The 288,358-nt window shown below is 41.9% G+C and overlaps 3 protein-coding genes across 8 annotated transcripts in view; 2 read left to right on the top strand and 1 right to left on the bottom strand.

Moving 5' to 3' along the window:
- Nucleotides 1-71,339: 71,339 nt before the first annotated feature.
- LOC111150750 (denticleless E3 ubiquitin protein ligase homolog) lies at nt 71,340-114,251 on the bottom strand. Of its 3 annotated transcripts, XM_022508336.1 has the most exons (16): nt 114,087-114,251; nt 108,641-108,766; nt 107,769-107,867; nt 106,467-106,528; nt 106,261-106,381; nt 103,340-103,405; nt 101,797-101,909; nt 100,475-100,548; nt 98,561-98,664; nt 98,191-98,295; nt 95,301-95,413; nt 88,697-88,786; nt 85,884-86,019; nt 75,708-76,540; nt 73,463-73,573; nt 71,340-73,290 (listed from the first exon to the last, which is right to left on the bottom strand). In XM_022508336.1, exons 1-15 carry the CDS (start codon nt 114,136-114,138, stop codon nt 73,475-73,477), a joined length of 2,193 nt encoding a protein of 730 aa, XP_022364044.1. In that variant the 5' UTR covers nt 114,139-114,251; the 3' UTR covers nt 71,340-73,290; nt 73,463-73,474. The 3 variants fall into 3 exon arrangements, with proteins under 3 accessions (XP_022364044.1, XP_022364042.1, XP_022364045.1); XM_022508334.1 differs by lacking the exon at nt 71,340-73,290 and having other exon boundaries at nt 73,373-73,573; XM_022508337.1 differs by lacking the exons at nt 71,340-73,290; nt 108,641-108,766 and having other exon boundaries at nt 73,373-73,573; nt 114,087-114,138.
- Nucleotides 114,252-114,480: 229 nt separating this feature from the next.
- LOC111150708 (integrator complex subunit 7) lies at nt 114,481-206,071 on the top strand. Of its 4 annotated transcripts, none has more exons than XM_022508251.1 (20): nt 114,481-114,686; nt 128,365-128,494; nt 131,022-131,168; nt 137,336-137,473; nt 144,143-144,189; nt 148,097-148,296; nt 148,797-148,919; nt 163,569-163,686; nt 168,675-168,809; nt 171,478-171,575; nt 174,109-174,348; nt 176,135-176,272; nt 177,376-177,582; nt 188,345-188,539; nt 189,066-189,169; nt 190,217-190,285; nt 196,246-196,378; nt 199,559-199,657; nt 201,192-201,377; nt 204,591-206,071. In XM_022508251.1, the coding sequence occupies exons 1-20, from the start codon at nt 114,593-114,595 to the stop codon at nt 204,876-204,878; spliced, it is 2,889 nt and encodes a 962-aa protein (XP_022363959.1). In that variant the 5' UTR covers nt 114,481-114,592; the 3' UTR covers nt 204,879-206,071. The 4 variants fall into 4 exon arrangements, with proteins under 4 accessions (XP_022363959.1, XP_022363961.1, XP_022363960.1 ...); XM_022508253.1 differs by having other exon boundaries at nt 114,485-114,686; nt 196,246-196,336; nt 204,591-206,064; XM_022508252.1 differs by having other exon boundaries at nt 114,485-114,686; nt 199,619-199,657; nt 204,591-206,064.
- A 79,088-nt stretch (nt 206,072-285,159) lies between these two features.
- LOC111150840 (lysophosphatidylglycerol acyltransferase 1) overlaps nt 285,160-288,358 on the top strand; it is a 122,969-nt gene continuing 119,770 nt past the window's right edge. The window contains exon 1 of the mRNA XM_022508468.1: nt 285,160-285,272. The gene's annotated coding sequence lies outside the window, so the exon portion shown is untranslated. The remainder of the gene's footprint in view (nt 285,273-288,358) is intronic.

Here is a 288,358-nt window from a genome sequence, read left to right as displayed (position 1 = left end):
AGGAAATAAAATATCATGAATGAGAGTCAACAGAAGAATCAGGTTACAAAGACTTCAGATACTGGAATTATCAAAGTAGAATATAAATTAAATATATTTAGTGTCAGTGGAATAAGAGAGAAGTCTTGGGGGTAGAAAAAAGGTAAGAGAATGAAGAGGATGTTACGCTTGCATTCTTTTTTTTAAAAAAACATAGTTAACAGACATTAAATACTCTAAAGTTCCAAGGACATATGCATGTTTTTAAGATTCTAACCATGCAAAATGTAAGGAAATTTGAAATGAGAAAAAGAATTTACTAAGTGTTGGGGTGCCTGGGTGGCTCAGTGGGTTAAAGCCTCTGCCTTTGGCTCAGGTCATGATCCCAGGGTCCTGGGATCGAGCCCCTTGTGATCTCTGTCTGTCAAATAAATAAATAAAATCTTAAAAAAAAATTTACTAAGTGTCTCCAATAGAAAGCTGGGCATGGTTTCAGGTATACCTTTTAGGATGATCTGATTTTAGCCTTTCATTGCCTTCGATTTGTTTTACAGCTCTGTGAAGAGTAGAGTGCAGATAGCAAGGCAAAATAATGTTTGTCCATAGACACCCAATTGAATTCTGGCCAGTGGAGAGACAACATCCCCATCTCCATGCTAGAAAAACCAGTTTTGCATCCATTTACAAATTCTTTTCAATATTCCTGACCCATAAATGTGTCGTCCTTTGGATCCCTTTGAACCAGGTGTAACATCTGCCTCGTCCTCTCATGAGTAATGAGTTTAAACAATCTTTAATATGTGCTCATTTGATATCTGCAGGAGAGTCACGATTTTCACCTTTTTAAAAAGTCGTTCTTATAACAAGAAGTATAGCAACATAGAGTAAAACATGGAAAGTCTCCTTCCTTTTCAAGCCTTGGAAACCCACTAATAACCTGGTAATCCTGGAGAGCAAGGTGGAGAAAAGGTGGTGACCAGTCACTTAGAGGGATCCTCTCCTTCTGGGCAGAGTCTACCACTGTCCTAGAGGCTGTTCCCAGAGTTAGTTTTGCTCAGTTTTCTTTGGTGTGGGACTATCTGGGTTCAAGTCATGGCTCCGGCAGTCAACGATCCAATGGCGCACACAGTGTGGCTTTAGAGAATGCCTCTTTTGGGGGTCCTTCACCAGGCTTTCACACTGGAACCAGCAGGAGTTTATTAAAACACAAGGGCACAGGCCTTGCAGGCCTCATACTGAATGGAAAATGCTAGAGACTGGGCAGACTTATTTTCCCAAGAAGGGAGGGGTAACAAGCCACAATTGGCCCCCACCTTGGCCGGCACTGGTTCACCAGAATATTGTTATCTGTGGGGTGCCAAAAATCCCATAGGACCAGGCAGTATGGTGGGAAAGGTGCAGGATTTGAAGCCAGGCAGGGCTGTGATGAAATTCAGGCCCAGTCCCTTGCTGGCTGTGTGACTTTGGGGAAGGTGCTTCATCTCTCTGAGCCTGTTTCCCTGTCTGTGTAGTAGAGATCATTAGAGCTCTCTTTAAGCCTTTGGTGAGGGTTAATTTAGGTCCAGTGGCACCTGGTGGTCGGCCAGTATTAGCATCACTTGTCTTTTTAGGATGGAGCCGCATGGAGCTGACATTGAAGGAAACTGCATTTTCTGCATGAGGAAGAGCTGCCATGATGTTGATCAGAGTTCCCGGTGGGTGGGCCACTGAGAATTGGTACCGGCTCACAGGTGCTTGTAGTAGGGGGGCTGGTGAGGCAGCGACAGGCAGTGTTGGCAATCAGGAGTGGTTCATTGGCTTCTTCCTTATTAAAAAATAAACTCCTGTCCATTTCCAGAAGCAAGGAGCCTTCATATTAGGTATTCCCTCCCTACAGAACATCCTATCTGGGCTGAATCCTCCTGAAGAGAGGGGAGAGCTCTGTGGTTGTTGTTGGTGGTGGTTGGTTGGTGCTCCCTTCAACCCAACCAGGGGAAGAGTCCCTGTGATGTCTCCCTCCATTCACTCCCTGAGTTACAGTCTTGTCACAAGATGATCTCATTCTCAGCTTTGAATGATGTGAATGACAGATTCACACACATGACACAAAACAAAAAGTAACTCACAGCCAGAAGAAAAGAGGTTCTAAAGCTTCTTTGGCCTCATGGAGATCAAAGTCCAAGCAATCCTTCCTTCCCTATTTCCCAGATCCCACCTCAACACCCCCGCAGTGGCTCCCCATCTGTCCGGGCAAGGAGAAAGCCCTCACAGGGGAAATCTCTCCCACAGCTCTTGGGGTCAACCAGCTCAAGATATGGTCAGTCTTTACCAACATCTTTCTAGCCACACGACATTCTAACGGGGGATATTGGGAACGGGGATGGGATGAGGTGGAGCTTGGAAGTTAGTTTCAGTTTCTTTGCTATTCTGTCTGTGTTACTCACATTATGCCTTTTCTTGCTCTGGGGCTCTCGCTGACATTTTGCCTTTATGTCTGATCATTGATGCCTCTTGCCTTGTTTCCAAGAGCACATGCACCCCATCTCTGTGTCAGATGTACAGCAGAAACATCCAGGAACCCCTAGTGGAATGTGAGCTTCTCACCCATCTTATTCCCCTTCATATCCCCAGCACTTCGCATAGTACCCGGCACCAAGATGGTCCTCAGACATGGGTGCTGAACCAGTGGCTCCTTACTGCCCTGGAAGCAGGACTCACTTAGAGATGGGCAGCTCTGTTTCTCTAAAAGGTGGCTCTGTCCCTCTCTGGCTTAACTGGGCAAGTGAAAAACAAGAGGTGGTTTCCAACTTGAAACCATGGTTTCCACGACCTCCTGCTTCTCCCCCCCCAGGCAATGTGAAACACTTGGGATTTGGAACCTGAAACCTAAATTCAAGAGACAGACTTCCCACTTACTAACTGCATAAACCTTGGGCCATTTTCTTAAGCCTTCTGAACTTCAGTTTGTTTATTTACTTGTTTCCAGGAAAATATAATAAGAGTTTTCTTTCCTGCTTCATAAGCAGAGAAGTCATGACAATTACACAGAAAATGCTCTATCAAGAAGCATATGGGGGCACCTGGGTGGCTTAGTTGGTTGAGTGTCTGACTTTTGATCTCAGCTCAGGTCTTGATCTCAGGGTCTTGAGTTTGAGTTCCACAGTGTGTGTGCAACCTATATTTTATATATATATGTACATATATGCATATGCATATATACATATATATGCATACAAAATATATATAAAATAAGTATATGAATGACAACTGTTATTTTTTACGAAGTGATTTTACTAGAGGGTTCCAAGTGTCATGGTTCCAAGGTATTAGACACCTATTATACGTCAGGGGTTTCAGTAAGTGCCTAACAGAGAGGCGAAAAAAGCACTATGAAGGCGCCCAAAGAAATGAGCCATTCACAGACCGCGCCCAGTCTGGGGGTGTCCTGGATGTTTCTGTTGCTAAAGCACCCCATAACCTTTCATCCTGTGGAGGCTGAACCTGTAAATAACACCCAAGTCATTCTCGTTTTGCTTCAGGACGCCCGCAGGCTGAGTCTGTGAATGGCTCCTTTCTTTATACCATTACCGATCACCATCTCCGGGAATACAGACCTTCCTTGACTTATGATGGGGTTACACCCCAATAAACCCAACATAAGTTGAAAATGCATTTAATATATACCTAACCTACTGGACACCATCGCTTAGCCTAGCCTACCTTAAACATGCCCAGAACACTTCCACTAGCCTACAGTTGGCCAACATCATCTAGCATAAAGCCCATTTTATAATAAAGCGATGAACAGCTCATGTAATTGACTGGATACTGTACTGAAAGTGAATAACAGCATGGTCGTCTGCGTACAGAGCGGTTATAAGTGTGCCGGGTGTTTACTCTCGTGATTGTGGCTGATGTTAACATCACAAGAGTACCATATCGAATATTGCTAGCCTGGGGAAAAGATCAAAATTCAAAGTATGATTTCTACTGAATGCTTATTGCCTTCTCATCCAAGCTGAACCATCTTAAATCAAGGACCATCCATATTGAGAAATAACCAAGCATGATCTCAGCAGAAGCCGCGTATGGCTCATGGACACTGCGTGATTTCAAGCACCAGTGTCCGTTCTAACAGTAAATACCACACTGGGGAAAATTAATATACAAGCAAAGTTTTTGATATTTCCCTCCTCTCCAACTTCAAATCAGATGCTATAGATATGCCAAGTCCTCTGCTGGTAGCCAGCCCCCCTGAGTCCTGGCACTCACCACCTCCTTCTTTGCTCTGCGTGTCGTGCCCCACACAGTTTTGCTCCCAGGAGTCTATCAGAAACAGTGGGTGAGGGAAAAGGAAGAGCAAGGAGAAAAAATAAGAAACTACCACTTTTGTTAGGAAGCAGTGTGCTGTTTTGGATTGAAATTTGTCTGAAAATAGACCATTCAGTCACGCAGACAATGATCAATCATATGTAAGCACCAAACACTCAGGCAGATCTTATAAACATGGCAGTCAATGTGCACGTGACCTGTGTGTACTTGGAGATGGTGTGAGGAGACCGTGAGCACAGCCTTCATGGTTAAGACATTGGGATTGAGCACTAGCTCTGCTGATTACTAGTTAGGCGACCTTTTCTATGATTCGTTTCTTCCTCTATAAAATAGGAACAATCCAGTACTTGCCTCATGGACCATTGTGAGGACTGAGGAAAGCAGACTCTTCTTTATAGCGGCCTGAAGGGAAACAGTGACCCTCATCAGACCGTTTTCCTCTGCTTTCCTCTCTCCTTGTCCATGACTTATCTTCTCCTCTCTCACAGCAACACCTGATTCAATGCAGACTCCTCCTCCTTCAAGGCATCTAGCCCAAAGGACTTGCCCTCTCCTCCTTGTACTGGGCGGGCAGGGGGGAGCTATGTTCTTGGCTTTGAGACAGATTCTTAAATTGTCTTCTGCAAGTGACTCAGTCGTTGCTTAGAGATTTAATTAACCAGCAGTAAGAGACTTGAAACAGACAGACCTCTGGGGACTTTTGCTCTTCTTTGGTTGGCTGTGAGCAGGGTGAGAATGGAACAGCAAGGAAACTTCCAGAATTTCACTGACCAATATGGTAGCCACAGAAGCTACTGAACACTTGAAATGTGATTGTCCAAATTAAGATGTGCTGTAACTATAAAATACATGCCAGATTTTCAAGATTTATATGAAAAAAATGCAAATTTCTCAGCAATTTTTTATATTCATTGCTAGTTGAAATAATAATATTGTTGATATATTGGCTTTACTTATTTTAGTGTAGCTACTAGAAATTTTAAATTGACCTATGTGGCTGCTGGATGGTGCTGTTCATAACTTAATAATGACTAATAACACGTCAGCATTTCTAAAAAGTGACTTGAACATAAATCTCCTTTTACCTTTATGAAGTAGATATTATTATAACAAATGATCAGATAAGGGCAGCAAGACCACAGTCCATTCTGTGTTTGGACAATCAGTAGACTTGCCTGGTTGGAGCAGATCTAAGCGGATAATCGGATGGAAGAACACTGACTTGGGAATCAAACCTGGCTTCTCATCCTTCCTACAGCATTAAATAGCTGTGTGACTTCCAGTAAATTACTGCCCCTCTCTGAACCTCAGGTTTTACTTGAAAAATAAAGAGATTGGGTAAATTAGAATTTAAAAGTAGGAAATTAGTAGCTGATGGGCCAGATATAGCCACAGATTTGTTTGAGTGTTTTGGCCGACGCAGTGTTAGAGAATTTACGTGTTTACATACTCCTAGGTAGGGATCAGGTTCTCCCACTGACTGGGGCTCTGAGCATTCCCTTTGGACTCACACTCCACCACTTTACACACTTTCATTACCTGCCTCAAAAACTAGGAGGCATTTGAGTTTGCAACCCTTGGCTGCAAATTTTTTTTTTTCTTAAAGATTTTACTTATTTAGAGAGAGCGCCCGTGTGTGTATGTGTGCGTGTGTGCAAGATGGAGGGGGTGGTAGGCAGAGGGAGAGAGAGAATCCCAAGCAGACTCCAACGAGCACGGAGCCCGAAGCAGGCCTCGATCACGGGACCTCAAAACCATGACCCGAGCTGAAATCAAGAGTCAGACACTTAACCAACTGAGCTACCCAGGCACTCCTTAGTTGTAAATTTTAAACTTCAGGTGGAAGAATTCCATGGAAAGACTGCTGACCCTTCCTTCTGTGCATTCTAATGCCACCGTTGTTAGAGCTGGGTGGCCTTCAGTAGTGGTCACCAGTCTACTCCAGCCCAAATTTTGACCTCTCCTGCTAGTTCTTTTTTTTTTTTTAATGACATTACCATCTTGAATTTCTAACAAAAACAGCATTATATCCTCCTATAGAATCATAAATATTAACCTAGAAGGAAACTTAAAAATAATCTATTCAGGAGCACCTGGGTGGTTCAGTGGGTTAAAGCCTCTGCCTTCAGCTCAGGTCATGATCCCAGGGTCCTGGGATCGAGTCCTGAATTGGGCTCTCTGCTCAGCAGGAAGCCTGCTTTTCATCCTCTCTCTCTCTGCCTGCCTTCTGCCTACTTGTGATCTCTGTATGTCAAATAAATAAATAAAATCTAAAAAAAAAAATAATCTATTCAGGGCAAAACTTTCATTTTATAGAGGAGGAAACCAAAGAAATTGAAGGCGTAGAGTGCTTTTATACTTGTGTGTGTCAGTGACTCTCTCATCTGTCTTGGCAAATAAGACAAAAATAAGATAAATTTTTAAGCTATTTTTAAGCTATTTTTAATTAAAATACTATGCAATGCCTTTACATGAAATCCAGGTCGAATTTTTTCCTTGTTCTCCTTCTCCTTCTGTTTTAAATAAAAATTGAATGGGATGGCTGGCTAGGAAAAGAAATAGTAATCTAGAACTGCTTCCCTCCCCTCATGGTTATGCTATATAAAACTTGCAACCAAAAAATAGGTAAATGTAACTCATGCAATGCAAGTAGATAGCTAAAGGATTTTAAAGCACTGAAAGAAGGCTTCTGCAGGAATAATAGCAATTTGGATGTGAGCTACTGCTTCTGCATATTAAACACAAGTCTTTGTCTCTTTCACCTCAGTAGTGTGAGAAAGCAAAATCTGATTTGATAGAGGATTAGGAAAAGACCATAAATAAAAGGGTGTGTTGTTTCCTGAGGGACAATCTTCCTAATGGCATTCTGCCCAGAAGCCCTTTCTTCTTGGCTGACCCACGTGACCAGGATACGCTGAGTAACCAGACTGAGACCTGGGAGGGTCGGGAGAGACCACAAAGCTGATCGGTGCCTCCAGGCTCCAGACTTGAGCCAGTCCTGGCTCTGAAGCCAGACTGGTCAGTGCTGCTGTTGAATAAACACAGTCACGGAAACGACACGTGATCTCTGTATGGAGAAGCTCAATGTCAGCCATGGGACAGGTCCGTCCCAAGCTTAGCCAGTCACAGGCACCGCAGAAGTGTCTGAAGGAATGACCACCCCCCTGTATGGCTCCCAGGCTTCTCTTGCCAGGAGAGACGTCTCATCTTGGGTACATGGCTGGATTTAGGCAAAGAATAGCTCCTTGTGTTTTTCCCAAACACATCACACATCGTGACCATGACCTCTACTCTCAGAAAGCCAATGTCCAAAAGGCGAAAAGACAGACCTGTTTTTTGTCCACAAAAATATAAACAGGTAAATACTAGAGGTCACCTTAGGGATTCAAGGTTGGGGGGAAGCAAAAAACAGCCTTTGTAAATGGCAAATGCCACTCTAACCAAGCCAAGTTCACAAAAAAAGAAAATTAATGGTAAAATGGCTTGGGGAGATAAAGGTTTTCTTAACACTCCCTGTCCTCTTCTCTTTTGTCACTTTTCTCTAGCAGCAGGCCCTTAGTTTGCCTGTTTCTCCAACAACCTGTCTTTCAAGATGCCTCAGGGAATCCCACTTCTCTTAAGAAGCTTTCTCTAAGCCTCCAACCCATAGAGTTTCTGCCTTTACCATCTGTACTATTCGTTTGTCGCTTGAATATGGCCTTGGGTTGCTTTTTACTATATATTTTTTAAAGATTTTTATTTATTTGACAGACAGAGATCACAAGTAGGCAGAAAGGCAGGCAGAGAGAGAGAGAGAGGAAGTGAAGCAGGCTCCCCGCTGAGCAGAGAGCCCGATGCGGGGCTTGATCCCAGGACCCTGGGATCCTGACCTGAGCTGAAGGCAGAGGATTTAACCCACTGAGCCACCCAGGCGCCCCGCTTTTTACCATATTTATACACCTGCGCCTCAGCTTCCTGACTTGACTGTAGACCCTTCCCTGGCTGGGTGAAGTGTGAGTGATGGGTTTCTCTGAGCTGAGCACAGAGCTCTCGAGAGGAGACCGGGTCAACAGGCCCTCCATCAGCCATGGCCCAGGGCCTCCCTGCTTCCCCTTCCCAGCATGCCCGGGGACACCGCTTCACTGACTACACCAGGTTCCCTTCTTTGTGGCCAGACAGGAACCACATTCACCTGTCCCACAATTTCCCTCACCAGAGGGCCAAAAAAGAGATGTTTATCTTTTTATTCAAGAGATAAGTTATCAGGGAAACATAAAGTTCTATCAGCTGTTTAGGGAGGTTTATAATAGCAATTGCCATTATCCAGATTACTAAGATTTTCTTAGAAAACCAAACCTTTCCCTACTGAACAGAGCTAGACCGTTAAGAAAAACAAAATAAAAAAAATAAATAAAACCGAACCAAACAAAAACAGGAAACAAAGAAAAACCTTCCATAGTTTCCTTCTGGAGGTGTTTAAAAAAAAAAAAAAACACACAACAAATTTGTGTTTATACAATCCACAAGTTAAGTGCAGGTAGATTCATAAAATAAGCATTAACAATAAAAGTAAGTCTGGGCTGCAGTGTCTGGGTGGCTCCGTTGGTTAAGTGTCTGACTCTTGGTTTGGGCTCAGGTCATGATCTCTGGGTCCTGGAACTGAGCCCTGCATCGGGCTCTGTGCTCAGTGCAGAGTCTGCTTGAGGTTCTCTCCCTCTCCCTCCCCTCCGCTCCTCCCTCTGCTTTTCTATGCACTCATGCTCTCTCTCTCTCATAAATAAATATTTAAATAAATGAATAAATAAATAAATAAATAAAATCTTAAAAAAAAAGATACAGTCCAGCCTGAACTGCACACTTAAATGGTTAAGATGGTAAATTTTTGCTATGTGCATTTTTACAATTAAAAACTTAAAAAAGTACAGCCTGTATACAACATCAAGCATTACAAGAAGAGGAGCACGTTGAAAATGGACAACGTGAGGGTACAGACCGAGGGTCGAAGATGGGTGAAGCTCTTTCAGCCTAACTGAAGGGCAAGGGCAGTTGGTAACCAAGCAACACCCCAGGTTAGGTAAGGAGGAAAAATAACCATTAAAATTAAGTATGGTACAAAGTTGGTATAAAGTTAGGCACTTGTTAGGAAATGAAAATTGTCCTTGGAATTCCAATGGGATTGGACACATAACTAAGTGCTAGATTCATGAGATGGCTGTTTTTATTTGTAATTTTCTGCCTTTGAGAAAGAAAATGAGATGGAGTCGAGAATGATAATAATATTAGTCGACTATGTGACTTCATTCTTTTCCCCTAAGTTAAAAGTCAGAACGTGCCAAGAACATAAAATTCCCGCCAGACCAATGAGGTAAGGGACAAAGGAAGGATATGGTCACTCAGACCGGGTGTCTTTGATGGGCACATCTGCAGAGAAAGTCGAACAGCCCTCCCTGCTCAAGACATTCTTTAAAAAGCTTCCCCATTAAACAAGATGGGGTCGGGAGGGAGACAAACAATGAGACTCTTAATCTCACAAAACAAACTGAGGGTTGCGGTGGTGGGGGGTGTAGGGATAGAGTGTCGGGGTGATGGACACTGGGGAGGGTTTGTGCTATGGTGAGTGCTGTGAATTGTGTAAGCCTGATGATTCACAGACCTGTACCCCTGGGGCAAATAATACATTATATGTTAATTTAAAAAAAAAGCTTCCCCATTGTTGCAGCATCTCTCAAATGTATCTGACTTGGGAACACCTTTTATACATAAGATATTGAGAAAAATACCTATAGGAGCTCCTGAATGCCATCATAATAACGATGATAATAGCTAGCATTTGCTGATACTTACATGCCAACACTGTTCTAAACACTTTAATATATACTGACACTGGGGTGCCTGGGTGGTACAGTTGGTTGTGATCTCAGGGTCCTGGATTTGAACCCTGTGACATGCTCCCTGCTCAGCACAGAGTCGGCTTGTCTCCCCCCTCCCTGCCCCTCCCCCTGCTCGTGCACTCTCCCTCTCTCCCTAAAATAAATTAACAAATAAATCTTATTTTATCCTCAAAGCAACCTGCAAGGTAGATATTGTTAATATCTCCCATTTTACAGATGAGGAAACAGAGGCACAGACTGGCATGGAGTGAATTGTTCAAGGTCACAGAGCTAGTGAGGGGTCATGTCAGGATTTGAATCAAGGTAAAGTTTGAGTCTAAAGCCTGTGTGGGCCTTAACCACTGTCGAGGACTAAATGACTGTGTCCACCATCCCCAAAATTTGTATGTCGAAGCTCCAGCCCCAATGCAATGGTATTTGGAGATGGGGGGCTTTGGGAGGCAAAGGTTTAGAGGAAGTCATGAGAGTGGGGTCTCCACGATGGGATTAGCACCCTTATTAAAAGAAGACATAAGAGAACTCTCTGTCTCTGTCTGTCTGTCTGCCTGTCTCTTCTTTGTCTGTACAAAGAAGAGGTCATGTAAGCACACAATAAGATGGAGGCCTCAGAATGAAACCCACCTCGCCAACACCTTGATCTTGGACTTCCAGCTCCAGAACTATGAGAAATGAATTTCTGTTGAGTAAGGCACCAGTTTATGGTATTAGTTACGGTGGCCCAAGAAGACCAAGACAACCACTAGACTACATCCTCCTTCGGCTCAGCACAGGATTGTAAGAAATGGGTGTGTAAATGTTCAGGCCACAAGATACCCTAAATAGTATTACAACGAATGCTGAAATAATACACAAGATGCCTTACTGGCGATGATTATAGATTGGTAAGCTCTGCTACCTTCCCTAAGCTCCCACTGAAGCATGCCGTGCCTTGCTTGCCCCTGGGGCTTGCTGGACACACCATTTCTAAAGGCAAGGGGACACCGTAGGGTAAAAAACCATACAAATAAGTTTAATATCTTTAAAAAAAAAAAACACTTACTTTTAGAGTACTTTTAGAGTGACATAAAAATTGCAAAGATAGTACAGAGAGTTCTTGTGTACCCCTTGCTCAGTTTCCCCTATTGTTCACATGTTATACTAGCATGGTACATTTGTTACAATTAATGAACCAATATTGATACATTATTACTAACTAATGTACATTCTTCATCCAGATTTTCTTCATTTTTACCAAATGCCCTTTCTGTATACCAGGATCTCATCTAGGATGTCACATTACATCTACTCCTCATGCCCCGAGGCTCCTCTTGGTTATGACTCTTTCTTAGACTTTACTTGTTTCTGATGACCCTGATAGTTTTGAGGTATAGGGTCAGGTATTTTGTAGAATTTTCCTCTTTTGAGATTTGGCGGATGTTTTTCTCATGATTAGGAGATTATAGGTTTTTAGGAGAAGGAACACAGAGGTCAAGAACCATTTTCACATATTGTATCAAGGGTACATACTAACAACATGACTTCATCTCTGTGGATGTTGACCTTGATCACATGAGGTCGTATTTGTCCGATTTCTCCACTGTAAAGTTACTCCCTCTGCCCCTTTCCATACTCTACTCACTGGAAGGAAATCACTATGCACAGCCCACACTGGAGGAGTAGGGAGTTACACTTGACCTCCCTGAGAGTGGGATGTCTCCTTGGCCCTGAGGACACCTCATCCAGGGAGAAGAGATGCAAATGGAGGAAGCATGATTCTTGGTACAGGACTGTACTCAGAATAAGAAAACTCTAAAGCATGGACCTGAGGCCGGGGTCCCTCCTGCCTGGGCAGACAGATATCTTTAGGGAAACAGGATGCATTTTATAAGAATCTAATCATTGCCGTGGATAAACTACCAATGGAACTTAGTATGCATTTGGGGTACACAAAAATAATGTAAGCATAATACGAATTTGAAGGTAGCGTCAAGCCTACACCTCGGGAGTTCTTCCGTCGAGTAAGACCAGGTGTCACAACAGGTGGGTGTCACAGCTTTCAGTCCTAGCGGTTTCTGTTTGCTTAACCTTCTTGCCCACTCGAGCCCTTCCTGCCTGTGGCTCCCCGGGTGGCCACAGTTCCCCACATGCCGGGTAGGACTTCCGCTGTGTCTTGAGACCCTTCCTTACAAACCCATTTTCTTATTCTTCTTCATCCTTTATTGTTTCTTCTCACCTGCTTCCCCACACTCTCAGAGGCTTTCTTCTGGCACTTTCTCCAGCAGACCTGCCACTTTTCCGGTCCTATTGCCCTTTGCCGTCAGCCCTCAAGCCCACGTGGCCAAGCCGGTGCCGCTGGTCCGGCAGCGGCTCCCTCCGGCTCACATGCTCTCACCTTTCCTGCTGCTGGAAAGCGCCCTCCCTGAGGCCTGCCTTCCGTACTGTGCAGGCGTCTTCGGCCAGTTCCACACGGCGGGGGAAGCTCTTTATGCCTTTCGGAAATCTCATCATTTGGGCAGGAAGTGACCGACTTCCTGGCAAAGAATTCCCAAGAACATCTTCCCAGAGGGGAAGAAAGAGAAAACATATCTCTGACGTACATAGATGGTTTCCTTACTTGTCACGGGCCCTGCCCCAGCCCAGTGATACGGTTCAAGGCTGAAGCGCTCCTGCCGGTGACAGAAGCCCACCCTGTGTGACCCATTTAGGCTTGGGGCCTTGGATGTGGCAAGCGTGTGGCCTCGCCTGAATCAAGCTGAACTTCCTGGGGCTGGAACCCAGTTTCCTATTTACTCTCTCTGCTCCTGTTGATCTTTTCACAGGATGCTGCCAGACATTGGCTAATGCCTGAAAGTTAATTTTTTGCTACAGCTGAGGATTCAACGTACGTCAGAATGCTGAGTCAAGCAGATCAAGGATGGGGTACGGAGAGGTATGCGAACTTTCTTTTCGAAAGAAGAACAGCCCCTCATGGAACCAGAAACTACCCTCCCACCCTTCTCCATGAGAACCCCCAAAACAAAACAATTTACGGTATTGACTGGAACATACGAGAACTTCGTCTCAGGATTATGTAAGAGATGGCAATAAACTAGGCTCTTTTCAGATGACACGATGATGTAAAAGGACCAAAGGGCCAAGAATGAGTGCTCTGTCTCTGGTTGTTGGAGAAGCTGTGAGGGCTTGTTATACTCTAGCAATGACCAAAAGTAAAGTCACTGCTGACTTTGGTGTCATACTGAGCCTTAATAATAATTTTTTCCCAAATATTTTAGTACAAATTCTAGTAGTCAAAGACATGCCTCCAGCTGGAAAAGACTAAGAACCACCGCACCACTGCCATGAAGACTCAAGAGCACCAGCCCCAGGGGCCAACTGATATAGGAATGCTGCTTTTCGGGGTAAAATTTCCTCTTCTTTCTGGAAACTTCTTGCCCAGAATTCCTGGCTTTCTGGCAACACAGAAAGTTTACTGGTCAAAGAGATCTTTCTCCTTGGCTTGGTAGTTCCAAGGTATAGTCTAATCAATCTAATTAACTAATCTGTGCTAACATGCAAATGACATTGGTCCCTTCCCTCCATTCACCATACACCACACCACACTTGCGGCAGTCTCAGAAGACCCTATCCCTCTAGTGCCTGTGAAGGTGGAAGACTGACATACAACGAGACCTTGTTGAGGCAGATCTTTCTACACAGGTGTGCTTTGGGACCTTCTTGGTCTCTCCTGGCACACTGGCTGTTTTCTGTATACAAACAGTGCTCACTGTAGCTATGGGCCTGATGGGCTGGCTGATTGATAGACTTTTCTGGATGACAGATGAAGGCCCAAGGTTGTTTTTCTCAGCGGTGTCTTTTAGGATGGTGTTCAGGAAGATTGTCTTGGAGGAGTGTCTGGTATAGCCATGACTCATACCATAACTCCCTTTCCCCTTGAAAGCCTAAAGTGTGGCCCTGGATGAACCAAGTGGCTTTCCTTCTCCCAAATCAGGAGGTTGGGAGACATACTATTCACCTGTGTTGGTTGAAAAGTTCCATCTATTGTTTTCTATATGTCCCATTTGTCCTTTCTTTCTTTTCTCTGTCTTCTTTTGGATTGATAATTTTCTTACGATTTCATTTTATTTCCACTATTGGATTATTAGCTATAGCTCTTTAAAAAGTTTTTCTGGTGGTTGCTATCTATGGTTTACAACATACATCTTATCACAGTCTACCTTCAAATAATTTTATAATTTTATATCACTTCACGTATAGAGAAAGCAACTTAACAACAGTTTATTTCCATTTCTTCCCTCCTATCTTTTATGCTGTTGTCATACATTTCACTCCAACATAAACTATAAACCCCAAGATATGCTGTAATTATTTTTACATGAATCAATTATCTCTTAAAGAAATTTAAAAGCAGGATAATTTTATTTTATAGTTGTCCTAATATTTGACATTAGTGACATTGGTGCCCTTATTCCTTTGGGTAGACTAAATTTCCATCACCTTCCACCTGAAGAACTCCCTTCAACGTGTCTTCTGGCAACAGATTCTCTTGGCTTTTCTTTGTCTGAAAGTGCATTTATTTTTGCTTTTGTTTCTGAAAAGATATTTTCATCAGGTATAGAATTCTAGGTTAATAGTTTTTATTTTCAAAATCATAAAGAGGCTCTGCTGTCTCTAACTTGCAAAGTTTCTGACAAGAAGAGTGCTATCATTCTTGTCTTTTGCTCCTCTGTACATTCTTTTTTTCTCTGACTACTTTTTTTTTTAATTTTATTTTTTATAAACATATAATATATTTTTATCCCCAGGGGTACAGGTGACTACTTTTAAGATTTTAATTTTTATCATTACCTTTTAGCAATTTGTATGGTGCATCTTCATATAGTTTTCTTTGTTTATTCTTCTTGGAATTTATTGATCTGCTTGTATCTCTAAGTTTATAGTTTTCAACAATTTAGAGAAATTTTCAGCATTATTTCTTCAAAAATTTTTTCTATTCTCCCTCCTTTCCTGGAACTCAAATTACAGGAATGTTACACTTGATACTGACTCATGGGCAACTGAAATTCTTTTTTTTTTTCTGACTCTTTTTTCCTTTGGACTCTTTCTATTGCCATGTCCTTAATTCATTGATCTTTTATATTATCTGATCTGTTTTTAATTCCAGTTGGTATAGTTTTCCTTTAGGAATTGCATCTTCCATCTCTAGAAACTTTATTTAGATCCTTTTTGCATCTTGCACTTTTCCCTTCTTTGTGTTTATGTTTCCTTCTATCTTCCTCAGCATGTGGAGCATACTTACAATAGCTGCATTAATGTTCTTGTCCGCTAACTCCCTCATTGGCATCATTTCTGGGTCTGCTTCTACCAGCTGGTTTTTCTCCTGGTTATGGATAGTATTTCCCTACTTTGATGCATGTGTGGCAAGTTTTGATTTGTTGTGGGACCTGGTAAATTGTATGTTGTTGGGTACTGGGTTTGTTGCTATCCTTGAAGCGGTGTGCTACTTGTTCTGGCCTGAAGTTAAGTTCCTTAGTGTCAGTTTGAGTCCTGCAAGGCTTGCTTTAAGCTTTGTTAGGGGGGATCCTGAGCAGCAGTGAGTTTAGAGCTAAGTTAGCACCACTGCTATGACAATGTCCTCCTGAGGACTCTCCCTGAAGCTGTGTGTATTATGAGGTCTTTCCACTCTGGCTAAAGGGAACAGAACTCTGTGGGCTCCAGGAATTGCTTATGGGTGGGGGGGGGGCTCTTGCTTTCCATTCTTGTGCTCTCCTCTCTATCCACCCTTCCCACCAGCTTCATGTGGGATTCTTTCACAAATGCACGAATCAGTACTCAGCCAAACCCTTGCTTTGTATTCTTTCAGAGCTCTTGCTCTGGGTACGTCTGTCCTCTTGGATACACTGCCTCTCAAACTCTAGCCATCTTGGCTTCCCTGAACTCCAGCCTCTCAAGTCAGTAAGACCATTAGGCTGTTTGGGTTCTGCCTCCTCACACTATAGCCTGGAAACTGTCTCCAGCTAGTAAACTGAGGAAATATTGGACTGATCTTGTTTTTTGCTTTTTGTTTTTCCCTTCTCTAAGGGACCAGAGTCATATGCTGTCATCCAAGGCTTGAAACCATTGTGTCATAGTCTGTCCAGATTTTTTGCTGTTTAAGAGAGTAAATACTTAGAGTCCCCATTACTCCATTATGGCCAGAAGTTGGGATATAATGATAGAACATACCACATTTTACGTCATGATGTTTTCACTTAACAGTAGATGTTGGTCATTTTTCCATTTTATCGTATAATTTTGGTAAACATTGTTTTAAACTGTATATGTTCGTGTACTTATCAAACAGCTATCGGTTGAGTAGCTCCTATGCTCCAGGCTCTGAATAAAGCAATGAACCAAACAGGCAAGATTGCCACTGTCACAGAGGTTTTGCTCTAGTGGAGGGAAGACATGTAAAAGATAAGAAATAAATGAGCAAACCACAGAGTGGTAAGAGCTATAAAACAGGGCAATGTGTCCGAGAGTGACAAGGACGGCTGTTGAAGACGGGTGTTTAGGGAAGTCCTCTCTAAGATATGGAACCTAAGCTGTGACTGATTGAGGCCCAGCCTTGGGCAGGGTGTGCCAGGTAGAGGGAACGTAGCTATAGGAGCACTGGGGAAGTAGCAGGCCCAGCATGCTGGAGGAACAGAGAGGAGAACAGTTCAGTGAGAGTATAGTGAGCAAGGGGGAAGAGTGGTACCAGATAAAATCAGGGAGAGAGATAGGGGCCAAGTATTTATGGGGAAAAGAATACCATGCAAGTGCGTAATTTCTTTACTTAGTTATAGCATTATATAATGAATGTACTTATCCTGTCCTGTTGAAACTTAGTTTCTTACATTTTGAAATGTTTTATCATAAATGACACTGCAGCAAACAATCTTTGTTTTCTCTTTTTTCTTTCTATAGTTTGTATTCTTTTAATATGGTAACATTTCAGGACTGGAATTAAAGAGTCAGAGGTCTTGTAGTGGAGGCTGTTGGTACCCTGAGATCCCTTTTGCAGTCAGAGGAGTCCTTCCTTCAGCCCCTGCAGGGGCTTGACCCACTGGAGCCACCTCCCTGAATGTCTGGGAATGACACCCCTCCACAGCCTACAGGCCAGTGACTCACTAGTATGGGGATATAAAAACATTCACCTCCTTGCCTCCACACAGGACAAACTCTGATGCCATTTATACTCAGGAGCTCCCAGAAGAACCAGGTTAAGGCCACATTTCTCCTGAAACCACATTCCTGCTTAACTTCTTCCCCTTCCCTATCCTGCTCCCCTCCCTCCTTTCATGACTCTCCTAGAACATTCTCTCCAAAAGTCACCTGCACAAGTATCTGCACATGAGGCCTTCCTCCTAGGGAACTCAACCTGCAACAAGATACGGACCTTCTGAAAATTTCTGACTTACTAAATCCTAATTAAGAATTCTATCTGTAGAGGGGCGCCTGGCTGGCTCAGTCAGAACAGCGTGTGACTCTAGATTTCAGGATCGTGGGTTCGAGCCCCACGTTGGGTGTAGAGAATACTAATACAAATAAATAAACTTAAAAAAAAAAGAATTCTATTTGTAGAAACACTATCGTCACTGAACACAATATGAAATATGAAGGGGATGAAGGAGGTGGAAAGTAAGTATTGAAGGACAATGAAAGGCCCTGAGGTGAAGGACTAATTATTGCTGATGACCACATGTAGAAGGAAGATTAAGATTCCGTCGGCTTTGGACAGGTAAGGAGCACAAGTCTGTGAAGACTTAGGAATAGCCGGACTCAGCCTCAAAGAGAGTAGCCCATTTGATGACACCCAGGTAAACTCGTTGCCCCTGTTCTCAGCAACAATGAGAGCCTGCCCATCACCTCGCTGGTCCCAGAGCACATATCTTATTTTCCTCTGAAAGAATCTGCCATTTGATCCCAGAGGCCTGGTGGCTTTAGGATAAGATGACAAGAGAACAGAAACACTAAAGCCAGGGGTGGGAGCAATGGTCAGAAGAAAGACAGGGATGAGAAGAGAGATGAGAATGAGGGCTCAGACCAGGGAAGGAAAAGTCAGGGCATTCTGACCCTTCAGTCATGATTCTTTTTTCTCCTCCTCTGTGGATAAAGACAACAGTCCACAAAAAACTTAGAATCAGCCATGGCTATCACTCCCCCAACCTCCTCCCCAGGCCCTGCTCCTCTTGCCCACTCCCCCATGTCCCCACCACCTCCCCATCCTTTGAAGAATGGATCTTGGACAAAGGACCCCACGCAGAGTGTTTAGAAGGACCCTCTTATTGAGAGTCTGGGCAGATTCCAACCTGGCTTCCAAAGTAGATGGTAATTCTACTGCCAAGCATTTCAGAAGAGGCCAAGATCTAGAATCATTAACAAATTCATCCAGACATCAGGAAACTGAGAAAAGACTATGTGCAGGAATTGCTGGATTCTTGTGCTATGTTTACCTACGTCAGGGTGAGGACAGCAGTGAGTAAAGACAGTAATCCCCCCTTATCCATGGTTTTGCTCACAACAGTTTCAGTCACCCCTTGCCAACTGTGGTCCTGGAGCAACGATCCTCCTATTGACGTGTCATCAGAAGATTGGTAGTAGCCTAATTGCAATGTCTGTGTCAGTCCCCTCACTTCGTCCCATCACAGAGGCATCTTTTCATTTCACATCATCACAAGAAGGGTGAGCACAATGAGATAGTGTGAGAGGACGATCACATCCGTATAACTTTCATTACAATGTATTGTTACAATTGTCCAGCTTTAGTATTAGTTATTGTTGTTCATCTATTTCCGTGCCGAATTCATAAACTTCATTAGAGACAGGTATGTGCAGAGAAGAAACACAGTACATATAGGATTTGGTACTATCTGTGGTTGCAGGCATCCACTGGGGGTCATGGAACAAATCCCCCCATGAATAAAGGAGGACTGTGAAACACACCCGAATACGCCCCTATGTGCTGAACACACAGTCCTTCAAGCTCTAACGCGGCATGTCCCTTGAGTTGCCCAGATCCATGGATGGGTCTCACTGAGCAAGTCAGAGGTCTAGGAATAACTGAAATTTGCACAGGACTTTACAGCTTCCAAAATACTTTCATAAACATTATTATTTAGCACCATTTCATCTGTAAGCTCTACCTCTGGTTATACTGTTGCTTTCATTTCTCCAGATGAGCACATGGGGAGCCAGAGCCGTTAATAACTTGCCTAAGAACCAGTTGCCAAGAAGAGGCAACGCTTTTATGCTGAGTCTGAATCTTATATAGTTTTCACTCCATCTGCCTGCTTTGTCCCCCTCTCTGCTCACTGGAGTCTTTCTGCGTCCCGGTGTTGAGGGCTACGGGATCTGATAGCCTAGAAAAGGCACTAGGGAGTTGGCCATTCATGAGCTCCAGAGTCCGCTCTCTCTCTCAGGGTATCTCCCCATACTTATTGGATCAGGAGCATTCAAGCCCACCCTTTTGATTTTGGGGTACAACTCCCAGCTTCCTGGACATAAGAAGAACTTCTTTCCCTCCCTGCCTTGCTCCTCTGTGACTCCCAGGATGGCAAGGCCTCTCCACACTGATGGGAACATGGAAAGATGGCAAGACCTGAGAACATACCCTCGGGAGCAACAACAGTGAGCCTACATAACAGCCTGGATAGGAAGTGAGCCGGGGGTTCCGCTGGCCGTGGTGAATGTTAATTATTTTTTTCTTAACCCTGCCCCACTGGTTGCCCTTTCTTCTGCACCCCCAGAGCTGCCTACCTAACTAATCTGGGAGGACGGAATGCCATTTCTTTCTCTCGTTACCCTAAATTAAGTATCATTAGGAAGGTAAATGTTCTGCCTACAACAAATAAATCACCTAACACAGTCCAGAGAGAGATGTAAATTATGAAAATTTCTAGATAATCAGTCTCTTGGGATTATCCACACCACTGTCGATTTCCCTAGCAGGAATAATTGAGAATTAACATACAAAACAGACTCACCTGACGCCCAGAGCCTCGGGGTTTACGCTGACTTGCAGACCGCCTGTGAAGCTGCCATGAAGGAAGTCTGTGGTGATAGCATTTGGAAGGATTTGTTATCCTGAGGAGCATGGTGGTGGTATTTTCAGCATTTGCAAGCTCTGAGTCATAGCAAACATGCTGTGTGGTGGGGATAGACCCAGCTCTGGATTGGATGGCTTCCCAAGGCAGAGTCAACCAACAGGCCCGGGAAGCTCGTTAATCTCTTCGGGGCATCAGTACCAGAGCCAACCCAAGCCATCGGTGAGCACCAATGCACGGCTAAGAGTCCCAGGCTGGGACGTGTGGGGGCAAGACTTGCCCAGAAAAGGATATAGTAGAGCCTCCAGACGGGAGGCCCACTCCCCGGCTCCCAGGAACAGAGGCAGTGTAGTCCGGGGCGGGCGATGATGGTAGCAGAGGAGCGGGGGCCAGAAGAGGACGAGTGACTTGTACCCCCTCAGAGAAGTCATGCCTGCCATTCCTTGGCACCACAAAAGCAAGTCAAGCAGCCATGCCTGTGCCTGCAGTTCTGTTGGCTAACCTGAGAGGTCTCTGGAGGGGGATTACAGCTAGAAGGTCCTGCTTCTCTGGTCAGCAACACTGAGCACTGAATTTGGAGCAAGAGCCCTGCCTCGGGTTTGGAGGCAAAGATACAAGGAAGAAGAGGTGTTTCCCCCTAGGAACTGCTGTGGCAATGTGGGGAGGGTTCTGGGTCAAACGCCAAAGACCCGGGAGGTATCTAGGGGCAGGCTGTGCCGGTGCTTTGCCAACTAGCGTTCCTCCCGTCCCTCCCATTCTGCCGCTCCAGTTTCCTGGAGGAGATGGGATAAACACGCATCAAAATGGTCCAACATGAAGCAACAGGAAAGGTAGTGATGGAGTCGGATCTCCACTTTTCCGTCTTATGCGTGATCTTTGTAGGCCTCAGCCGGGCCCGGACCACCGACAGGAGGGCTGAAGCCTGTACACCGCGCCCAGAGGGCCCATGTGTGGGAGAAAACAGGTGATTCGAGTCAAAACTCCAAAGCGCTAGTTACACAGAAGGCTGGAAGTAGAAAACTCTATGAAAAGAATTCTTTTTCTCTTGCCCGCGGCTGAGAATCTGAGGAGAGACTCTGCTCTTATTTCGGTCAAGATGTGAACTTTCTGAAGGCTGAGAAGATGATTCAGGTGTTCTCCCTGGAGAGGTGACTGGCAGGGAGAGAGGGGTGGGTGCAGGGGGTTGGGGGCTGGTTTGGGACTCACTGCCTTATCTTCAGTGACGCAGGCAGCCGAGGCCCCTGCCCTCTGTGAGCCCAAATCCTGTGACAGGTTTCGCCATGCAAACATGCAGGCCGTTGCCGTGCGGCTGCTCTGACGGGCCTCTGCAACTGCTCCATTAATGTTTCAGGGGAAGATCATCTGGGCGTCACGATAGGGAAGGAGGGAGGTAAGGTGTCCTCCAGCTAAGCAGATTCAGCCAGGGCCAGGAAGGTTTTCTAGAAAAGGGGGATTTCAAATCTGCTTGACTGAAAAAAGGAGCTCTCTTCCATCTCATGCATCATCTACAAATGCTTCTTGTGTACCATGACCTCGTCGGCAGTGGTTGTATATCTTTTAAACATTCAGGTTGGTCAAATGGGACGGTATACAGCACTAGGCCAAAAGTAGCTTCAGGCGTTTCATTTCTGTGTGTGTCCGAAGAGTGGTGGGAGGGCAGGACCTGGATGGAGCTCGGTGACAGGTGTGCCCTGTGTGGGGCCTTCCCTGTGCTTTCCTCTAATGAAGTGCCATCTGGAGGGGCGCCAACCTGAACTGAAGTGCCTATCCGAGATGGTATCTCGTCCAGAGACTCCTCCACATAGAACCAGTGGTGGGTCCAGGATGCATGAGCTGTGCGGCCCACGTCTTAGCACTGCCTCTGGCTCTGCAGCTGTGCCTGGACAACACGCACAACATAGATGTGGGATCAAGGCCCAGAGGTGGTACCTTGGCCCTGCCTGTGGAGTGTCTCCTTGGGATTGATGATAGAGAAATGAAAAATAATATTGAGGGGGACGGATTAGTTAAGATCACATGCACCAACTTTTAGTAAGCACTCTTTCATTTTTCTTCTGACTTTTCAGTATGACTTATGGGTTCTTGTATGAGGATGTGTCCCTCGCAGCTTAGTGTGTCAAGCAGGAAAGAGGAATCCGAAGTCCCAGCTTCCAGCTCCAGCACTTGTAAACCAAGAGAGACCTTGGGCAAATCCTTTCATCTTGCCGAGCTTCAATGATCTCATCTGTAAAACAAGGGGGCTGATGCCTCTCTCACAGGGTTGTTGTTAGGATCCAATAAAATAAGGAATGTAAAGGCCCTTGATGAACTGGGGGCCAAAGGGATATACATGGTAGCTAGCTTGTGTGTGTCAGATGTCATTGACTTTCTGCTTGAAGCGTCTCTAATTATCGGGTTGACTTCCTGCACTATTTAACATCTGAGACTATTTCCTTCTCGGCTCCTCAATCCCTATCCCTGTCTCCCTCTCCATCAGGTCAAAAGAACTGAGACCCTGTTGACCCCATTGAGCCTGTGCAGGTCAGACGCTCCTGAATGGTCATTATGGACTCTTGGGGACAGAAGGAGATGATCCCAACTTGCTGGTGTGAGCAGGAGAGTCTTTTCTCATTGCCCTGCAAACCCTCTCAAGACTTAGGTTGTTCCAGCCTTTTCTTCAAGAGGGGTCAAGAGAAGAAAGAAAAGAAAAGAAAAAGGAAATAAGAGAAGACAGAAGAAAAGGGGACACAGGAGCATAGGGGTATGGGATGGTAACTGTCATGGCGTCCGAGTTGCTGGACCCACCAACTGTCCATGAAAGTTTTGAATATGACAAATGTTTCATGCAAAGTGTCTCAAGTCCCCTCTCTTTGTCTTGCTCATCAAACACTACCAAGGTTGCAGAAGACAAGGCTATAGCCACATGACATGAAAACTAAGAGGGTGTGCAGTTTCTGGCCATTCTGTGTGAATGTGACTTTATGGTCACTTCCTCATCTTGCTTTTAGCATAAACCACCCTGTCCTACCAGTTTTCTTTCACTAAAAAATAAAACCATTTTTCTGACTATAAAATAATACTTACAGGAAACCTATGAAGGAAATGATAAAGAAGAAAAAAAGACTATAATTCCACCATGGCCAACATCTTGGGCATATCTCCTTTCACAACCACAAAATGTGGGCGATGACACGTATACAATTTTTTGTTTTTTCACTTAATGTTATGCCATGAGAAATTTCCTGTCATGCTGAAATTCTGAGAAAATCATGGATTTTAATGGCTGTAGAATGTCCACACGTATAGATGAATCATAAGTTACCGAACGGATTCCCTATTGTTCAACATTTAGACGTTTTTTTTTCCATTAAAAATAACATAGCTATTAATATCCTTCTACATGAGGGTCCATGCCTCTAATTATTTCCTTAACATAAATTACTAGAAATAGAACCAGTGGGTTGAAAGAGGAGAATATTTTTAAAAAGTCTTGATGTATGGTGCCAAATTGCCCTCCAGAAAATATGTACTGATTTGCCCTTCCGGGAATAGTGTGCGATAATACTCATTTCCCCACACTACCGACAAGGCTGCATATTATCTGTTTGATATTTATTTTTTTTATCATCTCTGTTTTAATCTCTGCTCTGTTTTTAAGATTTTGTTTATTTATTTGAGAGGGAGAGAGAGAAAAGTGTGTGACCTAGAGCACAAGAGCAGGGGGAGGGAGAAGCAGGCTCCCCAGTGAGCAGGGCCAAGGAGGGGCTAGATCCCAGGACCCTGGGATCAGGACCTGAGCCAAAGGCAGACGCTTAACTGACTGAGCCACCCAGGCGCCCCTTATCTTTGCTCTTTTAATAAGTGAAATGTAGACATCTATTTTTCATTCATTAATTCACTGAGCTAACAAGAATTACTGGGCATCCATGATATGTCAAGCACTGTACTCGATGCTGAAGAAAGGAGCTCACAGTCTAATACAAGGAGTGGGGTATGGGAGCATACAGGATGTTCTGAGACTATTAAGGAGAGACCTGAAGCCCAGATGGGAGGAATCAAGGAGGGCTTCCTGAAGGAAGTAGTGGCTGACAGGTGTTAGCCATAAATAACATGGTTGAGGGGTTGGGAATTTCAGGGGCAGAGAGCTGCATCTGCAAAGTTATAGTAGGCAAAGAAAGTGTGATGCTTGGAGGAGTTTCCTACTGCCTTAGCATATCTAGAACTTAGAGAGGGACAGAGAAAATGCAGGAGGTGAAGCCAGAGAACAGGGACCATAACACGTAAAGTGAGAATGAAGACTAGATTCAGAGTTCACCAGTGTGTGGAGGGACAACCCCCCCAGCATCAATATCCTGCTCTCCCAAGCTCTGCATCCCATCCCCTTGTCTAAAGGAAGTCAAGATCATGGCGGAAAATCAATGTTATTTTCAGGGTCTTTTCCACCAAGTGCTTAGGGGACTCATTATGGAGAACTTCCATGTTTCATGAACAAGTCTAGGTTATCACCTGCCAGTGGCTAGGCAGGCTGCAATTCTGCAGTCCCAGGCCTTCATGCTTCAACAAGGGTGCCAGCGCGAAGGCGGGAAGATTCGGCTTCTCATTGGCACAGATGCCTGGTAGTTTGTGGAGCTTTACAGCGTTGACACTGGAGCATCCCTGTAAGGACCAGAGATGATTGCCGCGGCTCTAGCAAGTGCTCTGGGGAAATGCTCCTATTGGGTGCAGGTCAAATAAGGTTCCACAGCCAGGCTGCTTGACTGCACTGTAGTCGCTTTCCAGACGTCCACATAAGTCCCTTTCTTTCCAGGATGCACACATGCTGCCTGAGTGTCCAGTGAGACAAGTTCCAGTGTTAGCTTCTGCCACAAACCCAGAATACCATTCCCCCTGGGCACTCTGGCCTCAGTTCTGGATTTGATTCAAGGGGCCAGACGCCTTCTTCTCTATAATAACTTAGTGCTCAACACCCCCCCCCACCTTAGCCCCCCTACCTTTCCCACCCCAGCTGCTTATCATCATGCCTCCTCAGGCACCACCCCCTCCCCAGGCCAGTCCATTGGACGACTGAAATCCAGCCAGGAACAAGCGTCAGACCCTTTCTCATAGGCTGGACTGTTCAACTTCCATGTAACTCAGTGGGTGCAAATACATACATGGAGGGAAGGGAGTTCTCGAAATGTTCGGATCAAAGGCATCCGAATACCATCTCCTGGCCAGGCAGCACACCTGGCTTTGTTAAGCCACTTAGATTTTATTCTGTACACAAAGAGGATCCAATAAAGTTTTCATATAGTCTATTAGTATACAAATTGCAGTATACTAATATTGTATACACTAATATACTAATTAATGATTAATATCCATAATATACAAAGAGCTCTCAGAAACTGATTTGCAAAGACAAACCTGGTAGAAATGGGTAATAATATGAATATGCAATTCATAGAAGAGAAAATCCAAATGTCCAATAAATACATCTAAAAATACTAATGAAGGGTATTTCAACAGCCTGGGTGGCTCAGTTGGTTAAGCATCTGTCTTCGGCTGAGGTCACCATCTCAGGGTCCTGGGACTGAGTCCCACATCGGGCTCCCTGCTCAGCAGGGAGTCTGCTTCTCTCTCCCTTTCCCACTCTCTCTGCCTGTGTTCCCTCTCTAGCTGTCTCTATCTCTGTCAAATAAATAAATAAAATCTTAAAAAAATAAAATGCAAATTAAAATTAAAGTAGTAAAGTAATATCGCTTTATACCCTTTGGACTGGTAAACATTAGGAACAGTGACGACACCTGCTATGGATGAAAATGGAGAGGAAATAGATCCTCATAACATTGTTGGATGAGATGTGAATTGCTACAATCTTTTTGGCAATCAGGGGAAGACTATAAAATTTTAATACGTATGTCCTTCAACCCAGCAGTCCCACTGCTAGGAATCCAGTCTGTAGAAATAAATCATAGTACAAAGGCTACAAGTACAAAGGCGTTTATTGCTGTACAGTTTGTGGTTAGCAGAACACTGAAAACAAAGTGAACACCCACTTTTAGGGCAATGATCGAATAAATTATAGTGTATACTTAACACAGGGAGTAATGTAGCCATTTAAAAAGTACAGGCTAGATGTATAGTAAATGACTTGGAGGGATTTCCATGACGTGTGATTAAGTAGGAAGAGGTCTATGCAAAGGTATATGTGTCCTCTCATCTAATTTGGCTGCTAAGAGCAAAACAAGAATCCTAAAATCTTTGTGTGTTAGTGTGTGTGTGCGCGTGTGTGCGTGCGTGTGTGTGCACATTTTCCCCTGCCCTCTCTTGCAGAGAAGAGTGGCCAATGAGATATAATGGGAGCTTGGGGCTGAGTGTTTGGTGAAGTTCTTATTTGCTCCTGGTCTTCCCCTTTACTCCCTCCCTCCGCCCTCCCTTCCTTCCCTCTCTCTCTCTCTTTCTTTCTCTCTATCTTCTTTCTTTCTTTGTTTCCTTCTTTCTTCTTTCTTTCTTTTTCTCTTTTCTTTCTTCCTTTCTTTCTTCTCTCCTCTGCCTACAGATTTATTCAACACACAACAACCTCCTCCAGCGGGAAGGAGGTGGCTGGCCACACCCACGATTAAACCCACTTCTAAACTGGCCTTCAGTTGGGGACGCAGGCCTGGCCTTAGCGAGCTTGTCGCAGCAGGGAGCCCAACACTGGGGCCTAGACATCTCTGTCACTTTCCCTGCGGTGAGTCTGGCAGGTGGCTCTTCCTCCAGACCTTTGCCTGCCGGTGCCAGGACGCTGCTCTGCAAAGCGGCAGGTGCACTCTCGGCGGGCAGGTGGAGGCGGTCGTGGAGACTGGCTGCCCTGGCTGGTAAGGGACAGGTCGGAATGTCTCCCAGCAGACCATTTCTTTACCGAGCTCCATGATTTGAAGGACTGCATGGCCTTCATGACACGAAGATGGGCACATTCTTTTCTACCTGCTCTCGTCTGCCAGGCGTGTGGACGTCCTTCTTGGCCACCGTCCCTCCCTCCTTGAAAAGAAGTTCATAAATGGCAATAGGGTTCTTCTCAGGCATCAGCGCAGCAGCGGCTGCCATGTTTGCCTCAGGGGTGGGGACTGGAAAGCTGACTTCCCCTTTTCTTATCTGAAATAAGGATATGATGGCTGGCGCTTTTACAGCCATTTTATGGCCTTGCAGTTATGACAGTGTTAAAGATTGCAAGGCAGATAGTTGGAAGGAACCCGGCTCTCTGGCCACTTTATGGGGCCCTGGACTTTGTATGTGTGAGGATAAACCCTCAAGGGTTGAAACCTCTGTAGCTGGGTAACTGGTAGGAGGAGCCAAACACAATATATGATGATGTGAACATGGAGAGAAGGTGTGAAAGTACACACGCAGAGTTCTTAGCATTGATTCACTGCGGTGGGGTGGGGTGCAGGAAGTAAAGAAAGAGCAGGAAGGTATGGAAAAATGGAAAAAAGTTGTTTTTTTTTTAAAGTGACTTCTACTAAAAAAACAAAAAACAAACCTAGCACTATGATATTATTGTACAATTAGATGGTCACTCTTCCTGGGCCTTCTTTGTTCCTACTTGAAATTATTCTCCCCTTAGGACCATCCTGTGGCATCTGAATCCCAGAGAAGGGACAAGATTCAGGCTCTTTTCTCATATGCTTGAGCAACATTCAAAGATTGACGAAGGAATAGAAGTGACTCAGGGTAGCAAGATTTCAGGTGGTCATTTCTTTGTTCCTTATCTTTGAGGACTGTCTTATTTTTATATTAATGTATTATTTATATAATCAGGAAAAAACAGCAAAGCTGTTTTCATTGCAGGACAACAAAAAAGACAAAGAGATAAGAGTGAGGCAAGGTTGCAGGCACGGTCATCTGGGAGGGTATTTAATAATCCAGGTAAGAAATGATGATGGGCTGGGGTGCCTGGGTGGCTCAGTGGGTCAAAGCCCCTGCCTTCGGCTCAGGTCATGATCCCGGGGTCCTGGGATCGAGCCCTGCATCGGGCTCTCTGCTCAGCAGGGAGCCTGTTTCCCTTCCTCTCTCTCTGCCTGCCTCTCTGTCTACTTGTGATCTCTGTCTGTCAAATAAATAAAATCTTAAAAAAAAAAAAGAAATGATGATGGGCTGAGTACAAGTAATGGCAGTGGAGACGGAGAGATCCTGTTCATAGCATGAATACGACACAGTGAATGATTGGAAGAGGAGGAGAAAGCAAGGTTTGTAGCTTCAACAAGGGGATGGAGAGGAATGCCGTTTCCTGGGATGAGGAACACAGGGGGAAAAGCAGCCATTGAGTGAAGGACGTGTAGCTGCTTCAAACATTGATGCCTGGGTTTGTTCCCCCACTGAATCAGAATCTCCAGGCGCATATGACAGGGGATTCTGAGGCACAACCAGGGCTGAGAGATGCTGGTTAAGACCCCAAGGGTCCGAGGAACAGACTAGGTTTGAAACTAAGAAAACATGGTCAGAGAAGGAGGAGGAAAGCAAAGGAGAATCTGTCCTGGAAATCAGTAGAGAAGGAGGTTTCTGACACTTAGCACTGTGCTCGGGGCAGAACTGGTGCTCGGTAACTACTTATTGACTGACTGACAGAAGGAAGGAAGGGATAATGGTGTCAAATATTGCCAGAGAGTCAAGAAAGAGAAGGGGTCTGAAGTGTCCATTGGCTATGACACTGAAGAGGTCATCTTTAGCACTTGTGGGGACAGTTTGCGTTGTTGGGTAGTGAGCACTGGGAGCAAAATTGCGGTGGGTCGATGACAGAATAGAAACTGACCAGCTCTCATATAAACGGTTTTGGTTATGCTTTAGAAACCACATTTCTTAAACATTTTGTGATATTGAAAAATGCTCCCTCTACCTATAATAATATGATTCCGACTGGGGTAAAAAGTAGAGGCATAAGGAGCTAATTTAAGAACTTGGGCTCTGGAGCCAGACTTCCTAGGACTGAGTCAAGAATGTGTCCCTGACTCGATGCACAACTGTGGGTGAGCATCTCACTGGATCCTGGGGAGCCTGACACACGGAAAGCATCAGCTGAATGCCAGCTAGTAAGTGTTAGACGGAGATCGATGCACATGGAAACCCACAAATGAGTGGCAAGATTACAAAGTTTTCCAGTACAGTTTGTGCAATATTCTGTAATGATCGTGTACTACCTTTATAATTACAGAAACATGTAAGATGATATTTAACAACAAGAATAACAAAAGTTTTGCTGTTCAAGAAAGGATAAAGAAAGGCCAATAGCTAAAGTATGTAAGATTGATATTTCATGTGCTCCTGATGGGACAGACATTTGCCTATTCATGACTTTTGAAAAAGCCTGGAAGGGGTTGAGGGTGGTAATCGTGGCAACAATGCCCCTGTAGGGCAAGACGGAAGGGAGCCTGAGTGCAGCTTGAAAAATTAGCCTTGGACAGGATATGTCTTCCTGTGATTATGAAGGGAAGAAGTTGTGAGTAGGGATAAATGCAGTAATTCAGGGGTGCCTAGTTGGCTCAGCCAACAGAGCGTGCAATTCTTTTTTTTTTAAGCTTTTGCTTATTTATTTATTTATTTATTTATTTTAGAGAGAGAGAGTGAGCAGGGGAGGGGTAGAGGGAGAGAGAGAATCTCAAGCAGACTTGGCGCTGGGCACAGACACCCACAGGGGGCTTAATTCTTGGACCCCAAGATCACAGCCCAAGCTGAAACCAAGAATCAGGTGCTTAACCAACTGAGCCACCTAGAACACGCAGCTCTTAATCTCAGGGTCATGAGTTTGAGCCCCATGTTGGGTATAGAGATCACCTTAAATAAATAAATATATAAATAAATTTTTTTTTTTTTAAATGCCACAATTTGTAGGTGCAGAGGCAGGAGATCGAGGAAGTTCATGACTGATAACTTCGATGTCTACTTTTTAAAAAGATTTTATGTACTTATGTGTGTGTGAGAGAGAGAAGAGCACAAGTAGGGGGAGTGTCAGGCAGAGGGAGAAGCAGGCTCCCTGCTGAGCAAGGAGCCCGATGTGGGACTCAGTCCCAGGACCCTGAGATGGTGACCTGAGCTGAAGGCAGACGCTTAACTGACTGACCACCCCTTCACCCCAGGAATCTCAACCTTGATGTCTATTACTGAAGCCAGCCAGGGTGTCTTCTGAGAGGGGAGATTTTGATGAGCCACAGTGAAGAAGGAAACTGGCAACACAGTGGCACCAAACACCCATCTTTGGATGGACACATGACTCTGCCAAGGCCCTGACCTATGTTACCTCTCAGGGAGCAGCTGTATCCACTGTTCCGTTGCACAGTTCTGGTGTGTCTCTGCCTTGCTCTGGATCTGTGGTTTCATTGCTTCCCATGTGAATTCTACTCCATCTCCCTCTTATTTACAGAAATCCTACTCAGTCTGCAAGGCCCAGCTCCTTTACTCATTTATTCAGGTATTAACTGATCCAATTTCCAGTTAGTCTCTCAGAACCGCATCGCTTTGAGGGTCAGGTACTTGCAAAAGCTCCATTTATGCCTTTTCTCTTTGATACCTGTGCTATTTGATCATAAAAGAGTCATTTCAGGACAGAAGCTTGCCTTGAAGTCTGACTTCCTGATGATTTTTGATTGGGGGCCAGTATTATATTCAGTCTTGTATGAGTGTACATGTGCTTCCGCTAGTTCTGCTATTAGGGATTTAATTTACTGGAGGGGAAGCACCTGTAACCCGTTTGGAAAAATGTTTAATGGCAATTCTCCCGGATGTGACCCACTTGACAGTAAAAGTTCCCGTGGAATCACTGTAGCCCAGTTTGTGTGTAGATACAATCAGGCGTTTGGCTGGCTAGTTGGAAATGACTGGGTTCTCCAGAGGACTTAAACTCTGCCATACCTATTCTCTGATTGTTATCAGGATCTCCAGGGTTTCCACCCCTCCATCTCCACCAACGCAGCACACCTCCTAACACGTTTTTCTTTCACACCCTGCGTGAAACCTATGGCATATGCTCCGGCGCTCTTAGCATCCAAGGTCCCTCACTTTCCCATTGTATCTTTGTTCCAGGTCACCAGTCTTGAATCAATCCAGGCATCTCTTTTGCTTCTGTGTCAAGGCTACTGAGCCTTTCATCAGGGCCTAGGTTTGGGCCCCAACATGGCCAGCAGGGATTAGAGGGACCCAAGGACAAGGAGTCAGTCCTGATGTCACTGGTAGGAATCAGTGAGGCTGCAGGACCAAGGACTGGTCTCAGAGTAGCCAGGACTTTGGTTATATATAGGTAGATTGAGCAAAAATGTAATATATCGAAGATAATGAAAGCCAATTCTCTCACTGTTAGTGAAGGGAGTTACAAGTTTGGAAAAGGGAAATCTAAGATCAACCCTGAAATGCTGGATTGGAATTGGAGGTATTAGTGAAATCTCATGGTTTTAATAGATAGATATGGAAATATAGATGTGGGTTGTGTATTTATATTTATAGTTATATTTCCTAGCTCTGTCTACTGAAAGGACAGGGGCCTAGAAACAATGAATGACACTCTAGTAGGACACTCTAGTAGGCACACTGAGTACCTAGATCCTGGTTTATGAATGTCTATCACCTTACACAAAATGAATCGAGGCATCTTGCTGAAATGGCTGATTTCAGGATAAGGGCAGGGAAGTGTAAGATGATCCTGGGCCTGTTACAAAAAGTAACAAAGTACTAACATACCAAAAGGACACAGGAGATAATTTGAAAGGATTCCTACTGACCAAATGGGGAACAATTTGAAGATAATAATAATAATAATAATAATAATAATAGTAATGATTATAAGTCATTGAATAGTAATTCAGTGAGTCCATACAATTGACTTTTAACCAAAAATTAACAATTTGTGTGGCTTGTAACTTAAAAAAATAATTAACATTATAACAATAGCGTGAGAGTCAGAAAGAGAGTACTACTATTGTATGTTTCTTACCTTATACATAAAATAATACAATTTTATAATATTATTTCAAAATATGCCTGTGATAAGTTATGAATGCATATTGTAATTTCTAAAGCAACCACTAAAATAAACAAAACCCTATGAGAAATAGCTAAAATAGAACACAAAAATGTTTTTCTATATACAAAAGAAAGCAGGAAGAGAGGTAAAGAGGAATGGAGAACAGATGGGATAAATTAAAAATAAATAGCAACAGAGTGGACTTAAACCCAGTTGTATCAATAATTACACTAAATATAAGTGGCCTAAACACTACCATTAAAAGATAGTCTGTATAAATAGGATGGTCTAGGAAAGCATCATTACAAAGGTGACATTGAACAAATACTTGAAGGAAATGAGGGAGGAACAGATGCAGATAACTGGGGTCAGAGTGGTTGCAGACAGAGGAAGAACATGTACAAAACAGATACTGTTTTTAAAAAGAGAGCTGATCAGCAAACATTGCTCAGAGCCGAGACTATTTGGACTCTTAATAACTGAAACATCCAGAAATATTCCTAGGATTATATACTGGTAAGTTATTATGGGTTTAATGCTTCACAGAAATAGCCCTTAAAACATGACTAGTTCTACTTCTCAACCGGGCCTTTTTTTTTTTTTTCTTAAAATTTTTTTTTTTTTTTTAATTTGAAAGAGAGTGCATGAGAGAGAGATCATAAGCAGGGGGAAGAGGCAGATGAAGAGGCAGGCTCCCTTCAGGGAGCCCCATGTGGGACTTCATCCCAGGACTCTGGGGACCTGAGCCAAAGGTAGATGTCCAACTGACTGAGCCACCCAGGGGCCCCTCAACCAGGTCTTTTCTGAGCCACTTATTCTCTGTATTCTGGAGCAAGCCCCATATGGAAAAGGTACTCAGTCAAGCCTTCAAGGTATATGGTGATAATGATCACAGAGTCATGGATTTAGGGATTGGAAGATAACTCACAGCCCATCTTGTTCCAACCTCATACCTGTGGCATGGTTGACAGATATGAGTTGGAGTCATACCCAATGGAATGATCTCACATATTCTAGGGAGGACTCTGCATCTGAAGGAAGACTCTTTTAGAAGGTTCTTTCTTTTGTGGAACACAAACCTGCTTCACTGTACTTGAATTTTTTCTGCATGTAAGCAATCCTGATGAATGTCTTACCACATCTAGTGAGACATAAAGTAGGAGGCTTTCAAGTCGACCGTAAGTTTCTTGGCTTTCATCACCTTCACAGGGCCTGTCAAATGGTTTAGATTTCAAAACTTAAACCCTTGGCCTTCACTAAACCTTCCCAGTACCTTCTGTCAAGAGGCTTCCTGGACTTTTTAAGGGAAAGTAAACCAGATGGGAGTTTGTTTCTCATCAGTTAAGTCAAAGTGCTTGCAGAGGCCAGCTGGTCTATTTCTGTCTGTAGGTCATGGATGGTTGCCAACAATGAGCAGAGGGGTTTGCCTGTTGTAAAGACCAGAGACAGGGGTTGGTGAAGATGGTTACTGATGCAGAAGGAAAGCTCATGAACAGGACTCAGAAACTGGGAGCGTTGTTGAGATGGCCCTAGCTCCGTCTTCAGGCTCAGACGTCTCATTTTTCTCCTCAACTACATCCTCTTCTCTGTGGGCTCAGGACTGCTAAGGGACTCATTTCTCTCCTAACAGAAAGTAGATCTCAAGCCTTTGGTCGGGCCAGATCTTGTAGTGCCCTCATCTTAATATATGATGCTCTGATTTTTGGTACTCTGAATCCAAAGTGTCCCCTCCATCCTCACTAATGGAGCTCAGCTTTGGCTGGACACAAAGGCTGGGTGGGAGGACATAGCCATTGGGGGTAGCACTAAATGTCGAAGGGAGCCAAGTCAATCCCAGGGATTGCAGACTGACTCAGATTCACAAACTGAGTATAGCCCCGAAAACACCAACTCCATAGGCCCCCAAATGCTGGGGTTTCAGAAGCCATGGGACCAGGTTGAGCTGGTATTAAAGGAAAGCAGTTTGGGAACAGGCCAACACAATGTCCTGAGTTACTTTAACGTTTGCACTTTCCTTAAGGGTCTGTATGTATTGAATACTTACACATGAAGGAGAGTAATTCAGCGTGGCCTTTTTTTAAAATAGAGATTTTAAAATATAGATTTAAAAAATATAAGTTAAAATAAAGATTTCTAAGCCTTGCTCTTAGAAATGCAGATTTGGTCAGCCTGAGAGGGACCCAGAAACCTGTCTTTTTTTTTTTTTTTTTAAGATTTTATTTATCTATTTGACACAGAGAGATACAGTGAGAGAAGGAGCACCAGCAGGGAGAGTGGAGAGGGAGAAGCAGGCTTTCCGCAGAGCAGGGAGCCCGATGTGGGGCTCTGATCCCAGAACCCTGGGATCACGACCTGAGCTGAAGGCAGACGCTTGACGACTGAGCCACCCAGGCACTCCCAGAAAGCTGTCTTTTGAAAATTTCCCCAGATGACTCTGGTATCTGGGAGTCATCAGCTTAAAGAGTTGGAGGTCTGGCAGATACCTGTGCTGGGTCTTTTGCCTGCGGACATCTGGAATTCCTGCCCTCAGCTTTGGGACTGTGCTCACCTTAACTTTCCTCTCACCTACCTTGCTATTTCCCATGACTTGATCACCTGCCTGCCTAGTCTTAGCAGGTCTCAGGGTTGCTGTGAAGAGGAAGTGAGCAAATGTTCAAGACTGCTTAGCATCGAACCTCATACTCCGTAATCACTTAATAAAAGTCCGTTGTTATTATTATTATCATCTCTGCTTAAAACTGTATGGTGTACCCAACTGTGTGACTCATTGGCCATGCAATTATATCCCTTAAAGATACTAGAATTAGGTCAACCTGCTACCGCCATTAATCCCTGGAATCTCTCCTCCTCTAGGAAGTTTCCTGTTTGGCCCCACTGGGTTCTCACTTGGTGCCAGTTTGACTTTCTCAGGTTTCCTTTCTTTCTATTCTTTTGGCAGGATCTGGAGCAGGTGTAAGGCCCTTTGTATTTGTTTGGAAATGCTCTTGACTGGCTGGGAGGAGTTGGGCCTCCCACTCATAGTGTTTTGGTGGTTTGTTTCCATTCTTTGTGGTTGTGTTTGTGATTGTGGTACAACTACTTGGAACTGAAATGCAGTTTCTTTGGAGACAGGGCTATTCTGTAGACACAGTGTGAAATTCCTTGGGCTGGGAGGGTCCCCAGAATGTAACACAATATCTCTACTGGTTCTAGAACTACCCAAAGTAGATAGGATCCTACTGTTACAGCTAGAACTAGGGTAAATACAGGATTCACTAATTTGTTCGTTTTCGTAGCTCATGTTTATGAGTCCTTTGAATGTGCCAGGCACTGTACTAACACTGACAAGAAAAAGAGGACCCCTACCATTCATTCCAGCCCAGATCCTCTTTGTACCCCCTCCTGTCCATAGTGTATTACAACATCAACAGTTTAAACTTCACTCATTCATACTCACAGTTACTGAACACCTACTGTGTGCTAGTTCAAAGGTTAAGAGGATATCCAGTAGCTTACTTTTGTCCATGGAGGGTTTGTTCCTAGACCCCCCGTGGATGCCTGAGCCTATAGATAATACCAAACCCGGTGCATACTGGTTTTTCCCATACGGGCGCACACACCTATGATAAAGTTTAGTTTGTAAGTTAGGCACAAGAAGAGATGAACAACCTCCTCAATAATAAAATAGAACAGATACAATATAACTAAACATGATGTGAATGTGGTCTCTCTCTTTCTAACTATGTTGTTGCAACGTCCTCACTTTCCTGTGATGACATGAGATGATAAATGCCTGCGTGATGAGATGACATGAGGTGAATGGTGTAGGCATTTGCGAGGTAGCGCCAGGCCACCACTGACCTTCTGATGAGATGTCAGAAGGAGGATCCTCTGCTTCCAGATCACGCTTGCCTGAGGGTAACTGAAAGCGCGGAAAAGCAAAAAGGCAGATAAGGGGGGGATGACCATAGTTCTGGTCGGCCAGGAGTTCCCAGTGTGGTAGGAAAGGAAGCTCAGAAGCGTGTAACTATGCTGTTTCAAGTCCTGTTTTGCAACAGTGAAATGTACTTATTCTACCAAAAGTTTAGTGCTAAAATATAGCTAGAAAAGAAATGTGTGCAAAGCACCAGAGTGTAAGAATTCTATGTGTGGTGCTGTGCTTCTCAATACAGCAAAAACAGCCTCTGCTTTTATGGAACAGAGTCTGAAAGTGTAGGCTTAAGAGAAATCGGAGGTTCTATCTTGGCTCTACTACTTACTTAGCAGCTGTGTGACCTTGGGCAAATTACCCTCCCTCTCTGAGCCTCACCTCTCTCATCTATAAGACAGAGGAAATAACATCTACCACATGGATTACTGGGAAGAGTAAATGAGACCTTTTTGTTTTGTTTCGTTTCTAAAGAACTTTCCGTTTAGTCCCCTTTTATTCTAATCTACCACCTTTCATAGTATAGACTGTTGTCCTAGACTGTAACTTCCCAAGGACCATGACTGTGTCATATTCAGCTTGTTACCTAGGGTGGCCACTGCGTGTGGTGTTGCCCTCAGTTCACACCTGGGTTAGAGTCCCTCACAACGGCCGCTCCTGCTCCCACCCAGGGGCACCGGCCACCGTCCAGGGGCTTGTGGCTCGGTGGGGTGGCGCTGGTCCTCAGCCCAGAAGAACAATGTGTGTGCCTGGGGGCCTGCAGCAGGAAGCGGCGTGGCAGAGTCTCCAGGTGTCTGACGTGCTCCCTCCGCTTTAACCTGCACCCACGCCCGGGGTTCTTCACCTCAGCCCCTGCCCCTTCTCTTGCTGTCCATGTTGCACTGTCTTGTCTCTTGGCTACTGATTTCCTCCCCGACCCGACTGTGCACGCTGGCTCTCTGGGCCTCACTGGTACAGCTCTCTGCCTCAGAAACCCGTGGTCCCACCGGAGCCATCCTAACTGACTTCTGACTCTCTCACCCGCACTCGGTGCCCTCGTGGACACCTTGCCACTAGTTTTTCTGCCCCAGCTGGACTTCTGTCCCGCCCTGACCCATTCAGCAAACACGCATTGCGTTCTTAAAGTATGCCAGGTTCTCTGTGCTAGGGAACCCGCAGACGAAAGACACGGTCCTGCCTTGAATGACATGTGTGATGGCTCCTATCTTTTGGAAGAGGATTGTCCAGCCTCCAGAATGAGGTTTTCTTGCCCAGTTTGATGAGGAGACACCAAGGTGCCTTCTGGTAGGGCCCTAGAGCAAGCTCTTTTTTATTTTAAAGAGTTTTTATTTATTCATTTGAGAGAGAGAAGAGCTAGTGAAAGCATGAGCAGAGGGAGGGTCAATGAGGGAGGGAGAAGCAGGCTTCCCGCTGAGCAGGGAGCCCAGTGTGGGGCTCCAACCCAGGACCCCGGGATCATGACCTGAGCCGAAGGCAGATGCTTAACCCACTGAGCCACCAAGGCATCCCGTGTGTGTGTTTTTAAGAGAGGATATACTTTCATTGTTACATAAATATTTTTTGTATAAGAATGCATAAAGAACAAAGTATTATGGGCATATCTGGGGAGGAGAACAAGAAGGTACTAGGAAGCTATATTTATTTTATTTTTTTATTATCTTATTTTATTTTATTTGGAACCTATATTCATTTTAAACTCTACAATGGGTACTTAAGTTACTTTCATAATAAAAATACAAAGTTGACAGGGTACATATGTTACTCTCATAATAAAAATGCAAATTCATATAAAGTCATGGCAAACCAAATACACTTTAATTAGGAGTTTGCTCCGAGTCTCCCTCTGGTGATAGGGTGGCATGAAGTCTGAATCTGACAAGGAGCACAGGAGACGATGGGCAAACAAAACATACAAAGAGGGGTGCCTGGGTGGCTCAGTGGGTTGGGGCCTCTGCCTTCGGCTCGGGTCGTGGTCCCGGGGTCCTGGGATCGAGCCCCGCATCGGACTCTCTGCTCAGCGGGGAGACTGCTTCCTCCTCTCTCTCTGCCTGCCTCTCTGCCTGCTTCTGATTTCTGTCTGTCAAATAAATAAATAAATAAATAAATAAAATCAAAACATACAAAGACATAAACACACCAACATCATACATGATAAAAAAAAATTTCTCTAGGTTTCCAAATGGGACAATTATAAAAGCAGAGGCTAAATTTTCTAGAGATGGGTCTCTCTTAAAAAGGTGTTATTTATTTATTTATTTATTTATTTATTTTGAGGGGGGTGGAGGGACAGAGGGAGAGGGAGAATCTCCAGCAGGCTCCACACTGAGCGCGGAGCCTGATGCACGGCTTGATATGGGGCTCGATCTCAAGCCCTTGAGATCACTACCCTGAGACCGTGACCTGAGTTGAAACCAAGAGTCGGGTGCTCAACCGACTGAGCCACCCAGGTAGCCTTAGGGAAAGATCCCTTGGAAGCTGCAGACTTTGCACTCATATTGGAGGGAGCGGGTGCCCTCTGTATTCTAAAAACTATTGCGGGACAGTAAATTCTTCCTCCCACGCCTTTTTCCTTCTGCGCTGAAAAAGGAGTGCAGTTTAAAGCTTTTCTTCTTCAGATAAGTGTCTTCCAAGCAGGGAAGGGCTGAATTTTAGGTCACTTGTCCACCCACTTCCTGAGAACAGGTCACTTCCTCAGTCCTTATTGTGGACCCCGCCTGAGAGCATGGGGGAAGGACTATTCTTTCGCTTGGTGGTTTGGTCAAATGGCCTTTGAGGGGTCAAGTTTGTCTGGAGACCTGTTGAATTTCCTTGGATTTTTGTTAACCTGAAACTTCTCCCTCAGGAAAAAGGAGGGAACAAAACAACCAGGTCAAAAGATGTGAGAGGGTGGAGATAGTGTTTTTTTAATAGAGAGAATCCCTGTCAGACTCATTCTGTTCCCGCCCTTCTCCTACCTTTCAGGATCACTTAACCTTTCCGGCCTTGGAGAGCTTTCCTTAACAGTGAGGGGGCAGGAGATGGGGGAAAATGCTAGTAAGTGGCCAGACCCTATAGGGTCCGACCCAGTCTTTCTGCCTCAAAAGGCTGCAGTCTCCTGGCTCACCCCCTCTTCTCCCTGTGGGAACTCAGTGCCCCTTCAGGCTGGGCTTTTCTCAGTTGTAAGCACCACTCCCTCCGCTGTCCAGACTGTTCCACTCCCATCCTTCTCCCCCCACCCCCCTCACCCCTCCCCCCCCCCAACCCCCCCCCCCCCCCCCCTCCACCCCCCCAACCCCCGCTCCCTGTTCAAATACTGCCCCCCTTTTCAGGTTGCCCTTTCGATCCTTTCATGAAGATCTCCCTGAGCGCTGATACTATGCTAAGATACTGGATTTTAAAAACACTTCACAAACAGTGTGCAAAATATTATTACTGATGACCTTAGCCAGGGGGCACACTCAAGCTGTAGGCTTACCCCGTGGCAGCCTGTGGTAGAAACCGGGCATTCTCCAGGTTGGCTTTTCCAAACAGGTGACCTAGAGCAGCCAGGGGGACTGATGGCCTGGTGGGCCAAGAAGCTCTCTAGCTCAGGGTGAGAGAAGCCAGCCCCAATCAGTCTGCTGGCCAGAGGTGCAGGGAGAAAGCAGCCTGCGGTTTGCATGTCAAACCCCAATCTGTTTTGCCTCAAATACGAAGGGCTCATTTTCTAAGAGGAAGTCAGTTCTCGCCACAGCTTACCTGACGCCACCAAAACTCTGGGTTTCTCTCCCTCTCAGAAAACAGCAGGATACGGTGTGGTCGCAGGACAGAATTAGGACATTCATTCAACCAGATCCTCTGACCAGGGCATTCTGGCTGCCACCATCTGACCCAACCTCTGACCCAGAGGTTCCTGTTTCCAGATTTGTTAGTAGAAAGAGAATCGGGGCTTGAGTGAGAGAATCATGAAATGGTAAGTGGTAGAAGGGAATCGAGGAGAAATTCACCACTCTCTGATTAGGTAAATGAGGCCTAGCGAGATTTTAGAAGTGGTTTCCAAATGTCAATCCGTATATCTGTCTTCTGGTGGGGGGGGGCATAAAAAAAGGATAAAGAAGTGAGTTTTAAAGAATTAACTAAATTTATTCGATTTAAAATATGTGTCTTTTGTTCTGATATTGTGGTCTTCTCTGTTTTTTAGGATTTAAGGTAATTTTGAATACTCTTAAGGAGTATTACCTACTTGTTTAAAAAAACATTTGTTCAAAAACAAATGTAATGATTGTACATGAAATTCCAAAGTTCAGAGCCCCCCAGGTTAGGTAACTTACCAAAGGCCCTATACGTCTAGTCAAGGGCAGTGCTGACTTTGAATTTCTACTACTCATTGTTTTCTTCTAAAGCCACAGAGACACTTCACGTATGACCTGGGGTAAATGATTTACATCCTGAGCTCTGGATTTTGCCATCTGTAAAATGAGGGATAAAAAAATCTGCCCTGGGTCACCAAGTATTCATGAGGCAAAAACGAGGTAAGGGAGACAAAGAAGTTTGGGAAGTGAGGTTTTTACGCTGACCAAGGGCTCGGTCATCAGTCCATTGATTCTTGGGGCCCTGGCTGTGTGGACTATTTGCTTTGAAGGCTCTATTGGTTTCCCAGGGCTGCTGGAACAGGGTACCACAAACGGGGGGCTTAGAACAATAAGTTTGAAGCAGTTCTGGAGGCTAGACATCTGCTATCGTGGTAGTGGCAGGGTCATAACCGCTCCAAAGCCTCTGGAAGACTGTTCTTCCTTGCCTTGTCCACTGTTGGTGACCCCGGCTGTTCTTTGGCTCCTTCCAGCAGAACACCTTTCTCTGCTTCTGGTTTTCCATGACTGTCTCCTGTCTCTATGACTCTGTCTCTTCACACAGCAGTGTTCTTTTCACGAGGAAGCCAGTCGTGCCACCTGAGTATGACCCCCTGTTAACGTGACTTCATCTCCAATGAGCCCGTTTCCAAACAAGGTCATGGTCTGAGCTCCAAGGAGGTAGGACTTCAACAGGTCTTCTTTACGGGAGGGAACAACTCAACCCAGAACAAAGACCATCCAGGTACATTTTATGGTGTGGTTTCAGGGGCACCAGCCGCCCTGACTCTAAGGAAAGCAAATTTCAGTCACCCCACTCTTTCAAAAAGGACCGCTATGAGGCAAAAACAGAGGGAAGTAGGAGGTCTGGGGGGAGAGGCTGGAGGCAGTGGTGGAAAATTAAAGCAGCTGGTTAATCAACAAACCGGATCCTTGGCTCCTGAGGGATGGTGCGCTTTAGAGCACCAAAAGCTTGACCAAGCTTGAAAGCAAATTCCAAGCTGTGCTCACTCCTCAGAGAACCCTTAGTCAGAGTGCTGCTCCCCCGGAACAATCTGCATTGCCAGGGAAAGGTGAAGCTTTCTTAAGTCAACACACTTGGGCCTGAAGCAATATTTGTTTCCGAAGGGTCTGAGCTGGGCCCTGCTCTGCCAGGAGCGGACACCCTGGCGGCGGCGGGGACACTGCTGGCCAGTCGGGCCTCGCCAGGCTCTGGGGCCAGTTGAATCAACACCAGCCCTCTTCTTGTCTAGCTGCAGGCCTCCGCTCCCTTCCCAGAGAGGTTTTTTTGTTTTTCATTCTGACTCAAAGGTCAAAAGCAGCTGTGTCCAATTCTCCCAAGGACTGGGCCAAAGAAGGACACGGTCACAAGGAAACTCTGCTCAGATCTTGCAAAGTGTTCTCTCTCCATGAAGTTTGTGGACCCTGAGACATGTTCCTTGAGGAAGACAGGGCAGCATTCTGGGTTTTGTAGGCCATTGGCACTTTTGCCTTTGTGGGTTCCTCCCTCCATACAAAAATATTTAAAAATTATGTTTTAGATAGTTGGTATAAAGATTAGCATAATTCAGTCTGGATTCTTTTTATATACATCCATTGATTTTATATATATATATATATATATATATACATATATATATATACACACATATATATACATACATAGATATGTATATATGTGTATATATTTCTTTTATATATCCATTGATTTTATATATATATATATATATATATATATATTTAAAAACCAGAAGGATTTAAAGGAAATTAAAAATGGAACCATTTTTGTTGGTCCCTAAAATATCATGGGCCCTTGGCACTGTGCCAACTGTGCCTATAGCTAAGTCAGCTCTGGGGAGAGGCTATGCTATTTTTAAGCATGTGGCGGTGGGTACAGTGAGGGGCGTGTGTCTGTATTTGTGTGTGTGTGTGTGTGTGTGTGTGTGTGTGTGAGAGAGAGAGAGAGAGAAAGAGTGAATGTGATTTAGATCTAGGAGATGATTTAAAATCAGTCCAGACTGGACACACAGGAATGACCAAAATCACCTCTTGAGACCCATGTAAGCTGAAGGCATAAGGAAAAGATACCAAGCCCTTTCCCTTTAGAGTCTGGTGCTCCCTTTCCGCCTATGAACGCAGATATATATCCACATCTACCTTTTCAATGGTTCCCTCACATCCAAGTTCAATATCTGGATACCTTGCCTCACTGTCAGTAGAAAATGTAGAGGTAGACATGCAAAATAGGGTGATGAGAAAGGGAGAAAGCCAGAATTGATTACCTGGACTGCTGGTGTAAACAGGGGCCTAGGGCCAGAGATGACTGCATATCAATGCAAAACCCTCCTTGCGGAGGGTCCCCAAAAGCATTTTTCACTGGGGCCAGAACTGTTCATGGTATTGAACACAAAGCATTTCATCTAACCCAGTGCTTACCTACCTTCTCCTCCATCTAAGAAAGTCGTACTGGTTTTAGTGAGTCTAGGAAGCGCTCACTGAGCCATTAGACTTACCTGTGTATTGGCAAACTTCTGTAAAGGGCCAGGTAGTATGTATTTTAGGTGTTGCAGGCCTTAATTAACTACTTAATTCTGCTGTTATAATGCAAAAGCAGTCATGGATAGTATGTAAAAAAAAAAAAAAAAAAAAAAGGGCCACAGATGTGTTCCAATAAGACTTTATTTACAAAAACAGATGGAGGGCCAGATTTGGCCCGTTTGCCAAACCCTATCTTTTTCTTCCTGACCACACCTGTTCCTTCTTTCCAGAATATTTCTTGAGTGTCTATTATGTGCTATACACTATCAGGGACAATATTAGGTCTTGTAATATTTAAGGTTTCCTGTTTATGCTTCCTGTTTCTTCAGTGGCATCAAAGGCCCCGTTTTCGTCTGTATCCTCCACGAGGCTTAACGTCATGCTGAACTGAGCATGGTTCGGCTTCTTGTGATATTCTTTGCTTACATATTTCTCATCTTGAAATCAATGGGGAAAGCATTAGTTAAATTCATTAAAATCCACAAATTTCTATCTGGTCCTCAATTACCTTTCCTTTCAGGTTTCTGCTTTCCTCATGGGGCAACCTCCAGCTCTGGTCTGCAAGGCCCATCCTACGGAGCTTTGCTGGCAGTTCACTACATTCAACACTTGTCAGTCAACAAATATTTATTTAGCACCTACCAATATACTCAAGACTATTATTTTTTTTTTTTTAAAGATGCGATCTCTATTCTAAGGTTTATAAAGTGTGGACATGGGTGGCATACCAAAAAACCACATGTCCCACTAGTGGTAACCTTTTGAAGTCCTTTCCCACATTGACTCTTGGGTTGGCTGGGTGGCTTCCTCAGCCAATAAGATATAAACACACATAAAACAAGTAAATGAGTAGTTGCATTTTGGAGCTCTTCTTCTTGAAATGCTCCCTTTTAGAACTCAGCCGTCATGCTGTAAGGAAGCCCAGGATAACCTGCTAGAGAGGAGACCATGTGGAGAGGCCCCGGAGAATGAGGCACCATATGGAAGAGAAGGAGAAGGGCCAGCTAGCCTCCAGTGGTTCCAAGCTCCTCCGCTGAGGTATCAGACATGTGAATGAAGCCTTCTTGGATCTCCCATCACAACTGAGCCTCCAGGTGACTGCAGCTATATGAAAGACATGGAGTCAACCGGCAAAAGAACCACCCAACTGATCCTAGTCCATATTGTAGAGTTCTGAGTAATCATCATTTAAGTCACTAAGTTTTGGTGTGGTTTGTAATGCAGCAATAGACACATTAATTGATAACTGATAGGCAGTAATTAGGAAGAGTGTACACATGCCCACACACACATACACAAAAACACCTGCACAGAGAATCTTTTTTTTTTTTTTTAATTTATTTGAGAGAGAGAGAGTAGGCAGAGAGGCAGGCAGAGAGAGAGAGGAGGAAGCAGGCTTCCTGCTGAGCAGAGAGCCTGATGTGGGGCTAGATCCCAGGACCCTGGAATCATGACCTGAGCCGAAGGCAGAGGCTTTAACCCACTGAGCCACCCAGGAGCCCATGCACAGAGAATCTAACCAAGAAGACGTACCAGGCCATACCTGCTCGATCAAAGACTTGTATCAGCAACTCAAAGCCCAAAGACGAGGGCGGGTAAGGCTGGAAAAAACCACTGAGGAAGAGTTCTGGGCCTGAATGACAGATAGGATTTGAATACAAGGAAAAGAGCAACCTACACAAAGAAACAGCGAGAGCAAAGGTTCATCAGTCTCCGGACTACATGCCTTTAAAAGAAGACTTTGAGTGATAAAAGCATCCCTGAGGACAGACTCTAATGATGGACTTCCAGGAAAGGTGATGTAAGGAGGCATTTTGGTATGTGGCTGAGGCACCCTCTCGTTTCTCTCAGAACATACACGTGGGTGGCAACCTACTCCACTTACTCATAAAGCCAGCCCTGATAAAAAATAATCTATTATCAATTTAGAAAACTCCTAGGGCAAAATCCCCAGAACCCTAGTAGGAGGTCCTCTCTTAGGAGGGATAGTCAGGAACAGCGAAGTTTTCACTGTCTATTTTATAAAATGCCCAAATGCAAGGTTTCAGGGTCTTGTTATTATCCATCCTGGTCCATCTTGTTTACTAATAATTTGGTTTCTTGTTTATCTACGTACTACCTAATTTTTGAAGGCGAATCGCTTCTCTGCCGGCTGAGTTTTTGGTTCCCTGATGGCAACACCACTGGCTGAGATTCAGAGCTGGGCAATGATCACACTGATTGGAGTTGACTGTTGTCTTCTCTGCAATCCCCACCACAGCAGGAGATCCTCAAAGGCAAAGATTTCTTCTGTTTAGTGTTGTGTCTCCAATGCCTACATATTGATTGACATATAGCAAGTGTTCAATAAACGTATAATGAATTAATGAGAAACCCAGGAATATGAGAACCACAAAACCAGGCACATTAGAATGGAAGATACAACAGGCATAAAAGATTACTAACATTTATTGGCACAACTCTATTCCAGATTCTGTATTAAGCATGGGATGAATCTTTTGTTCGCTCATAGTGTTCAGCAAGTTTTAGTTACACCTGGAGGGGTTCAATTACTTATCTGTATCTAGAATTCAACTGGGCCCCTCTATTCCCAAGTCCATGCTGGGAAGCCCAAGTTCTAGCTCTCCTTTTGGATGTTGAATACTACCCAGCCTCTCCTATTTGAGGGTTCACCGAATAGGGACAGAGACGAGAAGAGATTGACAGGGGGGCTCCCTCAGAGAACTTTTGCTTGGCCCTCAGGAAGGAGCTCACTTACCCCGATGTGTGTGCTGAGGACCATTAGGTGCAGACAGATGTCCTCAGAGTCTCTGAAGACTTTTCACGGGCACAAGGAGGCAGGAGCTGGCACTCAGCCTGTGGTGGGAATCAGGGTAAGTCCCTCCCGGGCTGTTCTTTTCTCCTTCAGGACCGAGTTACTGTTCTCTGGAAGGTCTGACAGGCAGGAGAGGGCAGCCAGACCTGCCTACTCCTAGGGTGGGCCATTACAACTTGACTCTATTTCCCCAAGTTTCGTGATTAAGATTGGGAGCTCGGGGTGGGGCAGGGGCTTGGCGTTGGGGATGAAGTCGGTGAGGGAAATTCGGGCTCACAAAGAGCAGGGTGGAGCTGGGGTGACTCAGGGGGCGGCACCCAATGTGGGTCAGCCTTTGGCAGGGAGGGGCAGATCGGAGGAAAGTGTCTAACTGTATCCCTGTACCTGCGGCTTTGCGGGCACCATTTGTCAGCTGCAGTGCGATAAGTTAACCTGTGGCTTGGTCTCCAATGGTCTGGGCTCAAATCCTAGCATGGCCATTTACTCTCCCGATGGCCCCGGCAAAATCATTTAAATTTTCAGGGCTTGTTTCCTCTTTATAGCATGGGATTAAAATGCTAGGTTGCATAGGAAAGCATGCTGAACATCTGTTCCCCTCTTTCTCCCTGTCCTGCTAGCCCCATCAATCCCCAGAACCTTAAAGGTGAGCTGTGTCAGGCAGGGCCACATTATGTCTCTTATGTGTCCCTTTTGCCTTCCTTGGTTGCTTCTCCCATAAAAAAATACTAAAAATTTTATGGCTACATTGTTATAAAGAGGGATATAATTCAAACTGGGCTTATTATCATATAGTCATTATTATTATACTCATTTCCTTTGATTCTAACAGAAATTAACATTATAATTTTGTGGGCCCCTAAAAGTATCATGGGCCCTCAGCGCTCAGGCCATAAGCTATTTCTGCAGGCATGGGTCTCTTCCTTGTTCCTGAAATCGTGGAGTCTCATTGCAACCAAAATGGTTCAGGACAGTAAATTCACAATGGAAGAGACATTTTCCCCCTGAGATAACCTGGGTCGGTGAGGGTGTATGTTGCACGTGACTGTGGGTATTTCTGCAGTGGGTTGGTGTGTCTGTGCCTCACGGTGTAGCTGTTTTGGAGTGGAGGCATGGAGTGTGGAAGCCTAAATTATAAAGTGCCTGAAACTTCATTCATTCATCCAACAAATTTTTTTTTTGGAGCATTTATCACATGACAAGCCCTGTTATAGGAGCTGGAGATACAGTACAACCATCAAAAAAGACCAAGTCCCTGTCCTCACGAAGCTTACCTTCCAGGGGAGGGAAAGAGACAAGAAACCAAAAGCTACGTCAGGTGACAAATGTTAAGCAAGGTGTGTAGGGAGAGCCAGTGGTGATAAGGTGAGAGTGGAGTGTCTGTTACACAGATGATCTGGAAACACGTCTTTGGTAAGGTAATATTGGAGCAGAGCCTCTAAGGAAGTGAGGAATGGAGCTATGTGGCTATTTGGGGGAACAGCATTCCAGAAAGAATGAAAGGCATGTACAGGGCATCCGGGTGGTGCAGTTGGTTAAGTGACGACTCTTGGTTTTGTTCAATTTGTGGTCTCAAGGTCGTGAGATCGAGCCACGCATTGACTTTGCACCCAGCATGGAATCTGCTTGGGATTCTCTCTCCTTCTCCTCCTCATGCTTGTGGTCTCTTTCTCAAATAAATAAATAAATCTTAAAAAAAAAGATAAAAAAGCAAAAAAAGAAAGGCAAGTACAGAGACGCTGTAGCAGGAGTTTTCTCAGTGAGCTTGAGAAACAGAATGGAGGCCAGAGTCTGGAGCGGTGTGTCAAGAGATAAAGTCAGGCAGCGCAGGGCCAGATCATGCAGGGCTTTGCAGGCTGTTGTAATGACTCTAGCTTGTCGTCCAAGTGTGATGAGAAGCCTCTAGAAGAATTTGTTGGAGTGTCATGATCTGGCTTAGCTCTTAATAGTATCACTTAGCTGCTTGCATGGAATAGATAGGAGGCGGCAAGCCCAGAAGCAGGGAGGCCAGGCCAAGTAGGAGACAATTTATACAGCTGTGGACCAGAAGGTTAGCAGTGGGTGATGCTGAGAAGTGGTCAAAGTGGGGATACGAAGGTAAAGCCAATAAGATTGGCTGGTTATTAAGATGTCCGGCGAACCCGAAAAAGAGAGGAGTCAAGGAAAACTCCCAAACAGGAAGCATGGCATTGGCATTTACTAAAATGGAGCAAGGGAACAGGTGAAGAAAGGATTCTAAGAGTTTTGTTTTGAATGAGTTTTTTTTTTGTTTTTTTGTTTTTTTGTTTTTTTAAAGATTTTATTTATTTATTTGACAGAGAGATCACAAGCAGGCAGAGAGGCAGGCAGAGAGAGAGGAGGAAGCAGGCTCCCCTAGAGAGCAGAGAGCCCGATGCGGGGCTCGATCCCAGGACTCTGAGATCATGACCCGAGCCGAAGGCAGCGGCTTAACCCACTGAGCCACCCAGGCGCCCCTGAATGAGTTAATTTTGAGATTATTTTCTTTCTTTCATTTTTTTGTTGCTGTTAGTCACCATACAGTACATCATTAGTTTTTGATGTCGTGTTCCATGATTCATTGTGTAACATGCAAGGCTCCATGCAATCCGTGCCTTCCTCATCCCCATCTCAGACTGAAGCTCTGGCCAGGGCTTTGTAGCCCCCCAGGGACCAGTCTTTGCATGTGGGCTGCCACCAGCAAGGGGATGCAGAAACGAACTGAGGAAGCTCCCTTTAGCTGACAATATTGTCCAGAGAGGGACAGAGCTGTGGGTCATCAACAGGCAACACTCATGGGTGCTGAGGGAATGCATGTCTTAGTCCCGAAGGGGGGATCTGGATGCCGCCTCACAGAATCCCCTACAGGCCACCTCGTGTGCTGTTCAAATCCACTCCATCTGGGAACAGTTTCTCTAGAACTGTAATTGATCTGTTTCCTTGGGAAACTTATGGAAGGTTTGTGGGATTAACCAGCCACATCTCTCTTTGTCTCCACTACTGTAGCTAGTCTTGAGGCCACAATTAGTACCAATCATCCCTCTCCTGTACCACCCATTCAAGAGTCCCCTCATCCCTGGCTGGCACCTTTGCTGCTCCAAGTGGCTTACCTCATGTTGTGACGCAGACCCTCATCCCTAAGGGATCTGAGCAGTGGGTCACCATACCCTTCCCAGATTAAGGCTGCTGCACTTTTCCATTTACCTTTATAATCAGGAGAGGGAGTAACAAGTGACACCCCAGTAGATCACATGAGTGCCAAAGATATTCTTCATTGCTCCCAGAGTGTAACACGACACCCTGAAGATTAGGGTTGATCACCTTGGCCAATGTGGTGATCCTTTTTCTGTCTTTTAGTCTCCTGGCATGAGGAGCCTGAAGTGACTAGGCAGCAGCCGTGGCTTAAAGCTTACTGGAACTCCTACTGTACCTCCTCCTGGTGGAAGCATTCTCCCTTTGGGAACCAGGGCTTCTAGATCCACAAAGCCACAAGTTGTCACGGCTGGAAGCACCAATTCCCCAAGGAGGTCACTGGAGTGATGGTGAATGTGTCTTCCTCTTGGCTCCTGGACCTATGTATTCTGCCCATTAGAGACACAGTACTGTATAATGGTTGTTGTTCAGGATGAGATCGCATCCTGGGGGACAACACAACTTCACAGTGTATCAATTCCAAATTGGTGCTTCAGCTGCATCTTTAAGCAGCCACTTCGGCCCTCTATTAGGCCAGCAGCATCTGGGTATGAGATAGGACGAGGGATCCCATGGTCATGTACCCACTCCCATATCTCCTTCACTGAAAAGTGAGGCCCATGGTCTGAGGCAAGGTCACGTTTGATCCCATGTCAATGAATCTAGTGTTCTACAAAACTTTGGATGGTGGTGTTGGCTCAGGCTCCACAGGCAAGAAAGCAAATTCAGACATGAAATACCAACCAGATTTACGTTTTTTTTAAATAAAATCTTTATTTGGTAATTGGAAATACACATGTGGTTGTGATAGTTAAGAGATCCTATGGACACTTTTACCCAGTTTCCTCAATGGTACATTTTGCCAAACTATAGAGTAATGTCACATTTGGGTTGTCAACACTGATACAACTCAGGCTGCTCCCATTTTACTTGTACTCATTTGTGTGTGTGTGGTTGGACACATGCACTTAGTTCTATACAATTTTATCACCCACGTGGGTTTGTATACCTACTGCCACAGTCAAGATACAGAACAGTTCCATCCCCATAAGGATCCCCGTATTGGGGGCGCCTGGGTGGCTCAGTGTGTTAAGCCTCTGCCTTCAGCTCAGGTCATGATTCCAGGATCCTGGGATTGAGCCCCACATCAGGCTCTCTGCTCGGTGGGGAGCATGCTTCCCCCTTTCTCTCTGCCTGCCTCTCTGCCTACTTGTGATTTCTCTGTCAAATAAAAAAATAAAATCTTAAAAAAAAAAAAAAAAAGGATCCCTGCATTGGTCTTCTATAACCACAGCTGCCTCCCCTTTCCTTCCGCATCCCTAATGCTGGACAACCACAGATCTGTTCTCCATTTCTATAAATTATGTCATTTCAAAAATGTTTTATAAACAGAATTATACGGTATCTAAGTTTTAGGAATTGGCTTTTTTATCTCTCAGTGTAATTCCCTGAAGATTCATCCAAGACCCATTCATCAATAGTTCATTCTTTTTGTTGCTGAGTATTCCATGGTACGAATATACCACAATTTGTTTAACTATTTATTCACTGGAGGACATCTGGGCTGTTTTCATTTTTTTTAGTTGTAACGAATAAATCTTCTTTGAATATTTGTGTACAGGTGTGTACATAAGAACATAAGTCTTAATTTCTCTGGGATAAATGGCCAAGAGTATAATTGCTGGGTCATCCGGTAATTATATATTTGGTTTTATTAAAAAACTACCAAACTGTTTTCCAGTGCAGCTGGACCATTTTATAGTCCCCCCAGCAATGTGTGAGGGATCCAGTTTTTCTACATCCTCACCAGCATTTGATGTCACAATTTTTTATTTTAGTAAGTATGTAGTGATATCTCATTGTGTCTTTAATTTGTATTTCTCTGATGGCCAGTGATATTGAACATCTTTCTATGTGCTTGTGTCTGTATATCTTTTTCAGTGAAATGTCCATTCCCGTTTTTGCCCATTTTATAACTGGATTTTTTTTTAAAGATTATTTGTTTATTTATTACACACACAGAGAGAGAAATCACAAGTAGGCAGAGAGGAGGCAGAGAGAGAGGGGGAAGCAGGCTCCCCGCTGAGCACAGAGCCAGATATGGGGCTCGATCCCAGGACCCTGAGATCATGACCTGAGTCGAAGGCAGAGGCTTAACCCACTGAGCCACCCAGGTGCCCCTATAACGGGATTTTTTAACTGTAGAGTTTTAAGATTTTTATATATGTATATTTTTAGATACCAGTTCTCTGTCAGACATATGTTTAGCAAATATTTTCTCCCAATTATTGTTTGTTTTTAAGTTGTCTTTATAGGGGCTTTCACTGAAGAAAAGTCTTACATCTTGATGAGGTCAAATTTATCAATTTTTCCTTGTGGGTCATGCTTTTGGCGTCAAGTCAAAAAACTCTTTGCCTAGTTCTAGATCCCAAAGATTTTCTCCCGTTTTTTTTTTTTTAATTGTTGTTAGTTTTATAGCTTTACATTTTACATGTAAGCTCGTGATCCATTTTGAGGTAATGCATGAGGATATACATATGCATTTGAGTTAATGAAATACGTCTTAATGCCGGTCGAACTGGTGTTTCCTCTTCCAAAGTGAGTAAATTCCAGTGTAGTCAACTTGCCACAAGTGGCTGGCTTGTGTCCTTGAAGGGTGGTTTCGTGGCAGTTGTTCTCTGGTGGCCCTTAATATGTGGCAAGATACCTCATACTTCACTCTTACTTCCACAGATCTATCCACCTGCCTCTCTAGTTGTTCACTACCTAGATATTCTTTACCTCAGGCTATTTATCTTTTCTTACAAGAGAATGACAGGTGCAAGGAAGCTCTATCCATTATGAAGGTTTCCCCTCACCACTATTTTTCAGGGCTGCCCCCGGATGGGCTGTAATGCAGCACCAGTCCACTTGTGGCGTGACCCATCTGTGACCCAAGCTTGGCTTCTTTCTCTTCTATCAGCTGATCATAAGAGACCCACCTCATGTCTCCAAGTAGGAGCTGAGGGAAATGTGGTAGTTGACGCTGGTATCTGGAAACTACATAGCTTTTCCAATCTGGCCTCAAAGTCAATACAGTATCACCACCTTGTTCAATTGGTAGAAACAGTAGCAAACCTTCCCAGATTAAAGGATAAAAAAAGAAAAAAAATCAGACTCTCCTTCTTGATGTGGGTGTAGCAACTCACATTGCAGAAGAGCATGTGGTATGGGAGATCTTGGGTCATCTTTGGAAAATACAATCTGCCACAAGGTCTCTCTATTCTGGCTAGTAAAAACTTGAATGATTCCCAGCCCTGCCTGAGTCCTGGGAATTTTTCAGCTTATAGCTCCCAGGAATTAGTCTTTCTCTAGTGGTTTTTCTCTGTCTGGTCTTGTGAAGTATTATCCTGTGCGTGTACAGGCGGGTGTTCATCCAAAGGGTCAACTCCTCATCCAGAGCTCCTTCTCCATGTATCTCCTTCCTTTTTGGCATTTATCTAGCAAATTTAACTCCCTCCGCTTCCCCCAAACTCTAATTTGCCTCCTCAGTTCAGCAAGACCACTGGTCTCTGTTATGGTTTTCCCAAACAATCTATAAAAAAACAACGGTTCCATAAAGGAGGCTGAGTAATCTGAAAATTTCTTCCACAATTGAGGGTTATCTGTTTCCCTTCCCTCAGGGACCACAGTCCTATTCTGCCTCTTGTCCAATGTCTAAAAATAGTTGTTTCATACCTTTGATCCAGTTTTTCGGTTGGCTATGGTGAGAGAGTACTTTCCATTTTTTCATGGGTGGAAGCAGAGCCTGAATATATTTTGAAGATAAGGTCAATGGGATTTGATGATGAGTTGGACACAGGTTGTGAGAAAAAGAGGGAGATACATCAAGGATGACTTTAAGATTTTTGGCCTGAAGTTGGAAGGGTGGCATTGCTATAACCTGAGGTTAGATCAGAATTGGGGTTGGGGGAGTAAGTTAGGAATTTAGCTTTAAAAATGTTAAACCTAAATACCTATTAAACATCCAAGTGGGGCTGTCAACTTCTCAGTTGGATATAAGAGTCAGATGTTCAGGCTGGAGATTGGGCTAGAAATATATAATTGGGAATTGTCTCTGCATAGATGGTATTAGAAGCCAGGAATCTGAATGAGATTACCAAGGAAGAAAGTGTAGATAGAAAAGTGAAGTCCAAGGACTGAGACCTGGGACACTCCAATAGTAAATATTTGGGGAGATGGAGAGGATCCCTGCAGTTGTTTGTGCTAACTCTCCCTCTCCTCTGTCCCCATGCTCTCTCACTCCCATGACTGTGCCCCATTCTGTCTTACTGATTTGCTAGCTCTGACTTCTGCTGACCTGTGTTGTCCTGTGGCCATCCTAGTCTGGGCCTGATAGATCAGTTCCAGGATTGACACTGGGCCTCAGAAACTGCTCTAGCCAACCCACGTCCTCAGAGTCCTCTGGCGTTGTTTGAGATCCACCTGGCTCCAACAGGACTGACTCCTGCCAAAGTATAGAGTAGGAGTAAGGTGAATGGCTCAGGACTTCCACAGTGAGCAGTTCCTTGGCCATAACCCCTTATCATCTGTGATAGTACCTTCCATGTTGAAAGCTCAGAAGCACAGGGAAAGAGCAGATAGATCATTTTAGACCAAGCCAGTTTCTTCTGCCAAAGATTCTGTCCTGCACAATATTGCTGTGTGGGCAAATTTGGTAGTGGTATTCTATGCTATTGGCCTCAAAACACTAAGTGTATATGTTTCAAATATCTCTAATTTCCCCATAACAAATTATTATTGACTGGATGGTAGTAATCAATATTAACATCATTCATCTAGCCACATGTGAAAAGGATTAGATAATTTTATCACAGTATTATTTCTAAAAATAATAAAAATTAATAAAATATTAGAAATAACCTACAATAACTAACAATAGGAGACAAAATAAGTATGTTGTGGTACACCCATAATAAACACACATTAAAATAATTTTGCAGATATGGGAAGATGCTTATAATATATTATTGGTTTAAACTTATTTTTTTTCCCAGAGAGGGAGAGGAGGGGAGGGGCAGAGGAAGTAAGAGAATCCTAAGCAGGCTCCAGCCCCAAGCCTGACACAGGGCTCCATCCCACAACCGTGGGATCACAACCAGAGCTGAAATCAAGAGTTGGATGCTTAACCGACTGAGTCATCCAGGCAGCCTGATTTAAACATTTTAACAAGGCAGTATATTAAGCACTTTCAAACAAACAGATTTAAAGAGAACGCCATACCTTGAACTCTAACAACGAATGGCTACGTAGAGAAGGATGCCAAGGAAACTGAGCAAGATCAGTGTCAAGGATATAAGAAAATCATTGTGTCATAGAAGGCAGGGGAAGGCTTTTTTTTTTTTTTTTTTTTTTTTAAAGAAAAAAGGAATGGTCATTCAACCATTCAATAGAGTTAAATGCTGAAGAGGCAAGATGACAAAAAGATGACCACCGTATTGACCATGATGACCACTGATGACCATGGCCAGAGCTGTTTCAGCAGAATAATGAGAGTAAAAGCCGACTGGAGTGGGCTGAAGAGTCCATAGTTGGTGAGGGAGTGGAAGCATTTTAAGGAATTAGATGTATAGGGGAAGAGAGGCAGAAGGCCACAGATAGAGGATGTACGTTCAGGGATCCTTTTTTATTCAGAGAGACAGGAGTTTGTTTAAATAACCATAAGATGGATACAGGAGGGAGGGAAAGACTGGATACACAAGAGCAAGACGGGATCAATTACAGATGAAGTTCATCAAAAGGGGGGTGAGGATGGGCTATAACCTACAAGTGGGAGAACTGCTCTTGGTTTGTTAGTGGGAGGAGGGAGTCTTCAATCGCAACAGGAAGCAAGAAAGGTGAATGTGTGGGTAGGTTTAAACATTTGGTAACACAAAGGAAGGACTCAATGATGACTTGTGTGGAGGGCATCAGAGGGGTCAGGGGAGTGGGGAAGGTTTGAAGCCATTGATAGTTGATAGGATCGTGCGTTGACCAGAGACAAGGAGTAAATTTTCAACCACCCTTTTGTCCCAAGTGGGACTGGTGATCCTGAATTGGGGTGGAACCCATCTCCCTGACAGTGAGACTTTCTTCAGTAGTATTTTGTTGGTTGGGTGCAGGCAAGAAGGAAGAAGACAGAATGGTTCATCTGTGGTTGGGGCTTAGCCATAAAGGACATGAAAATGTCTCCCTCCTGCTTGCGGGGCTGGGTGGATGGAGATGAGCCCCAGCTCTTACCCGGAGGGAAGGTGAAAGAGGATAGTTCCTCTGTCCCCACTAAATGAGTTGCTCCAAAGTCCACCTTCCAAACTTCCTGTCCCTGGGAAAGCCTGTCCTTTGTTAGCCTGACGGATTCTCCCACGTAGAGCTCAGCCTCCCATATGCTCTTTGCTATTTCTGCAGCCTTGTCAGGAACAATCCCTTTTGGTTTTCAGAGAGGTCTTTTTATACGTGCTGCTTCTTGATCCGTACTGTGCTTGTGAGTGCATGGGCGGGACAGGGCTTGACTCCCTGAGGAAGGTCACTGTTAAGCTCTAGTGAGGACAAAATAGCCTTCTTTAATGCTCCACTCGCTTGATACTCTGGTGCCAACACTTCCTATAAGAAGCCACGGGGCTTCTCTTTCCTCTGGCCCTTCGCTTCTGTGGAGAGCAAAATAGAATGGAGCCACTTACTTTCCTCAGGTCTCAGCTTTTTACCCAAGGAGAAGAAAGAGGGCAGCCAAGTTATAATTTGTGCATGTGTCACATTCCTAACCTGGTTGCCGGGCCAGAGTTGGCACTGGGAAGAGAAGGGCTGGCGGAATGGAAGGAGTGAGGGAGTCAGGTTCCAGCTCCCGCACAGGCCTCAGCTGTGACTTCTGCTGCTTAGAGACAGAGGGGAGAGGGCGAACACAAGGTGAACCACTGTTGGCTCTGCTGAAGAGTGGACGATGTTCCCCAAGAAGACTAGCTTTGGGAACAGGCTGGCCTGGGAAGAAAAGTTGCCCTCCCACCCCCACCCAACATACATGCTCCAACCAGAAAAAGGCCACATGTGTTTCCTATGTGTCTTTGCTCCCTCTGAGCAGAGGAACCTCGTTTAAATAAGCTACTGGCCAGCTGACAAACTGGGAGGTCACTTGTCATTTCTGGCCCTGTTACTTCATCCACAACGTGAGAGCGGAAAGGGATGAGATCCAAGACTCTTTCTGACTATAAATCTGATATATTCTGGGTATAAATCTGATTGAACCAGAATGACATCAAATTTTCATTGTTTTATGAGCACTGGATCCCGAGGTCTTAACATATATTGGATGATATACACAGAGTCCCAGCACTAGTCCCAGCAATGGTCTCAGAGGAAGGGATCAAGGGAGAGAGAATAATTTAGGAGGGCTCCACCCTGAAGAATGTGTTGCAACCCATGGCTCTGACTCTCCCTTTTTAGGCCTCAGTTTCCTCAACTGTAAAATGAGATTCTGAGCCTAGAAGACCTTTAAAATGCTGTTCTGATTTTCTGGGTTCCGTGTCTCTGTCTTCAGGTAATTTTGAGCCCCAGTGGACAAAGACAGTGTCCTTACTTAACTATTTGCGTGGCATGTGTGCGGAGCTATAGTGGAACATGATCCCTATCTCAAGGAGCTCACAATGGGTTTTTAAAACTGCTAAGCCACACACATAAGAAAGTATAGTATAACACGCAAGTATCATTCATGGCTAAATGTGTAACACAGACACAGCAGGCTGGCTCTCTCTGGGCACGTTCATGCTGCAGGCTGGAGGAGCCACAATTATAGCTTGCTTCTCCCACGGCCTCCTTCTACTTCAGCTCTCGAAAGGGGATTTGTGGGGGTCAGACTGCTGGGTTCAGTTCTGGCTTTGCCACTTGAAAACGCTGGGGAAGCTACTCAACTTTTGTAAGCTGTAAAGTCAGTTTCCTGCTCTTCAGGATGGGGTTAATAAAAGGACTCCCTTGCCATGCTATTGTAAAGATTATATGAATTCTCAATAACTGGGTATAGAGAAAATGCACCTCAACATAATAAAGACCATATATAATAAGCACACAGCTAATATACTCAACAGTGAAAAGCTGAAAGCTTTTTCTTTAAGATGAATAGGGCAAGGATGCCCACTCTTACTACTTTAATTTAACATACTGTTAGAAGTCCCAGTCAGAGCAATTAGGTGAGAAAAAGAAATAAAAAGACCTCTGAATCAGAAAGAAAGAAGTAAAATTGTCTCTATTGACAGATGACATGATATTATTTATAGAAACCCCAAAGACTCCACCAAAAAAACTCTAAGAATAAACAAATTCAATAAAGATGTAGGACACAAAATCAATATACAAAAATCAGTTGTGTTTCTATACACTAACAACGATCAGAGGGAAATTAAGAAAACAACCCCATTTACGGTTGCATTGAAAGAATAAAATACCAAGGAATAAATTTAACCAAGGAGGTGAATGATTTGCACGCTGTAAACTATAAACCACCAATGAAAGAAATCAAAGACATAAATAAATGGAAAGATAGTCCATGTTCATGGATTCAAAGAATATTATTAAAATGTCCATACTGCCCAAGGCAAACTAAAGATTCAATGTAATCCCTATCAAAATTCCAATGGAGTATTTCACAAAAATAGAACAAATAATCCTAAAATTTATATAGAACCACAGAAGACTCCAAATAGCCAAAGAAATGTTGTTAAAGAAGAATAAAGCTGGAAGCATCACACTTCCTGATTTCAAACAAAATTACAAAGCTACAGTAATCAGAAACAGTATGGTATTGGCATGAAAACAGACGCAGAGTTCAATGGGAACAGAATAGAGAGCCCAGAGATAAACGCAGGCATATACGGTTAATTACTTTTCAACAAAAGACCCAAGGATATATGGTGGAGGAAAGGACAGTCTCTTCAATAAATAGTGCTAGGAAAACTAGGCAGCCCCATGCAAAAAAGAATGAAACTAGACTCGTATCTTACACCATACACAAACACCAATTCAAACAGAGATTTAAACATAAAACCTGAAACAATAGAAGTGCTAGAAGAAATATCAGTCTTGGCAATAATTTCTTTGGATTTGACATCAGAAGCAAAGACAACAAAAGCAAAAATAGGTAAGTGGGACTACATCAAACTAAAAGCTTCTGTATAGCAAAGGAAAGGCAACCTACTGAACATAAAATATTTGCAAATCATATATAAGGAGTTAATATCCAAAATATATAAAGAGCTCATACAACTCAATAGCAAAAAAACCCCCAAACGATTCAATTAAAAAATGGTCAGAGGAACTGAATAGACATTTTTCCCAAAGAAGACATACAGATAGCCCATAGGTACACGAAAAAGTACTGAATGCCACTAATTATCAGAGAAATGCAAATCAAAACCACAATGAGCTACCAGCTCACACCTTTACTGTTAGAATGGCTATCATCAAAAAGATGACAGATAACACGTGTTGGTGAGAAAACAGAATCCTTGTACACTGTTGATGGGAAGGTAGTGTTGTAGCCACTATGGAAAATATGGAGGTGCTTCAAAAAATTTAAAAATAGAACTCCCATTTGATCCAGCAATTCCACTGCTGGATATTTATCCAAAAGAAGTGAAAACAGGACCTTGAAGCATCATCTGCACTCCCATTTTCATTGCAGCACTATTCACAATCTTCAAGGTATGGAAATGATAAAAGTGCCCATCAACAGATGAATGGATAAAGACATGAGACACACACACACACACACACACACACACACACACACACAATGGAATACTATTCGGTCATAGGAAAAAGGAAATCCGGCAACATGGATGAACCTTGAGGGCATTTTGCTAAGGGAAAAAAGTGAGACACAGAAAGACAAAAACTGTGGAATCTAAAAACTAAAAAAAAAAAAAAAAAAAAAAAAAACAATCTAAATACTAAAAAAAAAGAGGAAAAATGTCAAAGTCATAGAAACCACTTTTCTATGGTTTGCCAGAAGCCTGTGAAAGAAAATTTCCCCTAGTATAATGATAATGTCTCCCTGATGCAGTGATGTCCACGCCTGTCACAGAGAGACAAGTGGCAGTGATGGAGAAGGAGCCCACACCTGTAGCCATCACTGGTTTGGTTCTTAGACTGGCACAAACCAGAGGCGTGCAGGCAGGGGGGTGGGTCAAGTAAAAGGGGCAGAGTTCCCATTGGATTCTAATCACTCCTGTGCTGTAGAGTTCCTGAGTTCACTACAAACCACTCAAACCTGTTGGATCCCAATTCCTTTATTTCTTAGGGGTATTTAATATAAAAAGAGAAAACTTGAATTCCTAAGAAGAAATCCCAGGAAATTAACAGGGTTTACTTTTTAAGAAAAGGGGGAGGTATAGAGGAAGACAAGGTATTAATGGGGATTCATTTAGAGTCGAGACTTGGGAGGCCTTGAATGGATCTAACAGAGGTTGGAGGGTTTAAGGCAACCAGACTTACAATAAAAGAGCCACAGCATCTCTAGGGCAGAGTCTTAGGACCTATCTGCTCAGTAGCAACTAACCCAAAGGGTTGTCCTAAGGCCCCTCAGGGCCCATTAGTTCAAGTTGTTAAAGCCCTGTGCTGATGGGATCACAGGTGTTACCTCTGTGTACATGTGACTGTCCCCACATTAGACTGAGTCCTCGCCCCAGTCAGTAGTCGCACATGTACTCGCCAGGGACACAACGGGGGACTGGCTGGGAGAGTACAGGTGAATCCCTACCTTTGGAATCTAGCTCAAAGTACACTTGGCTCAAACTCCACATGATGATACCTCAGGTTTGGCGCAGTGTTTGTATGGTGTCCTACATGTCATTGGCATTTCATAGTCATTTTGAAAGAACATGTGAGCAGCGAGAGAAGACAGGATTCTCCTCTGAGGGCCATTAAGCTGAGGCACTAGCCTACTGGGTTGACCAGTTGGCCTGACTGGCAATTCTCCTTCAGGAACTTGGTACTCAGAATTCTTTATCTTTGAGGAAACCACAGCGTTCTTCTTTCTTGAGGGCTTCCCGGGCATCTCAACCAGGCCTGTGGGGCTGGTCACCCAGGCTCACAGTGAGAGCTGTATCTGAGCTCAGGCATGCAGAACTAGAGGGCTGGGCCTGTGACGGCAGGTCCCAAAATAAGGTGCCAAGCCCTACTTCTCACTTTCCCCTTGTGCCCTGTGAGATGCTGGCACTGCCTTCGGAGCCATTACTCAGCAGCCAGAATGTACAGAAATAGGCCTGGTGCACTGACCCAGCAGGTCACAGTTCTTTCCTCTGGCAGAGTCCTGTCCTGAGATGGTATGCCCCCCGCTGTGTGGGGACGTGACCTGGCCTCCCACTCTCACTTCCTGTCAGGCAGTAATCTTGCCAGAGGACTGGGCTTTACTTAACTGTTTCTAGGCCGTTGAACATGTATCTCCTTGCCTCTGGGCTCTACAGTACATTAACCCGTAAACACACTTCCTTACCTTCCCCACCTTTTCCACACACACTCTTCACACCTGCTCATCCTAAATGAAAATCTGACCTGCCTTGTCTCCCTGCCCTCTCCAGAGGAGGCTGCTTCTCTACCTTCCCTGGTTTTCAAGGTCAGAACAACCTGGCATTCAGAGTTCCCTTTGATTTCCCTAAACCATGCTTCTCCACCCCTCTTGAGCACGCCACCCCACTGACTGGTCACCTTGTCCATTCAACTGTTTACTGATTTTTTGGCATTCTCTTATCCTCCTCAGTGGCTTAACATCTGCCTCACAGCTTTCCTGGCCACTTCATCCCTGAGAAACAAAGGGACCCTCCAAAAACTCTGGATTCACCATCATTTTGAAAACTACGAATGACTAAATTCTGCCCAACCCATCACTCACTGTGATGAACAGAATTTGAACATGGGCATCAGAATGGCACGTCACCTCAACTTCTCACAGCCCTACTTGGACTACAACCTACTTAACTTCCTTCTACCTGTCAAGGTATTTCTTCCAGTCTGGACCTACTGGTCCGCCATTTCCAAGATGCTCATGGATCCCTTTCTTTATTCTTCCCTGGGTCCTTTCTTGCTGATTTCCTATCTTGGCTAATCTCTAACTCAGCTTTCTTTGCCTCTCCTCCCAGATTGCGGAGCTCTGCTGGAAATTTTTAATTTCTGTGCTGCCTGAGCCCTGGACAAACCATACTGTTAAGATCCTGTGTGTCTCTCTTCCCCACCATTTGTTCTTTTTTTTTTTTTTTTAAGATTTTATTATTTTATTTGACAGAGAGATCAAGAGAGGGAACACAAGCAGGGGGAGGAGCAGAGGGAGAGGGAGAAGCAGGCTCCCCGCTGAGCAGGGAGCTGGACGCGGGGTTCGATCCCAGGACCCTGGGATCACGACCCGAGCCGGAGGCAGACGCTTAACAGACTGACCCACCCAGGCGCCAACCCCCCACCATTTGTTCTTCAGGGTAGGAATTTTGGCACCCCAGAACAGCTATAGAAAGTTAAAACTTAGCACATGCCTGGCACTTGTCTAGGCACTTTATACATACCAGCTCACTGGACCCCTACCTGATGACAATGAGGAAAATACTCTGAATGCTTTTCTTACTTGGTGAGCAAACTGGGGCTCAGAAAGAGTCAATAAATTATAGAAGGCCACAGAATTAGCAAGTGGCAGAGTCAAGATTAGAGAATCTGGGTAGGACATTATACTGTGTCTCATCGTGAGATGATCATAAACTTTGCACAAAGTCTGTTGACTTTCATCAGAGCTCCTGTTGTAGTCCAGCAATATTTTAAGTCAACCCTTGTTCGCCCCTAATTGGATGCGTTTGTATCTCAACTCTGACTCTTATTATTTTTGGTCAGTTTTGATCAGAGACCAAAGGCATCACCTCAGAAGTCCCAGTGAGCATCTAGAACTTCAGGGTATTCTCTAATTTTCTCCTGACTCATTGCTGATTGAATCAGCTCCCATAGAGCATCCCTCTGGACCACATAAACCACAACCCTGGGTCCTTCCAACTATTTAACCGGGCTGCAGTGTCCTGGTCTCCATACAGTAGGGAGGGGAGAAGACACTTTAATTTTTGTAATTGTTATGTCAGGCCACTTCCATGTGAACTGGCTTTGGAGGCTGGGACCGAAAACCCTGCTACTTACTAGATTCTATGAGTAAATGATTTTAAACTCAGAGGTTTAGTTTCTTTTTCTGTAAAGTGGGGGGATAATAATAACATCTTTAAAAGGGCTGTATTTTTAAGGAGCCTGGCACAGATCAAGCACTTGAAGTATTTGTTCCTTTCCTTCTCTTCTCCATACCCTCCTTTCACCTTGCCTATACATTTATTCCATCTTTCCCACCCAAAGATCTTTTCCTGACCATTGCTCACTTCTCTTCTCAGCCAGACTCCCTGGAGAGTAAACTATATGGGCTATCTCCCATTTCTCCCTGATACTGCCCCCTGGTTCCAATATGACCCCTCTAAATGATCAAATGCAATTGACATCATTTGTTCTTCATCTTGCCTGAATTTTTTTCAATTTTATTTCCTGAAACTCTATCCTGACTATCTCTTTTTTTTTTAAAGACTTTATTTATTTGACAGAGATCACAAGTAGGAACAAGACTTTATTTATTAGACAGAAATCACAAGTAGGCAGAGAGGCAGGTGGGGTGGGGGGGGACAGGCTCCCCGACGAGCAGAGAGCCCGATGTGAGGCTCGATCCCAGGACCCTGGGATCATGACAGGAGCTGAAGGCAGAGGCTTTAACCCACTGAGCCACCCAGGAGCCCCCTGACCATCTCTTTCTAAAATGACTCCTTTGCACTCACTTCTGTCACTTATTTCTTTTTTATTTATTATTATTTTTTTAATTTTTTAGAGATTTTATTTATTCATTTGAGAGAGAGAGCACGAGAAGGGGAGAGAGGCAGAGGAGAAAGCAGACTCTCCGCCCAGCAGGGAGCCTGATGCAGGGCTTGATCCCAGGAACCGGGGACCATGACCCAAGCCGAAGGCAGATGCACAACCATCTGAGCCACCCAGGCGCCCCTGACTTATTTCTTTAATCACCCCCAAATGTTGGCTTTTCTCCATATGTTCTCCCAGCAGCACTGGCATGGCTTGGGAACTTGTTAGAAATGTAGATTTTCAGGTTCCACCTCAGACTCTCTGAATCAATAAACAATGGGGATACTTGCTCAAGTTTGAGAACCACTGTGCCACACATTTTCTCTGGCTAATCTCTATGAGCTCCCCTTTTAACCATTCTTTTCCCACCTAGTACTCCAAAAATTCTTTCTCTCCAGACCACTCCCCAGAGCTCCAGTTGTACTCATACAACTACCTATGGGGCATCTCCACTGGCTGTCCATTAGGTGTCTCCCTGGAAAATAACTTCTCAAAATCCTATCATTTCTGTATCCGCTTTCCCCAAATGATACCACCGTTACCCAGTTGGCAGTGCCAGGATCCTGGGATTCACAATTCCTCGTTTACCCACCAAAGAAAACACTAGTGTGCCACTTTAGGAGCAGCTCTCAAATCGGCAGTGTCCTCTAATCGGCGCCATCATTACTTTCCTGCAGGCCCATCCTCCTCACCGCTTGGATTACTAGTGTCCTTCTAATTGGGTCACCGGAGTCTGGTCCCTTTCAGGACTTCTCAACCCTTCACATTGCCACCAGAATCATCTAAAATAAAAATTGGATTGGGCTTATCCCCTGCTTAGTCATTCAGTGGCTGTCCAAGGCCTCTGAGGTAAAGTTCAAACTCAGTATGGTGGCACTGTAGGAGTGTTTCTGCCCTGACCCCTGCTCGCCTCTGCGGCCTCATCTCCTGCTGGGTCTTTATGTGCTCTCTCTGTTCCCACTCTAACAGGAAACTGGAACTACTTAAAGAGTTCCTCAGTCAGCCACTCTTTCTCACACCCTCAAACCGTTGTTCATGCTAGTTTGCTAGTTCCTTTGTGAGGAATGTCCTTCCTTCACTTACCATCTGGAAAACGTTCTTCTCTAGGGCTCAGCTCAGTCAGCCCCCGCCCCCGGATGTGCATGCTCAGTCTGGTGTGTGCCCACAGCCCCCATGTCATGTCTTCATCAGAACCCTTATGACACTGTGCTCTGCCCCGTGCTAGGCAACTGGGAGCAGTTTGAGGACAGGCCTGTATGTTAACTTTATTTAGTGCAATGCTCAACACACAGTAGGTATTCAGCAATAGCTGCTTAGTAAGAAAGATAGCTTTCTTTTTTTTGAAATGCATCTACATTTACTGCTGTTTCCTAACTGCCCCATCCTTTCATTCCCAGACAGTTTAGCCTCATGATGCTACGAAAAAAGCTCTTGAGAAGGACAAAGATGTGGCTTTATGTCTCATTTTAACTCATTCTGCCCCAGTGAACCACTTGTTTCTCAAAAACGTCTCTTCCCCAAGTTCCTCAACTGATGCTTTTTGAATTCTCTACTTTATGGTCTCCATCTGCATTGACTCTCCTTTCTCCAGGGTTGTTACAACTGCTCCGCATTACAGAGGGTGGCTGGTGGTGCCGGGGGCTGGCTTGCTGGGAGAAAAAGGCCCTGATTTGTGGCTTTTGTTTATTCCACGATGTAAAGACTCTCATCAGGATCAATTTCAAGCTACCAGCATTTTAACGACCAGCTCACAAAATGCCCGAGTATTTCATAACTGGCTCTCATGAACATACCATTGGGTATGGAGAAACGAGTAAGACTAGTTTGACATCTAGGAGGATACAATCTGTTGGAGGGAATATGAAAATAATTACAAAACAAATGTGATAAGCACTACTGAGAGCATTTAAACAAGGCACCAGGCATGGGGCTGAGTGAAAGGCTTAATTAGGAAAACCTATTAGTACCTCCTATGGGAAGGTAGTAGGGTTTGAACTGAACCTTAAAAATGGTATGTAGAGGAATGGCTAGTAGACCATTAAGACTGGGGTGCAAAGAATGCGGGGTACCAGAATGGATTCTGCCACTAGTTTCGTGACCTTAGTCAAAATTGGTTAACTTTCTTGGGCCAGTTTCTGCATCTTGAAAATAAGAATTTTACTTCCACAGCTCATTCTGCTTGGATTTGATGATGGTCCTTGGGAAGAGAAAAATATGAGTGGGGGAGTAAGGAAAAAGGAAGAAATATGCTTAGTGTGAAGCTTTTAGGAGGCCAAATGCTGTAGGAATCTCTCGTCTAACTAGTCCTTCCTACTAACTTCTGGCTTAGTCCCCATTAGGAAAATCCCAATCCCATGTCTGAATGATTGTGTGGTTTGCTGAAAGCTCAGTTCTTGTCTTTTTACCTGAATGAATATAGTGAATCCTGATAGTATATGTGGATGCAAGTCAGTTCATTCTTCTGTGTTGAGGGAACAGAGAATTTTCCTTTTCCCTTAGAAAGTATTAAAAAGATCCCACAAACTTCCCTAGTATCTATTCCATTTGAATAATTGTTATTATCTAATCTATCTAGAATTTCCCCATCCCTGCTTCTTGCCTAATCTTCTCTCAAGAACTATCTGATCTTCATTCCTTTTCAAAAACATTTAAAAAATCATTAATCATAAAAGATAGAAATGTGCATAAACCATAAATGTAAGACATAATTATAAAGCAAACACCCATGCAACCACCAAGCATAACCTAGGAAGTCCTCCCTGTGTTATTCCCCGAGTACAACCTTCCAGGGATCCACTATCTTGATTTATTGTGATAATGATCTTTGTTTGCCTTTTACCACCCATGTATAAATCCTTCAATCCTACTTCTGTATTGCATTTTTCATTAACATTTGGTATGAAGAGAACCATACTGCATGCGTTCCCTTGTTTCTTGCTTCTTTTGTTCACCACTCTAACCTTCATACATGTTGTGTGTAGCTAGTTTATTCTTTTTTTAAAAGATTTTATTTATTTATTTGACAGTGAGAGAGAGATCACGAGCAGAGAGGCAGGCAGAGAGAGACAGGAGGAAGCAGGCTCCCTGCTGAGCAGAGGCCCAATTCGGGGTTCGATCCCAGGGCCCTGAGATCGTGACCTGAGCCGAAGGCAGAGACTTTAACCCACTGAGCCACCCAGGCGCCCCATAGTTTATTCTTTTTTATTTCATGGTTACACAGTGTTCTACCATGAGTATTCCAATTCACCAATTCAACTGTGGCTGGATACTGGCATTGTTTCCAGCCTTTGGGCAGTATAAACAATGCTGCTCTGATCATCTTCGTCGTGCCCAGCATATGTGAGCTTCCCAAGGGTACAGAGGTTAGAATCATTAGGTCACAGGGTATATACATCCTGATCTCCATTCTTCATTCTTTCCCCAACATTAGTGAGCAAGACTTTTTTTCTTTTCTGAAGAATTTTAACTTCTGTGCCTTTGTTCCTGTTTTCCTAAACTTCAATCATCTTTGTTAATCTTACATTCCTATAACACACATAATCATTACTGATTCTAGCTTCTAGCTCTGTATATCATCTTCCTCCAGTGGTTGTGAATGGTGCCTGCTCCAAGAAGTAACATTACTTCATTTATTACTCAAAGAGGAAATGTATTTGGAACATTTTTAGAGTTCTTCTTGTTTGAATGTGTGCAAAACAGAAATCCTGCATTTGATTATTAATAGAGGGCCAGGGACAACTTCTTTCTTTGAGGCATTATCAGTACAGGAATTAAGACTACGGGCTTTGAGTCAGACCAAATCCGTGAGCTGCTGGCTGTGTCCTTAGGCTAATTACCTACTTCTTTGTGCTTTAGTTTCCTCATCTGTCAACATGTGGATAACAAATTATATCCACCCATAGGGTTATTGTGTGCATTACATGAAACAATCTACAAGTTCGATCAAAAGAGGTTTGTTAACTTGGTCTTTAGGGAGAAAGACATGGAAAGACAGGCTTTCAAAATGCTTACAGGTTATGTAGTGAGGACATATATTATGAGTTTGTCTCCGGTGTTTATACTGAGCCTAAACACTTTCTCCACTCCTCTTTCTGGAACAGCTGGTCAGGACAGGTCAATGAGATGCTGCCAAAGGCCACAGAACGGAGTGATAGGAATTGGCCTATTTGGGAATCAAATCCACAACTGGCTTTAATTACCATTCAACTGAATTCAGTGGGCAACATAACATGAAAAAGGAGAAAGTGAATGGGACTAGAAATACTGTCAAACAAGAAAGCAAGAGGACACTAGAGAATAGCTCAAATTAACAAGCTGCTCTGAATGGCATCCTCTCTTTTTGAAATCTATTGTGCAGGAGAGTTGGCTGTAACCGAGAGCATTCCTAGTCATCAAAAAACCACAGTCTAATTTTCCTTATCCTCCTGACTCTCCATGTATAATTCTAGACTTTGTTGCTTACATATCCTGGTTTTAGGATATAGTTTTCCACAGCTAGAAACTTAATTATAGGTTCAGCACTTCAAGGCCAATACCTAATTGCCTAATTAGGGAACTGAGAAATGTTTAGCATAACCACCCTCCTTCCTACCCCTACCCTGAAGTTATTAATGTTCACTTCAAATTGTTTGCTAGTCAACCCTTGTGAAAATACTGATTTTTGGACTCTGAGTCTCTTAGTCCTACATAAAGCTATCTAAACTTAATAAGGCTTTTGAGGAAGCAGCATTTCCAGCTTGACGTTAACTGGTAGGCCAAATAATGATCCATTATAGAGACAAAAATGCTTACTGGAATTTAATTTTAATTATTTCAGTTCCTGTACAACTGTTTATTTCACAGTTACACATAATAAACTCTATTACGCTTCTTATTGAAAATTCTTGGAAAATATTGAGTGCATGGTAGGTTATGGAAAAAAAGGTGGAAGAGAAAAAGGGGAAGAATGGTTCTGAATGATTATTGAATGATGTGGTGTGACAGTACTTGCCAACTTCATGTCAACATAGCAAGGCCAGATGATTTATTTATAGTTTACTTTTCAGTAACATGTATTATCTGGTAGTATATTGCTGGGGGAAGGGCTGATTTGTATAATTATTTTACTTTTACACTATGACTTGAAAAATGAGTAGGCTGATAACAGGAAAACAAAAAGCCGCCCTTAACATCTTCATTTGAATTGATAGTTTTGGCACCAACCCAAGCGGGGGGCTGAGCATGGTGGGATGCTCTGTCTGCAGAGGTGCAGATGCCTGCTCCTAATAAGAGAATGCCACATTCTGTAAATTCCCGTAAATTTGGAAACCAGGATCCTGAACAGTAGCAGTGGCAGCATAATTTGGTGCTCAGAGGCTAAGTCAAACCCCAGTGTTGTGTTTGTCTGCCAAAGTGTCAAAGAAAGCTCCATGGCTGGTATTTTGGCACTGATGTGACACTGATAACGGGTAATAGTGGCATCAAAAAGAAGCCCAGGGAAGAATCTCATTAAGTGAGAAAAAAGAATCTTGGGTCTACACATTACTTCTCAACCAAATGTGTGAATCTTGCATCCTACAAAATCAGTTACTAAGAGAGCAACGTGGCCTGCTTTGCGCTTCATCTCATGTGCTGACTCACTGGCCATGGAACACAATAGCCTAACAAGTGATCAGGAGTTGGCCCTGAAGGCCAGCCAGCTGCAGCTTCCTCCCCAAAGGTGAACACATGTTAAACAATGTAGCTGAGCTGGGACAGCAGTCAGGAAATGGGAGGGTGGGCTTCATGTGAGCCAATGCTTTGGCTTGCTTTGGTGTCCAGGATTCAGATTTGCAAATTATAACCTCTCTGAATACTGGCTGAGACCACAGATGAAATAACCTCTGTAATTTTAATGTGTGCTTGGTAGGTAAGAATCATTAATCTCAAACACCTGCGGAACTGGAGTTATTTTTTTGTTTTCATTTTGTTTTTCTAAAGGTCTACTTGCTCCTTTTGAAAAGCAGTAGGACTGGGAGGCTCAGGCAACATCGAGGGAAAAAAAATAAAAGCTTCCCAGGTGATTCTTACTTAGTTCCCATACCTCTGAGGACCACGGCTCTAGTGGAACGGGATGAGTGAACAGGAGTGAGTGAATGAACAAGAATGAGTTAGAACTGAAAAGTTAAACCTCTATGCCTACTTATCAAATAACGATAGAATCCCTTCTTTCCCTATTAGTCTTGAGACTAATAGCTAACAGTAATTGTTCAATAAATGTAGCTAGTGTGTGCCAGGCACTGTCCAAAGAGCTATATTCGTGCGATAACCACACAATCCCATTTTATAAATGAGAAAACTGATTCTCAGAGAGGTTAAGGAACTTGCCCAGGGTCACACAGCTAGGGCTTGGATTCAAAGCTAGGCAGTTTGGGTATAAAGATCATGCTTTTAACTATTATTCATAATATTGTAAAGAATATAATAAAAACATGCATGAGAAAGTCATTTTACTTTGAAAAGTTCCGGAGCTCTAAGCAGCTGTTGAATGAAGTTCCTGGAAGGAAGAGTCTGCATTGCATCTAGACAGCACTTTCGCTACATTAATAGCTGCTCGCAAACAGCATCTCTCAAAGGACTTGAAAATCTGATCTTTGCCTATTTCTTTCAAATGCTGACTTTACCCATCGAAGCACCATAGATAAAGTGACTCCTTTGACAACAAAAACTGAAGAGAAGAACTCCGCAGACCAGGTGCCTCACACAGGGCTTGGCACCCAGGTGATGAATAAAATGGTGACTGCATTGAAAGCCTTCCAATCAAAGGCATTTTGAAATGTGGTATTCATAGTCCACAAAATGGCTTGAATACAAATTATTTAGAATGTCAAAACAGGAAGGGGCATGTGGCAAGTTAAGGAAATTGAGGAGAAATGAAGTATAAATGGAATACTAAACCTTTGAAATTCAAAATAAAAAGCCTGGTTATATCCTTGAAATCCTCTTTCTTGGCTTAGCCGGGAAATAGAGGGATAAGCTTTGGGGATGGAACAAGCCTATTCTTTAATAATATAATACTTCTTATTTGAGTACTATGTACTTGCTGTAAGCCTACTGATCTGAACAAGCTACTTAATATGCTCAGGTGATTTTTTTTTTTTAAGATTTTTTTATTTGACAGAGAGAGAGATCACAAGTAGGCAGAGCAGTGGGCAGAGAGGGGGAAAGCAGGCTCCCTGCGAAGCAGAGAGCCTGACATGGGGCTCAATCCCAGGACCCTGAGACCATGACCCGAGCCGAAGGCAGAGGCTTTACCCACTGAGCCACCCAGGCGCCCCTGCTCAGGTGATTTTTTGAAAAGGTGGACTTTCCCCTACATCATTCCTTAACGACCCTCGTGGTTTTTAGCAGGCACTCAAACATAGCTCAGAAATAAAACAGGTTTTTCCACCACTTTAGACAGTGAAATGGATCCCTATCACAAGCTGGGCCTGTATTCCTAGCATCGGATCTAATGAAGCATTAGACTCACCTCATGTCCAACGTATTGTTGTGTCTGGCCTCCCTATAACTTTCAACCAGTACCTAAAGAGCTAATGCATAAAGCAGGGTTTTCCGTAATTCCCAAGAATTTAAAGACTGGTTATTTCATGATGTGGCTTGATCCAAACCTTGGGCAGCCAAAGAATCTCCTATGAAGACCTGTTGAGAAGTAGTGAGACTTGATGAGCAAGAGCTCACGGGGCCCACATTCAGCCCTTTCACTGCCTTAAGGAGGACAACAACTCAGTCTTGCCAGCATGACAGTCTCACCCCGTCTCTCTCTGCTGCACATCTGTAAAATGTGCGTGCTGCCTAGTTGTGGAACTGATTCTATGAGACTCCTTGGCCTTTGCTTTAAGAGCAGTGTGAAAGGAAATCCAGACCCTCTTGGGACTAAGAAAAGCAGAGAAACAGACCGGAGAGCGGCAGTTTGTCTGCTACGATAGGCTCTCAAAAAGCACATGTTGCCCTGATATGTGACCTATACAAGATCATGACATAGGCTATTCCAAGCTGGGGGATAGAGCAACATACACACACAAACTTTAAAAAAGTTATCTCCAGGCATCCATATTGCATAGCTGAAGATTTAAAAAATGATTCCTATACAGGGTGTTCCAAAAGTCTTAGTGAAGTTTTAAGCTATTGGGCTGGAGATGGGGTGGTGAACTGAACTCGCCCTCTGCCAATCCAGCAGGGGTAGCTACAGATGGTCTTGATTTATCATCAGTTAAATGGGCAGCCCAGATTAAAGGAAACATTTTAAAGGACTAATTAGTCAACCCTCACAAAAGTAAGTTAAGGGCCTGTGTTGAAACAGCCAAAGGAAACTCTAATACAGCGCTGTAGCAATAATGCTTGGAGTGTATTCAAATGGAAAAGCTTGGGCTGGAAATACTTGTTTAGAAAAAGAACTACATCACTCCACCCTACTTCATCAAGTAATCCAAGCCATCTTAAACACTCAAGGTCCGACCAAGCAAGACCTATTTTATTAAAACCTCTTTCAGCTTGAACTAGATCATATCTTTGGGAATAAACAATTTTACTCAATGAAGAAGTAGAAAGGATTCTTGATTACTACTATAGTTCTTCTGTGTAGACTGCTTCTAGGTTAATGCAAAAAGCTCAGAAAAGGATATCAGATAAGGTAAAAGGCTTTATTATTCAGGATCAGCTCAAAGTCTGACACTGACAGAGGCAGGAATAATTATTATCTCATTACATTTGACCTTTGGCACCCATTTGAAGTACTAGTTTTCCAAGTGGGACATGTTACAGCCAGTAGACTCTCAGCACAGTTTCTGTCAGCCACATTTACCCCAATTTTACTCAGCAGAGCTGTTAGGAGATGTTCAAGGATACAAAGAATATAATACCGTCTTTAGCTTTTCCCCACCCCACCCCTCTGGCTTTCAAAGCAAGAGATAGGTAGCATTATTAGCAGATATGGTCATAAATAACACCTTTCCACAGCCTAACATTAAAAAATCAAACACCAATTATAAGCAGAGTTTCTAAATATTCAGTTAATGCTGTGGAGTGCTTTGTTTCAAAAACAGCAATTCTGTGGCTTCTCTTTATTTCACTCCTTGCATAAAACCAAGGAGAATCCATGTTTAATTCACATACGTAGTTCTGGTTGGTACAAGCTTAACTTAAAGGAATCAAAGGAATTAAAATTTGTCATTAAGAAAAGATTTTTAAATTATGACAAAAATATGAATAAAATCTACATATTTCTTAGGGATATGGATAAAATGAATCAAGTTTCATGATTGTTAGGGGATTCCCTTCCAAGGACATAGTACACAGAGGGTACACGGAGCTTGTGTCTCCGAGGTTATAAAGGGGAAAAGTAGAAAACAACAGTTCATTTCAAGATGACTGATATGTAACTGCTGACTAAAGAGAAGATGTTCAAAATATTTTGCACATTATTAACTTAGAATCAATCTAAACACCTTCTATATTAAATATTTAGAGAAATTTCCAGGACTTTTCAGCTCAGGGCTATACTAGAAGGTTATTATTTTTTATGTATATGAAGAGAATCCAAAAAATGAAGCTAAAGCCAAGAATTATTTTTTAGGTTCTGGATTTTCAGTTCGGAGCTATGTTCTTTTATTAAAATATCAGTAAGAAATTATTACTTTTTCTTAAATTCAATGACTTACATTTTTAAAAAGTTGCAGCCCCTAGAGAACTGAGTTCAAGTTGAATTCAAACCCCAACTTTAATGTATGACTACTGATTTTATAAATATCTTTGTCTAATAAATGGCAAAAATTGTAACCTCTTATAGAACATGATGTTGAGTTGGTACCATAGTAAATTGCTTAGTGAAAATAGAAGGACCTTAAGTCTCATGTGAGAGATTATATTTGGGGGAAAAAAGACAAGTAAAGTTTCTAGTGTTATTCTCCTAGTTTCTCCAAAGAGTTGATAGCTATCACTGCTCTTAAAATAAAGATGATTTTAACTTAAGAGACTATATTTTAACACTGAACACTGAATCAAGATAAATGCACTTATCTGAATATCACATTTTTACATATACTAAAAAAACAAAACAAAAAACTCCCAAAAGTGTAGTGAAAAGATTACATAAATTTTAAATGAAACTATATTTGAGGCAGCACAGAACCAGAGGTCCCCAGCAGAAGACTTCTTCAGCAACTGGCCTTCACAGACAGGCCTCCTGCTGTGACCCGCAGATACTTTCCACTGTGCACCCACAGTCTCAGAGTAACAAGAGACAAGTCTTGCTTTCTGCCTCTATGAACTGGGATGTCATTATTGTAGAGAAGAGGCATAATTTAAAAGGTGAAGACTACTCATTCAAAAAGTTACAGAGTGATAAACTTACTTTATGGAATTAAACACAGCATTCATCCCAAGGAAGTTGCATATAAGCTATGGCAGTAGAACCAGAGCAGGTAAACTTCAGAGTTGAAAGGATTTTCTCTGAAAACTAAAACAAAACAAACAAAACAAAAAAACAAAAAAAAAACCTAAAAAACAAAAACAAACACAAAAAAACAAAAAAGAAAGGTAGCTTTCTTAAAGATTAGAGTTATAGAATCATTCTGTTGTATTTTTTGTCTTGTTTTAATGGGCCAAAGTTCAGTTAACTCACTCAGATCAGAATCTATAATTCTGTTGACTGTTCGGGACTGCAGTAGTCGTCTTGGGATTTTCTATGGAAGTATGTACAGATTTTCCTCATGGAGCTGGGAGTAATAGTGACCTAGAAAAGGAAAGTTTAGATTTCAGAGATTTTCTAAGATAAAGTTCAGCTGTTGACTTGAATAAGTCATCACTAAAAGGCATTTTAAATGACAATAACTAGAAATTTGATTATTTAGTCAGTGAGCTTTCAGTGCCAAATATTCTGATGGCACCGTGTCTTCTGGCTGATTTGTACTGAATTTAATAAAAACTGAATGGGTAGTACACAAGGATGGAAGGGACAGATTTTTCATGTGAATGGAAAATATTCACCAGTTAAACCTTCTAGTAGGAACCAAAGGTTATAATAACCCTCCTCCTTGAAATAAATGAGTAAATCACCCTCCCAAATTTACAAATGGGATAGTGATTCAAATGGCAGCTGCTACTTTCTTCTGAAGAAATGACATTATCATCATGCACATAAAGCAGAAAATTCTTTTAAAGAAACGTTAGCTTCAAAGACTGAAATTATAAAACCAGAAATGTATGGGACCAGCACGCTATTTTTGAAAGCCTTTAAAATTAACACATTAGTGAAAATAATTTTTTACTGAAATTATTTTTCTGCTAACACACAGCTGAGAACAGTTCCTCTGGAAAAAAATAAGAAATTTGATTAAGGATAAAAAACAGGTACAGTGATAATTTTGAAAGAAGAAAGGAAAGACTCCTTATAGCTAGTTTTTTTGTTTTGGTTTTTATTTTCATGTTCTGTAGCAAGGTCTTGGTTGGAGCTTGTGTTTGAAGTAATCTTTAAAATATTTCTGGTTTATTTCTCCTCTAATTATGTGATAGGCTTCATGACAGTAGGAGGGGGATATGAACACTTATTAAACTAGAACTGGCCTGAGGATATCTTGCCTTTGCCTTTTAGATTCTTGGAGTGGATTTTAATCATTCTACCGTCTTCTCCTCAACACAGAGCAAGAGCTACTATGAAGCACAGCAGAACCTCCCTTAACCCATCTCGCCTTAACTTGCAAACTGATTACCCAAAGATTTTTAGTTTTCTTGACTGGTGCCCATACTCACCCAATGCTCTTAGCTACTTCCCCCCACCACCATTAATAATGAGTCACTTGCTTTCCAAGGTTCACAAAACTATTTTCTGCCAGCAGTACATGTTTTTGAAATTGTTTGACTTAAATTTATGCCAGTCAATGAAATGAGTCCTAAAAAGGTAAGTGAAACTAAGGTGAATGTTTTAAAAGTATAGATAGAGGTGAATTGCCAAAAATACTGGTGTGAGCAAGATGACTGTAAAAAAGATCGGAGAAAATCATAAAAACCCAGAAGGATTCTACGTTGAAATTGCTTTGTAAGTGTCTAAGTTTCACTGTATTTTAAATAATCATAAACTGTAATTACAAACTGGAAATCTATTTATGGGTTTTGGCAACTTGCCCATAAATGTCAGCTTTATCTATAAAAAGGAAGGGAATCCATAAAAAGTGGTGGCCAGGGGCTGGGGTGGGGTGGGAATAATATCAAACAATGAAGAGGGAAGATATCTTGGAACTGATATACTAGAGGATGATGAAGGCTTTGAAGAGTCAAGCAACAGGGCTAAGGGCTATAGACCTTGACAAAAGTTTTTTTTTTTTTTTTAATTAATTTATTTATTTGAGAGTGAGAGAGAGTAAGAGTACGCACCCTCAAGTGCAGGGTGAGTGGGGATGGGGGAAGGGGGAGGGGAGGGAAGACTCCCTGCTCAGCTGGCAGCCAGGAGGGCTGGATCTCACAACCTGCCCCGCAATCCAATCAAGAGTCAGAAGCTTAATAGGAAGAGCCACTCAGGTGCCCCCGGACTTGGACAGAAGGCATTTTGATGGGAGTAAATAGGGTTGCTAGATAATAAAATACAGCAACACCCAGTTACATTTGAATTTCAAATAACTTTTTAGTATAAGGAATTTTTAGTATAAATATGTCCCATGCAATATTTTCCTCAAATTTTTGTGCTAAATCTGGCAACCCTAGGTATAAATAGATTTACTGAAAAAAAAAAAAAAAAAGAAAAGAAAAAAATAAGCATCCTGACTTCTGAGAAGGGATTTGTGTCTGCCCTTTCAGAAAGAAGTTAGGGAATGTATCTTCTCACTGGCCACTTCCAAGTTAGGAAATGCATCTTCCCACCGCTGCCAACTTACCGGGCCTGGAGAAGTCTTTCCACTCTGTCTCCTGGAATTGGGGGTCTGGGAGGATGGACTTCGCGGAGACGAATTTTCAGCCTTCCGTTTGGCTGCCATGGCCAATAACCAGTTTTTATTCTCTGGGGAGCTATTCTCTTTGCCCACCACCTCAGACCCTTCTCCACAAGATCCCAAAGGAAGAGGTAGTGTTCCGCAGCTTTCTGAAGCATAAGGACTGGCGGGAGAAGGAGGCTCTGAGATACTCATACTAGCTCCTTCAATCTTGCTTGGTTTGGCGGGACCTAGGGAGTCCTTACCAAGGTCTTCCTGGTTACCAGCAAGGCAACAGAGATCCAAGTGAAGCTTTTCAACTGGGTCATCAAGCTCAGTCACACAGTTGCAACTCTTTACACACTTCTGTTTCACACTCTCCAGACAACTTGAGTCTAGCCTCCTCTTTACTCGATTTCTAGACTCTGAGCAAGCCACTGCTTGGGATGATTTCAGACTCACAGGAATGAGGGCTTTTCTTGGAGATGTGATCTTGGTCTCAGAAGCAGGTGGCGTGATGGGCGGTGATGAGGATGGTGTTCGGGTCATCCAGTTTCTAATGGACATCTTGAAAGATGAGGGTGGCTTCGGAGAGATGGAGGAGACAGAGCCTCTTCTGCTGATAGGAGACCGGGCTTTGGCAGGAGGGGTTTTAATAGAGAATGTAGGAGTATTTGAAGGAAGAGGGAGGTCTCCTGCACAGCTTGGAGCACAAGCTGCTGATGATGGGGAAGAAATGGATGGACTGCTCCTTACTCTGGGCGCTTTGGCAGGAGTATTCTGGCTACTTGTCACTGTCACTGAAAAAAAAAAAAGAGTCACAAAAATCAGAGGTGAAAGTCAGAAAATTCCTGAATTCTCATCAAGGAAAATTATAACTAACTTACTCATACAGAAATGGGTTTCCAAGTGAGTAGGTTATATAAATCATTGGATTCTTACCATACCCTTGCAACATTTTCCTTCCCCTTTCCTAACTGCCCTCCTCCTAACTACTGTTGTAAAACATAGACAATCTAGAAAACACAAAAAAATTTTTTTAAAAATTTAAATGAGTCCAGGTAAACCACTTTTAACAATTTTTTCTATACTTGTGTGTGTGATATATACATTATACATGTCAAATTTTTTCTATATGAAAACAAGACTATAATGTATATACTATTTGTATGTAATGTATATACTAACCTTCTGCTTAGCATACCATGAATATTTTTCACATTAATATAAATTTATATTATCATTTTTAATAGCTTCAAGTATTCTAAGGTAACAGTAAGACATTCAGGTTGTTAATGATAATTTGTTTTCATATGTAAAGTTGCCATTAGGATTCCTGTATATAACTTTTGAGCAATGCAAGGGCAAAGAGGCATCACACAATGGCTCCCAAACAGAAGTACTGGTCTAAAATTTGGCACATTCATTTACTGTTGACTTGAACCCAACCTTTTACCTCCTCTACTTCAGTTTCCCTATCTGTTAAATGGAAAGATTTTAATCTCCACAAAAAACAATCCCATCAATTACTCATTGAGGTTATTAGGCCTCACTTGGTTTTCCATCTTAACTTATGAATGGCTGGCTACTTTCCACAAGCCAAAGAATGCCAAAGAACATTTCAGAAGCTAAATGCTTTCTCTTAGTAAAGCAAATCAAACCGTGATAGAACTCTTCTCTATGTCCTGTCTCTTGTTTATAAGAAACAGCAAGTACTTTAGGCAAATTCTTTAAAAACTTCATGCTTCTTCCCCCTTGGGCCCCACCACAGACAACTCTGTATTTTCTTACTTTCCTTCTGAGCTTTTTAGATTGCAGAAATAGTGTTCCTATCTCCAATAACAAGGAAAGGTCATCAGTTTATTTTCTAAGTCACAAACTCTTTGAATTATAACTCTGATATTTAATTCAGTTTACCGAATTATATTCATATGCAATTGAATTCAGGATGAGCTGACATAAAAATACAATCTCTCTTTTAGTTAGAATACAGATTTATAAGCATTAATTTCAGGAATTTAGTTATCCTGTATGTTCTACCCCGTGCTTTTTACCAATAAAGCAGTTTTGCCTTGAGATAGAGAAATTCTACAAACTGACTTTTACCTGAACTTTTCCCATCAACCATATTTTTAGAAATGGCCAAAGTGATACCACTCCTTCAATAAATCATTCCTGGAAAACCCCATTTTTTTTTTTTTTAAGATTTTATTTATTTGACAGACAGAGATCACAAGTAGGCAGAGAGGCAGGCAGAGAGAGAGGAGGAAGCAGGCTCCCTGAGGAGCAGAGAGCCCAATGTGGGGCTCGATCCCAGGATGCTGGGATCATGACCTGAGCCGAAGGCAGAGGCTTTAACCCACTGAGCCACCCAGGCACCCCAAGGAAAACCCCATTTTTGTCCTAACACGATATATAAGGGAAGTTAGTGACAGGACCTGTCCCTAAAGCATCTGGTCATTGTTCTCATACTCATGTTCTAAGCTTGATTAGCAATTACTTCAGGAGGACAGAAACTTTTCATTTTTTCACTCCTCAGACCAGGTCAACAGTCACCGCACAGCCCCTATAGTCATTAGTTCTATTAAAGTGGACTGAAGGATATGGTTAAGGCAGAAAGTCCTAAAATAGTATGGGTTTTACAACATGCAGGTTCTAAGACAGGATTAGGGGAGAAGGAAAAGCTGGGCCAGGGCAGCTGGGGTTGCGCCACACAGATAGCTAAGTTTCTGATACTTGAGCAGTAGACATCTGAAGTATTTACTTAAGGTCAGCGGGGTATCTGATGTGGTGGAAAGCTAGGGCATTTCTCTTTCTTTAAGATGTTAGAATGAAGGAAGGATTGGACAATGGGGGTTCAAAGAGAAGATTTTATTAACTTGGAAGGTTAACAAAACTCTAGGACAAATTTAAATCTTTTTAAAAAAACAGTAATTAGATTATTTAGATAATAAAAGTTCATGGTAAAAAACAAAACAAAACAAAAAACACAACCAAACAGTTAACAGAAGGGAATAAGGTGAAAAGTCAAAAGTCCTCTTTTTAATCTTCTCATTTTACTCATGTTCTTGTGCAACCCACAATTTTCTATATGCCTGTTAGTACACAAAGGGCATATCATACCTTAAAAACCCAACAATGGATTATTACACACATAATTGTTACACATAATGGATTATTACACACACATTCTGCAATTTGCCCTTTTCTCTTAAAAGTGTTATCTTTTTCTCTGTATCTCCTCACGTACATTAGATGCACTGCATTCTTTTTAACAGCTATTCGGTACATCACTATATTGGCACATCGATTTAACACGACAGGCCCATCTAGCACATCATCTACTGACTCTCCGCTGACCCTAAGCACTGCCCGAGATCTGATGACCCAGTAGCATAAACTGTATTACTATCCTAAAAGCTTCCTGAAAGTCAGCTCCTTTGAGGAATTAGAGGAGAGCTTACTAATAATCAGTCACTTTGCGGCTCCTTTCTGTATAAAAGTTTGCCATCTGGCCTCACCCCACCTTTTCAGTCATATCATGTACTCTGCTACTCTGGGATCCTGTTGCAGGAGACTACTCACTGCTTCCTGAATAAGCTGCACCCTGTCACATCTCTGTCTTTGTTCATGTGGCTTTCTTGCCAAGCCTGCCCCTTCTTGGCCAGGCAAAAATTCTCATGTTTCAAGCTCTGATGACATCGGTAACTTCATTGTTACACAATTCACAAACTTCTTTCATTGTGAAGAATTCACAAACTTCTTTCCTCCTCTCCCATAGTAAGTAGGTTCCTTTTGTTTATGTAGCTAGGAGCAGTGTTAATAATGTGCCAAAGCTTTTGTATCTGCCTCCTGGACTAGACTGTGAGCACCTAGGGGCAGGTGATGATGATTTACTCATTTTTTTTAAGTCTAGTGTCCCTATAGCACCCAGCAAGGAATTATTAAACAATTTTTAATTAAATGTCATTACTTCTGAGACAGATGATGGTGAGGTACCAGGCATCAAAAAACAGACTCTAAGTATTCTGCTGACTGGTGAGACTACAGCAAGCACATGAGATAGAACAGGTAAGGTTTCCTTCTCTTTACGATTAGGACAATCATCTTTGTCACTCAATAATGCCTAGACCAGAGGTTCTCAATCCTGACTACATACAAGAATTACTTGGAGCTTTAGAAAAATACAGGTACTTGGTCCCCATCCCAGACCTACTGAACAATCTCTGGGGATACCCAAACTTTTAAAAAGCTCCACCACTGGTTACTATGCATAGCTGGGGCTGAGAAGCCTTCACCTGACAGTGCTGAGACTGCTGGCTGAAACGGTGAAACAATAGTAAGTGACAGAGCAGGTGCTGGCTGGGAAAAGTAGGGCAGAGGGAAAAGGGGCTGTGCCTTCGGTTTAAAGCCTTCTGGCTGGTGTGCTAAAAGGGCCAGAGGAGAAGATATGAAGCCTAGGACAGCAGTGAAGGTTTGGGGTGGCAATTAGAGTCAGGAAAGCAGAGGACCATAATTTTCAAAATGGATGTGTGATTAGCGGCAGCCTATCTGTTGCTGGAAGCTGGGTTATAGGGATGAATAGCCAATGTACCAGCCTTTGGCTTTCACATGGGGTTGCTGCTCTATAGGGCTCTTCAAGAGAACTCTAGCAGCATCCAGAAATAGAGAAATCTAGGTAAAACTCTTGGTCAGGTTTTTTCTTTTCTTTCTTTTTCTCAATATTTACTTATTAGAGAGAGAGAGAGCACACAAGCGGGGGAGCAGCAGAGGGAGGGGGGAAGCAGGCTCCCCGCTGAGCAGGGAGCCCAACATGGGGCTCAATTACAGCACCCTGGGATCATGACCTGAGCCAAATGCAGATGCCTGACCAATGAGCCACCAAGTGCCCCCCTTGCTCGGGTCTTAACTCGATCTTTGCTTTCCTATGTTGAGTCCTAAAGGAGGCAGTAAGGCAGAGTGCTTCTAAGCATGGGCTCTAAACCCAGACTGCAAGTGTTTAAACTCTGGTTCTACTACAACTTGACGGCTGTGTGACCTTAGGCAAGTCCAACTTCCTTGAGCTTCAGTTTTGGTTGTTTGGCGAACTAAATAAGATAATCCATGTGGGTCCCTAGAATGACTGTGCTCAATAATGGCTAAAGGTTGTTGTTGCTATTATTTTGGTCCAAATTTGGATCAACATGTGTAACTTCTTTTGTGACTTGGCTTCCAAAACTAAATAATTAATGACACACTAAAAATACTTAGTTAAGCAACTCACTTTTCATTAATATTCTTAAAATGGTTACTGCAATTAACACAGAAATGCCATCCCTGAGAATCTATTTTAATGGGATGGGGAAACACTTAATTCAGAAAACAATTTTCACGAAATATTGGAAACATAATATCCAACTACGAGAGAGTAGCTAAACTATGGAACATTTACTCAGTGGACTATTTTAAATATTTTGCTATAAGATAACATAGAAAGTGCTTAGGACATAAGTTCAGTGAAAGCAACCTCAAGAAATCCAAATGTATTTACAGTACAAACATGATTCCGTTAATAAGAATCTCTCTGTGGAAAAGGAGGAAAAATCTCAAAAAATAACTTAAAGTGTCAAAATTGTGAGTGGTGGAAACACTGATGGCTGTTTCCTCATATGATTCTTCTCTTTTTCATTTCCCAAAATTAGGGAGAGATAAGTAAATATAAAGAAAGGCAGCAAATAGACATCCATGTTCATAGATCACAAGACTTAACACAGCATTAAGGTGGCAATATTCCCCAAGCTGATCTAGAGATCTGATGCAATCCATATCAAAATCCTAGAGGACTATTCTGCAGAAATTGACAAGCTGGTTCTAAAATGTGTATAGAACTATATGAGGACAAGAATAGTCAAAATACCTTGAAAATGAAGAAAACTGGGGGACTCAGCCTTTCTGATTTCCAAACTTGCTACAAGGTACAGTAATCAAGACAATGTGGTATCAGCATAAGGACAGACATATGCATCAATGGAACAGAAATGAGAATCTAGAAATAAACCCTTACATTTATGGTCAACTAAGTTTTGGCAAAGGTGTGAAAACAATTTATGGGGTAAAGAATAGTCTTTTTAAAAAAATGATACCAAGAAACCAGGATATCCACGTATAAGAGTGAATTTTGATCCTTACCTCATATCATACAAAAAATAAACAACACAACAGACCAGAGGGACTTAAAACTAAAAAACTCGTAGAATAAAATATAGGAGTAAATCTTTGTGACCTTGAGTTAAGCAATGGTTTCTTAGATATAACATCAAAAGCACAAATGACAAAGGAAAGACAGATAAAGTAGATTTCATCAAAATTAGAAAATTTTTTGTCAAAAAAACACCATTAAGCAAGTAAAAAGACAACCTATAGAATAAGATAAAATATTTTCAAATCATTGTATGACAAGGGACTTATATCCAGAGTATATAAAGAATACTTTTAACTCAACATTAAAAAGACAAATAGCCCAATTAAAATATGGGCAAAGAATGTGCAGAAGCATTCTTCCAAAGAAAATATACAGATGGCAAATAGGCACAAGAGAAAATGCTATATGTCATTAGCTGTGAGAGGAATTAAAATCTAAACCACAATGGGATACCACTTCATGTTTACTAGGAGGACTATACTTAAGACAGGGCTATACTTAAGAGCTAGTAAGGATATAAGGACATTGGAATCTTCATTTTTGATGCTGAAAAAACTCTAGAATGAGATTGTGTTGATGACTGCCTCACTCTGAATATCCTAAAGACCACTGCACTCTGTACTCGAAATGGATAGACTTGTGATACGTGAATATATCATGACAAGGCTCTAATAAAAAGCCTCAAGGGGGAAGGAAAGTATAGGAAATAAAAAGTAACAGCAGTTTACCATGTAACTCCATTCTGAATAGAAAAAAAAATACTAACTCTTGATCAAACCAAAATTATGGTCTTGTATTGGAAAGACAGGGGAATGGGGAGCGTGCAGGGATTTGGAGTGGTGGAGATCCAGAGGGCTAAACCCTCCTCTCCCATAGTAAGAGGTCAACAGATAACGTTGAAAACTGCACCAAAACAAAACCCCAAAGAAACAGAAATGCACAAATAGTATTTAGAGATGTACATATCAAAGAATCAGCTAAAACATTTGACAGCGGCAACCCTTGAAAAAGGGGAACTGTGAGGCAGGGTGCCTGGGGGCTGTTTTTTTATCTTACTCACTGCTGTAGGACTAGTTGACTTGTTAAACTATGATACAAATAAAAAAACATGTTTTTTTAAAAGAGAGGAAAAACCAAAAATAAAAGCATCAAAGGTTTTACTGAAGTAGTCTCAGAATAAAAGACCCCTCTGGAGTCCAGTTCTGCTTATGACAACTTGTAAGAGACTAAATAAGCAAGTCGTTAGAAAAATGAGTATATATTCGGTCTCACCTTCAACTCCTCATTACCTTAGGCCTTGATGGCTAATGTAAAATCAATCCTTAAGCTTGAATTTCAAGCTTATTACTATGTATCTATTGATAACATCGGAATCCCCTCTGGCTGGCTCAGTGCTTGGAAGACTTTTGCTCTTGGTGCACTGTTCCACTCTTTAACACTGTCTCTGTCAGTTCATGGTTATTACAAAATCCACATACATGATCCTTCCAACACTTTGCTTGCTCAGTCTCTGCCTCCTTCTACATAGCTTTGTCCTTTCACTCGCTCAAGCCCCTTATTTCTTGACCTTACTACTACCAACCTGCAAATCCTCCATTTTCTCTATTTTAATCACCACCTATTTTCCAGCTCACTTCTGAGCAAGTCCAAATTCCAATTCCAAAATTCCTTCATCCTCTGGGGATCCTCAATTTATTCATCTTCCCACCTCAATACGGTCCCCCAAATGCCACTATATCCTCATTTCCCTCCTCCCCCAGTTTCATTCCTACAGTCAGTCATTATAGTCATCCTCTCCTACCTACCCTCAACTCCCTTGCCCCCCACCCCTCACTTCACACTCGTGGACTGAAGCCACATCCATTAAACTCCCCACCTACAGTGTACTTGTACCTGGGCAGCAGACACACAACCACGCTGACTGCTCAATTTTCAATTCATGGCTACCAGCCTCCAGTTGACCCACTAACCATATCTCCCCAGTCCCTTACTCTTCTTTTCTCTGCATGACTCATGTCAGACTTTTTTATCTCTCCTTGGATCTCAACCACCTCCTTCCCTATCCTTATTTTCACTTGAAGATCCTGATTCCTATCTCACTAAGAGAAGCTATCAACTTTCACAGGTTCTGAACATCCCACCTACTTCACTGTATTTATATTTTCTACTTTTTCTCTAATTACTATGGATGACTTTCCATACCCCTGGCAAAGGCCTACCCTTTTACTTGTAAATTTGGTGTCTTCCCTCTCACACTTGAGAACATTGCTCCAGCAAATTTCCCTGCATCAAGTCCCACCCACCACCCCCCATAAGATCCTTCCAGTCACACACAAAATGCTGTTAATACAAAGCAAAAACAAATTGCAACACTGCTTCTTCCTCAGCTACCACTTCATTTCTCTCCTTTCCTTTCTAGCAAAACTCCTTGGAAGAGCCCTCTATTCTTGTAGTCTCCAAGTTCTCTTCTCTGATCCTCCTTAACACCCATCAGACACTGACACTCTGCCAACTGCTCTCATTAAAAGTCACCAAATAAGCCTGATAGTGCCAAATCCAAAGGCCAATTTTTAGACCTTGTCTTACATGGAGTTCTAAGAACATTTGACCGAATTGATCCCTCTCTCCATTATTCACTTGGCTTCCAGGATACAATACTCTCCTGGTTTTTCTCTATTTCGGGTTGTGTCTGATCTTTCACCCCTCCAATCTCTACACATTGGGGTGTTCCAAGGCTCAGAACCCAGACCTATCCTCTATTCTTAGCTATACCTTTCTTCACCTATATGTTGCTGAATCCCCAATTTATAGCTCTAGCCTCAAACTGCAGAATTAAACATCTAACTACCTCTCTGACACCTTCATTTGAATGTCTAATAATCATATCAAACAACATATCCAAATGGGAACTTTAGCTATTCCCTCCCAAACCTGTTTCTTCTGCAGTGATTCCTGTCTAGGTTAACAGCAATTCCATTCTTCCAGCTTCTCAAGTCCTAAACTCTGAAGTTATCCTCGGTAACTCTCTTACATTCCGTATCTGATTCCACACTATATTTACAATATATCCAGAACTTGAAGACTTCTCACCATATCTTTTGCTACCCCTCTGTCCAAGTCACCATCATTGCTTCCTGGATTATTTCAAAGGAGTTCAAAATTAGCTTCCAGCTTTTATACTGATCCCTTTATAATTTGTTTTCAACACAGGAGTAAAAATAATCAAGTTAGGAAAAGTCAGATCATGATACTCCTCTATTTAAAACCCTGCAATAGCTTTTTAATCTGTCAGAATAAAAGCCCAAATCATACAAGAACCTCATTTTCCACTACTATTCCCCTCCCTCTCCTTAGCTTGCTCTAGCCATGGGGGCTCTAACCACATTAGCCTCCTCGAGGAACAAAAAATATATCAGGCCTACTCCTGCTTAAGGGCTTCCGTGCTTGCTGTTTTATCTGCCTGGAATGTTCTTCAGAATGTCCACATGGCTCCCTGTTTCACTTCCCTTACTCAAACGTCATCTAAACATTGAGGCCTCCCTGGGCACCTAATTTTCCAGTATTCCTTTTTTCATAAGTATTTATAGTTACCTGACCTAGTACATATTTTCTTTACTTGTTCCTCTGCCTCTCATACTAATCTGTAATCTTCATTTACATTTTTGGGATTTTTGATTCTTTTGTTCATTGCTAAGTCTCCAGCAACTCAGAGCAGTGCCTAGCACATCATAGGTGTTCGATAAATACCTTGGAAATAAGTGATCCACCACTGTATTCCAGTGCCTCTTGCAGATGATAAACATAGTAGTGCTCAGAAAATATTTATTGAAAAGAATGTAAAGAAAGATGGTGCTTTCCTTTAAAAATATATCAAGTAAGATCAAATTTAGCTTATCACTCTGCATTGCAGAATGAAACCAATCAAACCATAAGCAACTTAGAAAAATGCATGGGATCCTTACCTAGGTCAGCTCTGGCTTCTTTTTTCTTCTGAGAGGCCCAGCCCACTATGGAGAGTTTATCTCCTCCTGACTTCTCCTCTAAGCCTCTATTCAAGCGCCAGATTTTCAGTGTATTATCATCAGAGCAGGTAGCAATCTAATGAGAATCAGGAAGGAAGTTAAGAAGTTTCAATCAAAGATTTATAACAAAGTAAAAAGTAGACCTTAAGGACCCATGACTAGAGAATTATTTTGTGTGATATACCAGGATGTAGAAAATGAGATCTAAAAAATCATATACTTCATCCCTTGCTTTCAGGAATCACTCCAAGTTTCCAAAGGACTCTATTTTCTTTATAATTCTGATGGTATGTCTTTCATTACCGGTCACATCTTACCTGACCTAAAGCCCTACTATAAAATCAGGTTCCTTTCGTTTTACTCTCAAAAACCTGGGCAAGTCATTATCTTCATCACTTTCTATATAATTATAAAATATAATTATGATACCCTTTTTTATTTCCTCTCTTAAATGATAAACCAGTATATGCCACCAACATTCCATTTCTACCACTTTCTTCTGAATTCTACATGTTCTGGCTTACTGCTAAAGTAATGGGATCATTTCCAAGATCAGGCTTAGTCCGTGACTCTAGTAAGTTGTGACAAGTAGAATGAAACCATTCTTTGAGATTCTTTTTCAGATAGGTAAAGGAGCAATCTGGGAAAACAACAAGTTCACTAGGCTGAAAGAAGTTAAAAATAACCTTTGCCCCTTTAAAAATATCTGACCATTCCTGATCTTGGTCCCAAGCCTTTTATGGCAGAGAAAGTCCAGCTTGAAGAGCTTGTGGCAAATGGCCACTGGTACCAGAGCTGTTCCCCAGCATTTGTTTATATAATTTCTCTATTTCAGTCACTGAAGAGAGAGAAAAAAAGGAACACACGTTCTCTTAAGTCTTGGCCCCCAAGAGACTGGCAACTTTTTCCTTTCCTTACTGGGAGGCCAAAAGAAGACACACATATTTAACTGCTCAAGAAGAAATGCCTGGAATCCCCACTTACTCTATGGTCTATTAACAAGAATTATTTCCAGAGCACCTACTGTGAGTGTGACAATTTACATTTTTTATGTTGTTTAATTCTCACAATGTAAAAAGCCTTGAACTCCAATAACCTCATCTACAAAATAAGAATAAAATTATTTGCCCAAGGTCACCACAATTAAGTGGCAGAGCTAGAACTAAAAATTTTTCTAATTTCAAAGGCTAGATTTTAAAACCATATTTTACCTTCTTAACTCTAGGCTAGGAACAAAGTTATTTGAAAAAAATTTTTTTAAAGAAGTGGTTATTAGATTAGTATAGGTAAACAGCCCTGTCATTACTTATGAGTCTTTTCTGTACATATATAGATAAGGGCAATATATGATAGTTGAAAAAAGAGAACATAATTAAGTGAGTAATTGAAAAGCTCTCTTAGTTCTACAAAGATACAAAACTCCATGTTAAAAGCAGATAATTTCACTGGGAGGTACATGGAATCTCAGAAGAAAAATGTCATTGGGATGTAATTATTGGTGATTAAAGCAATGAGTTAAAAAAAAAATCTGTAGGGCTGACCACAGAAATGGTTATACAGATACAGAAACAAAAAGAAATCCACAGCAGTACTGGAAAGCTAGCAGGGATGCCATGAGTAGACCAGACCATAAGAAGTTTCTAGAAGATAAAAAACAGACAGGAACAAAACCTCAAAACATCATAAATGAAAACGGAGATATCCACATAAGTGATATTTCTTATAAACCCCAAATAACCCAAAGACCAGAGGCAGTAGGGGCTGGGAGAATGAGTGTAAGTTGGGCCAGTATTTATGAAATCCCTACATGTACACAAAGTTTATGTTTCTTGCCTTTTTACATTTCAGGTATTTTATTTGTCTTTAAGTATCATTGTCAAAAAATTTTTTAAGTGAGAAATGTCTAAAACATCTTGGAGCTACTCAGATGGGGTAGCCATAGATAACCTGCCATATTACAACTTCACAGTAAGCACTGCTTAGGCATGTGAAAACTAAATTTGACTGTGAAGAACAGTCGAGATGTTACAACCTTTAACATACCATGTTGATAGTATGTAGAAAGTTAATAAAACTAGTTTTCCACCTTAGATTTTTAGATGAAATTTAATTACATTAAAAACTTAATTCTATGTTTAGGAAAGGAATTACTCCAGGGAATCAAGAAATCCATTCTTATCTCCCATTTGCAATGACATGGTTGGAACTAGAGGGTATTATGCTAAGAGAAACAAGTCAATCAGAAAGATAATTATCATACGATCTCATTTATACATGGAATTTAAGAAACAAAACAGGATCATAGGGGAAGAGAGGAAAAAATAAAACAAGATGATATCAGAGAGGGAAACAAATCATAAGGGACTCTTAATCATAGGTAACAGAGGGTTGCTGGAGGGGAGGGGGATAGGGTAACTGGGTGATGGACATGAAGGAGGGTATGTGATGTAATGAGCACTGGGTATTATATAACACTGATGAGTCAGTCACTGATCTCTACCTCTGAAACCAATAATTATATTATTAATTAACTGAGTTTAAATTAAAAAAAAAATCCATTTTTATTCCTTAGTGTAAGTTTCTCTATTGCTAGAGAAAAGTAGAATATGTATGGTTAATGCAGACATAGATTCTGGATGGCCTCTAGATCTTTTAATCCCTAAAAATAAAAGTCTGTGGGACTTTTATCCTTGGGAAAATCTACAGATCTGTGATCTATTTTTTAAACCAATGACAGAGATTTATTTACAAACCTTTGTGAAGTCTGATGGACACCAGCACACAGATGTGACCTCTTGAGAGTGACCCTGGAGCACAGTAGGAGGATGCCAGGGTATGGAGACCTATCACACCATCAAAAAAGAAAAAAAGTAAGTCAGCAGAGCAGTATTAGGTCTCTCAGATAGAGCCTTTGAATCTCTCCACATTTGTGTCTTACAGAGTTGTTACCAAAGATCTCTAGGTATACCTAGTTATAGCTCAGAAAAGAGTCCTAGTGGGCAATAAAAGTATTTCTGTTATTAATCTGAGAAAACAGAATGAAAATAGCATGAAACAGAATGAAAATGAAAATGAAAATCAGTTAATAATATCAACTTAAATACCAGGGCAGGTCTTATTTCAATTCAAGACTACATAGCAACATATATTTTGACTGAAATTCAAGAATGACATTGTTCCTCACCCCTTAGCTGGAAAACTTTCTATAAGGATAGGGTTCAGCTGCTAGGTAGTATGAATTTCAAGTGGAGTCCTGTTTTTATATAGCCTAGACATTTTCAGATCTTTTCCAATCAGCTACTTCCAGGAAGGAACACTACATTAAATAAATCCTGAAGACATCTCGGACATACTACCAGTTCTCTGGCAATAATGGGACAGTCTTTCACCCAAAAGACTCACTGATTTTTACCAAAGTCCCTAAAGTTATACCCCTTCATTTTGAAGGAATATAAATCATATACTTTTACATGGCACTTCGGTACCTTTTTTTGGGAAAAAAGAAATCCTCTAAAATTTCATTTTGGTAAATTTGTTTAAAGAAATCTCAAGTTTTCAATTAAGTACTGCCACATTTTAATGAATCAAGAAGGGTCATATTGTGCAGTAGTATACACGTGACAAAGGATCAGATTTCCCCTCTCACTATATGCCACTAGTGATGCATTTGACAGTTGACTCATTCAAGAGTTGTCAATCCCTTTCAGAGGCCGTGGGAATTAATCAGCACAATATGGCGTATAAACTCACGTTAACTATTATTAGCATGTGTTTGAAAAAGAGACATTATTCTCTTTTCATTTTCCTGAGGCTCTGAATCATTGCTCATCTGTATGAAGAAAGTGGAGGCGACTCTGGAAAGAATATTTGCAGAGAATGACTAAGAAAACTTAATAAATGCCTTCAATTGTAGTGAAGAGAGTCAACACACTGATTCACAAGGTCATCCAACTCAATTACATTACTACTCCTCTCTTGGGTTAAATGGCACATGTAATGATTCAAAAAGCAAAAGAAGAGAAAGAGCAGAGTCTAATTTGCCTTGCTGGGTTAATTAGAGTTTAACAGAAAAAGCCTTTTGCCTGAGTATTATCTAAAAGGATCTCACTTTCTGCCTCCTACAATGGCACAGAGAACAATAACTCATTCTCTCACAAGGTAGCATATTTTAGAAAAGACTTTCAAGATAGTCTCTAAGTATTTCAGGAGCCACAGAAATTCTCCTTCCTCCTGCATTTGAGATGGCCCCAGCCTACTAAGTTTCTCTTCACTCAAAGCCCAAGCAGGTCTGCTAGCAGCAAATTAAAAGGGTGAGAAAATCCTAATGTCCTCTTGACCGACCCTCCCTGGTAGCAACACGTTCTTCTACTCCACTGGTTTACTCTGCTTGTGGCCTTTAGCCTGTCATTTCAAGATACTGCCTCTTCTTCAATTTTCTAGGCATTACAATACCCAAGGGAACCTAAACATGTATATAAAGGATTAAAATAAATTTCAAGAAAAACCATCACATCCGCCAACAGGGTATATCCACATTTTTGCATTTATCTATAGGATCTAAGAGAAAAAAATAAAAGACCCCTTGGAAAAACTTTTTACAAACTGATAGTAAAGTGGGAATAATAATGACAATAAAAGTCAGCATTTGTTGAGCCAGACGCTTAGTATAGCATTAAAGTAGGGGGAAGTTAAAAGTTAAACAGAATTATTATATGACCCAGCAATTTTTCTAAAGATCTACTCATTCATTTGAGAGAGAGACTGAGACAGTGCATGTGCATGTGAGTGGGGGGCCAGGAGGATAAGATAGGGAGAGAGAGATTGAATCTCAAGCAGACTCCCTGCCCAACAAGGAGCCCAATGTGGGGCTCAATTCCATGACACTGAGATCACCACCTGAGCCGAAATCAAGAGTTGGATGCTCAACCGACTGAGCCACCCAGGCGTTCCAGGATGCAGCAATTCTGTTCTTAGATATACACAGAGAAATATATGTTCAAACATATATATATGTTCAAATATATGTTCAAACAGAAACTTGTACATGAATGTTCATTATAGCTTTATTTATAAAGCCAAAATGTGGAATAATTCACATGTCCACCAACTAATAAATGGATAAATAAAATGTGGTCTATCCATGTGATAGATATTCAACCATAAAAAGGAATGAAGTACTGATATGTGCAACAACACAACAAATCTGGTAAACATTATGTTCACTGAAATAAGCCAGACATAAAAGATCACATATTGTATAATTCCATTTATAGGATATGTCCAGAATAGGCAAATCCATAGACAGAACATAGGTTAGTGGTTGCCGGGGGCGGAGGGCAGGGGAGAATGAAGAGAGACTCTTCAAGGGTAGTGTTTCTTTCTGGAGTAATGAAAATGTCTGGGAATGAGACAGTGGTGATGGCTACTCAAAATCAACTGTGCATTTAAAAACAACTATAATGATGAATTTTATATTATGTGAATTCTACCTCAATTAAAAAAAAGGGGTGGAGGGAAGGCATATTGTGGGTTGAAATGAGTACTCATCTCCAGCAAGTTTGTATGAATGGTAGTTACAGGAGCTTTCACAATTTTAGGACTATCAGAGCATGGCATAGTATACGTGTTGACTATTTCAAAGAAGACGAATTTCCCCCAGTGAAACTCAACTTGTTTATAAATCCTTCATTTTTATTCAAATAAGTTTTTATTTATTGTCACTTCATTATGATAAAATATAACCATAATTTCATTTTTTAAAAAGATTATTTGAAAGAGAGAGAGAGAGATGACAAGTAGGCAGAGAGGCAGGCAGAGAGAGAGGGGGAAGCAGGCTCCCTACTGAGCAGAGAGCCCCATGCAGGGCTCAATCCCAGGTCCCTGAGACCATGACCTGAGCCAAAGGCAGAGGCTTAACCCACTGAGCCACCCAGGTACCCCTAATTTCTTTTTTTAAAAACTTCCCTCTACTTTTAAATAGAAGAAACTATTAAGTCTAAGAGACATTTACACCTATGCATTCTGAAGATGGCCAAAACACAGAAAACGGTCCTCTCTTATATATTTTAGTTATTATACAGACTTTAATTCAAGACATGAAAAATCCCCAAGTTAAAATTCTTACAACTATGAAGGTTACTACTAGAAATAATTGGCTCTAAGCTACACATCTAATAAAACATTCTGTATCCTTAAACATGCAAAAAAGATCAGCAACTTTCCTCAAAAAATCCCCTTACTCTGCCCAGGCAGAAATCAAATCTCATCTTTATTTCTGCCATGAGATCATTTACACTTCCTAAAGTGTCAGGCTCAATGTTTCGCCAGTCAGCGGTAGAATGACTGTGCCAAATGAGTTTATTTATAACCACTTCAATCTATTCAGTGGCTATAACAGAAATCAACCAGGGAAGGGAAGGAGGTAGGTAAGGATGGGACAAAGGATAAGAAATTAAAAAGAAAAATATATATTAACTGTCTTTATTTTTAACTCTTGGTCCTTAGTCTCAGAGAGTCTAACTATATTACATCTCCCTTTTGCCGAGCAGTGGTAAAGATTAAAAGGCCATTCTCTTCTGTCTTGAGATCCGTAACTCTTTTCTTTCACCCTGTTTTCTTGTGCCCATGGGCTTTTTAGCGTAGGAAAAATCCCAACACTTGAGAGATTCTGACCTTTTGGAAACATGGCAGAGCTCTAAGATAACCTAACAGCGTGATACTCACCTTGCATGGAATGGTTTTTAAACTACACCCCCACTGTTCTTCTTCATCATGGAAAAGAGAAACTGAGCCACCTCACTAGGCAAATTCAATTTTAGGAACAGTAAGCTTGCCAGGATCTCAAATATCAGAGCCTGCACACTGAGTTATATGTGGACAGGCAGGAGAACATCATGTCTGAACCACATCATTCAGCACTGACATGTGACCCAGCCAAGGAATTTAAAAAGGGTCACCCATGTGCGTGATAGCCACTGACTGGATGTCTGAAAATGGGTTACTAACAAGAGCCAAGTCTCTTTACTGCATGTCTTTAGAGAGAGAAACTATACCTCAACCCTCATTCCCTGAAACAAACAAACAAAAAGCCTTTGTACTATAGAAGATAGCTAGAGAGGAACTTTCAGTTGATAATAAAACTGTGTCTGTATACACATGCAAACACATATATGTAGAATATATAATCATATGCATAATTATGTATACATAACTAAAAATTGATTTTAAATGATTTCCTTAAATGATCAGTGCAGGGCTATTTTTTGCATAATCTTTTATTTTTTTTAAGAAATTATTTTTAAAGAATTAAAAAACTTAAAATGATACAGACTTTGATAGGAATAATATCTTCCTACTAAGTTGAGAGTTATGCTGAGTGAAATAAGCAGAGAAAGTCAATTATATGGTTTCACTTACTTGTGGAACATAAGGAATAGCATGGAGGACATTAAGAGAAGGAAGGGAAAAATGAAGGGGGGGAATCAGAGGGGGAGACGAACCATGAGAGACTATGGACTCCAAGAAACTGAGGGTTTTAGAGGGTGGGGGGATGTGTTGGGCCAGTGATGGGTATTAAGGAGGGTTATACATAAACAATGATTCTTGGAATACTACAACAAAAACTAATGGTGTACTGTATGGTGACTAACAGAACATAATAAAAAAAGAAGTAAAAGGAAAGACAGTGAGAGAAGGAGAAAGGAAGAACAAAAAGATAGTAAAATAAGAAGCATTTAGACCAAATTTGAAACTCAAAATTTAAAATATAAGAACAAAGCATTAATGTTAGTAATGTATATCATTAAAGTTTAAAACTCAAGTTAGAAAATTTTATAGAAAAGAAACCAGGTACAAACTTTTATGGGATCAGAGTCTCAGGTATATATTTTATAAGCAAATTTTCATTTTAAAAATATAATACATGAAAGAAATGTGCTTATAGAAAGAGACCAAGTACAACACAAAAGTATCTTGAATAGAACAATGTCTCCACCATGTGACCATCTAGGATATAATCACTAAAAACTCTTAAGTTAGTGTTGTATTTTTGCACCTCTAGGTACACAGAGAAGTCACTTTAAGTATGTCCTCCAGGACCAGACAAAATTAAACAGAATTATGCTTCATACTTGACAGGTTCTATCCCATCCTAAGTCAACATTAACGATAACTTTCTAGAGGTTGGCAGGGCTAATAATGATATAATTTCCTCTTGAAAAGGGATCTGGTAACATTGAACCTATGAATCTATCAAGTTTTAGACATTATGACTCTAAAATCCAAAATGTGGGGCACTGGGTAGCTTAGTTGGTTAGGCATCCAACTCTCGATTTCAGCTCAAGTCATGATCTTGTAGGGCACTGCACTCAGCATAGAGCTGCTTGTCCCTCTCCCTCTGTTCCCCACTCTGCTCACTTGCTTTCTCTCTCTAGTAAATAAATAAATTTTAAAAATAACAACAAAGAATAAAATCCATAATGTGTGAACTCTGACCGTTCAATTCATCAGTGTCAAGGACATTTATGATATCACAGGGCAATCTAGAAGATAATTAATTTCTAGCCCTTGGAAAACTACGCCATAACGCTCTTATGTCTCTGAACTCCCAGACATTTCTATAATTAATTAGTCCCACAAGAGCTATTTTTCAGTAGTCAGCAAGTGCTACTCGTGTGATATTTCAGTTTTCTCCACTGAACCTCATACGGACAAATTTAAATTTCTTAGCTTACAGTAGTCACTTTAGGAATCACTGTTATTTAAGTAAAAAAAGAAAATAAATAAACTTGTGAACAGAAATGGAATCTGTCAAGTAAATTAAGTAATGCCATTAAATACATAATAAAACTGATAAAAGTAGTCACATCTATTCTAGTAACCTTAAGACTGGCCACCTATGAAAGTAAAGAATACAATTACCATACAAATATTTTTTAGTGTTTTGTGCAAGATGCTATGGTTGATTTGGGCATAGGACCCTGGGAATTAAAATACTATATTTTGAATGAAGAGCTTGAAAACTCAGGGCAGAAAGATAATCCAACATATTTTTCCAGGAAACACGACAAGGTAGTTAAGGTTCTCTCTAAGCTTCTGAATTCTCAATTTTCTGATAATCTGTGAAACTGCTGGAGTACATGGATGATCTATTCCTAAGAAGCTCTGGCCATGAAAGTATGATATATGTGTCAGTCAGAACGAGGTTTGGCTGTGTTAAGAAGGAAGAAGCAATTTTTACTGAACATCTAATGTAGAAAAAGTTAATAGTATGCATTTATGTTAAACTTACTCATCTGAGAAGAAATATTTATAAGAATACTTAGTTCTCACATTTGTGAGGGAAGTTTGGTAACTTACCTTCCAGATGTAGGCAGCTTCATCACTTGAACCACTGACTAAAAACTGGTCATCTGGACTAAGACTTGATTTAACATAAAAGGTGGAGTTCTGATGTCCATTGAAGATAGCCACTGTCAGAGGAAAAAAAACCCCACACATTACTTGGTTCTTGTTATTTCTAGTGTTCACTTAAATGCAGACACTATACATGTCCTAACAAGTTTTATTGTGTATTAACTACTGAATATTGAAACAGATAGTCAAGCTTTATTCACTAAATTAAAGGGAACTGGACATTGGCAAAAAGTAAAGAAGTCTCAGAAATAAGTTTTTATATTAAATCCAATCTCATGATCTAAGCCCAGATATTTGGTATGGAGCTGGCTATGGAAAAGAAAGTGACAGAAAACATTCTTAAGGAGAAGAATGCAACCAGGGTCCACTCTTTTAGTAAATGCTTTTATTAGACCCTCTTCTCCCACAGTAGCATAGGGCTTTCCCTGTTGAGTAATACATTGGTCCTCTTCCTCTTAGATTTCAAATACTGAGGGTAAATTTCATATTTTATTCTTTCCTCACTAGACCTCACAGTACTTTGAAAAGAGATTTCCAAACATCTGTTGCATGAATAGGTAAGAATCAGTGGAAAGAGTTAAGATTTATGGATAGCTCATTTGGGATGTAGGAATCAGTTAATCAATTTACTTATTTATTTATTGTGGGAATTTTTTAATCCAAAACTTTAAGAAGGCTGAAAAGAAGGAGCTAGTGGGGTAAACTATATGTTTGTATGTAAGATACTCCAACTAGGTTAGGGTTAGCCTTTAGGTTTATTTAGACTTCTTAATATCTGTTAATAAAAGGGCAAGCAATCCAGTCTAGCACAATGTGCTTGATGAGTTCTTCTATCCTAAGAAGACCAAAACCTGAGGCCTCTGGTACCAGAATACTAATAGGAAATACAAGAAAAAAAAAATCTCAGTTTTTGAAGAATTTAGGGATACATTTAAGCAGGGGAAAAAAGTTCACTCTAATCTTCAACAGAAAGGAAGTAAGAATTATCAAGGGACTTAATAGCTTTCCTTCAGTGCTCACAGAAATCTTTTCCTTTTGCCAGAACAAAACTGGAAAAAGACTATTTTTAGCTTTTCAAGAAAAAGCCTACATATCAAATACTCTCCACACCAACGCTTCCACTGTAGACGTTAAGCAGAATATGAATCAATTCAGATGCATATTTTATCTCCTATGATAGGTAAATCCCCACAAAATAAACAGGCTCCTTTGCTCTGAATACAACTCTAAAACTATAATTATTTATCTTTCTTAACTCTAACTATGAATGGAAAACTACAGACCAAATTTCCCACTAGACCTGTAAGTATTTGTTGCCCTCTGCTGGTCTAATCAAGTACACTGTAAGTGCTTCAAGGCATTCAAAAAATCCTAAAACCTGTATTGGCTTTGATTAGTTCAACTTTATCTTTCTTTGATAATTTGGACTCTAAAAATGCTTCAGTAAATTGCTTCAGAGTCATCCTTATGAACATCACTTAGTATAATAAAACACTGTAAATTAAAAGTATAGGAGATAAAGTATTAAGTCCAGGACCCTTTCTGAAATTTGAAAAAGATAAGCAATTACCCAATGTCATACACATGGCTGTCTGTCACTCAGTCTCTAAAGAATGTATCTACCTACCTACCTATCTATAGGAGCCAACAAAATAATTTTGGGAGCACAGGAAAAAGGTTACTAAATTTTTAGTAATGTAGCCTTGGGCATATTTGTTTGACTAATTTCAAGACTCCCTTTAGGGCCAGACTACAAAAAACAAATGATACAGAAAGAATTCTTGTACATTTATTTGATAATATAATTAGGATTATGCTTTTATCTTTTGGAGAAAGATTCTGAAAAGTGTGTTTTATATGACTATCTAAATTAGAAGCTGCTCTGGTTCCATTCAGAAAACAGCAAAACAAGTTATAAACTGCTTCCCTTTTCCAAATACCCTTGCTGTTATTTAGACAACACCAGACCTAATCTAGGGCATTGGAAATACCAACTGTGAAGCTGTCACAGAACTCAAACTCCTAATACTGGCTTAGGGCAGTCTTTGGAAAGTTCTGTAAGAGCCTAGTTAAGTTCTATACTATTTCAAGGTTTCTTATTTATCAGCACATCTTACTTTAGTGGGAAGTAGGTAGCTTTAGGGGTTATGGAACCTGTCTGTTTCTGACAGAGCTATACCTTAGCAAGAACAAGGTTACTAATATGTAGCTTGCCTAAGTAATTGAAAATGTTCTTAAAATTATGTAACCCCCCAAAATCTTAGAGTATGCCCGAGAAACTTGCATTTCTTTTTTTTTTAAAGTGCTATGTATCAACTTTAAACACCAGATTCCAATTTTAATTTTCTTGAAGGAAAAAAAAAAAAGGGAGGGTTGGGGAAAATAGAGATAAAAAAAAAACCGCCCAACATTAAGAAGGCTGAAGTGGATAAAAACCTATTTAGGGACTTAAAAAATTCAGCCCCCTAATTTTAACAAACAACCCCCGAACAAGACAAAGGCTGGGAACAGCCTTCCTTATCCTATAAAACTTGAGACAATTCTAAATATAGTCAAAGGGACATCATTTCAGGAAAGACTCACTCACAACTAAGTCACCATATACAGCAGGATTCTGTTTACTTGTGAAATATCACAAGGAAAACAGACCCAAGAAAACATTACTGGAACTAATCAAAGATGCCAAAGCCCTCCTATGTCTTAAAAAATTTGGTTTAGAAAAAAAGATCAATAAAATTATCATTAACAAAAATCTCTGCATTAGTTTCTGGGCAAGAGATTTTATTTTATTTTATTTTTCCAGGGTAGAGATTTTAAATGGGTAAGATCTTACCTGGAGAAGTCTTTAATCCAGTCATATTGAACATGTAGATATTGTCATCTGTGCAGTTAGCGAATAAAGTAGAGCCCGTGGAATCCAAAATCAGACTTGAGTATCCTAGAAAAAGGAAACTTTAGTTAGCATGTCCTGATTACAGCAAGGAGAACTGAAGTGAAAATGTTGAGGAAAGAAGATCATTCCACAAGATTACCAGAATTCTTCTTCCTCCAAATATATACAAACCAAAAATATTCTGAGTTTTTAACTTCTGAATTTCCAAAAGACACAAACACATGTTAATTTCAAGTCTATGTTGCTGAAAACTAGCTGGATATTTATTTTAAAATTGTAACAAAAGTTCACAGGGTATTAAAAGGCTTACCTAGTTTCCGAGTGCTGCTACCTGGGTACAAGAAAGACTTGGATGCTATGGGTTCCTGTCGATAAGCAGTATAATTCTTACGTAAATCCCATATTTTGATTACCCTAAAAACCAAGGTAAAGAAAGTTATTTTGTAGCCAACCCCCAATTCCAACCAGTTTCAACTACATTGAACTTCGTGAAATGACTTTTAATCTAACTCCTCTGGCACATCAACCAGATATAACGAGGATATCTCACTGGGAAACAGATTGAACTATCTCATACTATAGTTTCCAATGTCAGGCTAACAACTCAGGCAGAACGGAAACAGATGTGATCTGACCTAGCGATGGGTTACCTTGAGTTTACTTCAAGGGAGCGGAAAAGGAAGATGAAGGTTGGGTTCTGATGGTCATTGTTTCATTGTTTTCAGAAAAAAAAAAAAAAAAGGCAAAACAAATGCTTCCTAAGCCTTTAACACTCTGCATGTAACCTCTAACATTGTAAGTAACAAGCTCTGTCTCTATGGTTTTATCTCTATATGTCACTCCTTAAGTAATCTGGTCTAAACAACTTTTCCTGTGAAGTAAAGTATTTTTTTTATTTCGTCTATTGGTATAATTGTCTTAATCCTCAACACGTAGTTCCTTTTTTTTTTTTTTAAAGATTTTATTTATTTATTTGAGGGAGAATGAGTGAGAGAGAGCATGAGAGAGGAGAAGGTCAGAGGGAGAAGCAGACTCCCCAAGGAGCTGGGAGCCCGATGCGGGACTCCATCCTGGAAGTCTGAGATCATGACCTGAGCCGAAGGCAGTTGCTCAACCAACTGAGCCACCCAGGTGCCCCGTAGTTCCTTTTTTAAAAAAGATGTTATTTATTTATTTTTAGAGAGAAAGAGCGAGTGAGAGCAGGGTGAGGGGTAGGGGGAGAGAAAGAATTCCAAGCAGACTCCCTGCTGAACACAGAGCCCTAACTCAGGGCTCGATTTTACCTCAACCTGAGATCATGACCTTAGTGGAAGACAAGAGTAGGTTACCTAACCAACTGAGGCACCCAGGCACCTCCTCAACATCTAGTTTATTGGCAACATGAAAACACAAGCTTAGTCTAAAAGGGCACTATCGTTGAAAACAAACAACAGGGTTTCACAGTCACTTCACGAGCATAACTAGCAAACTTGAGATAATCCTTCATTTGTGCCTGAGGATTTGGTCCACAGATGAGTTTTAGTGTCCAAAAGACACAAAAGAAGTCCTAGTTCATTAAGCCATCATGTTTTAAAATTAGTTTCAAAGGGAGGGATGTCTTGAGAGGTATCATAAACAAATAAGCAAAGAAGTGTGCTTAAAAAACGCCCAGAGAATTGTTTATTGTAACAAAGCAACCCAATGAAGTACCACAAACTTATTTGGAAGCCAAACATTCAGACCAATCACAGATGGCAGGTATATGAAAGTCATTGGGCCTTAATATCAATATATTTAGATTATTCCCCAAAATGCCCATTATACACCCAGAATGAGATTTCTTTTTTTAGGGTATTACTAAACCTGAGAAGATAAAAATCCAAAATAATAGTAATTTTATTCCTCAAAGGCTTAAATTAGGCTGCACATACAAGTGAGCTACCCCAGATTCTCGACAACAGCAGCAGCAGCCAACACTGCTCCCATGTGCTAGATAATGTGCTAATTTTATTACCTCATTTATTACTTCATAATACCAAAATGGATTACCTCATTTAATTATTTGAGCAAGAGTCCTAACTAGATATTTTTTAGTGTGATCTATGTAGTTCCTCTTCTCAGCTGGATATTCACTATGTGGGAAGTTAAAAGCATACATATTCGATTATAATGGGACTAGGTGACTTCCCTATCACAGTTTATGAAAGAGATCTCATCAAAAGAACCAAGAAATAAAGGCTCTTACCCATCCACGGCTCCCGCTGAGACTAATGTATTCTCATCTTGAAAGAGGACCACAGTAACACTCTGTTGGAAATCCTGACAGCACAAGGCAGAAAAAGACAGAAGAAAGTCCTATTTTCAGTATCATAATCTTCACCATCAATAGACCAAGGTGCTAAAATGATGGCTTCCCCCCACCCAAATTCTGAGTTAAGACTAAATCTTCCCTCACCAATAATCCTAAGTCAGATATTTATAATGACCAAGAAGTAATTTTAGCATGAAAATGACCTAAATATCATTGAAGTATAGTACATAGTGTTGACTTTGACTTGTACTCAAAAAACAAACAGGTGAATAAAAGATTTGTCTAAAACCTACTGGTTTCTACTTAGAATCAGTCCTACTAATAAGCTATGTCTCTGTAGGAGACTCGTTTAACTTTCTTCTGCCTGTTTCATCTACAAAATGTCACCACCTACCAACACTGTTGCATAGGAGTATCTGAAGAATTACTGATGAAAGATGATTATGCGTTCTGAAAAATTTAAAGGAGCTCAATGGATGTTTAATCTCCTAATTGCTGTTAATGAGTTTTCCTGGCTCAGAATCTGATTGTCTGAAATGATATTCATTTTAACTCCATCTGGCCTCCAAAACCCACTGTTAATCCTGTCAGTTTCCACTCATGCCTGTGTCCTATTCTTGGTATGCAATTGTAAGTCCTAACGTTTTTAATAAACACACTTCTCCAACATACTAATTTGGATCTTACAGATCAGGAATTTTAGAAAAATAAACACATTAAAGTAAAAGCCATGGTGATTTTCTTAAAAGAAAGAAGATGCATAATGGGCAATGTTTAATTTTGAGTACAAGACGCTAGAGAGACATAATATTCTATCTAAATGTTTCAATATATTTAAATATTTTGGCGACTGTTTAAAAAATATTAAAAACTCACAAATTTCCTATAGTTTGTGTAATGTAAAAAACGGGGATTACCTCCCCTTTTAGAAAATTGTATCATGGTATTTAATATGCTTCTTCAAACGATCACCACTTTCCTAATAAATTATGTTGTAGACCGTGTACACACGGAGATCTCTATGGATGAAGCTCAGGAAGATGAATGTTTAATATGTTACCAGGTGACTGTGCTATACACTAGAGTTCGAGAACCACTACTGTAGGTATTGAGCAGTAAATAATAAACCACTGAATAGAGACTCTCATTCACTTAATCTATAGCTCCTATTTCATGCCCAACAAGTTACCTAAAATGAGATCCCATCCTACTCCATGTTAAGATCTGCACACATGTACACAGCTCTAAAACCTTACCACAGAAGGAGCAAGTCCTTTTGAATTCTGTTTCTTCTTAGGTTTTGAAGGAGTTTGCTTGTCTAAAGTATTGTGAGCTCCACTGATTTGATTCACTTGTCTATAAAATCCATCTGAAAGATATTCCAAGCAAACTGATTTAGGTTTCAGAACTTTATTCCTATGCCGAATGTAACATGTACACATAAGATTTCAGAATTAATTATATTCTTAATAGTAAAATTAGAAGCCAGCAGAACTACTACATTACATTTTTGGGTGCCATTATGATGTATACAAGAGAAATAAGCATATGGATATTTATAGCAGCTTTATTCCTAACTGCCAAAATGTGGAGGCAATCAAGATGTCCTTTAGGAGAGGAAAGTAGGAATAAACTGCGGTTTATCCAGATAATGGCACATTGTTCAATGGTAAAAAGAAATGGGCTACCAAGCCATGAAAAGACAAGGAGGAACCTTAAATACATTATTAAGTGAAAGAAGCCAATCTCAAAAGGCCACATACTGTATGATCCCAATTATATGACATTCTGGAAAACGTAAAACGTTGGAAACAGTAAAAAAAAAATCAGTGGTTGTCAGGAGCTGGGGGTGGGGGGAGGAAAAGATGAGCAGAGCAGATTTTTAGTGTTGTGAAACTACTCTGTATACTATAATGTAGGCACATGTCATTACACGTTTGTCAAAACCAATAAAATGTGCAATACCAAGAGTTAACCCTACTACAAAGTACAATGGGTACTTTGGGACATTGGGTGCTTATGGTGTATCAGAGCAAGTGCATCAATTTTAACAAATGTCCAACTCTGCCATGGGATGATAACAGTGGGAAAGGCTGTGGAGATAGAGAGTACATTAAAACTCAGAGCACTCTCTGTATTTTCTGCTCAATTTTGCCGTGCATCTAAAACTGCTTTGAAAAATAGTCCATTAAAAATGAATTATTTTTTAAAAAGATTTTATTTATTTATTTGACAGACAGAGATCACAAGTAGGCAGAGAGGTAGGCGGGGGATGGGGTAGGGGGAAGCAAGCTCCCTGCTGAGCAGAGAGACCGATGCGGCTCCATCCCAGGACTCTGGGATCATGACCTGAGCTGAAGGCAGAGACTTTAACCCACTGAGCCACCTGGGCACCCCTAAAAAGAAATTATTTTTAAAAAAGGAAGTAGGCAGTGAGATGATCACTGCATTTTGCTTAATGACATCATGGGGGCAATGTGAGCATAATTATGTTTAATTTAATCCAATTCTATAAAGTTAAATAACTTTTTAGAAGATCGTTTACCACCAAGCCCACGTACTAATAATCCCAATTCTATCAATAAGTGGCACAGTTCAGAAGACAATGTGAGGTAAATACAGAGGGCAATACTTGGAACAATCACAGTAATCCTGAGAATTGGAACAGTCAGCAGAAGAAATGGGGGATTATGAACATGTGCCCCCTGCCCCCTGGTGGTAACTAGATGAAATCGCCAACTCATTCGCTAAGCATTTGGTGATCCCGCACTTATCAAAATTAAAATGGAACTAGGCTACCTTTTTTGTTGCACCTGGTATCCCAGACCATAATGTTTCCATCTCTTCCACCTGTACAGAAGACAGCTATGGGGAAATAAATAGTTTATCAAGAAGTTAATAAAACCAGGCCAATAATGCATGCATTTCATTTAAGTTTCCTAGAGCATCTATTACATGGTTAAGTATTGTAATTGTCAATTAAAAATCAAACAATTTATGGCTCAACAACAAATAAGAGAAAACAAAGCATCGAAGGGAAAGGATTATAAAGAACTCAAAATGATTATGCTCTAGAGAATAATCCCTCTGTAAATATTCTTAACACCACATAAAATACTACATGAAGTACACATATGGAAAGAATAATGAAAAAGCAATAACGAAAGTATACTGAGAGTTTACTAAGTGCTATACACTATCCCATGTGCTTTGTATACATTATCTCAATTCTTGTTATTAACCCTATTAGGTGGGTATTATTATTCTCATTTTATAGATAAGAAAACCAAGACATAGAGAGGATAAGTGACTTATAAAGGTATTCCTAGAAGAATAAATCCAGAGCCCACTCTCCAAATCTCCAAGTTTCACTGTCTTCAGTATAAAAGTATGTACCAGATCCATACAAAACGGAGAAAGAGGATGCCTCTAGGGATGGAAAGAGAGCAAAGGCACTGAAGAAGGAAACATAGGGGAACTTTAATTTATCTGTAATGTTTTATTCTTTAAAACAAAACAAAAAAAACCTTGCTTCCTGTGTGGAAGAGTGAGCACTTACGAAACCAATCTATCTGCATGATCTAAAGAACGCTGGACAAAGTAGAAAAACCAACTACCTGAGGGCTGTTTAGAAACTCAACAAAAACATGCAATTTTTGGAGGGAAGTCAATACCTGAAGCAAGTGATTGGTCTCGGCTAATTTACTGGCTTTTGTAGTTTTACCTTGAAGGCAGCCACAGTTGCAGCATCGGTACCAGGCAGCTAAGACGCCGATACAGAACCTGCCATCTTTCAAGCCAGAGGAACAAGGGAAACCAGACTGAGGCAACAAGAGCTGCCAGAGCCAGATGAGGGGAAGCCTGGAGAGAGCCAGAGAAAGGCTAACTCTAACACTGTGTTTAAAGTTAGCACAGGTCTCTGGTTGAGCCCTGAACCATCTATGCAAGGGAAAATCAAAAGAGGCTTGTGACTAAGGCTTAAATTAAAGAACTGAGTTGAGATCTGACCTCTCTGTAGGTCTGACAGTCTGCAATTTGACTTTTACTGAGTTAATTCCCTGTTAAAACAAAAACCTTGGAATGCCTGGGTGGCTCGGTCAGTTAAGCAGTTGCCTTCGGCTCAGGTCATGATCCCAGGGTCCTGGGACTGAGACTTACATCAAGCTCCTTGCTCAGTGGGGAGCCTGCTCTCCCTCTGCCTGCCGCTCCCCCTGCTTGTGCTCTCTCTCTCACAAATAGTTAAATAATAAAATCTTCAAAAAAAAAAAAAATCAACAGATGAAAGTCCAGAGAATAAAACCAATTTTGCCCAAGAGTTTAGAAACATGAATAAAACACAAGGGGTTCTATGTATGATTGTAAAAATGTGCCCTGTACAAAGGCATTTGGCTAAAGATCTAAAATCTAATCTGTGTTTACCAACCAAACTATGTGGCCATGGGGGGCAGTGTCCAACCAGGCAATTCATGCTAGAACACTTACAGACTACTAGTAGCCGTGATAAAAGCTACCAGCCCCAATTTCTAATTCAATGCTTTTTCTACTAGACCATATTGGCATAGATTTACTGTATAGAATTTTAAAAATTAAGCAAAGGGAAAAAAAGATAGTGCTTTCTTTTACTGTTATCCTTTAAATAAATTTACCTTTAGTAAGGTTAATTTTCATGCTCTTGCATTATTTTTAGAAACTCAGAGTCAACTCTAACACAGTAGTAAACTAGAACATAACCATATCTAACTTCATATAATACACATGTTAATGAAAACTTATGCAGAGATAAAAACTATGCCATATATTCTTCAACGTTCCACTCTCAAAAGCAAACACAGTCAATTAAAATTGACCTTTTTGGAGTCCAGATCAGCTCAACAACTCAGTTTAATATTTCTGAGTGCTCACGTGAATAAATGAAAATATTTCTTTTAAAAATAGAGTATTTCTTAATGATAAAGAAGACTATAAAGTTTGTCCTGTTATTGAGATTAAAGCCAGATTAATTCAGCCACTTCTTTAAGATGAATGTTTGTTGGTCTATTTGTAAAAAAAAATTATTCAGTGAGAAACTAATGGAGGAAGGAGAAAAGAAATGAAGAGCTAATTCAGACACTCCTAAGTTTTTCCCTAGTGCTATAGTACTGTGCTGTACTATATCATTCTTTAAGTCTTCCTTCTCCGTTATAATAGTAAAATAAATACAGAAAGATCAATTATGAGTAAATAATAGTTGAAAATATACTAGGGAATTGGGCCACTTAAAGTAATTAAATGGTAAGTTTTTAGGTGAGAATCATGTCCATTTTAACAGGTTTCCCACTCCAGCGTCACACTCCACTTAATTAGAATTTTACTAGGAGAGTTAAAGTAACTCATTTACAAATAGAGTTAATCAGTGTTCAGTACAGGGTTTTGACTTTAAAGGACACTCAGAGTTGGACAGAGGTATTATAGCTATTTATAAATGTTTACCTTATCTGCAGGATTATAGAAAAAAATTATCTGAAGATTCTTAACTTACAGGGACAGGCTGGAGATAATATCCATAAGAATGGGACCAAAAGTCAGCTTAATTTCATGGAGGATTTTGGTCATGAGACTCTCAGTCTCAAAGTAGGGAAAGTAGCAACTCTGACACGGGAAAGGGTGGAAACCATCAAAGCTTCTTATTAACACACTGTAAAGGAGGTTAAGGACATGAAAGAGGATAGGCACAGACCTACCTTTCTCAAACTTAGAAAAGGCAACTGACTTAAGGCTGCACTGATGACCCTTGCACGTTCCAATCAGCTCACCAGCTTTTACATCCCAAAATTTGGCTGTTTGGTCACCTGCTGCTGTAACCTTTCAAAATATAAGGTATCATAATTTAATAAATCAATGCTTTATCAGTATTTAACCAGATTCCAGTAAAATGAAAGTCACTTACAAGTTTAAGTTCACCAGGAACCCAGGCCAGGTCAAAGACTGCATTCCAGTGAGCCATCCATTCTAAACAAAAAAAATGGTGAATGTGAAATGTCTAGACTACGTTCAGGGGTAGCCTTGCTAATAGCAGTTTGAATTTCTTAAAAGCTAGAGTGAAAAAATAAAAGTCGTCAGTGCTCTATCATCCATGGGCCAAGAGAACTTGTATACTCACAGAACTTACATATTTCCTTCACTATTGCAGAGAACTATCATTTGATATCAAATTCCTTTTCATGAGGTGACTAGTAATATATTCTCCAAAGTGGAATCTTTCTGAAACATTCTCCAGTTCAAAAATCTTCATCATGTTCTCTGAATGGAATCTGAAGTAGTTTGACATTTAAGGTTCTGCATGCTTTGGCCTTTATCTCTGTTGCACGGTTTATCTTTGTCTCCACATACCTTATTCCAACCAACTGGATCCCTCCCCATTCCATAATTATAGCCTATGCTTTCTTATCTCTAGGCCTTTGCTAATGCTGTCCCTTCCACCTGGCATATCCTATTCTATCTCCACAGGTTTAAATACCACAGTCCCACTTAAATGTTCTCCTCTTCATGAAAAATTGTCCTTGCCATCTTTACCACATGAGAGCTCTCCTTTTGATACCTGTGGCATTTTTTGAGTACATCTTTATCATTTATACCTGTTTTACTTATTTCCACACTTGATATAACTAGTTCCAGATTATTAGCTTCTTAAGTTCAGTATAAATTTGCCTTATATAAGGAAGATGCTTGGTCAACATAAATATTTTAAAGTAATGTTTCCTCCAACCACATTAAGTGTAAAAGATTTAACTTTTTAAAGATTTTATTTATTTATTTGTCAGAGAGAGAGAGAGAGGGAGAGAGAGCAAGCACAGGCAGACAGAATGGCAGGCAGAGGCAGAGGGAGAAGCAGGGTCCCTGCTGAGCAAGGAACCCGATGTGGGACTCGATCCCAGGACACTGGGATCATGACCTGAGCCGAAGGCAGCTGCTTAACCAACTGAGCCACCCAGGCGTCCCAAGATTTAACTTTTTAAAAGAAGAACTGTTTTTAATCCTAAACTGTATTTCTTTTTCAACTTTCACTGAAAGTATTGCCATACTTACAATATTATTGACAGAAGGGCCATCTACCATTTTCTTTTAGCCTGGTCCCTAAACAGACTTCATCAGAAGTGAATATAATTGGAGATATATTCAAATAACAATTTACTTGAAGCTTTATGAATTTAAAATAATATTAAAACAAAAATTTTAGGCCTAGACTTACCTTTGACACACTTCTTTCTAGAGGCTTGCGATTCTGTGTTGTACAATCTAACGAAGCCTTCTTCATTGGCAACTGCTAGTATATGCTCCATATTGGGAGCTAAATAAGAAATAAAGAATACATAAAGAATAACACAAAAATTTTAAAGCTGAGCATAAAGCTATAAAAACAATACAATACAGATTAACTGAAAGCTACAAGTTAAATACAAAGAATCTGAAGAGGGAAGAGGATTCTATCCAAATAGCATTTGATTATGGTAGAGAGGTAATTTGAATTAAACATTGCTTAAAATTGCCTTAATATCTAATTCAGTAAATGATTCAAAACCACCAAAATTATCTCAGATAGTCTCTTATTTAGAGTAGGACTTAAATAAAACAATAGTGACACTGACCAATGGCAAAGAAAAGCATATGATATAGACCACCAGCAGGCTGAGTCTATTAGTTAAATTTCCTTTTCATACCCTTTTACTTTTCCCCTCTCAAACTATTAACAGTGGGGACAAGTACTCCATTTCTGTTCATATGTTCCCCAGTGCATTACAGAGAGATTCCATCAGACCAAAAGGTATATCCATTGGGCAAAACAGTTTTCATGATGGTTGAACCTTTGCAATCCTTTCCCAGTATCCGTTAAAAAGAAAAGAAAAAAAATGCTATAATAGTCTTATGCTTTAGAGGAAATATATAATTATGCATAGAGATTTTTAAAAGTCTTATTTCATAAATCAGAAAACAGCTATTAGAAAAACTCTACCATCTATCTAACCTACTTTTTCTTGAAAGGGGGGCACCCCAGTATATATTTTTTTAAGTATGACATAGATCATTTCTGAGCAAGCCTAGCTTAGATAGTAATTATCTTACCAGAAGAGAAGGTACATCCAAAAGGAGGAACTGGGACTCCTGTTTCTCCATAAGAAGTGTGCTCATCATTACAGTTGCACTGATAACCAGTTAGAAGGGACTGTAGAGGGTACTGGGAAGACCAACCTAAAGTAAGACATAATTCTTTATAGATTTCAATATATCATCACATTTCAATATTTTGAACAAGTGCGGAGGTAAATATTTGTTTTTAAAGGCTTTAATATTTTATGTAAGTCCACTCACTATTCAGGGTCCTCTAAAATAGTTTCTGGTATTCTCCTAAGGGGTCCTAAGGTAGAAATAAAAGCACTCTCAACTTCTGGTGAGGTACAGCTTTGGGCTTACCATCTAAAATGGAGACTCTTGCTGGTACACTGAAGATTTTAAGAAACAAGTGGCCTTTGTACATTAAAAAAGATCTTACCCCTCCTGCACCCTTTGGTGACAACTACAGAACACAACCACAAAAGACTACCATAACCATTAAAACTGCCATTCTCTTCAATTAACATTTTGTTTCCAGAGTTTCTAAAGGATTCTTTTATTTTTTTTATTTTTTTTATTTGACAGACAGATCACAAGTAGGCAGAGAGGCAGGCAGAGAGAGAAAGGAGGAGGAGGCAGGCTCCCTGCTGAGCAGAGAGCCCGATGAGGGACTCGATCCCAGGACCCTGGGATCATGACCTGAGCCAAAGGCAGAGGCTTTAACCACTGAGCCACCCAGGCGCCCCTGTTTCCAGAGTTTCTAAATCAACATTACTCAAATTCTTTAATTACCTGCAACATCATATATAATCCAATTGTCAAAGAGTTAAAGGAAATAATGAATGTAAATTTGCCTGCCTAGCTACTAAAATATTCACAAGAAAATTCTAACTTCACTTCCTTTTTCCAATACTGAAATTCTAGGATTCTTTATTTTTTAAGTTTTTGGTTTTTTTTTTTTTAAAGATTTTATTTATTTATTTGGCAGACAGAGATCACAAGTAGGCAGAGAGGCAGGCAGAGAGAGAGGAGGAAGCAGGCTCCCTGCGAAGCAGAGAGCCTGATGACGGGCTCAATCTCAGGACCCTGGGATCATGACCTGAGCCGAAGGCAGAGGCTTTAACCCACTGAGCCACCCAGGCGTCCCTGAAATTCTAGGATTCTAAAATGTCAACAAGTCACAGTATCTTAAACTATATTAGAGCAATTTTAAAGTGAGGCATTATGTACCCACCCCTAGAGTACAATCAATTAAGCCCTGGTTAGTAATACGGTCAGGGAAGTCTTTAGGTGAAATCAAACGCGTCAAGAGATGAGTTAAGTCTTCACTGAATATACAAGAGAGAGGAAGAAATTCAGGGTAGAGGGAGCATTTATTCTCCTTGGGTCAGAGATCAAATGGGCACTATGGTCCTAAATAAATAGTAAGCCATCTTCAAAGATTTGTTCTATTATTTAGATATATAGGTCAACACATTTTAAATATATAAAAGAAACATTAAATAAATGGTTACTGAGAACTAAATGTTTATTAAGCATCAGAGGAAACAATGAAGTTACAATCTATTGAGAGCTGTTTAAATAATAAACTTCCACATTTTAGGGTACTTTCAATGATCACTTTTCATCAAAAATACTCTTTGGAGAAGACATCTAAGTCTGATATAGCCTCAGACAATTCTAGCTTTGATGTTCCTAGAGATAACCTGAAGGAGTCAGTACAAAAGAGGCAAAGAATACAATCCAGATTTAGTAATTATTCCTGGGGGAGTATTACCTCAAGGCCAGGTATCGTGTAAAATTAAAATTAAAATTAAAATTAAAAGATCACTAAAGAAAGAATAAAATATATTGTAGAGTTCACAAATATCCATCTACAGAATGAATTTTAAAACAAAACCTCTGTATATATACACTTGTGGTTTGGGAATAAAAATAATAATAAGCTAGTGATTGCAACATACAAATTCAAAAGGACCAAATCTTGAATAATTCAGGCAGAACTGAACATGATAAACTTTGGATACCTAATTCTTTACAATTCTTTACAATTTAATTCTTTACAATTAAGCTGACTCCTTCAACTCTATCTCACTGCCTCCTGACTAATATTCAAACACCAACAAACAGCCTAACATGGCTTAATAACTTATCCCTATTTACCCCTCCATTTCTGTAGTTCCTACAACACACAGTTGTGGACTGGTCTCTTGAGCAAGTTTTGGATATGTACTGTGCTATACAGCTTCCAACATGAACAAGTAATTCTTCCCCTCGTAACACTCATTTGGAAAAGCCTATTCTCTCCTCAATGTACAATTTAAGCCCCTGGGATACACACCAATTTTCCAAGGGGTATCCAAAACTCAAAGACATGAGTTTTCAGATAATCAGTTGATACAGGTACATTTCCACTACTGATCTGAGAAGGTTGAGGTTCTTTTTCCTCCTCTCTCTTCATCACTGCTTTTCTTCCACTTTTCAAAAGAAAGGCATTTCCCTGCCCCAATCTTATACCTTGCATTGATCCAAGGTACAAAAACTTCTGGGACTCCAATTAAAAGACAATAGGATAATTCCTTTAATAAAGGCATCATAAACAGCAAAATCCATCTCTTTAAAAAATACACTTCCAATAAAATTTTACTTTTTGCTTCATTTATTTATCAAAATTAAGTCTATATTGTTTTGACCATTTGCATACTAGTAATTGTAACAATTCAATTCAGAGGAAACTCTTGACACTTAGAGCCTTATGATTACAGAAAATACTGAGTTTATTTTTTTCACAGAGAAGTATGACAGCGTGATCAATAAGGATTGAGAATAACTTTTCAAACTTAGACTCAAATTATATTAGGATAAATTCTGTGGGAAAAATAAAGTGGAAATAAAATCAAGGGAGAAAAAGCCACTAGAGTTGACCCTCAAACACAGGTCTGAACTGTGTGAGTCCACTTATCTGTGGATTTTTTTTCCACAAATACAGTAATGTACCTGTATTTTCTCTTCTTTATGATTTTCTTAGTAACATTTCCTTTTCTCTAGGTTTATTGTAAGAATACAGTATATAACACGTGTAACATAAAAAGTATGGGTTAATTGACTATGTTATTGGTAAGGCTTCCTTCCAATCAACAAGAGGCTATTTGTATAGTTTTAGGAGAGTCAGAGTTATAGGTGATTTTTGACTGTATGGGGTTTGGTGACTCTAGCCCCTATGCTGTTCAAGGTTGAAATTTACATTGAAAATCTAGCATTTAAAGAGTTTGTTCATATTTTTAAAAAATGATTGTTATGATCATCAAATCACTATAATGTTCATATTCTATTAGATAAATTTTAAATGACATAGCATTTTTATTTAAAAATTTTAATAAGTTTAAACCTATGATAAAAACTTTCAGATAACAACTTAAAAATAAATAGAAATCAGATTTCCACTTTAGAAAGATTGTTGGCAGTAATGCGGAGAATAAACAGGAGAGGGAAACTAAGAGGCCACTTGGGAGCCTTGTTATAATAAACAAGTAGTTATTAGGGCCCAAACTAGGGAAATGGAATGGTAAGCATAGAACAGATCCAAGTTATAGTGATGAGGCAAAATCAGTGGGAACAGAGAGAGGACAGACTCAAGAGATTTTTAGGGACCTTTAAGGGAAATTTCCGTATCTTGAGGAAAACAGAGGAATTTTGATTGACTCGGGTTTCTGGCTAGGAAGACTAGTTTAAAATAATGGGACCACTTCCAAAGGTAGGTAATATATAGCAGGTTTGGGGAAAAAGTGAGTGCAGTTTTGAGTACTTGAGTTTGAGATGTTTGTGGCACTGACCTGCTGGATAAAGATGGTCACGCGGCTTTTATAGGAATAGATGTAAAGTATAGGGAAGGGAAGGTTGCAAGTAGTAGTGGAAGATGCCCTGGTTGTGGCTCATCCATGAGAGTAGGGAGAAGGAGAAAAGGGGCCTAGAGTGGAACACCAACATGGAAGGAGAAAGAAGATGGTCCTATAGGGTTCACTGCATAATCTACACCAAGGAATGAATTTCAGTATCGGACACATAACCATAAATGAGTATTTGTAATGAGAGAGAAGGGGGAAGTAGACAGAAAGATTGGAGAATTAGGAGAATATCTGTTACAAAATAGAGGCTAAGTATAAGCAGCTTGCCCCTGGGCTTGCAGGCCCCTGGTCTTGCAGGCCGTAAGGAATGAAGCTGGAATTAAACCTCTGGCAGTTTAATTCCAAGACAGATCTCAATCACTGGGCACTCCTGCCAGTCATGACAGAGCACAGAAGTCACCCAAGCAAGTTTCCAGCAGAGTCAGAGAGGGGCATTTAGAGTGTAATCAGAAAGATTATCCGGGGGGAAGTAGGTGAGAACGGATATAAAGCTCCAATTGGAGGCAGGAGGTTGTGGGACTACTCCTCAGTCCACTTCTCCATATCCTCTTCCTAGACCTTTGCCTTAATATAAAAAGTTCCCCTCTCCGATTCTTTTTTGTTTTCCACACGGTTTCAAAGGAAAAGAAGACCTAGTCCATTTTTAAATGAACGAGGTTTCATTTGTACCCAGCCTTAGTCTGGGTAGTAACTCCCTCCTCAGAAACTTACCAGGTTTCAGGTCGATGACACCCAAACCTAAACTCAAAGCTCCCACCGCCCGTCGTTTTACCTTAAGGATGTTTTAACCTCAAGAACTGTAGCGAGGAAGTCGGATTTCCACATACTATGGAAATAGCCCCCAAATCATACCGTTACAGTGAAAAACAAAACAAACATAACGTTTTGATCCCATTTCTGTAAATAACAATACATAGTACCTTGGCACTGAAAAACATTTGGAGTAATCTACTTTAATCGATCACGAGTGGTTATCTCTGGGGGCTGCGGTTATGGGCATTTTTCACCCTGTAATTTCGTATTTTTACGCACATGCAGTAATCAGGGGGAACATTTTTCGGACCATGCTGGAAGCAGATGTTGTCTTCTCGGCTGGAATGAGTTCCTTAATAGCGGATCACACTCCCAAGTATATATAAGCGAATAGTAGGGCTCACTAAAGTTCTACAACAAACTAATCAATGAATCGACAAATCAATCAGCGAACACGAGTCCTGACGATCTCACAAAGCTGTGGAGCCGCGCGCACACACACAAATGCACGCATTTTCCAGTTACTGTGCAACACAGAAGCCGTAAAGAAGGCCGGTCGATTCGACTCTCTTCCCTCCGTCAGCCCACATTACGATTTTAAAAATCCCGATTACGATTAAAAGTGTCCCAAGGGCAAGAAAGTGCAGCTTGTTTCAGCAGTCCTCGCTAACACGAACTCACTCCGGCCATGGGAGAAGTCGGGGGCTGGGACACAGAGTTGGAGTCGGCCTTGGTCCGCCGCGTTGTTCGGGGGAGGCGAAGCCCGCCAGCAAGAAGAAGCGGTTAGGGCCGTTACTCACCATTTCTCGGGACGCCGAACTGGGGCTGGCGGAGCACCGAATTGAAGAGCATCTGGGCCAGAGGAAAAGGTTCAACTGACAGAAAAGCCGTGAAATGCCCCCCAGCTTCAGCAAAAATCGTATCTTGCGCCCCTCAGAACACGACTAGTTATTGCCTCCAACTCCCGCCACTGTAAGCCCCGGCCACCAAACTCCCCGCCAAACTGACGTCACGCCGTCTGATTGGCTCCCGCGGCGGCGTCCGGGCGCCTCCGAGTCACTTCCCCCTTCCAATCCCCGCCTCCTTTTCTCCGAGCCGCGGGAACCCAGAGTTCAGGAGATCCCTGAGCGCCTGCGCGGGGGGCCGCAGAGGCGCTGGCGAACGGCGGGGTGACCAGGACGCATGCGTAACAGGGCTTGACAGAGCGCGGAGGAAAAATCCGCGAGAAGGTGGTGGAAGAAGATGGCGGTGCTGGGGCAGAGTTTTCAATCTTTTTAAATAGGCTAGTCGAGTGACTATTCGGGTCATGGCGTCAAACTCAACTAAATCTTTTCTGGCCGATGCCGGCTATGGCGAACAGGAGCTGGATGCTAACTCTGCCCTTATGGAATTAGACAAAGGTATTCGAAAGAGCGGGCTGAGCGGGTGAAACGGGCGTGGGGGGCAATGGCGCCACCAGGCGGTGGTAGCCGTCCGTCAGGCGCATGCGCCTAGCTTCCTGGGGCGGGGGCGAGGGCGGGCACCTATGCTTTCCGAGAGTCCAGAGCATTTGCAGGTTTGGGAGATTGCAGGAAAATTGCAGCGTTGCTATTTTGGCTTTGCACCAGCTGAATAAGTAGAGAGCTCCGGTGACGGGCCGTGTTTGACCGCTTGAGGGCACAGTCTCCCGATTTTCCAAGCAGTTTGTAAAAATGCTACATTTAAATTGTGAAATTGTTTGTCGGTAGGTTCAGTTGAAACAAGGTCTTCATCAAGAGTGCTGAATATTAATCTTGCACCCACTTTATAACGATGTATTTTATTTCTGTAACTCTTACCTACGGGTTACTAGACATTAAATACGACCAAGAAAATCCGAAAAGCATAGCTCCTCTTTCGTGTAAATTCCACGAGTTCTGTTTTCCTGTGGGAGGAGGGGTGGGAGGTGTAGGGCCGCTTGGTGTAGTGAAAGGAGCTTGGGACTTAGAGTGAGTCGAATTCTAGTGCCACCAATTTTATGATCATGGGCAGGTCACCCAACTTCACCCAACCTTGTCTTTTTTGGCTGCAAAGTAGGTCCAGTACCATTGAGCTTGCAGGACTGTTGTAATATTAAGTGATATAATTGTATGCAAAAGAATCCATTATTAAATGCTAAAACAGATATGCCTTCTTAGATAAGGCTATGGAAGGCAGATGTGAATATTTGACAGTAAAGAACTCAAGTACTTCTTTGTTTCAGTGATTTTTATTGAATGGGGGAAACATTTGTCACGTGGTATACAGTTAATTCTTCATTAACTATAACCAATATATAATACATTGAGAATTGGGACTACAGATTAGAAGGATCTGTCTTGAAGTCCACTTTGAGCCGGTTCCCAGCTAACTTTTTTGGGATTTCATTTTCTTGTTTTCTAATCTGTAAACATTTCTAGTGGGTAGGTCTAGATAAGAGTTTCTCAGACTTTTTAAAAAGCTTTTAACTTCTTTTGATTAACATAAAAATGTCACAACACTCCAATGAGATATTCCTTTGATTGAGTCACTTAGTGCATCCCCTTCAGTCAAGAAAATAATGTTCAGCTTTTTACTTTCTCTTACCAAAGCTGTAGGGCTTTTCCCCTATGAAATATAAAATTATAATATTAAATGTGTTTTTTAAACACTGCATAACCTTTTCCTTTCCAGTCTGGAAATTTCTTCCTTTTTCCCCAGAGAGAGTTGCAGGTCCACATATCTAATAACCCCACCAAATCTAAAGACATTTTCTACCACTCTGGGCCAGGTGGGCTTATATCATAATGATGGTGAGATGGGTTGGAGAGCAAAGGTCAGGATCAGACTCTGAGATGTCAGAAAATCTAGAATTGTTTAATTCCTAAAAATTTGCCATTGTGTTAAGGAAAAAAACCCCACAATTTTTGCTGCTTAGAAGTTGAAATAGAAACGTTTCAGAACTGTAAGAAATAAATGGATGGCCATTGAGTGTTTAAGTATAAACCAGCTGTCAGTCATAGGTGTTAAGTGGTCACTTTCAGTTCTCCCAGGTGAGTATTTCCCAGGTAAGTCTCCGGCCCAGAAAGAAAATTTGAATAATATAAGAACAAAACTTTTGTTCTTTTTCACCTCATCATGCTATATACCTTTTAAAGCTGTTAAGAAATTAGATTTCAGGGGCGCCTGGGTGGCTCAGTGGGTTAAGTCTCTGCCTTCGGCTCAGGTCATGATCTCAGGGTCCTGGGATCAAGCCCCGCGTTGGGCTTTCTGCTCAGTGGGCAGCCTGCTTCCCTCCTCTCTCTGCCTGCCTCTCTGCCTACTTGTGATCTCTGTCAAATAAATAAATAAAATCTTAAAAAAAAAATTAGATTTCAGAAATAGCCAGTTTCATTAGAATAGAGTTCAGTATTTTAACTATTCAGTCATTTCATGCTTTATCTGTTAAAATATATTTGTTTTATGAGTGGAAGTTCATAGGGTCAGAAGGCTACAAATTCTAACTTTCTTTTAAATTCTAGACCATCTAGATGGGAGTTTCCCAAAGTGCATTCCAAGGAATACTGTTTCTGAAGTATTTTAATAGGAGTTTCTTACTCCCATAGCCTCTCTTCCTGTTCTTTTCACCCTCCCCCCTACACATACAGACACTCACATCCATACATCTGACTTACTTCCTCAGGGTTTGTACTAGGGAAACAGCAACAAAACAAAACAAAGCTCTTGCCTCTATAGAACTTACCTTTTGGACAGAAAAAACAGGCAGCAAGCAAATATAGTATGCATATATTTTGACAAGTAGTGATAACATTCTGTAGAGAAAAATGAAACTAATGAAAGGGGCTAGAGAAAACTGGGTGTGGGATTGGGGTTGGTTTGTTATCTTATATAGGATAGTCAGGAAAGGTCTCACTGGTCAAATAGAGGAACAGCAAGTGCAAAGGTCCTGAGGTTGGAGCCTGTTTTGCATGCCGGAGTAGAATGATGGACATTGAAGATAAAAAGATAACCAGAAGCCAGTTCATGTAGGGCAGTACACGTCATTGAAAGACTGGTCTTAATTCTGAGTGAAATGGGACACCGTGGAGGATTTTCAGCAGAGCTATGGCATAGCTGACTTAACATTGAGAAGATCAATTTGGCTGTTGTGTTGAGGCTACATTGACACGGAGGGCCAGAGATGAAAGTAGGGAAACTAGTGAGGATGCAGTTGTAACAATCCAGGCAGGGGAGGAAAATAGTGGCTTGGGCCAGGCTCGTTTTAGTGAAGGTGTGTGAAATGCTGAGGTTCCGGATATATTTTGAAGGTAGAGCCAATAAGATTTGCTAATGAATATGCTGAGAATGTGAGAATTAGCGGTCAGGAAAAATTTAGAGGTTTTGGTCTGATCTAGAAGTATATATTGCCATTTACTGAGTGAATGAAAGTGAAATCAGTTTGGGACTGCTAAATTTGAGACATCCCTGAGTCATCCAAATGGAGGTGTTGAGTAGGCAGTAACAGATGTGTACAGATGTGACCCTTGAACTGCATTGTAAAGTAACAACTATGGCACTAGCGTCCTAAGATACACACTTGGGAAGTGTCATTTATAACCTGTTGCGCTTTGTTCTGAGCCTTTTGAACAAGCATGGCAGTAAGCTATTTGTTTCTGATCTCTCTAGGAATAAATGGATGCTGTTTTGAAGCTGAGTCAAGTCCATTCCTTCAGGCTGCAGTTAGCAACACAGGAAAATAATCACGTGATAGCCATTCATTCATCCAGCAGATATTTGCGGATCACCTACATTGTGTTAGTCACCGTACTCAGAGTTGGGGCTTTATTAGTGAACAAAACAGCTTTAAGAAGAAAGCAGGGCTAGATGAAATGCGGCTTTGTTGGTCAGGACAAGAAGTTTGGATTTTATGCCAAGTGCATCGAGAAGACACAGAGTCTTTAAGCAGAGGATTGATTCGGATTGGTTTACATTTTTATAGATCACTCTAGCTGCTACATAGAGGTCTTTCTATCCCCTTTTTAGAGTTTTAAGCAGATAATCATGCTGACTGAGTTTCTGTGAAGACTAAGTATATAGAGTTAAGTTTTAGAATCAGGTATGACTTCTATTTATCTGACACATTTAATAATATGGGTAATCATTAATGTAGGCATTATAAAGGACATATCTGACATAAATTAATCAGTATAACTTTTTCACTAGTGTAAGTTCTGGATAGTCTGAACTGACCGAAGGTGTCCTGATGATTTAGGGAAACCTATGCAAGATCTCCTTCACCCTGAGTGAAAAGGAGAGAGTCTCCCTTAAATGATATCACTCAGCCTATCTCATTCCTGTGAGGTTGCCTGAAAGGGTGAGGTGAAAGAGTGAGACAGGGAAGGGAGTGGTTCCCTTTCTTGCCCTGGGCTATGGGAAGGGAGGAAATACAGAAGATGGAGTTGTACTTGAGGTGTCAGGGAACTTACTGCTGCATGAAAAGTGTGATGGGGTGTTCAATGAAAGATTAAAATATGAAATGGAAAATTGATATAAATCAGGACAACTCTGTATTCTCCGTATTTCCCCTCACTTAGCCTAAAACGTGAATTTTCAGACCATGAAAGAGACTAGTGATTGCTGTTACAGGATCTGTATTGGGACAGATGTGGTTGGTGTTAGGATGAACAAATAGGAAGCTTTGGAACTATCTTCATACCCCCTACTAAAGAGAGAGAGGCCTCTGCAGCGAGGTCTGTACAGGTGACTAATTCCATCCCATAAGTGATTGATTCACAGGTAGACATGTGACCCACACTGAGTCAACCAAATTCTCAAGAATCTGTGCCACCAGACCTTATTTTGTCTGACAGTGTCAAGAAGTGGACCTGTAAGGTCATGTGGAATTGACAGTCTTAACATCTCAACTCCTGATGGGCGATCACTGGATGGGTCATGAGCTAGTCCAAAAACCCAAGGCCCTTTTTCAGTTCTTACTGAAATCCACAGACTCATTTTTATAGATGGCCAAGAGCTACTGTCTTGTAACTTACAAAATGAATTGTTAAATATTCCTGAAAGTTGGTATTCGTATATAAACTAATTTGTTAATGATTCTAAATCAGTGTTCCGTGTGCGTGCCATACAATATTGCACACATTCCACCATGTGCAATTACAATTTGTGAAATTCGGGTGAAGGGTGTTTTATTATCAGTTGAGTTGACTCTCATTTCAGTTTTTTCTATTCCTGCTTTTTAAATATAATTTTCTGAGACTTGCCATTGTTGATTTACTAAGTGATGGGTTGTTAGGTTCCCTTATAATGTGTGGTGCGTATTTGTGTTGGTATTTTTCCTGCTCTTACCCCCATTTTTAATGAGTCCACTTTAAGATATATATGTGTTATGGTTATTCTTTGAGTCATCCTCACTCCTTAGCTGAAGCAAACGTGTGTAACAAACTCTCCTAGAATGTGCTTGTAAGGTAATGTGCGTTAGCAGTGTTCTTCGTAATGGTACTCGTCATGGTGGTGGTCACTTAGCATCTTGTGATCACTCCTCCTGTGGTTGCGGAATGACCCACATTATACGTCCACCTCACTAGGGTGGAAGCAGAAGCTCACCTTCTGGCTTCCTTTTCAAGAACATAGGATATGACCTTAGCCCTGCCGGTCAGACAGACCTCTTCTGGGCTCTGCTCAGCAGTTCAGCAGTGTAAGAAGGCATAGTTGGAGGGCACGGTCACAGTTCTGTGCCCTGGCAGCCACAGCAGCTATGATGATTCTAGGGGACAGTAGCAGCAATGGCTACAGGGTTCCTGGGTGTCAGTAGAGCTGATTTTAGCACCCTCTGGTGTTTCCTAGCAACAGGACTTACCATCTAATCAGTCTGGCAGGGTGGTATTAGGTGTTCTTAGATATTTAGCCTTGAAACTGTTAGGTTTTTAATAAACTCATGATCAGCCAGTAGCTTATGTTGCTTGAAGCTAAGAATCCTGGCTGATACATGTTACCTGGAAATGTGTATTGTTTTGAAAACTTGATTACTGTACATAACAGTCCCCGAGTTTACCATCATTTAGTTATTCTCCCTCAGTTCCCTAGAATTTGTCTTTTTCTCAGAATTACATCACTCTAAAATCGTAATTTAAATATCCCTTTTAAAATCTTAACCTCTGTCCTCTAGTTAGTTACTTTGTCGAGATGTATTTTAGCATAATGGTTCAGGACCGTGGGCTCTGGAGCCCGATTGCCTGGATGTAAATCCCATGTCTGCCATTTATTGGCTCTTGTCTTAGGCACGTTGCATAACCAGTCTTTGCCTGTGTCTGTCATCTTTAAAACGGGGTAATAATAGTACCTAACTTCTATGACTGCAGTGAGAGTTTAATTCATGTAAAGTGCTTCGTAGCGTGGCACAGGATATGGGCCATCGCCATTTCATGAGTAACTGCTGTATTGATCATTCTTCACTTTCATTCAGACCTCTGTACCTTCACCTGTCTCCTTTGCCCTACCCATCAGACTCTTCCTGTTGTTTCCTCTGTATCAAGCTTCGATTTCATGGTGCCACATTTTATTAACTTCATCAACTTTCTTACCTGCGCTTAATTTTATTTACTTTTTTTTAATATTTTATTTATTTATTTAATAGAGAGAGAGACAGAGACAGAGAGGAGATCACAAGTAGGCAGAGAGGCAGGCAGAGAGGGGGAAGCAGGCTCCCTGCTGAGCAGAGAGCCAGATGTGGGGCTCGATCACAGCACCCTGAGATCATTTTACTTTTTTTTTAAGATTTTATTTACTCACTTGAGAGAGAGAGAGAGAGAGCATGAGCAATGGGAGGGACAGAGGGAGAAACAGACTCCCCTCGAAGTAGGGACCCTGGTGTGAGGTCCAGTCCCAGGACCCTGGGATCATGACCTGAGCCAAAAGCAGACACTTAAACAACTGAGCCACCCAGGTGCCCCCTTGCCAGCACTTTAAATTCTCATCCAAGATTCCCTTTTAGTTATGTGTGACCAGAGGCAGCCAAAAATTGCTAGAGAAAGATTGTAGGGTACGTGGCTATTATCAGAAATGGTTGCAAACTCAAATGGGCCTTCATCACAGAACCGTAATACTACACTGTTTCTTTGGTCAAGACTCCCACCTTCTTTAGTGACATTTCAGATCTTTAAAATTTTCAAAAACTAGAAATTCTGTGTATTAGGTGAAGTCTCACTTCATTTTTAAAATTTGCCAATTAATTCAGAGCCTTTAAGAAGCATTGTTATCTAGGGACACCTGGGTGGCTCAGTTGGTTAAGCAGCTGCCTTTGGCTCAGGTCATGATCCCAGCGTCCTGGGATCGAGTCCCACATCGGGCTCCTTGCTCGGCAGGGAGCCTCCTTCTCCCTCTGCCTCTGTCTGCCTGTGCTCGCTGTCTCTCACTCTCTAACAAAAAAAAAAGAAAGAAAGAAAGAAAAAGAAACATTGTTATCTATCAGATGAAATTTGTCTGAGGGCCAAATTCAGTAAACTATTAGTTTTCTAACTCCAGTATAGGCAGGACCATTAAATAAAAGGGAAGTGGTAGAGGATAGCTTAAGGCTCTTTAAGTTCCTGCCTCCTCAAAGTAGCTAAACAGATCCCTGGGCGCTAGCCTCAGATTTGGTAGGTTTGAGTAGAAGTCTGGCACAGGTATATTTGAAAAGTTTTACAAATGTTTCTGATGCAGAAGCAGAGCTGAAAGCCACTAGCCTAGCAAAATGTTCTGCACATATTAAGTGCTTAAACAGTCTAGAATAATAAATTTCACTACTGTCAAATGAAATTTGAATGAATAAGCAATTTACAGACAACCTATTTTAGTTCTCCCTAGCCTACTTGCCTGTTGTAACTGTTTAAAGCACTGTTTAATTACAGGCACTGAAAAGAAAGAGAGCTCTGTTTCTTTGGTGGGAGAATACAAAGAAAGATGAAGAAACAGCAGTCGCATCCCTACACCTTAATTTCTGGTTTTAGAACAAGATCTGACTGTGCTGAGTGCCTGTTTTCAGGTGCTTGCCTTATTCTAGAATTGAAATTGGCCCAGAGCAAACAAGATGGGTACATACCATACCACCCCAGCCTAGGATTCTTGCTAAATCCTAGGTCTTAATATATTTCTTTCTTCTCTGGCACCTTAACTTCTGTCCCTCAGAGCCAGTCTTGCTTCTTGTTTCTTTTTCCTAAAGCTGTTATATCAGTTGTTAAGCAAGAAATTTACTATTCTTTAACTTTATCAGCCCTGTTATAGGAAAGAGGGTCTATTTTATCTTAAGGAAGTAAAATTTGACAGTATTAGAGAAATCAAAACATTTCTCTGGCCAGATTCAAAATTATCTTTGGTACACTTTAAGTCATCATATTTAAACCAATGAATGTGGTCTGTGGTTGTGTTTTTTAAGGCAAAGTGAAACATCATATTCTGTCAGCCAAACACCCTCTGCATGGGCTGCCTCCTACTTTACCTTTTTCATCCCAACCAAGGTTAATTCATTACAAACAGAACTTTACTCCCTTCCGCATCACTCAACTATAGGCAGAAAGAAGAGGAAAAAAATCCGATTACTGTGGATTGTCCCACCAGATTCCTGCAGCACACACACACAAACACATCTGTTCCTTTGTTTCCTCACCTCCATCCTCAGACTTGGCCCTTCTTCTCCCCTTCCCTTTTGTCCTTACTGCCCTGTGTGTGTGTGTGTCCTGTGACCCCTTTGTCAAGTCAGGTCTTTAGAAAAGCTTTTAAAGCTCCGTGAGCCACTGCCAGTTACCTGCAACATTTCCATTGGCACCGTGTTTGGTTGGAAACCGACTCCAGGAGCTTTAGTGGCAGTTTTTCTGTGTATGGAGGTGGGGGGTAGGGGAAGAAAGGAGCAGGCAAAGAAGGGCTATGTTCTAAATATCTCAATTAGAAACTTGAATTAATTTTCCCATAAGAATGTTTACTATAAGTGGTTATTGGATTCTGGAATATGATGAATGCTGATAGGGCTGTTTTTTTTCCTGCAAGGAAATATATTCCAAGTACCAAATAACCAATGTGAGTGCATTTATGGAACTCAAACCGTTAATAAGTTGTAGGAATTGCCTGTGCAGATTTACTCTGTGGTTGTCTTTTGTATTGAAACATAGTGACAATCAATAAAGAGTCCTCAGATGAATATTTCCTTTGTCATTTTTTAAAAGTGAGCAGAGTTTATTGAACAATATTCTAGGCACTTATTCTTGTATGAATATGGATATAATTAGCATTTTATAAGTGCTAAAATACTAAAAAATATTTGAAACTTAGGCTGTTAATGCCACATCATGATATTCATTCTAAATGAATATTTTTTAGGGATTGAATGTTATCTTTGTTTGTTGGGTTTTTCTTACATTTTTAAAGTCAGATTTATTTAGGTATAATTTATAGATAATAAAATGGATACAGTCATGAAACTACAACCACAGTCAAGACACGGAACATTTTCTTCACCCCAAAAACTTTGCCTGTATTCCTTTGCAGTCTATTTTCTTTCTCTAGCCCCTGACAACCACCGATCTGTTCTCTGTCCCAAAGTTTTGCCTTTTCTCAATTGTCCTATAAAATAGCCATGCAGTATTATAGTCTTTTTTGGGTCTGACTTCTTTTACTTAGCACAGTGCTTTTGAGATCTACCCTGTTGTTGCATGAATCCGCAACTGTTTCCTTTTCATTGTTGGGTGGTAGCCCATTGTATGGATCGACCACAGTTTGTCTGTTCTTTCAACAGTTGATGGACATTTGGGTGGTTTCCAGTTTGGGGCTATTACCTGGCTGTGAGCATTTGAATACAAATTTTTGTATGGACATAAGTTCTCAAAGCACTTGGATAAATATTTAGAAGGAGGATTGTTGATTTTTAGTTATCTTTATAAAAAACAGCCAAACTGTTTTCCAAAGAAACGTATAGTTTTGCATTCCCACCAACAATATATGAGAGTTATAGTTGCTCCGTGTATCCTCCTGAGCACTTGGTATGTCAGTCTTAAAATTTTTTTGCCATTCTAGTGGGTATATAATGGTATCGTAATGTAGTTTTTCGTTTATATTTCTCTGATGACCAGCAATGTTGAACATTTGTTAACTACATGTATTTCCATGTATATGAAGAAATTCATATTTCTTTTTTAATGAAATTTCTCTTCAAATCTCGCCCATTTCAAAAATCAGGGTGTCGTCTTGTTGATGCACGAGAAGTGTGGATGCTGCCAGTGGAGGTATTGGGTGGAGGCTGGAGTCGTGGGTTGTGAATTCACCCAAGGCAGAACGAAGGAGACAGTAGTTCACTGAATACAGCAGAGGAGACTGTGAGGTGGCAGTGCTGGAGGGGGAGTGTGGCGTAGTGGGGGAAGTGAGCAGGCATGGGAACTATGGGATTTTCCATTTTCGATACCTCTGCCTAATTGTAAGTAGCCCATCGGTCAGCTGGGGCTTATGGATATTCTGAGGTGGGTTGTTCTGCTCAGTGGTCACTGTGAGCCCCTTTACCTTACTCAGTTTCCACTGCTCAAGCCTGTGGCCTAAAAGCGGCCTTCCACATCGTCTTTTATGATAGGTGTTCTGTAATTATTTTCTGGTGTGTGGCTTTTCTTTTCATTCTCTCCGCAGTGTCTTTTGAAGAGCAGAAGTTTTTAATTTTGATGGAGTTTCTCACTTTTTTATTTTATGACTTACGCTTTTTGTGTTTTATCTAAGAATTCTTTGCTCAACCCAAGCTCATAAAGATTTCCTGTGTATTTTCTTTTTATGGTTTATAATTTTAGCTCTTACATTTGGGTCTGTGGTTCATTTTGAGTTCATTTTTGTGTATGGTGCAAATTAAGGATCGAGGTTTTATTTATTTATTTTTTGCTTATGGATTTCCACTCATTCCAGGACATTTTGTTAAAAAGAGTATCCTCTTTGTGTGTGTTGAGTTTGAGAAGTTCTTTATAGATTCTGGTTATCAACCTTTTGTCTGTACTGTCATTTGCAAATATCTTCTCCCATTCCGTGGGTTGCCTCTTTGTTTTGTTGACTGTTTCCTTTGCTGTGCAGAAGCTTTTGATCTTGATGAAGTCCCAAAAGTTCATTTTCGCTTTTGTTTCCTTTGCCTTTGGAGACATATCTTGAAAGTAGTTGCTGTGGCTGATATCGAAGAGGTTACTGCCTATATTCTCCTCTAGGATTCTGATGGATTCCTGTCTCACGTTGAGGTCTTTTATCCATTTCGAGTTTATCTTTGTGTACGGTGTAAGAGAATGGTCGAGTTTCATTCTTCTACATATAGCTGCCCAGTTTTCCCAGCACCATTTATTGAAGAGACTCTCTTTTTTCCACTGTATATTTTTTCCTTTTTGTCGAAGATTATTTGACCATAGAGTTGAGGGTCCATATCTGGGCTCTCTACTCTGATCCACTGGTCTATGTGTCTGTTTTTGTGCCAGTACCATGCTGTCTTGGTGATCACAGCTTTGTAGTAAAGCTTGAAATCAGGTAATGTGATGCCACCAGTTTTATTTTTGTTTTTCGACATTTCCTTAGAAATTCGGGGTCTCTTCTGATTTCATACAAATTTTAGGATTATTTGTTCCAGCTCTTTGAAAATTACCAGTGGAATTTTGATCAGAATGGCATTAAAAGTATAGATTGCTCTAGGCAGTATAGACATTTTAACAATGTTTATTCTTCCAATCCAAGAGCATGGAATGGTCTTCCATCTTTTTGTGTCTTCTTCAATTTCTTTCATGAGTGTTCTGTAGTTCCTCGAGTACAGATCCTTTACCTCTTTGGTTAGGTTTATTCCCAGGTATCTTATGGTTCTTGGTGCTATAATAAATGGAATCGATTCTCTAATTTCCCTTTCTGTATTTTCATTGTTAGTGTATAAGAAAGCCACTGATGTCTGTACATTGACTTTGTATCCTGCCACATTACTGAGTTGCTGTATGAGTTCTAGTAGTTTGGGGGTGAGTCTTTTGGGTTTTCCATATAAAGAATCATGTCATCTGCAAAGAGAGAGAGTTTTGACTTCTTCATTGCCAATCTGGATACCTTTTATTTCTCTTTGTTGTCTGATTGCTGTTGCTAGGACTTCTAGTACTCTGTTGAACAAGAGTGGTGAGAGTAGGCATCCTTGTGTTCCTGATCTCAACGGGAAGGCTGCAGGCTGTTTCCCATTGAGGATGATATTTGCTGTGGGTCTTTCATAGATAGATTTTATGAAGTTCAGGCATGTTCCCTCTATCCCTATACTTTGAAGGTTTTAATCAGGAACGGATGCTGGATTTTTTCAAATGCTTTTTCTGCATCAATTGAGAGGACCATGTGGTTCTTCTCTCTTCTCTTATTGATTTGTTCTATCACGTTGATTGATTTGTGAATGTTGAACCATCCTTGTAACCCAGGGATGAATCCCACCTGGTCATGGTGGGTAATCTTTTTAATGTGCTGTTGGATCCTGTTTGCTAGGATCTTGTTGAGAATCTTAGCATCGATATTCATCAGTGATATTGGTCTGAAATTCTCCTTTTTGGTGTGGTCTTTGCCTGGTTTGGGGATCAAGGTAATGCTGGCTTCCCAAAACAGATAATCATATCAAAAAATGGGCAGAAGATATGAACAGACACTTCTCCAATGAAGACATACAAACGGCTATCAGACACATGAAAAAATGTTCATCATCACTAGCCATCAGGGAGATTCAAATTAAAACCACATTGAGATACCACCTTACACCAGTTAGAATGGCCAAAATTAGCAAGACAGGAAACAACGTGTGTTGGAGAGGATGTGGAGAAAGGGGAACCCTCTGTTGGTGGGAATGCAAGTTGGTGCAGCCACTTTGGAGAACAGTGTGGAGATTCCTCAAGAAATTAAAAATAAGAGCTTCCCTGTGACCCTGCAATTGCACTACTGGGTATTTACCCCAAAGATACAGATGTAGTGAAAAGAAGGGCCATCTGTACCCCCAATGTTGATAGCAGCAATGGCCACAGTCGCCAAACTGTGGAAAGAACCAAGATGCCCTTCAGCGGACGAATGGATAAGGAAGATGTGGTCCATATACACTATGGAGTATTATGCCTCCATCAGAAAGGATGAATACCCAACTTTTGTAGCAACATGGACGGGACTGGAAGAGATTATGCTGAGTGAAATAAGTCAAGCAGAGAGAGTCAAGTATCATATGGCTTCACTTATTTATGGAGCATAACAAATAACATGGAGGACATGGGAAGATGGAGAGGGAAAGGGAGTTGAGGGAAATTGGAAGGGGAGGTGAACCATGAGAGACTATGGACTCTGAAAAACAACCTGAGGGTTTTGAAGGGGCGGTGGCGGGGGAGGTTGGGGGAACCAGATCGTGGGTATTAGGGAGGGCAGGTATTACATGGAGAACTGGGTATGGTGCAAAAACAATGAATACTGTTACACTGAAAAGAAATTTAAAAAAAAAAAAAAAAGAGTATCCTTTCCCCATTGAATTATCTTGGCCCCTTTGTTAGGCCATTGGTTTGAGACCTTTCTTCTTTCCTAATATTAAGTACCTGATGTTATAAATGTTTCTTCAAGAACTGCATCGGCCACATCACACAGATTTTCCTTTTGTTTTCATTCAGTTTAAGAGATTTTTCTAATTTCCCATTCACCTATGGCTCATTTAGAAATTGTTCCATTTCCAAATATTTGGGCATTTTCTAGCTATTTTTCCTCCTAGCAATTTCTAATTTAATTCCAGTATGGTCAGAGAACATAACAAAGTATGGTTTCAGTCCTTTTAAATTTGCTGAGATTTATTTTATGGCCCCAAGTATCCTTAAAATACTCAACCTTTTTTTGAAAAAAAAAAAACAACAAAAAACAACTTATTTTCTTTCCATCATCTTATATCTCAAATGGCAGTTTACCAAATTACTATTTAATAGGCCATGTTTTTTTTTTTTTTAAAGCTCATGAATTACAGTGGTACCTCACCTAATCGTGAATGACTGTTATTTTATGGCTGTGGGATGCCATGTGGGTATTTGCTATTTCTGCCTTCTTGTAGCCACAGGTTTCTAAGTTGTTCTCTCATTTTCGTGCTTTTCATAGGTCTAAGATCCGGCAAACTTGGTGAACAGTGTGAAGCAGTTGTTCGCTTTCCCAGGCTCTTCCAGAAGTATCCATTCCCTATTCTCATCAATTCTGCATTCCTAAAGTTAGCAGATGTTTTCAGAGTTGGGTAAGTCTTTTTAAAGCCTCAGTGTCCTAAATTACTTTGCTCAGATTTCTCTGTTTGTGATGCTGTGGTCTTTATTGTTTTTGCCCTTCTGGACTTCCACATGGTTAGTGACCATTTTAGTGGATGTATGGGGCAGTCTGCAAAACTTTTTGTTGTGAAGTATAATGGCATTTTAAACAACAATGAAGTGGCAAGTCAGAGAGGACTTATTTCTTTGGGGAACAGAATAAATTCAATTAAGATAATCTTAATGTATATATTATTGCATCTTTTGGAAGTATCTTTTGGAAGTATCTGGAAAAATCTAGCACATTGTTCTGAGAAGTTCCTGATTTAGTAACTTATTTTATAACACAAGATTACATGTTACTGTGAAATGGCTGAAACATGGAAAGACTGGATAAATACTTTTTAGATTTTTTTTTTCTTCCCACCAGTCCCTCTTCTGCTTCTTCCCACTGTTTTCCATGCACTTGTGTGTTTATATACACACCAAGTCAGACTTGAAGAAGGATGTGTAGAATTAGCTTGAGGGTAGAGGAAGATCATCTGACCTCTGGCATTGGTCATAATACGATGGAGGAGATTTAATTTATCCCTGGGGCTTCTCTTTCTGTCACTGCCATCTTGGTGTCCTGCAGCAGAACTGCAGACATTGCCAACTGCTTATGCTTCGTATTCTAAGTGTAGGTTTCATACCACCAAACACCGTACGATTCCTGCTTGGAGCCTCCATTTTCTCTCAGTACATCAGCAGAACAGTGTCTCCAAAATCTGACTCCTGACAGCTCTCACATGATCTCCTCTGATCTTGAGTATGTTATTTTGGCTCCATATTCCTTTCTGATACTTGAGTGTTTGTTCCTTTGTGTTCTCCTTTCTGTAATATATGCTTAGAGCTCTTGGCCTTGGCTTTAACCTTTCTCATCCTTCCTTCTAATACATGTCTGAGGATGTCAGATAACATCCAGGCAACTGATAAAATAGGACACATTGGAAAGGACTGAAGCTGGAATTAGTTCTGTCCACTGTGGGAGGAGAGAGAGACAGAGCTGTAAATGCTGAGTTACAGGACATCTACTATCCTCTATAACAGACTTGAGTTTTTTATTTCCTTTCAAATGTATAGTAAATGTTTGCCAAGGCAGTTCCATCAGTTCATATTTTCACCAAGATCGCATACCTACTGACCACAACCTAGTCAGCCTGGTCTGTTAGCTTTATTATTTCTGATTTGCTACGTATAAAATGGTACTTCATTGCTGTTCTAACTAGCATTTTATAAATAACTTGTGAGGTTGAATATTTTGCCATAGGTCTCATTTTCTTTATTACAAATTTTCTATTTATTTGCTTCCTTAGTTTTTGTCTTTTATATGATCTTCTTTAATGAAAATCCTCAAACATACTAAATTTTTGTGAGTAATGTCTGTATTTGATTAGGTGAAGACGTGAAGGGGTAATGGGGACATTTATTTCACACATCTGTAATAATACGTGTAACTAACGTTTACTGAGCTCTTTCTGTGCATCCAATGCTGTTCTCGTTTTCACGTGTGAGTTAAGTACTGTGATCAGCATTAGATAATTGAGGATATTGAATTGAGCAAAGAAGTTAAACTTGTCACAGTGATAATACAGTCAGAGAGAGAGACAGAGCCAAGATACCAGTCTTGGCAGTTGGTCTCCAGAGTCTGTGATATATTACCTTTCTGACAGTTTGAACATTTGTGTTTATTGTACATAATAAATTTAAGAATACCTGGATGAGCAGTATGCACGACATGAGAAAATTACCGTTTTTAAGAAGCCTGTCGGACATTTGAAAAGGATTCCTTATGTTTTTTAGTTTTGGCATTTCAGGTAGGCTAACAAGTGCAAAAGCAAAAACTTGAGAATCCCTCTTTCAACATGGTGAAGTAATCAGATATGCTAACCACTACCAGAATCATGTCATCTGCAGATTTGGGCCGTTTCTCTTCCTTTTTGATCTGTGCACTTCCATTTCCTCTTCTCAGTACACTAGCTTGAACTTCCAGCAATATGTTCTGTAAGAGTAATGAGAGGCCTTTTTGCCTTTTCCCCAGGATTCTGGGGAAAGCATTCATTCCTTTGCCACTTAAATATAATACTAGCTATATACAGGCTTTTGGCTTATATTCTTTATCAAGTTAAAGCAGTTCTCTTCTATTCCAAGTTTGATTAGTCATGGATGAGTTATTGAACTTTGTTCATTGTTTTTCCTGCATTGATATGATCATGTAACTTCTTTAGCTTGTTAATGTTATGAATTACATTGCTTAATTTTTTTATATTAAACCAGCCTGGTCTTCCTGGATTAAAAACAATAACACCATTAACAAAAACCGAAGTATAGGCTTCAGCTCTTTTAATGATGAGAAATAATAAGAGATTGAAAAACATGGGCCTGTTGCTAAAATTTAACGTTGTTTTGGTTGCTTTGATTCCTAATTAAATATTACTTTCCTAAAGTGGTCTAATTTACTTTGTCTCTGGTTCTTCACAGAAACAATTTCCTGAGACTGTGTGTTCTTAAAGTTACTCAACAAAGTGAGAAGCATTTGGAGAAGATTCTGAATGTGGATGAATTTGTGAAGAGAATTTTCTCTGTGATTCATAGTAACGATCCTGTAGCAAGAGCCATCACACTCCGGTATACTCTGTTGCTATAATGAATCACCAAAGATTGTTTGAGTTGCAATTATATCCTCAAAAAGGGCAGTATGTTTCCTTTTTTCATTTTGAATGTTAAGAATTTGTTTTTTCAACCAAGATTCCAGGCAGAAATATGGTAACCACCCCAATCTATACCTGCTCTTCTGATACCACCTAGGATCCTGTTTTGGTTGTGAATTATTGCCTAACTTGTGTTTGAAATGTACCTTTTTGTAGGTTGACATTCTGATCAGCTAACTGGGGTTGGAATCTAGCTTAGCCTCAGCTCATTTTGAACTCTTACCTTCCTGATCTTGTTCTGTTTCATGTCGGTTTTTCTGTTCACCCTTGGCTGTGTGCTCATTTTTATATGCAGTAACTTATATTTGAACTCCTTGGAGAATGCCGGATGGAACCACTGTAGTATCTCCAGCCTTTTCTTCTCTTTCCTGGAATCTAAAAACATTTTTTTTTTTAAATATTTTATTTATTTGAGAGAGAGAGAAAGGGAGCAGGGGTAGGGGCTGAAAGAAGGGAGAGAGAGAATCTCAAGCAGACTCCTCACTGAGTGGGAGCCCAGTGCAGGGCTTGATCCCATGATCCTGAGATCATGACCTGAGCCGAAATGACGATTGGGATGCTTAATTGACTGAGCCTTCCAAGCATCTGCCCCCCGCCGTGCATTTTTTGTTTAATTTTGCCAGCATTTCGTATTGTAAGCCTTATATTCAGCTTGAACCATGTTGTCTTTTTAGGTCTGCTATCTATGGAATGAATGTGTAATTTTTAGACTTTTGAAATTCACTTTCCTAAATTTTAGGCCTCACATCTGACTTGCCTTGTTCAGAAGTGATCCTTCTTTTTAATCATGAAGTCTAGGATGTCACCACTTCTCTCTGCTTTCCCATCAAGAGCCAGGTCTTCCGTCTTGTGCAGAATTAAGTGCTTTTGTAATTCCTCTGCCTTTTGAGTGATTAAATTATGAGCAGAATGTAATATTTTAAAGTCAGTTAATTGATTTTATCTTTTAAAAACTATATATAATAGAACAGAATTAAATTTAAAGATAGTTTTACCTTTTGATTCAGCAAATTCACTTACTGGAATTTTTTTCTATAAATCATTTCTAGAAGTTGGCGAATATATGTGTACAGATGATCATAGTATCTTTTTTGTAAGAAGTGAAAAATTGGGGCAAAACCGTGTATTGATAGGGGAATAACTTATGGGCCACTGTATAACTTTTAAAGAATGACGTAAGTGTGTATTTAACACAGAGATATTAAGGGGCACCAGGATGGTGCGGTTGGTTGAGCGTCCGACTCTTGGTTTCAGCTCAGGCTGTAACTCAGGCTGATGAGATTGACTCTGTTTGGGCTCTGTGCTCAGCGTGGATTCTGCTTTCTGAAGGGAAACTTTCTCTCTCCCTCTATCCCTCCCACTCGTGCGCTCTCTCCCTCAAATAAATAAATAAATCTTAAAAAGAAAAAAAAAGTAGTCAAGTGATGTCTGTTTTTAACTCATTTTTATCCATAATATTAATATAGGTGTTTATATAGGCTCAGGAAAGAATCTGGAGGCATATATATACTGTTAACAGTGATTATTTGTGGGAGGGGTTATTGGGCTATGCATCACAAGAGAGTTTTCTGTGTGGTTTTGCAATGTTTCAATTATTTTCCACAAGCATAGGTTTTTTTGGTTTTTTTTTTTAATCAGAAGACAAAAGAATAGAATTTAGCTAGTGGAATGATTCTATAAATGATTTAGAGCTAGTTTGAGTGTTTTAAGAAGAATATAGATCAATATTTGAATAATCCATTCATTTTGCTCTTTCCAAGTCATGGCAACTGGGCTTTGCCACAATTCTTCATTGAAGAACTATTGCTGTCAATAAAATGAGATTTCTAGAAAGCTTCCAGATTTATTTATTTATTTATTTATTTAGAAAAAGCACTTTATAGGAAATCAATCAGATTGAAATTATATTTTTCAACATTAACACTTGATGCAAGATGCAAAAAATATTAAAAGAAACTTGAATTGGGGCACCTGGGTGGCTCAGTCAGTTAGGCGTCTGACTTTGGCCCAAGTTGTGATCTCAGGGTCCTGGGATCAAGTCCCACGTCTGGCTCCCTGCTCAGTGGGGAGTCTGCTTGTCCTTCTCCCTCTGCCCCCTTGCCTTGTGCACACACACACACACACACACACACACACACTCTCTCTCTCTCTCTCTCTTTCTTTCAAATATATAAATAAAATTGTAAAAAAGAAGTTTGAGCTAAGAATGTTAGGGAGTCCAATTAACACTTAAAACATAGTACGGGGTACCTAGCTGACTCAGTTGGTGGAGCATGTGACTCTTGATTTTGGGATTGTAAGTTGAAACTCCTCTTTGGTGTAGAGATAACTTAAAGATAAAATCTTAAAAATAAATAAATAATAAATAAAATGTAGTACAGTTAATAAGATCCTTAGATATACAAGGCCTTAGATGGTTTTGCCAAATAAATAGGGACATGTTTTAAAACATTCTTGGTGTAGTTATTTTAGGAAGAGGAAAAAACTTGAAGATCAGGAATGAGGGGTGATCAGATCATTTTGTAAAGCTTGCAGAATTATAAAGTAAATATCAAATACCAAAAAAATGTAACAACTCAAAACTAAAATTCTAGTATCAAATTTTGATATGAGAGTATCAAACCCTTCTTACAAAAATAGAACATTTTTGAGTAGCCTTAGAGTTTTTTTCCATGATTTCATTTTTTTCATGATACAAAAAATGACTTAAAGTGAAAAAGTATTTTCTAGTTTAATATATTATTTAACGTTATATTATAAAGTTTTGAAAATACAATCTTTTAAAAAGTGTAAACTAATTTTGCCATTAAAAAAGTAATAAGGACTGGGGCACCTAGGTGGCTTAGTGGGTTAAGCCTCTGCCTTCGGCTCAGGTCATGATCTCAGGGTCCAGGGATCGAGCCCCACATTGGGCTCTCTGCTCAGCAGGGAGCTTCCTTCCCTCTCTCTCTGCCTGCCTCTCTGCCTACTTGTGATTTCTCTCTCTGTCAAATAGATAAATAAAATCTTTAAAAAAAGTAATAAGGACCATGTCATTTGCTACCTTAATTATGTAAGAAAGAACATGATTTGTCAAAAAAAATTTTATTTTTATTTTTTTAAAGAATAAAAATATTTACTTTTTTTAAGATTGCTCTTACGAAGCCAGAAGCCATTGCTCTTCTGATTTTTTCTCATTACATAGATAAAATTTTTGTGTGTTTTCAAATTTCATATAAGTGGGCTCATACAGTGGGTATCCTTTTGTGTAAGACTTCTTGCAGTGTTTTTAAGCGTAATCTACTTTGTGTGTCAGTAATTGGTTCTTTGTATTGCTGAGTAGCTTTCCATTGTGTGACTGTGAATCTATCTGTTCTCCTTCTGATGAATGCCTGTATCCAGTTTGGGGTTATTAATTATAAATAATAAAGTTGCTGTGAAGACTTGTGAACATGCTTCCCTTTCTGCCAGATATATACGTAGGAGTGAAACTGCTGAATCGTGGGGTAGGCGTGTATTTAATTTTTAAGAAACTGCCAGGCCTCTTTCCCAAGTGGGTTTAAACATATTTTTTTCTGACCAACAGTATGTGAGCTCTGGTTGCTCCACCCTTTTGCCAGCCTTTGGTGTTGTCCATCTTCTTCATTTTAGCCATTCTAATGATGTGTACAATGGTTTTGATTTGCATTTCCCTAAGGGTAAGGATCACTTTCTCATGTACATTTGATGACAGTTTCTTCTGTCTCTTTTTGGGAAGATCTGTTTGAATTGTTTGCCTGTTTTCTTTCATTAGGTTGCTTAGATTTTATTACGTTACTTGGCTTTTTATTACAGAATTGTAAGATTTCTTGATATATTCTAAATACCAGTCCTTTGTCAGATATACGCTTTACAAATCATATTTAAAAATAGAAACTTCTTTTAGGGCCTGAAAGCCATGAACGGAATGACTACCATTTTTATACTCTTCCTTAAGTTATGTGTTAACATTAGTGTTTCTTATGTTTCTAAAATAACATATGCCTCAGAATAAAGATCATTCCAAGGTGGGTAAGCGTCAAAACCAGCCCCGATGCTGGCAGTGTGAGAACAAGTGAGTGTGCTTCTGTGATAGCCACTAACCACTCTACATTGCTTTTAGTTTCTACTACAAGGTCTTCAAAATATTCTGCTTTTAAAAGGGAGAAAGTGCTTTTGTAATTAAAAAAAAAAAAAGATGTCAGTTTTTTGAAATTGGATTTGGGAAGCAGGGACCTGTTCAGCTGAAGAGAAGTTTGGCTGGGTGTATAGGGAGAACTCTCTGGTCCCAATTCACATTCTGATGAGTTGACATTTCAACTCATTTCAAATCGCTTTCCTTGATGTAAAGCGAGAGAAGTGATACCAGCCCTAATGGAGTCACTTATTTCCTATATGGTAAAAGATTTCCTTATTTCCAAAAAAAAAGTTTTCTGGTCACTACAGAAATATAACAACCTGGCTATTAAAATCTGTCTTTGAAAATTATGAAGCACATAAGTGAAGGAATGAATATTCCTTCTATCATGAAATACTTGACTATGATACCTTTTTTAATAAAAAAGATATGATACAGAACAATCTTAATGTTTTATAGGAACATGATTTTTCATTGAGGAGCATTATAATAGAACGTTGAAAAATGAGTCTGTTAAGGAGAAAAACAAAGTCTACAAAGAAGAGATGTGACTAATAAATGATAGATCAACATTAAGTACTCTTGAGTACCCATTGCTTAGAAAATTTGGTGTGTGTTTTTAGGAAGATAGATTAAAGTGGAACCTCTGATCTAAAGGAGCTTGCTTTCTGGAAGAATGTATTAATAAGATTACAACATACGAAGGAGAGCAAAAAGTGGTGCCTCTCAAACACTAAGGAGTTCTTAGAGTCAAAATGATTTAAACTTAAAGAGGAGAAAAGACAAGGAAGAGATATTTTAAAGGTGTTTTCTTTTTTTACCCATTACTTTAGACTTCATAATTGAAACAAGTGGAAGAAGAAGCTGGGAGGTATTCATAGTGTTTGAAATGTAGTGCTATAAATTATTTATAATATTAACAGATATTTTCATAAAGCAGTGACAAATGGGATTATGCCTTTTTTTGCTGTTTTATATTTAAATTTAAATAAACTCTTAATCAAAATGTGTTGATATGAGCCTAATCTAATCTTTCCTTATATAAACTATTATAAGCTGTTTATTTCTTTGGAAAAATATAACTCATCTAATTTCAAAACCTCATTTTCAAATTGAATACAAATGACATATTTAGCCCATTTTAGTATTTTGTTTGGTATAAACTCAAATAAATCTCCATAAGGTAGTTAGTTAGGTGGTGACACGTCAAGTTGAAAGGTTACTTAGGACACTGACCAAGAAAGGTTGTCACTGTGGGAACTCTGCTTTGTTTACCACAGCATTTTGCATCCCTCAAAAATCCATGCATTTCTGCTGAAAACATCTTTTCAGGCTTTATCTTATGTAATATATGTTACAAACAATAGATTTTTTTTCCTTTTCCAAATTTTTAATTTATTATAAAGTAGACTGTTTTTCCAGAATTCTACCGTCCTCATCCTTGCAGATTCTGAAATGAGGCCCAGGGAGTGTCCTCTGCCTTTGTTCTCTTGATGTAGAAGACAGATTTGAAAACCATGGTATCAGTAGTTACTGTTATAGAAAAAAGGACTGGGAGTCTTTCCTTTTTTACTTTCTGGATCTGCTTAAAAGCAAAAATGTTGATTTGCTAAAATGGACTTATAGAACATTGGAAAATTGATATTTTGATGCTTTAATAATAGAGAAGTTTCTGGGCTCTATTTGGTAACAGGGAGTTACTTCAGGATGGTCATTTTCAATTTTGCTTATATAAGATAAACCATGTTAATTTTTTCTGACATATCGGTGTGAAAAGTGTTTAGAATTTGAGTCCTTGCTTGATTCCTAAAGTTGATGTTTCATTAACCCGAGATTTAAGGGATTATCTGCAAATTTTAATTTTGGCAATCTAGGCTTTGCCTTGCTTCTTCCTCTCTTGATTTTTTGCTTATTGTGTTTCTGTTCTTCTTGGATCTCTGTCTCCGTAGGATGTTGGGAAGCCTGGCGTCAATAATTCCTGAGAGGAAGAACGCTCATCATAGTATTCGTCAGAGTCTGGACTCACATGATAACGTGGAAGTCGAAGCTGCCGTTTTTGCTGCTGCAAACTTCTCTGCGCAGTCAAAGTAAGCATCGGCCTTTTAATCTTCCCAAGAAGAGGTTTTGAAGGAATAACTCATCAATATACATAAACACTAAGTGAAAAATGTAAATGGCAAGGTGTTTTTTCCAAGAGGGTTTACGTCCTGTTGGGGAAACAGAACTTCAATACGTAGAACAGAATGCTTAGGTACGTATGTTAGCATTGACTGCACATGAAATAAGAATTTCCAGAAGGACAAATCAGTGTAGATTACCTCAGTTAGGGAGGGCTTCATTGGGGATCAGTTTTGTCCGCTGAGGCACCCTTTCCAAACATATATGGTTCTAATGCTGAATTTCTGCTTTCTTACTGTCTTCTCAAGGTTAGCTTTTTGGCATTGGAGCTGTGTAACGGTTGGGCAAAGGTAGTAATTCGAGCTGAAACCAGTTTCACACATTGGGGATGTCATATTCTCTACTATTATATTGCAGAACAGTTTGTTTTCTTGGATGCAGTACTGACCATGGTTATGTTGCTATGTTTGACTTGTTTGCCTACCCTATCTAAAATTATAAATTATCCCCTTCACTGACTGATAGCAAAGTAGCATTGCTTTCTGGAGGGCATTTTGGTAGTATGCATTGCCTTAAACGTGATCATCTTTTTATCCCTCAAGTGGACCTAGAAAATCCACTTCTGAGAACTTATCCGGAGGAATCAGCAATGGGTACTGATACTTATTTGCAAGGATGCTGGTTGTAGTGTTATAAAAACAACAAAAAAAATTAGTAACAACCTAATTCTAACCAGTGTGCTTAGATAAATATGATCATACAGTGAAATATTATGTCAGCTCTTAACAAGTATATTTTAGAAGTATATTTGGAAACAGCTTACATCATAGCTTATAAGACCTTACAGAATATATTTTTTAAGAAACAGGTATTTGGATTGATGAAATATAAAAAAGACAAAGGATATATATCAAAATCCCATGTCTGGGTGATAAGATGGTACCTTATTTTTGTTTTTATTTTTTTAATAAACTTCTTTGTATACTGTCAGGAGCAAGTTTGAGCTTTATAATCAGATGGTGTAATTTTTAAAATTAAAAAAGATAGCTTTTCCACTAAGAATCTCTGCTAAATTTGAATACAACTTAGAACAGTTTATCACCAACTTTCTTTCTTCAGATTTTAATTATATGCGTATTCATCTCTTCAGCTGCTCCTGTAAAACCTTTAGAATCCCAGGATTACTCACTGGTAAAGGAGAATGGAGAATAGAAAGCATGTAGTTTTTTTAATGTACTGCTCAAAATTAGTAGGTGTGGCAGTGAGTGAGGAAGAGAAATACTGAGTAAACACAGTCCTATTTGTGCTTTTGAAAACTGGTATTTTTTTTCTTATTGAGAGTCATTACTATCGAGAGAACTTTTTTTTTTTTTAAGATTTTTATTTATTTATTTGAGAGACAGAGATCACAAGTAGGCAGAGAGGCAGGCAGAGACGGGGTGGGGGGGAAGCAGGCTCTCCACTGAGCAGAGATCCCAATGTGGGGCTTGATCCCAGAACCCCGGGATCATGACCTGAGCCAAAGGCAGAGGCCTTAACCCACTGAGCCACCCAGGCGCCCCGAGAGAACTTTTTAAAAATTGTTTTTATTGGATGGGAATTATATCTAGTGAGCAGTTAACTGGTTACCACTGTCAAGGTGTCAGTACTTTATAATCTGCTTAAGTAAACTTGCATTTCCTATAGCTCCAAAAATAATTTTCTAAATTTACTTTCTAAATTTAGATGATAAATTAACAATTTGGTGATTATATTTTATTTAATGAAAATCATTTTTGGTTCAGGTTCTCTTATGTTATTATCAGAAGCTAATTTTATTAGTTGTGGAATTTCTGATCTGTTTTGGAAAAGATTAAGACTAAGTAACATAGAAACATGATTCTTCGCTTATAGAATTGATGACCAATAAGCATTTAAGTTAATAGTTTACATAGAAGCAGTATAGTTTACATAGAAGCAGGCTGGAAATCAAGTATCTTGACCAATACTGATGGGTTTTTGTCTTAGTATCTCTGTCGCTTTTGGATCTTAAACAAATTAGAGCAACTAGCAAATTAAGACCTTAAGAATTTATTTAATACTGTTCTCCCTTTGTCTATTAGCATAATCACATCTAACTTGTTCTTAAAAAGGTTAAGATTTTATATATTTAAAGAGAGTCCCTGTGTCACAAAGCAGGAGTTGGAAACCCAAATGCCTTCGGAAACTGGGGAAGCGTTGTTATTGAGAGAGGAGCCCTCTAGCGGCCAGTGCCAAACCGAAGAGCGCACTGGCAGTCTAAAAGTGGTGGCTACTTAGTCCTTCACCCCAGCTGATTGTGACAGAGCAGGAATGTATGCCCGTTGTTGTCAGGGCTGGCATGGGTGGAAGCTAGAAAATCTGGTTATTCTGTTTATAGTCTTATTACCATATGAGACTCTTATATTCACATACATTCTTAATATTGACATTAAGGATTTTTAAAAATAGTATTAGACAAAGAAAAGAAAGAAAACTGCAGCCTTCTGATTTGCAGTTTATTGACCCTGAGGGCCCATAACAGATTTTTAAATTTTGAGTTGCATAAAGTTATAGTTACTGAAGAAGTGCTTCTTGAATATCCGCCATGTGTAGATGGTATTCTCAGCGCCCAGGAGAACAGGGGTGGAGAAGATAAAAGCCCTGTTGTTGTGTAAACACAACAACAAAATAGTTTCAGATGTGTGTGAATGTTATGAAAAAATAAAACAATTTTGTGATAAAAATAATACAGTTTCATCGTTGTGATAGTGAACTGAGAGCTGCTTTAAGAAGAGTGATCAGGGAAGGTCTCTCTAACCAGGTGACATTTGAGCTGAAACCAAGTGTTGAAAAGGCAGCAAGTTAGAGGAAGAAAATTCTAAGAAAGAATAACAAGTATGAGAGCACGCTGATAGGTGAATGAGTCATTTATACACGCCTGATAAACCTCTTATACCTAAAAGACGTTTGTAATCTAACTTTTTCTTATCAAGTATGAAACTGATACCTTAGAAAAGTAGTTTTCAGACTGTTTGGCATCTTTATACTTTTCATTATTGAAGTCCTCATGGAGCTGTTTTTGCTCACATGGACTATATCGATAGATTAGAGTATTAGAAATTTAAATGGCTAAATTTTAAAAATACATGTTCATTTTTAAAATAACAATTCTCTAAATATTTTAATGTAAAAACAAGCATTTTTGTGAGATGAGTAGCATTGTTGTCGTTGTTGTTTTTACATTTTCCAACTCTCTCTCGTGTCTGGCTGGATTCTTACGTGTTTCTGTATTCAACATTTCTGTTGCAGTATGTTACAATAAAATATATGAAACAAATCCAGCCTCACACAGATATACAGTTGGAAAAGAGAAGAGTATTTTTAAAGGCTTTATAAGTAGTTATGGATATTTTTCTTTGATGTTATACGAAAACTAGACAGGTGGTGGTTTCTTAAAGGCTAATTGCAGTGTGGACTCTAAAATTGTATCCATGAACTTGTAATATAGTACATTGAAATCTTTCAGAATCTTTTATCCATGTATGGTTTTATAATCTCTGCACTGGCCTTTTTGGAAACATTGGTTCACTGCATTATGCAGGTCTTCCAAACGTCGACCCATTTCATTGTATCATATCAAAGGATGATATCAAAGGATCTCATTTGTTACTTGCCACCAGTCTTATCAGGAAATTCTTTAGATATTAAGTTGTCAAGCTCATGATGATAGATATGTTTTCTGAAATTCTAATTTTTGCTTAGAAACTCAGATCGGCAAAAAGTTTTCCCAGTTGTTTTCCATGAACTGAAAAGCCAACTTTACTCATCTTTTGAGAAAATGTCTGCCAAATAGCCAAGTCTGAATAACCATGAGGTTTCATGGGAAAAAAATGACTAGTTCATCTTATAACTCTAATAATTACATGGCACTTTTCCTGGAGACAACCACTGTGTACCTGATGTGTGGCTTCTGTTTTGTCAGAGAATATTAAAAAGACACTTGCTCACAGGTTGAAATTCAATAAAATTAGTAATTTTTACTGTTTTATCAAGGGTGTTTGTAAGTGCATCTGGCTTCCTTTCTTCCTTCCTTCCTTCCTTTCCCTTTAGTGTGAGTGCACAGTGGTAAAGAATGCAATGACTGCTCAGACAGTCGGATGCTGCTTTGGTTCTTGCTAAGGTGCCAGCAGTTTTACTCATTGTTTTGCTACCAGTGGTGAAGACAGTAGCATTGATGTTCCAGGAAAACCATGAGGTTTTAAAAAACGTTACTTGCTTTGAAAATTTCAGCACAGCTACGGATTGTTGCTGAGAATTCACATAAATGATGATGCTCTCTTGTTTAGGTGATGCTCATACAAGCAAAAGAGCACATCTAGCCATGTTTGTAGATTTTCCATTTGTGCAGCAGAGATAAAATTCTGCAGGTGAGCCATTAAGTGAGTCTTCATGTTTGCAGCTCTATCTTGTAAGTTACTTGATAAGTTACTCTAATGCTGAAAAGTGGCAGCGGCCTTGATCTCTGGTACTGACTTTCCACCCGGGTATTCAGCGTGGTCAGCTGCAGAACTTCCTTAGCTGTTTCGTGCACTTCTCCAGCCAGTGCATGACGATAACTTACCCTCTTACGATTGCTAGTTTAAAAATCAATATTTTGCTTTTAAAGAGCACATTTGAAATACTCAGGCTTTTTTTTTTAAATTCTAAATAATTAGTCTCAAAATGAAGCCTTAAGTTAACTGGTACCATATAATACTTTCTGAAATGTCTCATTTTATAAGGCACAATAAGCCAAATTATTAACATCTGAAAAATCCAAGGATAGCTTTAGTCCTATTTTTTTATTTAAAGTTTTGCTTTTCTTTAGAATAGATTCTTTACTTCCATGAATTAGGAAACTCTCTGATATGTCAGTTTTATCTTTTTCAGCATCTTTAGACCTAGACAGTACAGCTGTGTGTTCAGAAGATGAGTCTTCTAAACTCTTTGTCAAGCTAGTGATTCATTTTTAAGTATAAAAAAAAAACCTTAGCAAGTAAACTTCATTTGAAATAAAATATTGTTAAATTCTAAAAAGGCAATTTTAGATAAAATCTTAGAAAAATCTTTCAGAATTCTATTGCAAAACATGGCAATGTGTACTTCCCGATACGTTTCTCTATAAGCATAAGGAAAACTTAAGGATTTCAAAATAATGTATTGGATGATAATGAGGTTATAGAAATAATAGTAGTTATGTCAAATACAGTAAAAGCACAGGAGAAGAGTTGAGAACTGAGTTAATCTCAGAAAATATATTTGTATACTAAACCTGAACCTACTATCTTAGAAAATTCTAGGAAACACAAGAATGCACAATGACACATTCCATTAGTTGTCAAGAGATGATGTCATTATTCATCATAGAGCCTCTGGAAGACTCCACTATTCGCTTATGAGAGAATGGAATTGAAAATGGCAAATAGGGGCGCCTGGGTGGCTCAGTGGGTTAAAGCCTCTGCCTTCAGCTCAGGTCATGATCCCAGGGTCTTGGGGTCGAGCCCCACATCAGGCTCTCTGCTCAGCAGGGAGCTTGTTTCCTCCTCTCTCTCTCTGCCTGCCTCTCTGCCTACTTGTGGTCTCTCTCTGTCAAATAAATAAATAAAATCTTAAAAAAAAAAAAAGAAAAGAAAATGGCAAAAAATATCTTAATGGCAGAAAATATTTTATGTAGACATCCATTGAACTAGTGAGGGGAAGTATTTCATATCTTATATATCATTTATCATGGCTAAATGAGCCAAGCTTGATCGTCTTGTCTGTATTATATTTCCTTAAATATAATGTGTCTTATCCCAAATATTCATGTTATTAGTAAATTTTGCAGCACTCAGTGTCATTTTTATTGGGTCAGAATGAAAAGCAGCACCTTGGAAAACACTTTACACATACATAATATAAAAAAAAAAAATCGCCAACATTAAATAGTTTGGCTTTTGGTAAGATTCTGCCCATATTTCCTACTTCATACTTAGTCTATTTTTCTAAAATGTAGAATATTCAAGATATATTTTATTGCTTAAATAATTAGCTTATGGTGTTAAAAGCTTTTCTTAATTAAAAGCACATCCCGGAGCGCCTGGGTGGCTCAGTGGGTTAAAGCTTCTGCCTTCGGCTCAGGTCATGATCCCAGGGTCCTGGGATCGAGCCCCGCATCAGGATCTCTGCTTAGCAGGGAGCCTGCTTCTTCCTCTCTCTCTCTCTCTCTGCCTGCCTCTTTGCCTACTTGTGATCTCTGTCAAATAAATAAAATCTTAAAAAAAAAAAAAATCCCAAAATGTCGTAGATTGAGATAATGACCTTGACTCTCTCAGACAGTGGCACTCAGTGATGCAAACTGCGGCAGCACCCATAAATCAGAGCGTCTTGTCTTGAATACTGCTTGGAACCGGTGTTGGCGTGAGCCCATTTGCTGGTGGGAGTTTTGGTTTCAGTTGCATTTCTTACCCTACCCCCAGTACCTGACGTTTGGAATATGAGTTACGATTTGAAGTATTATGTTTCTCCTGTATTGATTGTGTTCTATTTATGTCCTTAGAAAACTTAGGCAAGTATAATTTTTTTGGTTTTAAAGTTTTTGCTCTTCTCTCTTTCCAAAGGGATTTTGCTGTAGGAATCTGTAACAAAATCAGTGAGATGATTCAAGGTATGTATGTTTCATTCAGTATTATGAAGTGACTTATTGGGATTTGTGTTAATATTAATAGCTCTTAACATTAAGTACTTATGTGCTTGTCACCGTTCATTCACTAATTCATTCCAATAATATTAAGCATCTTCTAAATGCCAAAATTGTTCTGGGTGCTTAGGATACAGTAGTGAACAAAACAGAGTCCTAGCCCTAATGTAACCTACATTCTGGTGGCAGAAATGGGGGAGGGGTGGCAGTAGACAAATAAAAATACAGCAATTGCTATGGAGAAAAAACAAGGTTAAAAGGATAGAGTCCCCAGAGTAGAGTCCGCACCCCGAGGTGGAAGGGGGCATTTTTTATTTTGTATATGTTGATGAAGGAAGGCCTCTAGTGAAGTGATATTTGTGTGAGAAATACAGATATTTAGGGGAAGAGCACTCTGTTCTGGGAGAGCAGAGGGGTGTTAGAAGCTCTGGCGCTATCTCCATGCTCTGTTAATGTTCCTCCAGTGTCTTCCAGTTCCAAGTAAACTCAGATCCAAATTCCTTACCATAGCCTTCAAGGCCCTACTTTTCGAATCTCATCTTCCATGCTATGCTTCGCATGTATTGGCCCCACTTACTCCTGTCCTGGTCCTTAAAGGGAGCCCTGGGGCTCCAGCACTGCGTAGCTCAGAGAACACCACCTTCTTTGTACTTTTTTTTTTTTTTAAAGATTTTATTTATTTATTTGTCAGAGAGAGTGAGCACAGGCAGACAGAGAGGCAGGCAGAGGGAGAGGGAGAAGCAGGCTCCCTGCTGAGCAAGGAGCCTGACGTGGGACTCGATCCCAGGATGCTGGGATCATGACCTGAGCTGAAGGCAGCCGCTTAACCAACTGAGCCACCCAGGCGTCCCTCTTTGTATTTTTCTATGAGGCATTCCTGTGAATTGTGCAACTTGGCAGACTTGGCTAGGCAATACTGTTATGTCTGTTTTACAGAAGAGGAAATAGAGCCACATTAAAATTACTTGAAAACCAAGATACAGTGGTTGAGCTCTGTCCTGTTCTTCTTTCCTTTGTCCTTTTTTTCTCTGCCAGAAAAGGGCTCTCCTGCAGAAAGCTGTCATTTAAGGGAACGATCACTCATTCATTGAGCAGTTTTTATTGAACACTGGCTCTGTCGGGCAAGAGCAAAGCAGGAAATAGATGTCATGCTCAAATTAAAATAATCCAAGGAGGGTTGAAGGAAGGAACAATTACAAAGGTGTAAGCAAGACAAACCATAGGGGATAATGTATCCAAGGGTGCAGAGAGGAAATGGTTCCCAGAAACTTGGAGTCATGTGCACGGGCCACTTTGAAAACCTGACCTTCAGTATGATAGGACCTGATATGACCCCATAGAGAGGGATCCAGAAAATAAATACTCTGTCCTCTTTCTTCTCCCTCCCATCCCCTGCTGGGGCTCTTCACTGGCCAAGCCCAAACAGTGGGCAAATAGCAAGGGAGTGGATGGAAGCTGGAGAGGTGAGCCTCCTAAGGTGCTGGACTATTGTCTGTTGGGCGATGGTTATTTGAGTATATTGATATGTAAGAATGTATTGATTTGTACACCTAAGACTCATTATTGTTTAAGTTTTAGCTATAAAAAATTTTGAAGCGAAAGAACAGGAACTAGGGGGCTGAAAGAGAAAGGGGAAAAATGTACAGGAGAGGCAGTGAGGGCAAGTGGAGGAAGGATGGAGCATGGGGAAGGAAATGGTGGGGGAGTTTGAGGAATAAAGTATCCTTACACTTAACTTTAAGTTGCTTGTGTTTCTGCAAAGTAAAAGCTCTTGAGTGTCTCTGAACCAGTAACAATGTCTGTGAACATTAAGAATTCCACGGACTGCTGGGTGGAGCACAGATTTGCCGAGGAAGAAGGGAGGGATAGGAGACAGGAGTCTGCCATGGGTAAAGGCCTAAGTAGGGAGAATACTTAGGAGACTTTGCGATAATCCAGTCCAGAGATGGTGGTGGAAGTGGGCCAGTGTGATAGCAGTGGAAGCAGAATGGCATAGTCAGATTTGGGTTATATTTTAAAGATAGAACCTAAAAGCTTTGCTAATAAATTTGGATGTGGGGTATGAGAAAAGGGAATCAATAAAGACTCCAGGGTCAGAGGAATGATAATGATGAGGCTGTCATATACGGAAATGGGGAAAATTGCAGTTTTGTGGTGAAGATCAGAAGTTCTCTTTGGCCCTAATTACAGAATGCTTCTAACTGTACATCGCAGGGGAGGCGACCAGGAGGTCATGGGATTTCTGTTATCTGAAGTTCAAGGGCGGGGTAGAGGGATACGAGGTAGTCTTCAGCCTACAGCTGAGAATGGAAGCCATGGGATTATATCACTTCACTCAGGAAAGGTATTGAGAGTGAGAAGAGAATTTATTACCATCCCCAAGGTACACCAGAAATTATAGTGTGGGTAAAAGAGATGAATACAAAGAGATTGAAAAGGAACAGCCAGAGGAAGGACAAAAACCAGGAAGAGTATGCCTTTGGGAGAGAGAGTTTCAAAGACAGAATGGTCCCCAGTGTCAAATGCATTTGGTACCTTAAGGGACAAAATACTAGTAACATAAGCACCATATGTATGACTGAAGAGAGAAAACCAGGGAGTCAATACTCTGACCTCATTTTTCTACCTGCCATCTCCGGTGGCTCTCTGGTTTGGCTAGACTTAAATAGAGGCCAGATAGCAAGGGAGTTTGTTGATGTAAACCACCCCTGGATACTGAAACTTTCTTACATATTTACACTAACAGTTACTTCACAGTGGTGAAGCAGTGGTCTGCAGAGTATAAATTAGCTTTTGGCTTATATGCAGTAAATAATGACTGACAGTTTTTTGTTCTCTGTGATCACAAAGCCATGTTGTAGAAGAAAAGAGTTTTTTGTTTGTGTAGCTCCAGTGTTGACAGTAAAAGATGCATTGGAGTTAATCCCCATGGAGTCCCATCTGTGTAGGCAATGAAAAAAGGCATTGCTAGCCAAAGTTCAGAGAACCTCAGAACCCCTCCACGTACAGTCTGTTCACATCCAGATCTTGACTTAGTGTTGAAGGAAAAAAGTAAAATTATAAATATAATTGTAGCCATTGAGTATGTGCATATGTAGGTGTATGTGTACTTGTATATACATATCTTTTTAGCATGCCATGAGAAGGAATAGACAGCAAATATGACTTTGTTCTAGCGTGCCTTTTAAAGGAATTATCTCCTGTCAGCATGTCGCCTTATAGTCACCGAAAAACTAATGTTAAGATAAATGCTTTTGGGGAAAAAAAAAAAAAAAACTATTAAACTTAATTGGGTTAGCTCTAGTATAATGATCTTTAATGTCATAAACATAACTTTAGCATACTTTTTGTTTTTAAATGGTCCATGTTGCTAATTGAATCACTTTTTTTTTTAAGATTTTATTTATTTATGGGGCGTCTGGGTGGCTCAGTGGGTTAAAGCCTCTGCCTTCGGCTCAGCTCATGATCTCAGGGTCCTGGGATCGAGCCCCGCATCCGGCTCTCTGCTCAGTGGGGAGCCTGCTTCTCCCTCTCTCTCTCTGCCTGCCTCTCTGCCTACTTGTGATCTCTGTCTGTCAAATTAATAAATTAAAAAAAAAATCTTAAAAAAAGATTTTATTTATTTATTTGAGAGAGAGAGAGAGAGAGAGAGATCATGAGCAGGGGGTAAGGGGAGAGGGAGAAGCAGACTCCCCGCCAAGCAGGGGGCCCTGATACCGGCCTCCATCCCCAGACCCTGGGATCATGACCTGAGCCAAAGGCAGACGCTTAACGGACGGAGCTGCCCAGGCACCCTAATTGAATTCCTTTTAAATGTGAAATGTTACCAAGGTGACAGTCGGGAGTCTGTCCCTAACGATTCCTCTGTGTCCAGGTTTGGCCACACCAGTAGACTTGAAACTGAAGTTGATCCCCATCCTCCAGCACATGCACCACGACGCAATCCTGGCGTCGAGCGCACGGCAACTGTTGCAGCAGCTGGTCACGTCCTACCCCTCCACCAAGATGGTGATTGTCTCCCTGCACACCTTTACTCTGCTCGCGGCTTCGTCTTTGGTTGATACGCCAAAGCAGGTCATTTCCATTTTCTTTAAACGGCCTTTTCTTCAGTAAACTATTGCATATTAAGTATAAACTTAAAAAAAAAAAAAAGTAACCATAAGTTTTGATCATATTAAGGTGCCTTCTCTGATAAAGATTGCTTTCATTTTCTTTTGCCTGCTTTTTCCTGTTCTGTATCCACAGTTCTAATTCTTGGGAGCCTTTTAGGAACAAAAGGTGGAGGTGGGGGGTACGTGGCAGAGTATGGGGTTGGCAGGAGAGAAAAGAAAGAATCGACTATTCAAAACCAGGTCCTAGGCTAGAACCTTACAGGTTAAGGAATAGTATATTTTTATGCATGAAGAGAAAGTGGCCCAAACATGGGCCCATGGATGGCTAAGAAGCGACAGGGCTGTGATTGAAAGGGAGGGGAGTCCTGTCTCAAATCTAAAAGTTTTACTAAATTGTACTACACATCCCTGATGGTAATTTCAGTGGCAGTACTGTTCATGAATGGCTCATTTTTCTCATAGATTCAGCTTCTGTTGCAGTATCTGAAGAATGACCCTAGGAAAGCTGTAAAGAGACTTGCTATTCAAGATCTGAAATTACTTGCCAATAAAACGCCACACACTTGGAGTAGGGAAAACATTCAGGTATGTAGAACTTTGAACATTAATATTTTATAGAGAAAAATAATACAAGTAAAAAGTCATTTTACTTTACGCTTTTTGTATCATCTTTGTCATCTTTTAAATGTTTGAATATGAAAAGTAAGGGTATTGTTGATATTTGTGGCAGATGCTGTTTTTTAAAGTGGCAAAGTAAATACGTAAAATATTATCCTTTCATGTTTTAGTTTCTTTTAGTGAGTTAGACTTGCCTCTCAGTTTCTTAAGAATTTTCCCATAGCAGCACTAAGGCTGATTATAGAAGTCCAGTGAAATCATTTATTTAATTCCTGTCTCCTTTACTCACTTTAGGGAGAACAGTTGGTGTTGACGGTGATTTATTAGAGAGAAGGTGCTGGAAGCATAACTCAGCAAAGTATATTTTTCCTTTTCGTGGAGAGGAAGGACAGTCTTAAAGTTTTCTTTTGTAAATACAAGAGCAGGTCTCAATCTCTAGACATTTAAGGTGGCATCTTTTATAGCATTTTTTCCAGGTTAAGTTAATGTTTAAATTTGTTTTTTCTCAGAATAGGTTTTTGTTTGTTTATCCATTACTGCTAACAGATGCAACATTTTCTAAAAAATGCTTCTTAAAGTGAAATGGAAGATGGTTAGAAGTTGACCTTTATTTTCATGGATTTTATTACCTCTTGGTGTCATTATAGCTACCGTGCAACAAAAACCTTTGAATTTCAGATTATGAAACTAAGCTTCTGTGTTAATTGGTTTTTTGCAGTTTTCTAAACATATTTCAGTATATTGTGATTGATAGTCGCAAATATCCCAAGAGATAAGCAGTTGTGTTTGCATTTAATAGATGAACAAATTAGGGTTCAGAGAGACTTAATATGCTTAAGAGAGCTTCCTAAGAGGACTTAATCAAGATTTTAATTAAGAGAGCTCTGTCTTCTAATGCTTTTTCTACTAAATAGTACAGTCTTTCCAAGAAGAGAATGTACTCCGCCACCGGAGGGAACCGAATCCGGTGAAGGCACTAGATCATCCCTTCTCATTTTTCTCCTTATTGTATGACAGCTCAAACTACATAAAAGTATGTAAAATAAATATTTAATATAATGTAATAATTGTAAATGAAAACAAGGTAGCCACCATCCCACTAGAAACAGAACACTGTAGGCTCACGGAAGCCTGCCACCTTCCTTGGCACGGTCCTCCCTCATCAGAATCCTAAAGCCAGCCCAAAGGAAACCACTATTTTGACTTCTGTGATGATCATTTTTTCACTCTTTATTGTTTTACCACCTATATATGCTTCCCTAAAAAATAGTGTTTGCTTTTTCTTTGTATTTCTTGTGCTTAACATTATACTGATGAGACTCATACATGTGGTTGCATGTTTTTTCCCTTTAACTGCTGTGTAGTATTCCATTATTATATGGAATGGACCACAGTTTACCTGCTCTTGGTGGCTTATTTCCAACATGCAGCTCTTGCAAATAATGCTGCTACGAGCAAACTTCAGTTTCTCTCCCAGCACTTAGGTGCAGGAGTTTCTTTATATGCTTAAAGAGTGAAATTGCTGACTTAGAGGATATGTATATTTTCAGCTTTTACCGGGTAAATTCAAGCTGTGTTCCAAAGTGACCGAACCAGTTTACATTCCAAATAAAGAGACTACCTATTGATCTACGTCCTTAGATTACATTTTTACCAGTTTAGAAGTTGTAGTTTTAACTTCTTATTTCCTTAATTACTAAAGAAGTTGAATATCCTTTTAATGTGTTTATTGATGATTTGGATTTCCTTTTTTGTGACATGGCCATTCAGGTCTTCTTTTTCTGTAGATTTGTAGTAATTCTTTGTATATTCTGGATACTTGCACTTCAGTGGCCATTGGCAGGCTATATAAATTTCAGAAGCAGCTGATCAAGTTTCACTTAAAAAAAAAAAAAGCCAGAAAAAAAGTTGCTAATTTCAGTGGGATTCCATTGAATGGAAAGATAATTTGTAACAAGTTGCTATCTTTACAATGTTTAGTCTTCTAATGCATGAACATGCTATAGCATTTCTTTAGATCTCTGTTCTGTAGCTTTTGCCTTCCTCTCTTTTGTCTGATGTTAATGTAGCTACTTTAGTTTTCTCCTGGGTATGTCTATGTGATAGATTTTCATCGTTTTAGGGGCACCGGGGTGGCTCAGTCGGCTACAGGTCTGCCTTTGGCTCAGGTCATGCTCTTGGGGTCCTGGGATCAAGCCCCACATCAGGCTTCCTACTCATCGGGGAGTCTGCTACTTCTGCTTTTCCCCCCACTCATGTTCTCTCTTTCTCTCAAATACATAGATAAAATCTTAAAAAAAAAAAAAAAAGATTATCATTGTTTTACTTCCCACCTTTCTTTAAAGCATCTTTATGTTTCCATTATGTCCTATGTCAGTTCTGCTGTACAGACCTTATAATACACCACTCATTTATAACCCTCTAAACTCTTATGTATTCTTATCATGTGCCTTAATTCTGTCTTATCAAACAATTTTGTTTTATAAATTCATTGATCGTTTGTACCTTCCACTGTCTTTGCTCTTCTTGCATCTCAGGCTTTCTCTCTGGGATACTTTTTCTTCTGTCTCTGGAAACTCCTTTAGTGAGGGTCTGTGGTGGTAAGCTCTCCCTGTATATACTTGTCTTAAAATGTCTTTATTTTGCCCTCAATCTTGAAAGACACTTTTCTCTGGGAGTAGAATGCCCAGGACATTGAGGCTACCATTCTGTCTACGGATTTCCATTATTACTGCTGAGAATAGCAGTACTCTTTTGAAGATATTTTTTTTCCTGCTTTAAAATTTTTCTCTTTGACGTTCTGCCCTATGAACCATCTGATTATAGATTTCTATTTAAACTGTCTAGACTATCGATTTCTCGTGAATCTTAAGATTGGTGCTTTTCAGCGGTTCTGGGAAATTGTCAGCCATAATTTTTCTCAGATATTGCCTTTCCTCCTGAATCTCCACTTAGGTACATACTAGCCCTTCTGTCAATCCCCCATGTTCCTTATATTCTTTTTTCTATCTTTTCATCTCTTCAGGCTGTGTTGTGAATAACTTCTCCTGTTTTAGTTCAATAATTATTTCTCCAGCTTATCTAAAGTCTTTGCAGATATATCTCTGCTCTCGATTTCTATTGGCCCTCTTTCGTAGTACCCTTTTTCCTCACTTACTTGGCTGTTCTTTTACCTTGAGCTACTCCTTTTCCTTGGAAAAGTGTGTGTGGGAATTCTCTGACGAAGAATTTCTCTAGAGAAGGCTTGGATTAGCTTCTGGTAGGTGGAGAGGCTGGATAGTGATACATACTGTGGAGAAAAAGTCAAGGAAGAGGATGAGTGAGTGTGGAAGGTAGAGGCTGCCATGTTGCATGAGGTGGTCAGGGGAGCTCTTGCTTAGAAGTTGGCACTTGAGTTGACCTAAAAGAGGGACCAGCAACTCCATGAGCCTCTGAAAGAAGAACATTACCAGCAGAGAGAATAGCAGGAAAGGTCCTGAGGTGAGAGCATTCATGAGTGTGAGGTCACTGTGACTATGAGGGGAGCGGAGTCAGAGGTGCTGGAGGATGGATGGAGCAGCTTGCAGATCATTTAGGGCCTGTGAGTCCTTTGGCACAGGCCATTATTATTTCTTAATTGAAATATATTTGACATATAACACTGTGTACAGCATGTTGGCATGATACACTTACATATTGTAATATGATTGCCATTATAGTGATAATTAGCACCCTATTACATTGCATAATTATCATTTCTTAATTTTAATGGTTGGAATAATTAAGTTCTAGAGTCTTGGCAAGTTTGATGATTATCATACAGTATTGTTGTCCATATTCACTCTACTACATGTTAGATCTCCAGGACTTAATACTCATAAGTTTGTACCCTTAAACAACATCTGTCTTATCCCCCACCATCCCAAGTCAGACAGAGAAAGACAAATACTGTATGATATCACTTACTCATGGAACTGAAAAGGCCAAAATTATGAAAGCGAAGAGTAAAATAGTGGTTACCAGGGGTCGGGAGCCTGGAGGGTAGAGGACATTAGCAACTTGTTCTGAAAGAGTTTCTCTGACTTAGATGTACTGAGACTAGCTTGTAGGGACATAAGGTCAGAAACAGAGAAAAACATTTGGGAGGTGACTATATAAGTCCAATTAGAAAATACCATGGTTATCTGAACCCGGGGAAGCAGTGAAAATAGCAGGGAGAAGTGGAAATATTCTGGATATATTTTAAAGGCAAAGCTGACAGATTTACTGGCAAATTATTCACAGAGTATAAGAGAAAGAAAGGATGATTCAAGGTTTTTGGCTTTAACAAATCTACTTGGAATGGTAAGATTCTGTGAGGCTTATTTCTTGAAGATCAGGAGTTCAGTTCTGACCAAATAAAGTTTACGGTGTCAGACGTCCAAGTGGAGGTGTCAAGGAGTTGGAGTTTAATGAACAAATCTAGATGAAGTTGTAAACATGAGAGTCATCAGCTTATAGGTGGTATTTAAAATCATGAGACTGGATGAGTCACCTAGGGAGAGAGAATAAATGAGAAAATTCGGGGAATGATGAAATGAGAAGTAACTAGCAAAACAGCTTGATAAGAAGCAGCCAGTGAGGTAGGAGACAAGTGGAGATAGTTTTACAGGAAGATGGCAGCAGTCCATTGTGTGAGATACTGCCCTGTATTTGTATTTTCCAGGAGATGAGGACTGTAATTCCCCTTTGCATTTAGCAGAATGAAGTCATCGGTGACCTGCATGAGAAGAGTTTTATGGGAGTATTGTGAGTACGAGACTGATGGGAAAAACAAGAGACAGATCAGAGACAGTAAATACACAGAGTGTTTTTAAAGGAGTTCTGCTTTATGACGTCCGTCAGTCAGAGAAAGACAGATGTCATATGATTTCACTCATGTGGAATTTGAGAAACAAAACAAACGGTCATATGGGGGAAAAAAGGGAGAGGCAAACCAAGAAATACTCTTAACTGTAAAGCACAGACTGATAGGGGCGGCTGGGTGGCTCAGCTGTTTAAGCATCTGCCTTTGGCTGAGGTCATGATCTCAGGGTCCTGGGATGGAGCCCCAAGTCAGGCTCCCTGCTCATGCAGGGATTCTGCTTCTCCCTCTTCCTCTGCCTCTTCCTCCCCCTGCCATACCCTGCACTTGTGCTCACTTGCTCCTCTCTCTTTCTCACACACACACAGCTAAATAAATAAAATCTTTGAAAAAAATAAAACCGATGGTTACTAGGGAGAAGGTGGGGGTGGGTGGGCATGGGTGGGGGTGGGTTGAATAGGCGATGGGGACGAAGGAGGGCACTTGCTGTGCTGAGCACCAGGTGATATATGGAAGTGCTGAATCACTAAATCTGACACCTGAAACTAATATTAACACTATCTGTTAACTAACTGGAATTTAAGTAAAAACTAATAAAAAATAACGGAATTCTGCTTTAAAGAGCAAAGAATTGAGATTGTGCTGCTAAAGTGTACATTGTTTGCTTTTTGTTTTTATCATGGGAAAAATTTAAAGAAACATAGAAATGCCATTAGACTAGGGAAATAGAGGACTGCCAGAGAGTTAAGGGATTTGAATGAAGCCATGTATATACATACGGTGTCTGGCATATACATAAAAATGCTTTTTTAAGAGTAGCTCTAATTAAAGGTAACATTATTCTACAGTTTTCCTTGTTGTATACTTTGGCAAATTGTAGGGTTGGGGTAGTGCTCTCTTAGTAAAACAAATTGGGGGCTTTCTCTTTCTATATTCTGGAATGGTGAATAGCTTTGACATAGAAATTTTCTGTCTCCTGAAGATACTGCTTAAAGTGTATTATAAGTCCATCTGAACCTGGAACTTTCTCTGGGGATGGTATTTTTTTTTTTTAAAGATTTTATTTATTTATTTGACAGAGATCACAGTAGGCAGAGAGGCAGGCAGAGAGAGAGAGAGAGGGAGAAGCAGGCTCCCTGCTGAGCAGAGAGCCCGATATGGGGCTCGATCCCAGGACCCTGAGATCATGACCCGAGCTGAAGGCAGAGGCTTTAACCCACTGAGCCACCCAGGCACCCCCGGGGACAGTATTTTGAGAATATTTCCAATTACTTACATGGATGTTGCCCTATAAAAGTTTTCTACCTCTTCTTGAACCAGTTTTGGTAATATTTTCCACTTAATTCACTTCTCAGGTTCATTAGTATCAATATAGAGAAGCTTTATACTTTTGGTATTTTTGTGTTTGAAATTTTATTTTCATTTTTTTCTTACTGTTTATGTTTATATCACCATTTTCTTAATTAGACTTTGCAGAAGCATGGCTTTCTTATTTTTTTTAAATGCTTGAACGCTTATTTTTATTCTTCTTTAATAATGAAAGCACTTAAGGCAATTAATTTTCCCCTTAGTGCAGATTGCCCACTTTGCCATAAATTGTCTTCTAGTGCTCTCATTGCCCTTAACTTGAAATGCATTTTTAAAAAATATTTTATTTATTTACCTGAGGGAGACAGAGATAGTGAGAAAGAGCACAAGGGGGAAGGGGGAGAGAAGCAGACTCCCCGCTGAGCAGGCAGCCCGATGTGGGGCTGGATTCCAGGACCCTGGGATCATGACCTGAGCCAAAGGCAGACGCTTTAACAAACTGAGCCACCCAGGTGCCCCCGAAATGCATTTTTTAATAATCAGATTTATTGTGGTATAATTTATTTTCAGAAACCTTTCTAGGTATAGTGGTCAGTGAGTTCTGAAAAATGTCTGTAGTTATGGAACCACCACCACAAATGAGATATAGGACATTTTCCTCACCCCAAAAGTGAGGAAAATATCCTATATTCCTTCAGGCTCCTCTGCAGTCAGTCCTTTCCCCAACCCCTAACAGCCACCAATCTGATTTCTGTCCCTGTAATAGTGCCTTTCTAGAGTGTAAATGAAATCATACAGTGTATATAGCCTTTTAGGTCTGACTTCTTTTACTTTGCACAGTTCTTTGATATTCATCCATGTTGTTGCATTAAGCAGTAATTCATTCCTTTTTATTGCTAAGTGGCATCCCAGTGTATGGACATGCGACAGTTTGTTTATTCATTCACAAGTTGACGGACATTTGGATCTGATACTATAAATCAACCTACTATGGTACAGGTCTTTTGGAGACATTTCTTGGGTCAATACCTAGGAGTTTTACTGCTGTGTTGTATGGTAGATAAATGTATTACTAACTTTATAAGAAACTGCCAAACTGTTTTCCATAATGACTATACCATTTTACATACTCACTAGCAGTATATAAGAATTCTAGTTCTCTGTCCTTGCTAGCACTTTCTATTCTATGACTTGTTTCAATAAGTGTATTGTGATATCTCATCATGGTTTTAATTTGGATTTCCTTAATGATTAATGATATTGAGTATCTTATAGGCTTGTCATCTGTATCTCATTGGTGAAGTGCTTATTCTAATCTCTTTTGCATTTTTTGGGAGGGGTTGTCTTCTTGTTACTGCGTTCTTTATATATTCTGGATACAAATATTTTATTGGCTGTGTATTTTGTAAGAATTTCTTACTAGTATGTGCCTTTACTACAGTATCTTCTGGAGAGTGAATTTCTTTTACTTTGATGAGATTTAGTTTTGAGTCGTCCCCCCCCCTTTTTAGGGTGTGTTTTATCTAGGAATTCTTTACAGAACCAAAAGTCACAAGATTTTGCCATGTGTTTTCTTCCAGAAGTTTTGTAGTTGTGGTTTCATATTTAACTCTATGTGATCCTTTTTAAGTTGACTGTTATATATAGTACAAGGTAGGAAATGAGTTGTATTTAGATAGCCAGTTGTTCCAGCAACATTTGTTGAAAAGACTGTCCTTTCTTCATTGAATTACCGTAACATCTTTGTTGAAAATCATTTGACTGTATCTATGTAAGTCTATTTCTGAGTTATATTGTTTCTTTGATCTGTATGTCTATTCTTAAGTGAATAGCACAGGGCCTTTTTTTTTTTTTTTTTTTAAAGTAGTCTCTATACTCAGCATGGGGTTCTAACTTATGACCATGGGATCAAGAGTCGCACACTCCTCCAGCTGAGCCAGCCAGGTGCCCCAGCAGCACACCATCTTGATAACAACTGTAGCTTTATAGTAAGTCTTAGAATCAGATGATGTGAGTCCTTTTCCTTTGTATTTATCAAAATTATTTTGGATGTTTTAGGTCTTTTGCATTTTCATACAAAGCTTAAAATCAGTTTGTCAGCTTCCGCAAAAAAGCTTGCTAGGATTTTGATTGGTATTTTTATCTATAGATCAGTTCAGAAAGAACTGACATCCTAACAGGATTGAGTTTTCTCATCCATGAACATGGTATATCTCTCCATTTATTTAGGTCTTCCTCAGTTTCTCATCAGCAGTTTTTAGTGTTCAGCATACAACTCTTGTACACTTTCCATTAGATTTATTTGTAAGTATTTCGTGGTTTTTAGCAGTATTATAAATGATTGTTTTTTTAATTTCCAGGAGAGCAATTTTGACCCTGAAGTTAATTTTTTTCTTCTTTACTCATATTGAGATGTAATTGACACACATCCTTGCATAAGTTTAAGAAATACAGCATAATGGTTTGATTTACATTTGTTGTGAAATAACTGCTGCAGTAAGCGTAAGTTAGCATCTGTCATCTCATATAGGTACAATAAAAAGAAACAAATTTTCTTATGATGAGAACTCTTAATATTTATTCTCTTAACTTTCCCATACATCACACAGCAGTGTTAACTGTAGTCACCATTTTGTACATTACATCCCTAGTACTTATCTTGTAACTGCAACTTTCTATTTTTGAAGTGATTCGTTTTTTGTATTCATGGAATTTTTCTTGTTGCCAACCTTTTGTTACTAATTTTTAATTTTAAAGTTTCCTTGTGGCCCATATAAGAACACTTCTTAAAAATACAGTTGACCTGGGCGCCTGGGTGGCTCAGTGGGTTAAGCCTCTGCCTTCGGCTCAGGTCATGATCTCAGGGTCCTGGGATCGAGTCCCGCATCAGGCTCTCTGCTCAGCAGAGAACCTGCTTCCTCCTCTATCTCCCTCTCTGCCTGCCTCTCTGCCTACTTGTGATCTCTCTCTGTGAAATAAATAAATAAAATCTTTAAAAAAAAAATACAGTTGACCTTTGAACAACATGTGTTTGAAATCCATGGGTCCACTTATACATGGATTTTTTTTAATAAATACTGTACAGTACTGCAAATGTATTTTCCCTATGATTTTCTTAGTAACACTTTCCTTTCTCTAGGTTAATTTATTGTAAGTATGTTATACATATAACCTCCAAAATATGTGTTAATGGGTAAGGATTCCAGTTAGCAATAGTCTATTAGTAATTAAGTTTTGGGGGAGTCCAAAGTTATATACAGATTTTCAACTGTACAGGGAGTTGGCTCCCCAACCCCTATGTAATTCAAGGGTTAGCTGTCGTTCAAAGGTCAGCTGTAGTTTGAAGAATTTGAAAAGAAGGTGTATTTTCTATATAATTATATCACATATGTAATATAACGTGTAGGTAAATATATACTATATAATGTGTATGTATTATATTAATATTGTATATTACTAATATTATTTCAATATAAAGTTATGTTGAATCTACTTTATTGATGATAGTACTCACATATGCTGTCTTAAATTAGTTTTTTTCTATTTTTGATCTGTGAGGTTTTGATGTTTATTAGCGTCTCCTACCAGTTTGTATTTAGCCATTTTAATTTAGAAATTTTAATGCTCTCCTTTTGCACAAGTAGAACTCTTACTAATGTGAAGGAATCCTCTCTTCCTGTTTTAAGGTTTTTGCCTCAGATTCTTTATGTATCATTAACATTGTTACATGTTTATTTTTGTTTGCATGTATTTATTAGGTCTGCCGATTTTATCCTTAACCTTTCTCTGTCATTTAGGTTTCATCCTTATAAATAGCATCCAGTTAGAGTTACCTTCTTAGACTTAATCTGAGTCTTTTTACATAGCTAACATAACTTATTTGCATTTATTGATATACCTGATGGTTTTTACTTCTTCCTCCATCAACTTTGTGCTGTTTTTATACCTTCTTTTTGTTTCCTTTCTTCCATTACTTCCCTTTGTTACCTTGATTGTTTTCTTTATTCTTTTATTCTCTGGTAAATTAAAAAAAAATTTACATGCTAATTAAACTTTTGTTTTTACTTTACCTTTCTTTATACTCAGTGTATATTAATCTAGGAGCTTGAGTATCTCTATTAAGCCTGAATATTGTGGTCCTTGAAATGTCACAAATGTTAGTAGATCTGAATCTCCTCTTTTCTTCTGCCATTCACTCTTCTCTCCCCCTATATCTTATTAAAATAATCTACAATTTAATGATCAATTGTCCTTTTTTTTAGTGCTATGCAGTGGTTTCTTTTTTGTGATAAATTTTTTCATAATATATGCACCTTAACAAGATAATAGTTTTTTTATTTCAAATTTGAATTCAACTCCCAGTTACCAAGAGTAATTATTTTTCTTCTAAAGTTCCTTCCTTCTTCCTTCCTTCCTCTCAGCCAATCTTATCCACCACTAATTCATTTTTGAGTTTTGGTGTTTCAAGAGTAATTGTGTCTTTTTCATTGCTATTTTTATGGTGTTTTGGTAGGCATTATAATTTCCATGTGGAATCATACCTTCTAGATTTAAAGAAAATACTTTGACTCAGAATGTTAAATACGCAAAATGAAGGCCTAATATAGTACATTATTATTAAAGTAGTCAAAAACAGAGTAACTTCAAAGGAACAAAAATATTTTCTCATGATATATTTATAGTTTTGTTTGGATTTTTTTATGCCTTACTAACATAAATATGCATTTCAGTTGGTGTTAATTTGTATCAGTAGTTTATATTATTCTGATGTTATAGTCTTATCTGAAGAAGTTGATTTATACAACCTGTCTGTTACAAAGTGAAAGATTATCTCCTCTGGATATTTTCAAAGGTATAATTTTATTTTTGGCTTTGTATCTCCGGAGAGTTCTGTTCTGTACCTTACCTAAGACTAGGAGGAATGACAAGTTAAGCCTAAGAATTAGTTCTTTTAATCACCTTTTTCTTTGTTTCAATGGAAACAGAAAATTTAGAGGGGTTATATTTCTGACAGAGTACTTTTAAACATAACATTTTTCTGTACCTTAAAGATTATAAGCTTTTTGCTATGCTTTTCTAGAACGCATCCCTGGTGGCCAGTCCATTCTAGGGTAGAGGAGAAGCCCCTATTTAGGAACTGACCCAGAAAACAGTAATTCAGGACAGAGCTTCAGTTGAACAGTGAGGTAAGCCAGCCTGGAGAGAGAAATGCAGACCAAATAGTCAGTGAGGAAGAACATGGTAGTGAGTGAGAAGGGGGGCTGTATTTGGAGAGTTAGATTTTTCCTTTTTATGAATATAAAAAATGGACCTGGTAAGACAGTTTTGTAATAGATCATGTCCTTGGAACAGAAGTGAGCCAGATTTCCTCCTTGAAACAGGATTGACATGCCATCTCTGGGGAACTTTGTGATGTGCTCTGTTAAGCTAACTGCTATGAATTAACAAAGCTTGAAATCAGTATGTATTTGCGGAGAACATTTTTAGGTACCCAATGCTGCTGACGACAAGAAGTTAGAAGATATCATGGCAAATGATTTTATCAAAAATTTTTCTAACACTTTCTCTCAATTTTTGAAATGGTAAAATTCTTTTTGCTTTTTAAAAATTATTAATACTGTTATCATAAATGTCTCACATATGCCTTCTCGATTATCCCAAAAGGTTAAATATCTCTTAATACACAGAACACTCTATGACATAATTTTGAATACTTACCAATACAAGACATAGTCCTTAACTTCTGGGGCTATTTGGCTGAGGATTTTATTCCTAAATATAAGCTAATTAACAGCATAAGGCAAGATAATTTCAGCAGTAAGACATACGTAAATGGAAATGGCTTAAGTATTTGAATAAATAAATAAGACTATGATATTACTTAAACACAATCACTCTTTTAAAAACTGCTTTCTTTTGCACTTCAAAACCAGCCTCTCTGTCTGCATTTCTTTCTTTGTCCTTCACTTTTTCTTTAATACACTGGCCTTTAGATCTGTTCCATTACTTTTGCTTAGGCATTTCACACGACACCAGTGGTCTTAGTGCTAAATCCAGAGGCTTGTCTGCCGTTGTCATCTTTCCTTTTAGTGTATTTGTACTGTCAGCCTTACCCATTCTCTGATTTCTTTGCACTAAATGGTCCTCGCTCATTTCTTCCGCTGCCAGAACTGCATCCTGTCTGGACTCCCCACGGCTCCTTCTCTTCAGAATTGCGTCTTTGAGTTGAATCTAGGTGCTTCCGCCCATTTACTCTCGGCCGTTCTGACGGCGTCCCCTCCCATCAATGTGGGCGTTCTCCAGCAATCTGGTCCTTCTCCCTGAGCTTCTGAACTGCTCTTCAGTGTAGTAGCGTGTGGGGATTGCAAAGCTCTTTGACTCTCAGGAGCTTTTCCACTTGTATTTTATTTTAAAATTATTTTTTGTGCCAACATGTTCATGTGTCAGAATTCAAAAGCTGCAAAAAGATATGTATCATCAAGTATTTCCCACTTACTTTTCTGCCATCCACTCACTCCTTTGCCCAGTGGCAAACCAATGCCTAATTTCTTTCATGTTTTTCCAGAGATATTTTATATGAAAACAGCAGTTCTGCAGGGCGTCTGGGTAGCTTAGCCGGTTAAGTGTCCGTCCAGCTTGTGATTTCCGCTCAGGTCATGATCTCTTGGGTCACGCACTTAAACCGTGTCAGGCTCCGCACTCAGTGGGGAGTCTGCTTAAGGTTCTCTTCCCTCTCTCCCCACTCACACACTTTCTCTCTCAAATAAATAAACCTTCAAAAAAAAAAACAATTCTGTATAAATCTTTACCCCCATTTTATAGACAAAGAAGTTGAGACTCAGGGATTTCAGTCATTGGCTCAGATCACAGAAATGGTCAGTGGCAGAGCCAGAATTCTGATGCGAGTCTTCCAGTTAAAAATCTCTTACATGTCAGATTCCAAATGCCTGGTAGATATTTCTTCTCGGATTTCATATTTTTTCCTATTTCTGTCCTTCCTCTGAAATTAGCTTATCCCCATAATTCTCAGTCTTCATAAATGGAATCAACATTCTCTGGTCGTCAGGTTTGAAATTTTGTAATAGTCACTGAGTCCTTCTTGTTGATTCCCTCATAGGTCGTTAGTTTCAATATTCACCCTTTACTCTCCATGCTGACCCTTAATCTGTAGTTCAGGCCGTTGTCCATCAGCACCTGCCTGGATTACTGCCCTGGGACGTAGGTTGGCTTCTTGGCCCTCACCTGTTTATCTTCCCTCACGCTTTCAATAATGTTCTTCCTCTCTAGCGGCTTCCTTTTTCCTTTCCCATTAAGCTTAAATTACTCTGCCTAACTTCTAGGGCCATCTTTAATTTGGCCTAATCTTCCCTATTCAATGTTTCTCTCTCTTAGCCTTCATCCCCTTTGGACATATCTCTTGTTAGGGCACAGATAAATACTCCATATTCTAGAGTATTAATTTAGCGGGGCAGTTATGTGACCATTTATATGACATGTCCTAAGAGTAGATGTGCAGGATAAGGCAAGAGTCACCGGAGCACATATCCATAGTTGTTGTTACTGAAAGAAACATAAGCATCTTGTTTCTGGTAATTCTTCAGACTGCATTAGTCAGGAGTAGAGTGGATGATCCGAAATGGGGGAAGATAGACAGTACATTCACTTACATACAAAATAGATTGCCATTCTCTGTTATTTAAAAAAAAAACAAACCATATATGAACTAATATTTGTATCTCTACATGAAGCAAAGTATAGTGGATGTTCTGCTTGTGTGTACTGAATAGTGCATAATTTCCAGTAGGCTTAATAAAAAAATCAGTCATGAGGGACACTTGGGTGGCTCAGTCAGTTAGGCATCTGCCTTTGGCTGGGGTCATGATCCCAGCATCCTGGGATGGAGTCCCATATCAGGCTTCCTACTCAGCAGGGAGCCTGCTTCTCCCTCTGCCTGCCACTCCCTCTGTGCTTGTACTCTCGCTTTCTCTCTCTCACTCTCTCTCTGGAAATAAATTTTTTAAAACAAAGCACATTAAAAAAAATCAGTCATGATGACTTTTTTTAAATAGACTTTATTCTTCAGAATGGGTGTAGATTTACAGAAAAATAGAAAAGATGGTACAGAGGATTGCTGCACACCCCACACCCAATTTCTCCTGTCATTGGCCTTTGACATTAGTGTAGCAACATGTGTTAAAATTAATAAACCAGTGGTGGTACATTATTATTATTAACCAAAGTTCATCCTTTGATCTGGTTGCTTTAGTTTTTACTTAGGGTCCTTTTTCGATTCCAGGATCCCATCTAGGAAACTGCATTATATTTCGCTAACAAGTCTCCTGATAGTCTTCTTGGCTGTGGCAGTTTGACTGCAGTTTTTTATTATGGGCAAAAAGATGGATTTTTCTAAAAGCTAGAACACTTAAAATAAGTGGACAGTTTTAAGGTGTTTCAACTTCTATGTTCGCTTTTCTTCTGTATTCCAGGCACTCTGTGAATGTGCCCTCCAGACTCCTTATGACAGCCTGAAACTCGGGATGCTGTCTGTCCTTTCCACACTGTCAGGGACCATTGCCATCAAACATTACTTCAGCATAGCTTCAGGTAAGGAGAAGAAAGGAGAGGACATTTGGATAACGTGCTTTTCTCCTATTGATGGTTCTGGTGGTTTCTTCTGTAAAGCCTTCGAATCTAGAACAGTTTCAGTCTTGTACTCTGTTTATATGCCAGTGACTTATCTGCAAATGATTTCTTCACTAATGCCTGTGGTCATAACATTTTGCATCCTCGATCATAATTCAAGGGTATTTTCTTTTCTAGATTTGCCCTGTTTTGAATTATATGTACATGAGACAATATTTTTGAGGCTACTTAACTTAGCTTGTTTGCTTTTGTATGTCTCTGAGTCCAAGTGCCCTTTGGATTTAAGTACATTTCAAAGGCCAGATGGTGGCGAATTTTAAAAGCAAATGTCACAAGCCTTCTTTTAGGTATATGTTACCCTTTGGAAAACGATTAAAATAAAACTTTACCCCAGTTCAGTAACACTTTCCTGGTTGCCTATTACAGATGGGTTAGCTTCCAAGTGCCTTTATTACACTTGATCTTAGCCAAAAGGCCGAGAAGCGATCAAAGTGCCTTTATTAATGCCCGTTGAGGAGCTTGCCTACCTAACAGACACGGCTGAAGTGTTCTGTTTTGTTTTAATGTGGGTTTTGTGGGATCTCTATTGCTTCCTGTTTTAGTCCATTAATTTGAGTTGAGGTAATTAAACAACTGCAGTGTCCCTTTGTCCTTTTTATGGCTTCACAGCATGTGAGCTTGCTGGGTAAAGGGATTCCCTCTCTCTATATAAGGCTTGATAGGAAGATGAAAATACCTGGTACTCTGTTTGCCAGGCCTCCCTGCCACCTAGGGTGCCACATGTGGCCTGGACTCAGCTGCCATGTCATACCACAGGCTAAACTGAGAGCCAGTAACGATAAGAAGTAGGGAAGTAGGAGAATTTGTTCTAGTGCTAGAGCAGTGACTGGGGCCGCACGTTTCTGGGGCCTCCTATGGGGGGGGGCATCTGCTCTGTCTGGAACCTCTGGCAGTAACATGGCGGAATCAGCACAGTGGTGGTAATGCCTTCACTGAACTAATTCTGTGTGTGGTTTGGGCTGTGATCTCGGTCGCTTTTCCTGTCATTTTCTGAACTTTGTTTTCTAGCCTTTCCAGTAATTCTGTGAGGTAATTCTGTGTCAGTTACCTACTGCTTTGCAATAAGTCACCTCAAAACTTAGTGGCTTCAGGGACACATCAGTGGCTCAGTCGGTTAAGCATCTGTCTTCAGCTCAGGTCATGATCCCAGGGTTCTGGGACTGAGTCCCACATCAGGCTTCTTGCTCAGAGGGGAGCCTGCTGCTCCTTCTCCCTCTGCCACTCCCCAACTTGTGTGCTCTCTCTCTAACAAATAAATAAAATATTAAAAAAAACAAAAACAAACTTAGTGCCTTAAAACCATCACCGTTATATTTGCTCTGATTCTGCATATCAGCAATTTTGACTGATCTCAGCTGGGTCCTTCTCCCAATCTCACGTGGGCTTTTACCTGTAAGACTGCAGTCATCTGGAACCTTGACCATTCTGGATGGTCTAGGGGGTCTCATTCACCAACTGGAGGTTGAAAATCTTCCAGCAGAGCAGCTTGGTTCTCCTCCTCCTGACTCAGCAGGCTAGCCTGGCCTTGTTTATGTCATGGTCTCAGGATTCTAGCAGCAGTCAAAAGGAGGCAAGCCACCAGCGGCCCATAAGCACTTCTTAGTCTTTTGCTTGCACGTTTCTTAATGTCTCAATAGCCAGAGCAAGTGACATGGCCAAGCCCAGATAAGTGGGGACATAAACACCTCTTGAGGCAAGGAATTAGAAAATTGCGTTGCAAAGGGGTATGCCTACAAGGCATGGGATGTATTATCACAGCCCTTTTTATCAACAATATATCATATACCCATTGTACTTTTGAAGAATTCTTCTGCATAAATCAGCCAGTCTCATTTTCTCAGCTTATAGTTACTATCCTTGACTGATGTCCTACTTTAAAAGAAGCTGCAGGAGTATTAATTATATCTTATAATTTATAAGTGTCTTCCCATGGAAAGTCTCATTGCTTCTGTACAAGTAGCCTTTCAAGCAAAGCACATTGAAAGTTTATAAGTATTAAAATTGAGGCTTACAAAGTTTCAATGATATGTCCGAAGTCACATGCTTAATGACATGCCTTAGTCTAGACCTGAACCCAAAGGTTCTGACCCAGTGTTCATTTTTATACTAAACGGGCCTAGAAGCAGAATGACTTTCTTTTTCTTTATTTTCTAATTCCAGAGTCATTTGTAAGCCTTTGTCAGGTTATAATATTCAAGCGCTCTTGAGCTTTGTCCTTTTATTGAATTTTAAATTTTATTAAATTGCAGTTTGTATATGGAATTAAGCAAAAGGCTTAAATAACCAGACTAGGTAATGTTCACAAGAAATGAAAGTCAAGGATTTTCCAAAATTAGATTTTCCCTTAGGCAAAAGTATGTTTTCATTGATTAGATTTTTTTCAATATAAGCAAGATTGTTTATAAAACAAACTTAAATTTAGTGTCTAAATTTTCACTAACAAATGGCTCTTAAGCATATAAAATGTTCACTATTACACATACCTAAGAAAAATTAAAAAAAAAAACCCACTAAAATACTTTACCAATCTGTCATATTGGCAAAGATTCAGAAGTTTGATAACATGCTTTTTTGACGGTGGTAGGTGAACAGCCATTCATTCATTGTTGGTGGGGTTGTGAATTATTAAATGTCTACATAGGTGATTTGGAAGTATTCATCAAAATTACCAAGGACCCAGAAATTCCAGTTCTAGGAGTTGAACCTACTAGTATAGTCACACATTTGAGAAATGACAGAGGTATAAGGTTATTCATAGCATCATAGTATGTAATATCGAAACATTGTCCATCAGCAGGGATGTAGTAGAATAAAAAGAAATCCATCAACAGGGATCTCATTAAAGAAATTATGATACACACACACACACAACTGCAATAGAAGTCAGTATAATTAAAGAATATACGGCATGGAATAATCTATATGATATGTTTAAAGGGCAATAAAGAAAGATATAAAACTGTGGAAAAAGGAAAAAGAAATTGAGAATGTGTGCTTGCAAATGTACAGACTCTGGAACGATACACAAGGAGCTGATAACATTGGGTGCATGAGGAAGACTTTTCACTCCCTGACTTTCTAGCTTTTTCTACTATTTATTGAACCTTTAGAACCAGGTGAATTTATCTGAGTAAATAATTTTTAAATAAAAAAATTAAAAATAGTTTTGTCCCTAAAATAGTAAACATAAAAAATGCTGCAAAATATATTTTTAAAGACAGAATATTGGCTACTATCTACTTACTGTGATTATGTGTGAATTTTTAAATTTCGAATTTTTCTGATTTTTTTTCCAAATTTTCTATGATGAGTCTTCATAGAAAGAAAGAAAAATACATGTTGCAAAACACGTTTGTAAATCTATTAATGAGTCTGTATTGTCCAGATCACACAGGCAGGACAAAGAATGGGGGAAATAGGATTTCTGCAGTCTTGAAAAAGCTTTTCTAATATTTTTCCTATTTTAAAAACACTGAGGGTTTACCTTAGCTAATACTTTTATGTTAAACTGGAAAACACATGTCCCCCACTGTCTGGGATGGTCTTGGTTTATGCCTGTTGTAATTAGGAATTGGATCCCCTTCAGCCTCAAAAAATATGTTCACCTTTGGTGTGAGAGACAAGGTTGAAATCGATGGTAATCGTGGAAAAAGAATGGAAGAAGGAAAGCAGGAACAAGAAACTCTGCTAAAAGGCTGAAAAGCTTTAATCTCCTGATTCTTCTTAAAGTTCATTCACTTATACCTGAGAGTTTCTCTACTATAAATACAAATATTCACAACATAAACATTACATTACAGAATTTCAGGTGTGAATTTTGAAAGTTGTTGCAGGGATACCTGGGTGGCTCAGGGGTTAAGCCTCTGCCTTCTGCTCGGGTCATGATCCCGGGGTCCGGGATTGAGTCCCCGCAGCGGGCTCTCTGCTCAGCGGGGTGTCTGCTTCTCCCTCCCCCGCTCATTCCTGTGTGCTCACTCTCTGTCCATCCTGCTCTCAAATAAATAAAATCTTTTAAAAAATAAAAATAAAAAGTTGTAATTTATAGCATAGAACTTGAGGTATAAAGCACAGGGCATAACTAATACATTTTGTGATCTTAGGGACAAGATGCTTAAAATCCTAGTTATGCCCTACCCCTACCCCTGGGCTTCAATTTCTTCTGTAAAAATAGGGCATTGAATCACATGATCCCAGAATTCTTTCCAGTTCTAAAATCATTAATTTTGGGGGTCACTGGCTGGCTCAAGCAGTTAAGCATCTGCCTTCGGCTCAGTTCATGATCCCGGCGTCCCGGGATCAAGCCCCACACTGGGCTCCCTGCTCAGCAGAGAGCCTGCTTCTCCCTCTGCCCCTTACCTGGCTCGTGCTCTTTCTCGCACATGCTCTCTCTCAAATACATAAAATCTTTTATAAATAATAAATAAAATCATGAATTCTGTGTAAACCTTTTGCAATGTAACTATCTGCCAGCCATTGAGGTGGGAAAAGCTTAAAATTTTTTTTCTCGTTTTCTTTCCTCTCTTGAAGGTAAGTTTTATCTGATAAGAGGCCTAAAAGTGACATCCATTTTAATGAGAATCCGTTTGCCCTCCCAAGATACAGTCTTTAGTTTTTTTGGCTTTGCTATGTTCCTTGCTCAGTTTTTGTTAATATTTTTGTGGGAAAGTCCTATATTATTTTAGATCCTAATCAGTATAGACTATTAAGACATACCCTATTCTAAGTTCCTTGACAGAAGAAATAGGAACGATGGTTTATGTGGATGACGGAGTAAAAGTAGATGGAGTACAGATTTTCTCTTGAAAATGAGAACAATGAACCTATACATTGAACTGCTTTTGAACTTTGTAAGTGAATTAAGTCTATGCTACTTTTCCCTTCTTGTTTAGGAAATGTGGGTTCTTCCCCCAGATCCTCTGACTTGGTCAGATTAGCCCAAGAGTGCTGTTACCATAATAACAGGGGCATTGCAGCTCATGGAGTACGAGTCCTAACTAACATAACAGTCTCTTGTCAAGAAAAAGGTAAGTTTGATCACGACGGATACTAGGTATAAACTTTTGGATTGAAGTTTGGGTGGAATGTGTGTGTGTGTGTGTGTGTGTGTGTGTGTGTGTAATCCCTCCTTTTTAGCACATACGCTCTTATCTACTGATTGCCTCCTAAAGTCTTAGAGCAGGTTTTCTCAAAGCTACTTAATCCTATGAAAAATAAAAGTATATATATATATGAGGGCCTTGGGATTGGGATTGGGAAATGGAAAGGTTTCATGGAGCATTGCCCATTTCCTCCCAGTGCTTCACTTTGCACGCATGGTGCTGTGGGTAGGGAGTGCTTATGACTGCCCTGTGGTGTGAAAATTGGTTCACATATACAAAAACCTGGAAAATTAAAGAAAAAATACCTTAAGTTATCAAGGGGCTTAAGTAACAAATAGTTTGACCTAGGGGCAAATGAATTAACAGAGTAATATGAATTAAATTTGCCTAGAATTTGTCTCTAGGTATTTAAAACATCAAACTGATTTGCATGATTTAGGATGTGAATAGAAAATAATGCTTATATTTTATCGTATTCCTAATACTTTTGACCTAAAGGCTTGAATAAGTTCAAGTTGGTATTCAAAAACAAATGCATTTTGGATGTTTCTTCTGTTCCGGTGTTCATTTTGATCTCCATTAAGGATCATAAGTGGGGAATCTTATCCCCACTAGACATCAGCACTACTCATTCCTAGTACCTGTTTTTTCTCTAGCGCTCTGACCTTCACTAGACTTAACACTGTCAAGTCCTACACTAACTCAGGTGACATTTCTTTAAAATTGTTCTTTAAATGCTGATTCTTAATTGAATAATTAAACCTGTTTTATTTTTGATACAGTAATGAGTATTTTCTACCATGTAACATAGAAAACTGTGTGTTCTCAAAGCTCATATATATTGACCTTAATATGGTTAATATATTCAGAATTTTCTAGAACTTCTAGAGAAATGTTAGGCCTAAGGTAGTAGAAAGATGCTATAGGACTGCTATTACATAGAGACACCTTAAGGGGTTTGTTCTTTGTGGTCTGACTTAAAACATTAATAAGGTTATGCGGGGTTTTCATTACTTCCTAAAAGGGTTTCAGTTTCCATTAGAAGGTTACACTGTAGGTGAAAGTGAACAAGCATAATTTATGTCTAGTTAGGAAGATTAAAAATTTATATCTTGTTAGGAAGATTTATGTCTGGTCAGGAAGGTAATACATGGTTTGCTGTTCCTAGTATTTTCCTCAGCTAAGCTGGTGACACTGTTTTCAGTTATGTTTTATTTATACCTTTGTGGCTTTAGCTCTTGATTTAATGTGGGTATACATACCTTTTTCTTTTAATATTAGTTTTGGGTGTACAATATAAGGATTTGATATTTGTATATATTGTGAAATGATCACCACAGTCTAGTTTAACATCAGTCACCATACATAGTTATAAAATTTTTTTCTTGTGATGAAAACTTTTAAGATCTACTCTCTTAACTTTCAAATATGAATTACAGTATTATTAATCATACTTGCCGTGCTATGCTCATTTTATAACCAGAAGTTTGCACCTCTCAACTCCTTTCTCCCAGTTTGCCTACCACCTACTTCGGGCAATCACCAGTCTGTTCTCTATACCTTGAGCTCAGTTTTTATTTGCTTGTTTGTTTTAGATTCCTCATGTAGGTGAAATCATACGGTGTTTGTCATTTTCTGTCTGACTTATTTCACTCAACGTAATGCCTTCAAGATCGATCCATGTTGTCTCAAATGGCAGGTTTTCCTTCTTTTTATGGCTGAGTAATACTCCTTTGTGTATCAGTACCACATTTTCTTGATCCATTCACCCACTGGTGGACTCCTGAGTTGTTTCCATATCTTGGCTATTATGAATAATGCTGTAATGAACATGGGGGTGTGTATGTCTTTGTGAGTTAGTATTTTCATCTTCTTTGGGCAGATACCTGGAAGTGGAATTGCTGGGTCGTATTGCAGTTCTGTGTTTAGTTTTCTGGGGAGCCTCTACACCGTCTTCCATAGCAGCTGCCTCATTTTGCATCCCCACCATCAGTGCACAAGGTTCCCTTTTCTCCACATCCTTGCCAGCTCATTACTTCTTGTCTTTTTGATAATAGCCATTCTAACAGGTATGAGGTGATACCTCGTGGTCGTTTTGATTTGCATTTCCCTGGTGATTGGTGATGTTGAGCATTTTTTCATGTACCTATTGGCATTTGGAGATCTTCTTCAGAAAAATGTCTCTTTGGGTCCTCTGCCCAGTTTTTAATTGGATGAATTTTTTTTTTGCTGTTGACTCATATGAGTTCTTTATATATTTTGGGTATTAACCCGTACCAGATACATGATTTGCAAATATTTACTTCCATTTTCATTTTGTTGATGGTTTCCTTTGCTGTGCAGAAGCCTTTTAGTTTTATAAAATGTATATATTTTTGGAATCGTCAGTAAAGTAGTGGAAAAACAGAAGTCCGAAGATAGCCTTTACATTTCAGAAGTAATGGCACATGTACTTTTTCAAGAAGGTTAGCTTTACACATGGCATAGTTTCTTATATCTTCGACTCCTTAATGTTTTCTCCTTCTAAGTGCATGTGTGTGTGTATTTAATCTTCTCTCCTTGACCGCTGTAAACCGTAGTGTTTTTCTTCTAGACCTTTTGGCACTGGAACAGGATGCTGTCTTTGGCCTGGAATCCCTTCTGGTACTTTGTAGTCAAGATGATGGTCCAGGTGCTCAAGCCACTTTAAAGGTGAAAATATCACTTATTTTAATATAATGCCTGTTTTTATTGTCTAAACTAGGGATTGGCAATCTCTCTATAAAGGACCAGATAGTAAATATTTTAAGTTTTGTAGGCTGTATACTCTTTGTCACAACTACTCAATTCTGCAGTTGTAGGACGAAGCAGCCGTTGGCAGTGTGTCAGGGAACATATAGGCAGCGTGGTGGTGCGGCAGTAAAACTTCATTATAAAATGAGGCCGGAGTTGGCCAAAGGGCAGTGCTTTGTCAGCCCCAGCTCAAACAAACATTTACCCTTGATCTTCACTTTCCAAACTATCCCATTGACCATTTTTTTTCCGAAGGATAGACAAAGTAAAAATCTGAGCTTTGGCCTGAGTCGACAGTGTTTATTAAGTTGTAGTAAATACATATGAAAGTCCTGGACAATATAAACCAAAGGGAAATGGGCAGAGCTCCGGTACTTTACGAAGTTCATAATCTGAGGTGACACTGATAGGAGATATTTAAGATTTGTTATAATATTTTTATTATATTTAAAATACTAGAGATATTTAAGACTTTAAGAATATGAAATGAGATTACTCTTATTGGAGTGAGATATGAAATATAATTTGTAATGGTACAAAATTAAGAAGAGTGGGATTAGTGTGATTTGAAGGAAGTCATAACTTCGTTTAAGCATGTTAAAGGAAGGTTTGATGTCATACTGATGAAGAGTAAAGATATGAATACCATTAAGTAAAAGCTGGTAAGAAGTGGAAAGTAGGCAATATGTGTTTGGCAAGTGATTCATCCCCAGAATCCCTTTGGAACCATAATACATTTACTTAAAAGTTTAAAAAAGAGAAAGAGAGAAGGAAAACAAACCAGATCCTTTTCCCACCAATTGTAGGTGTCATGAAACACTGGACTCTGCACAGTAGGACATATATAAATGGTCATGGGGTCCTGGTGTCAGAGCAGTTCCCCATCTGGAGGATACTGACGTTTATCTGAAGAACTAGAGTAGGAAGCAGAAGGCACTAAGTTCCTTGGTAGTACAAACAGAAGTGCAGTTCTAACGAGAGGACAGTTGGGAGTGATGCCTTTCAACTGAGGATGTTAGCGAAGATTTGAAAAGGAGATGTCATCTGAGTTAAGCCTTGAAAGATGGTGTAGAATTTCAGCATTGAGGAAAGATGATTTCAACCCAGGGGAACCACTGTTAAAAAAGGCATGAAAACAGAAATGTACTTGTTTTATTGGAAGAATTGTGAATAATCCACTGTGGCTAGATGACATAATATATAAGACTAGAAAAATAGTTTGCAGCGCTGTCATGGAGGATTTTAGACATCATGCCAAGGAACTTTGTTTTGTTTCTGTAGGTAGTGAGGAGATATTAAAATTTTAAAGTAATGGGCATGCTGTGACCTTCTTTGTAATTGTTGTTATTTAATTGTGTCTATTATGTGCCAGCTTTGTTGACAACTTGTATATACATTTCTTTCCTTCTTTACAAAAACGCATCTAGTGGAATTTTCCCCCTTTACTACTCATGAGGGGATTAAGACCCAGAAAGATAAAATAACTTGAAAGACATCTAGTTTATCAAGGGCAAGCTGATCTTCAACTCTGGATCAGTAGATTCTGAAGACATCATTGTGTCTTCCTAACTTACCCTGAAAGCTACATGGCTGTAGTGTGAAGGATGGGTTAACGGGCCCCTCTTTTTAAGAGACTGGAATTAGGAAGAGATTTATATGTGGTAGAGAGAATGGAAGGGACGTGGATATTGAATACTGGACAAAGCTGAAATGACTAGATGTGTAGCCATCAGTTGGCTATGTAAAAGTGAGAGAACTTCTCGTTTCTAGTTCTGATGGCTGGGATATTAGTTGATACCATTAATTAGCCTGAATAGAAGTTCTAAAGCCAATTGTTTTTTTTAAATTTCAGATGAGAAGTAAGAAAATTAGAAGCTTATTCCCCAGTTCTATGTGCTTAAGAGTCACCCGGGACACCTTTTTGACTTAGTTTTTTTAACTTCAAACTATCAATAACCCAAATACTTTAAAAAAAAAAAAAAAAAAAAAGCTAATTCATTAAGTTTTGAATAGGTAGTGCCTGAGAATCTATATTTTTATTAACATCATGGGTGATGCTGGCATAGGTAAGTTTACAAACCATATTGTAGAAGCAATTTTTGAAAAGCCGTGGAAGTGCAGGATGGTGCGATCCCATCTGGCGTGTTTTCACCATTGTGAGTTTCTCTTTGGGTCTTTTTTTTTTTTTTTTTTTATAGTTTTAGATTGAAATGAGTGGTTAGTATACAGTCCTGACTTATTTTCATTTTAAACATGGCGCAGTTTTAGATCTTAGATTCAATACGCCATGTGTTCCTTATGAAGGAAAATGTTATGCCTACAAAAAGACCTTTCCTTGATTTTTCCTATTCCTATTCCTTGATTTTTCCTAATAACTGTACAGAGTTCTTTCTTTAAAGCTTCAGTTAATACCTTCAGGGTATAACTGGTCCATTTTCTATTCAATGTTCAGATTGCTCTAAATTGTATGGTGAAGTTGGCCAAGGGCAGGCCTCATCTTAGCCAGTCCGTGGTTGAGACCTTGCTGACCCAGCTGCACAGTGCCCAGGATGCTGCCCGGATCCTGATGTGCCATTGCCTGGCGGCCATTGCCATGCAGCTGCCGGTGCTGGGTGACGGCATGCTTGGGGACCTCATGGAGCTCTACAAGGTGATCGGACGATCAGCCACAGACAAACAACAAGAACTTCTGGTAAAGAGCCACTTTTTGAACCTACTGGGGTTGAATAGATCTGGTTTCGTGGGAATTACTTAGTGGGAATTACTTTAGGAAGTCAGTGTTACTGTTTCATTTTACTTAAAAAGATTAAAGTAATTGGGGCACGTGGGTGGCGCAGTCGATCAAGCATTTGACTCTCGATTTCTGCTCAGGTCATGATCTCAGGGTCATGAAATCAAGCCCTCTGTCAGCACCTGCTCATTGCTCAGTCTGCTTGAGATTCTCTGCTTCTCCCTCTGCCCCTCCCCCCACTCACTCTCTCAAATAAACAAATCTTTAAAAAAAAAGAAGAAGACGACTAAGGTAATTATGTACAATCAAGAGTATGGTGAAGTCAGAATAGAACTGGAACCATGAGCTTTTGACTGTTTCCACCTTTGATCTACAAGGTTCTGTTTAGTTCACATCTAAAACTGCCTTATTCCTAAGCCCTGTCAAGTCGGTTTAGTGTACAAAGTGAAAATAAAATTTTTTCTTTCTTGTACAAAGAAAATAATGAACTAAACCCTGTTTTATACTTTCAAAAATGTAAGTTAAAGACCTAACAATTGACAGTGACCATAAATTAGCCCAAATTGCTTTTTCCCAATTCAGGACCTCTTTAGCTGTTAGAATCCAGTTTAGATAGTCCTGGGGCTAGGAAAGGTGCGTGCTTAGAAACAGAAGGCTCAGAAGCTGTATAATAATGTTTGGTTGAAAGTTCTCCAAGGCTGAGAGTAGATTTCATTCTAAATAAGCAGAAATGAGATATAAGCCTTAAGTTGGCCACTCCATATTGTGGTCATCCGAATTTAGGGCTTGCAGGAAAACGAAATGAGATTTCTTCCTCAAGCCCGTTTTATATTTTATCCTCCAGAGGGCGTTGTATAAAAGAGTGCTCCCATCTCATTCCTGTCTTGAAAGGTTGCCCTGATGACCAAGTGGCAGTGGTCATGGGAATGACATCATACAGTTTTCACAATATATATGGACCTTTGTATGTATCAGCCTCAGAATCCTAATAACTTTATTTCTTTTGTTTTTTTTTTTATTGAAATGGCATTTTATTGAAGTTTATTTTTTATTGAAACGGCATTTTCAACTAGTATTCTTTATCCCCCTTTTCTTAGTACTGTTAGAAGCAGTTTTAAATTGTGAAACATAATATTCAAAAAACATAAGGAATAATATGAAAATATTTGCATCCATCACCTAGCTTAAAGGGAAAAATGTCCCTAGTCTAGTTAAATCGTACCTCCCTATGTATCTCCCTTACAGTATCTTCTTCCTTCTTCCAGAGGTAACCACTATCCTGAATTTGATGTTCATCTTTCCCATGCATGTTATACATTTACTGGCTTAGAATATATCCTAAGTAATAAGCAATATTATTTTGCATATCTTTAACTTTATATAAATGTTTCCTTGCTGCATGAAATCTTTTGCATGTTGTCTGTCTTTGCCTATTTTGTGTGAATCATCTAGACAGAGAAGTGTACCTCTAGTTTACCCATTTCTCTACTATAAAATATTTAATCGTGTGATTATATCATAATTTACATACCTGTATTTATGGGCATTGTTTCTAATTATTTCCTATTGTAAACAATGTCCTGAGCAATGAAATAAATTGCTTAGTGACCTCAAAGTAGAAAATTAATAAATGTCAAAGGAAAACAAATTTGATGGGCTCTAGTTTTTGTCGCATTTTGGGTAAAGTCATCTGTGACATTGGATAAAATTACATGTTTCCTTTATTTCTCTTCTCACTCAATGTTAGGTGAGTTTGGCCACTGTGATTTTTGTGGCCAGTCAGAAAGCACTCTCTGCTGAAGTAAAGGCAGTAATTAAGCAGCAGCTTGAAAGTGTCTCCAATGGATGGACTGTTTACCGAATCGCCAGACAAGCATCCAGAATGGTACGTGTTATCCTTTTCTAGGACCCAGGCTGGCGAAAATGGCAAACCTTAGATTGTGTGATTCTTACCCTAGTCAAAACTGCAAATAAATACGGAACTATGTTTTAGTCATGGGATTGAAAGATGATAGTAAAAGAACCTAGTTCTTATCTTTTCTCACTTTAGAATGGTATGTATATTGTTATGGGGCAAGTTCTACAGGATTCCAAAAATATGAGCTCTTTCTGGCTGAAGGTTATAGTGCCACTTCATTTTGCCCTATGCTCTCATATCCACAGTCGCCTCCCACCCACCACTTCTGTCCTCCAGTCTTTCTTCCCCTCTCTCCCCAGCTTTGTCATTTTTACACGGGGACGGGGGCAAGTTTTGGTATGCTGTTCCTTTCTCAGCCATGTGGAAAGCCTACCAATTTGTATTTTGTTTGAGAGGAAATACAGAGCTTGGGTAATACAGAAATTCTTTGGATATAAGTCCACATAGCAAAGCTTGGGAAGCATTATTCTATGTATTGTAATGCATGTTCTCATTTTACCTCGGTTCTCAGATAGTGGGGGAGCTGTATTGGCAGGACAGTTCTTTGTTATACCCAACACCCCCAAGCGTCCAGGTGCTGCAGGGTACTTAGCATCCCTGGCCCCCAGGCCTTCCGTGGCACTCACCTTCCCCTGCACCAGCTCCCCTCCCCAGTCATTCCAGAGGCGGGTGCGGTGCTTCTGCTTCTGCTTCTGCTTCTGATAATCACTTCGGGGAACTTGCTGGAGTTCCCCGCCCGTCCCCGCCCCACTAACTAGCTCATACAGAGTGACATACACTAAGTGTTCACACTTTCTATAGTTTGAACTAAAATTCTAGACTTGAGTTATAGTGAATTCCATTTATTTTCTCTTTGGAACTGTTTTAGAAAAGAACTAAAGGCATTCTGTTATATAAAAGCAGCTCAGCATATTTTCTCTGAAGAAATACTTAGACCGAGTCTTTAAAAATTACATAATATGAGGAATGGTTGTTAAAACTTATCCAAGCGTTTGAGTTTGTCTTTCAGCTGCCTCATCAGCTAATTCAAGTATAAGAACCTCATCATGTGCCCACCCCATCCTTTTCAGGGTAACCATGACATGGCCCGAGAGCTTTATCAGAGTTTGCTGACTCAGGTTGCCTCGGAACATTTCTACTTCTGGCTGAATAGTCTGAAGGAGTTCTCTCATGCAGAACAGTGCCTCACCGGGTTGCAGGAGGAGAACTATAGTTCAGCACTTTCTTGCATTGCTGAGTCTTTAAAATTCTACCACAAAGGGATTGCTTCACTAACAGTAAGTCCTCTTGATTCTCCTTTGGTGATGATAACTTGCGTGAGAAAGGTCTTACCTTTTTTTGTGGGTTATTCTATTTGAACTACCTCAACCAATCTGCTGATAAGTATATTTAACAATATTAAATAATAGGACGTGGTGATAAATCCTTAACCCTTCCCCCACTTTTTCATATTCGTAAATTGATGAAAGTTTGTCGTTTTGTTTTTATCAACTAGCAGGTCCACATATGAGGTGGATTACTGAATCCATGCAGAAAGGTTAGGTAGAAGGTAGGATATTCCCTTTCCAGACTCCTGTTCATAAGAGGTATTGGGTCAGAACAAACCATCAAATGTAAGCCCCACCACAACCCCTTTTATGCCTGGCAGCTACTCACTAAGAAGCTAGAGTTTTTGTAGATAAGAAGTTGTCAAGGATGCTAGTGTCCCACTTTTTACTGCTCTGTAATATCCTCCTATTCTCAGTTAACAGTCAGCCAGCTACCATTCTTGTTTTCTCTGCCAGGAGACCAAAGGGGTTGCAAGAAGGGTAGACCTACATTAACATTTCTTACGTTTCCTTGGAATTAGTTATATTCTGAAGTAAGAACCTACCAAGATGAGCATTTTCTGTATTAATGCAAAGATTTATTTTCCTCTTTAAAGTAGAGTTTATGGGGCACCTGGGTGGCTTAGTTGTTAAGCATCTGCCTTTGGCTCAGGTCATTATCCCCGGGACCTGGGATCCAGCCCCACATCAGGCTCCCTGCCCAGTGGGGAAGCCTGCTTCTCCCCCTCAAACTCCCCCCCTGCTTGTGTTCCCTCTCTTTTTGTCTCTCTCTCTGATAAATAAATAAAATCTATTAATAAGTAAATAAATGGAGTAATGACACCTTCATTTAAAAAAAAGAGTAGACTTTATATAATCAACATTAAACATTTTATAAGTATTGTCACACAGCTTTTAAAATTGTGTATATTTAGATGGAACCATAAAACTTTTGGTACCTGTTTATATACATTTATCCCATAATCTAAAATATTTTTAGTAGTGGGCCATCCCAAAAGAAGTGCTCTGAAGTAGAATAAAGAATAAACAGATGTCACAAAAGAGACAATATTCAGAATACTGTGGGTACGTATCTTTTGAAGTGTAATTTTTTTTTGGCTAGGACTGATCAGCTGCTGTTTTAAAACAGGAGTATAGGAATGACTTCTCTCCATCTTAAAGGGTAGCATTGACTATTGTGATTCTTTCCTCTTGATTATTCTGGGAAAAGAGTGTTGCTGCCTACATCAGGCTAATAAATGCCTCAGAAAATCAAAAGGTACAATTATTGGTTGCAATCAGTAGAATTATTTCATTTTCTAGTTCACGTGGAGCAGAAAATTGTTATCATTCAGTACAGTAGATGGTTGGAGCTATGAAACAAGCCCGCAGAGCAGTGAAGCAGATAGAATTAGTATTATGAAAACCCTGTTGCATATTTAATAGTGTTCTAATGATTTGTGTGGTATGTGTAGTTAATGAGGCTTGGCGGTGATTAAGGACTGAATTCTGACATAGAAAGAAAGTACTCCGTTGACAGACAAGTCTCTTGTCTTGATCTCTCTTCTGCCGTTAACATATTATGACCTAAGGCAGGTGATTGGGCCTTACTTACATCATCTCCTTTTGAAACGGAATTCTTTTATTCAGCAGACTATAAGCACTTACTGTGTTCCAGACACTGCTTTGAGGGGGAAAAAAAAAAGACTAGGATAGAGAGGAAGGCAGTATGATTCTTACAGTCATTTGGAACTTACTGCATTTCTGATTGTGCTATACCATAAGGGTCTTTTAAATCATTTTTTTAAGGGTCTTTTAATCATTCATTTGGCAAGTGTGGATTTGACAGTAGCTTTGTGTCTTTGTAACTGAGAAGATATGAGCATGGACTGACCTTCTACTCCTGCCACATGAATGACCCAACGTGAGATTGTACAGCTGTGAGAATTCTGCTTTTTACCTGCTTCAGCCAAAGTAAACAGAAGTTCAGGTTCTGTGCTTGTGGGGGCCCCATAGTAACACTGGGTGTCTAATTTCCCAACAGTAATTAATGATAGAGTTACCCTGCTTCTTAAGAATAGAAATTGTAAAAGGTATTTTAGTTTTCTGTGCTGTGTAACAAATCACCCACAAAATTAGCAACTTAAGACAACACCCACCCCCCTCTTTTATTTGAAAGAGAAGGAAGAGAGAGCATGAGAGCACAGGAGCAGGGGGAGGAGCAGAAGGAGACAGACAAGCAGACTCCACGCTGAGCACAGAGCACGTCATGATGCTCCATCCCACGACCCTGAGATCGGGACCTGAGCTGAAATCCAGAGTCCAGTGCTTAACTGACTGAGCCACCAGGCGCCCCAGACAGCCCCCATTTATTATTTCATAGTGTCCTCCTCAGCCAGAAGTCCAGGCATGGCTTAGCTGGGTCCTCTGCTCATGTTGTCAGAGATGCGGTCACAGTGTCATCTGGGGCCAATCTTGTCTGAGGCTCAAGGACGTGCAGGGTCCTCTTCTGAACTCATGTTGGCAGAATTAATTTCCTCACAGCTTCAGAGTTTGTGAAAGCTTCAAGGCCTGCAGGAAAATCTCTCACCTTCAAGACTGTCTTCTAATGGGCTCACCTGATTAGGAGAGATTGAGCCAGAAAAGTCTCCCTTTTGATATATATAAAGTCACTTCATTAAGGATCTAAATTATATCCCCCAAATTCATCACCTTTGCTGTATTCCATTGGTTAGAAACAAGTTACAGGTATCATCCACTTTCAGATTAATGAAGATGTGGATAGCGGGGGATGTGAATCAGAGGAATCATCTTAGCATTCTGCCTATAGTGGTGGATTGCTAATTGTATTTATTTTATTTTATTTTTTAAAAAATTTTATTTATTTGAGAGAGAGCTGGGAGTGGGGGAGGACAGGTATGTAGGCCAAGAGGAATAAGCAGACCCCACTGAGCGCAGAGTCCTTCCTAGGGCTCGATCCCAGGACCCTGAGATCATGACTGAGCCGAAGTCAGATGCTTAACTGAGCCACCCAGGTGCCCCATTTTTATTCATTTTAAAATAGTAAATATGTAGGACATCTCCATATATAGTGTAGAGGGTATATTAAAAAAATACAACAAATATCCAAATATACCTAGTATCTTTAGGAAATGGGGCATGACCATTGCCTCTAAAACCCGTGCATATTCCTCCATGTTTGTATTCCATTTCCTACAGCACAAAGGGTAATCACCATCCTGAATCTTGTGCACCATTCCCTTGCTTCTCTTTATAATTTTAACATGCATTTTTAGAACTCTGAACAAGGTACTGTTTTATGTTGTTTTTGAATTCTATATAAAAGAATCATATTTTTCTTCAACTGGCTTTAATTATCTAAATTATGTTCTCAAGATTCATTTATCGTGTTGCATGAAGCTATAGGTCAGTTTTACTCCTGTTTATTCTTCCATTATATAAATATACATCAGTGTATTTGCCCATTCTAGTGTTGATGGAAGTTTTAATTTTCCCAGTTTTTTGCTATTCAAAACAGTACTGGTATGACCATTCTTGTACATATCTTTTGATACACATATGTAAAGCTTTTTCTAGGACAGTGATTCTCAACGGGGTATGATTCTGCCCTTCCAGAGGACATTTGGCAATGTCTAGAGACATTTTTGGTTATCATGATTTGTCGTGGCATTACTGGCATTTAGTGGATACAGGCCAGAGATGCTGCTAAATGCCCAGCAAGTGCAGGACCATTCCCCTCACCCAAGAATTACTCGGTTCCACATGTAACTGGTATACTGAGAATGAAAACCCTTCTCTAGGGCAGTAGACCTCAATCAAAGCTGTTTATCTGTCCCTTGCTCCAATTTAGAAGTGTGTCGGGCTGTCTCTCTTTGTCACAGGGTAAGGGGGACTGCTATTGGCTTTAACGTTAGATGTCTAATTGGAGAAGTTGTCTACTTTGGGTCAGTGGCTAAAGATGCTTCATCTCCTGAAATGCCCAGGACACTCCTGTGTCTGCTAAGAGACACTGCTCTGTATACTACCTGGAAGTGGAATGGCAAGGTTAGGTACACCCCAGTTGACTAGCTAATACCAGGCAGCCTTCTATAGTGGTTTACAAATTTATACTCCTCCCAGCAGTATATAAGAGTTCCTGTCACTCTCCATTTACCCCCTCACTTGCTGTGTTATAGACATTCTGATTGACATTTCTCAAATTCTAATTCAATTAAACAGTTTATTTATTTATTAGATATAATTGACATAAAACATACTGGTTTCAGGTATACAGCACTGTGATCCAATGTTTGTATATATTGTGAGTTGATCACTACAATAAGTCTAGTTAATATCGGCCACCATACATAGTTAGAAAAGATTTTCTCTTTTATGCTGAGGACTTTTAAGATCCACTTTCTTGGCACCTTTCAAACATTTACTACAGGATTAACTATATTCATATACTATATACTATATCCTCGTGATCTATTTATTTTATAGCTGGAAGTTTTTAGTTTTGACCCCCTTCCCCCATTTCACCCACCCACCATCTCTCCACTCCCCTACCCCCCTACCCCACCACTTCTGGCCACCTCAGATCTGCTCTCTATCTATGAGCTTGGAGTTTTTTTGGTTTTTTATTCCACATATAAGTGAGATGACACGGATTTTGTCTTTGTCTGAACTTGCCATAATGTCCTCAAGTCCATCTGTGTTGTTGCAGAAGGCAAAGTTTCAGTGTTTTATGGCTGAATAATACTTCACTGCATATGCATAGCACATTGTCTTTCTCCATTCATCGTTGATTGACACTTAGGTTGTTTCCATACCTACTGTGAATAATGCTGCAGCGAACATGGGGATGTGTATGTCTTTCGGAGAATGTTTTTTATTTCTTCAGATAAATACCCAGATGCGGAATTGCTGGGTCATTGGATCATGAGGTAGTTCTGTTTTTAGTTTTCTGAGGAACCTCCATACTCCTCAGGGGCTGCACCAATGTATATCCCCGCCAGCAGTGCGCCGGAGTCCCCTTTGCTCCACATTCTCAACACTTACTTGTTCTTGTCTTTTTGATGATGGCCTTTCTAACAGGATAGGGCTGTGATTTGCATTTCCCTGATGATTATTGATGTTGAGCATCTTTTCATGTACCTGTTGGCTATCTTTATGTCTCGGGAAAAATATCTAGTCAGATCTAGCACTAATTTTATAATCAGATTGCTGTTTGTTTTGTTTTGTTGTTGTTGTTGAGTTATAGGAGTTCTTTACATTTTTTGGATATTAGCCCCTTAACAGATAAAGGACTTGTAAATATTTTCTCCCATTCAGTAGTTGCTTTTTCATTTTCTTGAAATAGTTAAACATTTTTTTTTCATTTTGGCCGTTTGTGTTTTGGCTTTTTTCTGTTAACTGAAGTTTTTTCATTTTCCTAGCAGATTGTTTATCTTATTGATTTAAATTTTTATTTTATTTATTTATTTGACAGAGATCACAAGTAGGCAGAGAAGCAGGCAGAAAGAGAGGAGGAAGCAGGCTCCCTGCAGAGCAGAAAGCCCGACGTGGGGCTCGATCCCAGAACCCTGGGATCATGACCTGAGCCGAAGGCAGAGGATTTAACCCACTGAGCCACCCAGGCACCCCTGTCTTGTTGATTTATAAGAGTTCCTTATGTGTTCTGGATACTAATTTTTGTAGGTTATATGAGTTGCAAATACCATCTAATTTTGTAGGCCCCCCCCCACCATTTTCTGTCTTTTGATGAACAGCCATTCTTAGTAGTCTAAGACGTAGTGGTCTTATTGGTCTTTCTTCCTTATGGTTTCTGTTTTTTAAGAAATTTTTCCCCAGTGCATGCTCCCTTCACCTTCTCCCCAGACATAAGCACTATTTCGATCTCCAAAACTATAGATTAGTCTTGCCCTGTTGCTTATCATTAGTTAGGGAATCATGCAGTATTCTTGTGATTCTAGCTTGTTTTGCTCAACTTTTTGTTTGTGTGAGTCATTCATTTTGTTGTCCTTGTTGCCTGTTGCGGTAGTTCATTCATTTTCATTGCTCTGTGATACTCTTTTGATGACTGTTCAAGCGATCTGTTTATCCGTTTTCATCACTGGGGAACATTTGGGTTATTTCCAGTTTGGGACTATTCAGAGTAATTTGTGAACACTCTTAACGCACATCTTTTGGTATAAAGTGCGCATTTCTTCTGGATGGTAGTGCTGTGTCATGAGATATACTTGGGTTCAGCTTTGATAAATACTGCCAAAAGTTGCCCATAAATACAGCCAAAAACTGCCCATTTGGCAGTTTCCAGCTTATACTCTTACCATTATGAATGCCTTTTGGGGTTCATAGTGCTTCTTGAATCTGTGGCTTGATAACTTTGATCGGTTTTGAAACATACGGTCGTTGTCTCTAGCTATTGCTTCTGTCCCTTTCTTGTTCATTTGGGACTCCAAATACGGTGATGATAACTCTCTTTACCATGTCTCTTTTATCTCTTATGTTCTCTTCTGCCTCTTCCATCTTTTTATCTCTCTATTCTTTTTTTTTTAAAGATTTTTCTTTTATTTGACAGAGAGCGAGCGCACAAGTAGGCAGAGCGGGGAAGCAGGCTCCCTGCTGAGCAGAGAGCCTAATGCAGGGCTCGATCCCAGGACCCTGAGACCAGGACTTGAGCCAAAGGCAGAAGCTTAACCCACTAAGCCACCCAGGTGCCCTTAGCTCTCTATTCTTAACTCTAAATTTTTTTCTTCTGACCTATCTTCCACTTCAGTAATTCTTTTCTTTTTTCTTTTTTAAAGATTTATTTATTTATTTTAGAGAGAAAAGAGGGGGCTGGGGCAGAGGGAGAGAGAGAATCTCAAGTAAACTCTGCTCTGAGAGCAGAGCCTCTTGTGGGGCTCATGGGGCTAGACTCTTGAGATCATGACCTGAGCCAAAACTGAGAGTCCACGCTTAACTGATGGAGACATCCAGATACTCCCCACTTCAATAACTTACATTGTGTCTAATCTGCTGTCAAACCCATTCATTAAGTTCTTAATTTCACTTACTGTGGGTTTTTTTCAGTTCCAGAATTTCCATTTGGTTATTTTATATTTTCCAGTTCTCTGCCAGGATTCTCTGTCCTGTCATTAATTTCTTTTAGCATATTAATCCTAGTTATTTTTTTTTTAAAGATTTTATTTATTTATTTGTCAGAGAGAGAGAGAGCACAGGCAGACAGAGTGTCAGAGGGAGAAGCAGGATCCCTGCAGAGCAAGGAGCCCGATGCGGGACTCGATCCCAAGACGCTGGGATCATGACCTGAGCCGAAGGCAGCCGCTTAACCAACTGAGCCACCCAGGCGTCCCAATCCTAGTTATTTTAAAATTTGTATCTTATGGTCTGTTTTCTGGATCTATTGTGGTTTGTGTCTTTGACTTTTTTCCCCCACTTGCTTTGGAGAATTTTGTCTTTTTTGTGTGCTTTGTTACTTGGACAATGTGGATGAAAATTATAGTGATTACATCATCCAGAACCTTATGTATCTTCTTTTGCCTTTGGCAGGCAGTTAGGCTAAGATCCAACCAAGTACTGAACTGATTTAAGCAAGGCTTCAGTCTTGGGAGGGCCAGTGTGTTTTTGGGTTCTCCTGACTCCTAGGGCGTAGCCCTTTGAGGTTACAGCCAAAAGTCTGAAGTGTTTCCTCAGCCTCCCTCCTCGTCTTAAGAGACTCTGAAACTTCTCAGCTTCTCAGACTCTCAGGAGCAGCTTTCAAGTTAGCAAACATCTCAAGGGAGAAAATGTCACCAAATGTCAGTCTTACCTCCTTGCATTTCCTATCTCTCCATGATTTTTGGCTTCGAAATCCTTTTTGCCTTAATAAGCTCTTTGGTGCTTTCAAATTTATGTTCTTAATATTGTATTCAGTTTTCACAGCTGTTGTTAGTAGGAGGGCTGGTTTAAAATGGTCTAGTCCACGATTGCTTTATGCTTGGCTTGTTCTTTCAAAATCTGCGATTATACTAAGTAAAATGAGCCAGTTGCAAGAAGGCAAATACTATGTGATTCCACTTTTGTGAGATTTCTAAAGAAGTCAGACTTATGGTAACAAAAGTAGAATGATGGTTATCGGTTTACATTATGGTTTACTTTTGGTTGGTGTGTGTTCTTTCCCACTGGGTGTGCTCGAACACACACACACACACACACACACACACTTTTTTTAACTGAACTCATCAGGTAAATTTCTTTTTAGCCATGTTGATTTCTTTAGGTAGCTCCATTTAGAAAAATGGATATGTACTACAAGTCAGAAGTTCTGTGAAGTAGCATCATATGCATGTCTAACAAAGATTTAACTTTGGGGCGCTTGGGTGGCTCAGTCAGTTTAGCATCCAACTCTTGATTTCAGCTCAGGTGGTGATCTCAAGGTCATGAGACCCAGCCCTGCATCAAGCCCTGCATCAGGCTCTGCTCTCAGTGGCAGTCTACTTGAGATTCTCTCTCTCTCTCTCTCTCTCTCTCTCTCTCTCTCTCGGGTCCTGCCCCCCACTTGCATGCATACACTCACACTCTCTCCCTCAAATAATAAATAAATCTTGAGGAGGAAAAAAGGATTTAACTTTATATGTTTAGAGGAAAAGAAAGAAAGAACGAACAAGAAAAAATGGAAGGAAAGGGAAAAATAGTTATTTAAATAATGGGGAAGCAAAATAGCAATCCAAATAGTAGGGATATTTCTTCTCAATTAGCTGATAACCCAGAACAAGCATTAGGGAGAGCTCTGAGTTTGTTGCTCCTTCACCTGCCTGTGTTGAATTCATTGAAAATAATTCCTCCCTGAGAAAGTTTCAAGGGTGATACTGATCACATACAGGTTTTGTTTTACCTGCTAAACTTAGATTCCCAACCTGTGTTTACGCTTTAGCTTCAATACAAAGAAAAGTAAATAATATCCTTTTTATTTCTCATTGGCATTATTCATAACAGCCATAATCTAAACTTTATTTCTTAGACATTTTCTTCTACAGATGGTATTACATTTTAAAGTCTTCGATAGGACAAATCTATCTCCTCCATGTTCTTTTGAACATGTGTACTCTACCTAGCCTTGCTTTCCTTCAGCATAACACAAGCAAGACGCACAGTCACTTTCAGAGTTTCCCTCTTACGTCATCAATAAGATACTCAAAAATAAATCCAGAGTTGCAGTAAATCTCCCTCATTATAACTACATCTTGCTTCTCTTTCAGTTTTGTAGTGTGTGTTAGGACAAGACGGCCGGGGTTTTTGTCTGGTCAGATGGTCTGTAGTGTATTTATAGAACAGTCCTGTATACACCTCCTTGTATCCCTGACCGTTGTAAAGTCACTGACAAGCAGTAAAGTGAAAATAGCGGGTAGCAGCTTACAGGGCAGAAGAGGGGCAGTCCACCTTCTTAGAAGAGCAATTAAATCTCCAAGGAATTAAAAGCAATTAAAAGCAATTAAAATGTTCTCTTTAATCTCCTGGTCTGTGCTGTTTCATGATTAGAACAGGCATCCTGAAAGTGTGAAAATCACAGAATTCAATATTTCAAGTACAATTATTACCTCTAGCTCATACAACTCTATTTATATGTAGCATATACATATACATATATATGTATATGTATATCATCGGGGGCTTTGTAATTTGAGAAGGATACTAGAGCAGGTGTATGTTCTTATAAAGGATATAGGGAGTGGCTAATTATTTCACAGTGTAAAATATGAGTGCTACCAAATAACACAACTTAACCATAAGGTCAATATGTGGTACTTGGCCAAATGGTAATACCATAACCAACTTCTGGGAACCCAAAGTCAAATGGCCTTGCTCTCCTGCTAAAAGAATAGTGTTAAGTAGTATCTGAGGCGCAAAGGGCATCAGCATGTTTTAAGCTCGTCCTACGGGAGAAGAAAATTGTTTTCACTATTTCCATTGATGTTAGTTCAGCAGATTTTTGGTACGCCTTTTGTTGAAAGCACCATGCTAGGATCTCTGCCGGAGTAGTTGCTGAGTAGATAAAGGTGGTCCTAGCTCTCTGCCCACAGCAGCTTGACTTACATTCCTTGCCCCGTGGGCCTAGCTGATGCTGCTCTTTGCTATCCCAGACTCAGCGCTGGCGCCTCTCCTCCTCGCTGAAACTTATTTGTGCGTTATAAGCTGTTCTTCCTTGGTAGCCTCTCCGTGTGTGTGTCTGCTCAGAAATTCTTTTTAAAATTAATCTGGGCTCACAATGGAAAACTACAGCCATGAGGCAACACGTGACTGTCAACCACTGTATTTCTCCCGTCCTTATCTTTCTTTCCTCCCCCCTCCCAGCTTTGAAAAATCCTGTCAATGATTCCAGTGATGAGAATTTCAGGTTAGAAAGGTAGGAAGCTGGTGATGAAGGGGGTTTTGGAAGACTGATGATGTCCTTGAAGTGTCGTCAAATGATACCTTACTGGTGATATTCTAGCCAACCCAGATGCTGTGGGGTCTTCGTGAGTGTAGGGCGTAAGGAACCTGAATATGGATGAGACATACAGTCTTTCACAGCTGATGCTGGTAAGTTTTTCTTTCTAATACTTCTTTGTCTCTCTTATAACGTAGGTGTTTATCCATCCGTGTTAGAACTACTGCTCTTTTTCGCAGACTGTGACGAATACTTTGTATGGTACCACCTGGCTGTTCTATTTACTTTTGTCTCATATAAATCTTTTTTTCCCCCCAGGCTGCCAGTACACCACTGAATCCTTTAAGTTTTCAGTGTGAATTTGTAAAACTCAGGATTGACCTTCTACAAGCCTTCTCTCAACTTATCTGTACTTGTAATAGCCTCAAGACAAGCCCCCCACCGGCAATTGCCACAACAATTGCCATGACCTTAGGGAATGACCTTCAGAGGTGCGGTCGCATCTCCAATCAGGTGTGTCTTCACTTTATTTTCCGCGCAGTTTTTATTTACACTTTAGAGGTTTTGAGGTTAGTCGTGAGATGAAAAATCCTGAAATTTCAAAATCAGCTGCTTGACTAATGGACATTAACCATCAGATGCTTAACTCATCTGTACTGCCAAAAATAGGCTTGATGTTTTATTAGAATGACGAAATGACTGATGATGTCTCACTGGATTCTACATATTGATAACTGTTTTCATTGTTTTAGTGTTTTAATTGAAGCTAAAAAAGCAGGGCTTTTTGTTTCTGTGTGTCATGTGTATTATTACTGTAATTTTGTGAACCTTTAGAATTTCATTTCCCATCTTTGTTAATTTTATTTAACAAAGTTTATAAGCATGAATGGAATGGAAATGGAAAGCATTGAACTACTTTTTGGATTTGATTGTTTGAGGATAGTTTTTTTTTTTTTTTTTTTATGTTTGGTTTCTGTGGTATATCATTATATAATAATGATAGCATGTTCCTTGTAATTGGTCTTTTCCCTCTTTTTAGATGAAACAGTCCATGGAAGAATTCCGAAGCCTTGCTTCTCGATATGGGGATCTCTATCAGGCGTCTTTTGATGCTGATTCGGCAACATTGAGGAATGTGGAACTGTATCCTAAGCTGCTTCCGTGTTTCTCGTTCTCTGGAAGTATTCTTTTAAATGTAGAGTAAATGCTCTAGCTATGCTTAACTGAAAATATGTATGTTTAGATAAGCCTATAAATTTATTATAATTAATAACTTCTCTTTTGAAATCTAGTATGAGTGGTATAATTTTACTTTTTAATTTCAACCGGACTTTTTTTAAAAAGTGGGTGACTCAGTGGTGGTCTTTCTCCACCACTAGGACGAGCCTCCCAAACCCAGGTCCCACCAGTGTTGCATACTTTGTGCTCACTTGAGCTACACTGGAGAAGGCAACACATTTTCCCCCCAGAAAACCATTCTCTCTTTTGTTACCTCTGTCTTCTTCATGGTGAATACCCTGGTTCCTGTCACCTTCCATTAGTGATCTCTAGTTGCAGTCATCACTCTGGTTTCTTAAGTCCTCCTCTTTGAGCTCTTCATATTTTATTAGCAGCCTCAAATCCTTTTTGAAAGGAGAGAAGAGATACATTGTTTTTAAGTTGTGGAAACTATCCATCAGTAGTGCTTGGCACTTTAGTTCTCTAAGTAAAAACCTAGCGAATGCTATGGACCCTTTCCTCTACAAAATGCATTTCTGTACACACCCCGCCACATTTACATTGTCCCAGGAGGGTTACCAGATCCCTGGAGCCCCCAGCTTCAGAATCTCTGGAGTAACTACAGACCATTTTTATTGTTGTTGCTTTTAACTTTTATCACGGAACATCCTCCATCGGAGCAGAGGAGAACAGTTTCTGTGATTGAATCATGGAGCCTGCTGCTCGGTTCCCCCTTCCCACATTAGGCAGCCTCTGAAGTACTCTTGCTGGAGCAGAATTTAAGAATCACTATTATAAACAACATATATCCCTTAAAAAGGAAAAAGAAATAATGAAGTCTCAAACTACTTGATTTCATAATATATGGTTTCCATAACTAAAAATATAGTCCTCATTTTGACTTGATATTCCGGTAATATAAAGTCTACGTGGATTTCTCTGTTTTCTTGTATAACCTTAACACTAACCCAGACAGCAGCAGAGCTGTTTACTGATATCTCATGCAATAGAAGCCCTGATTTTGGACCCAGAATCAGCAAGGTATTTCTAATAATAGTTTACATTAAAGTATTTTTTCCAGTGTTACCTTACCTAGTCATCACAACACGTGATTTGGAAGAGGTATTATATGTGTTTTGGGAGAGGTATTATGGAAGAACAGAGAAGAGGGACTTTGTTAGTGTTTGCCTGAGGTCACACACCTAAGTGACAAAACTTGTTTTTTCTGATTCCACGGCTTATTTGCCTCTGCCTTTTTTTTTTTGGAAAAGATTTATTTATTTATTTTAGAGAGAAGGGAGAAAGGGTCTCAAACAGACTCCCCCATCAAGTGTGCACCCTGAGGCAGGGCTAAATCTCAGGACCCCGAGATCCAGACCTGAGCTGAAATCAAGAGTAAGACACTTAACTGACTGAGCCACCCAGGTGCCCCACTGCCTCTTATTTTTAAAACATTGACTTGGAAAAAATAACTGGGAAGAAATTCTTTGAATTTAATATTTTCTTCTTGTATACTATAACTAAATTTTGGTGTGAAAAATTGGGTTAATAATTAAGCTTGAATTTTTTATTCTTTGACTTCTTAAAAAGATATTCCTGTTTTGTTTTATTAATATTCTTCTCTCCTCTCCCATTAACTAATTAGTCAAAATATTTTATTAAAGAATGATCCTTTTTTTTCCCATTACAGTTCTATTTTGGAATGTGCATTTTCAACTGTCTATAATTTCCAATTTAGTAAGGCCTGTGGTTCCAAGGTCAGCTTTCTCAAAGAGAATATAATCAACAAACCAGAGATTTCTCTACCCAAAAGCATTGACTTAAAATTTCTTTTCAGGACAATAGGAAGATCCTTGCTTCTGTTTTAAAGTTCTGCCTACTCTCAGACTAGGCCACTTGGCTATCTTTGTCCCCATTCAACCAATCCATTTTAATATAATATTTGCTTATTTTTCCTTTTATCCTGTTTTCATCAGTGTTCATTTTCTCTCCAGACTTGCAGTGCTTGTTTAAAAACAAACAAACAAAACCCTCCTTTTAAGTTTCAAAATGTTCTTAAACCTCCATGTACTTTATAGAATCCTTGCCAGTTAATTGATGCTTCGAGGATCACACCATTTCTACTGTGGCATACTCAATCTACTTCTTAGCACCCAGATACCATTATACTATTGATTGGCTTAATAAGTATAAATAAGTGTTTTTCTTGACTGACTTTTTACCGGATGGGTGCATAGTCAGCAGGGATGGGGTGAAGGGAGTTACCTAGCCAGCTTACACTTGCTGCTCTCTCACTCTCTGTCCTTCCTGCCACTTTTTTTCACTCCTCTCCTTCCCCTCTCATCCTCCAAACCTATTCCCTTAGCCTCTGCTCTTCATAGCAGGGGAAAACTGGAGAGGAAAGCTTGCACCTTGAAGGAATCTTCTTTGGGTTTCATCCTCAATAGTATACAACCGCAGAGTGTGGTGGATTCTTTCTAAAACTTCTGTTCTTGATGTTATATTCTGCACTTTCCAAATAAAGACTAGCAGCTAAGAAACCTCAAGAGTGAGGCATAACGTTAGTATTTCACTAATCTGTCCATCTTTTTCATAGCCTAGGAGCTTTTTGAGGGGAAGAGACCTTGTTTTCTTATCTCTGGCACCTAACATAGTGCCTAAGCCAGTAACAATAAATACGGATTAGGACAGGGCAAATGTTTATAATTATGAATATGATTGCCTCATCCCAACTTTTTAGAATTATCAAAAAGAAATATTTTGAGAACGTTGTCCATTGCATTTTTCTACTGTAGCTTTTTATTTGCTCTGTATGATTCCTTTGTGCTTAATCTTTGCGTTACTGCCTAAAAGGTAAGGAAACAATTTACAACAGTGACACAGTAACTAAGACAGGACTTTTATTGCAAACAGCTAAAACCTGGATAAAACATATACATTAACTCTTTTCAGATGTTGGGCAATAGGAAACTCAGGAATGTAATCCCTCACAGGAGGGAAGTAAGTAAGATAAACCCTACAAGAGTCTTCCTGTTCCTCTCCCTGGAGGCACTTTTTAGACTGCCTCTCAGGGAGGAGTAACCAAAGCAGATCCTGGCGGTCTTGCTTAGTTGAAGAGATAGGGATCGGGGTTCAGGAAACCAGAAGAAGCCAGATTTTGCAGGACAGAATACAGGAGTGAGGAAGACGCTTCCCCAGGAAAGACTTCCAGAAATTTCACAGGCTATGAATCTTTGGCTGAATGCTAAGGTACACATACGTAAGGTGCAACTCCCCAAGGTCAGGCAAAAAACTACAAGGGAAAGAATAATTACCAGGAAGCTATAAGCTGAACAGAGCTCATGCATGTTAGCTCACACATACTATAAGTTCCCAGAGTCCACACATGTCTGAGAAATGTTCTAGTTCCAACTAGCCAAGTGGAGAGACCTTATTAAACACTGAGAGCATTCAGAAGAAACACCAGAAGGGTCAAGGAGACAATTCTAAATATTTATGTACAAAGTAACAGATCTTCCAAATATATGAAGCAAAAACTGAAGAAGAAAAAAAGCAAAGCAGAACTGAAAGAAAAATAAATCCATGATTACAAAGTTCCCAACATTTCCCTCTGAGCAATTGATAGAACAACTTGTCAGAAAATTTCTTAAGATATGGAAGACTTTAACAACACCACCAATTATTTTGATCTAATTGACATGTTTTTACCAACAGCAGCACACGTGTTCTTTTCAAGTGCATTTAGAACATTTAATGAGATAAACCATATGCTAGGATAGAAAGCAAATCTCAAATTTTAAAGCATTGAAATCATATAGAATATGTTATCTGACAAATTGGAATGGACTAACAAAAATGATCTCTAGAAAATCCCCACATATTTAGAATTAAATAAGACTTCTGAATAACCCAGTTGGTCAAGAAATCGGAAGGGAAATTAGAAAATATGTTAAACTGAATGAAAATGAGAAAACCACCTATCAAAACTTGTGGGATGCAGCTAAAGCAGAGCTTAGAGGGAAATTGATAGCTTTAGATGTTTTGTTTTATAACAGAAAAAGAAAGTTTAAAATCAGTGATCTAAATTTCTGCCTTATCTGAAGCTAGAAAAAGAAAGCAAATTAAGCTCAAAATAATTTGAATGAAAGAAATAACAAAAATATAAACAGTAATCAGTGCGTGAGAAATAGTGAGAAAACCAGTGAAATTCAAATCTGATTCTTTGAAAAGATCAATAAAACTGATAATACTAGCTAGTCTGAGCAGTAAAGGAACATGAAGTACCAATATCAGAAGTCAAGTAAGAGTACCAATCCAAATCCTGTAGCTATTAAAAGCCATAATGAGGGAACAACAATAGCTCTTCATGAACACAGGTATAAAGATCTTTAAGAAAGTATGTAGAAATTGAATCCAGGAATATACACAAGATAGTACATCAAAACCAAGTAGGTTTTATCCCAGGAATACCAGGTTAACAATAGAAGATCAAACAGGGTAACTCACCATATTGTAGAATAAAGGAGAAAAGCTGAAGTGGAGGACTTAACAAACATTTCAAGTTTTACTATGAAGCTATAGTGATTAAGACAATGCAGTATTGGCTTGATTGTAGAACAGAGAGCCCAAAATATGGAGAGACCACTCACATATGTAAACATTTGATTTTTGACCATGATAACAAGATAATTCAATAGGGAAAGGATAATTTTTTTCAGTGAGTGACGCTAGGATAGCTAGTTTATCTATATGGGGGGGGGGGGGGGGGGGGGGGCGGAAAGTCTTGACCTTGCCTCACACCATACAGAAAAATTAATTCTGAATATATCATAGGCCAAAATATAAAAGATAAAACTGTGAACTTTCTGGAAGACCACATTGGAGAAAGTCTTCATGACCTGGAGGTCAGTAGAGATTTCTTGGGATACAAATAGCAGTAACCAGAAGATAAAAATTTGCTAAATTGAACTTAAATTTTTAAATTTCTGCTGTTCAGAAGATGCCATTAAGAAAATGAAAAGACAGGTCACAGATGGGGAGAAAATATTATCAAATATATTCTATCAGAGGACTCGTATTCAGGATATTAAGAACACACAACTCAAGATAATGCAGTTTTTACAAATTGACAGATTTGTATAGATGTTTCGAAAAAGGAGATATGCTAATGTCCGATAAGCAAACAATGCTTAACATCATTAGGCATCAGAGAAATGCAAATTAAAATCACAATGAGATACCTCCGAACACCCAATAAAATGGCTAAAATTAAAAAGACCTTCAATATCCAGTATTAGGGTGTGGAGGAGCTTGACTTCCTACCATTTGGGGAATACAAAATGATTCAGCTCAGCCATGTTGGGAAACTGTTGGCAGTTATCATATGACTAGTACATATTTCCACATAGAAATGTAATGTAAAATTTCATATGTAAAATTTCATTGCAGCTTAATTTGTAATAACAGAAACTGTAAAAATCCAGATGCCTCTCAGCAGGTGAATGGATAAACTCATACATCCATTACATCCATACGATGGAAAACTACTCAGCAATAAAGATGAACAACCTATTGATACATGCAAAACACATGAATGACTGTCAAAAACATGCTGTGAAGGAAACCAGACACAAAATACTGCATGCTTTGGGACTCTTTTTATATGAAATAACAGGAAACATCCTATTTATAGTGATAGAAAACACACCTATGGTTGGTTGCCTTGGGTCAGAAGTGGGAATTGACTAGAAGTGGGTATTTCGGATAGGTGTGTTCCTGTGCTTTTATAACATATGTCAACGAAGTGTATTTTTTAAGTAAATGAATCTTTATAGGTAGGGTATTCTGAATTTAGGCCCTCTTAGTAGCAGATATAAAAGATTTAAATTTCTTTATGCTTTGTGTGTAGAGTTTTTCTTAGAGTCATATAAATGAGGTTCAGGTCTTGTCTTATTGGAGCTTGAGGTACAGTACAGAGCAGGGAGCAAAGCTTTGGAGCCAGGCAGTTATGAACATGATGAATCCTTTGGCATTCCCTCTAGCTGTAGAAATATATGCCTGGAATTTCATCTCCCTGAGCCACATGTGCGTGGACTACAGGTAACCAAGGATGCCTGTCCCCTGGAGTGCTTGTGACAGTTGTAGGGAATAACCTGTATAAGGTACCTAGGGGAAGTGCCTTCGTGGTGCCTTTGAACACACACAGTAGGTGTTGAAAGGGTAATAAGAGAAGACTAAGAACAGTCTGATGCCCGGTGTGGCTGAAGTACCTATACTGCCTTTGCAAGTACTCCCATGGAAGTTTAGTTAGAATACAAAAGCTTTGCTTTCTTTTCTCACTTAGAAATACTTTCAGAAATACTTTTTGGGGTGTGAGGCAGTAGAGGAAGAAGGAGGAAATCTAGGTCAAATTTTCCCAGCATGTTCTATGTGCTCGCTCTCTCCTGAACATTCCCGCACCTTCCCTATCTGTGCTCTGGATTCATGCCATTTCCGCAGCCCTGAGCGCCCACCACACTTCTCTCCACATCTTATCCGACCTGCTTGCTCAGTGGTTTGTTCAGGATCCATCTCTTCTATGGCATTCCCCACTCCCTCCACATTCTGATCTTTTATTTATATATCTTCACTGGTTATGGGGCACTTAGCCCGCGGGCTTTATGCTGCTTGTTACCTTTTCAAATCTCTTGAGTCTCCTTCACCTCATGGCAGAGGCAAGGGTGAAGTATTTTTCTACTACCTAACAACCAAAGTGATCAGCCTTACATAATTTGAAGTCAGGTCTGGGTGTGAATTCCAGGCTTGACACTTACTAGTTACGTGACTGAAAGCAAGTCACTTAACGCCTTCAAGCCTCAGTTGGCTCATCTGTAAAATGGGAACAGCGGTGCCTACGTCGTTATTTTACCAAATAAATGAGAATACGTAGAAAGTGTCTGACACGTTTAGACATTAAGATGGTGACCGTTTTGGTTGATTAATTGCTACTGATATGACCTCAGTTTCCAGGAATCTGGGTCTGCTGGAGCTGCGCATGCGGACAGCGAGTATGAGCGGAGAATGATGTCTGTGTACAATCGCGTCTTGGAGGAGGTGGACTCACTTGATCGGAAATGCACCCCTGTTTCTTACATGGCAAGTGGCATTTGTTTCATTGAGTTTTTAGGACACAGACGTGGGTTTTTATCCAACTCGGGCACTTCCTAACCCTGTGACTTCAGTCAGTTCACCTGTCTGCTGTTTTTTTTCCATGCGGGTTTTGTAACAAACAGGGCTGCTCTCATACCTGCCTCGCAGCATCGCCGTCCATGGCAGTGCTTGGCACCTCTGCGGCTGCTGCACATTTAGAGTAATGGGTCAAATCTCCCACAGAACACAAAGAAGACTTCTTCCCCTCCTTTTTAACAGTCGAGCTGAAATTGCAATAGTTTTCAACCCTGGCTACACACTAGAATCATTTTGGAAGCTTTTTAAAAAATACGTCAGGACCCAGGCCCCACTCTAGATCAGTTAACTCTGAATCTCTGCTGTTGAGGGCCAGACGTTAGTATGTTTCAAGACTCCCAGGTGATGCTGTCCTGCCACCGGGGTTGAGAACCACAGGCCCACGGAAACAAAGAACGGGGCTCATTGTCTACCTGGCAATGAATCACTTCTGCCAGGGGATGCCACCAATGTCCTTTGGTGCACTGCTTCCCCTTTGGCCTGCTGAATCTCTGCGGCCTTGGGGCGTGTTGAGCTCTTGTTCTTTCTTCAGTCGTTTCTTTCAGTCGTTTCCACCACAGGACAGACTGACACACACTCACCCAGATTTTCTCCTCCCTGTCTGGGCATTCCCCAGTGTCTTAAGTCAGCTCGGGCTCCTATACGAAAATCCCTCTAGACTGGGTGGCTTGAACAACAGACACTTCTTTCTCCTAGTTGTGGGGGCTGGAAAGTCCAGAATCAAGGTGGCAGCCAGTTTGGTCCTGGTGAGGACCCTCTGCACTCTTCCACACGTTCCCCCTTCTCATTGTGCCCTCAGACCAGGGAGACAAAGGGAACTTTGGTCCCTTTTTTCTTATAAGGACACTAATCCCATCATGGGGCCCCACCTCTAATTACCAACACAGTGGGAGCTAGGACTTCAAAATAAGAGTGGGGAGAATACAGACATTCAGTCCATAAGACCAGGTCTCTGAACTCACACCCTGGGGAGTTGTCCCACCCTGCTAGATGCTGATATCCCCTGCAGCTCTCTTCTGGCTCCCACTCTTCTCACTCTGTCCTCTCACCTTTTATCAAGTGTGTAAGAAGAAATTGACAAGGTGTGTTGCAGAAGAGTTAGATCAAATTTCAGGACGGGAACTTTCCTGGACATACGCTTTCCGCATACGATCGTCAATACATACTTGCTGAACTGAATCAACAGGGTAGTTTGACATTGAGATTTGGTTGCTGAGGGTCAGAGTAAAGATAATCTTTGAAGGAGATATACACATCTGTGCAAGACATTGATTAAATATCAAAAAATACAAAGGCTGGAAAGTGCCGGATTCAACAAAGAAGAGAGTGCTGGTGCTCTGCTAGTCCTCCTGCTGGTTTACTAACCATAGCATGGGACTTTGTGTCTCCAGACGCTTCCTGTTTGGTCATCTGCTGCTGACGTGGAGGTGTGCCCCAGGTGCTGACGGCCCGAGGCCATCCACACTGTCCCTGTAATTGTAAAATCTGCATCCATTCTTTTGAAAGGGAGAATGGTGCCTTTTTGCCAGGGAATAGCCTGAGGTCACTTGTGGTCCGCTTTGCTCCATCCTTGAAAGAGGTGTCTCTCCTCTAGTATGCTTGGCATCAGACTTCCACCCCTAGCAGGATGTCCCTGCAAATGTTTCCCAGATCCCTTGTTGCGGGAGGTTGAATAATGTTGCATTGGCAATTAAACCTGAAGAAAGAGACACAACGTGTTGGAATCTGTGTTGTGGTTTTCTCAAGGAAGAGATCTGCCATTTGTATCATGGGCCTGTTGGACACAAAGTGTTCAGCACCCTGAAACCAGTAAGGGTGGGATCTGCCCGTGCGCAGCCTTAATGCCCAACTGTTCAAAATTGTTTACAACAGAGGCAACTCGGGGGCACCCTGCTTGGCATCAGGAGCTTAGAAGGCAGGCCTCAGAGTAGAGTGGTTTTCACCCTGAGGTGCTTTGGGGCCGCTGATGGGGAAGTAGACTGAGGAGGGGAGGGTAGACCAACCGGAATAGTTCTGGGTCCCCCAGAGTTACACGTGTTCTGACGGCTCTGTAGTTTTTTGTCTGCTAAGCTGGTGAATTGTTGGTGAAATAGAACGAAGTCATTAAACTAAGAAACAACCTAGGTTCTAGTTCCAGCTTGTCCCCTTGCCATCTGGGTGACCTGTGTCATCAGCAAAATTGAGGATTGTCCTGGGTGACCTCTGTAGTATCTTTGACGGTGTCACGGGTGATACTCATCTCCACTCATCAAGTTGGATACAGTAAATAGGTACAGGCTTTTGTATGTCAGCCGCACCTCAATAAAGTGGTTTTAAATAAATAAATGTGTATAATATCTTAGAACTCTTAAACGCTAGTTGTATGACTGACTCCCTTTACTAAGCCTCAAAGGATTCATTGTGGTGATTCTCTTCTGCAGCTTTTCTGGGAGTTTCAAAACTCAGTTAAGTTTGTGAAATGGATTTTTGAAGTAAGATCCTCTTACTGAAATTTCAGAGTTCTGTGGAGTTGAACTGTATAGTCGTTCTTACTCAGAATTCCAATAAGTTTCCACCATCGCTCATTCTCCGGGGACCCCCTGGCCACAAGGACAGGGAAGCCACCCTCTGGATATGGGAGGGAAGAACAAGGCAGCAAGGCTCCCCAAAACCAAAACCGAGATTTGGTGTTAGGCCTCAGACATCAGTGTACTGCGCTGGCTTCCTTATCATCTGTTCTTGATCCTACCTTACCATAAGAAAGTGACCCTATATTGTAGTATCTAAACTAATTATATAATACTATACCTAATAGCTCTAATGCTACAGAAATGCACAATTTGTGCATTATTTGGCCTGCAAGATTTTCTCCTACATTTCACTTTTTATTAAATATACTTAAAAGTAAAGTAAAAATCTGCAGTTGTACTCCTTGACACGAATGATTTGGCAAACATTTGGGTGTTCTGCCTGTTTCCTGATGGGTATGTACCTTTGCAGTGTTCTTCAAAAGACCATTTGTACTTTTTAAACTTCTTCCTGAAAGTACCATTTGTTGATGAAATTTGGAAATTTATTTTCATTTGACTTAGTTTCTTTTTTCCCTCCCAGCATACAGCATGCCTCTGCGATGCCATCATTTCCTTGCTGAAAGTTCCTCTTTCGTTTCAGAGATATTTTTTCCAGAAACTGCAGTCTACCAGCATCAAGGTAACACTACCAAAATACAGAGGTTAATATAGATTAAAAACCCAGTTACCTTCCTGGAATACATGGGCTATAGCTCTGCTTCAGGATCTTACCTTTGGTTTTGATAAAACGGACACCCTTTTGTTTTAAATTTTTTATACCTTTATCAAGTGGTTTGGTGAAGGTAATGGGATTTGGGAGTTAAGTAAGCCCTTTCCTTCCTTACGGTCGTGTCAGTGCCTGGTGGGTGGGGTAGACAGGCGTTTGGCAACCTGCAGCTCTGTCCCTTGTCTCCAAGAATAATTTGAGAGGGTTTCTTTCTTTTTTTTTTTTTTAAGATTTTTTTAAAATTATTTATTTATTTATTTTTATTTACTTGACAGACAGAGATCATAAGTAGGGAGAGAGAGGGAGGGGGGAGCAGGCTCCTGCTGAGCAGAGCGCCCAGGGCTCGATCTCAGGACCTTGAGATTATGACCTGAGCTGAAAGCAGAGACTTAACAGACTGAACCACCCAGGCATCCCGGTAGGTTTTCCTCATAGTCCTCTACAAGGACCTTGAGCCGAGTTCATGTCTGATTGGGCTTTTCAGAATTCAGTCTGGCAAAACGTTACCAGTCCTACCTCCAGAGCGCTTTTGTCTGTGAGTATCACGTTTTGAGGAGCTGGCCAATGAGAAGGGCTAGTATTTGAAAATATTTGAGCCACTCCAAATTCAAAATTTCTTTTTGATTCAGAGAATGGAATTGTTGGAAGAGGTGGAAAACTAGCCTCCAGGAGATTTCCTGGATTATCCCTCTGTCAGTAAATGTCTTCAGTGCACTTTTGCATATCCGTTTAAATGCTTCTGGTTGTAAATAACAGAGTATTCCATTTCAGAATGATCTGGGTAATAAGGAAAATTGATTCTCTTAGATAAGAGGTCTTCGGGTAGGATGTGCGTGGGGTTGACTGACGCAGTGTTCAACATTGTCAGAAAGACCCACCTCTTCCATCTTTTCATTCAGCAGAGTTTGGGCTTTCTGTAATTTAAAGGTATTTGGGATTTTTAATACGTTCTTAAATAAAAACTAATGAGAAGTTAAAATGTCATTTGGTTCATTTGTGCAACTTGACTTTTATCCCACTGTGACTTGATCATACATTTAATTCTTGAATTTTAAATTCACTTGCCCTTGAATTTAGCCTTTTTAACATTACGTGAGACCAAAGAGACAGCAGCTAGATATGAAAATTTACATAGCGCATTTCCCTGCTGGAATTGGTTCATTGTCAAAGAAATGCCCCACTGCAGAAACGGGGAAGACTAGGGCCTTCACTGTTTTCTGTTACCCTCACACAGAACTGGGGTTTGGGGTAGAAGACACAGTGGTATTTAGCAGAGACATTAGGGAGAAAGAACCCTTGACCTGAAAAGTGCATTTGTTTGGTTGTCCCAGTGGTCAGGTCCTTAGCTGTGTAACGCTGTAACCTGTAGACAAAAATCAGCACAAACGTTTGCTGGAAGAAAGCTTGTTCTTGCTTGTGAGCATTGATCTTCATGTTGGTCTTCCAGCTGGCTCTGTCACCATCGCCCCGCAACCCTGCAGAGCCCATCGCTGTCCAGAATAACCAGCAGCTGGCGCTAAAGGTAGAGGGAGTGGTTCAACACGGATCTAAACCAGGACTGTTCCGCAAAATTCAGTCCGTCTGTCTGAATGTTTCTTCCACGCTACAGAGTAAATCCGGACAAGACTACAAGGTAATTTAGAAAAGAGGCACAGTTGCGATGTGGATTTTAGCAGCTCATTCATGGAAGTTTTCCAGTCGTTTCCATGGTTAAGCAGATTGCAGTGAAACCTCCCAAGGGGAGAGACGTGGACATAAGTTAAAAGCACATATTGGGGTTTGAGGGGCTGATAAATAATACCTCTCTTTTCTCTGCTTGAACCAGTTGATAGAGAACATCCAGGCAGACAGAGATCAAAATATGAGCCTTACTGTTCAGCGATGGGGAAACCTAGCTCAGGGGCCTGGCAACCAGGACCTCCTTGCCTTACACCTCTGAATTGAATTTTCCCACCCAGCTTCAGCCTCTGCACATAAGAGCCTGCCCCTGTAAAATCAATGGCAGGGAGGAGCATCCTGATGTCCAGAGAAGGGAAAGAGAAGGTCTTACCTCCCCATGCTCAGTTCTTACCCAAAAAGTTAGCAGTCAGTAGAATTCACCTCCTCCCCTGGAGACCAGTGTTGTTCATCTAATGAGAAGTTCCTCCACATGGCGGGGAAACATCAAGAGTGGGGAATTAGTGCCTCCCTAACTCCCCTTCCCCCAAAATACACATCTAATTATTTCTCTCTATTTTAAGTGGATACTAGCATTCTCTAAAGAAAAGAGATACACAACATTGACAGACAACGGTCAGATAAAGTAAAATCTTTCCTTAAGGGTTATACAACCCTTTCCTAGGGTTATACAACCCTAGGAATTTGCTGCTTTGACAGAGCATGATGTAGGTAACCAAAAGTCATGCTTGCTTTGTTAGCCAAGGCCAAGCTGCTAAATACTATGGCATACCAGTATTCCAAATGCAGAACGCTCCTTCCTTTAGACATCTCTTTCTGGTGGTTTATTCACAGAAAATAGAGCAAGGGAACTAGTACACAATTGTATGAACAGAGTTGTTCAAATGCCCAGATTGGTTATGTCCAGGTTTATTGTGGGCATACTTGAACTGAGCTCCATAATAAGGAAGAGAATATTAGTAAAGATATAAAAAGAGAACATTTTATTCTCTTTGGTGGTTTTGGTGGTTTTAGGCTAAAAAGCCACGAGAAGGTATGGTTTTTTCTTTGGTAACTTTCACTCCCTTCTTTGCCAGCACTGATAAAGCTCAGACTTCATTCTCTTGCTCTCTTCGACTCCTGTAACACAGACTGTGGTGCCCTATGTAGCCCCATGTAGCAAAGATGTGATGAATGATGACAAAAGTCACATCCTGTGTGTAGAGTACAAGTGTTATGTTTGGGCAATCCTATTGTCATGGAAGGTCGTGGTGAGAATTTACATAATTAACCTACCCCTGTCTGCAGCTGTCTCCTCATTTAGGGCTGAAAGAACAGTGATTCTCTTTGTTTCTTGTATACAGTGATTTCTACTGTTAAGAAAAAAACCATTCAAGCCAGTCTTCTGCTTACTAACTTACCTCTCGAGGCATTGCATAAAGTCAGGAAGCCGGTAGAATAAATCATACGGTACAAGGTTCGTCATGTTATTTGCAGTGAGTTTTCCACTTGAAATCATCATCTATTCAGTGATCGGGTTGTTAGTCCTATTTCTGGTCCTTTTAAGGAAGTTCCTGGCTGGTAGGCATATTCTTTAGGGACATAAAAACCCTACAGAAGTTGTGCAAACAGAACAGGGCCTATAAATAATTCTAAGATCTCGAATTGGTCAGCGACTTCATCTCATCAACGTTATAGGTGAATGTCTGTCTGGAGTCCTGACCTCATGATATGCTCATTTAATCACAGAGCTTTAGGGCATGTTTATGTCATTGATTGTGCAACAAAAACACACACATAAACCTAGAAAAATCCGGCCAAATAGTCATTCGGGTTACCTTTATATGCGTTCCAGAATCCGTATCTCTCTTGGCATGCTTCACCTTGGGTATAGGTCAGGGTGTACCAGCAGGTGCTACTCTGTTCCTTGAAGGCCAGAGACATGGATGTCTAGCTAAGTAAGTGAACAGGCCCATGAACTTGTGTTTTATGATACACTGTGCTTCCAGTCTGAATAAGATACTGATTATCAGGTAAGCACTGTACAAGTTCTAAAAATTTGTGAAAGGAGGTAGGAAAGATTGCATTACTGAAGCAATGTAAGATCAGACTAGGTAAGAGGAAGAACTCTAACTTGTATTTAACTAGTGTTAGGTTCTTCTTCAGTGTCTTGGATTTTAAACTCTGTGAAACAGGTGCTTGCACCCTGTTTCCTCAGAATCTGTCTTCACAGAGTAAAGGAAGCTGGGGATTGGAGTTGGGGTGGAGTGAGCAAGGGTAGGAGAGGAAAATTTTCTTTTCCACTGTCTTAGGGTCTCCAGCCGGGCCCAAGACTAAACTGACATTGAGGCAGATTAACATAAGAAAGGCATTCACATTTCTTTGAATGGTACACGGACATGGGAGTCTTCACAAGACAATGGAAACCCAAAGAAGTGACCAGAGCAGAAAGCTTATGTGAGTTTTAGACAAAGAAAGGGTAAATTTGTGAAGACAGAAGACGAAGGGGTTGAGGGGCAGTCAGCCAGGGAAGTGACTGGGAGCGAAGAGGGAGGGAGGGAAGAGCAGGGGTGGAGGTTGGGGGACACCTGGGTGAGGTGGGGGTCATTGGAATTTATTTGTGGGGTGCGTTTCAGCGTTGACTGCCAGTTTCTGGTGATGAGGATGTTCTCTTCTTCTTGGTACAGAGAAGGGCACCTTTCTCATGGGAGATTTTATGACCTGTTTGAGGTAAAAATGGGGAGGTCAGAGCCATTCCTCCATCTGCTGTTTCTCCAGTGCCTTTATCTTGAAATCATGTGCCAGTGCAGCACATTATGAGGTGGCACGTCCGGAGCTCCTTCACAAGGAAGAAGGGGCGGCATATGGGGACGGGGAGGCAGGGGGAGAGGCTCATTCTACTCAATGATAGTGAGGGCGCAGGATCGCTTAATACTCAAGAGTGTCTGCTCTGGAGTTAGCCTGCCTTGGTTCAGATGCCATCCTCACCTCTCATCAGCTGTGTGACCTTGGAGAAATTACTTAACCTCTCTGCCTCAGTTTCCTCATCTATAAGGCAAGGGTAAAAATGGTACCTAAACCTCTTGGTTGTTTGCAGAGATTAAGTAAGCACTTCGTATGGGGCCTGGCTCACAGTAAGCACTGAGTGAATGTTAGCTATTATTGTCATTTAACAATTTTTTCATTCCAGATACCCATCGACAATATGACCAATGAGATGGAGCAGAGGGTTGAGCCTCATAACGATTACTTCAGTACTCAGTTTCTGTTGAACTTTGCCATCCTTGGAACACACAACATTACAGTGGAATCTTCAGTGAAAGATGCCAATGGTATTGTGTGGAAGACAGGTCCCAGAACTACCATATTTGTAAAATCCTTGGAAGACCCCTATTCCCAGCAAATTCGCCTACAGCAGCAGCAAGCCCAGCAGCCATTACAACAGCAGCAACAACGAAATGCCTACTCTCGGTTTTAGCCACATGAGGGATGTGCTCCTGGCTTTATAGGAATTGATCAAATGGGCAAAAACAATTTGATTTTTCATATGGATTCAGATATAAAAGTTAGAATGTGGAGTTTGTTTATTCATTGCTTTCTATAATGTAATACTCCAGGGGGAAGAAAAGGGTTTGTTTTTCTTTAAAAATTTAATTTGAGAAATAACTGGGCTCCTAGCCAGCAAGATTTTTTGTCCTTGTTCCTTCTTGAACCAAGTCCCTTATCATCTGTTTGACATTTTCATTGTTTTATTTTTGTTTTTCTGTTGCTGAGCCTCATCTTTCTTGTTCAAGAAAAGTCATGTGTTGGGATCACTGAGTTAATAGATTTGACTCCCTGTCCATCAAAATACATCACTCACCACCCGGCACAGACCTCTCACTCTGAGCCAGGCATCGGGAAGTTCTAACCGGTCAGTACAGAGTTGACCTGCGGCCACAGAAAACGAGTTCTCCCCTGGATGGACTTCACTGTGTCCCCTGAAATCCATTTTCTGGATTTTGAGAGCATGCAGTCTCGCCGAATTGAAACATCCTGCTATATTATTTCAACTACCTACCTGTCTTTTCTATGCTAATTTATTGATTTAGTATTTTATTGACCTCCCCAAAACAGCTAACAATTACATGCAAAAATTGGAGATGAATCATTTGTGTTTTCTAGTATGTATGTGGTTTTGTTTATAGTATAGACTTTTTACACTATTTCCAAGAGTGAAAAAACTCACATTTACTGTCTTAATGTTTTAAATTAGAAGAACAGATCTTTTGATTGGTTTCTTCTTGGCAAGTTATGTAATTCTAGACTTGATAGTCTAGAAAGAACAGCCTTTTTGTAACACAACCTCGATTAGTTGGGATGCTCAGGGAATAGAAGTTTTCTGGTTAGTCAGAAAACCCCATTTTTTCAATTTCAATACTGGTTGAAAACCATTCTAAAATATAATACTAATAAACTTTCTTATCTTAACACGGTATACTAGATGTAATTTACCTGTTCGTTCTCATTTGGATCATTCAGTGCTTGGGACAATGGTTTTCTAAACATCAGGGATCACAGGGCTGCACACGATGGTGATACGGACAGTTTGGGCTGTAAGCAGATCCTGAGATGAAGCAGGGCACATTCCCTGGAGGCTTTCTTTTTAAATAAATCTCTCATTTTCTTTGCTTCTGTTTTGCCTTTTTTTTCTTTAAAGTCAACATTAGCTCAAAGGAAAAAATAAATGAATTAGTTTTTCTTTTTTCCTTGTCATGTTGCCTCCAGTGGTGAGAAATGGTTGGCAACTCAGATTCCTCTGAGATTACTGGGCTCCATGAGCTCTTGTCCCAGCAAAACACCCTCCGCTGCCATTGGCCAGAACACGGTCATAAAACATGGAAGTCCACAGTATCCGCTGAGGATGACGTCCCTTTAAATGCAGCCCAGTTGTACACAGTGCACAATGTGGACCGCTGTGACAGCATCTGGGAACACGGGCCCAAGGAGGAATTGCCAACATGGTGCGGAGGAGGTATGCAGGACCCCTTTCCTGCTCACCAGGCATGGAAAAAACTGGACCAGAAAGGTTGTTCTCTGATGAATTAACTCCGTGACCCTGGGCAAGTTACTTTATCTCTCTAGAGTAGTTTCTTTGTACAATGACTGAATTAGACAGGATCTCTTGACTCCAATCTAGAGTTATATCGGGTGACTAAAAGACCAAAAAAGAGCTCTTAAAAAGGGGGGGGCAGGGGCGCCTGGGTGGCTCAGTGGGTTAAGCCGCTGCCTTCGGCTCAGGTCATGATCTCAGAGTCCTGGGATCGAGCCCCGCATCGGGCTCCTTGCTCAGTGGGGAGCCTGCTTCTCTCTCTGCCTCTGCCTGCCTCTCTGCCTGCTTGTGCTCTCTCTCTCTCTCTCTCTCTCTCTCTCTCTGTCAAATAAATAAATAAAATCTTTAAAAAAAAAAAGGGGGGGGCATACGGGGGGACGGACATTTTTTAAAAATTCAGTGTCTATTTTCAGAATGAAATTTTATAATGTCGATTTCAGGTTTCTGGTACTGTTTTAAGACAGAATTCCCAAGAAAAGAAGCAAATCTTGTAAACCACCAATTCTCCCCCAGTTCCCTTTGAGACCTTCCCAGATTTTATGTTCTTAAAAGACTTTTTTGATAGCTACAGTTATAAACTCTTTGACTTGGTATACTGGATGGCTCCTGGCACAAACTTGGAAAGGAATTATTAATAAAAACAAATCCAAGTAGTTCAGAGTAGGAAAATAACTCCTGAAGAAAAAAAAAAAAAGGCTACTTTAATTGAGTATGTCATTAGATCCAGGATTGGAACTCTGATTTTATGTTTGGTATAATGTCTACTGCATTCTTGGCATCAACTGCTAAGCAATTATTTGAGGTAAAGGGAAATTACATTTATAATTTCAACACTACAGTAATGAATGTAAAGAAAAAGAAATACTCAGGGAAAGATGAAGGAAAGAAAGACATACTGATCGTGAAGTGAACATGTCCCCTGAACTTAGAAATACAGATAATAAAAGGGGTTGGCTGATTGATTCCAGAACACGGGGCTAATTTTTCTCAGTGTTTAGCAGCTTTGCAGTATAGCCTGGTGGCTCAGAGCACAGCCACTGGAGCCACACTGTCTGGGTCCAAATCCAAACTCTAACTCTGTGAACTTGGGCAAGCGACTTGATCTCTCTATGCCTCAATTTCCTTATTCCTAAAATCAGGAAAGGCGTGAGGATTAAGTGAGTTAATACAGAATTGATACATGTAAAGCATTTAACATGCTCCTAGCACATAGTAAACAGATACAGGAGCTTGCTGGCATTGTTACTATTATATCCTTCCTAATACTGTTTTTCACAGGGTTAGGTTAATTCTGAATCGTGGCATTTTATTTATTCACAATAAAAGTTACTGCTAGTCTGCTACTAAACACACATTTTAGCTATCTTCTTCTCATTTCCAATTTGGGTATGTCAAATAATAACAAAATTAACATAATGTTGACCAATACAAAATGGAATTTCTGTCTACAACCAGTATCATAAATCCTATTAAAATATTAATACCTATGTACATAGAAAATTATGAAAATACTTTCTAAAGCTGCTGATGGTCTTCAGTAGTGACAGCGATAGTACATTGACTATTTAGAAATTAAAGTACTGTTCTATTCCCGCTTAGCCTAAGAGATCTTGTGATACGACCTTTGTAGCTCAAATTAACCGAGGTGGCAAATAACGTGCAACTGGAGATACTAAGTCACTTTTCACATAAGGTATGGTTCCCAGAAGAACCAACCAACCAAACCAAGATCCTCAGACTAGGGTCCCAGAGATGTCAGTTTAAGTTCTGTATTTATAAGACTCACTTGCCGTGGATCCTTAGATCAGACCCTTGGTCCTCCTTGCCAGTAGCTGCCAGCATTGAGAATCATAGGGTCCTGCCACTTGTCACGTGGCATATATGCAGCACTTGTCCAAGAGAACTTTCTGTGATGGTGGCAATGTTCTAAGTCTGACTGGCCAATATAGCCACTAGCCCTGTGTAGCTATCGCATGTCTAAAATATGGCTAATGTGACTGAATCTTTTATTTACTTGTAGTTCAGTTAAATTTAAATAGCCTTGGATGGCTAGCCCCTGCAGAATTAGGACAGTGCAAGAGTGAGAAGAAATGAGATTCACTACTCCCTTAGGACCTAGGTAACCTTAAATAGATTTCTAGATAAGACGTCTGCATTGGAATTCTTTGGCTCGCCAAAGGGTTCATTTGAAAGACTGTAGATGACAGGGAAGGTATTTGGGATTTGTGGGTTTGCTTTGCTCCCAGTAATAACTCTGTTGCTCAACCAAACACCTGACCAAGTCTTTCTGTAATTCACCCTTGGATTTAGCCTTTGACAGTCACCAACATGACAGTCCAAAAGTCCGGTAAATGGGCTTAGATCTCTCAACAGCCAGAGGTTACGGTCTTCGTTTCCATTGCTTGCCCGAGAACACAGAGACCTGTAACACCATGGGCGAAATATTTTATTGGCTTGGCTGGAGAGAGGCCATTATTACTCTGTACTATCTCCCGGTCTAAAGTATTCATTCTATGAGTAGTTTAATTTGTAATTGCCATTGAGATTTAAACAGAATGAGTCATAGTTTTCTCCTTAAATAGTATTCCAAGACTGGGAGCCATTGATACCCACCTTCTTTTTTTTTTTTTTTTTTAAGATTTTATTTATTTATTTGACAGACGGAGATCACAAGTAGGCAGAGAGGCAGGCAGAGAGAGAGGAAGGGAAGCAGGCTCCCCGCTGAGCAGGGAGCCCGACGCGGGGCTCGATCCCAGGACCCTGGGATCATGACCTGGGCCGAAGGCAGAGGCTTTAACCCACTGAGCCACCCAGGCGCCCCTGATACCCACTTTCTAATGAAGAATGCTAAGTGATGTAAATGTGCTTTTTTCAAGTCTACCACAGGTACAAAGCATTTTTCAGTCTTTATCTTTTCCCTTATCTTCCTGCTTACTTGCTAATCTCTCCCGAAGCAATTCCTGCACAGTCAAGTTTGTTGTGCAATAATTGTCCTCTGTTTAGATCTGGTTAAAGATTGAAACATGGTGAAATGAATTTGGGGATTATCTTCCTCTCAGATCCTGTCTACAAGGTCTGGCTTTTGTCTTATAATACTTCGTGGACAAACTGAGACTAAAAATATTTTAATTGTTTATAGAGAATTATTTTTAGCAAATTATAAAGGTGAAATAGTACACATTCACTTGGTATTAGGAAATGAATCAGTCAGCAAAATGAACATCTCCTCTACCCTCAAAAGACATGATGAGTTAAAATCAGATTGTTTTACAGAGGAAAAGTATTCTCTACCTCACCTTTTGGTTTTCTGGGGAGATTTCCTTTGTGGATTTTGATGAAGCTTATTTGTGGCTATGAAGCAAAAATATTTCAAATAGAAAACTAAGACAACATAGAGCTAAATTAGACTGAAGAATTTTGAGAAGGTATCAATGTTTCCGAGGCAATGGAAGGTGAGAATAGGCCATGCTGCCTCGAGTCCCACCTCCCCGCCAACCCCAGCAGTGAAGGTAATGATGCCTTTCGCCTGTGTCCTCTCACTCTGAGACGAGCAAAGTGATGACAGAGTGTTAACACCTGCAGCCCCCACCTTGCATTCCCCGCCCCACCCTCACACACCAGGCAAAGGCAGATACCATGTGATTAGGAGAGTCAGGTCTGGAGCCCCCACCACACGCGCGTGGACGCATGCGGACTGTACACATACAATGACAAGAGTCGATGAAAAACCTATTGTGCAAATGCAAGTGGGGGAGAAGGCTCCTTGCGCTGAGCCCCACACAGTGCTGGGCTCCGAGCTGGGGGTGGGAAATGCAAAACGAATCTTGACAGGGAGATCCCTCCGGCAACGTGTAGTCTACTGACAGGAAAAGGGAAAAAAAACTTGTATTTGTACAGAATGTGGAGAGAGCTTCATAAAAGCTATTAAAAAAAAAAAAAAAAAGAAAAAGAAAAAAGAAAAAAATCTTTTTTAAAAAAAAATAAATAAAATCTTTTAAAAAATAAATAAAAGCTATTAACAGAGCCCAAAATATGCCATTTCTGAAATTTTTTTTTAAGATTTTATTTATTTATTTGACAGAGATCACAAGTAGGCAGAGAGGCAGGCAGAGAGAGAGAGAAGGGGAAGCAGGCTCCCCGCTGAGCAGAGAGCCCGATTCGGGGCTCGATCCCAGGACCTCGGGATCATGACCTGAGCTGAAGGCAGAGGCTTAACCCACTGAGCCACCCAGGCGCCCCCATTTTTGAAATTCTAATAGCATCTCCCCTTGTACATAACAGGCCAGGCTCTTAGGTAATTAGAAAATGGCCATCGGGGCACCTGGGTGGCTCAGTGCTTAAGCCTCTGCCTTCAGCTCAGGTCATGATCTCAGGGTCCTAGAATCGAGTCCCGCATCGGGCTCTCTGCTCTGCGGGGAGCCTGCTTCCTCCTCTCTCTCTGCCTCTGCCTGCTTCTCTGCCTACTTGTGATCTCTCTCTGTCAAATAAATAAAATCTTTAAAAAGAAAGAAAGAAAGAAAATGACCATCATTTGGCATTTTCTCCTTTCGCAGCACTCGGAAGAGCAAGTGTCCTTCCTTCTCAGAGGGCCTCTAATCAGGGACGATTGGGTACCTACTCCTTGGAAGCCAGAGAGGAACAAAAGAGCATTTGGAAAAAAGATACACCCCTGAAGTGTGAAGTCAACATTTGGCCTTGAGGAGATAGGAGCTTACACTCCAAAAGAATTCAATATTGTCTCACGTTGCAGAAGCTACTGCTGCTTCTAGCCAGGCCGCTGGATGACACAAACCTCCAATGTCACATTTCAAGGTATCAGGGCCTTGGGGAGAAATGACTGTAATCACAGAATCACTTAAGCAACATCAGATCTATCCTACTTAGTGGTTACAGGGTCCCCTGGGATGCTCAAAAGCGTATTAGCCCGGCTAGAATCGTCTCTCAGGGAGTGAGCTCATCAGGAATCTCTCCTTGAGGGCCCTTGACACAGGAGAGGGCCCGTGAGTCTATCCTAAGCCCTACCTCTCCCTCCTTCCTCCCCCGAGCAGCTGACCAGGAGTAGCTGATGGAAAGCACTTTTCCTTCACCCCGAGCTCTAGCGGTACCTCGGCTGACACCCCGGGGCTCTGTGGCTCAGTCAGCAGCATCCGTCTGAGCTGCAGCCTGTGAGTTTGGACAGAGTCCCCAGACCTGCGCCCAAGGTACAGCTAACAAGGACACAATTTTAAAAACGGATGACGCTTTTTATTCATTCACCAAATGTTTCTTGAACACGTGCCGGGTGTCAGGAGCTGGGGGCGCGGTGACGGACGAGCTCCTTGGGCTGGTAGCCATTTGCTTGTGCACAGGCCGTGGGAGGGAGCTCCCGAGGTGGCGGATCATCGGCTCCAGGAAAGCAGGAGAAGACGGGGTTTGGACAGGACTGTCCAGGCTAGAGTCGCTGCTGTTTGCAGTGTGGCCCTTCAAGAAAGCGCTCAGCCTGACCCCTGGTCCTTTTGTGTCTACCATCTTCACAGGTCACCAAGTGCTTCCTTACTCCCAGCCTGAACCCCTCACAGCAACCGACCCCCTGCCTCAGTTCCCCGTGCTTGAGGGAAATGGAAAACTCCCCAAAACCATGGTCATAGGGAAACAGCTCTGTTCCCAACACAGTCTACCCTGACCCCAGCCGTGCCACACTGAAAAGCGCTTCCGTCGCTCCAGGCAGGGCAGAGACATCCTCGCCGTGACTCCTCCAAGCAGACGTGACAGCTGGAATCCCTCCGTGACCAGCAGCAAGTGCAGCCTCGCGTACAGCGGTCTGCGGCCTGACCTTCGGCGGCGGCGGCACACATGTGGACAGATGGTGGCGAAAGTCGCCTTGTGCCGTCCAAGGGAAGAGACAACTCGCTCCACTGTCCCATGCCCCACACCAACCCCCAGCCTCTTCGGAGTCTCTTGTTTCCTAACATCTCACAGAGATGAGGAGAAGATGAGATGAGAAGAAGCCTTGGCTTCTTCCATCTGTGAAATGGGGCTAAGGACTCTCCTGCTGAAGAGTCGTGAGCTGAATGTCATCGTGCCTGCACCAAGCCTGCTGCTTCGCAAGGACCCACCAGTTGTCAGTTGTCCTCTGCCTCTGTGGTGGGGTGGCCAGTGCGACCTGGTGGTCCAGGGGATGGCAGGAAAAGAAACCTCAGCCTCGAGAAATCGTGATGTCTCAGACCATCTCTGCCTTAAAGGAAGATGCTGTCCCCAGGCGTCTGAGGACCTGAAAGTACTAGAATGTGTTAGACTCACAAGCAATGTATTACTCTCTTGGGAGGGGAGCAGTCATATTCACCAGCGTCCCTGTCAGCACCGTCTTTGAGTGCCCCTCACCCCGAGCAGGGGGGGAGAACAAAACAGAAGTATCACCGGCGCAGTGAGCCAACCCAGGCTTCTCTGTCATTCTTTCTGAGTTACTCAGCATCTGCACAAAAAGCGGGCTTATAGCCAACCTCCGTCCCTGCCCTCAGATCTATTGGCCATAAGCCCCTCGATTCAGTGGACACTTTCTACCTGACTGAACATAACTATTTTCCCACTGATGAGACTTAACCATTTTCCCCCAAATGCAGAATACGAGTCAAGGAGACTTAAAATGGAGACGTTTAGGTTGGCTAAAAGGAAGAACTTAGTGAACTGTGAACATAATTAAGGAGAGGGGCTTTTGGACTGTGTGAGCTGTGCTGTCCGATCACAGGGGTACGTTTGCCAACGGCCTCTCTGGAGGCAGAGGGATGGACTGTCTGACCTCTCGGCCCCATTCCATCAGCGGGAGCCCCTGCCCGAGGCAGGCTCCCTGGGTGAGGGCTCTGCCTGGGAGAGGGGGTGCGGCCCTTCTCCCCCACCACACACAGCCCTCCAGACAGTGCTCAGGCAGTGCGGCTGCAGACGTTATCAAGTAACCCTGCCTGACTTCTTCTGGCCTTAGAGCCAACGCCTCTGGCCGTTGCCCGGAATGACAAGGGAACAGAGAAGTGGGGGCAGGGGTGCAGGGTCAGGCCTGCCGGCTGAGAAGAGAGTGCTGGTGAAGAGGTTCTGTTTCCTCTCACCTTCTGAGTGTGTGTCTGTGTGTGTTTGTTCGAGATAAGTGTCTAGGCAGGGACAGGAGCTGTCCTACTTTTGAGGGAGGGGGACTGTCCTTCGCAGTGTTCCCTCCTTCTCTTCCCACCACCATAATCCTCGTTCACAGCCTCATTATGTCTTCCTGGATGTCACCTTCGCTTCCTGTTTTCCTTGCTGCCCATTTCTGTGTCCTCTGAGTAATCCTTCCTTCCCTTTCCTTCCCAACTCACTCACATCTGGTCCAAAACTTTAATTCCGACTGGGTTCCTGAAACAGCCCGAATTCTTCAGGGTATCATTGAAGACCCTCCCCAGGGAGACTAGCAGCCCCACGGGCCTCACCCCTCACCACACTTCTGCATACATCCCAGACTGTGGGAAAACTAGCTTCCGGGACTTCCCCGGAGCTCAGTCTGCACATTCTCACCGTCATGGCTTTGTTCATATTTTCCCTCCACTTGACTCCTTCTCTCTCCATCACTGCAACGTCTGTGCATCCCCCCCATGCTCAGATTCTCCATCCAGACACAGGAGTCAGGATCCCTGCCTGGCCTGTATTGTATTCAATCCGGTGTGAAGCAATTGGGCTGCCTGGCTCTTGGGGTCAGCATGAAGGTGGACGCATGGTGGCTAATGTGACTGTGTCCCACTGATGAGAACAAATGACTCCCTTCCCTGCCCCACCCTCCATCGGCCTCTGGCTCTTCTCCGGCCTCTGGCTCTTCTCCGGCCTCCGGCACTGGTTCTTCACATCCCTGCATGGAGTGGCCCTATCTGACCTGCCTGCTGACCCCATGTTCACCGTGGCAACGAGAGGTGTAGAGCGTGCTTTCTACTGTTTCTGAGCTCTGAGCAGTGTAATGGTGGGAGCCCAGCCTACTGGCATAGCGAGACCCAGTGGAGGCCCAGAGTACAGCTCAGGCTCCAATCTGAGGCCTGAGGCAAGAGGGAGTGGACCAGTACCTAGAGCTTGCAAGGAAAAAAAGAAAAAAAATGTTTTTGAGAGAGCGCTCAAGCCAGTGGCTGGCAGGGCATGGGGTGGTGGGAGGAGCCGGGAGGGGCAGGTGGAGAGGGAGAGAATCCTAAGCAGTCTCCATGCCCAGCATGGATCCCGACACGGAGCTCCATCTCCCAACCCTGAGATCATGACCTGAGCCAAAATCAGGAGTCAGATGTTTAACCAACTGAGCCAGGTGCCCTGAAAAAAAATTTTTAAAAGACCCTTTATCCGACTCTTTCCTTGGAAAGTCTCCTCCAGCACCAGCTGGAATCGATCAGAATTAGAATGCATGTTTAGAAAGCTTTCGGTTCCCCTCTTTCCCGGCAGCTTCTCCCCTGTCCATCCCCCTCCCTCCTTCCCTTTCTCTCTCCCTGCCTGTCTTTTCCAGGGACTGACTGAATGCTTGTCACAGGCAGGGCCCCGCAGCAGGAGGGCCTGTGCTCTCAGCAAGCTTTCGGGGGCTGGTGGTCATCTATGTCAGGGTGATAATTGTTTGTCCATAGGGCTGAGGGCTAGCTGAGGGGCCAGCACGGCATGGAGGGAAGACCGAGCAGCACACTGCGTTATTTTTCTCATTGGCTGAGGAGGTATTTCAGTGCTGTGGGAGGTGAAGGGGACGATGGAAGGAACCCAGGGAGAAAAGGCCAGGAGAGGAAGCCAGAGGTGGCCTCTTGTTTCCCACCACTCCAGTCCAGCCTGACCTCAGAGCCCACGGCTCGTTAGACTCACACAGTTCAAGTTGGATGCTTTCACTCCTGTACCCGTCGTCCACTAGATGGCTGGGCAGCTCACGCTTCCCCCTCGCACCTCCATGTGCTTTTCCCAGCGTCTACTCCACACGCTTGGGACAACAGGACCTTGCTCTAGGTGGCTGGCCCTGGCACAGGTAACATCCAGGTTTTTTGCTACAGAAAAGAAGACGACCCAGCTGAGCTCCTGTCCAAGGTGCCCTGAGCTGCTCTTGTGTCTTACAATGCAGCGAAATGTTTATCATTGTGCTTTTCTTTTGGACACTCCCCAGTACGTGATCTCTCCCTAGTCCACAATGCCCTGAGGAGTGGAGGGGTAACACCAATAATTATCCAAAGGAAGATATCAAGAATAAAAAGAGACGGAGTGTGAGCTACAAAAATAGAAGGGAGACAGAACAACAGGAGAGCCTGGGTCACTTTTGACAGTTGTTCCCTGAACCCCATGCATTTCACACGTCCGGGCCTCTGTACACACTTGGCCTTCAGCACGCAATGTTCTCCTCCCTACAGCTCTGCCTAGCAAGTTCAGTCTGTCTCTGAAGATTTACCCAGGTGGAAAGTCCTTCTCTCCAAAAACCTTTCCCCGAAAGCTCCACAGAGCTGGGTGCCACGCCAGCCTTCTGGTCTCCTCTCTATTACAGCACTCAGCTTCTTATAACTCCCCACTTACATATCTGTCTCCTCCTCTCTCTTCTAGGCTGTAAACATCCAAAGGGGGGGATTAGAAGTTCATCTTTGCATTCCTGGTGCCCGGCACATAGAAGGCAGTCGATCAAGTTTACTGACTTTAAGAACTCAAATGACTTGGGGCACCTGGGTGGCTCAGTGGGTTAAAGCCTCTGCCTTCAGCTCAGGTCATGATCCCAGTGTCCTGGGATCGAGCCCCACATCGGGATCTCTGCTCAGCAGGGAGCCTGCTTCCCTTCTTCTCTCTCTCTGCCTGCCTCTCTGCCTACTTGTGATCTCTGTCTGTTAAATAAATAAATAAATTCTTAAAAAAAAAAAAAGAATTCAAATGACCTAGCCATGACAGTTTCTGGCCTTGGGAGCTTAGCCATGGAGAACAGATTGTAAACCCAAGAGCTCGTGCCCAGCCAGCGGGCACTTCCAGTTTTCAGTCCTCAACTCCATAGATCAGCGGCCCAGGGGACCCTAAGCCGACTGAAAGGGCCTATCACCCTCGCCATGCCCTCGGGTAGCCTGACAAGAATGTAGTCTCTGCTGCAGTGACGGGCTTCCTAGACGAGGAGCGTGACCCAGGCCCTCCAGTCTCTGGTGGGAGCCGGACCTGGCCTCGGAACCTTTGTGACCAAGGTGAGGCTCTGTCATCCCTGTCCCTGGGCTTCCGTATCTCCATCTGTCATGTGGCTGTGGGTCTTAATTAGAAAGCTCTTAGAGATTCCTGAAAGGACTGTTACTGTACAGCGGCACAAAGGATATTATGTCACAGGAGTGTAAGAGCGCAGCAAATAATGGAAACCAGGAATAATAAGGGCACTTATTCCCAGAAGCACATTGATTTAAACCACAAAAGCTCCTTGGAACACGGCTTAAGCATTGTAAAAGCCTGAGCCATCAACAACCCCTATGGGAGGGGAGCCCATGCCAGGCAGCTGCTGGAGAGTTCATTTGGTTGTTGTTGGCAGGCCAGTTTGGTCCCTCAGGTGTTCTCGCGTCGGCGACATTTCCCTGCTGTAGTGAGCCCAGCCTATTGGCTGGGTTCTGGAGAGAAGCCACCATTACGTGCACAACCCTGGCATAGAGATGCTGAGAACTGGCCTTAGCACAATTCGGTTGACTTTTCCTTCTATGTATGATGAACATGGGTCTCCAGATAATGGAGACTTCGTCACCGCTTCTGCTTCTAAAATCTGCGTTGCACCAATACCATCTGGTCACACCTTGACCCCAGCCGTTGCTACCCTGCTCAGTAACTTGGGGAAACCACTGGATGCGTTGTATCTGCGGAAAATAAAGCCTCTCTGCCTACTTGTGATCTTTCTCTCTGTCAAATAAATTAAATCTTCTTAAAAAAAAAAAAAAGTACAGGTTGCCTGGTTGGCTCAGTGGATTAAAGCCTCTGTCTTTGGCTCAGGTCATGATCCCAGGGTCATGGGATGGAGCCCTGCATCGGGCTCTCTGCTCAGCAGGGAGCCTGCTTCCCCCTCTCCTTCTGCCTGCCTCTCTGCCTACTTGTGATCTCTGTCAAATAAATAAATAAAAATCTTTAAAAACAAAAAAGTACATTTATCAAATGTGGTTTATTTAGTATGACAAAAATTGGGAACAATATAATGTTTTATCAATAGGAATTGATCAAATTACACAAACTCCATAAAATAAAATTATATGTAACTATTAAGATTGATGAGGGTGATGTACATCTTTTGATGGCCATGGACATATGTTCGCTATAGATTCTTGAGTAAAAACAAGTCAGGTTATGAAACAGTATGGTTTTTCTTTAAAGATTTTATTTATTTGCGAGAGAGAGAGAGAGAGGGTGTGTGTGTGTATGTGTGTGTGTGTGTGTGTGAGCACGAGCAGAGGGAGGGGCAGGCTCCCCGCTGACCAGGAAGCCCAACACTGGGCTCGATCCCAGGATGCTGGGATCATGACCCAAGCCAAAGGCAGATGCTTAACCAACAGAGCCCACCCAAGCACCCCTCTTTTTTTTTTTTTTTAAGATTAATTTCATTTATTTTTGAAGAGAGAGAAAGAGAATGAGCTGGGGGAAGAACAGAGGGAGAGAGAATCTCAAGCAGACTCCATGCTGAATACAGAGCCCAACTTGAAGCTCCATCCCACCATCCTAAGGTCATGACCTGAGCCAAAACCAAGAGTTGGATATTTAACCAACTGAGCCACCCAGGCATCTCTGATCTCATATTCTTAAAACTATGTATTTTCAAATATAGGTGCATAAGTGAGAGTCTGGGAAGTCTATCAAAATATTAATAAGGTGGGGGTGCCTGGGTGGTTCCGTGGGTCAGGTAGCCTACCTTTGATTTTGGCTCAGGTCATGATCTCAAGGTCCCGGGATCTGGCCCTGCAGCGGGGTCCACACTCAGAGTAGAGTCTGCTTGAGGATTCTCTCTCTCTCTCTCTTTCTCTCTCCTTCTGCCCCTCCCCCCTCAAATAAATAAGTAAATATTTTAAAAATATTAATAAGGTGGCTTTTTCTAAATGGTACATGAAATTCCTTTTAAAAAATGAAAAGGTTTTGTTGTTGTTGTTGTTTGTTTTTAGTTTTTTGGTTTTTTTTAAGTAGGCCACAATACAGAAACAAATTCACCTCAGCTGCTGACTTTCCAAGACACGACAAAGAGACATGGAAAAAGAACTAAGAATATATTTCCTTACCACTGAAATCCTAAAACACAAATGGAACTTCCCCAAAGTGCAAGACCCACTTACGTCACGGATATATTTAGTGTAGCAAATACAGGTTTACAAAAACATTTTTTAAGCTCTCTGGGTCTTCTCCCCTCTCCTCTGTCCAAACTCTTTCTGAGATTTTACAGCAGGGAAGGCGCTTGAATGTTTTAAGATCTTCAGCTGCAACCACACTTGCGGATGTGTCAACATTCCATGGCTGTTTACCAGAGCAAGGCCGCCCAGAGGGCAGGAACGAGGACACTGGCCCAGGGTCACCTGATGTGAGGTGCAGGGGGGTGGGTTTCTACACCTTGAATGCTCTTAGCCTCTGGAACTCCGGCCTTGACTCTGCGCCCTTCCCCACCTCACCAAGACCATCCCTCAGTCCTTCTGGAAGGACTTTAGGTGGCCAGTGCAGGCAACTGACAGACTCTTCAGACAGGAGACTATTCATCTGGAAGCATTCACCGAAGGACTCTGGCAACCATTTCCTCAGGGGCAAGACGTCACACTCCACACCTACTGCCTTCTGTTCAGGTTCCTAACCCAGCTTATTCTCAGCTCTTTCCAGAGCCTCTCCACTCTCTGTGTCCCTAAAGCTGGTTTGAAAGCTCAGAATGTCAGTCTGGCCCCAGGAGAGGGTGTGCTTGATGTGTACCCGCAAATGGCAGGCCCCCGTTTCTCTCTGTACCCTTTCCTAACTGTGTGTCTACTGTGGGGTTCCAGAGCTGGGACACGGGCGGGAGGCCTGAGGACAGAGAATGGCACTAACGTGTTTCACAGGAATTTCTCCCTTCACCTTGTTGTTGTTGTTAAAGCACACGTACTCCTCTAAGGGCGACTCGCTTCCTAAATCATCACGCAATGTCTCAACACAAAGACAGATAGGTGAAAAACATAAGTAGAGTTTTAATATTGTTTGCCCCAGAAACATGCAAATTTGTTGTTTTTGTCAATACAGTCAGTCAAATTCATTCAACGACAGCAACGTTCTTTGAGTGCCTCAAGAGGGTCAGGGATGGTTAGACCTGTGAGAAATAAGAAGGTTAAGTTCATTCTTGCCTTCCACGGGCTTCTAAAAGAACTAGAAATATGACATAAAATATAAGCTTTTATTGTATTTTATTGTAATAGCATGGAGGTGCAGAAAGCAACAGGGGGAAAAGATTAATTCGCTTCCAGATTCTGTATGTTTATTCCTGAGAACCACCAACTTTTCTGATTCTCTCACTCTGTGTGTGTGTGTGTGTGTGTGTGTGTGTATGGACTTCCCCTCCAGGGGGTCTGCCATCAATAGGCCTGCCTACCCCAGACAAGCTCTTTTCTTTGTGTCTCTATATTTCAAATTCCAAATTCCTGGAAGAGAGAACCTGAGCAGGTCATAGCATAAACATGGTGGCCTGGACCCCCCAAAGGTTGTGGTGAGCATGTGTGTTTGAAGAGGGTTGGGGGTGTTGGGGTCCATTATCAAAGGAACAAGACTGAGACAAAGTGAAAGTTATGTAGAGCTTTATTCTGTGCCAAGCATTAGAAGTCAGACTGACCGGCCAGGGCCACCTCCGAAGAGAGCGACCCCGTCCTGATCTCGCAGGCTGGTTTTATAGGGCATAACCGCAGACCCAAGGTACGTGGCTTCTATTGTTAAGGCGTTTACTCCCGGAATCGATACCCAGAACCATACCAGGAACTACTGGGGCATTTATTCCCGGAATGAAGTCCGTGGATGTAAACAACAATATGGCTACCTAGGCAATATGGAGTTGCTCTGGCTAAGCAGGCCCTAATAGTTAAACAGGTTTTAACATTAAATTGGCCCTAACAGGGGGAGGTTGAACTGTACCCAGAGAAGAGCAACTGAGCAGATAACCAACCCAGCATATGTCTACAACAATTCTGAAATGTGTAGTATCCTTTCTTAGAAGAGTGTCTTCAAGTCACTAAAATGTGAAATGCAAAAGGCACAGAGGTGACCAAATATTGCCTTCATAGTTTACATTGGGTTACAAATTCCATGTTTCCCTCCCCGATGGTAAAAAGGATCATGTAAGCTCACTGTCCTGTGATCGTACAGTCAGATGTCTAGGTGCTTTTGCACACAAAGTGTGCTACCCTTAGGTACTACATTAGGTACCGTAAGGATCACATATCCCGATTCTAAGTCATTCACTTAGGAAACTACATACTTCAACTACATACTGGTACACAGTGGCTTTGCTTGAGGAATCTACAGCCTAGGGTAGGAATCCATGATACATGGTATCAAAGTGATAGGAGCCATAAGAAATTAAAATCCATCTTATCTTTTAACTCCTTGCCTGTCCTAGAGAGTATATGCAAGGAATACCGATTTCCAAATAGGTAAGTTTCCTTAACTGGGACTGAGCATAGTTGGCCACTCCAGCAGCAGGCCCAGGAGCAAATATCCATTGCAAGTCTACACTGTGCAGAGCCTGCATTATACTTTTGGGGACAACAGAGAAAAGTTCTTGGGGAAAAGCTGACAGTCTCCTGCAAGAGATGGGTGCATGGACTAGCGGCTCCAGAATTTCCGTACAGGAAGGACTTAGGCCCCTTGTTAGTTGGAAAGGGGAGGCCTTGGGGGACCCAGCTTACTGTGTTTGCACAGAATTTCCTGGAAACATCAACTGTTCATGACAAAATAAGAGGTGAATGTGGGAGTGGGATGAGGTACTGAGGGAGATGAAGAGGGGTTGGTTAAAAGCTCCTAACCCTGCTCCTGAAATCACCACTAGGCCTAGGTAAAACTGCATCCTACCTGTAGGAAAGGAACATTGAAACATGCAACAAGGAAACATACAAACAAGAGTTAGGGAACATGACCTCTGGTACCAGCTTTACCCCCTAATGACTAGGGCAAGTAATTTTCCTGTCTGGGCTGCAGTTGGGGCTCTGCTGGCTTATCCATGATAACCCATGGACAGTGAGGACAGATGAGGACATGTGTGATATGTAGCAGAACCAAACAGTCCATTTTTTTTTAAGATTTATTTATTTATGTATCTGCGAGAGAGAGTATACACGAGCAGTGGGGAGAGGCTGAGGGAGAGGGAGAAGCAGACTCCCCACTGAGCAGGTAGCCCTATATGGGACTCAACCCCAGGATCCTGGGACGATGACCTGAGCCGAAGGCAGATGCTTAACCGAGTGAGCCACCCAGGTGCCCAGAACCAAACAACTCTTGTCAAGAGTTGTCAAAGTTAAAGGCCACTGCTCACCTATTAAGAAATCCAACCTTGATTTTAATGGCTGGGCATAATCCACCCAGGAGCCCAAATACCCAGAGAAGTTATACAATGGGGAATGTCTGTAGACAACAAAAGGAAGAGGGGAGAATAACTAAATCTGCATGACTGAAAGAGCATTGCAGTGTTGAATCATAAATTTACCCCAACCAACCACTTATATGAGATGATATATGATATGATATGATATGATATGATATGATATGATATGATATATAATGTGACATATGTGCCAGCATGATATAATACATTGGCTTCCAATTCCCTTCTTACCAGAAAGCTAGAAAACACCCCTAAACAAGTATGACTGAGGGGCAGGTGTAGAGGTCTAGGGTTATACATGGCAAGAGAACAGAGGTTGCAGTCTCTCCGCGTCTGGCATCCCAGATCTTACCAGCTGTGCCACTTGAGATCCATGACTTGAAACTGCTGGACTTCAAGTCCCTCATCTGTAAATTCGAGGTAGCACAACCTAGCTCACAGAGTTGTTGCGAAGATTACACGTTAACATAGCACACTCTAGATGCTCAGTGCTGGTTTTCCTCTCCCATTTTCCAAGTTCTCCCATGATTCACTTGCTGTTCACATCTCATGTCAACTGGAAAACAGTATCCTTTTCAAAATTTAGGATGCCTAACTCTATATGAAGAAACTTCTGCTGGCTAGACACTTGTTCCAGCTCTTAGACAGAGTCCCAACAGAGGCACGAACCACCATCCCCTGTCTCTGTCTGCAGTGATGGCATGGTGCTACATGGCCACAGGGCCCCAGCTGGAAGGGTTGACGGAGCCAGAGGGAGCCACCCAACTTAAGGATAACCCCTAAGGTTGTTTACAGGCCTAAGATACCATGATTTTAAAATCTTAAAATTTAAAAATTTTTCTCTGTTCGCTTCATCGATCCAGGTAGGCTCGCCAAGGCCTAGAGAGGCCAGCTGACTCAACAGAGTTTGCGTATTGAGCAGTGGCTGGTCAGGGATTAGTTGTTCTGGACTTTGAGCCATTATCACAAAGCTGGAAGAGACCTTGAGCCCATCCCGGTGGAAAAGGCAGACCCATGCATGCAGCGTTCAATGGGCCAACAGCATGCCACGTTGATTTTTTAAAAAGATTCCTTGGTAATTTTCAACTCAAACAATTTTTACTATGTTAATTCATTTTATAAATATGTATTTGGCATCTACTATAGAAACCACACAGTAACCATTAAAGCTTCCATTTCCTCTTCTAACAACATCTCCTACGTGGAAATCAGGAGTGGGAGGCTCTGGGCAGGACACCTCGACATTTGCCTTAGCTGGATGCCAGTGTGTGTAAACCCTCCAGGTAGTCTGCTGTCTTGTGACTAGAATGGAGAGCAGGAAGTAACGTGAAGCTGAGTCAGACAGAGGTCAGAGGGAAATGTGGTTTGAGACAGCAACTAGCACAATAGTAAGGTGAGCAGGAATGGGGTCAGATCCACCCACAAAGCCATGGAGGAGGTGTGAAAAGAAGAAGGGGATATAGTGACCAGAGAGGAGGAGAATTACAGAGGCAGAAGGACTGAGTGTGGGCATGAAGCAAAGAAAGGAAGCAGGAAGCTTCTGTGTTTGGATCCACCCAATACCACTTGTATGAGTCAGAACTAAACTCTGGAAGCAGAACTACTATGAGTATTACAGAATACGGAATTTAATATAATATTAGCTCTTTCACAAATGGGGCAGATGCTGGGGAAGCGAGTATCTGGAAGGAGTTGTTGAAAGATCACAGAAGTCACAACAAGCACCAGTGGGGCCCAACAAAGTGGAATTTACAGAAAATAAGGCAGGTCCTGCTGTGAAATGGGGTCACCCAGGGCTCCTAGTGAAGAATCTTTGGAAGGATGTTGGCTGGCTCTTTGCAGCTACTGCCTCTGTGAGTTCGCCACAAAGTGTCTGAGAGTGGGCTGGCAGTCCCAGAGAGCGGGGAAGAGTGGGGACACACAGGAGACCGGCTGCATCTCTGGCCGCCTCACCAGCCGCAGCCAACAGTGGCCGTCAGGGCATGATTGCGGCTCCTTCACGGCTGTCTTCCATATCTCAGGCCGCTTCCTTTCAGGCCACTCTGACCAGAGTCATGACGGACAAGGGGTGCTGGGAAGCATAATTCCCAGCATAACCAAGGTGACCACCCAGCAATTCCACACTCTGATCAAAGACACGGGAATGCGCTCCGTTCTGAGACTCTCAGACCCTCACATTTTTGAACTTTCGAAAAAGTACATGGTAGAGAGGAATGCTATCCGAGTGTTTCTGTTCATCAGGATTCTGGGTTGCAAGTGACAGAGATTCTAAAACAAATAGACTTACGTAAAAAAAGAGGTTTTGGGGGGGGAAATCTTGGGGCAGCTCAAAGAATCAAAAGAACAGTTGCCATATAATGCTGGGACAGTCAGACAAAACAGACCCCATAAAAACATCCTCTCTTTCCTTGTTTTGTTTTCTCTCTCTCACAGCCTCATTGCTGCACGGCGGCCTCATCCTTCCCACCATTTTCCCAAGGCAGCTCTGGTGTCACAGTCACATAGCAACTTGCCCAGAAAGGAAAGATAGTTTCCCCACCAGCTTCATTTTTTAAAATCTCTGATTATTTTTTAAAAATCGCTTCTTGGATGATCCCCAATTATCCAATTGCTGTGGACAGGTGAGTACAATTTTATCATGGGTAAGCCAGGTCACAGGTCTACACCTGTGGCCCCAGAGAAACAGGCCAGTGTGCTCTGATCAGCAGCCCAGAACCACATGGAGGAAGAAAGGAGTTCTCCCAAGGAAGGAAGCTCCCTCCCCAGAAGAGGGAAAAGAGGTGTCAGGCAGACAAAAGTAACAAGTGTCTACCTTTGTGTCTCAGGGACTGAATGAAATGTTCCCCCAAATTCATTCTTCGCAGGATCATGTTCTTTAACAAGGTTCTGACCACACTCCACTGGTATTCCAAAAAGAACCAGCTACAAGGAAGGACATACTTTGTGAGGGTGATTAACAGGTGATAACAATCATCTCAGAGACCTAGTGATTGAACAGCTCACTCAGAGCCATTCAATTACTTCCAAAGGGGAAAGAGGATGCTGACAGTATATTCCCAGGGAACGCATTAGCAGTCTGGTTTATAGATCGCCCTGTGGAGATTTGGGCTACCATGAATCCATTTTCCAGGTCTTAATCAGATGGTTTTCCTAGACCTGAAAGAACAGACCAGGGCCAGGGTGCTTACTCAGAGGCATTACTTGGAATCTGACTTCAGCATGGAGGCGGGTTGAGATGATTCATGGGCGGGGGGGGGGGGCATGTGTACTTCGAGGTAAAAGAAGTGTCATTGCAGCAATAGATATCTTTTCTGGGAGGAGGAAACGGATCTGAGATTAGGGTTTGGGGTGCTCTGAAAAAGACAATTTCTTTTTTTTTCTTTTTAAGTTTTTATTTATTTTTGAGAGAGAGAGAGAAAAATCGTGAGCACAAGAGGTGGGGGAGGAGCAGAGGGAGAAGTAGACCCCCGGGTGAGTAGGGAGCCAGATGCGGGACTCAATCCCAGCACTCTGGGATCATGATCTGAGCTGAAGACAGACGCTTAACCGAACCACCCAGGTACCCAAAGGTAGGCAATTCCATTGTTCTTTAGGTTGTCCTTTAGCTATCCACCTTAATCAGATAATCTAAGACTTCTTTTTGGCTAATAATTGTCATTTATTTTTACTCTCCTATTTGTCTTTTATACTTTGTCAGTGGTTTCCACACTTGGCGGTGCATCAAAATCATTCTTGAAGCTTTTCAAAAAGTTCCCAGACACTGGGTCCCAGCCCCAAGGCCCCCCTACTCCCCATCTCAAATTCCATCGAGGATTCCAGGGCACAGGGAGGATGAAAAACAGCTCCCCGTGCTGCAGAATGCTCTCCATCTTTCAGAAAGATTTTGAAACCCCGGGCAAGGCCAGGCTGGGAGAGGATATGGTAGTTAAGTGGCTTTTTTAAGGTCAGAATATAGTAGTTAAATGGCATTTTTAAGGTCATTGTAAGGGCTGGAACCAGGTGGGCTGGAAGCTAGATTCTTTTGTTCTTGGCCCCCATCAAAAAGGGTACCTAGGGCTTGGTCTTGACCTAACTATGGAGGAGCAGCAGGTAAGATACTAATAAGGATAGGCCCATTTCTGTATGTATTCAATCAAAGTAATACTCTTAGGTAGTATCCAGAAACGAACACCTCCCACAGGCAAAGTCTTCCCAAATACACCATCTGTGGAGTCCTTTTTTCTTTTCCTGCTCTGGCAAATACTGATGTGTCACCTTTGGAAAGCTGCTTGGCCTCACTGTTTCTTGGTTTTCTCATCTATACAATGAGAGTGTTGGATTTGGGTTCCTCTACTCTTATACCGGATTGTTATATCTTTTTTTTTTTTTAAGATTTTACTTATTTGAGAAAGAGAGCAGGAGAGAAAGCACAAGCAGGGGAGGGGGAAGAGGGAGAGGGAGAAGCAGACTCCCTACCTAGCAGGGAGCCTGGGATCATGACCTGAGCTGAAGGCAGATGCTTAACCAGCTAAGCCACCCAGGCGCCCTAGATTGTTACAGGTTTTCAATGAAGAGCCTTTGGACATGATGTGATTGTAAAAGGCTAAAAAGAGCTATTTTCTTAATGTCTATTGATATCTTGTCCTTGTCCATTGGACAAAGCCTTTTATGTTGTAATACAGTATAAGAACAAGCTTAAAATCTAATGAACGTAGGCACCTGGGTGGCTCAGTGGGTTAAAGCCTCTGCCTTCGGCTTGGGTCATGATCCCAGGGTCCCGGGATGGAGCCCCACATAGGGCTCTCTGCTCAGCGGGGAGCCTGCTTCTCCTCTCTCTCTCTCTGCCTACTTGTGATCTCTGTTGTCAAATAAATAAATAATTTTTAAAATCTTTAAAAAAAATTCTGATGAACGCTGGAAAGGATGCGTTATGACTCAGTTTCATTCAGGTGAAAAAATGAAGATGACTGACAGCATAGAGAGGGGAAAGGGTGCAGAACAGAAAGCAGGGAAGCTACAAATCCATGCAGAGGAGTGGGGAGTTAGGGCTGGAAGTGATAAAAGAGACGGGTGGCAGCAGCAAATGTGGCTGATTTATTCCTGTTTTTTTCCTGACATAGGTAGGTCCTAGATGGATTATTGGATGACAGTTTAAACTCTGATCCCTTACTTTTGCCCTCATCCTCCTGAAAGACCTCAAGCTCCTTCCCCCTCAGATTTATCCACTACCGCAAACCCAACAACCATGAAATAGACATGCGTGTCTTAAATGAACAAAACATTTATATTGGCCCTTGCCAGAGCTCAAGGAGGACCCCAAAAGCTAAGAAGGGAATACAAAGAGAGACACAAACCCATAAGAATGGTGTCAGAAAGGTTAAAGCCCCTACAAAGGTGGGGGGAGATTGCCAACCATGAGCAGGGAATAAAAAGGCCCACTGGGTCATGTTCAGAGTGAGAAGATGAGTTAGACCCACAGTCTAGAAAACACAGTGTTCACAAATGAGAAAGAGACAGAAAAGCCATTCAGTTCCTAAGTGCTTGCTCTCCTGGTACCATTGGAGACATGGCCAAGTCTCTGAATACCCAGGCTGAGCTCAGGGTCTGGCACACAGTAGGAGTACAATAAAAGTCTGTTCAATGAATGGAGAATAAATGGGAGGAGGATGAAGGGGAGAGAGCTCTTGAACAGAGAGCCCAGGATGTTTGGAAAGGTAATGAGGAAAGAATCTGTGCTATCAAATCAATCCAAATCAAGAGCAAAAGGTCACTGTAGTAATCAGCTCCTTAAGAAACAGAGTGAGATGGAGATTGGGGCAAGTGATGGGAGCTGAAATAGGCAGAGGGAGGAACTGAACTAAGAGGCAGACACAACACAAATCTCAGGTGCACCCCAGAGGCCGGCTCACCCTGGAGGCTAGAGACTAGAGGGCTTGGTCTTCATATTTCCTCATCAACCAGTCATCAGATGCAGGCTACACTACTGGAGATGTGACCTTGGATTAGCTGTGAACTGTCAGCAGCCGGCACTCCCAAGAGCTGAGGGAATGAGTAACTCAGTCTTGAAGAAGGGATGTGTGGGCCCACACAGCACCCTCTAAATAATTAATCTAACCTCCTCATTCTACAGGTGAAAAAAGTCTAGAGATGAAATCATATAACTGGCTAAGAGCAGAGCCCGGACATCCGTCACAGTGATAAGCAGAGTATTCCTACAGTGTACATGGGATTTGGGATGGGATTTCATATAGATAAGAAGGAGGAAGGGAGGTTAGGCTCAATGGCTCACAAATCTAGCTGCCCTCAGAATCATGTGCTGCTGTTAGAATGCAGATTCCCGGGCCCCATTTTCAGAGAGTCTCTTACTGGAGGGTCTGGGGCAAGGCCTGAGAATCTGCATTTTAACAAGTGCCCACGTGATTTTATGTGGCACATCTCCCAGCCTGCGCTTGGGAACCAGCAGCTGAGACAATGAAACATTGGTGAATAATCTATATTTAAAGAATATTGTTAAATGATGTTTCTGGAAGGAGTTCTCAGCTGGGTCCAAGGCGGCTCACTGCCGAACTCTGATCTATTCAACAAATTCTATTGACTTGAAGACTTTAGGAGGATATATATCCAATTAAGAGAATCCTGCAACTGCAAGAGATTGTTAATACTTTGATGGATGATCGCATTGAGATTTCAACAGATTCCAACATGTGGCCCTTAAGTATGATTTTGTAGACTGATAATTATTGACATTGCAAGTTGCTTATAATATCTAAAATGAGAGAAAACAGCAAAGAGGCAGTGGGGTATGATGGATTAGAGCACAGACTCTGGAACCTAATGGACTTCATGGGCTCAAATCCCAGCCTTATCGCTTACTCACCCTGTGGCCCTGAGCAAGCTTCTTACTTCCCTGTGTCTCAGTTTCCTCATCTGTAAAATGGGAACAGTAGTATATAATTCAGTACTTGCCTCATAGGATTATTGTGAGGATTATGTGGGTAAACATGTATAAAGGATTAATAACCTTGTCTAGAAAATGCTGTAGAAACATCTGTTGTCATTATGTGTAATCGTTTTTCTATTGTTGCTGTAAAAAACTACCCCCAAACTTAGTGGTTTCAAATGAGAATTTATTACGCCTTACTTGGTGGATCGTTGTGCATTACTTGGTACTGACTGAGGCTCTAGGCTCATTGGAAGGTCCAAAAGGACTGCATTCACATAGATGATAGCTGATACTGGCTGCCATCTGGGAGCTCTGTGGTGTTTTCAGTCACAGGCCACAGTGGAGCCTCTCCCTGTGGCTGGTTAGGCTTCTGCACATGGTGGTTGGGCTCCAAGGAGAATCTTCCAAGAGATGAAGGCGGAAGCTGAGATCTCCTAAGGCCCGCCTTGGCAGTTACCCAGCATTACCCCATCTACATTCTATTGGTTAAAACCAGACTCAGGCCCAGCCCAGACCCTGAGATACCACCCATCAATGAGAGGAGCCACAAGGAATTAGCAGCCATCTTTAACCCACCATAGAGGTATAACCCCATGTTTGTCAAAGTATGCACATACTTGTGTGTTTAAGCACAGAAAATGATGGCTGGAAGAGTACATACCAAAATGTAAACAATATTTATTATCTTTAAGAGAAAGAGTTAACATATGATTATTATTTTCTTATTTATCCTTTCATGTTCTGCTTTTTTCTCCCTGGATTTTCCATAATAACATATGTTACATTTATTAAAAAGAGTAATTTCCATAAATTGAATAAATAGATGGAGATTTAAAAACTAATATGAGCCAAAATTGTGGTAGTTCAGTCAAGAGAAGAAGAAGGAGGAGGAGGAGGAGGAAGAAGAGGAAGGGGAGGAAGAGGAGGAAGAGGAAAGGAAGGAATGATGGAAGGAAGGAAGGAATAAAGGAAAGAACGAAAGAAAGAAAGAAAGAGAAAGAAAGGAAGAGAAAAAGAAACGAAGGCACTAGCTTAAATATACACAGCCTTAGTAAAATCATAGCAGCTAGATCCTAGAACAAAGGTCCTAATCCCACTCTCCTCAGCAATCAAACCAGACTGGAGTGTTACATGCAGTGCTGGATTCTGAATTCTAAGAAAGATTCACAAAGGGAAACAACACATCAAGATGTGAAAGGGAAGCCAAAGGTCTATAAACTGTTTCTTTTGGAGAAGGATTTAAGGATACTTGGGTTGAAAAGAAGAGGCTTAGTGGGGTCATGATACAGTGAACTGGGCCCTCACTCCAGATGCCAGGAGAGTTGCCATGGGAAGAGGCATTAGTTCTGGTCCTACAGAAGCAGGAACATTTAATGGAAGTGACACAAAGGCAGATGTGAGATTCTTCATGCAAAGAACTTTCTAGGTTGTAAAAGGATAAAGCTGGAGTGAGCTTCCTAGGAAGGCAATAAGCTCCCTGTTCAAGCACAGGCCAGAGGCCATGTCTCAGAGCTCCTCCTGCCTTGAGGAGCTGTCTGACCTAGAATCCCTACCAAATCCCTTCCAAATTCCAGGCTGTATGACACGTTGGCTTACATGGGAGAGGAAATAAAACACATGACCATTTATTTATTTAGGAAACTTCAGTCTCATCCTGGCTGAAGGCAATGGCCCCAAATGAAGTAGTTCTTGACATTCCTCTAACGAGACTATAATATTGATGTTGCACTTGCTGTGAAAACTTGATAAGTCAACAAAGCACCAAGCGAGCCCTGGATGCATGGCAATGTCCAGGCATGAAGACATGGTCTCTTGGACCACAGGCTTGAAGTTTAATAAAGAGGAAAGACATAAAAACCGCATAGATTTAACATTCCTAAATAGAGTCGTTACAGATGAGTACCTGTGGGGGGTGGCAGGGACCCCAAATCCCCAAATGTAAATGATTGATTTGTAACAGCGAAGACAGCTTGGGGCGGGGGGGACTTTAATTTGTCACTAAGAGGTGAGAAATGAGAGGCTGGGTATGGGGGGAGGCCAAGGAAGAGAGGCCTCTCCCCGTATCTTTATGTTCATGTGATCCACTCTAGTGGAGGACAGAAGGCTGCATGCCTGGCTCTTGGGTTAGGCTTCCCTAAAAATAGGTCACATTCTATCCTTATAGACTAATGTAATTATAACCACCTCCATTTACTAAGGACCTACTATATGGTAGTTTCTACACATATATTAACTCGTCGAATCAATTCTATAACCAGGTAAAGCAATGACTATAATTTTCAGGGATTGGGGCCCAAGGATATGAGGAGTCGTGGCTAGCCTCCTTTGGGGTGCTTGCCTAACTCCCATGAACCCTGTGTTTCCTCAGCACCCGTGTGTTCAGCATGAACTCTGCTCTCCTGTCCTCCTCCGAGTCTGAACCCTCCCTCAGGCATCTGGAACTGTGTGCAAAGAGATGCAGGCTTTCCAAGAACTGGGAGCTGTAACATAGAAACAAGGACACTGTGGGTGGTCATCTTCTGTTATGGTGAGACAGAGAGCAGGATAGACAGACAGACAGACAGAGAAATCAGGTGCCCAAAGAGAAAGAGGGAGAGTGCATCACATGATTCCTGGGGATAGTCACCCATTTCCTTGGTCCTGTTCCTTCCTGGGACCTGGATGCCTTCCTGCCGTCTAAGATGAAGGGACAGCCCTATATCTTTATGTCACATTGGCCCTTTTCACTTATGCTGGCTTGAGTGCTTGAGTTACTTGCAACCAAGAAGTCGTTAACTGATACAACTATTTTGTCCAGTTAACGAAGGAGCCAGGCTTCCACCTTGGGTTCATCCACGGGGATCTCCCAGCTCCTTCCCGTCCGCCCCAGAGTGGCGGTGTTGGAGTCACACTTCCTCAAAGGAGGTTGGGTGGGACAGTTTGCTCTCTGGTTCCAGATGGTTTCTGCACCAATGGGGTGTCATCTGTCTGATAACCAGCTCCCCTCATGAGGGCCAGGGGCTGCCCAGCAGCAGTCCCACTGGCTCATACAGGTAGGAGCTCCCATCATTACATCGTCCCCAGATCTCACACCTTTCATCAAGCCGTCACTTTCTGGGTTTTAACAGCATACTTTGGGAAACAGATGCTTTGGGAACTTGGATTTCTGAGGCCCCAGGGGCTACCCCAGCCCTTCAGACCCTGTGCTTGCTCCCCACACGCTGCTGCTTTCACCCTTGCTACCCTTTCTGGAAAGCCCCTTCTTGGCTCTACCCACAGACTCCCTACCTCTTTGGAAACACCTGAACCTTGTACTGATGTCTGTGATAGCTCTGATGACACCTTCCAGCTTCATTGGCCAGGTGGCTGGTCTCCTGCATCTACCTGTGGGGGCAGGGTCTGTGTCCTCTTTGTCTTTGTGTCCCCAGTCCCCGTCACCACAGATGGCCCATGGTTTGTGCTCTGTGTTTGTGAAGAGAATGACTGAATGAATAAACCCATCTTTAAACAAACTCATTTCTTTCCTAGACTCATTTCAGTCACAGTCTCTTCGTGCTGACCTACTGACTATGCTATGTTTTACTTCATGAATACTGTGTCTTTTAGGACAATTTTTCCCTCCCTGGTTGATCTTTGTCCACCAGAAGGGCTGTGAAGCAAAAGCCTTCTTCCCACTCTCCTCATCCCCAGTACAAGGCTTTACAAACAATGGATGTCAATTCGTGGGAGGTTGTGTTTTGTGTTTGTGTTACAGAGCTCAAAATAATGATCCACAGGGAGTTTCTCAGATGGCAAGTTTTTACTGTCCTGTCCTTTTCTCATCCTCTGCTTGTGGGCTGAGGCCCTCTCGTGACAGTGGACAAAGTTCAATACCAGGCTTTGGATTCAACATGAATGACCTTTGGCTTAGGCAACCCAGACAGGAATTTACTCAAACATCCAGAAATAGAGACATCTGTTTAATTCCCGATTGAACCTGGAAAAATCCATCAAATGACATTCCTGAACTTTCCAACGGGACTGAACAGAACACACACGAACCTGAGTGGCCACTGGGAGATCACATCTGTCCCTTCCAGGGGGGAACGGCTGCATGTGGTGCAGTGGGTGGCCTCCCCCCAGGGGGCCCATGTGCACCTGCCTTCGCCCCCAGCTGCTGCAGCTCCAACAGGCTGTGGTCCCCTTCTGGGACAAGGCAGAGATGGTGACTTCAGAAGGTGGAATTGGAGCAGATAATTAATGAGGCTAGACAGGAGAGCAGGACGAGAAGAGGCTGGCCAGCCAGGAGAGGGCTTAGGGAGTAGGAAGAAGCTTGTCGGGGGTTACACTGACAACCATGGTGTTCGGGGTTTACTGCCTCAGTGGGCAATCGCCTAAACGCTTCTGTGGTGCCCCTGCCTTGCCCTCTGAGTCTTTGGGTTCTCTGGGAGGCCACGGCCCCCTCTGCCATTCGGGATCACATCACCTTCTTTCGGGGGAGCCAGGACAGCCCCTGGAGAGAAATAAACACGACAGAAGTGAGGACAACTGATAGCCAAGTAGGGAAAGTGCCCACTTTATGCCAGGCACTATTGTAGGCTCTTCATTTCTCTCTTTCTTCATTTCTCCCTTCCTTTCCCACTTTCTTTCCCTCTTTCTTTTCTAAGAGCCTACCTATGAAATTTTAGACATCTTCAATTAGTACTAATGAGCCCTGTACAGTTAATTTCCTTTTACTACATCTGACTTGCTGGAAATTATTTAAAATCTCAATGCCCCACTGTTTCAGCAAGATGCTTGTGACATTGTTCAGCTTTCCCGCTAATAATCTACATGAGAGGAGAATTCCCTTTTGTATTTCTGATCTTTCCTGTGGCTCTGATTTTACGATCAATATCTGTAATTTCGTTCTATTCTCAGAGCAGAAAAGTAACTTGAAGACTTGAGATGGAAATCTGGGGGATAATAGAACTGACCGCCGAAGTCTGCTCTTTGCTTTATGCTTGTCACTTCTCCTGGCCTTCCTGGTGTTATGGCCAAGTGGCTAAATGCCTTCCAAAGAAATGTGAGCAGAAGCACTGTGTGTCACTGCCAGGCCTATACCTTAAGACCAGGGTGTGCCTCCTCCTTGTTCTTTCCCATCTTCCCACACACTGGGGTTCAATAAGGTTATGACTTCACCTTGACCCTGCAGTCAACATCAAGGCCGAGGAGATGGAGGAGCAAGATGGAAGAAACTTGGATCCCTAATGTCAGGTGCAGCAGAGCCCCCCACTGCCTGGAAACTGAGCCTGGACTGTTACCTGAGAAAGAACTAAACTGTTCTTAAATCTGTCTTCTTTAAGGTGCAGGATTATTGATGGGTCTCTTTGTTAGAGCAACCTACCCTGACCCTAACTGAAACAAAAATTGGTACCCAAAGTATAGCATTGCTGTTATAAAAAACCCAAAATATGTGGCGTTGGCTTAGCAGTTGGGAAGTAAGAAAATTAATATGGTTTACTAGAAAGCCAGTGTCTTTGTTATGCTGAGGCTAAAACATTTGACAAGATCGTCACCTGCGATTATTTGAAAGACCAATTGCCTAAGCCCCTGACTCCAGAGGAAGCAGTTGCATAAAACCATGTTGTTAGTGTTTGCTGGCTGCTCCTTCCTGATTTTTAGTAAGATATTACAGCAAAGTTCTGGCAAGAATCGGTCAGATTGCCAAGTACCCAGAAATATGGATCCAGAAATACAGATCTTCACAGAGTTAGAAAAGTCAATTTCTTCTCTACCCAAAATCAGAGGAGATGAAACTATAGTTGTCCAGAGCAGTTTGCAAAGGTCAGTTAAAACTTCTCAGCTAAACCAAGAGGCAGGCCTGTGGCAAAGATGAGGGTCGAAGGATTTGCCCTGAAGCCTGTCATTTCAGATGGACTCAAGACAGACACCGTTGAAATGAGAGAGTGAGTTACTGGTTGATCAAGGAAGCAAAGAAATAAAGCAGCTTTAAGAACTACGTTCAGAAAAGAGCTTTGGGAGTGGTGACTGATTCATGAAACTGACTGAAACTTTCTCAGTTCTTAGGCACTTACATTGCCAAAGAAATTAAAAGTCTCATTCAAAAAAAAAAAAAGGTCTTTAAGACATAAAGAATCCTTGGCCTTGAGCCCTAACATCTGCACCAGCAGGAAGCAAGATGTGAAATTTGCATGACTCCAAAGGGGGCTTAATCCAGAGTCCGCTTCAAATGTTGCAAGAAGGCAAAGCCAGCAGCCATGAAGGACAATGGACATTCCCCTTTTACACTCGACCACCTCCTGCCAGTTTGGGATTAAGCATGGTGTTGCATGTAGCAATTGGTCATTCATTTTCATTGCCAAATAGTATTTCATTGTAAGAATAAACCATAATTGAGTCATTCTTTTCTGGATATTTAGGTTGTTTCCGTTGGTTGCTATCATGTTATGAACCTTCTCTTATGTATCTCTTGGTACACATGTGGACAGATTTCTCTAGGGAATATTCTTAGGAGAGCAATTAATGGGTCATTAGGTTCTCAATAAGGCCAAACTCTTTCATAGTAATTGTGCCAATTATAGTCCTTCCTGCAATGTTGTGTTCCCTTTGTTTGATACCCTTGTCTACATGTTATTTTTGTGTTGTTTTTGGATATTCCAATTTTGCCTAACTGGTAGAGGTATAATGTTGTTGTTGGGGTTTAATTCACATTTCCTAATTACTAATGAGGCTAAATATCTTTTCATATTATTTATTGGCCATTTGGATTTTCCCTTTTGTGCCTATTCAAAACTTTTGAATAGAGCTATTGGGTTGTCTATCTCTTCCGCATTAAATTTTAGGAATTCTTTTAGATAACAATCATTACATAATGTTGCAAATATTTTCTCCCAGTATGGGGCTCATCTTTATACTCACTATCTGGTCCCTTGGTGATCAGAAGTACTTAATTTTAATGAAAGCTTAATTTTTTCATTCCACAGTCTGTATCTCTCTATCTATGGTTCATATTCAGAATCTCTGAGAAATGATCTAATAAGTTGCCCAAGCACAGTATACCATAATATGACTGGATGATACTCTAATGCCTTTCCATTTCCTAGGTTCTAGGCAGCCTATAGATGTTTGTCTTAGATCAGTGCCTATCTCTGGCCCTATTTACTCTCCCTAAGGTAAGGGAGTGCTGAATGAGGGGTGCCTGGCTGGCTCAGTTGGAAGAGCATATGACCTTTGACCTCAGGTTGTGAGTTTGAGCCCCATGTTGGTTGGGTCTAGAGATCACTTAAATAAACTTAAAAAAATAAAACAATAAATGATGGGGACAGGTGGAAATTAGATAAAGCATGAGATGTTTAAGTCAAGAAATATTACTTACTGACAATAAAATTCTTAATAATCTATATCCAGAGGTGAGGAAAATGAACAGAACATTTCTTAGAAATTATCTCATTCCATTTGTGGATTTTACAACCAATATTTGGTGATTGAATAGTTAACAACGACAACTTACTCTAAAAGGTGATTTGAAGATGGCTGATTGATTAGATGATGGTGATTCCAAAGTTAGCCCTGGGAAGTAATAAACTTAAAACTTCATGGAAGTATGTTGAAATAACTACAATTGCAATCTAACACATGCCAGACCAGAGTCTAGAAAAGGAGAGTCAATGACTTCAGATTTGCCAGTGTTCATCAAGGAATTTCCAAGAGAGAGCAGGACGGGATACACAACATTCTTGTCACTTCAGGAGCTGTTTCAGCTTTAGAAAATAAGCTATTTGGGACACCTGGGTGGTTCAGTTAATTAAGCACTCAACTCTTGGTTTTGGCTCAGGTCATGATCTCAAAGGGGGTTCTGAGATCAGCCCCGCCTGTGACTCCGTGTTCCGCGTGGAATCTGCTTGAGATTCTTTCTCTTCCTCTCCCTGTCCCTTCCCCTCACCTCTCTAAGAAATAAAAATTAAAAACCAGCTATTCAAACCAGGAGCTTAGATGAGGAGGGGAGCTGATAGGGACTCGTAGGAGGAACACTGCTCTGCAGACAAGATCTAGACAGCCAAGGGAACATACTAGAAGCATGGGTTTAGCCAACCCAGTAAGCATCTATTGAGTGTCTGCTAGACAACAGATACTATGGAGGATACAGAGATAAGTTGATAAGAAGATCAAGATCCTATACCAGTTAGGCCTGGTTACGCGGCAAGTTCCAGAGAACTAGGCTCCAATGTAATGAGCAACTTTTTTCTTTGGCTCATGTATATAGAAGTTAGGAAGTTCAGTGTAATTCAGTGTGACTCCTGAGTCACCTGCCCTCTGTGTCCTGATCTCATCTTCAGGTCAGCTTCCCCCTTTGCAGTACAGTTTTCTAGACACCAGAGCTTCCCAAAGGGAGGAAAGCTCTTTACCAAGGTTCCTTTAGAGAAGCAAAGATGCTCTCCCGCCCCCCATCACCCCGCCCAAAAGCACCCAGCAAAGTTTATCTCATTTTCATTGGCCCAGAAGCACCTGGCAAAGTTCATCTCATTTTTCATTGGCCCAACTGGGTCACATGCTCCTCCCAAAACCAATCCCCTGTGAGAGAACTGTCCTGCACTGATCCATTCGGAAACAAACGCTAGCCTAAACCAATGGTCTTGGCAAGCAACCTGGGATTCCGTCCAGGCAATAAAACCCCGTCTCTTTAGCAGGGGTGAAGGTGGGGCGCTGGGGGCGGAGTTATCCTTCCTCAAAGGTAATGGGCCAGAGAGTTAATACCTGAGGAAAAACCAGGTTACTTCGGAGAAATGGTGCCAAGGATGCTTCGCCATCTTGCAGTCTCACTCTGCGAGTTTAAGGCAGAAGACGGGGGTGTCACCTGCTCACCATGAAAAGTGACAGGAGAGACACAAAGTGCTATGGGAGAGTAGAGAAGGCCACTTACGGCACCTGAGGGGTCAAGGAGCTGCGTCACGACAGACGCCAAGGGGGTCGGATCCAGCGCACAGGAGGGCAAGTGCTGTTCCGAGGTGGAAGGCGGGAAATGAGTTGGATTGATAGTAACGTCAAAATCTGAATGAAAACGGGGAAAATATAGTTGGAGGTTCCTCAAGAAAAAGCTGTGTAGACATCCTTCTCTGGAGTACTCAGGACCGCATTCTGAGGAAGCCGGTGAACAGGCGCTGCTGTGAGGCATCGCAGGGTAGCAGGGGTGGTGGGTGTGACGCGCTGGTACTCGGTGACCTCTCAGGGTCCTGTCTGTCTCGGTCCAGATCTATAAATAGAGCAGCAGCCAAGGTCGCTGAGGGCTTCGTGGGCGTCACTCACCGCCGCGTGCCTGACAGGCATTAGCTGGTTCCAGCTTCACAGCCGAGCAGCAAAGGGAGTGCTCTCACTGTTCCCATGGGACGGGTGAAGAAACTGAGGCACAGAAAGCTGCAGAGTTCTCCTGAGGAAATGGTTAAATAGAAATGAGCAAAACAAACCAACAAACCAAAAACGAGTCAGTCTTGACAAGGTCCAGATAGAAAGTCCTCACTTAACCACAGGGCACTGGACTGTTCCACGGGCCCTGCCGGCTGAAACTTGAAACTTGAAAGGGGCAACGCGAGCTTTAGAAACAGTGAGAAAAATTACCATTGTTTTGTGACCTTTAAACCTCTGTGTCAAAACATTTATAATTCTCTGTCGGTTGTAAATGTATTGAGAAATGGGAAAAAAAATAGTAAAGCTGATGTTTATTTAGTACACCGCAATTTCAGACATTAGAGACGTTGGAAATAAAAGTATTCTATTTCTGGGGCGCCTGGGCGGCTCAGTCAGTTAAGCGATGGACTCTTGACTTCCGCTCAGGTCATGATCTCAGGGTCATAAGCTCGAACTCCTTTTCAGGCCCTGCGCTCAAAGGGGAGTTTGCTGGAGATTCTCTCTCTCGCCCTCTCCCTCTTCCCCGCCCCCCAATAAAGTATTTTATTTCTTTGTAAAAGAACAAATCAACAGTAGTTTGAACAGTGCTTGCCTTCTCCTCACATCATATACGATACAGACGGCATTTTTCTTTTTTTTATTTTAATTTTATTTATTTATTATTTGACAGAGATCACAAGCAGGCAGAGAGGCAGGCAGAGAGAGAGGAGGAAGCAGGCTCCCTGCTGAGCAGAGAGCCCGATGCAAGTCTTGGTCCCAGGATCCTGGGATTATGACCTGAGCCGAAGGCAGAGGCTTTAACCCACTGAGCCACCCAGGTGCCCCCAGAGAGCATTTTTCTAATGCCTGGGCTAGCTGTCAGATTTCTTTCTAAGTCTGGATCAGCTTCCAACGTCTTATCATTTGAACTTTCAACGTTATGAAACTCCTCCAAGAGTGCCTTCAATGCGAAGATTTTTCCTGCTGTCCCTTCCTTTCAGATGCCATCATCCTTTTCATCACAACCCCTTATGTCCCTGCCTTTGCCTTCCCTGAGTTCCTCCAGCTCTATCTGCAGTCCCGAATGGCGGCACTGCCAAGATCTCCACGGTTGGCTGTCCCTCTAGAATTCCATTTCCATTCAGCTCGAATTTCACTTTTCACTTGCAATGTTATCGCTTTTCATTTCTCTGTGCATTTTCACTTCTGTTGGCCAATTCTCTCTTTTGATTGTCCGTTTCTGTAAAATGGCCTATGGGTTTATTCCTGGGGGACAAGGAGGCAACCCAGCACCTGCCTTCCTGTCTGCTTGTGAGCAACAGATAGGCAGTGACCGATAACCAACCGATGGTCTTGAAGTGCGGGGATGTGACAGATCACTGACCATGATGTGCGTTGGGTTTTTATGCAGGGATCTGGGCACTGAAGAGCTGGCCGGGGAGCTGGTGCTGTATGTAATTACTCACGGTGAGTATACCGCAGGAACTAAAATTTGAACCATGTTGTGGAGGGGCTGTTGTTATCCAACGAAACCCTGGCAACTGCAATCCATGTGTATCAGAGCCGTGCATAGTGAGGACTGCTTGTACGTGCGAGGCAGGGCAACTACATCATAAAGCTCCACGTATCCATCACCTAGCGTCAACAGTTATGAACTTATGATCAACCTCGTTTTCTGTAAGACTGCACCGGCTCTCCCCTTCCTGCCTTATTTTGAAGAAAATCCCAAGTATTTGATCATTCCATACCTAAATGTTTCTATTTGTAATTCAAAATGGCATTGGAACCTGAGCTCTTAACAATTATACTCTATAGCTTCCCGGGAAAGGGAGTAGACCCAGAGAAATGGAGTTAACACATGAACTGTATTTGCTTTTTTCCATCCTGACAACAACCTTGTGAAATATTACTGTCTTCATTTTTTCCGATGAGGAAACTGAGGCACAGAGGAGCTAAATCACTTGTCCAAGATCATACAGTGAGTAAGAAACTGAGTCAGGCTTTATATTCCGATTCCCTGATTCCACATCCCGTCTTCTTTTCTGTACATCACAACTGTCTGGAAGGGGGTCCTGAAACTCCCTTCATTGACTTTCTCCTGTGCCCAACCTCCTGTCAGCCCCCAGCCAGGGCCAAGAACTCAGGAAACCATAGATTACCTCCTTCTCTCTGAACCCCCCGGGCGTATGCTTCCAGCGGAAAGCACAGACAATCAGCAAGGACTCAGGACAAATCCTGGTGCAGATGTTAACTTTTCCCAGTCCCGGGGACATGGTTTCCACTGACACTGAATCATCCCAGGGCCAACTTGCTACATGCTCAGGAGCCTTGGTGCATCAACAACCCTTCCTCCACGGGTGTCTTCCCTGCAACGGACTCAAAGCAAAGCCTCAGGAAACGAGTTACTGGACGGAAACATGATAGGCCTTCCAGCCCCAGGCCTCATCTGAGACGGAGTTAAACCACTCTCTGCTTCAGGCTTGGACACGTCAGCTCTTGAAGGCAGCACTCCCTGTGCTGAGCCTCTGGCAAGGGAAGGAACACGGTGGCAACAGCAGAGGAGAGAAAAAGCAGGAGGAGGGGAAGGAAGAGAATGAGAAAAAGAAACCTGGCCAATCTGTGTGTTGGCCCCCATCAGAATTAGGGGCAGGGTTCTAATTCTGATGGGATTCCTTAAGCACCAAGATGGTAGGCCTTATCATAGCCTCTCTGCTTACTTTTCCTTTCTCGACTACTACAGCTTTCTGATTTTCCTTCTATTCCAAAATAAAAGCATATTTTCTCTCTGGCTTCCCAAGAGAGTTAAGCCAGGTAGGCTCCTTTGCGTTTTGCTACAGCTTCCCAACAGTCCCAGAAGTAACTTTGGGTGTGGCTGGGACAAAAGTACGTAAGAAAGGAGGTAGGAGATACCAAGAACAGAGGGATGGGAAGTTGCCAAAAAAAGGAAGACACGGCCAGGCTCATTGGAACATCTATTTTGGTACCTGGTCTTGTTGCCTTACATATAGCATCCTGCTGATTGAAATAGATGGTTGCTGTTTTGTCTGACCAAGTTCAGCACCCCCAACCTCAATTCTTATTTTTGGTAACAGCGTTTAGAAAGACCCTTTCCTTTGGGGATTTCCTCTCCCCACTGCACCAGAATCTCCTGGTGGGCCAATACAACCCCCTCCCCCCCTCCCCCAAGGGTGGGCATACAACCCAGATATGGCTAATCAGAGACTTCTTTGAGCTTGTGTATACTGATATGGAGAAAGAGCAGTCCTCTTTCCCTCTGGTTGCTAAACAGAAATTAACGAAAACAAAGTTATTTACAACCATTGCCCCCACTTGTATGGAGGAAGCTCATTTATAGTAGGATAAAATGAGGGCAATCACAGAAAGAAACAGAGTTGATTTTGTGTGTGTGTGTGTGAGAAAAGAGAATGATTGAGATAGGGATCTTTTTTTTTTTTTAAAGATTTTATTTATTTATTTGACAGAGAGAGAGAGGAGAGAGATCACAAACAGGCAGAGAGGCAGGCAGAGAGAAGGGGGGAAGCAGGCTCCCCGCTGAGCAGAGAGCTCGATGTGGGGCTCGATCACAGGACCCTGAGACCATGACCTGAGCCGAAGGCAGAGGCTTAACCCACTGAGCCACCCAGGTGCCCCATTTTTTTTTTTTTAAAGATTTTATTTATTTATTTGACAGAGAGAGAAAGAGAGAGATCACAAACAGGCAGAGAGGCAGGCAGAGAGAGAGGGGGAAGCAGGCTCCCCGCTGAGCAGAGAGCCTGATGTGGAGATAGGGATCTTTATCTGGCCATTGCCCATCCATCTATCTAGTTATGAGAAAAGATAGGGAAGTAATCAGAAACTACTTTAGTCTCTGGATTAAGTCATAATGTAAACTAACAGTATCTTTGCGTACCACTACTTGTCCAAAAATCATTTATTTCGTCAATCACTGGTGGAGCCAAGATTCACTCCAGGTTTCCCAGTCCTCTGGTTCTGTGGCTGGCCCTCTGCCAAGCTGCCTCCTAAAGATGGGTAAAACCTGGTCCTGCCCTAAAGAAACAAAGTCTGTGAGGATGTTAGATCTTTCTAAACCACTACAAAGCACAACACAACACTGTAACAGATACAAATAAAATTCAGTGGGATCCACAGGGGGGTAAATATTGGAAACCACGATGGTGCCTCAAGTCAGCCCAGGGCCGACTCTGGAGGATTCCTGAATACTTGGATGCCCAAAGGAACCCTAACGTAAGTCTGCCTCCTCAGGTCGCTTTGGACCTTCACGGACACTGGCATTTACTGATGTGCAACCAGCAGTTACCACAACCCTGAACAGAAACTTAACTTCTTTGAACTGTGGCTGTACATGCAGAGCTCAGCATTGTTTGTGACTCTGCCAATCATATTTACAGTTTATAGTTACCCTGAAACCTTTGCTCTGAAGTTTGCCCCGTCCCACTCCCAGTCACCACTCTGCTGCCTGGTCAATACAGCTGCATTACTTCCTGCTACAACCACAGTGAGCGTGCGGCTGAGTAGAGTTTGGAGAAAGGTAAGTGTGGATATTTATTTTTCAGGCATTTACCGAGGGAAATGAATTTGCATATGCCATTTACAAGCTATTTGCAAAATGTGCAGTAAATGTAGTTGTTTATTCCTAGAGTCTAAGGCGGTGGTTTTCAACCTTTTCTTTTTCCTCAAGTTCACTTTATGCTGGGCAAAATAGTCCATAGCCCAACAACCCTTTCCTTTCCCATGTACTAATGGAAAAATAATTCAAGAATATTATTGAGGGGCCATTGCAAAGTATATTTTAGGAGATTAAGTGTACATGTGCTTTACCAGTTGGGACATAAAGGATTCATATTCAAATTGCAATGCATAATTGTCTTTATGTGTAATTACTGGAGAATTAAAAGTCAAAAAATACAGTTGGAGCAAATATGCAACACTGGTTATTTTAACCAAACAAATCACAACTAACTTGATAGTGATGAAGCTAAGTTAACAGCAAATTATAATTAAAAGTCAGAATGGCCACACTTAAAGACATTGACTCACACATGGCGACACAGAGGAATGACAAAGCGCCATCCGGAGAATGTCATCCAGAGAATGTGGGCGAGGTTCCACCAGAACTTTCCCTGGAAGCCAGACTTCTTGGAGGAATATTAAATTAGAATCCTCAATAAAATCTTGTAGCTCATTGATTCTGGTTTATGAATTCCAAATTAGATTAACCTTTTATAATTCCCTTAGCATGCTATTAGTAAATAGGTCTTAGAGGTCCATAAAAGTGAGCATATGGATTTGTAAATAGTTTGTCCCAAAGGACTAAAGAGAAAACTAAATTTCTTGGGTCAGTTTGAGGCCCATCAGGTGTGCCTTGAGTAGCTTTTGAGAACCACTGGGTGGAAGGTTCTAGAACACAAATGAATTGCTATTCGCAGGAGACTTAGACCAAGGCAGGAGTGAGATATGAGAGGCAGGGACATTTATTCCAATCTTCTTGCCTTCTAAGATAAGAGTTATGCCAGGACCTCAGGAGAAAGCAGAGCATTTCAACCTGACACGGCTAGTTGAGTTAGCTTGGAGGTCAATATGATTTGGAAATTTTCACATTAGTTAATTAAAAAGAGCAACCTCCTCAAAGCCATGAAAATGGATGTTGGCAACTCACAGAGTTATGCTATTTTATTTGTGACTAAAAATTAAATGAAGGAAAAATTAGAAGTAGTCTGCCAGAAAACCTGGCAGGACCGGTCTCCAGAGGAGACAATGCATTGTTTTTCTACCTCAGAAAAGAATATTTCATAATTGTAGCACTTTCAACCTTTCAGAATACTTTTCCACATGTTACCTAATCTTTAGTGAGGAGGTGTAATTTCTGAGGTGACCGGAGGGTTTGCAGCTCCCCGACCCCTCTATTTCCCCTTTTCTCACTATTCTCATTCCTTCTTGGGTTCACATTACCTCTTAATCTATCCTACTCCCTTGTTATTTCTGCCTGGTTTCTTAGCTTTAGCAGCTTGCCCAGGCCTTGCTTAGTCTGGATTTTTCAGGATTTCTCAGAGTTAAAGAGGTGACTAATCCTGGAATCAAAATCTAGTTCAACCTAGATTGGTCAGGTCCTTTAAAAAAATTTTTTTTTGGCTTTTCAAGTGAGTCAAGTAGAACCTTTCATGTAATGTGCCTTCAGTCCTGGACAGATGATCCGAGGCAATTAGGCTTATGAATTGCGAGTGATCATGGATGGCGCAGGTCATCTTGTACCTTTAGCCTTCGAGCTGGTCAGCATCAGCTTCCATGTATCTTGGTGGTGGTATGCGAAGTTCAGTAATTTCGGGGGTGTTGTGGGTAGACCCGTGTCCTTCACCTCCCTCTGTCACCACAATTCATATGTTGGACCTTAACCCCCAGTACTTCAGAATGTAGCCTTATTTGGAGACAGGGTCTTTAAAGAGGTAATCAAGTTAAAATGAGGATATAAGGGTGCCCCCCCCCCCCCGCCAGTATGACTGGGGTCATCACAAAAACAAGAAATCTGGACACAGAGACAGACTCAGATAGAGGGATGGCGAGGCTGAGATGTGAGAAGGCAGCCATCTACGAGCCAAGGAGAGAGGCCAAGAACAGCTTCCATCAGAGCCCTCGGGAGGAGCCAGCCCAGCCGATGCTGTGATCTTGAATTTCTAGCCCCCAGAACTATGAGACAATACATTTCTATTGTTTAAGCCATTAAGTGGTGCTTTTTATGGCAGCCCTAGCAAACTATCACAGGGAGCAACAGAGACCAGGAGACTAATTTTGCCCACCTCTTCGTGGGATTATTTTAAGATTTGAATCAGCTAATAGATGTAAGAGCGCTTTGAAATAGTTAAAACCACAATGAAGATGAAAGGGATTGGTAAAAACAGAGTAGCACTCCCTAGCTACCCTATTTAAAACTACCATTTTTCAAAGTCACCCGTTTAGGGTGCCTGAGTGGCTCAGTCGGTTAAGTGGCTGCTTTTGGCTCAAGTCATGACCCCAGGGTCCTGGGATGGAGCCCCACATGGGGCTCCCTGCTCAGTGGGGAGTCTGCTTCTCCCTCTCCTTCTGCCCCTCCCCCTGCTTGTGCTCTCTGCACTCATGGAGGAGTCTCCTTGAGTTTCTCTCTCTCTTCCTCTACCCCTTCCCCCACTATCTCACTCTCTCTTTGTCAAATAAATAATAAAATCTTAAAAAAAAATAAAAGTCACCCCTTACATGCAATTTATTTTTCTCTATATAACTCTTAACACCTTATGACATAGTATATATTTTACTTATTTGATTATAGTCTGTTTCTTCCCAAGAGTATGAACTTTCTATTTTGTTCATTGCTGTCTCCCCAGCACCTAGAACTTTGCCTGGCATGTGGCATGTCTCCAAATATACTTGTTGGATGAATCATAAATGAATATTCGCATCCACTCATCTTCATCAAGCTACTGCTGACTAATCCTTTAAGATGAAAGAAGGGGAATCTCCTCCCTTAGGAAATCTCCCAAAGTCATTTTCCTCGTCCTTAGTTTGGGGCTCCTTGTCCATCCTCTTAAATGGGTAATTCCATCACCCTGACCACGTCATACTTCCACACTCCCTCACTATGGGTTCTTGAAAGTAGGGTCCACTAAAATGTATGTATCCTGTATCCCAAGAAGATAGTTCTGAACCTGAACCTTAGTGGGCTCTCCATTCCTGATTGTTGAATGAGCGGGTAACTGGGGAGAGAGGGAAGGGCAGAGAAGGTTTCAAATTGGCTCACTAGGATAGCACATACTGGTGAGGTTGTGGAGAAAAGGGAACCTTCAAGCACTGTTGGTGGGAACGTAATTTGGTGCAGCCACTATGGAAAACATTATGAAGGATCCTCAAGAAATTACAAATAGAACTACCATATCATCCAGTAATCCCATCTCTGGATATATATCCAATGGAGATGATATCACTATCTTAGAGAGATATCTGTTTTCTCCTGTTCGTTGTAGCTTCATTTACAATAGCTGGGATATGAAAACAACATTTTAAGTATCCATCTATGGATGAATGGATAAAGAAGATATTGTGTGTGTGTGTGTGTGTGTGTGTGTGTCTAATTATTCTTATGTATATATATATATATCATATATGTATATAATGAAATACTACTCAGTCATAAAAAAGAAGGAAATCTTGCCATTTGTAGCAACACGGATGAACCTAGAGGGTGTTATGCTAAGTGAAATAATTTGGTCAGAGAAAGACAAATCTTGCATGTTCCCACTTGTATTAGAACCTAAAAAAGCCAGACTCACAGAAACAGAGAGTATAGGGTCTGGGGAGCAAGGAAGGTGAGTAGACATTGGTCAGAGTACAAACTCAACAGCTCTAAAACGAAGAAGTGGTGACTATGGTTAATAAAACTGTATTTTATATTTGAAAGTTGCTCGGAGACAAAATCTGCAATGTTCTTACCACAGTCACAACAGCAAAACAGTAATGATGTGAGGCAATAGATGTGCTAACTAATCTTGTGGTGATCATCCCACAATATGTATATGGATCAAATCATCGCATGATGCACCTTAGACTTAACACAATGTTGTGTTTCAATTACATCTTAATAAAGCTGGGGGGAAAAATCAGAAAAAAGAAGAAAGGGCTCACTAGGGTGCGGACCTTGTAGCCTAGGCTGTACCCACGAGCAGTCAACAGTAGTGAGCCCTCAAAAAGAATGCCACCCTCACATGCTGTTTTGGGGGCCCCAGAGGAGACAAGTTAACTGTGACATGAGCCATGAGGAGGGCCTCATGGATTTGAAATAAAAGAAATTACATTAAAATCAGTTAAGCAGAATAGAGCTATGCAAAGCCACTTCAAAGACCAAAAAATAAAAGTCTCCGCGACACACAAAACAGGAGTCCCGTCTGATGAATATATGAACAGAACAGAACAGAATGAATTCCACTAGGACTGGGATGAGGGGTGGGAGTTGCCAGCCTAGAAAGTCTAGTTAGGAAAGGAAGAACGGAGGGGCCTTTGTCCGCTGAACCTGGCTTAGAGTGCTGGGACTGGGGATGAAGGTATCAGCCTTTCCTGGGATGTTTTTGATGGAACTGGACCCCAGAGGTAGGGGTAGGGCCCTCCTGGGAATGGGAGAGCTAGGTGTGAGCTTCAGGGAGTGCCAAGGTGGGGCTCCAACATAATAGAGTGATTGAGGGTAAGAATCCTCTGCCTCTGGGAAGCCTGATGTTGCTGTTTGCCTTTGAAAAGGAAAAAGTACAGGAGAGAAAATCTATGAAGGTCCTGGTACTCTGGATGAAGAAATAAGGATCTCAAATTGTAAAGAAGGACGAAAGGCATCATGCTTGTCAGATTAACTCATCTTTGGGGTTTCAAGATCCAAGAAATGATAGTCATCATTTGGTCTGTTCATTCATTCATTCAAACGTTTTCGAGCCAGCCCTGCCACTAGATGGTTGGGGATATAAAAATCAATGTTAACATGTAGTCCGACTGTAAACTTTAACCTCCTGGATCTGTGTAATCTAGAAGCCAGTTCAAACAAGTGTCCTCTGGCTTCCCCCCAGGGGTTAGGAAGGGCAGCCACAGCAAGGAGGACCACAAAGCTAATCAAACAGAACAGATGGCTGTTAGAAGAGTAAAATGCCAACCCACCAGAGGATCTGCCTTACAACCTCTTGATGGGAACGTTGACTGGGACCCATTAGAGCAGAAATACAGCCCCAATTAGGCTATAAGCATTGCCACTAATAAGCACTTAGCCAAAATTATCATTGAACTAAACAAGGGAAGGTTTTAGATCTTTCTAAAATGTCTGCAGAGTCACTGGAATAGGTTGTTGACTTTTTTCATCAGCAGTGAGAATTTCGCCAGGGTGCCAGAAACCAAGTAGACTTATACGGTGCCTCTCCGGATTGCCCCTGAGGCCTGGTCACCTAAAGCAGAAAGATTAAAATGAGCCTGGGCTACACTTCCTTCATTTTAAAAATAAACAAACATTCTCTGGGTTTTAAAATGTGAATTTCCTCGGGAAACACTTTACAGAAGGAATTCTTAGATTGCATACATTTTGTATTCTTTGTCAATTCTATGAATATTTTGCATATTAGAGACAAGAAGATATTCAGTGTTTACTTTGGATCCAAAGGGAGAAGGGAAAAAGATGGTCCTTGTCCAATTTTTGTACAAGTCATCATCCGTGTCCCATCCATCCGAAGTCTGTTCAGCGCTGTGCTGAGTACCAGGGAGATGGAGCAGGATGGAAGAAGAAGGGGGATACAAAGAATTTGACAGCTCGTCCTCAGTAAGCTTCCGGTCTCAAGGGGGTATTGTCGGTTGGGTTTCCTGGGTCAGAGATGGAGATCTGGGAGCCGGAAGTTTATCAGGGAGTGTCCTCAAGAACAACACCTGTGTAGGATTTGGCAAAAGGGGGAGCTGAACTGGAATATGGTCCCACAGGAGCTCTGAAGCGGAGATGGCCCTTCAGAGAGGTCCAGAATTAAGACAAGGGAGATGTGTCTTTGTACGATGTCGTTGGGTGCGGGTTTCCTCCCTGGGAGGGAGAGTGAGCTTAGATGAGAGGATTCCCTTTGCAGGAGGGAATTTCCTGGGGAGGGACTCAGCGATGAGCTTGCAGCAGGCAACATCCCCAGAAGCTGGGAGGATTTATGCCCTGGCTCTGATGGTGGGGATCTGGGTGGTGCACCGCAGTGTCCATGATGAGGGGGAATAACACCGTCATGCAAAGTGTGGTGTGACGCCATGTTGCTGTAATGAAGGTACTGATGCATTGGGACGAGTACTCAGGAGGTGGAGGGATCCCATCTGATGGGGGAAAAGGAAAGCTTCCTAAGGCAGTTGGTCTCTGAGTCTTGGGGAGCCTGCTTCTCTCTCTGCCTCTGCCTGCCTCTCTGCCTGCTTGTGCTCTCTCTCTCTCTCTCTCTCTCTCTCTCTCTCTGTCAAATAAATAAATAAAATCTTTAAAAAAAAAAAGGGGGGGGCATACGGGGGGACGGACATTTTTTAAAAATTCAGTGTCTATTTTCAGAATGAAATTTTATAATGTCGATTTCAGGTTTCTGGTACTGTTTTAAGACAGAATTCCCAAGAAAAGAAGCAAATCTTGTAAACCACCAATTCTCCCCCAGTTCCCTTTGAGACCTTCCCAGATTTTATGTTCTTAAAAGACTTTTTTGATAGCTACAGTTATAAACTCTTTGACTTGGTATACTGGATGGCTCCTGGCACAAACTTGGAAAGGAATTATTAATAAAAACAAATCCAAGTAGTTCAGAGTAGGAAAATAACTCCTGAAGAAAAAAAAAAAAAGGCTACTTTAATTGAGTATGTCATTAGATCCAGGATTGGAACTCTGATTTTATGTTTGGTATAATGTCTACTGCATTCTTGGCATCAACTGCTAAGCAATTATTTGAGGTAAAGGGAAATTACATTTATAATTTCAACACTACAGTAATGAATGTAAAGAAAAAGAAATACTCAGGGAAAGATGAAGGAAAGAAAGACATACTGATCGTGAAGTGAACATGTCCCCTGAACTTAGAAATACAGATAATAAAAGGGGTTGGCTGATTGATTCCAGAACACGGGGCTAATTTTTCTCAGTGTTTAGCAGCTTTGCAGTATAGCCTGGTGGCTCAGAGCACAGCCACTGGAGCCACACTGTCTGGGTCCAAATCCAAACTCTAACTCTGTGAACTTGGGCAAGCGACTTGATCTCTCTATGCCTCAATTTCCTTATTCCTAAAATCAGGAAAGGCGTGAGGATTAAGTGAGTTAATACAGAATTGATACATGTAAAGCATTTAACATGCTCCTAGCACATAGTAAACAGATACAGGAGCTTGCTGGCATTGTTACTATTATATCCTTCCTAATACTGTTTTTCACAGGGTTAGGTTAATTCTGAATCGTGGCATTTTATTTATTCACAATAAAAGTTACTGCTAGTCTGCTACTAAACACACATTTTAGCTATCTTCTTCTCATTTCCAATTTGGGTATGTCAAATAATAACAAAATTAACATAATGTTGACCAATACAAAATGGAATTTCTGTCTACAACCAGTATCATAAATCCTATTAAAATATTAATACCTATGTACATAGAAAATTATGAAAATACTTTCTAAAGCTGCTGATGGTCTTCAGTAGTGACAGCGATAGTACATTGACTATTTAGAAATTAAAGTACTGTTCTATTCCCGCTTAGCCTAAGAGATCTTGTGATACGACCTTTGTAGCTCAAATTAACCGAGGTGGCAAATAACGTGCAACTGGAGATACTAAGTCACTTTTCACATAAGGTATGGTTCCCAGAAGAACCAACCAACCAAACCAAGATCCTCAGACTAGGGTCCCAGAGATGTCAGTTTAAGTTCTGTATTTATAAGACTCACTTGCCGTGGATCCTTAGATCAGACCCTTGGTCCTCCTTGCCAGTAGCTGCCAGCATTGAGAATCATAGGGTCCTGCCACTTGTCACGTGGCATATATGCAGCACTTGTCCAAGAGAACTTTCTGTGATGGTGGCAATGTTCTAAGTCTGACTGGCCAATATAGCCACTAGCCCTGTGTAGCTATCGCATGTCTAAAATATGGCTAATGTGACTGAATCTTTTATTTACTTGTAGTTCAGTTAAATTTAAATAGCCTTGGATGGCTAGCCCCTGCAGAATTAGGACAGTGCAAGAGTGAGAAGAAATGAGATTCACTACTCCCTTAGGACCTAGGTAACCTTAAATAGATTTCTAGATAAGACGTCTGCATTGGAATTCTTTGGCTCGCCAAAGGGTTCATTTGAAAGACTGTAGATGACAGGGAAGGTATTTGGGATTTGTGGGTTTGCTTTGCTCCCAGTAATAACTCTGTTGCTCAACCAAACACCTGACCAAGTCTTTCTGTAATTCACCCTTGGATTTAGCCTTTGACAGTCACCAACATGACAGTCCAAAAGTCCGGTAAATGGGCTTAGATCTCTCAACAGCCAGAGGTTACGGTCTTCGTTTCCATTGCTTGCCCGAGAACACAGAGACCTGTAACACCATGGGCGAAATATTTTATTGGCTTGGCTGGAGAGAGGCCATTATTACTCTGTACTATCTCCCGGTCTAAAGTATTCATTCTATGAGTAGTTTAATTTGTAATTGCCATTGAGATTTAAACAGAATGAGTCATAGTTTTCTCCTTAAATAGTATTCCAAGACTGGGAGCCATTGATACCCACCTTCTTTTTTTTTTTTTTTTTTAAGATTTTATTTATTTATTTGACAGACGGAGATCACAAGTAGGCAGAGAGGCAGGCAGAGAGAGAGGAAGGGAAGCAGGCTCCCCGCTGAGCAGGGAGCCCGACGCGGGGCTCGATCCCAGGACCCTGGGATCATGACCTGGGCCGAAGGCAGAGGCTTTAACCCACTGAGCCACCCAGGCGCCCCTGATACCCACTTTCTAATGAAGAATGCTAAGTGATGTAAATGTGCTTTTTTCAAGTCTACCACAGGTACAAAGCATTTTTCAGTCTTTATCTTTTCCCTTATCTTCCTGCTTACTTGCTAATCTCTCCCGAAGCAATTCCTGCACAGTCAAGTTTGTTGTGCAATAATTGTCCTCTGTTTAGATCTGGTTAAAGATTGAAACATGGTGAAATGAATTTGGGGATTATCTTCCTCTCAGATCCTGTCTACAAGGTCTGGCTTTTGTCTTATAATACTTCGTGGACAAACTGAGACTAAAAATATTTTAATTGTTTATAGAGAATTATTTTTAGCAAATTATAAAGGTGAAATAGTACACATTCACTTGGTATTAGGAAATGAATCAGTCAGCAAAATGAACATCTCCTCTACCCTCAAAAGACATGATGAGTTAAAATCAGATTGTTTTACAGAGGAAAAGTATTCTCTACCTCACCTTTTGGTTTTCTGGGGAGATTTCCTTTGTGGATTTTGATGAAGCTTATTTGTGGCTATGAAGCAAAAATATTTCAAATAGAAAACTAAGACAACATAGAGCTAAATTAGACTGAAGAATTTTGAGAAGGTATCAATGTTTCCGAGGCAATGGAAGGTGAGAATAGGCCATGCTGCCTCGAGTCCCACCTCCCCGCCAACCCCAGCAGTGAAGGTAATGATGCCTTTCGCCTGTGTCCTCTCACTCTGAGACGAGCAAAGTGATGACAGAGTGTTAACACCTGCAGCCCCCACCTTGCATTCCCCGCCCCACCCTCACACACCAGGCAAAGGCAGATACCATGTGATTAGGAGAGTCAGGTCTGGAGCCCCCACCACACGCGCGTGGACGCATGCGGACTGTACACATACAATGACAAGAGTCGATGAAAAACCTATTGTGCAAATGCAAGTGGGGGAGAAGGCTCCTTGCGCTGAGCCCCACACAGTGCTGGGCTCCGAGCTGGGGGTGGGAAATGCAAAACGAATCTTGACAGGGAGATCCCTCCGGCAACGTGTAGTCTACTGACAGGAAAAGGGAAAAAAAACTTGTATTTGTACAGAATGTGGAGAGAGCTTCATAAAAGCTATTAACAAAAAAAAAAAAAAGAAAAAGAAAAAAGAAAAAAATCTTTTTTAAAAAAAAATAAATAAAATCTTTTAAAAAATAAATAAAAGCTATTAACAGAGCCCAAAATATGCCATTTCTGAAATTTTTTTTTAAGATTTTATTTATTTATTTGACAGAGATCACAAGTAGGCAGAGAGGCAGGCAGAGAGAGAGAGAAGGGGAAGCAGGCTCCCCGCTGAGCAGAGAGCCCGATTCGGGGCTCGATCCCAGGACCTCGGGATCATGACCTGAGCTGAAGGCAGAGGCTTAACCCACTGAGCCACCCAGGCGCCCCCATTTTTGAAATTCTAATAGCATCTCCCCTTGTACATAACAGGCCAGGCTCTTAGGTAATTAGAAAATGGCCATCGGGGCACCTGGGTGGCTCAGTGCTTAAGCCTCTGCCTTCAGCTCAGGTCATGATCTCAGGGTCCTAGAATCGAGTCCCGCATCGGGCTCTCTGCTCTGCGGGGAGCCTGCTTCCTCCTCTCTCTCTGCCTCTGCCTGCTTCTCTGCCTACTTGTGATCTCTCTCTGTCAAATAAATAAAATCTTTAAAAAGAAAGAAAGAAAGAAAATGACCATCATTTGGCATTTTCTCCTTTCGCAGCACTCGGAAGAGCAAGTGTCCTTCCTTCTCAGAGGGCCTCTAATCAGGGACGATTGGGTACCTACTCCTTGGAAGCCAGAGAGGAACAAAAGAGCATTTGGAAAAAAGATACACCCCTGAAGTGTGAAGTCAACATTTGGCCTTGAGGAGATAGGAGCTTACACTCCAAAAGAATTCAATATTGTCTCACGTTGCAGAAGCTACTGCTGCTTCTAGCCAGGCCGCTGGATGACACAAACCTCCAATGTCACATTTCAAGGTATCAGGGCCTTGGGGAGAAATGACTGTAATCACAGAATCACTTAAGCAACATCAGATCTATCCTACTTAGTGGTTACAGGGTCCCCTGGGATGCTCAAAAGCGTATTAGCCCGGCTAGAATCGTCTCTCAGGGAGTGAGCTCATCAGGAATCTCTCCTTGAGGGCCCTTGACACAGGAGAGGGCCCGTGAGTCTATCCTAAGCCCTACCTCTCCCTCCTTCCTCCCCCGAGCAGCTGACCAGGAGTAGCTGATGGAAAGCACTTTTCCTTCACCCCGAGCTCTAGCGGTACCTCGGCTGACACCCCGGGGCTCTGTGGCTCAGTCAGCAGCATCCGTCTGAGCTGCAGCCTGTGAGTTTGGACAGAGTCCCCAGACCTGCGCCCAAGGTACAGCTAACAAGGACACAATTTTAAAAACGGATGACGCTTTTTATTCATTCACCAAATGTTTCTTGAACACGTGCCGGGTGTCAGGAGCTGGGGGCGCGGTGACGGACGAGCTCCTTGGGCTGGTAGCCATTTGCTTGTGCACAGGCCGTGGGAGGGAGCTCCCGAGGTGGCGGATCATCGGCTCCAGGAAAGCAGGAGAAGACGGGGTTTGGACAGGACTGTCCAGGCTAGAGTCGCTGCTGTTTGCAGTGTGGCCCTTCAAGAAAGCGCTCAGCCTGACCCCTGGTCCTTTTGTGTCTACCATCTTCACAGGTCACCAAGTGCTTCCTTACTCCCAGCCTGAACCCCTCACAGCAACCGACCCCCTGCCTCAGTTCCCCGTGCTTGAGGGAAATGGAAAACTCCCCAAAACCATGGTCATAGGGAAACAGCTCTGTTCCCAACACAGTCTACCCTGACCCCAGCCGTGCCACACTGAAAAGCGCTTCCGTCGCTCCAGGCAGGGCAGAGACATCCTCGCCGTGACTCCTCCAAGCAGACGTGACAGCTGGAATCCCTCCGTGACCAGCAGCAAGTGCAGCCTCGCGTACAGCGGTCTGCGGCCTGACCTTCGGCGGCGGCGGCACACATGTGGACAGATGGTGGCGAAAGTCGCCTTGTGCCGTCCAAGGGAAGAGACAACTCGCTCCACTGTCCCATGCCCCACACCAACCCCCAGCCTCTTCGGAGTCTCTTGTTTCCTAACATCTCACAGAGATGAGGAGAAGATGAGATGAGAAGAAGCCTTGGCTTCTTCCATCTGTGAAATGGGGCTAAGGACTCTCCTGCTGAAGAGTCGTGAGCTGAATGTCATCGTGCCTGCACCAAGCCTGCTGCTTCGCAAGGACCCACCAGTTGTCAGTTGTCCTCTGCCTCTGTGGTGGGGTGGCCAGTGCGACCTGGTGGTCCAGGGGATGGCAGGAAAAGAAACCTCAGCCTCGAGAAATCGTGATGTCTCAGACCATCTCTGCCTTAAAGGAAGATGCTGTCCCCAGGCGTCTGAGGACCTGAAAGTACTAGAATGTGTTAGACTCACAAGCAATGTATTACTCTCTTGGGAGGGGAGCAGTCATATTCACCAGCGTCCCTGTCAGCACCGTCTTTGAGTGCCCCTCACCCCGAGCAGGGGGGGAGAACAAAACAGAAGTATCACCGGCGCAGTGAGCCAACCCAGGCTTCTCTGTCATTCTTTCTGAGTTACTCAGCATCTGCACAAAAAGCGGGCTTATAGCCAACCTCCGTCCCTGCCCTCAGATCTATTGGCCATAAGCCCCTCGATTCAGTGGACACTTTCTACCTGACTGAACATAACTATTTTCCCACTGATGAGACTTAACCATTTTCCCCCAAATGCAGAATACGAGTCAAGGAGACTTAAAATGGAGACGTTTAGGTTGGCTAAAAGGAAGAACTTAGTGAACTGTGAACATAATTAAGGAGAGGGGCTTTTGGACTGTGTGAGCTGTGCTGTCCGATCACAGGGGTACGTTTGCCAACGGCCTCTCTGGAGGCAGAGGGATGGACTGTCTGACCTCTCGGCCCCATTCCATCAGCGGGAGCCCCTGCCCGAGGCAGGCTCCCTGGGTGAGGGCTCTGCCTGGGAGAGGGGGTGCGGCCCTTCTCCCCCACCACACACAGCCCTCCAGACAGTGCTCAGGCAGTGCGGCTGCAGACGTTATCAAGTAACCCTGCCTGACTTCTTCTGGCCTTAGAGCCAACGCCTCTGGCCGTTGCCCGGAATGACAAGGGAACAGAGAAGTGGGGGCAGGGGTGCAGGGTCAGGCCTGCCGGCTGAGAAGAGAGTGCTGGTGAAGAGGTTCTGTTTCCTCTCACCTTCTGAGTGTGTGTCTGTGTGTGTTTGTTCGAGATAAGTGTCTAGGCAGGGACAGGAGCTGTCCTACTTTTGAGGGAGGGGGACTGTCCTTCGCAGTGTTCCCTCCTTCTCTTCCCACCACCATAATCCTCGTTCACAGCCTCATTATGTCTTCCTGGATGTCACCTTCGCTTCCTGTTTTCCTTGCTGCCCATTTCTGTGTCCTCTGAGTAATCCTTCCTTCCCTTTCCTTCCCAACTCACTCACATCTGGTCCAAAACTTTAATTCCGACTGGGTTCCTGAAACAGCCCGAATTCTTCAGGGTATCATTGAAGACCCTCCCCAGGGAGACTAGCAGCCCCACGGGCCTCACCCCTCACCACACTTCTGCATACATCCCAGACTGTGGGAAAACTAGCTTCCGGGACTTCCCCGGAGCTCAGTCTGCACATTCTCACCGTCATGGCTTTGTTCATATTTTCCCTCCACTTGACTCCTTCTCTCTCCATCACTGCAACGTCTGTGCATCCCCCCCCATGCTCAGATTCTCCATCCAGACACAGGAGTCAGGATCCCTGCCTGGCCTGTATTGTATTCAATCCGGTGTGAAGCAATTGGGCTGCCTGGCTCTTGGGGTCAGCATGAAGGTGGACGCATGGTGGCTAATGTGACTGTGTCCCACTGATGAGAACAAATGACTCCCTTCCCTGCCCCACCCTCCATCGGCCTCTGGCTCTTCTCCGGCCTCTGGCTCTTCTCCGGCCTCCGGCACTGGTTCTTCACATCCCTGCATGGAGTGGCCCTATCTGACCTGCCTGCTGACCCCATGTTCACCGTGGCAACGAGAGGTGTAGAGCGTGCTTTCTACTGTTTCTGAGCTCTGAGCAGTGTAATGGTGGGAGCCCAGCCTACTGGCATAGCGAGACCCAGTGGAGGCCCAGAGTACAGCTCAGGCTCCAATCTGAGGCCTGAGGCAAGAGGGAGTGGACCAGTACCTAGAGCTTGCAAGGAAAAAAAGAAAAAAAATGTTTTTGAGAGAGCGCTCAAGCCAGTGGCTGGCAGGGCATGGGGTGGTGGGAGGAGCCGGGAGGGGCAGGTGGAGAGGGAGAGAATCCTAAGCAGTCTCCATGCCCAGCATGGATCCCGACACGGAGCTCCATCTCCCAACCCTGAGATCATGACCTGAGCCAAAATCAGGAGTCAGATGTTTAACCAACTGAGCCAGGTGCCCTGAAAAAAAATTTTTAAAAGACCCTTTATCCGACTCTTTCCTTGGAAAGTCTCCTCCAGCACCAGCTGGAATCGATCAGAATTAGAATGCATGTTTAGAAAGCTTTCGGTTCCCCTCTTTCCCGGCAGCTTCTCCCCTGTCCATCCCCCTCCCTCCTTCCCTTTCTCTCTCCCTGCCTGTCTTTTCCAGGGACTGACTGAATGCTTGTCACAGGCAGGGCCCCGCAGCAGGAGGGCCTGTGCTCTCAGCAAGCTTTCGGGGGCTGGTGGTCATCTATGTCAGGGTGATAATTGTTTGTCCATAGGGCTGAGGGCTAGCTGAGGGGCCAGCACGGCATGGAGGGAAGACCGAGCAGCACACTGCGTTATTTTTCTCATTGGCTGAGGAGGTATTTCAGTGCTGTGGGAGGTGAAGGGGACGATGGAAGGAACCCAGGGAGAAAAGGCCAGGAGAGGAAGCCAGAGGTGGCCTCTTGTTTCCCACCACTCCAGTCCAGCCTGACCTCAGAGCCCACGGCTCGTTAGACTCACACAGTTCAAGTTGGATGCTTTCACTCCTGTACCCGTCGTCCACTAGATGGCTGGGCAGCTCACGCTTCCCCCTCGCACCTCCATGTGCTTTTCCCAGCGTCTACTCCACACGCTTGGGACAACAGGACCTTGCTCTAGGTGGCTGGCCCTGGCACAGGTAACATCCAGGTTTTTTGCTACAGAAAAGAAGACGACCCAGCTGAGCTCCTGTCCAAGGTGCCCTGAGCTGCTCTTGTGTCTTACAATGCAGCGAAATGTTTATCATTGTGCTTTTCTTTTGGACACTCCCCAGTACGTGATCTCTCCCTAGTCCACAATGCCCTGAGGAGTGGAGGGGTAACACCAATAATTATCCAAAGGAAGATATCAAGAATAAAAAGAGACGGAGTGTGAGCTACAAAAATAGAAGGGAGACAGAACAACAGGAGAGCCTGGGTCACTTTTGACAGTTGTTCCCTGAACCCCATGCATTTCACACGTCCGGGCCTCTGTACACACTTGGCCTTCAGCACGCAATGTTCTCCTCCCTACAGCTCTGCCTAGCAAGTTCAGTCTGTCTCTGAAGATTTACCCAGGTGGAAAGTCCTTCTCTCCAAAAACCTTTCCCCGAAAGCTCCACAGAGCTGGGTGCCACGCCAGCCTTCTGGTCTCCTCTCTATTACAGCACTCAGCTTCTTATAACTCCCCACTTACATATCTGTCTCCTCCTCTCTCTTCTAGGCTGTAAACATCCAAAGGGGGGGATTAGAAGTTCATCTTTGCATTCCTGGTGCCCGGCACATAGAAGGCAGTCGATCAAGTTTACTGACTTTAAGAACTCAAATGACTTGGGGCACCTGGGTGGCTCAGTGGGTTAAAGCCTCTGCCTTCAGCTCAGGTCATGATCCCAGTGTCCTGGGATCGAGCCCCACATCGGGATCTCTGCTCAGCAGGGAGCCTGCTTCCCTTCTTCTCTCTCTCTGCCTGCCTCTCTGCCTACTTGTGATCTCTGTCTGTTAAATAAATAAATAAATTCTTAAAAAAAAAAAAAGAATTCAAATGACCTAGCCATGACAGTTTCTGGCCTTGGGAGCTTAGCCATGGAGAACAGATTGTAAACCCAAGAGCTCGTGCCCAGCCAGCGGGCACTTCCAGTTTTCAGTCCTCAACTCCATAGATCAGCGGCCCAGGGGACCCTAAGCCGACTGAAAGGGCCTATCACCCTCGCCATGCCCTCGGGTAGCCTGACAAGAATGTAGTCTCTGCTGCAGTGACGGGCTTCCTAGACGAGGAGCGTGACCCAGGCCCTCCAGTCTCTGGTGGGAGCCGGACCTGGCCTCGGAACCTTTGTGACCAAGGTGAGGCTCTGTCATCCCTGTCCCTGGGCTTCCGTATCTCCATCTGTCATGTGGCTGTGGGTCTTAATTAGAAAGCTCTTAGAGATTCCTGAAAGGACTGTTACTGTACAGCGGCACAAAGGATATTATGTCACAGGAGTGTAAGAGCGCAGCAAATAATGGAAACCAGGAATAATAAGGGCACTTATTCCCAGAAGCACATTGATTTAAACCACAAAAGCTCCTTGGAACACGGCTTAAGCATTGTAAAAGCCTGAGCCATCAACAACCCCTATGGGAGGGGAGCCCATGCCAGGCAGCTGCTGGAGAGTTCATTTGGTTGTTGTTGGCAGGCCAGTTTGGTCCCTCAGGTGTTCTCGCGTCGGCGACATTTCCCTGCTGTAGTGAGCCCAGCCTATTGGCTGGGTTCTGGAGAGAAGCCACCATTACGTGCACAACCCTGGCATAGAGATGCTGAGAACTGGCCTTAGCACAATTCGGTTGACTTTTCCTTCTATGTATGATGAACATGGGTCTCCAGATAATGGAGACTTCGTCACCGCTTCTGCTTCTAAAATCTGCGTTGCACCAATACCATCTGGTCACACCTTGACCCCAGCCGTTGCTACCCTGCTCAGTAACTTGGGGAAACCACTGGATGCGTTGTATCTGCGGAAAATAAAGCCTCTCTGCCTACTTGTGATCTTTCTCTCTGTCAAATAAATTAAATCTTCTTAAAAAAAAAAAAAAGTACAGGTTGCCTGGTTGGCTCAGTGGATTAAAGCCTCTGTCTTTGGCTCAGGTCATGATCCCAGGGTCATGGGATGGAGCCCTGCATCGGGCTCTCTGCTCAGCAGGGAGCCTGCTTCCCCCTCTCCTTCTGCCTGCCTCTCTGCCTACTTGTGATCTCTGTCAAATAAATAAATAAAAATCTTTAAAAACAAAAAAGTACATTTATCAAATGTGGTTTATTTAGTATGACAAAAATTGGGAACAATATAATGTTTTATCAATAGGAATTGATCAAATTACACAAACTCCATAAAATAAAATTATATGTAACTATTAAGATTGATGAGGGTGATGTACATCTTTTGATGGCCATGGACATATGTTCGCTATAGATTCTTGAGTAAAAACAAGTCAGGTTATGAAACAGTATGGTTTTTCTTTAAAGATTTTATTTATTTGCGAGAGAGAGAGAGAGGGTGTGTGTGTGTATGTGTGTGTGTGTGTGTGTGAGCACGAGCAGAGGGAGGGGCAGGCTCCCCGCTGACCAGGAAGCCCAACACTGGGCTCGATCCCAGGATGCTGGGATCATGACCCAAGCCAAAGGCAGATGCTTAACCAACAGAGCCCACCCAAGCACCCCTCTTTTTTTTTTTTTTTAAGATTAATTTCATTTATTTTTGAAGAGAGAGAAAGAGAATGAGCTGGGGGAAGAACAGAGGGAGAGAGAATCTCAAGCAGACTCCATGCTGAATACAGAGCCCAACTTGAAGCTCCATCCCACCATCCTAAGGTCATGACCTGAGCCAAAACCAAGAGTTGGATATTTAACCAACTGAGCCACCCAGGCATCTCTGATCTCATATTCTTAAAACTATGTATTTTCAAATATAGGTGCATAAGTGAGAGTCTGGGAAGTCTATCAAAATATTAATAAGGTGGGGGTGCCTGGGTGGTTCCGTGGGTCAGGTAGCCTACCTTTGATTTTGGCTCAGGTCATGATCTCAAGGTCCCGGGATCTGGCCCTGCAGCGGGGTCCACACTCAGAGTAGAGTCTGCTTGAGGATTCTCTCTCTCTCTCTCTTTCTCTCTCCTTCTGCCCCTCCCCCCTCAAATAAATAAGTAAATATTTTAAAAATATTAATAAGGTGGCTTTTTCTAAATGGTACATGAAATTCCTTTTAAAAAATGAAAAGGTTTTGTTGTTGTTGTTGTTTGTTTTTAGTTTTTTGGTTTTTTTTAAGTAGGCCACAATACAGAAACAAATTCACCTCAGCTGCTGACTTTCCAAGACACGACAAAGAGACATGGAAAAAGAACTAAGAATATATTTCCTTACCACTGAAATCCTAAAACACAAATGGAACTTCCCCAAAGTGCAAGACCCACTTACGTCACGGATATATTTAGTGTAGCAAATACAGGTTTACAAAAACATTTTTTAAGCTCTCTGGGTCTTCTCCCCTCTCCTCTGTCCAAACTCTTTCTGAGATTTTACAGCAGGGAAGGCGCTTGAATGTTTTAAGATCTTCAGCTGCAACCACACTTGCGGATGTGTCAACATTCCATGGCTGTTTACCAGAGCAAGGCCGCCCAGAGGGCAGGAACGAGGACACTGGCCCAGGGTCACCTGATGTGAGGTGCAGGGGGGTGGGTTTCTACACCTTGAATGCTCTTAGCCTCTGGAACTCCGGCCTTGACTCTGCGCCCTTCCCCACCTCACCAAGACCATCCCTCAGTCCTTCTGGAAGGACTTTAGGTGGCCAGTGCAGGCAACTGACAGACTCTTCAGACAGGAGACTATTCATCTGGAAGCATTCACCGAAGGACTCTGGCAACCATTTCCTCAGGGGCAAGACGTCACACTCCACACCTACTGCCTTCTGTTCAGGTTCCTAACCCAGCTTATTCTCAGCTCTTTCCAGAGCCTCTCCACTCTCTGTGTCCCTAAAGCTGGTTTGAAAGCTCAGAATGTCAGTCTGGCCCCAGGAGAGGGTGTGCTTGATGTGTACCCGCAAATGGCAGGCCCCCGTTTCTCTCTGTACCCTTTCCTAACTGTGTGTCTACTGTGGGGTTCCAGAGCTGGGACACGGGCGGGAGGCCTGAGGACAGAGAATGGCACTAACGTGTTTCACAGGAATTTCTCCCTTCACCTTGTTGTTGTTGTTAAAGCACACGTACTCCTCTAAGGGCGACTCGCTTCCTAAATCATCACGCAATGTCTCAACACAAAGACAGATAGGTGAAAAACATAAGTAGAGTTTTAATATTGTTTGCCCCAGAAACATGCAAATTTGTTGTTTTTGTCAATACAGTCAGTCAAATTCATTCAACGACAGCAACGTTCTTTGAGTGCCTCAAGAGGGTCAGGGATGGTTAGACCTGTGAGAAATAAGAAGGTTAAGTTCATTCTTGCCTTCCACGGGCTTCTAAAAGAACTAGAAATATGACATAAAATATAAGCTTTTATTGTATTTTATTGTAATAGCATGGAGGTGCAGAAAGCAACAGGGGGAAAAGATTAATTCGCTTCCAGATTCTGTATGTTTATTCCTGAGAACCACCAACTTTTCTGATTCTCTCACTCTGTGTGTGTGTGTGTGTGTGTGTGTGTGTGTATGGACTTCCCCTCCAGGGGGTCTGCCATCAATAGGCCTGCCTACCCCAGACAAGCTCTTTTCTTTGTGTCTCTATATTTCAAATTCCAAATTCCTGGAAGAGAGAACCTGAGCAGGTCATAGCATAAACATGGTGGCCTGGACCCCCCAAAGGTTGTGGTGAGCATGTGTGTTTGAAGAGGGTTGGGGGTGTTGGGGTCCATTATCAAAGGAACAAGACTGAGACAAAGTGAAAGTTATGTAGAGCTTTATTCTGTGCCAAGCATTAGAAGTCAGACTGACCGGCCAGGGCCACCTCCGAAGAGAGCGACCCCGTCCTGATCTCGCAGGCTGGTTTTATAGGGCATAACCGCAGACCCAAGGTACGTGGCTTCTATTGTTAAGGCGTTTACTCCCGGAATCGATACCCAGAACCATACCAGGAACTACTGGGGCATTTATTCCCGGAATGAAGTCCGTGGATGTAAACAACAATATGGCTACCTAGGCAATATGGAGTTGCTCTGGCTAAGCAGGCCCTAATAGTTAAACAGGTTTTAACATTAAATTGGCCCTAACAGGGGGAGGTTGAACTGTACCCAGAGAAGAGCAACTGAGCAGATAACCAACCCAGCATATGTCTACAACAATTCTGAAATGTGTAGTATCCTTTCTTAGAAGAGTGTCTTCAAGTCACTAAAATGTGAAATGCAAAAGGCACAGAGGTGACCAAATATTGCCTTCATAGTTTACATTGGGTTACAAATTCCATGTTTCCCTCCCCGATGGTAAAAAGGATCATGTAAGCTCACTGTCCTGTGATCGTACAGTCAGATGTCTAGGTGCTTTTGCACACAAAGTGTGCTACCCTTAGGTACTACATTAGGTACCGTAAGGATCACATATCCCGATTCTAAGTCATTCACTTAGGAAACTACATACTTCAACTACATACTGGTACACAGTGGCTTTGCTTGAGGAATCTACAGCCTAGGGTAGGAATCCATGATACATGGTATCAAAGTGATAGGAGCCATAAGAAATTAAAATCCATCTTATCTTTTAACTCCTTGCCTGTCCTAGAGAGTATATGCAAGGAATACCGATTTCCAAATAGGTAAGTTTCCTTAACTGGGACTGAGCATAGTTGGCCACTCCAGCAGCAGGCCCAGGAGCAAATATCCATTGCAAGTCTACACTGTGCAGAGCCTGCATTATACTTTTGGGGACAACAGAGAAAAGTTCTTGGGGAAAAGCTGACAGTCTCCTGCAAGAGATGGGTGCATGGACTAGCGGCTCCAGAATTTCCGTACAGGAAGGACTTAGGCCCCTTGTTAGTTGGAAAGGGGAGGCCTTGGGGGACCCAGCTTACTGTGTTTGCACAGAATTTCCTGGAAACATCAACTGTTCATGACAAAATAAGAGGTGAATGTGGGAGTGGGATGAGGTACTGAGGGAGATGAAGAGGGGTTGGTTAAAAGCTCCTAACCCTGCTCCTGAAATCACCACTAGGCCTAGGTAAAACTGCATCCTACCTGTAGGAAAGGAACATTGAAACATGCAACAAGGAAACATACAAACAAGAGTTAGGGAACATGACCTCTGGTACCAGCTTTACCCCCTAATGACTAGGGCAAGTAATTTTCCTGTCTGGGCTGCAGTTGGGGCTCTGCTGGCTTATCCATGATAACCCATGGACAGTGAGGACAGATGAGGACATGTGTGATATGTAGCAGAACCAAACAGTCCATTTTTTTTTAAGATTTATTTATTTATGTATCTGCGAGAGAGAGTATACACGAGCAGTGGGGAGAGGCTGAGGGAGAGGGAGAAGCAGACTCCCCACTGAGCAGGTAGCCCTATATGGGACTCAACCCCAGGATCCTGGGACGATGACCTGAGCCGAAGGCAGATGCTTAACCGAGTGAGCCACCCAGGTGCCCAGAACCAAACAACTCTTGTCAAGAGTTGTCAAAGTTAAAGGCCACTGCTCACCTATTAAGAAATCCAACCTTGATTTTAATGGCTGGGCATAATCCACCCAGGAGCCCAAATACCCAGAGAAGTTATACAATGGGGAATGTCTGTAGACAACAAAAGGAAGAGGGGAGAATAACTAAATCTGCATGACTGAAAGAGCATTGCAGTGTTGAATCATAAATTTACCCCAACCAACCACTTATATGAGATGATATATGATATGATATGATATGATATGATATGATATGATATGATATATAATGTGACATATGTGCCAGCATGATATAATACATTGGCTTCCAATTCCCTTCTTACCAGAAAGCTAGAAAACACCCCTAAACAAGTATGACTGAGGGGCAGGTGTAGAGGTCTAGGGTTATACATGGCAAGAGAACAGAGGTTGCAGTCTCTCCGCGTCTGGCATCCCAGATCTTACCAGCTGTGCCACTTGAGATCCATGACTTGAAACTGCTGGACTTCAAGTCCCTCATCTGTAAATTCGAGGTAGCACAACCTAGCTCACAGAGTTGTTGCGAAGATTACACGTTAACATAGCACACTCTAGATGCTCAGTGCTGGTTTTCCTCTCCCATTTTCCAAGTTCTCCCATGATTCACTTGCTGTTCACATCTCATGTCAACTGGAAAACAGTATCCTTTTCAAAATTTAGGATGCCTAACTCTATATGAAGAAACTTCTGCTGGCTAGACACTTGTTCCAGCTCTTAGACAGAGTCCCAACAGAGGCACGAACCACCATCCCCTGTCTCTGTCTGCAGTGATGGCATGGTGCTACATGGCCACAGGGCCCCAGCTGGAAGGGTTGACGGAGCCAGAGGGAGCCACCCAACTTAAGGATAACCCCTAAGGTTGTTTACAGGCCTAAGATACCATGATTTTAAAATCTTAAAATTTAAAAATTTTTCTCTGTTCGCTTCATCGATCCAGGTAGGCTCGCCAAGGCCTAGAGAGGCCAGCTGACTCAACAGAGTTTGCGTATTGAGCAGTGGCTGGTCAGGGATTAGTTGTTCTGGACTTTGAGCCATTATCACAAAGCTGGAAGAGACCTTGAGCCCATCCCGGTGGAAAAGGCAGACCCATGCATGCAGCGTTCAATGGGCCAACAGCATGCCACGTTGATTTTTTAAAAAGATTCCTTGGTAATTTTCAACTCAAACAATTTTTACTATGTTAATTCATTTTATAAATATGTATTTGGCATCTACTATAGAAACCACACAGTAACCATTAAAGCTTCCATTTCCTCTTCTAACAACATCTCCTACGTGGAAATCAGGAGTGGGAGGCTCTGGGCAGGACACCTCGACATTTGCCTTAGCTGGATGCCAGTGTGTGTAAACCCTCCAGGTAGTCTGCTGTCTTGTGACTAGAATGGAGAGCAGGAAGTAACGTGAAGCTGAGTCAGACAGAGGTCAGAGGGAAATGTGGTTTGAGACAGCAACTAGCACAATAGTAAGGTGAGCAGGAATGGGGTCAGATCCACCCACAAAGCCATGGAGGAGGTGTGAAAAGAAGAAGGGGATATAGTGACCAGAGAGGAGGAGAATTACAGAGGCAGAAGGACTGAGTGTGGGCATGAAGCAAAGAAAGGAAGCAGGAAGCTTCTGTGTTTGGATCCACCCAATACCACTTGTATGAGTCAGAACTAAACTCTGGAAGCAGAACTACTATGAGTATTACAGAATACGGAATTTAATATAATATTAGCTCTTTCACAAATGGGGCAGATGCTGGGGAAGCGAGTATCTGGAAGGAGTTGTTGAAAGATCACAGAAGTCACAACAAGCACCAGTGGGGCCCAACAAAGTGGAATTTACAGAAAATAAGGCAGGTCCTGCTGTGAAATGGGGTCACCCAGGGCTCCTAGTGAAGAATCTTTGGAAGGATGTTGGCTGGCTCTTTGCAGCTACTGCCTCTGTGAGTTCGCCACAAAGTGTCTGAGAGTGGGCTGGCAGTCCCAGAGAGCGGGGAAGAGTGGGGACACACAGGAGACCGGCTGCATCTCTGGCCGCCTCACCAGCCGCAGCCAACAGTGGCCGTCAGGGCATGATTGCGGCTCCTTCACGGCTGTCTTCCATATCTCAGGCCGCTTCCTTTCAGGCCACTCTGACCAGAGTCATGACGGACAAGGGGTGCTGGGAAGCATAATTCCCAGCATAACCAAGGTGACCACCCAGCAATTCCACACTCTGATCAAAGACACGGGAATGCGCTCCGTTCTGAGACTCTCAGACCCTCACATTTTTGAACTTTCGAAAAAGTACATGGTAGAGAGGAATGCTATCCGAGTGTTTCTGTTCATCAGGATTCTGGGTTGCAAGTGACAGAGATTCTAAAACAAATAGACTTACGTAAAAAAAGAGGTTTTGGGGGGGGAAATCTTGGGGCAGCTCAAAGAATCAAAAGAACAGTTGCCATATAATGCTGGGACAGTCAGACAAAACAGACCCCATAAAAACATCCTCTCTTTCCTTGTTTTGTTTTCTCTCTCTCACAGCCTCATTGCTGCACGGCGGCCTCATCCTTCCCACCATTTTCCCAAGGCAGCTCTGGTGTCACAGTCACATAGCAACTTGCCCAGAAAGGAAAGATAGTTTCCCCACCAGCTTCATTTTTTAAAATCTCTGATTATTTTTTAAAAATCGCTTCTTGGATGATCCCCAATTATCCAATTGCTGTGGACAGGTGAGTACAATTTTATCATGGGTAAGCCAGGTCACAGGTCTACACCTGTGGCCCCAGAGAAACAGGCCAGTGTGCTCTGATCAGCAGCCCAGAACCACATGGAGGAAGAAAGGAGTTCTCCCAAGGAAGGAAGCTCCCTCCCCAGAAGAGGGAAAAGAGGTGTCAGGCAGACAAAAGTAACAAGTGTCTACCTTTGTGTCTCAGGGACTGAATGAAATGTTCCCCCAAATTCATTCTTCGCAGGATCATGTTCTTTAACAAGGTTCTGACCACACTCCACTGGTATTCCAAAAAGAACCAGCTACAAGGAAGGACATACTTTGTGAGGGTGATTAACAGGTGATAACAATCATCTCAGAGACCTAGTGATTGAACAGCTCACTCAGAGCCATTCAATTACTTCCAAAGGGGAAAGAGGATGCTGACAGTATATTCCCAGGGAACGCATTAGCAGTCTGGTTTATAGATCGCCCTGTGGAGATTTGGGCTACCATGAATCCATTTTCCAGGTCTTAATCAGATGGTTTTCCTAGACCTGAAAGAACAGACCAGGGCCAGGGTGCTTACTCAGAGGCATTACTTGGAATCTGACTTCAGCATGGAGGCGGGTTGAGATGATTCATGGGCGGGGGGGGGGGCATGTGTACTTCGAGGTAAAAGAAGTGTCATTGCAGCAATAGATATCTTTTCTGGGAGGAGGAAACGGATCTGAGATTAGGGTTTGGGGTGCTCTGAAAAAGACAATTTCTTTTTTTTTCTTTTTAAGTTTTTATTTATTTTTGAGAGAGAGAGAGAAAAATCGTGAGCACAAGAGGTGGGGGAGGAGCAGAGGGAGAAGTAGACCCCCGGGTGAGTAGGGAGCCAGATGCGGGACTCAATCCCAGCACTCTGGGATCATGATCTGAGCTGAAGACAGACGCTTAACCGAACCACCCAGGTACCCAAAGGTAGGCAATTCCATTGTTCTTTAGGTTGTCCTTTAGCTATCCACCTTAATCAGATAATCTAAGACTTCTTTTTGGCTAATAATTGTCATTTATTTTTACTCTCCTATTTGTCTTTTATACTTTGTCAGTGGTTTCCACACTTGGCGGTGCATCAAAATCATTCTTGAAGCTTTTCAAAAAGTTCCCAGACACTGGGTCCCAGCCCCAAGGCCCCCCTACTCCCCATCTCAAATTCCATCGAGGATTCCAGGGCACAGGGAGGATGAAAAACAGCTCCCCGTGCTGCAGAATGCTCTCCATCTTTCAGAAAGATTTTGAAACCCCGGGCAAGGCCAGGCTGGGAGAGGATATGGTAGTTAAGTGGCTTTTTTAAGGTCAGAATATAGTAGTTAAATGGCATTTTTAAGGTCATTGTAAGGGCTGGAACCAGGTGGGCTGGAAGCTAGATTCTTTTGTTCTTGGCCCCCATCAAAAAGGGTACCTAGGGCTTGGTCTTGACCTAACTATGGAGGAGCAGCAGGTAAGATACTAATAAGGATAGGCCCATTTCTGTATGTATTCAATCAAAGTAATACTCTTAGGTAGTATCCAGAAACGAACACCTCCCACAGGCAAAGTCTTCCCAAATACACCATCTGTGGAGTCCTTTTTTCTTTTCCTGCTCTGGCAAATACTGATGTGTCACCTTTGGAAAGCTGCTTGGCCTCACTGTTTCTTGGTTTTCTCATCTATACAATGAGAGTGTTGGATTTGGGTTCCTCTACTCTTATACCGGATTGTTATATCTTTTTTTTTTTTAAGATTTTACTTATTTGAGAAAGAGAGCAGGAGAGAAAGCACAAGCAGGGGAGGGGGAAGAGGGAGAGGGAGAAGCAGACTCCCTACCTAGCAGGGAGCCTGGGATCATGACCTGAGCTGAAGGCAGATGCTTAACCAGCTAAGCCACCCAGGCGCCCTAGATTGTTACAGGTTTTCAATGAAGAGCCTTTGGACATGATGTGATTGTAAAAGGCTAAAAAGAGCTATTTTCTTAATGTCTATTGATATCTTGTCCTTGTCCATTGGACAAAGCCTTTTATGTTGTAATACAGTATAAGAACAAGCTTAAAATCTAATGAACGTAGGCACCTGGGTGGCTCAGTGGGTTAAAGCCTCTGCCTTCGGCTTGGGTCATGATCCCAGGGTCCCGGGATGGAGCCCCACATAGGGCTCTCTGCTCAGCGGGGAGCCTGCTTCTCCTCTCTCTCTCTCTGCCTACTTGTGATCTCTGTTGTCAAATAAATAAATAATTTTTAAAATCTTTAAAAAAAATTCTGATGAACGCTGGAAAGGATGCGTTATGACTCAGTTTCATTCAGGTGAAAAAATGAAGATGACTGACAGCATAGAGAGGGGAAAGGGTGCAGAACAGAAAGCAGGGAAGCTACAAATCCATGCAGAGGAGTGGGGAGTTAGGGCTGGAAGTGATAAAAGAGACGGGTGGCAGCAGCAAATGTGGCTGATTTATTCCTGTTTTTTTCCTGACATAGGTAGGTCCTAGATGGATTATTGGATGACAGTTTAAACTCTGATCCCTTACTTTTGCCCTCATCCTCCTGAAAGACCTCAAGCTCCTTCCCCCTCAGATTTATCCACTACCGCAAACCCAACAACCATGAAATAGACATGCGTGTCTTAAATGAACAAAACATTTATATTGGCCCTTGCCAGAGCTCAAGGAGGACCCCAAAAGCTAAGAAGGGAATACAAAGAGAGACACAAACCCATAAGAATGGTGTCAGAAAGGTTAAAGCCCCTACAAAGGTGGGGGGAGATTGCCAACCATGAGCAGGGAATAAAAAGGCCCACTGGGTCATGTTCAGAGTGAGAAGATGAGTTAGACCCACAGTCTAGAAAACACAGTGTTCACAAATGAGAAAGAGACAGAAAAGCCATTCAGTTCCTAAGTGCTTGCTCTCCTGGTACCATTGGAGACATGGCCAAGTCTCTGAATACCCAGGCTGAGCTCAGGGTCTGGCACACAGTAGGAGTACAATAAAAGTCTGTTCAATGAATGGAGAATAAATGGGAGGAGGATGAAGGGGAGAGAGCTCTTGAACAGAGAGCCCAGGATGTTTGGAAAGGTAATGAGGAAAGAATCTGTGCTATCAAATCAATCCAAATCAAGAGCAAAAGGTCACTGTAGTAATCAGCTCCTTAAGAAACAGAGTGAGATGGAGATTGGGGCAAGTGATGGGAGCTGAAATAGGCAGAGGGAGGAACTGAACTAAGAGGCAGACACAACACAAATCTCAGGTGCACCCCAGAGGCCGGCTCACCCTGGAGGCTAGAGACTAGAGGGCTTGGTCTTCATATTTCCTCATCAACCAGTCATCAGATGCAGGCTACACTACTGGAGATGTGACCTTGGATTAGCTGTGAACTGTCAGCAGCCGGCACTCCCAAGAGCTGAGGGAATGAGTAACTCAGTCTTGAAGAAGGGATGTGTGGGCCCACACAGCACCCTCTAAATAATTAATCTAACCTCCTCATTCTACAGGTGAAAAAAGTCTAGAGATGAAATCATATAACTGGCTAAGAGCAGAGCCCGGACATCCGTCACAGTGATAAGCAGAGTATTCCTACAGTGTACATGGGATTTGGGATGGGATTTCATATAGATAAGAAGGAGGAAGGGAGGTTAGGCTCAATGGCTCACAAATCTAGCTGCCCTCAGAATCATGTGCTGCTGTTAGAATGCAGATTCCCGGGCCCCATTTTCAGAGAGTCTCTTACTGGAGGGTCTGGGGCAAGGCCTGAGAATCTGCATTTTAACAAGTGCCCACGTGATTTTATGTGGCACATCTCCCAGCCTGCGCTTGGGAACCAGCAGCTGAGACAATGAAACATTGGTGAATAATCTATATTTAAAGAATATTGTTAAATGATGTTTCTGGAAGGAGTTCTCAGCTGGGTCCAAGGCGGCTCACTGCCGAACTCTGATCTATTCAACAAATTCTATTGACTTGAAGACTTTAGGAGGATATATATCCAATTAAGAGAATCCTGCAACTGCAAGAGATTGTTAATACTTTGATGGATGATCGCATTGAGATTTCAACAGATTCCAACATGTGGCCCTTAAGTATGATTTTGTAGACTGATAATTATTGACATTGCAAGTTGCTTATAATATCTAAAATGAGAGAAAACAGCAAAGAGGCAGTGGGGTATGATGGATTAGAGCACAGACTCTGGAACCTAATGGACTTCATGGGCTCAAATCCCAGCCTTATCGCTTACTCACCCTGTGGCCCTGAGCAAGCTTCTTACTTCCCTGTGTCTCAGTTTCCTCATCTGTAAAATGGGAACAGTAGTATATAATTCAGTACTTGCCTCATAGGATTATTGTGAGGATTATGTGGGTAAACATGTATAAAGGATTAATAACCTTGTCTAGAAAATGCTGTAGAAACATCTGTTGTCATTATGTGTAATCGTTTTTCTATTGTTGCTGTAAAAAACTACCCCCAAACTTAGTGGTTTCAAATGAGAATTTATTACGCCTTACTTGGTGGATCGTTGTGCATTACTTGGTACTGACTGAGGCTCTAGGCTCATTGGAAGGTCCAAAAGGACTGCATTCACATAGATGATAGCTGATACTGGCTGCCATCTGGGAGCTCTGTGGTGTTTTCAGTCACAGGCCACAGTGGAGCCTCTCCCTGTGGCTGGTTAGGCTTCTGCACATGGTGGTTGGGCTCCAAGGAGAATCTTCCAAGAGATGAAGGCGGAAGCTGAGATCTCCTAAGGCCCGCCTTGGCAGTTACCCAGCATTACCCCATCTACATTCTATTGGTTAAAACCAGACTCAGGCCCAGCCCAGACCCTGAGATACCACCCATCAATGAGAGGAGCCACAAGGAATTAGCAGCCATCTTTAACCCACCATAGAGGTATAACCCCATGTTTGTCAAAGTATGCACATACTTGTGTGTTTAAGCACAGAAAATGATGGCTGGAAGAGTACATACCAAAATGTAAACAATATTTATTATCTTTAAGAGAAAGAGTTAACATATGATTATTATTTTCTTATTTATCCTTTCATGTTCTGCTTTTTTCTCCCTGGATTTTCCATAATAACATATGTTACATTTATTAAAAAGAGTAATTTCCATAAATTGAATAAATAGATGGAGATTTAAAAACTAATATGAGCCAAAATTGTGGTAGTTCAGTCAAGAGAAGAAGAAGGAGGAGGAGGAGGAGGAAGAAGAGGAAGGGGAGGAAGAGGAGGAAGAGGAAAGGAAGGAATGATGGAAGGAAGGAAGGAATAAAGGAAAGAACGAAAGAAAGAAAGAAAGAGAAAGAAAGGAAGAGAAAAAGAAACGAAGGCACTAGCTTAAATATACACAGCCTTAGTAAAATCATAGCAGCTAGATCCTAGAACAAAGGTCCTAATCCCACTCTCCTCAGCAATCAAACCAGACTGGAGTGTTACATGCAGTGCTGGATTCTGAATTCTAAGAAAGATTCACAAAGGGAAACAACACATCAAGATGTGAAAGGGAAGCCAAAGGTCTATAAACTGTTTCTTTTGGAGAAGGATTTAAGGATACTTGGGTTGAAAAGAAGAGGCTTAGTGGGGTCATGATACAGTGAACTGGGCCCTCACTCCAGATGCCAGGAGAGTTGCCATGGGAAGAGGCATTAGTTCTGGTCCTACAGAAGCAGGAACATTTAATGGAAGTGACACAAAGGCAGATGTGAGATTCTTCATGCAAAGAACTTTCTAGGTTGTAAAAGGATAAAGCTGGAGTGAGCTTCCTAGGAAGGCAATAAGCTCCCTGTTCAAGCACAGGCCAGAGGCCATGTCTCAGAGCTCCTCCTGCCTTGAGGAGCTGTCTGACCTAGAATCCCTACCAAATCCCTTCCAAATTCCAGGCTGTATGACACGTTGGCTTACATGGGAGAGGAAATAAAACACATGACCATTTATTTATTTAGGAAACTTCAGTCTCATCCTGGCTGAAGGCAATGGCCCCAAATGAAGTAGTTCTTGACATTCCTCTAACGAGACTATAATATTGATGTTGCACTTGCTGTGAAAACTTGATAAGTCAACAAAGCACCAAGCGAGCCCTGGATGCATGGCAATGTCCAGGCATGAAGACATGGTCTCTTGGACCACAGGCTTGAAGTTTAATAAAGAGGAAAGACATAAAAACCGCATAGATTTAACATTCCTAAATAGAGTCGTTACAGATGAGTACCTGTGGGGGGTGGCAGGGACCCCAAATCCCCAAATGTAAATGATTGATTTGTAACAGCGAAGACAGCTTGGGGCGGGGGGGACTTTAATTTGTCACTAAGAGGTGAGAAATGAGAGGCTGGGTATGGGGGGAGGCCAAGGAAGAGAGGCCTCTCCCCGTATCTTTATGTTCATGTGATCCACTCTAGTGGAGGACAGAAGGCTGCATGCCTGGCTCTTGGGTTAGGCTTCCCTAAAAATAGGTCACATTCTATCCTTATAGACTAATGTAATTATAACCACCTCCATTTACTAAGGACCTACTATATGGTAGTTTCTACACATATATTAACTCGTCGAATCAATTCTATAACCAGGTAAAGCAATGACTATAATTTTCAGGGATTGGGGCCCAAGGATATGAGGAGTCGTGGCTAGCCTCCTTTGGGGTGCTTGCCTAACTCCCATGAACCCTGTGTTTCCTCAGCACCCGTGTGTTCAGCATGAACTCTGCTCTCCTGTCCTCCTCCGAGTCTGAACCCTCCCTCAGGCATCTGGAACTGTGTGCAAAGAGATGCAGGCTTTCCAAGAACTGGGAGCTGTAACATAGAAACAAGGACACTGTGGGTGGTCATCTTCTGTTATGGTGAGACAGAGAGCAGGATAGACAGACAGACAGACAGAGAAATCAGGTGCCCAAAGAGAAAGAGGGAGAGTGCATCACATGATTCCTGGGGATAGTCACCCATTTCCTTGGTCCTGTTCCTTCCTGGGACCTGGATGCCTTCCTGCCGTCTAAGATGAAGGGACAGCCCTATATCTTTATGTCACATTGGCCCTTTTCACTTATGCTGGCTTGAGTGCTTGAGTTACTTGCAACCAAGAAGTCGTTAACTGATACAACTATTTTGTCCAGTTAACGAAGGAGCCAGGCTTCCACCTTGGGTTCATCCACGGGGATCTCCCAGCTCCTTCCCGTCCGCCCCAGAGTGGCGGTGTTGGAGTCACACTTCCTCAAAGGAGGTTGGGTGGGACAGTTTGCTCTCTGGTTCCAGATGGTTTCTGCACCAATGGGGTGTCATCTGTCTGATAACCAGCTCCCCTCATGAGGGCCAGGGGCTGCCCAGCAGCAGTCCCACTGGCTCATACAGGTAGGAGCTCCCATCATTACATCGTCCCCAGATCTCACACCTTTCATCAAGCCGTCACTTTCTGGGTTTTAACAGCATACTTTGGGAAACAGATGCTTTGGGAACTTGGATTTCTGAGGCCCCAGGGGCTACCCCAGCCCTTCAGACCCTGTGCTTGCTCCCCACACGCTGCTGCTTTCACCCTTGCTACCCTTTCTGGAAAGCCCCTTCTTGGCTCTACCCACAGACTCCCTACCTCTTTGGAAACACCTGAACCTTGTACTGATGTCTGTGATAGCTCTGATGACACCTTCCAGCTTCATTGGCCAGGTGGCTGGTCTCCTGCATCTACCTGTGGGGGCAGGGTCTGTGTCCTCTTTGTCTTTGTGTCCCCAGTCCCCGTCACCACAGATGGCCCATGGTTTGTGCTCTGTGTTTGTGAAGAGAATGACTGAATGAATAAACCCATCTTTAAACAAACTCATTTCTTTCCTAGACTCATTTCAGTCACAGTCTCTTCGTGCTGACCTACTGACTATGCTATGTTTTACTTCATGAATACTGTGTCTTTTAGGACAATTTTTCCCTCCCTGGTTGATCTTTGTCCACCAGAAGGGCTGTGAAGCAAAAGCCTTCTTCCCACTCTCCTCATCCCCAGTACAAGGCTTTACAAACAATGGATGTCAATTCGTGGGAGGTTGTGTTTTGTGTTTGTGTTACAGAGCTCAAAATAATGATCCACAGGGAGTTTCTCAGATGGCAAGTTTTTACTGTCCTGTCCTTTTCTCATCCTCTGCTTGTGGGCTGAGGCCCTGTCGTGACAGTGGACAAAGTTCAATACCAGGCTTTGGATTCAACATGAATGACCTTTGGCTTAGGCAACCCAGACAGGAATTTACTCAAACATCCAGAAATAGAGACATCTGTTTAATTCCCGATTGAACCTGGAAAAATCCATCAAATGACATTCCTGAACTTTCCAACGGGACTGAACAGAACACACACGAACCTGAGTGGCCACTGGGAGATCACATCTGTCCCTTCCAGGGGGGAACGGCTGCATGTGGTGCAGTGGGTGGCCTCCCCCCAGGGGGCCCATGTGCACCTGCCTTCGCCCCCAGCTGCTGCAGCTCCAACAGGCTGTGGTCCCCTTCTGGGACAAGGCAGAGATGGTGACTTCAGAAGGTGGAATTGGAGCAGATAATTAATGAGGCTAGACAGGAGAGCAGGACGAGAAGAGGCTGGCCAGCCAGGAGAGGGCTTAGGGAGTAGGAAGAAGCTTGTCGGGGGTTACACTGACAACCATGGTGTTCGGGGTTTACTGCCTCAGTGGGCAATCGCCTAAACGCTTCTGTGGTGCCCCTGCCTTGCCCTCTGAGTCTTTGGGTTCTCTGGGAGGCCACGGCCCCCTCTGCCATTCGGGATCACATCACCTTCTTTCGGGGGAGCCAGGACAGCCCCTGGAGAGAAATAAACACGACAGAAGTGAGGACAACTGATAGCCAAGTAGGGAAAGTGCCCACTTTATGCCAGGCACTATTGTAGGCTCTTCATTTCTCTCTTTCTTCATTTCTCCCTTCCTTTCCCACTTTCTTTCCCTCTTTCTTTTCTAAGAGCCTACCTATGAAATTTTAGACATCTTCAATTAGTACTAATGAGCCCTGTACAGTTAATTTCCTTTTACTACATCTGACTTGCTGGAAATTATTTAAAATCTCAATGCCCCACTGTTTCAGCAAGATGCTTGTGACATTGTTCAGCTTTCCCGCTAATAATCTACATGAGAGGAGAATTCCCTTTTGTATTTCTGATCTTTCCTGTGGCTCTGATTTTACGATCAATATCTGTAATTTCGTTCTATTCTCAGAGCAGAAAAGTAACTTGAAGACTTGAGATGGAAATCTGGGGGATAATAGAACTGACCGCCGAAGTCTGCTCTTTGCTTTATGCTTGTCACTTCTCCTGGCCTTCCTGGTGTTATGGCCAAGTGGCTAAATGCCTTCCAAAGAAATGTGAGCAGAAGCACTGTGTGTCACTGCCAGGCCTATACCTTAAGACCAGGGTGTGCCTCCTCCTTGTTCTTTCCCATCTTCCCACACACTGGGGTTCAATAAGGTTATGACTTCACCTTGACCCTGCAGTCAACATCAAGGCCGAGGAGATGGAGGAGCAAGATGGAAGAAACTTGGATCCCTAATGTCAGGTGCAGCAGAGCCCCCCACTGCCTGGAAACTGAGCCTGGACTGTTACCTGAGAAAGAACTAAACTGTTCTTAAATCTGTCTTCTTTAAGGTGCAGGATTATTGATGGGTCTCTTTGTTAGAGCAACCTACCCTGACCCTAACTGAAACAAAAATTGGTACCCAAAGTATAGCATTGCTGTTATAAAAAACCCAAAATATGTGGCGTTGGCTTAGCAGTTGGGAAGTAAGAAAATTAATATGGTTTACTAGAAAGCCAGTGTCTTTGTTATGCTGAGGCTAAAACATTTGACAAGATCGTCACCTGCGATTATTTGAAAGACCAATTGCCTAAGCCCCTGACTCCAGAGGAAGCAGTTGCATAAAACCATGTTGTTAGTGTTTGCTGGCTGCTCCTTCCTGATTTTTAGTAAGATATTACAGCAAAGTTCTGGCAAGAATCGGTCAGATTGCCAAGTACCCAGAAATATGGATCCAGAAATACAGATCTTCACAGAGTTAGAAAAGTCAATTTCTTCTCTACCCAAAATCAGAGGAGATGAAACTATAGTTGTCCAGAGCAGTTTGCAAAGGTCAGTTAAAACTTCTCAGCTAAACCAAGAGGCAGGCCTGTGGCAAAGATGAGGGTCGAAGGATTTGCCCTGAAGCCTGTCATTTCAGATGGACTCAAGACAGACACCGTTGAAATGAGAGAGTGAGTTACTGGTTGATCAAGGAAGCAAAGAAATAAAGCAGCTTTAAGAACTACGTTCAGAAAAGAGCTTTGGGAGTGGTGACTGATTCATGAAACTGACTGAAACTTTCTCAGTTCTTAGGCACTTACATTGCCAAAGAAATTAAAAGTCTCATTCAAAAAAAAAAAAAGGTCTTTAAGACATAAAGAATCCTTGGCCTTGAGCCCTAACATCTGCACCAGCAGGAAGCAAGATGTGAAATTTGCATGACTCCAAAGGGGGCTTAATCCAGAGTCCGCTTCAAATGTTGCAAGAAGGCAAAGCCAGCAGCCATGAAGGACAATGGACATTCCCCTTTTACACTCGACCACCTCCTGCCAGTTTGGGATTAAGCATGGTGTTGCATGTAGCAATTGGTCATTCATTTTCATTGCCAAATAGTATTTCATTGTAAGAATAAACCATAATTGAGTCATTCTTTTCTGGATATTTAGGTTGTTTCCGTTGGTTGCTATCATGTTATGAACCTTCTCTTAGGTATCTCTTGGTACACATGTGGACAGATTTCTCTAGGGAATATTCTTAGGAGAGCAATTAATGGGTCATTAGGTTCTCAATAAGGCCAAACTCTTTCATAGTAATTGTGCCAATTATAGTCCTTCCTGCAATGTTGTGTTCCCTTTGTTTGATACCCTTGTCTACATGTTATTTTTGTGTTGTTTTTGGATATTCCAATTTTGCCTAACTGGTAGAGGTATAATGTTGTTGTTGGGGTTTAATTCACATTTCCTAATTACTAATGAGGCTAAATATCTTTTCATATTATTTATTGGCCATTTGGATTTTCCCTTTTGTGCCTATTCAAAACTTTTGAATAGAGCTATTGGGTTGTCTATCTCTTCCGCATTAAATTTTAGGAATTCTTTTAGATAACAATCATTACATAATGTTGCAAATATTTTCTCCCAGTATGGGGCTCATCTTTATACTCACTATCTGGTCCCTTGGTGATCAGAAGTACTTAATTTTAATGAAAGCTTAATTTTTTCATTCCACAGTCTGTATCTCTCTATCTATGGTTCATATTCAGAATCTCTGAGAAATGATCTAATAAGTTGCCCAAGCACAGTATACCATAATATGACTGGATGATACTCTAATGCCTTTCCATTTCCTAGGTTCTAGGCAGCCTATAGATGTTTGTCTTAGATCAGTGCCTATCTCTGGCCCTATTTACTCTCCCTAAGGTAAGGGAGTGCTGAATGAGGGGTGCCTGGCTGGCTCAGTTGGAAGAGCATATGACCTTTGACCTCAGGTTGTGAGTTTGAGCCCCATGTTGGTTGGGTCTAGAGATCACTTAAATAAACTTAAAAAAATAAAACAATAAATGATGGGGACAGGTGGAAATTAGATAAAGCATGAGATGTTTAAGTCAAGAAATATTACTTACTGACAATAAAATTCTTAATAATCTATATCCAGAGGTGAGGAAAATGAACAGAACATTTCTTAGAAATTATCTCATTCCATTTGTGGATTTTACAACCAATATTTGGTGATTGAATAGTTAACAACGACAACTTACTCTAAAAGGTGATTTGAAGATGGCTGATTGATTAGATGATGGTGATTCCAAAGTTAGCCCTGGGAAGTAATAAACTTAAAACTTCATGGAAGTATGTTGAAATAACTACAATTGCAATCTAACACATGCCAGACCAGAGTCTAGAAAAGGAGAGTCAATGACTTCAGATTTGCCAGTGTTCATCAAGGAATTTCCAAGAGAGAGCAGGACGGGATACACAACATTCTTGTCACTTCAGGAGCTGTTTCAGCTTTAGAAAATAAGCTATTTGGGACACCTGGGTGGTTCAGTTAATTAAGCACTCAACTCTTGGTTTTGGCTCAGGTCATGATCTCAAAGGGGGTTCTGAGATCAGCCCCGCCTGTGACTCCGTGTTCCGCGTGGAATCTGCTTGAGATTCTTTCTCTTCCTCTCCCTGTCCCTTCCCCTCACCTCTCTAAGAAATAAAAATTAAAAACCAGCTATTCAAACCAGGAGCTTAGATGAGGAGGGGAGCTGATAGGGACTCGTAGGAGGAACACTGCTCTGCAGACAAGATCTAGACAGCCAAGGGAACATACTAGAAGCATGGGTTTAGCCAACCCAGTAAGCATCTATTGAGTGTCTGCTAGACAACAGATACTATGGAGGATACAGAGATAAGTTGATAAGAAGATCAAGATCCTATACCAGTTAGGCCTGGTTACGCGGCAAGTTCCAGAGAACTAGGCTCCAATGTAATGAGCAACTTTTTTCTTTGGCTCATGTATATAGAAGTTAGGAAGTTCAGTGTAATTCAGTGTGACTCCTGAGTCACCTGCCCTCTGTGTCCTGATCTCATCTTCAGGTCAGCTTCCCCCTTTGCAGTACAGTTTTCTAGACACCAGAGCTTCCCAAAGGGAGGAAAGCTCTTTACCAAGGTTCCTTTAGAGAAGCAAAGATGCTCTCCCGCCCCCCATCACCCCGCCCAAAAGCACCCAGCAAAGTTTATCTCATTTTCATTGGCCCAGAAGCACCTGGCAAAGTTCATCTCATTTTTCATTGGCCCAACTGGGTCACATGCTCCTCCCAAAACCAATCCCCTGTGAGAGAACTGTCCTGCACTGATCCATTCGGAAACAAACGCTAGCCTAAACCAATGGTCTTGGCAAGCAACCTGGGATTCCGTCCAGGCAATAAAACCCCGTCTCTTTAGCAGGGGTGAAGGTGGGGCGCTGGGGGCGGAGTTATCCTTCCTCAAAGGTAATGGGCCAGAGAGTTAATACCTGAGGAAAAACCAGGTTACTTCGGAGAAATGGTGCCAAGGATGCTTCGCCATCTTGCAGTCTCACTCTGCGAGTTTAAGGCAGAAGACGGGGGTGTCACCTGCTCACCATGAAAAGTGACAGGAGAGACACAAAGTGCTATGGGAGAGTAGAGAAGGCCACTTACGGCACCTGAGGGGTCAAGGAGCTGCGTCACGACAGACGCCAAGGGGGTCGGATCCAGCGCACAGGAGGGCAAGTGCTGTTCCGAGGTGGAAGGCGGGAAATGAGTTGGATTGATAGTAACGTCAAAATCTGAATGAAAACGGGGAAAATATAGTTGGAGGTTCCTCAAGAAAAAGCTGTGTAGACATCCTTCTCTGGAGTACTCAGGACCGCATTCTGAGGAAGCCGGTGAACAGGCGCTGCTGTGAGGCATCGCAGGGTAGCAGGGGTGGTGGGTGTGACGCGCTGGTACTCGGTGACCTCTCAGGGTCCTGTCTGTCTCGGTCCAGATCTATAAATAGAGCAGCAGCCAAGGTCGCTGAGGGCTTCGTGGGCGTCACTCACCGCCGCGTGCCTGACAGGCATTAGCTGGTTTCAGCTTCACAGCCGAGCAGCAAAGGGAGTGCTCTCACTGTTCCCATGGGACGGGTGAAGAAACTGAGGCACAGAAAGCTGCAGAGTTCTCCTGAGGAAATGGTTAAATAGAAATGAGCAAAACAAACCAACAAACCAAAAACGAGTCAGTCTTGACAAGGTCCAGATAGAAAGTCCTCACTTAACCACAGGGCACTGGACTGTTCCACGGGCCCTGCCGGCTGAAACTTGAAACTTGAAAGGGGCAACGCGAGCTTTAGAAACAGTGAGAAAAATTACCATTGTTTTGTGACCTTTAAACCTCTGTGTCAAAACATTTATAATTCTCTGTCGGTTGTAAATGTATTGAGAAATGGGAAAAAAAATAGTAAAGCTGATGTTTATTTAGTACACCGCAATTTCAGACATTAGAGACGTTGGAAATAAAAGTATTCTATTTCTGGGGCGCCTGGGCGGCTCAGTCAGTTAAGCGATGGACTCTTGACTTCCGCTCAGGTCATGATCTCAGGGTCATAAGCTCGAACTCCTTTTCAGGCCCTGCGCTCAAAGGGGAGTTTGCTGGAGATTCTCTCTCTCGCCCTCTCCCTCTTCCCCTCCCCCCAATAAAGTATTTTATTTCTTTGTAAAAGAACAAATCAACAGTAGTTTGAACAGTGCTTGCCTTCTCCTCACATCATATACGATACAGACGGCATTTTTCTTTTTTTTATTTTAATTTTATTTATTTATTATTTGACAGAGATCACAAGCAGGCAGAGAGGCAGGCAGAGAGAGAGGAGGAAGCAGGCTCCCTGCTGAGCAGAGAGCCCGATGCAAGTCTTGGTCCCAGGATCCTGGGATTATGACCTGAGCCGAAGGCAGAGGCTTTAACCCACTGAGCCACCCAGGTGCCCCCAGAGAGCATTTTTCTAATGCCTGGGCTAGCTGTCAGATTTCTTTCTAAGTCTGGATCAGCTTCCAACGTCTTATCATTTGAACTTTCAACGTTATGAAACTCCTCCAAGAGTGCCTTCAATGCGAAGATTTTTCCTGCTGTCCCTTCCTTTCAGATGCCATCATCCTTTTCATCACAACCCCTTATGTCCCTGCCTTTGCCTTCCCTGAGTTCCTCCAGCTCTATCTGCAGTCCCGAATGGCGGCACTGCCAAGATCTCCACGGTTGGCTGTCCCTCTAGAATTCCATTTCCATTCAGCTCGAATTTCACTTTTCACTTGCAATGTTATCGCTTTTCATTTCTCTGTGCATTTTCACTTCTGTTGGCCAATTCTCTCTTTTGATTGTCCGTTTCTGTAAAATGGCCTATGGGTTTATTCCTGGGGGACAAGGAGGCAACCCAGCACCTGCCTTCCTGTCTGCTTGTGAGCAACAGATAGGCAGTGACCGATAACCAACCGATGGTCTTGAAGTGCGGGGATGTGACAGATCACTGACCATGATGTGCGTTGGGTTTTTATGCAGGGATCTGGGCACTGAAGAGCTGGCCGGGGAGCTGGTGCTGTATGTAATTACTCACGGTGAGTATACCGCAGGAACTAAAATTTGAACCATGTTGTGGAGGGGCTGTTGTTATCCAACGAAACCCTGGCAACTGCAATCCATGTGTATCAGAGCCGTGCATAGTGAGGACTGCTTGTACGTGCGAGGCAGGGCAACTACATCATAAAGCTCCACGTATCCATCACCTAGCGTCAACAGTTATGAACTTATGATCAACCTCGTTTTCTGTAAGACTGCACCGGCTCTCCCCTTCCTGCCTTATTTTGAAGAAAATCCCAAGTATTTGATCATTCCATACCTAAATGTTTCTATTTGTAATTCAAAATGGCATTGGAACCTGAGCTCTTAACAATTATACTCTATAGCTTCCCGGGAAAGGGAGTAGACCCAGAGAAATGGAGTTAACACATGAACTGTATTTGCTTTTTTCCATCCTGACAACAACCTTGTGAAATATTACTGTCTTCATTTTTTCCGATGAGGAAACTGAGGCACAGAGGAGCTAAATCACTTGTCCAAGATCATACAGTGAGTAAGAAACTGAGTCAGGCTTTATATTCCGATTCCCTGATTCCACATCCCGTCTTCTTTTCTGTACATCACAACTGTCTGGAAGGGGGTCCTGAAACTCCCTTCATTGACTTTCTCCTGTGCCCAACCTCCTGTCAGCCCCCAGCCAGGGCCAAGAACTCAGGAAACCATAGATTACCTCCTTCTCTCTGAACCCCCCGGGCGTATGCTTCCAGCGGAAAGCACAGACAATCAGCAAGGACTCAGGACAAATCCTGGTGCAGATGTTAACTTTTCCCAGTCCCGGGGACATGGTTTCCACTGACACTGAATCATCCCAGGGCCAACTTGCTACATGCTCAGGAGCCTTGGTGCATCAACAACCCTTCCTCCACGGGTGTCTTCCCTGCAACGGACTCAAAGCAAAGCCTCAGGAAACGAGTTACTGGACGGAAACATGATAGGCCTTCCAGCCCCAGGCCTCATCTGAGACGGAGTTAAACCACTCTCTGCTTCAGGCTTGGACACGTCAGCTCTTGAAGGCAGCACTCCCTGTGCTGAGCCTCTGGCAAGGGAAGGAACACGGTGGCAACAGCAGAGGAGAGAAAAAGCAGGAGGAGGGGAAGGAAGAGAATGAGAAAAAGAAACCTGGCCAATCTGTGTGTTGGCCCCCATCAGAATTAGGGGCAGGGTTCTAATTCTGATGGGATTCCTTAAGCACCAAGATGGTAGGCCTTATCATAGCCTCTCTGCTTACTTTTCCTTTCTCGACTACTACAGCTTTCTGATTTTCCTTCTATTCCAAAATAAAAGCATATTTTCTCTCTGGCTTCCCAAGAGAGTTAAGCCAGGTAGGCTCCTTTGCGTTTTGCTACAGCTTCCCAACAGTCCCAGAAGTAACTTTGGGTGTGGCTGGGACAAAAGTACGTAAGAAAGGAGGTAGGAGATACCAAGAACAGAGGGATGGGAAGTTGCCAAAAAAAGGAAGACACGGCCAGGCTCATTGGAACATCTATTTTGGTACCTGGTCTTGTTGCCTTACATATAGCATCCTGCTGATTGAAATAGATGGTTGCTGTTTTGTCTGACCAAGTTCAGCACCCCCAACCTCAATTCTTATTTTTGGTAACAGCGTTTAGAAAGACCCTTTCCTTTGGGGATTTCCTCTCCCCACTGCACCAGAATCTCCTGGTGGGCCAATACAACCCCCTCCCCCCCTCCCCCAAGGGTGGGCATACAACCCAGATATGGCTAATCAGAGACTTCTTTGAGCTTGTGTATACTGATATGGAGAAAGAGCAGTCCTCTTTCCCTCTGGTTGCTAAACAGAAATTAACGAAAACAAAGTTATTTACAACCATTGCCCCCACTTGTATGGAGGAAGCTCATTTATAGTAGGATAAAATGAGGGCAATCACAGAAAGAAACAGAGTTGATTTTGTGTGTGTGTGTGTGAGAAAAGAGAATGATTGAGATAGGGATCTTTTTTTTTTTTTAAAGATTTTATTTATTTATTTGACAGAGAGAGAGAGGAGAGAGATCACAAACAGGCAGAGAGGCAGGCAGAGAGAAGGGGGGAAGCAGGCTCCCCGCTGAGCAGAGAGCTCGATGTGGGGCTCGATCACAGGACCCTGAGACCATGACCTGAGCCGAAGGCAGAGGCTTAACCCACTGAGCCACCCAGGTGCCCCATTTTTTTTTTTTTAAAGATTTTATTTATTTATTTGACAGAGAGAGAAAGAGAGAGATCACAAACAGGCAGAGAGGCAGGCAGAGAGAGAGGGGGAAGCAGGCTCCCCGCTGAGCAGAGAGCCTGATGTGGAGATAGGGATCTTTATCTGGCCATTGCCCATCCATCTATCTAGTTATGAGAAAAGATAGGGAAGTAATCAGAAACTACTTTAGTCTCTGGATTAAGTCATAATGTAAACTAACAGTATCTTTGCGTACCACTACTTGTCCAAAAATCATTTATTTCGTCAATCACTGGTGGAGCCAAGATTCACTCCAGGTTTCCCAGTCCTCTGGTTCTGTGGCTGGCCCTCTGCCAAGCTGCCTCCTAAAGATGGGTAAAACCTGGTCCTGCCCTAAAGAAACAAAGTCTGTGAGGATGTTAGATCTTTCTAAACCACTACAAAGCACAACACAACACTGTAACAGATACAAATAAAATTCAGTGGGATCCACAGGGGGGTAAATATTGGAAACCACGATGGTGCCTCAAGTCAGCCCAGGGCCGACTCTGGAGGATTCCTGAATACTTGGATGCCCAAAGGAACCCTAACGTAAGTCTGCCTCCTCAGGTCGCTTTGGACCTTCACGGACACTGGCATTTACTGATGTGCAACCAGCAGTTACCACAACCCTGAACAGAAACTTAACTTCTTTGAACTGTGGCTGTACATGCAGAGCTCAGCATTGTTTGTGACTCTGCCAATCATATTTACAGTTTATAGTTACCCTGAAACCTTTGCTCTGAAGTTTGCCCCGTCCCACTCCCAGTCACCACTCTGCTGCCTGGTCAATACAGCTGCATTACTTCCTGCTACAACCACAGTGAGCGTGCGGCTGAGTAGAGTTTGGAGAAAGGTAAGTGTGGATATTTATTTTTCAGGCATTTACCGAGGGAAATGAATTTGCATATGCCATTTACAAGCTATTTGCAAAATGTGCAGTAAATGTAGTTGTTTATTCCTAGAGTCTAAGGCGGTGGTTTTCAACCTTTTCTTTTTCCTCAAGTTCACTTTATGCTGGGCAAAATAGTCCATAGCCCAACAACCCTTTCCTTTCCCATGTACTAATGGAAAAATAATTCAAGAATATTATTGAGGGGCCATTGCAAAGTATATTTTAGGAGATTAAGTGTACATGTGCTTTACCAGTTGGGACATAAAGGATTCATATTCAAATTGCAATGCATAATTGTCTTTATGTGTAATTACTGGAGAATTAAAAGTCAAAAAATACAGTTGGAGCAAATATGCAACACTGGTTATTTTAACCAAACAAATCACAACTAACTTGATAGTGATGAAGCTAAGTTAACAGCAAATTATAATTAAAAGTCAGAATGGCCACACTTAAAGACATTGACTCACACATGGCGACACAGAGGAATGACAAAGCGCCATCCGGAGAATGTCATCCAGAGAATGTGGGCGAGGTTCCACCAGAACTTTCCCTGGAAGCCAGACTTCTTGGAGGAATATTAAATTAGAATCCTCAATAAAATCTTGTAGCTCATTGATTCTGGTTTATGAATTCCAAATTAGATTAACCTTTTATAATTCCCTTAGCATGCTATTAGTAAATAGGTCTTAGAGGTCCATAAAAGTGAGCATATGGATTTGTAAATAGTTTGTCCCAAAGGACTAAAGAGAAAACTAAATTTCTTGGGTCAGTTTGAGGCCCATCAGGTGTGCCTTGAGTAGCTTTTGAGAACCACTGGGTGGAAGGTTCTAGAACACAAATGAATTGCTATTCGCAGGAGACTTAGACCAAGGCAGGAGTGAGATATGAGAGGCAGGGACATTTATTCCAATCTTCTTGCCTTCTAAGATAAGAGTTATGCCAGGACCTCAGGAGAAAGCAGAGCATTTCAACCTGACACGGCTAGTTGAGTTAGCTTGGAGGTCAATATGATTTGGAAATTTTCACATTAGTTAATTAAAAAGAGCAACCTCCTCAAAGCCATGAAAATGGATGTTGGCAACTCACAGAGTTATGCTATTTTATTTGTGACTAAAAATTAAATGAAGGAAAAATTAGAAGTAGTCTGCCAGAAAACCTGGCAGGACCGGTCTCCAGAGGAGACAATGCATTGTTTTTCTACCTCAGAAAAGAATATTTCATAATTGTAGCACTTTCAACCTTTCAGAATACTTTTCCACATGTTACCTAATCTTTAGTGAGGAGGTGTAATTTCTGAGGTGACCGGAGGGTTTGCAGCTCCCCGACCCCTCTATTTCCCCTTTTCTCACTATTCTCATTCCTTCTTGGGTTCACATTACCTCTTAATCTATCCTACTCCCTTGTTATTTCTGCCTGGTTTCTTAGCTTTAGCAGCTTGCCCAGGCCTTGCTTAGTCTGGATTTTTCAGGATTTCTCAGAGTTAAAGAGGTGACTAATCCTGGAATCAAAATCTAGTTCAACCTAGATTGGTCAGGTCCTTTAAAAAAATTTTTTTTTGGCTTTTCAAGTGAGTCAAGTAGAACCTTTCATGTAATGTGCCTTCAGTCCTGGACAGATGATCCGAGGCAATTAGGCTTATGAATTGCGAGTGATCATGGATGGCGCAGGTCATCTTGTACCTTTAGCCTTCGAGCTGGTCAGCATCAGCTTCCATGTATCTTGGTGGTGGTATGCGAAGTTCAGTAATTTCGGGGGTGTTGTGGGTAGACCCGTGTCCTTCACCTCCCTCTGTCACCACAATTCATATGTTGGACCTTAACCCCCAGTACTTCAGAATGTAGCCTTATTTGGAGACAGGGTCTTTAAAGAGGTAATCAAGTTAAAATGAGGATATAAGGGTGCCCCCCCCCCCCCGCCAGTATGACTGGGGTCATCACAAAAACAAGAAATCTGGACACAGAGACAGACTCAGATAGAGGGATGGCGAGGCTGAGATGTGAGAAGGCAGCCATCTACGAGCCAAGGAGAGAGGCCAAGAACAGCTTCCATCAGAGCCCTCGGGAGGAGCCAGCCCAGCCGATGCTGTGATCTTGAATTTCTAGCCCCCAGAACTATGAGACAATACATTTCTATTGTTTAAGCCATTAAGTGGTGCTTTTTATGGCAGCCCTAGCAAACTATCACAGGGAGCAACAGAGACCAGGAGACTAATTTTGCCCACCTCTTCGTGGGATTATTTTAAGATTTGAATCAGCTAATAGATGTAAGAGCGCTTTGAAATAGTTAAAACCACAATGAAGATGAAAGGGATTGGTAAAAACAGAGTAGCACTCCCTAGCTACCCTATTTAAAACTACCATTTTTCAAAGTCACCCGTTTAGGGTGCCTGAGTGGCTCAGTCGGTTAAGTGGCTGCTTTTGGCTCAAGTCATGACCCCAGGGTCCTGGGATGGAGCCCCACATGGGGCTCCCTGCTCAGTGGGGAGTCTGCTTCTCCCTCTCCTTCTGCCCCTCCCCCTGCTTGTGCTCTCTGCACTCATGGAGGAGTCTCCTTGAGTTTCTCTCTCTCTTCCTCTACCCCTTCCCCCACTATCTCACTCTCTCTTTGTCAAATAAATAATAAAATCTTAAAAAAAAATAAAAGTCACCCCTTACATGCAATTTATTTTTCTCTATATAACTCTTAACACCTTATGACATAGTATATATTTTACTTATTTGATTATAGTCTGTTTCTTCCCAAGAGTATGAACTTTCTATTTTGTTCATTGCTGTCTCCCCAGCACCTAGAACTTTGCCTGGCATGTGGCATGTCTCCAAATATACTTGTTGGATGAATCATAAATGAATATTCGCATCCACTCATCTTCATCAAGCTACTGCTGACTAATCCTTTAAGATGAAAGAAGGGGAATCTCCTCCCTTAGGAAATCTCCCAAAGTCATTTTCCTCGTCCTTAGTTTGGGGCTCCTTGTCCATCCTCTTAAATGGGTAATTCCATCACCCTGACCACGTCATACTTCCACACTCCCTCACTATGGGTTC

The sequence above is a fragment of the Enhydra lutris genome, unplaced genomic scaffold (assembly GCF_002288905.1).
Source record: "Enhydra lutris kenyoni isolate GAN:26980312 unplaced genomic scaffold, ASM228890v2 scaffoldscaffold24, whole genome shotgun sequence".
Taxonomy (NCBI): Eukaryota; Metazoa; Chordata; class Mammalia; order Carnivora; family Mustelidae; genus Enhydra; species Enhydra lutris.
This window is presented reverse-complemented; position numbering and strand designations above follow the sequence as displayed.

Bases quoted from the DNA above. Each gene is read 5' to 3' on its own strand.
- LOC111150750 (XM_022508336.1), bottom strand. From the start codon at position 114,138: ATGCTCTTCAATTCGGTGCTCCGCCAGCCCCAGTTCGGCGTCCCGAGA. The intron at 95,414-98,190 runs GTAAGATCTTAC...TTCCTCTGACAG, and splicing joins TGGATTAAAGACTTCTCCAG to TGGCTATCTTCAATGGACAT. The intron at 76,541-85,883 runs GTAAGGATCCCA...TTTTTTTTTCAG, and splicing joins AGAAGCCAGAGCTGACCTAG to TGACAGTGACAAGTAGCCAG.
- LOC111150708 (XM_022508251.1), top strand. From the start codon at position 114,593: ATGGCGTCAAACTCAACTAAATCTTTTCTGGCCGATGCCGGCTATGGC. The intron at 114,687-128,364 runs GTATTCGAAAGA...TGCTTTTCATAG, and splicing joins CCTTATGGAATTAGACAAAG to GTCTAAGATCCGGCAAACTT. The intron at 199,658-201,191 runs GTAACACTACCA...TTGGTCTTCCAG, and splicing joins TGCAGTCTACCAGCATCAAG to CTGGCTCTGTCACCATCGCC.